We start from the raw sequence: 287,650 nt of genomic DNA on the forward strand, positions 1-287,650 counted from the left end.
GGGGAAAAGTGGAAACAGTAATAGATTTTATTTTCTTGGGCTCCAAAATCACTGCAGATGGTGACTGCAGCCATGAAATTAAAAGATGCTTGCTCCTTGGAAGAAAAGAAGAGAGAGTCTTTATCATATTAACTACTGATACTAAATGGGAGATTATGCCTGAGATCCAACCACCTTCTAGGGGGTGGAAGGGAGGGAGTAAAGAAAACAAGACCATCTATGTGCTGATAATGATTGAAGCTGGGTTATAGGTAATAGGGTGGGAATCTTCATACTATTTTATCTTCTTCTGCCTATGTTTGAAAATTTGCATAGTAAAATTTTTAAAAAGTTGGGACAAGAAAGAACTCTGTCTTCCATTGCCTCTGGTGATCATCGCATCTGGTGAACATATGTTCCTGGCGCTAAAGCAGCTATCTTGTGACTAAGAGGGGACAAGCCGGAGGATGAGATTAATGCCAGGCTTGGCAAAGTAAAAAAAGGAAGGAACTGGGTACTGGATGGTTCTGTTGGGTTGCCGGATTAACCAGCCCAGAATGTGCCTGCTTCAGTATTCCATATTATGTGGGGTAATAAATTAAACTGTATTTAATTTTGTTGTTGTTACATGTAACTCCACTGATCTAGAAAGGGGAACAGAATGGAGGCTTGGCTCCTCTCTGCTGCAGGGTGCCACCATGGCATCTCAGGGGACAACTGGGTTGTAAGAAAGGTTTGTGAGAAGTGGGTCCTTGCCAAGACTCTGAATCCTTCTAGCAGATACAAGTGGCTCCAGGAAATGGAAGCAGTCCCTGCTTATGACCTACCTCTCTTGAACCCCAAAGGGCCAATGTCAGGCTGCACTGGGCTTTGGCTAGAAGGATGGGATGCTAATATTTCAATCATAGACTGCCAGTTTTGGGAGCGGAAATGGCAGAAGCAGAGTTACTGAAGGACAGCTGGCCTTTCTGGCATCCTTCCCTACAAGGACAGAGAGAGCTCTTCTCTGTGAACCCTCAGCACACAGTAACCACAACCACACAACGTCCACATATAGGGCACAAACAGCATTGTTTCTAACTGATCTCATGGTTCAGCTGGTCTCAAGGGTATCAGCTGCTCTGTAATGTATGACAAATCAGTGTGTTTAACTTAACCCATCCGGGTCTCCTAGATATGGTCATTAGACATATGCCAAAAAATGTGCAGAGGGAATGCTGGGGGATAAAAGGAGAAGGTGATGTGGGGAAGGGCAAAAGGCATGGTGTCTGGTTCCTCTGGATGCCCTGGAGCTCTGCCCAGGACTCAGAGGTCACATAAACTCAAGCCCAGGTTTTGGAGATGGGATGGGAGGTAAGGGGGGCAGCCTTCTATAAGGAACAGGTCCCAAATCCTCAGTGAGTCTGTTTTCAGTCTCAATTTGGCCCTGATTTTCAAGGCTTTGCTTACAACCATGACTATAGGCTTCCTTGGTAGCTCAGCTGGTAAAGAATCTGCCTGCAATGCAGGAGACACTGGTTTGATCCCTGGGTTGGAAAGATCCCCTGGAGAAGGGATAGGTTACTCACTCCAGTATTCTTGCCTGGAGAATCCCCATGGACAGAGGAACCTGGAGGGCTACAGTCTATGGGGTTGCAAAGAGTCAGACATGACCGAGCAACTAAGCACACGTGTGCGCACATGCGTGCGTGCATGCACACACACACACATATATCTTGTTCAGTCACTCAGTTGTGTCCAACTCTGTGATTCCACGGACTGTAGCAATCCTTTGAGATACCATGGGCTGCAGCATGCCAGGCTTCCCTGTCCGTTACCATCTCCCCAAGTTTGTCCAAGTTCATGTCCATTGAATCGGTGATGCCATCCAACCATCTCATCCCCTGTCGCCCTCTTCTCCTGCCTTCAATCTTTACCATCATCAGGGTCTTTTCCAATGAGATGGCTGTTTGCATCGGGTGGCTAAAGTACTGGAGCTTCAGCTTCAGCATCAGTCCTTCCAATGAATATTCAGGACTGATTTCCTTTTGGATTGACTGGTTGCATCTCCTTGCTGTCTAGGGGACTCTCAAGAGTCTTCTCATGTGTGTGTGTGTGTGTATATATATATATATATATATATAATATGTATATATATGTATGTATTGGGCAGTGCCGAGTCTTAGTTGCAGCACACAAGATCTTTTAGCTGTAGCATTTGAAGTCTTAGTTGTGGCATGTGGGATCTAGTTGCCTGACCTGGGGTTGAACCAGGGTTCCCTGCATTGGGAGTGTGGCATCTTAGCTACTGAAGCATCAGGGAATCCCCTCAACAGTGATTCTTCACTAGGATCATCAGAATCCCCTGAAGGACTTGTTAAAACACAGATCATCTGGGCCCACCTTCTGAGCTTCTGATTGAACAGGTCCAGGGCCTGAGAATCTACACTGATGATGGACTCTGAAGTGATGCCTTTTCTGCTGCTCTGGGGAACCCTGATTTGAGAATCACTGGCCTAGAACTTCTTGGCAGGACAGTGGATCTCAGGTGTCAGGAAGAAGACACTCAAACTTTTGTTTGTCCTCACTTTGGGCTGAGGTGGGAACCAATGATAAATGGCCAGAGAAGGCTCATCCAGGGTGGGAGGAGCCTAGAGTGGTGATGCTCTAAAATCATCTGACCAGGAACCAGGAATCTTGGGGTGTTATTTTGCTTCTGAGTCATCTCGCTGTGTGACTTGAAAAGATCATGTTTGCTCCCTGGGCCTCAGTTTAGTGCTTTATAAAATGAGAAGATGGCAATTTCCTGTATGTGTTATAGTTTTCAAGGGGGTTGAGGATATAGACTCCAGGGCAGCTGTGACAATGGAGGCTAGTATGCAAAGTGCCTGGTCAGTAAGTGGCAGCTGTGATGACTACTTTGTTATTTTTAATATGTTTTCAAGGCTTGGGGGAGACACAAAGGCAACTCTTCTCTCCCATCCCTTCCTGGAGCCTGGTGACCTTCATGTTGATGGTAGAATCAGAACTTGCGAGTATATGTCTCAGGTTTCCCCCGGAATGATTATTCTGGGAAATACTAAACTCTCCCAATTTTCTTTCTTTCTTTTTTAAAACAGCTTTATTGAGATATAATTCACACACCATAAAATTCATTCTTCCAAAGTGTACAATTCGGTGTTTTTATTATATTCACGGAATTGTGCGACCATCATTTCTATCTGAATTTAGATGGAAGTCCCAAATAGCCATTAGCAGTCACTCTCTATTGTTTTCCTCCCCAACCCCTGGCAGCAGATAACCTACGTAGTATCTCTACACAGATTTATCTGTTCTAGCCAGTTTTTATACATATCTCTCCAAATTTTCTATGAACTGTTCCTTCTCCAGCTCCCCTTCATTTGATTATTTAATATTTATTGAGGGTCCATTAGGTGCCAAACACAGGACAGGCACTGAGGATGCAAGATGGAAAAAAATCCAGGCGAGCTCCCTGCTCCCTGTGGAACTCATAAACTAGGGAGGAAGCAGATGTTATCTGTGAATCACACAAAATAGGTAAAACTTAACAATGAGAAATGCTGTGAAGGTCACATCACAAGGGGATGTGACCTAGTTGGGAGGGCAGGACAGGCTTCAGACAGTGATGGCAAGGATTGTCTGGGCAGAGGCAGGATAGAGCATCCAGGACAGAGGAGACAGCCTGTGCAAAGGCCTTGAGGCAAGACCAGCATGGTGCATACCTGGAGCCAGGCTGGAGGGCTGTGAACGTATATGTCTCGGGTTTCCCCCTGGAATGATTATTCTGAGAAATACTAAACTCTCCAAATTTCCTTTCTTTCTTTTTTAAAACAGATTTTGAGATATAATTCACATGCCATAAAATTAATTCTTCCAAAGTGTACAGTTCAGCGTTTTTATTATATGCACGGAATTGTGCAACCATCATATCTATCTGAACTTAGGGGGGACATAGAGGCAGGAGGGTCAGCTGGACCACCCTGTGCAGAGAGCGCCTCGGAGGCTGTGTTAGGGTGTCTAGTCTTCATCCCCAGAGTAAGAGAACCTCTGGAGGTTTATAGCAGAGGCAGTTACATGACCTATGGTGTGTTTTAAATATGTCCTCAGATGCAGTTGGAGTAGAGGTTTCAGGGGGCAGAGCTGGGGGCAGAAGGATCTGTTAGGACGAACTTACAGCAGTGGCCACTGTAGGGCTGCTAGTGACCTACTGGGCTTGGGGGCACATTTGAGATGGAAGTTGCTGTATTTGGGGGTCCTTGGGAGTAGATTCCATAGGGCTTGGAGTCGAGTTGGTGACTAGGGTGGCCTGGCTGTTGGGCTTCCTAACTGGGTGGATGGTGGCGGCTCTCACTGAACTAGGGCAGGATTCCCTCTCTCCTCGCCTGAGTGTGTCAGAGCCCAGCGGGTCACTGGTCACACCAGGAGTTATAAGAAAGGGATGCTCTGTGTGTGTTTCAGGGTAACATCTAAAGCACAGCAGCTGACACTCAACAGTCGACAGCCACCTGCTGTGCCCCTGAACTGGGACAACACTGCACCACCGCTGTGTCTTGCTCATGTCCCCCCTCCCCCCGCCCCCCTCCCAGGGGCTTCCTGGCTTCTTGCTGCGGAGACCTGTCTCAGGCTGAGACTCCTACTGTTTTAGGGGGCGTCTGTGACTCCCCCTGTGAGTGGAGATTTTTTTTGTCTCAACTGCAGACTACTTTCTCTTCCCTTTGGAAGGTGGAGCAGGGGAGGGAAAGAACCGGTGCCTGGAGGAGAGAGGCGTGCTTCTGCTCGTGAGTGAGCAGGTACCTGGGTTCTGAAGCCAGGGGTCCATTCTTGCTCTCGCTGGGTGAGTAGAGGCAGGTCCCCCCGCCTCTCTAGAGGGCACCTGTGAAATAGAGGGTGGGGCACTGGCTTGGAGACCGTCTCTGGGCATCTCCAGCTCAAGGCTCTGGGGTTTCGTCTGTGCTCGGAGAACAGGCTGCCTTCCTCCCCAGGGGGTGCTCACAGGTGGCCCTGCTCCTTCATCCACAGGCCGCTTCGCCATCCCCGTCTCCCCTGGTTGTCAGGCTTTCTCACACACCTGTCACGTCTTCCAGGGGGTCGCTGACTGTGCAGTGCAAGCTGTTTGCATCTCCTCTTTCCCTACAAGGGCCTTGGACGGGAAGAGTGTTGAGCAAGTGTCGGAGGGCCCTGAGCACGAGAAACATCCAAGTCATTTCCCCACCCGTGTAGGATCTCAGGTGAGAGGCTGGGGACCCAGAACTTGCCTTCCTTGGCGGGTGCCAGCAGATGCCTGTAGATTGCTTTGCTCTGGCTCTGATCTTCTCCAGAAACAGGGCCGGCCACCCAGCCATTTCCCCCACCTTCTGGCCCAGACTCTGCACTCTGCTCCCATGTCCCCTCTTCCCAACAAAGGCTTCCTCACTAGAAAATAGCTTGGACATACATTGTTTGCCAACACAAGCAACCACTGTAGCCCCAGGGAAGGGGGTTGAGGTAGAGAGCTAGGGTGAGGTTTTGCTCTCTGCTTGCCAAGACTGGCTCCAGGGAAGGCCCCAGCCCACAGTTCATGAGTCAGGCTGCTGGGGTCCCAGCTGTAGTCTCTCCCTCTTGACTTAACCAAGTCTAAGGCAGGAAGTAGGGGGTGGAATCCAGGGAGGAGACCTGGGCCCCTGAGGTTTCTAGGCAAGCTTCTCTGGGATGGCCTCAAAGAGGGAGAAAATTATCAATCTGTCCATACTATGAATTTTCCCTTCTGTCACCACAGGGCCCCCCACTCTGCAGCCAGGAAAACTGAGCCCCCGAGAAGGGAGGCAGGCCATTTTATCCTGAGCTCCCCTGCTGAGTTCGTGGAGGGCCAGAATGGAGACAATTCGCTGCCTCTCCTGCTGCTGCTGCTGCTAAGTCGCTTCAGTCATGTCCAACTCTGTGCGACCCCATAGACGGCAGCCCACCAGGTTCCCCCGTCCCTGGGATTCTCCAGGCAAGAACACTGGAGTGGGTTGCCATTTCCTTCTCCAATGCATGAAAGTGAAAAGTGAAAGTGAAGTCAGTCATGTCTGACTCTTCGAGACCCCATGGACTGCAGCCTACCAGGCTCCTCTGTCCATGGGATTTTCCAGGCAAGTTCCCATTAACATACGGGTCCCCCTCAGACTCTTGCTTCATCAGCCCTCACACACAAAACCACACTCTGGCCCTTGACTTCACAGATCTTAAAAAACTAGAAAGAAGAGAAAGAGAACTCTATTCTTCCCAGACTTAATATAGATCAGTTTGGTAATGCCATTTCAAATAACTAGATGCTCTGATGTTGCGTGGAATAGAACACATTTTGCATTTCCACGGGACTTCAGAGTTTACGTCTGTGGCTCCCAGTATCTTCACTCTTTGACCTCACCTTTGACAGATGAGGTAGTGCAATACAGAGAAAAATGACTTGCCCTTGGTCACTTTGTGTTGGGCAGAGTCTAGCCCAGAACAGTCTTCTGACCCCTACCCTTGTCTCTCTCTCCCACTCAGCACTAGATTCTGGGTTCTAATGCCAGCTCAGCTGCAAATGAGCTGTGTGACCTGAGACATGTCATTTCAGCTCTCTGAACCCGCTTCATAAATGTACTGGCCCTCCAAAATCCTGATGTCATTTCATTCATTCCATGACTGCTGCCTCTCAGGAGGCCCTGAGTCAGGTCCTGGAGCTGTAAGGATGGGTTTTCTAGTTCTCTGCCCACAAAGCAGGAACATATTCAGAGCCCAGGGAGGGTATAGATTAGGAAACCGCATATGGGGAGAAAACAGCAGGAACCCAAGTCCTCTTTCAGGGGACCCAGAAATTCCCAAGAGAAGTCAGGTCAGAGAATTTCCATCCACACATTGGCCTCCCTTTAAGAAAGCCCTATAACAAAATGTCTGAGCTCAGAAGCAGAAAGATTAGGGGTCTTTATATACTTTACAGAAAGATTTTTTTTATTTGGCAATTCTTAAAAACAAAACAAAAAAAACCCCAAAACTGCTTTCTCTAATTCCCATCTCTGGGTTTACAGTGCATTTACAAATTGTTAGGAGCACATTTATAGAGTAGAGCAGGAAAGAAAGCAGGAGTTGGGCTTTTTGCCTGACTACTGAACTGGTCTCAGCAACATTGCAAAACCAGCACCCATTCTCATCTCTTAGATTCATTTTTTTCCCACGGAAGGCTGTTTGGCGGGTACATGGGTGGTAAGTTTGGAAGCAGAGGATGGTTATCATTTACTGAAACCTAACTATGTGCTATAATTAACACCCATTTCACAGATGAGGAAGCTGAGGTGCAGAGCTAGGATTTCAATCAGGGCTGTTTGACTGTAAAGGCAGGGCTCTCTGCCCACCTGGCTCAGCCCTGCTCTGGACTAGGACACAGATCAGTCACTGTACTTGGGGGCAGGTGACTAGACTCCAAAATGGATAGATTCAAAGGGTGGAAGAATACTGGGGGCATCAAGACCATTAGGAGAGAAAGGAGACCCTCTCGGGGCGGGGTGGGGGTGGGGGTGGGGTGTTCACTATCTCCCATCCAAAGGCAGTGGGCATCCCATCGGCCCAGTCGCTCTGGAAACAAGTAAAGTAAGGGGGACCGGCAAGTAAAGCGGGGCGGAGGAGCCTAGGAAAGTAAGGGCCGTCACTCCGGGGGAGCCAAAGAGGCTGAGGGGACAGTCTCCCAGGGCGCCCGGAGCCCCAGCTCTGGCTCCGCGTGGCACTTCCGATCCGCGCCCTGTGCCCCGCCCACGGGCGCTCTGCGCCCCCTGCTCCGACCCGCGCCCGGCCCCGCCCCGCTAGTGTGCCCACCCCCGGCCCGCCCCATACTCCCCTCGCCTGGCTCCCGGAGCGTCCCGGAGCGTCGAGGCGCTGGCGGACCGACCCGCCGGCAGTTGGCACTGGGGACGCTGGCGCGTCGGTCGCTCCGCTCTCCCGCCGGCAGCCTCGGGCGCCCGGAGCCAGCGGTCCAGGCGGCGGCGCCGCGCAGGGGGCCGGGATCGGGCGGCAGGAGGCTGCGGGGCGGGAGTCGGCGGCGGCGGAGGAGGCGGAGGCCGGCCGGAGCCCGGATCGCGCCCCAGCCTCGCTTGCAGCCCAGAGCTTGGGGATCGGCGCCCGTCCGGCCCACAGCCACATGGCTCCTCTCTGCGCACGGCTGTCCTGCCTGTTGCTCTTGCACTGTGCGCTCTGCGCCGCCGCGGGCAGCGGGACTGAAGGTGCGTGCGGGTTGGGTGCGCGGGGGCGCACTGGTTCGGTATGCACGAGGGTCGGGATGGCCCGAGGTGCCCGAGGTGCCCCGCAGCGTTGAAGTTGGGGGAGGCTGTGCGCACACTCTGGCTGTGCTCTCTTTTCTTCTCTCCAGTGCCGGCCGAAGCTGTCGGGGATCTCTCTCCTTTTCTAGTGCGAGACTCCGAAGAGTCCCCAGGAGAGGACTGAGGGATAGAAGCCTTTTCTGAGGGGCTGTGTGTCTCTTTGTCTCAGTGTTTCTCACTCTCCTCTCTCTCCTCTTTCACTGCCTTCTCTGTCTCCAGCTTGTATGCATGTGTGTACAGATAAGTGCGTGTAGGTGTGTGTCAAGTGAGCACCAGGCACTCACACTCCTGCACAAACACACATATATCTCTCTCCCCCAATATTGTCACCCTGTGCCTTGCAGACACCCTCTCATAGACACCAGACACACTCCACCGTCACCCGTGCAGTATGGGGTGCCCTTCTGGTGTCTCTGAGCATGGGGAGGGGGCTCTGGCCATTCCACGGCAGAGTGCCTGCTTGTCTGAGCTCTGTTCATGTACGAAACAGGATCCCTCTGGCTGAAGTCTTGAGGGTCTTCTGCTGGGCTGGATAGAACCAGAGGAGAGAGTTCGTTGTCCCCCCTCCTCTTAACTGCCTTGGGCACGAGGGATTTTCAGGACATATCATTTTCTAGGTTTTTATCAGTGCCGTGAAGGGGGCTGGGAGGCAAGAGATAGAGCCGTGTGGAAATGAAAATTCCTCCCAAGCTCCTATCCATGAATCACTCGGCCTGGAAGCCAGGGAGCTGTCATTCCTGCCCGGCCTGGCTGGGCTTAGCGAGAGCTGTGTAAGGACGGGCCGCTGGCATGTAGCCTGGAGCATGGGGCCATGACCTCACACTTAATTCAGTCCGAGTGGGCAGGTCACCCGTGCGTCTCCTTTTATTTTTGAAGATCTATATTTACCCAGCTTGGGGCTGGGCCATGTCGAAATTTCGGCAGCCACTGTGCTGCTTAAAAAAGTTTCCCTTTCTAAACTTGGAAAAATGTAGAACTTGTATTCCTTCCCTTCCCTCTCCAGCTCCTCTTTTCTCCTTGACGCGTGCCCAGGATGCCCTGAGTTTCTAGGTGTGTTTGTTTTGCCAACTGTGTTCCAGGAGCTCAGCGAGGAGGGCCCTACCCCAGGCTGGGCTGGTGACTTCAGTTCCCTGGGGAGTTTGGGCACACCTGGCCACCCCTCTCTTTGCCCAGGGGCTTTCGGGGAATTTCCTTTGTAGTGCCCAAAGTTGGAAGGTTTGTTGCTACAGTGACAGGATTCTGTTTGGCATCATTTATTTTCCTCTGCTAAGTGTAACAAAGACCTGGGATTATTGCGAGCGATTTGTGTCTAGCAGTTTATGAACTTGAACACCAATCATCGGAGTGCAGAGATGCAAGAGCTGAAGGAGCCCTGGGTGAGAAATGGATGAATGTGGACTAAGGGGGTCCCTCCAAAGTGACAGTCAAAGTTGCAGATCCTTTCCTGTCCCGTGGGGTTTCCAGCTTTGCAACCCTATGGACTGTGCCTGCCAGGCTCCTCTGTCCATGGGATTTTTCAGGCAAGAATACTGGAGTAGGTAGCCATTCCCCTCTCCAGGGGATCTTCCTGAGCAAGGGACTGAACCTGCATCTCCCGTGTCTTCTGCATGGCAGGCTGATTCTTTACCTGCCGAGCCATCCGGTAACTCTTTCTTTATTTCCAACAGAGCTGCGCTTCTCAAGAAAACTCAGTGACTATGGCGTGACAGTGCCCTGCAGCACAGATTCTCAGGGACGCTTCCTCTCGCATGTGGTGTCCGGACCAGCGGCAGCCTCCGCAGGGAGTGTGAAGGGGGACGGGCTGCCCTCACCACTGTTACACTCCGGTCGCCTGCGGGTGGCTCGAAGCCCACTGCGCCCTGAAGGCGTGACCCTGCAGCCTGGCAGGATGGGGCGCGCCTCCCTGTACTTCAACGTCACTGTGTTCGGGGAGGAACTGCACTTACACCTGCGGCCCAACCGGCGGCTGGTTGTGCCGGGAGCCTCGGTGGAGTGGCAGGAGGATTTTCAGGAGCTGTTCCGGCAGCCCTTGCGGAGAGAGTGTGTCTACACCGGGGGTGTCACGGGCATGCCAGGGGCAGCTGTCGCCATCAGCAACTGCGATGGATTGGTAAGGGACAAGCCTCTCATCAAGCTCCACTCCCCCATCCTCTCCCTCACTTCCCACCGTCCCCCGCTCCACCCGTGAGCCAGACCAATGTGGTTTTCTCCTTGGCTCCCATGTGTTTGGGATTCCTGTGGGCACGGCCTGAAGTCTGGGCCAAGTCGGGGGCTGCGCTGCTTTCCAGAGAGAACCCCACATGCCCCACTGGCCACAAGGTTCACACTGTCGGCTTTAAAGTGGCCAAGATAGGATGGTACCTTATCCTCTTGATCCTCCACCATCTACTGACACACTGGGACCACAGCTCACCTGTCAGGGATCTGAGTATGCATGCCTGCAGGTGTGAGGCAGGTGGGCTTTGCTGGGGCTGGGTCCTGGCTGCGCCGCTCCTGAGCCACAGTGCTTTGGATATGTCACTTGCCCTCTGGTGGTCCTTTCCCTTACGTGTGGAGCAGTGTTTAATCTGCACGTATTTACTGTACGTGCTCCTGCCCAGCCTGGCGGATATGGCACCGCCTAAGACAGACATGGCCCCTGCCCTCCCGGACCTGATGTGCTGGTGATGACAATATGGCCGACCTCACCAGGCAGCATGGCCAGTGGTTGGCACCTGCTTGGCACATGGTCAAGGCTGCCGGTATCAGCTGCTGTTACTCCCTTTCCTACTGTGTCCTTTCTCATGCCCCACTGTCTCTGGCCCCGAAGCCAGCCTGCTCTTCCGTGGCTCTCTGCTCTGAGTTCCCTTTCTTAGGACTCCGTGCTCCCAGGCACAGGGAACCTCCTGCTAGTTGGTTCCATGTTGCAAACCAGAAAGCCACAGGTGGCTTCTGTCCTCCTAACACTCAACTCCCGCCGGATCCCATTCCCCTCGCTGCTCCGTCTGCTGTGTCAGGCCCTCGTGAGCCTCCATGGCAGCCCCAGGGCCTGGATGAGTGCTGTTTTCATGGTCTCTGCTTTACCAGGCACAGGCTGATATGTCCAGGAAAGGACCTGCCCGCCCCTCTGCCTTTCGGCTTTAAGAGAGGGATGAATCAGATGGTGCAGTTGTAAGGGGGGTTCTTTCCTCACTGGCAGGGCCGGGAGCACTTCTTACCATTTTCCCATTCTTAAGAAGTGTCTTCCTGCTCAATGTCATGGCTCCTTTGTCTAGATCAGTGTTTCTCAATAATTTTTTTCATTATCATCCCCCGGAGGAGCCTTTTAGATACGTTTCCTCTAATTGCTCCCCGATGAAACCCTAATACCATAACTATATTCAATATGTCTTTAAACTCTCTGTATATCTATGTTTTATGTATAAAATGAGTGAATTTTTTTGCTTCCCAAAGAATCAATTTTTGCCCATTGGAGACACCAGAGCCCCACTGAAAGGCAGGGTCTAGGCAGTGGTTGTTTCTTAGAGTGGAGTGTATACCAGAATCACCTGGAATGTGAGGGTTCTGTGGAGCAGACTTGGAGGAACCCAGACGGGAAGGCCAGCTGTGAGGAGGCTGAGACCTTGTCCTGCCGCCAGGGTGAGCCTTGGCTGCCAGCCCGCCCTGGCTCAGCGGTCCAGGGACTCTCCTCAGCACGAGCCCTCAGTCGGCCTTGGCTAGCACTGTGCTGTGGCCACCGGTTTTGGTTGAAAATCCAGAGTGACATGGGAAGTCACCCAGAGACGCAGTGTCTTTATAGACAGAATGCACCAGGGCATGTCGGTGGCTTGGGCTGAAGGACAAGGTTACCTGAAGTCATCAGCCACATGGACTGTTTGGTGACAGAGATGGTCTCCTTGACCACCTCCATTAATGTCTATGGGGATCTAAACAAAGGCGTGAGTGGTGATCGTTGCCAGTAATAGATAGCTACCCACCCTCTTTGCACTCTGGAAACCCTGTCATTGAAGCAGCTCAGCAGGCGTTGACAAGTGGGCACTGGATGCTTAGCTGACGCTGATGACCTGTGGTGGCCTCTGAGTAAATGTTCTCATTGGCCATGTGACCTGGGCAGGCCACTCCCCCTCTCTGGGCTTATTCCTCTCATTTGTCCAAGGAGGGGCTGCCCTTGCTGCTTGCGGGCAGATGGAAATCTATTCTGTGTGACATTTGCAGAAGTTGGATCCGGTGTCGGAGGCTATCCACAGATAGGCTTCTGGAAGCCTGTTCCACAGTAGAACTGAGGCTCCAGGAGTGGCTTGCCTGGTCCCCTCGCCTTTGGTGGGAGGAAGAAGTGGATGTCATGGGCTGGGCCCCTGCTTGTGCCCTCAGCTGTCCCCAGAGACCAGTCCCAAGTCCAGCTCTCGGGAATCTCCCTGACCAGTTCCCTGACAGGGATCACGGTCCAGCACAGAGGCCCACTGCCCAGGCAGGAATTTCCTCACTTCCAGTCCCCTCCAGAAAACTGCCCTGTGTCCCGTGAGATCAGATGCTCTTCACGCTCACCCAGCTGAGTCACCTTGGGGTTCAGAGTCCACAGTGCAGCCCTTCTGATGATCAGATTTAACTCTGAATCTTTATGTGCCCTCTGGATTTTAACCCCATCTTCCTCCATATCTTAAATACTAAATACAGTCATTCATTCCGGAAAAATATGTAATGAGAGCTGACCACAGGCAAGGTCCACAGGGAGACTGAAGAAAGTGCAAGAGACACAAATAAGAACAGTGATAGTCACAAGCCACAGCCACAGCCCAGGCGCAGCACACATACGTCATGTGCACCGTTAAGCTCATCTGTTACATAGGTGGGGAAACTGAGTCATGGGGAGGAGATGCGGAGATAACACAGATAGCTTCTATTGGCATGGGATTTCATAGTTAGTAAAACTTTCAGTTGTACGAGTTGTGTGTGCATATAGCATTGTTGCCCTGCCTTGCAGAGTTAGGTCCCTGCCCTTAGGGAACTTGGGACACCCCACAAATAGCATCAACATTAACTTTTTGGTTTTCCGTAACCAAGTGGGGATGGGTACTTGGCAAGTAGGAGTGATTATTATTGTTGTCTTAGCAAAGATGATATTTGAACTGGGCCTTGAAGGATAAATAGAAGTTTGTTAGGGCCAGTGGGTGAGGAGGGCATTCTGGGCAGAGGAAAGAGCTTGCCAGCATGCTGGTGGAGCCAGAAAGGGGATCCTAGAAGACACACTGGGCAGGTGGGCCCTGCTCTGACCTTGAAGAAAGCACAGGAAGGGAGAGGGGGCCCAGGGCAGTGATGTGGCCACCTGTCATCTGAGAAGAGTCTGGGCCACGTGTTGGGAGACATGACTGTGTGATCCCAGGCAAGCTACCGTGCTCTGGGCCTCCCTTGCCTCCTGGGTGTATCCTGGAGCCTGGACTGGATAAGCTCAGAGCCCTTCCACCTCTGGCATTGGTACTTTGTGACACAGGGCAGGCCTTGCTGGAGAAGCTTGAAGCAAGGCTACTGTAAGTCTATAGTTGACTGCCCCTTCCTGGAGGGGCCTGGGACCTGTTCCTTACCAGGTCTGGGCAGGGCAGCAGGTGCAGAGATGAAGGACATTAGTTCTGAGCTTGGCCCTTATGGCTGGGCAGACCTTCCAGTTGTAAATGGTCTGAACAAACCCTCCTTTGTGTGGACAGACTTGCAGCCGTTTGGACTTGAGCTGTTCTGGTAAAAGCGCTGTGTCTAAATGGGTGACTTGATCCTCATTTCCAGCTGGAATCTGCAGTGGGAGGCAGTGACATGACCTCTTCCACTTCTCCTGTCATCCCAGAGTCACTCACCATGGGCACTGGGACAGACACAGGCGGCTTTTGTGCACTGCGGTTAAATTCATACCTGAAACTGAGGAGCAGGCACTTTGGCTTACTTCCTACTGGCTCTGCTGGAAGACCCAGTGTGTCAGAGTCGGGAGGGGGTCAGAGGAGGAACCCAAGAACGAGGAAGCTAGGATCCCTGCCCTGGATGAGTCTGGAGGGTGATGGGACTCAGACATAAAAGCAGACAGACTGCAGTCTTGTGAGGCAGCAGGGGTAAGACCCATTTGTTTTGATTAGGTCATCAAGGAAGACTCCTAGAGGAGGTGGCATTGATTGGCTCAAGACTGTTCAGACATTATAAACACAAAAGAAAGTGTCAAGCTCTTGGTCAGCAAGAGAGAACTGCTGATACAGGGCGTTCTTAAGGATGTGTAGGGGAGGGGAATAAGGGATGTGGCGAGGCCCAGTAGTACCTGTAGAGGGCTTCCTCTGGGGTTGGGGGCAGCTGTCAGACACTGGGGTCCCAGACTGGGAGTGGGCCCAGGCAATGGCAGCAACCTGCTGGACCACTCTGCAGAGCTTCTCTTGGAGAGCAAGAGAAGCAATCAAAGCGGCAGTCCCCTCAATGCTCCTGTGACCCTAAACCTCAGGGTCTCTGGGCAGGGAGGGCCTGGGTCATCTCAGGGCCCCTGGCTGGGGGCAGATGCAGAATAGACCCTCTGCCGGCAACTGTGGCTCTGAAGTCCTGGGAAGCACATGAAAGCCTGGGGTGGGGGCCTCTTTCTGAGTCCTGGAGGGATTGTGGGTTGCAGGAATGGGGTCAGCAGAGTGGGGCCCTGTGAACCATCTGGAACCCAGGCTGCCAGCCTCCTGCAGGCCACTTACCCCACTGCTGTCTCTGCCTCCTGGGGTTGAGCCTCGCCACCTCTGTACTGGGGTGATGGGGGCCAGACTGCCTCACGTCCTCCCTTTGCCCTCAGTGCCCCTGTGAATCACGGGCCTGGCGCGGAAGCAGCCGCACGTGGAAGATTTGTTACCATCTGGTTCTGTTTTCCACCCTCTGTAGAACGTGCATTTTTAACGGGTTACAGAGGAGACAGACCCCTGGCAGGCAGTGTGGGGAGAGGGCAGGGGTGGCTGATGTCGGCTCTGCTTCCTGCCTCTGCCTAATGTGCAAGACCCAGCAGCATTCTGAGCCTCAGTCCTTTTGTCTTTAAAATGGAATCACAGTGCCTGGTGGAGGGAGTGTGTATTGGGGATTGACGGTTTAAATGGTCCAGGGTTTCTCAGTGAGGTGATGAGATGTCCTAAACTTGTGGTGGTGGTTGCACAACTTTATGCAGATACTAAAAACCATCACATCTGCACTTGAAATGGGTGAATTGTATGTACATGAATTATGGTTCAATAAAGCTGTTACCAGTAGTACTTGGCCTATGGAAAGCCCTGTAACAGCCATTTTTAGTCATTAGGAGGAAAACATGATTTTTAGTCATTAGGGTGGCAGAAATTGTGGGGTCGCTCTACTCTAGTGCACATTAGCTGTGTGACCTTAAATAAATTTCTAAATCTCTCTGTGCTTGGTATTCCTCATCTTTAAGGAGGCAAGGAGAACAGTCATCTATAGGGTTGTTCAGAGGATTAAATAAGATAAGTAAAAAAGTGAAGTGTCTGATATATGGTGCAGCCTTAAAACATGGGGATTGTTAATAGTAACACTTATTGTTTTTATAGTAATTGCTACAGTAATTACGGTTGTCATTAATGGTGAGAAATAACTGTGCTGCTGCTGCTGCTGCTAAGTCGCTTCAGTCGTGTCTGACTCTGTGCGACCCCATAGACGGCAGCCCACCAGGCTCCCCCGTCCCTGGGATTCTCCAGGCAAGAACACTGGAGTGGGTTGCCATTTCCTTCTCCAATGTGTGAAAGTGAAAATTGAAAGTGAAGTAGCTCAGTCGTGTCCGACTCTTAGCGACCCCATGGACTGCAGCCTACCAGGCTCCTCCATCCATGGGATTTTCCAGGCAAGAGTAGTGGAGTGGGGTGCCATTGCCTTCTCCGAGAAATAACTGTAAATATTGTTAAAGTCCCTTGTACTGCAATGGTATGTGGATTATCAATGCTCTCTGATGTGAGCCCTAGGCTACCTCTGGTTCCCAGGTTGGCCAAGCCCTGCCTCCCCTCTGCTACAGCAACTTTCTCTGCAGAATGAGTCAATTGGTGCTTGTTCAGTGCATGGGAGTATGTAATGACTGGTCTGTAATAGCCCCTGGAGAGATACTTTCCAGGGCAGGTGGATACTGGGAGGTGCCAAGTGGAGCATTCTGTTAACAATCTGTGGGCCCCTTGCCCCAGCCAGGTCCTTGACCAGGCTCTGGTGATGCAGGGTTGAAACACACCCCTTTCTCTCTATACTCCAGAACCCACAATTTAAAGAGAAGACAAATAATGCACAGTAGACGGCATAAAACAAGTTCTGCATAAGGTACTTGGTAGGTGTCCTGCAGGTGAGTACTAAAGAATGGTGCTCAGGGAAGTCTTCTTTACCAACTGAGCTGAGACCTGGGTTCGACCCCTGGGTCAGGAAGATCCCCTGGAGCAGGAAATGGCAAACCACTCTAGTATTCTTGTCAGGGAAATCCCATGGACAGAGGAGTCTTGTGAGCTGCAGTCCATAGGGTCGCAAAGTCGGGCACAACTAAGTGACTAACTCAACTCAGGGAAGTCTTCTCAGTGGAGAGTACTTTTGGGCTGAGTATAAAGGCATAAAAGCATCAATAAGAGCTTTTAAAGCTAAGAGGTAGGAACTGTAGGCATTCATAGGGAGGGAAATCCTGTGTCTTCATAGGATTCAGGAAATGGTAAGTCTTCACAGCTCTCCATGGAAGAGGGGAGTGATGAAAATGTAGTTTAGAGAAGCTGTGCCTCACTGTGGAGCTTAGCTTTGCCCCTGTGGCCATAGGGAGCCATGGGAGGTTTGTAAGCAGAAGTCACATTCGTATCTGGGGACGATGCTAATCTTCCCAGCTGCATCCCAGCACGATGCCATTGTAGAAGGTTTGCCTGAGACTCACCGGTGTCTTTGTGCCAATATCCATCCTTGCCCTGGGTTTGCTCCTTGCTGGTTAAGGAGTAAGTGAGCTTTCCTGACAGCTCCTTGGGAAGCCCCTGGCCCTGCCGTGCTGTCTGTGCCTGTCCTGGGATGTGGAGTATGAGGCTTGGAGTTTCAGAGATGCCCTCATCCAACGATCCAGCATGCCTGTCCCCATACATCTTGACCTGCGGGCTGCGTATCTCTACACGTCTGTGCCAGCAGCCATGGGAGGGGCAGAGGATATCTTGCCCTGCACTGATGCAGAGATTGTCATCTTGTGCCATGTGCCCCTCCAGCCTTGGTGGTGGTGCCTGCTCTGCAGACCCCCAGCCCTTCCAGCCCTTCCTAGCTGGGCTGGTGTGTTGCCACCTCTTTTTGCAGACCCTGCCTCTGCTCATTCTGTTCACACCTCCCACAGGGCCCTCCCCTTCCCTCTGCTGGGGCATCTGCCATCTTGGCCACCCGCTTCCCAGAACTCAAGAACTGTCTGATTTCTCTGCATGCTGAGCACGGGGCTGGGCTCATGATAGAAGGGAGGTCATGACTTCAGGAGCAGGGCGTAACACAAGAAAGAGAAGAGGGCCAAGTGCTAGGGGAGAGGTGGGGCTGCGGCAAACTCCTGTTTGAAGGGAGTGGCAGTCTGGTATCACATTTGAGTATTTTAAGGGGAAATCAGAAATAGAGATCTTTAAGCAAAGTATTCTATATTTTAAGACAGGGTGTGGGCCCAGTATAGCAATATGGCATTTTTTTTTTTTTGGCTAGTGAGCTGTACATGCAGGGGATGAGACCACGACCCCTGCAACCAGACTGCCTTGGTTGCAATCCCAGCCTTACCTTTTTCCTGCTGTGTGGCCTCGGGCGATTGCTGAGCCTCTCTATGCCTCCGTTTCCTCATCTATAAAGTGAGGGTGACATTAGTCACCCTATAAGAGTTGTCATGTGTGCAAAGGGCTCTTTTAGCCTAGTACCTGATAGGTTTCAGCCCTTGCTATTGAATGATGTAGATTTATTGGTTGAGTCTGCCAGTCTCAGGGATTGGGTGTGGGACAGAAGAGGAGAGGAAGTCAAGAGCACCCCAGTTTTCTGTGTGACACCCCCAGAGGGGTCTCTGGGCCTTCAGCTGGGAGGGCAGAGCCCATTGCTCCCAGCCTTACCCAGGACTGTTCATTTTTTCTCAGGCTGCAGCTTGCTCCTTGCCCCAGTTTGTGTTCTTCCCCTGGAACATTCCCATTAGTCTCCTGAAGGCCTGGGTCTGAGCCTAGTGACCCGTGTGTCTGTACAACCCCAGCACCTGCCGCAGGGTAGACCTCCAGTGGATGCTGCGTGAGCCAACGGATGGGGAGAGGGAACATGGGCGTCTTGCTTTCAGAAGCAGCATGAAGCTCATGTTAGCATCTTCTCACTCCCGCCAGAGAGGGAGGAGCAGCATGCCTGGGCTCAGGGACAGGAGGAATCGTATAGCCACCTTTGCAGTCGTTCTCCCAGACAGACCCCAGGCAGGTGGGTTGATCTCTCTGAGCCTCAGTTTCTATATCTGTAAAGTGGCTATCCCTACCTTGTAGTTTTGCTGATTAGAAATCAGGCACGTAAACGTGGTGCCTCAGTGCCCAGAACAGTAAGTGGTAGCATTTGCTACTATTATTGTGGATCTCTTGGGATAAATACAGAAACTGTGGCAGGTTCCACAGTGGGTTTGCTTCCAGACTCCTGGATGCTCATTCTAGTGCTCTTGCTTCCCAGAAGGCCAGTGTGGCCTCCATCTGAGTGGCCCAGGGCCTGGGTCCTGGGTGGTTTTCCACTCCTCAAGGCATCTGATCTTGTAGTCTCACCATTCTAGTCACCCCATGGCTGTGCCTTGCTGTCTGCCCTGGGTTAATAATGTGCGTAGGATATGGAGTGGAAGCCAGACATCAACTCACTGCCACTCCTTCCGAGCAGAGCCGGTCTCCCATTCCAGGGGGGGCTGGTCTGGGGGCTGGTTTTATTTTTCTTCCCTGGCATCTTCAGGTTGGCTGGAGGGAGGATGGCTTCTGGGCTGCTCTGTGGGCTGGTGAGTGTGGTGGGGGCTGCGCTTGCTTCCCATCTGCCTTCCAGCCTCAGTGTGGTCCAGGCCCAGGGGTGGGCTTTTGGTGAGGACTCGGGGAATTTCCGCATTCCCTGGACCCTGCAGTGGAAAGTTCCCAAGCCCTCTGCCAGGCCTGGCCTTCTATCTTCAGCATGCAGGCCTTCCCCTGCCTTTAAAGCCTTAGAAACAACAAGAACAACAGCAAGAGGAAGAACAGTGGTAATATTTGTGGACTGCCTCATCTCGGGCAGCTCCAAGGAGCTCCCTATCAGCACAAATAACCCTCATGTTATGAACACCTCCAGCTCAGCTTCATTGCCAGAGTTCATCCTAACTTTGGCCTAAGTGTGGGCAGCTGTAACTGGAAGAGACTTTGGGGGCCTCCCCTCCTCACTTTACAGACAAGGAAACTGAGGCTCAGGGAAGGGAGACTCCCCCAGGGTGGATGGTAACCACAGTGGGTTACCATTAGGGCCAATGGGGTTCAGGTTCTTGAGTCCCAGTCCAGTGCTCCCCACCCACCCCGCCACGATCCCGTGTAGCCTCTCCTGAGTCAGTAAATAGGAATTGGTCCTCAAGGTCATAAACCCTGTAAGGCCAGGACTCGGTGGCCATGACAACGACTTCAGAACACAGATGCTTAAGGGACTGGTCCATCAATTGCCCCATGGGGGTTGGTCCTGGGAGTCCTTGTGCCTGGGTTCTGAGTGGGGGTATTTGTAAGGCTCCCACTGTAAATGTGAGTGGCTCAACTTCTTCAAGTTGTTGTTCTGAAGACTGGGAAGCCCCTTAAGAGAGAGGAAAAAAAAAAAAAAGCCAGCCTCCCTGTTAGCAGGATTTGAAGCGCAGATGAAACCTCCTGGTGCTTGTCAGCTCCACGTGGCCATTCCCACTGTTGTATCCGTTTTCATAATTTTGGAGGGCAGTGGGCTGCTGTTCTGCACACATTGCTTGTCATGGAACATGAAAACCCTTTCGGTCTCCTTTTCTTCTGCTTTCCATAACATGGCAGAGAGGTCAGTAGAACAGGCCCTTTTAGAGAAATGTCTGAAGGTAGGAGTGTTTGCTAGGGCACGGTCATTCTGAATGCAAACCTTATTCCCAACGGGTTACTTAAAGCCCTTTGTCAGTTTTCGCTTTTAAGCCAGCCAAATATTTGTACCTTTGATCTGTCCAGAAGACACTTGTACCCTGAGGCTGCCCCGCCCCGCAGGAGAAGTTCATTTCCGTCCCTTGAGGTTGGCAGGAACCCACACTCTGAATTAGCTCCTCCAGCCCAGAGAAACCTCGTTGAGCCCTTGATGTTTCGTCACCTCATAATTCACAGTCCCGAGGCTGTCTGCTGAGCCACAGCTGCATTTTGTGAGAGAGGTCTCTCTCATTAAGGGCCCAAGAGGGTTCATTTTGGAAACTTGGATTCGAGGATGTCTGCTGAAGGTGATTTTGTTCCAAAGTTGGTCCTGTGTTGTGGATCATTATTTGTCCCCCTATGGAGAAGCTCACGTCTAGAAGAGGGATAGACAGACTTATCTGGGAGGGATAGAGCATCTGCCAGGAACCACTGGAGGGGGCACCGATGGGTACATTTGAGCTGGGCCAGAAGGGATCCACAGAGCTGTCCACAGGGCACAGGCACGAGACCAGCATGGACAAGCATGGGTCCCGGTACAAAACAGGCCCCGTTTGGCTTCAGCAGGGGGGATTTTTGTCGCTAATAATCCCCAAAGGGAAACAAACAGGGCTTGACAAGAATAACAAGTTTGGGGTGGTCCAAGGGCGATGGCAGTGTCCTCCCTAACGGCCCTCCCTGCTTCCATCCGTGCCCCTGGCCATCTCTTTACCATCAGCAGCCAGAGCAGTCTTGTTGGAGCCAAGTCCTCCCCATGATACTCCTCCCGGAGAAGCCAAGCAGGCCCTGGGCAGCCTCCCTCCTTCCAGGCTGCCTGTGACACCCCTGGCATCCCTCCATGGCCCTTCCACTCTCCTCCTTCCCCAGATGCTGCGTGCACCCACCCCTCATCTCACCCCTTGCTTGTCCTCCAGGGTCCCCTCTTAGTGACATCTTCCCTGACCCCCTTATTTAAAATTTCAACCTCCAGTTCTCTCCTCTGCTTCCTGTTTCCCCATGGGTGTACCATGTTCTTATGGATCGCCTGTCTCACCTCTGGTGAAGGTCGGCCCCAGGTGAGGAGGGATTTTTGGCTGTGTCCCCTGCACACCTGGAATGGAATCTGCTCAGCAATCATCTGAGGAATGAATGAGTGGTATGACAGACAAAGGTTTAGGAGAAGTAAACTACAGAGATGTAAGTGAACTAGTAGAGTGAGTGGGGAACCTGGTGAGTGGCATGCATGACTGGGACGTGGGCATTTGAACTGCTAGTAATAGGGGTTAACACAAACAAGCTCTGGGGAAGTGTCAGAGTTCTAAAAAATTTGGAAAACATGCTAATGGTGCCGGGCCCTGGGCCGGGTTAAAGATAACAATGGGCCTCATTTGATGGTGCTTTCTAGCTAATGTGGTTTTGTCCACTTGTCCCCCTGTAGAGGAAGGCTGCTGCTGCTGCTGCTGCTGCTAAGTCGTTTCAGTCGTGTCCGACTCTGTGCGACCCCATAGACGGCAGCCCGCCAGGCTCCCCCGTCCCTGGGATTCTCCAGGCAAGAACACTGGAGTGGGTTGCCATTTCCTTCTCCAATGCATGAAAGTGAGAAGTGAAAGTGAAGTCGCTCAGTCGTGTCCGACTCTATGCAACCCCATGGACTGCAGCCTACCAGGCTCCTCCGTCCATGGGATTTTCCAGGCAAGAGTACCGGAGTGGGGTGCCATTGCCTTCTCTCTCTGGTAGAGGAAGGCAGTGATGCCTAAATGTTGTCAGGGGCCTGTCAGGAGTTCAGGCATCTAGGTCCACTCATCTTTCCATTCTCCTGTGCTCACGTGCCTTCTATAGCCTCTGGAGTAGGCTGATGTCAGGGTGGATCAGAGGGGAGCCCTGGCCAGAACAAGTGACCTGCTGAGGCCCAGCCCTCAGCTGTAGCCGCACCTTTTCCTGGCGCTACCCCGCCATCCTCTGGCTTGTATCTGAGCTGTAGAGTTCAGGCCTTGATGTGGGGAACCATTCCCCAGCTCAGGGCCTGGCAGCCACACTGCCTCCTGGCATTTGAGGGCTGGTTCCTGTCTCCTCGTCTTGAAGCCCCCACTGCTGCCAGGACTTTGGGCCAACCAGGGGGCCAGGCAGAGCTCCCAACCCATGCTTGGTGGGCCATCCATGGTTGTGATAGAAGGGTAAGCCTCAGAGCCACGTGGCTCCTGGGCATGGGGAATGGAAACTGGTGGCGGCTTCCAGCCTGGCAAGGTCGGCCCTGGACCCTGGCTGGGCTCCAGGGTGGGGGTTTGCCACACAAAGGGACTCTCTGAGCATCTGCAGGTGAGGCCCTGCCCTGCTGCTGGGCCAGGACCCCTGCTGCTGGGAGGAGGGGCATCATAAAAAGCGAGTGCCCTCCCTTTAAGCACATTTGCCAAGCTGGAAGAAGTTGCAAGAAGATCTAAGCAACTCTGTCCTCCATGGGGCCAGAGGACAGAATCACTCACTGCTTTCAGCAGCAGCAGCATCATAGAAAAGATATTGTTACTAATTGTCCTCAATCTGCACCATGGGCTCCTAGCTGGGGGGTTGTGACATCATTGACTGGCCACTGGCCACACCACCACAGATTCCCTCCCTGCTTCCCAGACACACTCAGCTCAGGGCAGTTTTAGCAACTCACTCTTCACTCACAGTGGAGTGGCACCTTGAGGGGAGAGGGTGGTGAGGTTCTGAGACAGCACCTAAGGCATAGATCACATTTGGTCCAGGTGATGCTTGGCCATGCTCAGCCCAGGGAGATGCTCATGGTGTAACAGGTGTGCAGTCACCCAGCCTGTCTGGACTTCCCTTCCCTGCATCCCATTCGGTCAGGGCGTGTACTCATCGTCCTTTGTCCCCTCTCTGTCTTTCTTGCCCATTTCCTGTATAATGGCAAACTAATTCTGGTCAAACACTCCCTACTGCTACTGCTCTCTTTGTGAAACGTGGGTGATCACTTAAATATCATTACACCATTTGGAAGCTTCCAGAATTGAGGCGAGGGGTTCCGAGCCCTGGCTGCACATTAGAATCACCTGTGCAGGTTTGAGACACTACTGATGTTTGCTCCCCCAACCCCACCACAGATGTAATTAATTTTTCTGGTTTGTGGCCTGGGCATCAGGCGTTCTGCAGATTCCACAGGTGATACCAATGGGCATCAAGGGGTCAGACCCACTGCAATAGCGTTCTGGAAAAGTCTGCTTTGTGTTTGATGGAAAAGATGGGGAATCAGGAGAACCAGGCTAAATAAAGAAGGGAAGGGAAAGGCTGCCTTGCTTGCTGCTGGGCCTCAGGAGGGGACATTTTCCCCTCATTATGTCATGCCCCTTAGTTTCAGGAGTGGAAACTGAGGCTTGGAAAGCATCACCCAGCAGCTTGAGTTGGAGCAAACTCTGGAAGATAGTTAAGGACAGGGAAGCCTGGTGTGCTGCAGTCCATGGTGTCTCAGAGAGTCAGACCCGACTTAGCGACTGAACAGCAACAGCCCAGCTGGGAAGGGTGCTGGCTGGGTCCCAGCCACAGGTGTTTCACTCACCGTGTAGCTGCTACATCCTTTACAAGGGGGTTGGGTGATAGCAGACAGGGGCGACACTGGGTTTATTTCCTTTTAAACTTTGTTTTAAAATCATTGTTGTGTAATTTTTAGTTGCTCATTACAGTAGGCAAGCATTCTGTGGAGAATCAGCTTTCCTGTTTAGATAGGGAAATCAGAAAAGTTAGAAGACACCTAAACGTTTATAGAGAAGGAAATTGCCTACAGCTTCACACTTGGGTGGTGCATTTCCACTAACCTTTTGTCAGCCTGCTGCTGCTGCTGCTAAGTCGCTTCAGTCGTGTCCGACTCTGTGCGACCCCATAGACGGCAGCCCACCAGGCTCCCCCGTCCCTGGGATTCTCCAGGCAAGAACACTGGAGTGGGTTGCCATTTCCTTCTCCAATGCATGAAAGTGAAAAGTGAAAGAGAAGTCGCTCAGTCGTGTCCGACTCTTAGCGACCCCATGGACTGCAGCCTAACAGGCTCCTTCATCCATGGGATTTTCCAGACAAGAGTACTGGAGTGGGGTGCCATTGCCTTCTCTGTTTGTCAGCCTGTGTTCCTTTTAAAAAATTTGTGTTGGAGTATAGCTGCTTTACAATGTTGTTAGTTTCTGCTGTGCAGCAGAGTGAATCTGTTACACTATACATATATCCACTCTTTTTTAGATTTCCTTCCCATTTGGATCACCACAGAGCACTGAGTCCCCTGTGCTGTATAGTAGGTCCTCATTATTTATCTATTTTATACGTTCCCAATCTCCCAGTCCATCCCACCCTGTACTCCCCACCTTGGTAACCGTAAGTTTGTTCTCTACATCTGTGACTCTATTTGTCTGCCCAAGTTCTTTCTCACATTTACAATTCCTGTGAACCAGCCTCTTCTTAGTAAGGACTTTTTCCTTAAGGATGCCTAACCATTGGTATTTTTTTCTCAGGGATTTCTTCCTGTGTACAGACAGGGGATCTGAGCAGGTCAAAGCCAGGTTGCAAGTGGAGCCAGGACTTAGGGGTGAACCATCCCCGTAGTTCCAGAATGTTGCTCCCTTCATGAGCCACTGGTACTCCCAGGCCCACTTTGAATCATAGTCATGCTAATCATGGCAGCAAACTCTAACACTTAGACAGCTGTGCTGCTGGCTCGGACTGTTCTAGATTCTCCATGTGTGTTTCTCCAAGCAACTCATAAGATCAGTACCCTTATAGTTGTGAAGCGCAGGGATGTTTAGTAACTTGTCCAGGACTCCATGGTTTGAGCCATGGCAGGCCCCAGGGATCCTGGCTCTAGGGTCTCTGCACTGAGTCACCACATTGCTGCTTCTTGAGAAGGATCTTTGCTGCCAATGGCGTGGGCCCACCACAGCTTCCCTAGCCTTTCACCCGGCAGCTCCCATGGTATGGGGCCTGCAGGGGTCGTGACCCTGGGAGTGGGCCAAGCCGGCAAGCGTTCATCCCAGATAACTGCCTCCAGCTGGTGGAGGCTCTCTGCTTCCTGTGTCTCTTCCGAGCCTCCGGCGGTTCTGGGGCTCCGATGCCGCCCGTGTAGGGTGTGTGTTGCTCTTTGGGGCCAAGCCTGCCGGCTCCTGGCTCCATCCTCCGAGGGTGCCTTCCTTCGGCCTGTCCCCGGGGCTGCAGCTCAGCGTGAATCAGCGTTCAGACTCTCCTTGGCTTGGGCCCAGGCCTTGGCAGCCCAGCGTCCAGCAGAGCTCCTGTGGCTTGGGGCTTCACATCAGGTTTGAATTATGTGGAATCTCAGCATCCGCAGGCTTTCATCCTGGCTGTGCTGAGTCATGCTTCCGTGGTAGCAGGCAGCCTGTATGCCTCCTGCGTGTGAGTCGGCTGAGGGCATGTGTGTTGTTCGCCTGCTCGTGTATTGTGTCTCTGTGTGTATTGTCCCTTTCTGTGCTCTGGGTGCTGCGTGTCCCTTGTTTCTGTGTGTATATGTCGTTTCTCTGCCTGTCTCGTATCTCTCTGTGCATACCAGCCTTATTAACGGCTTTATTGAGATACAATCTGCATAGCATGCAAATCACCCGTTTAATGTGTACAGTTCAGTGGATTTTTATTAAACGCACAGAGCCATGTAATTATTGTGTATCTGTGCTCAGTCTTGTCTGACTCTTTGCGACCCCATGGACTGTAGCCCACCAGGCTCCTCTCTCCCTGGGATTTTCCAGGCAAAAATACTGGGGTGGGTTGCCATTTCCTCCTCCAGGGGATCTTTCTGACCCAGGGATTGAAACCTGCGTCTCCTGAATCTCCTGCATTGGCAAACAGATTCTTTACCACTGCACCACCTGGGAAGCCCATGTAATTATTACCATGTTCAATTTTAGAACATTTTCACTGTCTCAAAAAGAAGCTCTGTGTCTTTTATCAGCACCCGTCACCCCAAATTCATTACCTCAGCCCCTGGCAGCCACTAATCTATTTTCTGTCTCTATAGATTTCCCTGTTTTAGACTTTTACATGAATGGAATTTTATAATATGTGACTGTTTGTGACTGACTTCTTTCACTTAGCATAATGTTTTCAAGATTCATCCATATTGTAGAATTTTTCAGCATGTCTTTCTTTTTTACGGCTGAGTAACATTCCATTGTACAGATACATCACATTTTGCTTTTCCATTCATCTGCTGGTGGGCACTTGGGTTGTTTCACATCTTGGCTACAGTGGACGTTTGTGTAAAGGTTTTTGTAGACTTACGTTTTCATTTCTCTTGAGTTTATACTGAGTAGAATTGCTGGCTCATGTGGAAGCTCTGTTTAATGTTTTGTGAACTGCCAGACTGTTTTCCAAAGCGGCTGCATCATTTTACGTTCTCACCAACAATGTATGGGGGTTACAGTTTCTCCACATCCCTGTCAACACTTGTTAGCGTCTGACTTTTTGATTCTAGCCATCCTTGTGGGTGTGTAGTATCTCACGGTGGTTATGATGTGCATTTCCATAATGACTGATGATGCTGAGCATCTTTTCATGTGCTTAACGGCCATTTGTATGTCTTCCTTAAAGAAATGCTTAGATTCTTTCCCCATTTTTATTTCTTTTTTTCTTTGCTTTATTTTTGTTTTGAAAATTTACTTATTAATTTATTTATTTGACTGTGCTGGGTCTTAGTTGCAGCAAGCAGAATCTCAGTTGCGGTTTGTGGGATTGAACCTGGGCCCCCTGCATTGGGAGCATGGCGTCTTAGTCACTGGACCACCAGAAAAGTCCCTCTATCCCCAATTTTAAATTGGGCTGTCTTTTTATTATTGAGCAGTAAGTGTTCTTTATATATGTTAGATATGTCACTCATAAGGAGAGCTGAGGCTGGTTTCTTATGTTTTTATACCCCACCATCAAGCCCAGCATGCAGTAGATGCTTCATGAAAATATGAGGGCCTATTGAGGGAGGAAAGGATGGCCTCAGGGTATAGGGGTTTGCGGGTAGGGCTGCCCCCCAACACTTGTCATGAATCAGAGACAGTGGCCCAGGATGATCTCTCAGAGGGGCTGGTCCCTGCAGGCTCTGTTGAATGCATCTTTCATCCAACAGACTTAACAAAACCATGAGGGAGGTTGGAAGACTTGCAAAAACCTAATCCCTGGGTCCACCCGTCCCCTTGATTTTTGACTTGAGCAACTAGGCAAAAGAGTGTCATTTGCTGAGATGGGGAAGGCAAGGGGAGGAATAGGTCTGCTTTAAAGGTTGAGGTGCCCAGCGGAAGCCCAGGGTCTCTATCAAGGAGGCTGTTGGACATTCCTCAGTGGAATTCTGGGAGGGGTCAGGGCTGAGGATGTAATTTGGGAGGTATCTGCAAATACATGATATGTAAAGCTATGGGATCAGGGGAAGTCCCCAGGGAGCATGTGTGTGGCTGGAGGAGCTGAGACAGACCAGGACAAAGAAACGATGTCTGGGTCTGAACACATGAGGTCTCAGGTGACTATGACTAGGGCAGTTTCCAGGAAGTACTAGTTTTAGAAGCCCGACTGGGGTGGATGGAGGAGAGGTACAAGGCACAGAAGTGGAGGCAGTGAGAAGTGTGGACAGCTGTGCTGTGGAGGGAAAAAGAGGCCCTGGCCATAGCTGGCAGGGCTGGGAGGGAATTTCACAGAGATCAAGTGCATTCATGTGTCAGCGAAATGATCCAGGAGAGAGGGAGGGCCTGGTGATGCTGAAAAGAGGGATGCTAATTGCAGGATCAGCGTCAGGTTCACCTGAGAGCTCTGGCCCCTGATTTCAAGGAGACCCGTGGGCACCATGAGCATTTCCTCTGTCAGTGTGCAGACATGGAGTGGGTGGAGACTTGGGTTGAACCAGGACAGAGGCTTCTCTGGGAGAGCAGGATGGAGGGAAGAGTGGGAGAGAGTTGTGAGTGTTTGCAGAACTATTATGTATCATGATGGAGAAGTCGAAGGTGATGAGAAGGGAAGTAAGGACTTGGAGGGGAGATTGACAGTGGTGGAATGGTGGGGTCATGTGTTGGAAGTCTTAGTGAAGTTTAATGGTAGCTGGAGCCAGCATGTTGGAGTTATGAGGGAGAGAAGGAGATACCCACAGTCAGAGTTCCTGAGGTTGTAGCAGGTGATGTGGTCTTGGGGGGAGCCTGGCTGGCAGTGGCCGGGGATAGGAGCAGGTGGCTATATTGGGGGAGAAGCTGGTGGAAGCCACTTCTGATTCGCATGCCACTCCTAGTTGTGTGCATCGCCCCAGCCTCCACTTGCTGGGTTATCTTTTGTCTCCTCCAGTGGCATAGTTTCAGGTTAAATTTGCTGGAAGCCTAGAACCTAAGACAGCACAGCTGGCAGTAAAAGCCTCGTGATGGAATTTCCAGAACAAGTTCAAGCCTGAGAACACACTCTCCTTGGGAGGTGGCAGGATGCTTGGGTTGGGGGTGGCCTGCACTGCTTGATTCCCTTCTGGGGAGGCTCCACAGAGACTGGCTTTGGAAGGAGAAGGAAGGGGAGACTGGCCCACTACTCCATCTTGAAATGGGCCCTCCTTCTGGGCATTTGACACACGTTAGCCAATCTGAGGGTGCAGCAAGGGACCTCAGGATTCCCTTTTCCCAGAGGACCTGCAGCTGTCCTCTCAGAGCCAAGTCACTGGTTCCATCTGGACCCAAGCTGACCCTTGCTCACTGTCTCTGCACCTGACTCAGCACAGACAGACCCTTGCCCTTGTCCAGGGAATCCCTTGGGATCTCTTTCTGTGGCCTCCCTGGAGATCTGTCTGTTGGCTCATTGGACCCTCCCTTCCCAGTTTACATGCAAGTACATGCAGTTTTAGAATAAACAGGTTATTATAACATGTACATATTAATTTCAAAATAATGTGACTTCAGTTATCTGCTAAAATATTTGGGACCTCACCCTGATGACAGATAGCTGCTGGTAACCAAGTGGGCTCATTGATGACCCACGGCAGTCACCTAGCCAGTCATCACCTGTCTCCTTCAGGCGACCTGGAATTGCGCTTTGGACTTGGGTTTTTTCCTGAGGGGAAACCGGACTGGAAACCACGGTCAGCATGACCTGAAGGCCTCTGGATGAAGATTGCAGCAGCACGTGTCATCTTTGCAACCAAAAACAATGTCCCAGCCATATTAGAGAATTCAAACCGGCCCCTCCATCAGCCATGCACCTTCCGGGAAGGGGCCCTCAGAAGCAGCTGTGTTAAAGGGTCCAGACCAGGGCAGAGGGGGCCAGGCCTGCCCGCTGGTGGGTTTCTATTTGGAGAAATTGCCTGAGGGCCTGTGCAATGTGTGGCCCAATTGGATAGAATCAGCTATTTGTTGTTGTTGTTTTTATTGCATGAAGAGCCTTTCCAGTATATATTTCCTGCTTACTGTTTCCAGAAGAATAAGTTATGGCTGAAAAGAGATATGACTGACATTTATTTTCCATTCTACCAGGATTTATTTTCTCCCTGTTTCTTGATTTCTTATACAGAAATTTGATTTGATTTTAGTGTCTTAAAATTAGCTACCACTTTTCAGAAATATAAACATCTCATAAATTGAGAGACAGGAGTAATTTGGAGAGGAGGAGGAGAGCCAGAAAGTTCCCGTTGCCAGTCTGTCTGCCCTGAGTGGTGCCTGGTTTCCTGGCCAGGGCAGTGCTGAAGGGGAGCGTGGGCCAAACCTCTCCTGGTGCAAACAGGGAAACCGAGGGCCTTTGGAAGGGACCAGCCCAGGCTGCCTCCTGATCTGGTGGCTGGGCATGCCTTCCCATCCCTTCTCCAGGAGGAGGGTCTTAGACACTATGAGAGAGCCCAGACCTGGATTGGAACTGCCTGTCAAGACCTGGGCGTGATGCCCAAAATACATGAAGATGATCACTAGGGAGGCCCTGCCTTCAGTGCCAGGGAGGGCTGGTGAGATCCTCAGTTACAAAGAGGTTTGAAGCTTATTTTCCAGGTTGCATGTCAGGGCCTTGGGTCTTCTCCCTAAACAGTTCACTGGGGTGGGAAAATAGGGGTTCTTCTAGCTGTTCCCTGGGGGGAGGCCTGAGGACGTGTGGGGGGGCTAGGCTAGTCCCAGGAATCCCGGGGCTTCCTTGTCTGGTGGAGCAGAGCTGCTGTGTGAGGTGGGAGTCCTTTCAGGGGAGCAACCACCTGGGCAGTGGGTGCGGTTGGCTCCCTTTAGGGCTGAGTGCTGAAGTGTTTGCTCATCCTCATGAGGTAGAAGGTGGAGGTAGAAGGTAAATCCTCAGTGGTAGAAGGTGGACTGGTTTTCATCGAGTGTTTTTGCCCAGAGGTGGAAAGTGAACAACCTGCTTGCTCTGCAAGGTCGGAACCAGAGGCGCAGGGACCTGCAGATGGGACTATGAGAGGAATGTCTCCTTGCTCCAGATGGGCCCCCAGGTCAGGAGTGGGCCCGGGATGGGTGAGGTAATGGAGCCTAGTGATGAAGAGCCACACGGAGCGGAGCTCTGCTCTAGTGCTGTCCCTGACTTGATGAGCGACTCTGGGCAAGTTATTTAACCATTCCGTACCTCTGTTTCCTCATCCATGAGATGGGTCTAATATCAGTGCCTACCTCATAGGGTTGTTGTAAAGATGAATTAAGATGTGTAAATGTGAGTGGCAGATACTCTTAGTGTTGTTATTCAGTCGATAAGTCGTGTCCGACTCTTTGCGACCCCATGGACTGTAGCACACCAGGCTCCTCCGTCCTTCACTGTCTCCTGGAGTTTGCTCAGATTCATGTCCGTTGAGTCAATGATGCTATCTAACTTATTACTAGCAATGGTAATAAGACTTCACAAAGGGCAGAATGCAGGGAAGTGTGTTCAGCTCAATAAGACAATAACAGTGTCTCTGCAGAGACCAGGTTACATCTTGAGAGGGGGAGCTCTCTGTCACTAGAGGCATCCAAGCAAATATCAGAGGTCCCCTGACTAGGTATTGAAGCCTGAGACTGGGGCAGACATGGTGATCTTGAAAGGGGGACGTGAGCTGCCAGGGAGTGCCTTGTAGCCCAGCCCATTCTGTGCGCATCTTTCTGTACCCTGCAACCCTCATGGGAGGCCCTGAGGTCTGGTGGCCGTGGTGACTCAGTGGGTGGTGGGGCACAGGGAATGCCAGATTCTGAAGAATCTTCTGGGGCAGTGGGTTAACCAAGTTCCAGAATAGGGGAGGCTACGGTGAAGTGTGTGTGTGGTGGGGGAGGGCGGTTGCTGAATGGAGTCTTCTGCCCCTTGGTCTAGAGAACTCGTCTCTGCTAGAGGAGAGGTGTGATGGGCAGAGAGAGAACAGCTGCAACCCTTGGTGAGCCTGGGTTTGTGTGAGTCTGGCCTGGATGAAGCACAGGTCATCTGACCTCTGCTGTAAGGGTCTCTTGCTTTGCTTGGTCCAGGGGGGCTTCAGTGGGGTGTGAGCACTGACCTTGGGGATTAGACAGGAGTACAGAAGGTGGGATGGGATGGATGGGTGGGGGCCTTGGTGGAGAGTCTCTCTTGGCAGCTGAGCTTTGGGTGGAAAGCCCTGGGCCCTGCCGCCCTGTGTACCCTGAAGACTGGCTTCCTTCAGGGGCTGTGCATATCCTCAGTGGCAGAGGCTCTTCGACTTGGCCATCATTTATGCAGGGCTTCCCTGGTGGCTCAGACGGTAAAGAGTCCTCCTGCAATGCAGGAGACCCGGGTTTGATCCCTGGGTCGGGAAGATCCCTTGGAAAAGGAATGGCTACCCAGTCCAGTATTCTTGCCTGGAGAATTCCATGGACAGAGGAGCCTGGCAGGCTACTGTCCATGGGGTCACATAGAGTCAGACACGACTGATTGACTAACACACTTTCTGTGCAGGTTTGGCATAGCCTCTGCCCATGAGCCTGAATGCCTCCCCAACCCCACATGGACCTTCCTGCTCCTACATCTGCATCCAGGTCCCTTACCTGCTGTGTCCTTTCCAGCTCCTGTGGGTTTCTTTTGCCACCCTGTCAGTTTCTCCCTTCTTTCACCATAGTAATTACCCTCCCTCTGGCCATGGGGATCTAGCAAGAACTACCAATCCCCGGGTGACCGTGTGAGTCAGGCCGGACTGACCACAGGTCTCCTGGGCTGTACTAGGTGGGACTATGCAAGAAAAGCCTTCTTGTCTCTGGTGTCAGAGCAGAGATGTACCTGTGAGAACATACCTTGTCTGGGAGAGTGAAGCTGATGCAGAGGGGCCGTGAGGAGGGTGCGGAGAGAGCCAAGGCACTGGGCCCCTCATTTCCAGCGCCTGCCCCTGCCATGGTTTGTCCAGGGACCTATATGCTCCCCTTTGGTCCAAGAGGGTGCAAGCTGAATTTCTGCCCCTTGCAACCATGAGCCTGATGGATCCTTGTCCATCAGGTATACCTGCCAGAGCACCAAGCCCAACAGCTTGGCCATCTTCTTTTCTGTGGTCTCCTCTGTTCAGATGATGAACAACTCACAGCCGAAGTCTGGGCCTCATTATCTGTTTTTCACTGCCCTGGGCACGTGGCAGGTGCAGAAGTTAAAAAGAGAAAGCACTTTAAAAGAAAGGACGCCTGCTTAATATAGAGTTTGACGTTGACATTTTAATAAGCAGACTGGAGCTTTTGTGGACAGTTGAGCGTCCCCTGATAAAATGGTTACCTTGAGGAGCTCCAGACTTGCTCTGGTAATGCTGCTAATTTCCCTAGAACATTTTTTTGGCCTCCTGATTGGTGCAGAAGGCAGCTATCTTGGTTTTGATCCAAGATGGTGTTGGCAGTTTAATGAAGAGACATAGCTGGGAAGGACAGGAGGAAGATGGGCTGCTCTGGGAGGTTTGATGTTGTGTGTGCAGGAAGCCTTGACAGGAGTTCCCTAAGAAGCAAGCTCAAAACAGGCTGAGGTGGGAAAACTGGTGGAATTTAGTTGCGTAAAGTAATGACTGCTTTAAAAAGAGGCAGCTCCTATTCAAACAGGAAGGCCCAATAGATTTATAAAAATGGTTTCCTTCATTCCCTGTTTTGTGTTCACAGCTGCATTCCCAGTGTCTGGCACAGGGCTGGTATGTAGTAGGCACTCCATAGGTGTTTGTTGAATGAGTGAAGGAATTCAACAAGTAAGTATTTATTAAGGATTGCCTCCTATTTTCCAGGCACCGTGGTGGGTGTCCCTCACTGCTTTATAGAGCTGACGTGTGTGCAGGGGCGGGAGACTGTACAGCCACACAAGTATTCAAGCACATTTCAGTATATGTTTCACTTACCCCTGTGAATATTGCCTTCATTTGGGACCTAATAACATGTTGGCGAGGCTCGACCAAGGTTATATTTTTATTTTTTTTTATTTCCAAAGCCAGCAGTTGATGTTTTTAAGGAACTATTTTGATGCAGGTGAAAAATCAGATTAAGACATTGAGCACACACTCCTGGGGCACTGTCCTTGCTCGTTTATTGTCAGCAAACACAAGCTGCACACACACACACTTTAAATCTGAAATAACAGCACTTTTTGCTGGAATTGGGGTCCAGTGCCCACCTTAGGGGGGCTTCCCAGGTGGCATTGATGGTAAAGAACCCGCCTGCCAATACAGGAGACATAAGAGATGCAGGTTCAGTCCCTGGGTTGGGAAGGTCCCCTGGAGCAGGGCATGGCAACCCACTCCAGTATTCTTGCCTGGAGAATCCCATGGGCAGAGGAGCCTGGTGGGCTACAGTCCTTGGGGTTGCAGAGTTGGACGTGACTGAAGCGACTTAGCATGCATGTGCCTTTGTTTAGAGGAAATGTTACGTGCACCCCATGAGCGCACAGCACAGTGAAAGTGGATCTGTTATGGACATGATGGGAGGGAGGGCGGGAAGGAGAGAGTGGGACGAATGGAGAGAGTAGCCTGGAAACATCTACACTACCATATGTAAAATAGATAGCCAGTGGAAATCTGCTGTATGACTCAGGGGACTCAAGCCAGGGCTCTGTGACAACCTAGAGGGGTGAGATGGGGAGGGAGGTGGGCGGGAGGTTCAAGAGGGAGGGGACATTGTATACATATGGCTGATTCATGTTGAGGTATGGCAGAAACAAGCACAATATTATAAGGCAATTATCCTTCAATTAGAAATAAAGAAAAAGAAAAGTGGCTCTGCTCTGCTTGTGATGGGCATGCAGGCCCTTGCTTGGCCACCTAACACCCTCTTCCCACTTCCCTGCTGGCATCTGAGGGCCCCCAAGCCCCTAGAGGAAGAGCCTGCTCTCGTGTGGCCACACTCATTTGCACACACACGCACACCTGTTCTGCTGTGTGTTCACATCTCTGCTCTCTCCCCCTTCCCCCCGCTCGCCGCATCCCTGGTTCAGGCCGGCCTCATCCGTACGGACAGCACCGACTACTTCATCGAGCCCGTCGAGCGCGGGCAGCAGGAGATGGAGGCCGGCGGGAGGAAGCACGTGGTATACCGGCGGGAAGTCATCAGGCAGCCATGGACAGAGCCCCTCGGGGACCTTCACAATGAAGGTAGGCTGTGGTTGGGGGTGCCAGGTCTACCTCCCTCCACATCGCAGGGATGTTTTCAGGTAACTTCTGGCCTGGGCTTTTCAACTCCTGGCCTCAGTCTTCTCACTGGTGTAATGGCTCTGGGCCATATAGATCTACTGCACCAGCAGGGAAACTGCCCTCTGTTTTAGGGGCTATGATAGCAGGCTGGAGTGGGGGCCAGAGGAGCTACCTGAGTCCCCTGAACACAGGTCCTTGAGTCTCGGAGCGGCTCAGCGTTGCTTTGCAAGGCTATTCCTCTGCCAGGACAGAAGGTGGAATGACTGCAGTTAGCTTCTCCCCGCTGGAAATCATCTCCACCCCTGGGAACCACAGGAAGGAGGTTCTTAGGGCACTCGTAGGGAGACTGCCTGGGGTCAGGCCACCAGAGTCAGCTCTGTGTCCAAAGGACCATTTAAAAATCCTACCTCCAGGGACTTCCCTGTGGTCCAGCAGTTGAGAATCTGCCTCCAATGCAGGGGTCACAGATTCAATTGTTGGTCTGGGAAGATTCCACATGCCAGGGGGCAACTAAATCCATGTGCCCCAACTACTAAAGCCTGCACGCCCTAGAGGCTGTGCTCTCCAACAAGAGAAGCCACTGTGATGAGAAGCTCGTGCACCACAGCTAGAGAGTAGCCTCCACTTGCTGCAACTAGAGGAAAGACCATGAGCAGCAACAAAGACCCAGTGCAGCCAGAAATAAATGAATAAACAATTTTTTAAAAAAAGCTTAAATGTGGAAAAAAAAAATATCCTACTTCCAATATTGTTTACTATGTGACCTTAAGCAAGTTACTTAACATCTCTGAACCTGTTTTTCTAATCTGTAAAGTGGGATGATCATTTCTAACTCTGAGGTTTTATGTGTTACAATGTTATAAATGTTGTAATGTGTATAGAACTCCCAGCGTGGAGCTTGGCCCCTGGTAGATGTTTGATGAATGGTTGCTCTTGTTAAGGCTTTGTTACTAAGGTAACTGCTGCCATGTTGGGGTGAGAGTCTCTGGGAGGGGCCTCTGTGTAGCCAGTGAGCAGCACTGGAGCCTGCCCACCAGCAGTACGCAGGACCCATGGTTGAGCCAGTGAAGTGGTGGTCCTAGGCCTGTGCCAACTTCATAGTCCCACTGAGGTTTGTCTCAAAGCCCCTTTGGCCATGAGGACATGCGTGGATTCCACCCTCATTCCTGGGTGGAATCTGGCCATGAGTGACACACCCTCCTGCCTGGGCCCTGGCGGAGTTGGGCCCAGCGTGAAGGAATGCCTGGAAACCAGTAGTCCCCACGTACAATGCGTCCTTTGAAGCCTCAGCTGCTCTCCCCATGTTGCTCTTAAGTGACGCCACACTTATGTTATGATGGTGGAGGGCTCTGCAGTTATGTAATGCAGGGGTTGGACGGAGCCTCGGGTGGCTGGGCAGGGTTTCAGGAGCTCAGTGGTACCCGAACTGTTACCTCCACCACTCCTGGAGGGAATGACGAGTCTCGCTTGGGCTCTGTTTTATCGGAGGCCAGCTCTGAATCAGAAGACCACAAATCCTTCCTTTTGAGAGAGACCTTGGGGAAGTCCTACTCCAGGGCTGTGAGCCTGGAACTAGCCCCGCAGTTGGCCACCACGGTCAACGACTGGGAGGCCGAGACCACTGAGCTCCGGGTGGGGTCACACCTTGAACGCTGCTCTGTCTCCCCCTCGTCGGGTTGCCTGGCTGTACCTCCTGTGGGCGGTGTTGTGCCCTGGGCCCATCTGGGTTCTTCCTTAGAAATACAAGGATGATAGGGGACTTTCTTGAAAACCTGTGACTCACTCTGTTATTTTAAGGCGAGCAGTGGGTCTGAGCCTGGTATGTGAAGTTCTTTTGGGTGTGCCTGTCTCCACTTAACATTCTTGGTTAAGATGAAAAGTTTGACCTCGAAGGCTGTGCCCTGCACATTCCCATGCTCCCAATGTTGTCCTGTCCCCCCTCAACCCACAGTCCTCTGTAGCCCTCTTCCGACCATCTAGGTCACTGGAATCTGGATGCTTGTGTGCCCGTAGCCAGAATTCTGGCCCCTTGGCTGGGGTTTGGGGCTACCAAACACCAGGGCCGTTCATCCCCTCAAGGGCAGCCAGCCAGCCTGGGGCTTACGGCTGCTGTTGCTGCCTTTTTTTAATTGAGAGAAAATCCATTTAAATGTATACGATTCAGTTTTTTTTTTTTAATATATTCACAATTTTGTGGGATCACCATTATTGTGATCACCATCGCAATTACATCCCACATTAATGGGATCACCATCACCATTATCTAATCCTAGAACATTTCCATCACTCCCATAAAAATATCGCAGACCCATGAATCAGCTGTCACTCCGATTTTCCCCTTCTCAGCTCCCTGGCAACCACTAATCGACCTTCCCTCTCTAGAGCTTTGTCTCTTTTGGGCATCCCCTATAGATGGAATCATACAGTCTCTGGCCTTTTGGGACTGGCTTTCTGTCACTTAGTGTGCAAGGTCAATCTCTGCTGGTGTGTGTCTTAGTACTTCACTCCTTTTCATGGCAGAGTAATATTCCACCCCGTGGAGAAACTACATTTTACCAATCTGTTCATCTGTTGGTGGACATTTGGGTTGTTTCCATTTGGTGGCTATTATGATAATGCCGCTGTGAACATTCATGCACAAGTTTTCATGTAAACATATGTTTTCCATTGTTTTCAGTATGTACGTAAGATGCTATAAAGATGTAGGTTCTATGGTAATGCTGTGTGTAACTTTTGGGGGAGCTGCCAAACTGTTCTCCAAAGCAGCTGCACCATTTTACATTTTCTCGGGGCTCCTTGGGTGGGCTCACTGAAAGTTTCTGGTGACCTGCTGCCCCCACCCTTCCCGCTTTGAGAATTCCCTATTTGTGGCCTGAAGGATGAGAGACGCATAGAAGAGGGTGTGAATGGATCGTCTCCAGGGTCTGTGGCTGATGTCAGCAGGCCCTCCGCAATGCCTCTCATTGTTTTTTGAGAGAGAAATCTGGGTGGGCCCTGTTAGGGTGTGATAATGGGGAGTGGGAGGCCTGGGTTTACATTCTGGATGTTTGCCATGAACTTGCTGTGTGACCTGAGATGAGTCAGGTGACCTCTCTGAGCCTACCTCTGACAGACCTGGCAAAGAGAGCTGTGAAGAGTCGAGTTCCCCTTTTCCCTTGCAGGGCTGAAACCTCCAGGCACTGCTTATGTGTTGGGAGTGGCTATTATGATTCAATTCACTGCATGGAGAGTCTTTGACCTTCTTCCTCCCCTGCTGGGGGTCTCTTCCCCTCTCACCCAGGAATTTGTCTCTGGGCTGCTACGCTCACTGTTGGGCTCAGATAGCAGGGCCTCCAGGAGCTCTGGTGCAGTCTCACATGCAAAGAGAGAGGCACTGGCCTCGGGGGCAGTGAGGGCGGACACCGGCCCAAGCCCTGCTCACCAGTCTGTACATTGCTCAGAGGACCAGCTGCCCATTTCTGGTCTCTCCTCTAGGCACAGTGGCCATGATTCCCCAACTCTTAAATCTAGGGCATGGTAGATTCCTTTGCACGGCAGTGCCACTAACCAAAGGGAAAATAGAAACAGCATGGAGCACCGTGATTTCCTTGCTCCGCACTCAGCCTTCAATCCCTGGAGTACCCATGTGCATGGAGGCTTAGAGGCAGAACTTGGATGCCCATCGAGTCTTCCCTGAGGGTTACCACACTGTGGTCGGTAACTCCTTACCCTCAGTCACAATGGGTCCTGTGGTCCCCATGCTCCAGCAGGTCTCCCACTCCCTCTCCGGCCGGCTCAGGTGTGCCCTCCTCCAGAAGCCTCTCCCAGCTCCGCCATCCCGGTTTGGGTCTCGGTGTGGAAGCCTGCCCTAGTCAGTGGTACTGTCTGGTCCTTGATGGTATTCTATTTACTACCCAGTTTCTTATCTGTCACCTGCACTAGGCGGGGGAGCTCAAGGACAGGGTCCTGCCTTCATCACCCACCACCGTCCTCCGTGCTAGAAGTGTGGGGCCCCTTCTGCAGCCACACCTCTGGATGTGTGCTGGGACTGTGGTGGTGGCATCTTTAGAGCCTCAGCCCCATCTTGCAGGCAGAGGGGTTTTGAAATAACTGTGGATAAATGAATAGTCTTAGAAATCCGTGCACAAGAATCAGAGCTTCAGGGTGGGATGGCAGGAGAGTCATTAAGACATTTGAAGCTTTCTTGAGAGACCCTTGCCTCCCATCCTGCTTCCTATGGTGTCCTCATGTACTCCTCACTCCACTGCCCCAACAAGTGTTGCTCCAGTCCTTATTCGGGCTATGGTGTAAATGACTGATAACTGCTTGAGATGTTACCTTTCTAAATAGCCATATGTTTCAAAGCATGACCTTTTGATTCAGACAGACCTGGACATGCTACTTTGAACCTTAGCTTGTTTACTTGTATAATAGAGTCAATAATCTGACAGAGTTGTCTTTAAGGATTGGATTGGATTCGATCAGGAGTCAGCCAACTAAGGTCCATGAGCTAAATGAGGCCTACCGCTTGTTTTTGTAAATAAAGTTTTATTGAAACCCAGAGACACTCATTTGTTTATATATTGTCTGTAGCTGCTTTTATATCTCAGTAGTCAAATTGAAGAGCTGAGATGGACCAGATGAACCACAAACCCTAAAATGTTTACTATCTGATCCTTTACAGAAAAGGTCCTAGATTACGTCATACAAGTTAATAAACGCTGGTTAAATAAATAACCTTAGCTAAAAGGTCAAAGCCGTGATGGGGAAATTTGGAGTTGCTGGCAATGATTGAGAGGGATTTGAGGGGCATGGGGCATCCTTCAAGGGTCCCTAAAATGCCCTCCATAGGCCATTGGTAATACCACAAAACATTTTTTCCTGTATGATGATGTTTCTACCCACTGCCATCTTTGATTTTTACAGCAAGCATGTCTGGCAGGATATCAAGGATTATTCCTTCTCATGTCACAGGAGGGGAGGGGAGCCCAGAGAGGTGGAGGGGCTTGGGCTGGGACGTAACAGGGAGATAGAACTGAGCGGGAACTGGAGCCTGGGCCAGTTCTCACCTCTCCACTCCTCACTGCCTCAGAGATTTGCCGCATCCTCACGTCAGGGAGAGGGCTCACGCCCACCCATCACCTGGCCTGGCACAAACCCTCATGCTGTCAGAGGCAGGGGAAGGGGTGCACATGGTGGGGGCATGGCTCGATCAGCAGGTGGCATCATGGTGACAGTTCCTTACGTGGATTTGAACCTCCGTCTCTTCCCGTCTCGGTTCCAGCTTTTGGCCTGGGCGACCTTCCCAACCTGCTGGGCCTGGTGGGGGACCGGCTAGGAGAAGCAGAGCGGAAGCGGCGACACGCCACGCCGGGCAGCTACAGCATCGAGGTGCTGCTGGCGGTGGACGACTCGGTGGTGCGCTTCCACGGCAAGGAGCATGTGCAGAACTACGTCCTCACCCTCATGAATATCGTGAGTGTGCCCGAGGCCTGGGGCTGGCTGCCGGGGCTGGGGTGGGGGCCCCTGGCGCTCGTCTGATGGTTTGGTGGTGCTAGTTTTCCGGGTGGGCTCAGGGAGGTCACTGCCTGCTCCCACGTCCAGCTGAACGGTTGAGATGGGCCCGAGCTGGCCTGGCGTCCATCCTGGGCCTTGGCCTGTGTCAGCAGCATGTGACTGTGCTGAGGTACCTACAGGCAAACTGGAGCTTGTGGTCAGTGGTTTCTGCGCTTGGACATATTCAGAGCCTGGGTCAGGTGAGGCCAGGGGTCCCACTTGTCTTAGAGTTGAAGGGGTTTCCCTGAGATTCATCATCTGCGGAATATGCCCAATCCTAGGCTGGAGAGACTGGCCACTCGGCTGTCATGTTAGCAGAGATCCCAGCCCCCCAGTGTGTGGCCCTGGGTGTTCACCGAGATCAGTCAAGCAGGGAAAATGAGGGTTCTGGGTAAATTTTGAGACAGGTGAAGCAGAGAGGCTATGCACTGTCCACAGTGAGTGGTTACTGGTCAGTTGTTGCCAGCGGTGCTCATGCAGAGATGCAGGGCTCTTGTCATGGATATGGAGAAGGCAATGGCACCCCACTCCAATACTCTTGCCTGGAAAATCCCATGGGCAGAGGAGCCTGGTGGGCTGCAGTCCATGGGGTCGCTAAGAGTCGGACACGACTGAGCGACTTCACTTTCACTTTTCACTTTCACGCATTGGAGAAGGAAATGGCAACCCACTCTAGTGTTCTTCCCTTGAGAATCCCAGGGATGGGGGAGCCTGGTGGGCTGCCATCTATGGGGTCACACAGAGTTGGACACGACTGAAGTGACTTAGCAGTACTGTCATGGATAGGTCAGTTTGTTTTTTTTTTTAAGTCAGAAATGCAGATAGTTTTTTTTTTAACTTTTTATATGGAAAATTTAAATTGTGATATCTAAGTGAAACTCCTAATTTTTAAAATGCTAAAATAAAAACGCTGTGAATGCTGAATAAAACCTATCTACATGTCACATTTGGCCTCCGGTATACAGATGGGCAGCCTGACCTAAAGGCGCAGAGATGAGGGAGACCAGAAAGGAAGGGAGATGAAAACCATCAGAGGTGGGCTCTGCACTGGTTCTCTTCCGACAAGAGGCCTTTGTCGGAAGTGCGTGTGTCTGTGGCTCTGGGAGGAGGGGGACCAGTCTAGGTGCAGGTGGGGCAACCGTGGACGTTGATGATAATGTGGCTTTCCTGAGGGGAGTGGTAGCACGTTTCTGGGAATGGAACGGTTGATGAGCAAATGTGCCAACCCCACCGTCATGCCAATCCCCCTGGCAACATTTATAGCAAAATAAAATAGCACGGTGCTGCCTGTGCTGTCTGGTCTCCATAACCCAGCCACACGGGAGGCGAGGTGGCTGCTGGGAGGGCATGCGGCCAGCCCCTTGCTAGCTGTGTGACCTCAGGCAAGGGACCTGTACTCTTCCGACTCTGTAACTTGCAAATGATGGAAAACAAACTCGAACTAGATTAAGGAAAACAGGGCTAAAAATATGGGCCAGGTTGTGGGAGAACAAGATGGAATTGTTTTAAGTGTAACTGGTACTAGAGGCTTACGTGGACTCTTCAGGTCCTCTTCACATTCTAATTCTCTTGACCAACTTCTCAAAAAGACGGATTCTGGCTATGAGCATTATGAAGCTGACTTTTTTCCCTCTCCAATTTTTAAAAATTGTGGTTAATTTGCAATGTTGTGTTAATTTCTATTGTATGGCAAAGTGATTCCATTATACATATATATATACACACACATTCTTTTTTAAATATTCTTTTCCATTATGGTTTATCATACGATATTGAACATAGTTCTCTGTGCTATACTGCAGGCCTCGTTGTTTGTCCATTCTGTAGATGAACGCTTGCATCTGCTAACCCCAGCCTCCCACTCCATCTCGCCCTCACCTCTCCACCCTTTGGCAACCCCTCGTCTGTTCTCTATGTCTGTGATTCTCTTTCTGTTTCAGAGATAGCTTCGTTTGTGTCATATTTTACATTCTACATATGAATCGGTATCATATTTTACATTCTATATATAAGTGATATCATCACATCTGTCTTTCTCTTTCTGACAGTATGGTAATCTCTAGTTGCATGTTGCTGCAAAGGCATTCTTTCTTTCTTTTCTATGTCTGAGTAATATTCCATTGTATATATTTACCACATCATCTTTATCCCTTCATCTGTTGATGAATATTGAGGTTGTCTCCATGTCTTGGCTCTTGTGAATAGTGCTGCTATGAACATAGAGGCATTTGTATCTTTTTTAATTATATTGATAGTATTGTCTGGATATATGCCCAGGAGTGGGATTGCTGGATCATATGGTAATTCTGTTTTTAGTTTTCTGAGGAACCTCCCTACTGTTCTCCACAGTGGCTGCACCAACTTACATTCCCACCAGCGGTGTAGGAGGCTTTCCTTTTCTCCACACCCTTCCCAGCATTTGTCATTTGCTGACTTTTTAATGTTCGCCATTCTGACTGCGGTGAGGTGGTACCTCATTGTAGTTTTGATTTGCTTTTCTCTAATAATTAGCAATGTTGAGATCTTTTCAGTGAATCTGATTCTTACTGCTATAGCTCCCTGACCAGAGACAAAAGAAGTTTCTCCTTGAGTTTCCAGGCAAAAGTTCCTGGAGCAGGACTCTAAAATTTGAGTCACACGACCAACCTTTGGACCAATCACTATATGTTGGAGAAGGACAGAGTTTCCCAAAGGACAAGAGGGACTGGACACAGGCATGGGCCCTGGAGAAATTGTTCTGAGCTCACCAGGCACCCCAATCTGTGTCTGTTATAATAATATTTAATCCCTGAAAGCCTCCATTTTTCATAATATTGTCTGCTCTTGGGTTGAATGTATACGAAGTCTTTAGCACACACCTGGCACTTAGGGAGTACTCAGGCAGTGTGTTCTGCATTCTTATAGCTGTATTGTCTTTGTGTGTTTGTGTGGTTCTTTGTTTAAGTCTCTGCAGGTGGAGTCCTTGAGGATGGGAACTTTGACTTAGACTTTTTTTGAACCCCCAAGAGTACACAGCATGGGTATTTAGTCCAACACCTGATAGGTAGTCAGTAAATGTAGAAGTGAATGGTGTCTATGGGAGAGGCAGGGAGCCAGCATGGGAAAAGGGGGAAACAGTGTACTTCTGTCTGCAATGCCACTGTTAAGAAAGGGCAAGGGTAGAGATCAGCTCCAATTACAGGAGCCCCAGGGAGGGGAGGAGTGCCAGGAAGCCTGCCCCTTGCCACTTCTTTGTTTGAATACTAATTCTGTTATTCCTGGGGACTGGGATTCGATCCCTGGATTCCCTGGAGAAGGAAATGGCTACCCCCTCCAGTATTCTTACCTGGAGAATCCTGTAGACTGAGGAGCCTGGCAGCTACAGTTCATAGGGCCGCAAAAAGTCGGACATGACTGAGCGAATAACACACACACACACACACACACACACACAGCCTGTGGTTTGCAACTCAGAGAGCAAAGGCTACCACTTGCTGCCATTTGAGAAAGAGAGGGAGGGTAACTATATATATGAACACACCCACTTCACTGGAGCACTTGACCACCCATCCAGACTCTATAAATTGCTAGTCCGACCTAAGACCACACAGCTGAATACTAATCCCATTAGTCAGAGAGCCAAGTTGGTCCCTGGAGCCAGCAGGTGGAGAACACGAGTGAGGGGGAGGGAGTGAGGAAAGGGCCAGGGGAGCCCTTAGGAAGCCCTGAGTGTTAGGACCCTCGGTCCTGGATCGTGAAGACCCCAGGAGTATGAATAGGCTCTATTCACAGCCCCAGAGTTTGCTTTAAGATAATTTTCAGAAAAAAAGCAAAATCATGACTTTCATACAAAAATAAAAACAGATGTCGTGTGAAAGATTTTCAATTCAGTTCAGTCACTCAGTCTTGTCTGACTCTTTGCGACCCCATGGACTGTAGCACACCAGGCTTCCCCGTCCATCACCAACCCCCAGAGCTTGCTCAAACCCATACCCATTGAGTCAGTGATGCCATCCAACCATCTCATCCTCTGTCATACCCTTCTCTTCCCACCTTCAATCATTCCCAGCATCAGGATCTTTTCAAATGAGTCAGTTCTTTGCCAAAGTGTTGGTGGCCAAAGTATTGGAGTTTCAGCTTCAGCATCGGTCCTTCCAATGAATATTCAGGACTGATTTCCTTTAGGATAGACTGGTTGGATCTCCTTGCAGTCCAAGGGACTCTCAAGAGCCTTCCCCAACACCACAGTTCAAAAGCATCAATTCTTCGGCACTCAGCTTTCTTTGCAGTCCAACTCTCACATCCATACATGACTACTGGAAAAACCATAGCTTTGACTAGATGGACTTTTGTCGGCAAGGTAATGTCTCTGCTTTTTAATATGCTGTCTAGGCTTGTCATAGCTTTTCTTCCAAGGAGCAAACATCTTTTAATTTCAGGGCTGCAGTCACCATCTGCAGTGATTTTGGAGCCCCAAAAAATAAAGTCTGTCACTATTTCCATTATTTCCCCATCTATTTGCCATGAAGTGATGGGACTGGGTGCCACGATCTTCATTTTCTGAATGTTGAGTTTTAAGCTAACTTTTTCACTCTCCTTCACTTTCATCAAGAGGCTCTTTAGTTCTTCACTTTCTGCCATAAGGGTGGTGTCACCTGCATATCTGAGGTTATTATTTCTCCTGGCAATCTCGATTCCAGCTTGTGCTTCATCTAGCCTGGCATTTCACATGGTGTACTCTGTATATAAGTTAAATAAGCAGGGTGACAATATACAGCCTTGAGGTACTCCTTCCCAATTTGGAAGGAGATCCAACCAGTCAATCCTAAAGGAAATCAGTCCTGAATATTCATTGGAAGGACCGATGCTGAAGCTGAAACTCCAATACTTTGGCCACCAACACTTTGGCAAAGAACTGACTCATTTGAAAAGACCCTAATGCTGGGAAAGATTCAAGGCGGGAGGAGAAGGGGACAACAGAGGATGATATGGTTGGATGGCATCACTGACTCAATGGACATGAGTTTGAGCAAGCTCCGGGAGTTGGTGTTGGACAGGGAATCCTGATGTGCTGCAGTCCATGAGGTTGCAAAGAGTCAGACACGACTGAGCGACTGAACCGAACTGATGCTTAACTTAATAAAGGAAAGAGAGGGGAGAAGAGGCTCCATGGGAAGGGCAGATAGGTTTCTTTAGGAAAGACAAGTGAACTTTAGGAGAACAAGTAGGAAATAAGAAAGTTTGTGATGATACATGTTTATTCAGGTGCAAGTGGTCTGTCTGTCTTTTTTTTTAATGGCCATGAAATTCCCCTGGGGAGAGGATTTATAGTAGCTCATTTTCTTGGGAATTGCTGCTTTGTCAAAGGAAGGAATTTCTTTTTTTAATATATATATAATTTATTTTTTTTATTGAAGGATAATTGCTTTACAGAATTTTGTTGTTTTCTGTCAAACCTCATCATGAATTAGCCATAGGTATACATATATCCCCTCCCTTTTGAAACTCCCTCCCATCTCCCTCCCGGGAATTTCTGAGATGCTTTATTTCTGCATCTGTTGAATCTCAAGTGTCTTCAGATTAAAATAATACTTATGCCAACTCTGAGTTCTGAGTGGGTCCCCACCCAGGCCAGGAGTGGGACCCTGGGAATGACCCCAGGAAGTGAGTGATTGGATGTTTGTGTGTCCTGGAGGGACCATGGCCAGTTCGTGAGATCAACTCACATGTTATAGGTTTTGCACCACTGTGTGCCCTTAGGAAGGCCCCCACCAGACACACGGGCACTGAAGACCCTGCAGGGGGGGCCTGCTGTGAAGCCTGTTTCCATGGTCTCGGTTCTGTGTCTTCTCAGAGGTTCTGGAGTGTTCTTGGAGGCTGGTTCCTTGCTCACTGCTGCCTTGCCCTTGTGGGTGTGGGAACAGAGGGGTGCAGCTTCCCACAAGGTCTCCTTCCTCTTGGGGGAAAGGCTTAGGGCACTGAGATGGACCTCGCTTAAGGAGTTGCTGTCTTGCAGACCTCCAGCTTCCACAGGGGGAAAGCAAGGTTTAGGGTTCTGACTTTCCTGGGGGACAGCAGCCAGCCAGCCAGAATCCCACCTGTGACTATGAGTGGAGGGGCCCAGACAACCTCTCCCTCCCAGGAGACCAGCAGCTCATCCTATCCATTGTGTGGAAACCTGTATTTGGCTGGGATGCTTGAAGCCCCGCTTCCTTTCAGGATTGCATGAAGCCAGCAAAAAGGGTGTCCCTTTGCTCTTCCCTCACGGCACCTGCCTGCCTGTGACCATTTCTGATCCTGGTTTCTGGGGCCAGGGGTGGCCTGGTGGGATCAGAGAGAAGAGATATGGTTCCCAGGGTGGATGGGAGGGGCAGAGCCCTTTGTGGAACTCAGAATGATCAGGTCCCAGTCAGTGCGGCTCTCAGGCTTCTTGCCCCTCACTTTTCTTTTGCGTTAACCTAAATATTCATAGAGCTTCAGATGTTGGGCAACGACTCCTCGGCCTTCCCTCACATACTGCTGTGCCCTGGATGGACTTGGCTTTCTCTGTGCCTCGGTTTACCCATCTGTGTAGAGGATGTTTCCTTAAGGCTTCTTAAATCTCAGGGCAAGGGATCATGTGTCCAACTCTTTTGTGACCCCATGGATTGTAGTCTACCAGGCTCCTCGGTCCATGGGATTTCTCAGGCAAGAGTACTGGAGTGGGTTGCCATTTCCTTCTCCAGGGGTTCTTCCTGACCCAAGGATCAAATCCTTGTCTCCTGTATTGGCAGGTGGATTCTTTACCACTGAGCCACTTGGGAAGCTCCCAATATATTCACTCTTTTCCAGGTTCTTTTCCTATATAGATTATTACAGAATATCGAGTAGAGTTCCATGTGCTATACAGTAGGTCCTTGTTGGTTATCTATTTTATTATATAGTAAAGTATGTTTGTTTAATTCCAAGTGCCTAATTTATCCAACCCTAGCACCCAATGTTTTCCCTTTGGTAACCATAAACTTGTTTTCAAAATCTGTGAGTCTGTTCCCATTATGCAAATAAGTTCGTGTATATCACTTTTAATTCGATTTGACATATGAGTGATATCATATGATATTTTCTCTATATTTTCTTTTTCTGTCTGACCTAGTATGATAATCCCTAGGTCCATCCATGTTGCTGCAAATAGCATTATTTCATTCTTTTTTGTGACCAAGTAATATTCCATTGTCTATATTTACCACATCTTTATCCATTCCTCTGTTGATGGACATCTAGGTTGCTTCCATGTCCTGGCTATTGTAGATAGAGCTGCAATGAGCATTGAGGTGCATGTATCTTTTTGAATTATGGTTTTCTCTGGATATACACCCAAGAGTGGGATGGCTGGGTCATGTGATAGTTCTGTTTTTGTTTTTTTATGGAACCTCCATACTGTTCTCCATAGTGGTTATATAAAATGACATTCCTACCCTCTCCAGCATTTATTGTTTATAGACTTGTTGATGATGGCCATTCTGACCTGTGTGAGGTGATAACACCTTGTAGTTTTGATTTGTATTTCTCTGATAATTAGTGATGGTGTGATATCTTTTCATGTGCTTTTTTGGCGATCTTTATGTCTTCCTTGGAGAAATATCTATTTATATATTTTGGCCACATCACGGGGCTTGTGGGATCTTAGTGCCTTCCCTCCAACCAGGGAGGGAACCCATGTCCTAAGTGAAAGCATGTAGTCCTAACTACTGAACCACCAGGGAATTCCTTTCTTGCTGTTGTTTAGTCACTTGGTCATGTCTGACTCTTTGCGACCCCATGGACTGCAGCACGCCAGGTTCCCTATCCTACCATCTCCCAGAGTTTGCTCAGGCTCATGTCTATTGAGTCGGTGATGCCATTCAACCATCTTGTCCTCTGTTGTCCCTTTCTCCTCCTGTCTTCAGTCTTTCCCAGCATCAGGATCTTTCCCAATCAGCTCTTCACATCAGGTGGCCCAAGTATTGGAGCTTCAGCTTCAGCATCAGTCCTTCCAATGAGTATTCAGGGTTGATTTCCTTTAGGATTGACTGGTTTGATGTCCTTGGAATCCAAGGAACTCTCAAGAGTCTTCTCCAGCACCACCATTCAGAAGCATCTATTCTTTGGTGCTCAGCCTTCCTATGGTCCAACTCTCACATCCGTACATGACTCCTGGAAAAACCATAGCTTTGACTATGTGGATCTTTGTCAACAAAGCGGTGTCTCTGCTTTTCCTGGGAGATGTCTATTTAGACCTTCTGCCCATTAGAGCTGCCCGCATAGAGCCGCATGTGCTGTTTGTGTATCTTGGAGATTAATCTCTTGTCAGTTGCTGTGTTTGCAAACATTTTATCCCATTCTGGGCATTGTCTTTTCACTTTGTTTATGTTTTCCTTTGTTGTGCAAAAGCTTTTAAATTTAATTAGGTCCCATTTGTTTATTTTTACTTTCACTTCTGTAGAAGGTGGATCAAAAAAGATATTGATGTGATTTATGTCAAAGAGTGTTTTCCCCTTAAGAGGTTTATAGTGTCTGGCCTTACATTTAGGTCTTTGATCCATTTTGAATTTATATGTATGGTGTCAGGGAATGTTCTGATTTTATTCTTTTACAAGTAGCTGTCTGGTTTTCCTAGCACTGCTTATTAGATAGACTATCTTTTCTCCATTGTGTACTCTTGCCTCCTTAATTGACCACAAATGTGTGGGTTTTCTAGCCTGTTCCATTGATCTATATTTCTCTTTCTGTGCCAGTACCATACTGTTTTGATTACTGTAGCTTTGTAGTATAGTCTGAAGTCAAGGAGCCTGATTTCTTCCAGCTCTGTTTTTCTTTCTTAGGATGTGTTTGACCAAGGGAACCACTTGAAATGTAAGGGGCAGTTTTCAGCATTTAGGGAGTGTCTGGTGCGTACATACTATTTCATATGGACTCCTGTTCTAGGGGACCTTTGAGGGCAGTACAGAAGGAGATGGCGTCCCTGTGGACTTCTGGAAACAGGAAGGCTTTCTGGAGGCATGTGGCACTGAGCCAGCCTTGGCAGGGAGAGGTCTGGTAAGATGAAGAGTGTACAGGCCAAGAATGGTGGCAGCAGTGTGAAGGGGAGGTGGCAAATGCCTGCAGAGAACTCTCGGGAGGGTAGCTATGGCAGGATGGTCCATCAGGCAGTAGCATGGACCCTCAGGTGGAGAGAATGAATGAAGAATAGTGCCTGATGGTGGCATACAGGTGGATATATGACAGGGGCAGATGGATGCCAGAGGCCAGCTGAGGCTGTGATGGGGCAGCAGAAAGAACCAGGACTCCAGGACTCCAAGCTATTGTGAGTATCTCAAATCTCACAGTGTCATTCCGGTTCCTACCGCACCGTCAGACGCAGGGCTGAGGACTTGACGGGCAGGCTCCTCGCATCCTCACCACTGCCTTGCGCAAGTGATGGTCTGCAAGTCTCAGAAGCCAAGTGACAAATGGCAAAACAGGGATTCAGACTCTTCGCTGTCTGATTCCGAAGTTAGCTCTTTTGTCCCACTGCTGCTGAGGCAGGACTTGAGGCGGGAGGGTTGCTGGGCTCCCAGCTCTGGAGGTGGGAAGCAGGCTGCCCTTTTGCAGAAGGAGCCGCTTCCTGAGATGAGTCTCCCTGGCAGAGTCAGGATCATGAGCGTCACCGTGAGACATTCTTGATCTTGACTCCTGGCTGTGGCCGGACTGGCTGGTGCAGTCAGGTACCCTCTCATTGCCTGGGGTGATGCACCAAATGCTTTCTGGGATGAAGAATCATGTGAATATGAGTTTCAGAGATACTCCTCAGGCCCGGAGCCAGAGCAGAGGGAGGTGAGAAGGCAGAGAGGCCCTTTCATCAGTCCTCCCCAAGCCAGTCTGTGGCCAGACCCATCTTGGCATCCCCCCTGTCTGGGTGGTAGGCCCCCTGCCCACCTCGATCCTAACCTGCCCCACTCAGCTCTTACTACAAAGATGCAGAGCACCAAGGCCTCTCAGATGCCCTGCTTGGAGAAGCTTGGCGCCCCTTCTAGATCTTGGAGGTTTGGCTCTCAGACCTAGATCTAGGTGCCTCACCCAGGAGCATGGCTTTCTGTTGTCACTAACTGTGTTAGATATTCATCATACCAGCTGGTTCAGAACAGCACAAAGACCTCTTTCCTGCTGACAGAGCGTTGCTCTGCCAGACCTCTTCCCTTCAGGGGTATGTGAGCAGCTCAACCTCCCTGCTCACTGGGAGGATGTAAATTCCCATCCTCCCTCGCTTTATGTCCTTCCTCTTCTTTTGACTCTCCCCAAGGAGCTTCCCAGTGCTTGAACAGCACTCAGAGACCACTTCCCCTGCAAAACAAAAATTCATTCACTTTAAGATAGTGGTTCTTGACTGGAGGCAATTTCGCATCCCAGGGGACGCTTGGGAGGGTTTGGAGAAATGTTTTGGGTGCCACAGCTGGAGCAGGTGGGGGTATTCCTGGCATCTGATGGGAGGGGCTTGGGGATGCAGCCAAACACCCTCCAGTGCACAGGATGCCCCACAAGAGAGAATCGTCAGCATCAGAGTGACCTTAGTGACCACGTGTGACCGCCACCCCCCAACCCCCAGCATTACAGTATAAATACAGAGCTCCCTGCTGGTCCAGTGGTTAGGACTTATGCTTTCACTGCCGAGGACCTGGGTTTGACCTCTGGTCAGGGAGCTAAGATCCCATAAGCCACGTGGTGCAGGCAAAAAAATAGGGGGGGGGGCGCGGATTATGATCTCCAGTTGCCCCACACAAGTCTACTGGGTAGAGAACAGCGCCTGCCAGAGGCCCAGTGCTGTAACTTCCGGCAGGCATTCCTGGCAGGAGAGACATGGTAATGAAGGGGACTGCTCCCGTGTGAAGAGAGCCTGACAGCTCACCAAGGCTCTCATGTCCAGCTTCTCCTTTGCAGGTATGGGACACTCTGGAGGCCAGACTTCTGAAATCCTGATTCTGGGGTCATCTCCTAGGCCGCTTCTCAGCCCCCAAAGTGGGAGGTAGCCATTTTAAACTAAATAGCAGATGCTGTTGGTTGAGCCCATGCTGTGTACCAGGCGCTGTTCCAAACACTTGACTTCTGCCTCACCTTCCGTCCTCAGGCCTCCACACACCCAGAGTGTGGGTCTTTCCAGGACCCCTCACAGCCCAGCTTCACTCACAGGCAGGCCAACCAGGGCCGTAATGGCCCCTGCATTTTGGAGATAAGTCATGGGAGAGAAATGCTGAGTATTGTAGACTCGTAACAGGGACTCTGTTGGGCTGGGAGGCCAGGCTCTAGGCACTCTGGAATCAGTCTGCACAAACAGCTTAGGCACGAAGCGGCCTGAATGGCTGGGTCCACGAGGCACTGGGAACCCCGGGAACAGCTGCACCTGAAGAGGTGTGCTGGTTAGAAGGTAGCTTAAAGTGCAGGCTTGTAGTCCACACCAGCCCGTGATCATGAACTTATGGGGTGGGGATAGAGCAGCTGAGAAAGGAACAGGAGATTGAGCACCCTCCTCCCACCTCCCACCTCTGAGATCTCACGGGTGATCCCGAAGGCAGGGCCTGCCAGCATGGCATATGAGTCATTGTGACTCCCTTGTGAGGTCTCAGTCCTAGCCCAGGGCACAGCAGGGCCCAGCTCTGGCTCCTGCCTGAGTGAGTCAGCGTCTGAGGGCTGGGGGAGAACAGGGACCTCAGGCTGCAGGCAGCAGTGTATCACTGGCATACATACACATGTATGCATGCAGGCACGTGTATAGTACAAGTGTTTACACACGTGCATATACATGTGCCCATGTCTATGTGTGTGACATGGATGCATGCACACATGCACACACAGATGAGTTTAGACATCTGTGTAAACACATGCCTATTACCATATTTGATGAAATCAAAGACCCCATGAATTGTCAGATCCTCTGTTATTTTATGAACTTGAGGAAGAGGAAAAATACTACTAATTAAATTCTGATATAATGCTTTCTTGGGTTTCCTGGGTGGCTTAGATGGTAAAGAATCTGCCTGCAATGCGGAAGACTTGGGTTCGATCCCTGGCTTGGGAAGATCCCCTGGAGAAGGGCATGGAAACCTACTCCAATATTATTGTCTGGAGATTTCCACGGACAGAGGAGCCTGGTGGGCTACAGTCCACGGGGTCGCAAAGCCGGACACGACTGAGCAACTAACACAACACACAGACACAATGCTTTCTTATCAGCATTTGTATTTGTACTTATTGGAAGAGCTCTTTAGCCTTATTTAGGCTTAGATTTTGATCATATATTACTCATTTTTTAATAATTTGAGTATGTATCTGGCTGTACTGTGTTCTCACTGTGGCACTGAGATCGTCTATCTCCATAGGGCACGTGGGATCTTGTGGCACACGGTGTGGGAGCTCTTAGTTGCAGCATGTGGGATCTACTTCCCTGACCAGAGATTGAACCTGACCCCCTGTATTGGGATCATGGAGTCTTAGCCACTGGACCACCAGGGAAGTCCCCTTGATCATACATTACTCTTGTATGCACATAGATGTGACAGTATGGGGAAGTAAAGTATTCCCATAACTTCCTCACATTTAGAGTATTACTTGTCCAAGTCACTTTCAGTGTAGGGTCATCAAAATCTGTGCTTTTCAGCACCGTATCATCCCCTGTGCCATCAGGAGCACGACTGATGAGGGAGAAGCACTCCACTCTTCCTCTGCAATGTCATCCAAGGCACCAACACCTGTTCTTCAAGCTTCCACATGGTGTTTTCTTTTTAATTTAAATTATTTATTTTAATTGGAAGCTAATTACTTTACAATATTGTAGTGGCTTTTGCCATACATCGACACGAATCAGCCATGGGTGTACATGTGTCCCGCATCCTGAACCCTCCTTCCCCCTCCCTCCCCAAACCCATCCCATCCCTCAGGGTCGACTCAGTGCACCAGCCATGAGTGCCCTGTCTTATGCATCGAACCTGGACTAGCAATCTATTTCACATATGGTAATATACATGTTTCAATGCTATTCTCTCAAATCATCCCACCCTCACCTTCTCCCACAGAGTCCAAAAGTCTGTTCTTTATCTCTGTATCTCTTTGGCTGTCTCGCATATAAGGTCATCATTACCATCTTTCTAAATTCCATGTATATGCGTTAATATACTGTATTGGTGTTTTTCTTTTTGACTTACTTCACTCTGTATAATAGGCTCCAGTTTCATCTGCCTCATAGCTGAGTATTATTCCATTGTGTATATGTACCACAGCTTGCTTATCCATTCATCTGCTGATGGACATCTAGGTTGCTTCCATGTCCTGGCTATTATAAACAGTGCTGCGATGAACATTGGGGTACATGTGTCTCTTTCAATTCTGGTTTCCTCGGTGTGTATGCCCAGCAGTGGGATTTCTGGGTCATAAGGCAGTTCTATTTCCAGTTTTTTAAGGAATATCCTCACTGTTCTCCATAGTGGCTGTATTAGTTTGCATTCCCACCAACAGTGTAAGAGGGTTCCCTTTTCTCCACACCCTCTCCAGCATTTATTGCTTGTAGACTTGGATAGCAGCCATTCTGACTGGTGTGAGATAGTACCTCACTGTGGTTTTGATTTGAATTTCTGTGATAATGAGTGATGTTGAGCATATTTTCATGTGTTTGTTAGCCATCTGTATGTCTTCTTTGGAGAAATCTCTGTTTAGTTCTTTGGCCCATTTTTTTGATTGGGTCATTTATTTTTCTTGTATTGAGCTGCATGAGCTGCTTGTATATTTTTGAGATTAATTCTTTGCCAGTTACTTCATTTGCTATTATTTTCTCCCATTCTGAAGGCTGTCTTTTCACCTTGCCTATAGTTTCCTTCATTGTGTAAAAGCTTTTAAGTTTAGTTAGTTCCCATTTGTTTGTTTTTGCTTTTATTTCCATTACTCTGGGAGGTGAGTCATAGAGGATCCTGCAGAGATTTATATCAGAGAGTGTTTTACCTATGTTTTCCTCTAGGAGTTTTATAGTTTCTGGTTTTACATTTAGATCTTTAATCCATTTTGAGTTAATTTTTGTGTATGGTGTTAGAAAGTGTTCTAGTTTCATTCTTTTACAAGTGGTTGACCAGTTTTCCCAGCACCACTTGTTAAAGAGATTGTTTTTTCTCCATTGTATTTTCTTGCCTCCTTTGTCAAAGATAAGGTGTCTATAGGTGCATGGATTTATCTGGCTTCACAGGTGAATTCTACCAAAAACTTAGAGAAGAGCTAACACTTATCCTACTCAAACTTCCAGAAAATTGCAGAGGAAGGTAAACTGCCAAACTCATTCTGTGAGGCCACCATCACCCTAATACCAAAAGCAGACAAAGATGCTACAAAAAGAGAAAACTATAGGGCAATATCACTGATGAACATAGATGTAAAAATCCTCAACAAAATTCTAGAAAACAGAATCCAACAACACTTTAAAAAGATCATACATCATGACCAAGTGGGCTTTGTCTCAGGGATGCAAGGATTCTTCAATATTTGCAAATCAATCAATGTGATACACCACATTAACAAATTGAAAGATAAAAACCATATGATCATCTCAATAGATGCAGAGAAAGCCTTTGACAAAATTCAACATCCATTTATGATAAAAACCCTCCAGAAAGCAGGCATAGAAGGAACATACCTCAACATAATAAAAGCCATATATGATAAACCCACAGCAAACATTATCCTCAGTGGTGAAAAATTGAAAGCATTTCCCCTAAAGTCAGGAACAAGACAAGGGTGCCTACTCTCACCACTACTATTCAGCATAGTTTTGGAAGGTTTAGGCACAGCAATTAGAGAAGAAAAAGAAATAAAAGGAATCCAGATTGAAAAGAAGTAAAACTCTCACTGTTTGCAGATGACATGATCCTCTACATAGAAAACCCTAGACACCACCAGAAAATTACTAGAGCTGATCAATGAATATAGTAAAGTTGCAGGATATAAAATTAACACACAGAAATCCCTTGCATTCCTATACACTAACAATGACAAAACAGAGAAATTAAGGAAACGATTCCATTCACCATTGCAATGAAAAGAATAAAATACTTAGGAATAAATAGATGGGGAAACAGTGGAAAGTGTCAGACTTTACCTTTTTGGGCTCCAAAATCACTGCAGACGGTGATTGCATAAAAGACGCTTACTCCATGGAAGAAAAGTTATGACCAACCTAGATAGCATATTGAAAAGCAGAGACATTACTTTGCCAACAAAGGTCCGTTTAGTCAAGGCTATGGTTTTTCCAGTGGTCATGTATGGATGCGAGAATTGGACTGCGAAGAAAGCTGAGCACCGAAGAATTGGTGTTGGAGAAAACTCTTGGAAGTCCCTTGGACTGCAAGGAGATCCAACCAGTCCATTCTAAAGGAGATCAGTCCTGGGTGTTCTTTGGAAGGACTGATGCTAAAGCTGAAGCTCCAGTACTTTGGCCACCTCATGCGAAGAGTTGACTCATTGGAAAAGATTCTGATGCTGGGAGGGATTGGGGGCAGGAGGAGAAGGGGACGACAGAGGATGAGATGGCTGGATGGCATCGCTGACTTGATGGACATGAGTTTGAGTGAACTCTGGGAGTTGGTGATGGACAGGGAGGCCTGGCATGCTGCGATTCATGGGGTCGCAAAGAGTCGGACATGACTGAGCGACTGAACTGAACTGAAAGAAACAAAAGACCTGTATATAGAAAACTATAAAATACTGATAAAAGAAATCAGAGATGACACAAATAGATGGAGAAATATACCATGCTCATGGATTGGAAGATTCAATATAGTGAAAATGAGTATATTACCCAAAGCAATCTATAGATTCAATGCAATCCCTATCAAGCTACCAACAGTATTTTTCATAGAACTAGAACAAATAATCTCACAATTTGTATGGATATACAAAAAACCTCGAAAAGCCAAAGCAATCTTGAGAAAGAAGAATGGAACTGGAAGAATCAACCTGCCTGACTTCAAGCTCAACTACAAAGCCACAGTCATCAAGACAGTATGGTACTGGCACAAAGACAGAAATACAGATCAATGGAACAAAATAGAAAGCCCAGAGATGAATCCACATGGTATTTTCTTGATCCTACTGGAAGGTGGCAATGCAAGTTTTCAGACAACTATGGTTCACATACCTTCCTCAGATAGTCCTTGAACAGTTCATTATCTGAAATGTTGATAGATTGCAGTATCCTATGAAGCCACCAGGAATAACAAGAGACTCTTGCTAGAACAGGCAGTAGCAATACACCAGAATTGCCATTTGGCCTTCTACAGCCATAAACAGGGCGGACAAGCATCCTAGCCTCATGAGATGCAGCATGCATTGAATCTGCAGTTACCACATGCCCTTTTGCTAGAAAGGTTAGAGCTTGAGGGACAGTAGAGCTGGCCCCAGGGCCCAGGATTGAGAAAGGGCCAGAAGTGTTACTGTCGCTATTCCTCTGCCTTTGAGCAATGCTTCTTGCATCTCTTCAGGTTCAGAGGCACTGAGGGGCCTGGGTAGGCACATGAGTGGGGGCTGGCCTTGAATTTCAGCTGTGGTTGCTACCCATAGATAAGTGCCTCCATCACTTTGGGCTTGCTTTTCTGGCCATGAGAACATGGATAGCATACCTTTTTCCTTGGAGCTCCTTGGAGGAATGGCTGACTCTAGAATTAGGGCAGAGAATACCCAAGATGGGCATCTTGTAATGCCAGAAAGTAAGGAAGTACCCCTCAAGACCCCCAAGCCAAAAATGATGGGCATGTGTTAAAAGGACAGGAGCCAAGTGAAAGAGCTCCTGATGGCTGAAGCTGGGACAGTTCCAGCAATAAAATAAGCAATGAGGTGTTGAATTATAACCCAGAGTATAAAATAAATATCCACAAGTCCATACTGATAAATGAATGATTGAATACATAAATAAATGGAGAAGAAGAAACAAATATCTGCAGAGGAATTTCAAATAACTGACGTAGATCCTCTGCCCTCGAGGAGTTGGATTTTAACTCCCTGCTCCTCAAGTGTGGATGGTGCATAGTGACTTCCTTCTGAAGAGCAGAGTATGGAAGCCGGACTGAGTGGCAGGGGAGGTAGTGACTCTGCAAAGCTGGCAAGCAGCTTCTCTGCAGATGGTCAAGGTCCACATCAACAGTGATGTCATGTTTGTAGTACGCATTCTTTTTTTGCCATGCCACGTGACATGTGGTATCTTAGTTCCCCCACCAAGACCGAACCCGTGCCCCCCGCAGTGGAAGCACAGAGTCTTAACCCCTGGACCACCAGGCAAGTCCCATAGCACGTACTTGTGACATAATGTGATGAGGGTTCTCACCTCTGTGGTCTTCTTCCCTGAATCCATATCCTCAGTCTAACCATGAAGAGAACATCAGACATACCCAAATTGAAGGAGCGGCTGCAAAATAGTTAACCAATATTCCTAGAAACCATTTAGGCCATCAAAAACCAGGAAAGTCTGAGGGACATCAGAAAGGAGAAACAGCCTGGAGCAGCCAAAGGAGATGTTAATTGTCGTCGTTCAGTGGCCAAATTGTGTCCAACTCTGCCTCCCATGGACTGCAGCACACCAGGTTTCCCTGTCCATCACCGTCTCCCAGAGTTTGCTCAAACTCATGTCTGTTGAGTTGGTGATGCCATCCAACCATCTTGTCCTCTGTCATCCCCTTCTCCTGCCTTCAATCTTTCTCAGCATCAGGGTCTTTTCCAATGAGTTGACTCTTCCCATATGGTGGCCAGAGTATTGGAGCTTCAGCTTCAGCTTCAGCATCAGTCCTTCCAAGGAATATTCAGGGTTGGTTTCCTTTAGGATTGACTTGTTTGATCTCCTTGCTGTCTGAGAAGGAGATAAAATGACTAAATGCAATGTGCTGACCTGGATGGGATCCTGGAGCCCAAAAAAGGGACAACACCCATATATTAGGAAAATTGGAAAAAATATGGATGTTAGTAATTCCCTGGTAGCTCAGGCGGTAAAGAATCTGCCTGCAATGTAGGAGACCTGGGTTCGATCCCTGGGTTAGGAAGATCCACTGGAGAAGGGAATGGCAACCCACTCCAGTATTCTTGCCTGGAAAATCTGATGGACAGAGGAGCCTGGTGGGCTACAGTCCATGGGGTCACAAAGAGTTGGACACGACTGAACGACTATTGCACACACACAGAGTGTGTCAGTATTGGTTCGTGCATGGTGACAAGTGTATCATAGTCATGGCAGATATTAATCACAGGGAGCTCTGCACTCTCCGTGCTGCTTTTCTGAAAATCTGAAGCTATTCTAAAATTTGAAGTATATTGATTTAAAAGGAAAGAAAGATTATGACTTCTTTCCAGGCAGGTTGCTGGGAGGGTTTGTGGAGATGATGCTGGGAAGTGTGGGCTGTGTCAGCCCTTGGGTGGCAGTGTGTGCCCTCTTCTGTTTGAGCACGGGGTGGGCCTGAGACCCCAGGGACTGGCTTTTTCCACGTTGCCCCTCCCTGTGGAGCCCTGCTGGACCTAGATGCCAAGCAGTAGGTGGACACTGTGCTCTGTAGCCCCTCAGAAGAAATGGTCCCTAGGAGTGAGGTTGGCCCCCTTGGGGTTGGCCAGGAACTGTCTCTGCTGGAAGCAAGAAGGAGAAGCCCATCTTAGCTTGGTTCAGAAGGGAAGGCCCACTCACATGGGCTCCCCAGGGCTTAGCTCTCCCCATCCAACTGTGGGCTGAAACATGGGCATTTCTGCCGCAGGCACCCTGAGTCTGACCCTGCCTTCGGGCAGAGCTCCCACCCAGTAGATCCTCCTTCCCTTCTTCCTACTCCCTGGGCTTGACCACAAGGCCCTTGGGAGGCCTGGCCATGCAGGGTTACAGGAGAGCAGAGAAAGGGTTTTTACAACAATCCCTGACTGTTCACTGGATTGTGTGACTGTTCACTGGACATAGAAACCCCCTCCCTTCATCTTCACCACCACCCCACCCAGCCTGCCACCGAAACTGGTTCTAGATAGCCAACAACAGACTGGTTCCAAATAGGAAAAGGAGTACATCAAGGCTGTATATTGTCACCCTGTTTATTTAACTTATATGCAGAGTATATCATGAGAAATGCTGGACTGAAAGAAACACGAGCTGGAATCAAGATTGCCGGGAGAAATATCAATAACCTCAGATATGCAGATGACACCACCCTTATGGCAGAAAGTGAAGAGGAACTAAAAAGCCTCTTGATGAAAGTGAAAGTGGAAAGTGAAAAAGTTGGCTTAAAGCTCAACATTCAGAAAACGAAGATCATGGCATCCGGTCCCATCACTTCATGGGAAATAGATGGGGAAACAGTGGAAACAGTGTCAGACTTTATTTTTGGGGGCTCCAAAATCACTGCAGGTGGTGACTGCAGCCATGAAATTAAAAGATGCTTACTCCTTGGAAGGAAAGTTATGACCAACCTAGATAGCATATTCAAAAGCAGAGACATGACTTTGCCAACAAAGGTTTGTCTAGTCAAGGCTATGGTTTTTCCTGTGGTCATGTATGGATGTGAGAGTTGGACTGTGAAGAAGGCTGAGCGCCGAAGAATTGATGCTTTTGAACTGTGGTGTTGGAGAAGACTCTTGAGAGTCCCTTGGACTGCAAGGAGAGCCAACCAGTCCATTTTAAAGGAGATCAGCCCTGGGATTTCTTTGGAAGGAATGATGCTAAAGCTGAAACTCCAGTACTTTGGCCACCTCATGCGAAGAGTTGACTCATTGGAAAAGACTGCTGCTGGGAGGGATTGGGGGCAGGAGGAGAAGGGGACGACAGAGGATGAGATGGCTGGATGGCATCACTGACTCGATGGACGTGAGTCTGAGGAACTCTGGGAGTTGGTGATGGACAGGGAGGCCTGGTGTGCTGCGATTCATGGGGTCGCAAAGAGTCATACACGACTGAGCGACTGATCTGATCTGATCTGATAGTGGCTAAGAGCCACAAAGATTTTATCCTGGGCCTCCCACTTTCTAGCTGGGTGACCTTGGGCAAGTTACTTACTTAACCTCTCAGAGCCTTGGATTTCTCACATGTGAAACAAGACTAATTCCTGCCTCCGGAAGAGTGCCCTCAGCATGGTGCCTGATGCCTTGTATGTGTTGAGTGACCAGAGTTGCCCTCCAACCCTAGTGCTCTCTAGCCATTGTCTCCTTTCTGTGGTTTTGTCTCCCCTTGATCAGAAAGAGTCTTGACCTTTCCTTGTTTTTCTGGTACACAACCAATAGCCATCCCAGACCAATATGTTATGTGGAACTCTAACCTGAGGTGGTCTTGGCAGATGACCTTGAATTTGGCCGAGGTGTGGGGAGCAGGGAGACCAGACACAGTGTTCTTTTCTGCTCCATGGGTGTGTCTTGGAGCAATCATGCTTGTGTGTACAACCATGGGAAGCAATTCCTGATCTCCCTTGAGCTGGCTCGTTGGCCTCACCTCTGGCATTTGAGAAGTAGTCATGAAGGGCAGAGGCTGACAGAGACAGGCCTTGAGTGCACAGCCAGGCCAGAGCCTGTTGGGGAGCAGCCCTGTGTGTGTGCCAGAAGGCTGGGGTCCTGGGCCACTCACGCAGCCTCACTCTCTCTCTGGGGCTCCAGCACCAGCTCAGGGCTGTGGGTGGAACCCATGTGCCTGGCAGCCTCTGCAGTTCTGCTGAGCATGGCAGTCATGTCCAGCCACCTCCTTGTCCTGTGCAGAGTGTCAGCTTAGCTCCAGCTGAATCAAAGCCATTGAGGTCCCACTCAAGGGCCAAGAGAGGTATAGATGAGCCAGAGCCCCAGAGACAGTCGGACTGGGGGACCTGAAATGGCAAGGCCAACCCTACTTTCAGAGGGGGGAATAAGAAAGAAAATTTATCTACTTTCTTTTCATTATCCTTATTTAATCTAAGAAAAGATCAGACTGTCTCTCATTGCTGAACCATGCTCCTATCACAGCCTCAAAACTCTTCATCCAGTCTTGTACTTAGGCTGTCTTTGGAGATGGGGTTCACTTTCCATCTTCCTTTCCTATGGATCCTTTAGTGGGGCCCATGTGCCTGTCTGTTTTCTTCTACTTGCTAATGTCTTCATTTCATCATTGTTCTTAGAAGATGATTTGCTGTGTTCAGGATCCTAGGTTGATGGTTTCTTGGTGCTTTGATGGTGTTACTTCAGGGTCTCCCTTGTTACTGTTGAAAACCTACTCCCAACACAGTGGTCCTTCCTTGATGAGTGACTTGTCTTCTTTCTCTCTTGCTGCCTGTAAGACATTCTCTTTGACTGATGTGAGCTTGGAGGGAAACTCCTGAGAGACTGTGGTCACTGTCTGTCCCCAGGAGTGGAGCCGATGCGCTCAAGAGGGAGACTTGAGGCCAGTGGGGGAGGTGCACAGGAAGACTGAATGGGTCTCATGGCACGGGGAACTTTCTAAGGGCCAAGAGTGCCTTGACGGGCTAGGAAGAAGCTCCCCGTCATGTGGAGGTGGCCTCAGTTACCTTGATTGCCAATAACTTCAGGGCTGTCATGGTGACTTCATGTAGTTCCTGACTTTCCTGCCCCTACATCAAGCCTCTGCCCATCTCCTGTGAAGAGTTGATGACCTTCTCAGTCAAGGATCATTCTGGCTTCTACAGTAAGACCTGTCTGACCTCTCCTTCCCACACTCACTGTCTTCCTCTCTCCTGACCCCTGGGGTGGGGCATGAGGGGTCTGCAGCAAGGGCTTGGTACACCTGTCTGTCCCTTTAGTGTTCAGATTATTCCAGAGCACCGAGGGGTCTCTCCAGATGGCATGTCCCTTCCTACTTGCTCTGTATTTGCATTTAGGACAGTAACCTGGGACTGGGAGTTTGTGTCAGGAAATGCCATTCAACCTCCCACCTGTATCAAACACTTGGCTTTGATTCTCCATCCTGCACAGAGAACAGCAGCCCCCTCTCTCCCAGTGTGCCAGCCTGTAGATGCAGTGTTAGAGCAGGGCTCACTGCAGCCTTTGATCAGCGAGCTTGGCCTGTTGAGTGAGGGACACAAATGAGTCACGTGGCAGGATTCTGGCAGCACTCTGCCTGGTCCACTTTGGAGAGAGAGGAGGGCAGGAAGGCAGTGGCCTGGGTACTCTAGTTTTTTTTTTTCCTTTGGCCATGATGCCATGAAGCTTGTGGGATCTTAGTTGCGCTCTCCCTGCCCTGGGGTCACTGGTGGATTTACATGTGCATACGAGGTGCCCAGATGTGGCTGTGTGGAGCATGCATTGCTTATCACCCCATCCTTGGTTGCACTCTTACAGCACACATCAGTGGGGTCTGAGACAGCAGCCATGCCCTTGTGTGGTGGGAAGACCCTGTGGGGTGTTGCAGGGGCTGAGATGTTGGGGTTCTTTGTGTCATCCTACTGCTCCTTGAATATCATTTCAGTGAGTCGTCAGAGTCCTCAGGTTGGAATCCTATGAGGTAGAATACATGTTCATGGTCTCCTAGGATGAGTCATGGGCAGGCAGTGGAGAAGGATGTCATCCGTTTATGCATTTGAGCACTTGGCTCCCATGATGTCTCTGCTCCTGCCGGAGAGGGGAGGAGGGTGGAGGGAGGTCCCCCCGCCCATCGCACTGTCCACTGTTATGTGTGCTGGGGGTTGGGGGGCCTGCTGTCCCGCAGCAGGCACTGGTCTCTGGTCCTAACTGGGTCCAGACATGGGTGCCAGGCAGGGGGGGAAGCCTGATGCTGGCACCTCTTATGGTTGGGATTGTGGGCTGGGGCTCCATGGTGCCCGGGCTTCTGCTGCTGCAGCTCTGTGCTCACAGGCTCTGTCCTTGTGAGGAGGACAAGGAGGGTGCATCAGCACAGGAACAGATCTCTGGTCCCCGTCCCCACCTTCCCATCCCCAAGGAACTCTCATGTGTAGGATTGGCCATGCCGTTCCTCCTCCATCTGCTGGACAGCAATCCCTTTGTGGATTGTAGGCTGGTTCCTTTGCTCATGAGCTGAAGGGCATGGCAGGGTAAAGTGGTGAGAACAGGGTCATGCACAAATCTCCATCCTCACTCCCAGGAAGCTGTGCTGGCAAGACTCAGAGGCTGGGTTCCACTTCTGCTCCATCACTGACCATACCCATGGGCCTCTCTGCCTGTGGTGCTCACTCATCATCCCCAGATATTGAGTTGGCATGAGCATCCACATGCCAGCCCCATGACAGCCATTATGGTCCCCATTCTACAGGAACAGAGATTCTTACTTTGCCAACAAAGGTCCGTCTAGTCAAGGCTATGGTTTTTCCAGTGGTCATGTATGGATATGAGAGTTGGACTGTGAAGAAAGCTGAACGCCAAAGAATTGATGCTTTTGAACTGTGGTGTTGGAGAAGACTCTTGAGAGTCCCTTGGACTGTAAGGAGGTCCAACCAGTCCATCCTAAAGTAGATCAGTCCTGGGTGTTCATTGGAAGCACTGATGTTAAAGCTGAAATGGCAGTACTTTGGCCACCTCATGCGAAGAGTTGACTCATTGGAAAAGACCCTGATGCTGGGAGGGACTGGGGGCAGGAGGAGAAGGGGACGACAGAGGATGAGATGGTTGGATGGCATCACTGACTCGATGGATGAGTCTGAGTGAACTCCGGGAGTTGGTGATGGACAGGGAGGCCTGGCGTGCTGCGATTCATGGGGTCACAAAGAGTTGGACATGACTGAGTGACTGAACTGAACTGAAGGAGTCACCTGACATGCCCCAAGCCACCCAGCTGCTAAGGGGCAGTGCTGGGGGTGACACCCAGGACTCTGACTCCCGGTAGCTGCACTGCTGGGTGCTGACACTGACTCAGTGAACACATCATTTCTCCTCCTGGATAAGCCACTTCTCCTAGGGGAGTAGTTACATAAGCGATGGCTCATCACAGGTAGGCATTAGAGGTGATGCTTTTAAATCCGCAGAATGATGTTTCATGAAATAAGAAAATTGCAAGGAGTATATTCAGTATTATTCTGATTTTGTAAAATGACACACATGCATACACATGTGTGGCAGGAAGCTGTGTTAATGGTACTTATTATATATCTGTTGATACTAATAGGAGACTTAAGTATTTTTTTCTTATTTTTTATAACTTGGGAGCTTCTTCTTTTAATTGAAGTATAGTTGATTTACAGTGTTGTATTTCTGCTGTGGCACCCCACTCCAGTACTCTTGCCTGGAAAATCCCATGGATAGAGGAGCCTGGAGGGCTGCAGTCCATGGGGTCGCTGAGGGTCCGACACGACTGAGTGACTTCACTTTCACTTTTCACTTTCATGCTTTGGAGAAGGAAATGGCAACCCACTCCAGTGTTCTTGCCTGGAGAATTCCAGGGACGGGGGAGCCTGTTGGGCTGCTGTCTATGGGGTTGCACAGAGTCGGACACGACTGAAGTGACTTAGCATATTAGCATTTCTGCTGTATGGCAAAGTGGTTCAGTTATACACACACACACACACACACATATATATATATATATACATTCTTTTTTAAAATATTCTCTTCTATTATGATTTATCATAGGATATTGAATATAGTTCTCTGTGCTGTACAGTAGGATCTTGTCCATCATTCCATATATAATAGCTTATATCTACTAACACCAACCTCCTACTCCATCCCTCCCCCAACCCCCTCCCCCTTGGCAACCACAAATCTGTTCTCTAAGTCTCTGAGTCTTTTCCTGTTTCATAGATAAGTTCATTTGTGTTATATTTTAGACACCACATGTAAGTGATATCATATTGTATTTGTCTTTGTCTGACTTAATTTAAAGTGATAATCTCCAGATCCATTGATGTTGCTGCACGTGGCATTATTTCATTTTCAATGAATGAGTAGTATTCCAGTGTGTGTGTGTGTGTGTGTACACCATATCTTCTTTATCCATTCATCTGTTGATGGACATTTAGATTGTTTCCATGTCTTGGCTATTGCGATTAGTGTTGCTATGAACATAGTGCTGTGCATGTATCTTTTGGGATTATAGTTTTGTCCAGATATATGCCCAGGAGTGAAATGATCACTATATCATGTGGTCATTCTATTTTTAGTTTTCTGAAGACCCTCCATAGTGTTTTCATAGTGGCTGTACCAACTTACATTCCAACCAACAGTGTAGGAGGGCTCCCTTTTCACCACATCCTCTCCACCATTTGTTATTTGTAGACTTTTCATTGATAGGCATTCTGACTATTGTGAGGTGGTACCTCGTTGTAGTTTTGATTTGCATTTCTCTAATAATTAGCAGTGTTGAACATCTTTTCATGTATGTATTATTTGTATTTCTTCTTTGGAGAAATGTCTGTTTAGGTCTTCTGCCCATTTTTTTTGATAGGTTTTTTTTGTTGTTGTTGAGTTGTTTGTATATTTTGAAAATTAAGCCTTTGTCAATCTCATTGTTTACAAATATTTTCTCCTATTCTGTAGGTTGTCTTTTCTTTTTTTTTTAATAATATACTTTGCTGTGCAAAAGCTTGTAAGCTTGATTAGGACCCTCCTTTGTTCAAGATTAATTGACAGTAGGTAAGTGGGTTTGTTTCTGGGATCTCGATTCTGTTTCACTGATCTGTATGTCTTTTTTGTGCCAATACCATGCTGTTATGATTACTGTAGATCTATAATATTGTCTGATGTCTGGGAGAGTTTTGTCTCCTGTTTTGCTCTTTATCTTTAGGATTACTTTGGCAATTCCGGGTCTTTTATGGTTCCTTGTAAGTTTAATTTGGATTATTTGTTCTAGTTTTGTGAAAAACATCATAGGTAGTTTAATAAGGATGGCATGGAATCTGTACTTTGCATTGGGTAGTGTGGCCATTTTAACAATATTAATTATTCCAATCCAAGAGCATTTTGTATCTTTCCATTTCTTTGAATCATCTTCAGTTTCCTTTGTTAATGATTTAGAGTTCTCAGCATATAATTATTTCACCTCCTTGGTCAGATTTATTCCTAAGTATTTTATTTTTGGGGGTGTGATTTTGAAAGTTATTGGGTTTTTTTTTACATTCCCTTTCTGATATTTAATTATTAATGTAAAGAAATACACCCAGTTTCTGTATGTTAATCTTGTATCTTGCTACCTTACTAAATTCATTTATCAGTTTTAATGGCTTTTGTGTGGAGTCCTAAAGTCTATAGAATCATGTCATCTGCATATAATGACAGTTTTGCCTTCCAATTTGGATATCTTTTATTTATTTTTCTTGTCTTATAACTGTGGATAGGACTTTCAATACTATGTTGAGTGGAAGAGGTGAGAGTGGGCATCCTTATCTTGTTCCAAATTTTAGAAGCAAGGCTATCAGCTTTTCACTGTGGGTTCATCATAAATAGTTTTTTCTATGTAGAGAGAGATTCCCTCTGTACCCACTTTGGTAAGGATGTTTATCATGAGTGGTTTGTCTAATGCTTTTTCTGTATTTATTGAGATGATCATGTGGTTTTTGTCTATTGTTTAAGTGGTGTATCACATTGATTAATATGTATATATGGAACCATCCTTGTGAACTTGGGGTGATGAATCCCACTTGGTTGTAGTATATGATTTTTTATATGTTGCTGGATTCAGCCCATTAATATTTTGTTGAGAATTTTTGCATTTATATTCATCAATGACACTGGCCCATAATTTTATTTTTTGGTGGTGTCTTTTGTGGTTTTGGTATCATAGTGGTGGTTGCTTCATAGAATGCCTTTGGGAGTTTTCCCTCCTCCTCAACTTTTTGGGAAGAGTTTGAGAGGGATCAGTATAGATTCTTCTTTGAATTTTTGGTATAATTTGCCTTGAAGCCATCTGGTCCTGGGCTTTTGTTTGTAGAGAGTTTTAAAATTCTATTTCACCTCTAGTGATTGGTCTTTTTAAATTGTATATTTCTTCTTGATTCAATTTTGGTGGGCTGTATGTTTCTAGATACTTGTCCATTTCTTCTGGGTTATTGAATTTGTTGACATATAATTGTTCATAGTATTCTCATATTTTTTTTGTTTTGTTTTTCTGCAATAGTGGTTGTTAGTTTCCTTTTTCATTTCTTTTTTGCTTATTTGAGTTCTCTCTTTTCTTCTTGACGAGGCTGGTCAGAGGTTTGTCAATCTTGTTTACCCTTTCACAGAACTGCCTCTTGGTTTTATTGTTTTCCTTTCTCTCTGTTTTATTTCCTCTCTGATCTTTATTACTCCTCCTTTCTTCTGACTTTAGGTTTTGTTTGTTCTTCTTTTTCTAATTCTTATAAGTGGTAGATTAGTTTGTTTATTTGAGATTTTTCTCATTTTTTTGAGGAAAGCTTATATCACTATGAACTTCCATCTAGAACTGCTTTTGCTGCATCCCACAGATTTTGTATGGTTGTGTTTTCATTGTTTTTTGTCTCAAGATATTTTAAAATGTCCTCCTTGACTTCATCGTTGACCCATTGTTTTTTTAGTAGCATATTGTTTAGTCTCCATGTAATTGTTTTTTCTTCTCTTTTTTTCCTGTGACTGATTTCTGGTTTCCTGCCATTGTGGTCAGAAGAGATGCCTGAGATAACTTCTATATCCTTAAATTTGTTGAGGCTTGTTTTGTGTCCTTTTATGTGGTCAGTCCTAGAGAATGTTCCATATGCACTTGAAAAGAATGTGTATTCTGTGCTTTTTTTGGATGTAATATCCTGATATATCCATTAAGTATGTTTTATTGTATCATTTAGGATATGTGCTGTCTTATTGACTTTTTGTCTAGAAGATCTGTCCATTGACGTGAATGGGGTGTTAAAGTCTTCTACCATTTTTGTATTCTTGTCTTTTTTTCCACTTATGTCTGTTACTATTTGTTTTACACATTTAGGAGTTCAGATATTAAGTGCATATTTGTTGACAAGTGTAAGATCCTCTCCTTGTATTGATCCTTTTATCATTATATACTGCCCTTCTTTATAGTCTGTGCTTTAGAGTCTATTTTGTCTGATACAAGTATTGTGACCCCCACTTTCTTTTAATTTCTGTTTTCAAAAAATACCTTTTTGTACCCCCTCACTTTCAATCTCTGTGTGTCCTTTGCCCTGAAGTGGGTCTCTTGTAGGCAGCATATTGTAGCGCTTATTTTTTTATCCAGTCTGTCAGTCTGTATTTTTTGACTGGAGCATTTAGTCCATCGACATTTGAATTAATAGATATGTATTTATTGCCATTTAAATCTTGTTTTCCTGTTGATTTTATATTTCTTGCTTATCCCTTTGTTTGTTTGTTTTTCCTTTTGTGGATTGTTGATTTTCTTTTGTATTACACTTACGTTCTCTTCCTTTTAGTTTTTGTGACTCTATTGCATGCTTTTGATTTGTGGTTACCCTTTTTTTCAAGTATATTAACTCTATCCTGTATTTACTTGCCTTAGACTGATAGTCTTACAGGCTTAAACACATTCTAAGAAATGAAAAAAATCAACATTTCTAACTCTCCTCCCCCACATTTTATGATTTTGATGACCTTTTTTACATCTTCATGGTCATCCTTTTGCTGTTAATTGTGGTTATCATTGCTTCCACAGAAATTTTTTTCTTTTTTAAATCTGTGTACTGTCTTATTTAGGTGATTTGCTTTCCAATTGTGATTTTCTCTTTCCTGTATATTCTTTTTTTAAAAAAATATTTATTTACTTATTTATTTGGCTGCACTGGGACTTAGTTGCAGCATATGGGATCTAGTTCCCTGGCCAGGGATTGAACCCAGGTTCCCTGCTTTGGGAGCATGGAGTCTTAGCAACTGGACCACCAGGGAAGTCCCATCTTTCCTGTATATTCTTACTTCTTTTCTATTTAGAGGAGACTTATTAATATTTCCTTTGGAGTAAGTTTAGTGTTGCTATATTCTTTTAGTTTTTGCTTATCTGAGAAATTTTTTCTTTCTTCTTCTATTCTAAATGATAATATGTTGGGTAGATTGCAGATTTTTTTTCCCTTCAGGACTTTGCATGCATCTTGCCTCTCCCTTCTGATCTGCAATATTTCTGTAGAAAAATCAAGTGATAGCTTTATGGGGATTCCCTTGTAATTAATTCTATGCTTTTCTCTTACTGCCTTTAGAATCGTCTCTTTAACTTTTTCCATTTTTATTATATCTTTGTATAAGTATGTTTGGGTTTACCTTGTTTGGGACCCTCTGTGCTTCCTATACCTGGATATGTTTCTGTCTTTTGGTTTGCAAGTTTTTAGCCATAATTTCTTCAAGTACATTTTTAATCCCCTTTTTTCTTTCTTCCCCTTCTAGAATCCCAATTATGTATCAGTTGGCATGTCTTATTTTATCTCATAGTTGCTTTATATTGCTTTCATTTTTTTTAAATTTTGCTTTCTGTCTGCTATCCTTATTGGGTGATTTCCATCATTCTGTCTTCTAGCTCATTTATTTCTTATTCTGCACTGTTTATTCTGCTATTCATTGCCTTTAATTCACTTTCATCTCAGCAAATGAGCTTTTTTTTTTTTGGTTCCTCTTTATAGTTTCTAGTTCCTATTTACAGTACTCTGAATTTCTGTCATTCATGCTTTTGAACTGTGGTGTTGGAGAAGACTCTTGAGAGTCCCTTGGACTGCAAGGAGATCCAACTAGTCCATCCTAAAGGAGATCAGTCCTGGGTGTTCATTGGAAGGACTGATGCTGAAGCTGAAACTCCAATACTTTGGCCACCTCATATGAAGAGTTGACTCATTGGAAAAGACCCTGATGCTGGGAGGGATTGGGGGCAGGAGGAGAAGGGGACAACAGAGGATGAGATGGCTGGATGGCATCACTGACTTGATGGCATGAGTTTGAGTGAACTCCGGGAGTTGGTGATGGACAGGGAGGCCTGGCGTGCTGTGATTCATGGGGTCGCAAGGAGTCAGACACGACTGAGCAACTGAACTGAACTGAACTGAATTTCTGTCAGTAGCCTTTCTTAATTCATTCAGTATCTCCTTTTTGAAGCCAATGTCTATTAGACTCAAGAGGTCTGTTTCATTGTTTGTTCTTTCAGGTGAATTATCTTGGTCTTAACTGGAAATGTTTCTTCTGCTTTTTCATTTTGCTTATATTTCTCTTTGTGAGTTTAGGAGAAACAATTATCTACTGTGGTCTTAGAGGGCCATTTATATGTGGGAACATCCCTGTGTAGCTTGTGTGGGTTTAATATTTTTGGTGCAAGGGTTGTTTTTAGTAGGGATGCCTGTTGCCTCTTTCCTCAGTGTGTGCTGGCCGTTATCTCCTTGATGGGGATGTGCAGATGTAGCATTTGGTGGCTGGTCATGGGGTTCTCTGTGGCAGTGTGGCTCATACATGCCCCTGGAGCACGCCATGGGAGCAGAGGGAGCCTGCGACCACTTCTGAGCCTTAGAGGTGAAAGCAGTGGCTTGAGACAGCTCCTAAAGCCTGGGGCAAGGTGTTGGGGAGGATAGTAGAGGCATGTGACTGCGCCTGAAGTCTAGGGGTGGAGGGGAGCAATAATGGCAGCTCACACACACCCCTGGAGCTCCTGTAGGTAATGTCCTGCCACCTGAGAGCTCATGTAGGGAAAAAGGCTATAATGGTGAGTTTTGCCCTTGCTCCTGTACACTGCCCATACAGTGGCACCTGGTCTCTAAGGATGCCCAGGCCTCCTCTGCATAAACCCTCAGATGGGGTCACACCAAACTCTAGCCCCTTTGCTCATAGCCCACTCCAGTCCCCTCCCCAGGTCCAATCTCCAAAGTCCAAGCTTCTGCGCTCAGCCCCTATCCACACTGGTGACCACGTGTCTCAGACTGGGGAGTACAGAGTGATGGTACTGACCGTATGTACAGGTTTCTTTCCATTCTAGCTGCTTCAAACCAGTTGCTGTGTTCTCCTCCGAGGCTCCAAAGCTTCCCCTCTGTCCCAGCTGACTTCCCTGCTGGTGAGGGGACTTCCCAGGTGCAGGAAACTTCCCCCTTTAATAGCTTCCTCCGAGGGGCACAGGTCCAGTTCTACTTCCTTCCTCAGTTTTTTTTTTTTTTTTTTCTTTTTTGTCCCTCCCAGTTCCATGAGACTGTCTTGCTCTTTCAGAGGCTGAGAGTCTTCTGCCAACATTTGGTAGATATTCTATGAGAATCATTCCACATGTAGATGTATTTTTGATGTACGTGGGAGGAGGTGAGCTTCATGTTACTATTCCGTCTCTGATCACCTCTGACTTTTTGCCTTTTTTTTTTTTTTTTTTGGGGGGGGGGGTAGTTGCTTTTCAAAGTTTTTAGAGTGAAATATTTTATATCCAGGAATAAAAGTTATTTAAAACAAAAAAGCTGGAGTGGTCTAGTGGGAACACTCAGGAGATGGACAACTTTAGGAGCAGGTGAGCTGTCTGTCCTTGGAGATGGACAAGCAGAGATGGTGTCCATCTGTCATGGACATGGTTCCAGGACTTCCTGAACAGGCAAGTGGACGGGGGCTGTGTTCTTTGGTGAACTGTACCAGGCCTGCCCCACAGGTCCCTGAGCCTGTGGGATAAGGCAGTAATCCAATGCACTGCTCCTGTCCTCACACTTGACAATGCCTGAGAATCAGTGATTCCCCTGAGAATCACTGGGGCGCTCATTCCAACTCTGACTCTGATTCAGGAGGTGGGCCCAAGACTGCATTTTTAATGAGCTCCAAGTGCTGCTAAAGCTTCTGGTCCAAGGCCCTGGAGCACTTTCCCCCTGGATTTGCTCTAGAGGAGTGCCCAGGTATTACAGAGCAAACAGATGATGCCAGGGGTCACGGGAAAGGTAAACAGGGCTGTGAGGATGAGTGACCTGAGCTGAGTGGCGTTTCTGAAAGGCCTCTTCAGAGATATAAAAAGATGAGAGTCTGAGTTGCTAAGTTTGAGAACAGGTCACTTCCCACTTTGGCTTTATGGAGAGAGCTCAGTGTTGGAGTACAGCCAGCCAGGATTTGAATCTCAGCTCTGCAGCTCATTTAGATGTGTGTCTTTGGGCAGCTTCTCTTGCCTCCTTCTGCTTCAGTTTCTTCATCTGAGGATGGAAATGCCTGCTGGATAAGGCCATGATCAGGATGAAGTAGGATAACATGTCAGGTACCTGGTATTCAGTGGGTCTTTAATGAACACTGGCTTTTCCCAACACCATACACTCGTCTCTTCTTGCAGGTGGATGAGATTTACCACGATGAGTCCCTGGGGGTCCACATAAACATCGCCCTTGTCCGCTTGATCATGGTTGGCTACCGACAGGTAAACCTCTTTGTCAGCAGGCAGGATTGGGAGGGAGATGGGGTGTGAGGCAATAGCATCAGACAAGCTAGGGTGTTGGGAAGGGGGAGCAGTGTCTAGGAAACATTTTATTTCCAGAATCGGAGCCCAGAGACCATGAGATCTCAGTGGCAGAGGCATCTGGGGTTGATAAGTGGGACTTACAATTTTCCTCCAGTCAGATAAATGGACAATCCTTGGTCCCTATACCTGGAGGTCCCACTCCTTGAATCAATGGGGAAATTGGGGCTTAGAGAGGCAACAGTGACCAAGATAAGTCCTGTGAGGGTTGGGCCCCAGGCTCTGTTGCTTGTTCTCCCCTATGTGGGAGTGAAAACAGAGTTTTCCTCTAGAGGATACTGTGAAAATTAAGTGACAATGAATGTAGAGAGGAAAGGCTCAGAACAGCACTTGACTGTCGAGGGGTTAGAGATCATCAGTTCTCAGCAGATAGGGGTCCTGACATGGGGCTTGGCATAGGAACATTCCTGAAGCAGGGTGGGCAGCCAGAATCAGTGACCCTGGGGAAGGCACTGCTCTCGCTTGGGCCTTGGTGTCCCCTGCTGATGGGAGACTCGTTGTGGTCTGTGGGATCTGACCAACCACCCTGCTCTCTGGGCCCACAGTCACTGAGCCTGATTGAGCATGGGAACCCCTCTCGCAGCCTGGAGCAGGTGTGTCGCTGGGCCCACTCTCAGCAGCGCCAGGACCCTGGCCACGCAGAGCACCATGATCACGTCGTCTTCCTCACTCGGCAGGACTTCGGACCCTCAGGTATGCAAGGTACTGTATTTGCCATGGCCAGGTGTGTGCAGCTGCAGGGCAGGGGCTGAGGCTCTCTGGGGCCACCCTAGGAGGACTGGAGAAATTTTTTTCAACAAAAAGATCCTTGGGACTTTGGAGCAGAACCTGGCTGGACAGGTGGGCAAGCTTTGCAGTGGTATCTTAGGGACCAGGGAGAGTGAAGGGTCCTGCTCTGGTCTCTGCTGCTTTGGTTGAAACTGCAGTTGGCTGGGCATCAGGCTCTGGCCCTGTGCTCACTGTCCTGGGACCTGGCTGCTCGAGGGTCTCAGTGACCTTCAAGGTGCTCCTGCCCACAATGTATCCTTCTGTCTTCAGAAGCTGGCCATGGGGAACCTGCAACAGGGCCAGTGTGGACTTCTGGAAGGAAGGCCCTGCCCTCTCTGCTGATCCATGACTCTGCAGCCCAGTGAGCTGAGCTCACTCATCCCCAGAACTCTCCCCACTGTGGAGGGGAGGAAATAGTAGTATATTTGCATCCTCTGTTCCCAGGCTGCTAAAAGGCCCGAGGGATGCATGCAGTGTCTGTGATAGAGGCTAGTTGAGTGCCCTGTGCAAACTCAGGAAGCTTGGATCACCTCCCCCTGCCCCTAGCTTTTCGTAAGGGGAAACCAAGGCCCAGAGTGGCAACAAGGTTTGCCCAGGCCCCACTGCAGAGAGGAGACAGAGCTGAAACTCAGACTGGATCTCCAGGTACCAAGTTGAAGGCTTCTTCGTGTTTTCTGGTCTGGTGCTAGAGGAGGGTCAGCCTGTACCCAAAAGATCTGCTTGTCTGAATCCCTGAAATCCCCAAGGCGAGCTTGTACACACACAGGTTGACACACACATGTACAGACAAATGAGTACTCCTGCCCAGACACATGTGCACACAGACACCCACACACATGTGTGCTCGCATGTGCTGTTGAACACATCCAGACCTCCAGGACAGGCAGGACCCCAGAAACCTCTATACCCCCAGGACCATCTCAGGAAAGGGTTTTGGCAGTTCTGAAGACAGAGAATAGCTGTCTGGTCCTGGCTGGCCGAAAGCCCTGGGTAGGGAGCGTTCTCTGCCATCGCCCCCTCTTCAGAGGTCTTCCCCAGCCCAGGCTGCCCTCCCAGCCAATTACAGGCCCTGGGGAGGCGGGGATGCAGCCCGCTAGATCACAGGCCTCTCACACAAAGCCACTCAGCCAGTGCTGGCCTCACCGTGGCTACCGTGTGCTGACCCCCTGCACTGCCCGTGTCTCCTGAGGCCTACACAGTCGTGTCTTCACTCTGCCCATGTCCTCCCCTCCACGTGTCCACCCCCACCTCCCCAGAGTCTCTCACCTCTCCCCCAGCCCCAGCTCTAGGCCCCTCATAAGTCATGCCCTGGTCCCCTCAACCCCTTCCATTAGACCCATTCCCTCGATGCCACCCAGTCATGCCCACACATCCCTCTGAGCTCCTGGAACTCCAGCCCTCCAGGCCCACCTCTAAGTAACCTCCTGACCCTGGTCTGCCTGCGAAACTGTCTGCCCCTCACGGGTGTGGATGTGCTATAGGATGGGGGTGCGGACTGGCACCTGATTCCTCTATTCTTCCCATAGTGTCTAACGCTGCCAGCGGTCACACTGCACAGATGTGTGGAGCTTGTCAACTGACCGACTGGCTGGCTGGAAGGCTGCAGCTTGGAAGCTGGGTGTGTGCAGGCTTGGGCACGCTGCCTTGTTTAGAGGAGGGGCTGAAGCCGCAGGGAGCCGCAGGCCAGGAGGGAAGGATGTGCGGGCAGCTTGGCCTAGGTGCCACACTGCAGCTGCATACATACAGGGCGGGACATTGCAAGAATCCTTTTTCCTCCCGGGACCCTCTGGCAGTGACCCGATCCAGACGTGCCTGTGGTAGCTGGCTTAGCACAGACCTCGTTGCGTCCTGCCTCATCTGCCTGTGACCTCTCTCTGCCCTCTCTCCCCGTCCCCTGCAGGGTATGCGCCTGTCACTGGCATGTGCCACCCCCTGAGAAGCTGTGCCCTCAACCATGAAGACGGCTTCTCCTCGGCCTTTGTGGTGGCCCACGAGACTGGCCACGTGTAAGTGGCCCCGAGGGGGTGGGCTGTGCCTTAAGCCCCAAGGAGGTCTGTGGGTATGGGAGGTTTTGTCCCAGTTCTGAGTCCTATCCCAGGCTCCCGGGAGATGCCAGAGAAGCTGCCCCGAGTGGGAGGGAGCCCCGGGACCCAGAGAGCAATTCTGGGTCTGCCTTGGGCCCAGCTCCCAAATCCCAGGGCTGTGGGAGACCAGACGTGGCCCTGCCTTTGGCAGCTCAGTGACAGTGTCCCCTCAGAGGCAGCACTGTGCTCTCTGGGTGGCCTCTGTCCAGTCACCCCTCGAGGCCCTCCCTGCTGCTCGCATGTGGAGTGCTGGCCAGAGTCCATCTTAAACAGGTGCATGGAGATCCAGGACTCGGGCCAGGCTGGTGGCTGGCTTACGTGATCCTCGGACCTGGGTTTGGTTTAGACTGTATTCATTCATTCAGTCAACCACTATTTCTTGAACACCTGTTGTGTGCCAGGCCCTGTTCTACAAATAGGGCTTCCGTGGAGAACGGGACACAAAAGCATGCAAGACGCTATGTGCTGGGAGAAAACAAATAATCCACCATCCAGTGTCCAGCGGTGAGGCACACTGGCACAGTTGCGCCTCCTGGCCTTGCGTGTCCACAAGGCAGAGCTAAGGGACACGCCCCCAGCTTGCCTGTCCCCAGCCAAGGCGTAGAGTGAGGGCCATTTTTTTGCAGCTGGAAGGACATGGGAAGGAGTGGGCCAGCTGCGAGGGCGAGCCTGCCACCCACGGTCAGCTGTGCCCCTCTCCACATCTGCCTGCCCCCACGGTTTCACCCCAGCCCTGCCCTTCGCTGAGCGGGTGGCACCTCCTCTCTGGGGCCTGCGTTTCCTCAGCTGCAACACAGAGGCTGACACGGGGGTAATCTCCGAGGGCCCTTCCTGCCCTGGCGGCCAATACTTCCACATATTCTAGAGCCCGGAGTTTGTCTTCCTGTATGTGGGGGGCACTCTTCACTCACAGAGCCGCAGCCTACAGAGAGACAAGGTCAAGCTTAGAGGCCCACATGTCTGTCTAGTGGTCAAGGCCAGATGCAGATGTCTGGGAATGTGTAAGAATTTAGAACCTTTGGGCTTCGGTGTTACATAGTAACTATAAAGGGCTTCCCAGATGGTGCTAGTGGGAAAGAACACGCCTGCCAATGCAGGAGATGTAAGCGAAGCAGGTTTGATTCCTGGGTTGGAAGATCCCCTGGAGGAAGGCACAGCAACCCACTCCAGTATTCTTGCCTGGAGCATCCTATGGGCAGAAGAGCCTGGCGGGCTTCAGTCCATGGAGTTGTATAGAATCAGACATGACTGATGCGACTTAGCATGCACACTAACTATAAAGAGCAAACTTTTACATTTAAACTACCATTATGGCAGGTGGGTACCACACACATAGCTCTGTAAGGCCAGGTCTAGAAGAAGCTAAGGAGGCTGGTACACCGGGAGGGCGCTGTAAGCCAAGTCATACTGAACAGAATGAAACTGGTCCTTGCGCACGAGGCCTCAGGTTTGGAGGGAAGACAGTGCATGGTGTGCAAGTTGTTAACCATGGTGCAGGTGGCCCTGCTGTGGGCAGACAGACCCTGGGCAGGGGGGCCAGGAAGGGTGTCCTGGGGCCAGAGTGGGGCTTAAGCTGGTTTCAGACACCGTGAGGATGTTAGGGAGGGTTTGAGGAGGGGGCTGGAGGGCAGAATGAGCTCAGCCTGATTGAGGGGCAATGTGGGGCCTCAGCTTCCATCCAGTGGGGTGGCTCTCCCCACTGCACAGTGGGGAAACTGATGCCAAAAGGCACAGTCTGAAGCCTGGTGAGGGCAGAGTCTCCAGCCCACCTGCTCGTCTTCCCAGGGGTGGGCTCCCTGGGTGTGACTCAGGACTGCCCTCTCTGCTCCCCCACCTCCAGGCTCGGCATGGAGCACGATGGTCAGGCGAACGGCTGTGCGGATGAGACCAGCCTGGGCAGTGTCATGGCGCCCCTGGTGCAGGCCGCCTTCCACCGCTTCCACTGGTCTCGCTGCAGCAAGCTGGAGCTCAGCCGCTACCTCCCGTAGGTCACCTCCGCCCTCCGCCCTCTGCCTCCCCCATCATCTCCCCTCAGAGCACCATCCCACTCGGGACACACGCTCCAGTCTGGCTTTGCCGGTCAGTTCCTGGGCCTCCAGGAGTGTGGAGGCCCAGGACGAGTGTTGGATTCTAGAGCTCAAGGCCAAGGATGGATGCAGAGTGGATTTGGGTGGGGTAGGTGCCGGCAGAGATACTGTCACTAACCTCTGCAGGGCCGGGGCCCAGCGTACATCCTGCACAGTGGGCTGATTTGTCTTCCTCTCTCAGGGCAGTGAGCCCTCAAACTGTCTGGGAGCCAGCCCTTATTCTGGGCCATGGCGTGAACTCTGTAATGTGGGTGAATGGGCCCTATAAGCAAGCCACGAGCTGCGTGCCTAAGGCTGGTCCTGGTGGCCTTGCCTTGGAGCCCAGACATGGTCATGAGTGGAAGCAGGGGCACCTGTGGGGTGGTCCATTTTCCGAAGCAACCAACACAGAGCAGCAGGCGCGTCCCTGCAGGCCTTCCTAGCTTGGTTCCCGCCCCCTCCTCTGGGAAGGGAGGGATGGGGCCTTCCTGCCCCGCCCGGCTCACTCCCTGCCTCTGCCGGCAGCTCCTATGACTGTCTCCTTGACGACCCCTTTGCGCCTGCCTGGCCCCAGCCCCCCGAGCTGCCTGGCATTGACTACTCAATGGATGAGCAGTGTCGCTTCGACTTTGGCACCGGGTACCACACCTGCTCGGCGGTGAGTTCCCATGGCCTCTGCCAGCCGGAATGCCAGGCCAGCCTCCTGGATCCCAGGCTGGTCATTCATGGAGCCACCATAGGGGACTACAGGATGACCAGGGTCTAGGCCCTGCCACCTTCTGCTATGTCCCCACTGCACCCAGTCCCATGGAGGGGTGGGGAGACAGTGTGTGTGGGGGCTGGAAAATGCCTGGAAGGATGGGGACAGAGTGGAACACAGAGGGTGGGGCACCAATGGGGTCCTGACGGGCCAGGCTGGTCACTGGGGGTTTATCTGCCAGGTGGCCCATGTGTCAGATCAGGTACTAGCTCTGGGCTGGTAGAGAAATAGTTTCTACCCTCTGCTGTCTGGATGTTTGGCAGGATGTTTGGCTTAGACTTCCCACCCTGGTGAAGTTCTCCTGTGTCCCACGTAATCTCTCTCCAGGGGGTCAGTTGCATGCTCCCTCCATCCTCTGCCCTGTGCCTGAGATGATAGATACAAGGGAGCAGAAGACTGTCCTCCCCTGCAGGACAAGGCAGGGAAAGCCTGGAGCCTGGCAATCAGCTGAGCCCCCCAGGGGAGAATCAAACAGCCACTGAGCAAGGCCCAGGCAGAGGCTCAGAGAAGGGGACATCCCAGGACAAGGGGGATGTCCAAAGGGGTGAGGCCTTGGTGCCTAGAGTACGTCATACCTCCCACATCCAAGAACGTAGCCCCCTCCTCATCTCTGCAGGACCTGAAGGCCCTGTGTGTGGCAATCTTGTGCATGGCCCAGGCAACACTGGAACACCTGGTCTCTGCTTTGAGGATGGAGAAGCAGCTGGGAAATGGGATTTCAATGCCCAGAGGCTGTGTGTGTGTAGGACATGAGTTTGGCTGGCAGGGGATGATAGAGAAAAGGAGATTGAGGCTTCCCTAGACAATGTGAAATATAAGGTTACCAGCCTTATATGAGGAAATGGCAACCCCCTCCAGTATTCCTGCCTGGGAAATCCCGTGGACAAAGGAGTCTGGCAGGCTATATAGTCCATGGGATTGCAAGAATTGGTCATGACTTAGGGACTAAACCACCACCCCAACCTTATATAAGAGGGAGATGGGAGTCCTGACCTTTTCTGGGTGCTGCAGAGTCTGGGCTAGACTGGCAGCTCCCTCCAAGCCCCCGACAGGCACAGAGCTTAGGGGGCATCAGCAGACCCAGCCTCATCACAGCCTCAAACCCTGGTCCCTGCTCAGCGACAGAGTGGCCTCTGCAAGACAAGAATGGAGGCCTTGGAGGGGAGAGCAGAGGCGTGTGGGCTGTGGCTGGCACCTTCTTCTCGGTGGGGTTGCTGGAGGCCACTGGCACTTGGGGTGGAGTTGAGCTGGTGGACGTGTGGGGCTCTGGCTGGATGGGCCCCTCCTGCCTCCCTGGCAGTGTTTGGCCCAGCACCCACCCACACCCTGCCCCCTCTCTGTCACTGTTGGTTCCCCTGGACAACTTGCCAGAGCTGGAGGCCCAGTCCAGCCCGGTGACCCCGTCCCCCTTGCCGCACAGTTCAGGACCTTCGAGGCCTGCAGGCAGCTGTGGTGCAGCCACCCCGACAACCCGTACTTCTGCAAGACCAAGAAGGGGCCCCCGCTGGACGGGACTGAGTGCGCGCCAGGCAAGGTAGCTGTGGGCTGGGGCTGCAGGCGGAGCGCCTTCCTGGGTGCCAGCCCCCAGGGGGACCTGCCCTCTGCCCAGTGTGGATGTGAGTGCATGGTGGCCAGGGCAGGGTGGGAGTGTGGGACAAGAGTGAGCCTTGCGTGCAGGCAGATGGGTGTGGAGTCCTCCTCTCCACTGCCCCTCTCCTCCCTGGGACCACAGTCTTTGGCTTCTACAGAGAGCAGGTTTGGCCTTGTCTCATAGTGCATCAGCGGGCACGTTTACTCCCATTTTACAGATGAGGAGACTGAAGCTGAGGCTGGTTAGGGAACTTGTGGAGGTCAAACAGAGGGTGATTAGCGGGGGGCGGGTGGGGGGGCTTGTTCAGGGGTCCCCGGGTCTGAGAGTCTTGAGCTGAGTTCTGAAACCCCACCTCTGCTCTATCGCTGGCCCTGCCTCTCCCCGCAGCTCTCTGTGGTGACCTTGGGCCATCCTCTGACCAAGCACGTCCCTCTCCTCGGCTTCTTGTGAAGTTAGGAGTCCTGTCAAAGCAAATGAGGGCTCTGGGAAGAAGCAGGGTGCTGCCCCCACCAGCCTGTCCTCTGCCCTTCACCCTCGGCCCTCAGCAGACTCACATCTGTAAATGGTCTGTCCCTTCACAGATGGGTGGAGCTTCTTTTAAAAATCTCTATCCCTACAGAGTCTGACTCAGTCTGGGGGTGAAGCTGAGACATCCGGAGTTTTAAAAGTTCCCCTAGTGACTCTGAGGCTGAGAAACACTGAGTTCTCTCTTGCAAATGGCCTGGACGGCTTTACTGTATTTCTTACCTATGGCCCTACAAGAGGAAGGAAGGGAGTTAACCTGGGCTGAGCTCTCCTTTGCGCCTGGCCTTGTGCTGAGGCCTTTGTGAGTGTGGTTGCCTTCAGTTCTGAGAACAGTCCCATTTACCAGGCAAGTACACTGAGGTTCAGCAAGGTTAAGCTCTGCCAAAGCCACACGCAGCTAGTAATGGCCAAGCCAGGATTCAAACCCAGGCTTCTTGGACTTGAGGCATACACCCTCCACTGTGTGGCTGGACCTCCCGGGTAGCTGGCTTCCCTCCTATGAACATACCTGCTTGGAGTCCCAGATGGTGATTTCGAGGTCCAGAGCCAAGATCAACTCTAGATTGTGTGGGAAGATTATGTCTTCTCTCCCTTATCAGCTCTTTGTGCCTCTGGGGGTGGTAAACCAAATAATTGCAGCTCCTGTCATCAATATTATATCACCTGCTGTTATTGGAGGGCTGTGTGTGAGTGCTCACGACAGCCCTGTGGGTGAGTGCTGTTATCCCCATTGTCCAGCTGTGGAGTGGGCTCTGGAAGGGATATTCTTTGCTGAGGGTCATTCAGCTCACAGTAGGCACTGGATTCCGTGTGACCCCGAGGCTGGTGCTCTTAGCATTCCTTTCTCTGGGCTCACCCACAGTACCCAGTTGGTTACTTTCTATGGCGGTGGCTCCAGGGTGACCTCACACCCTCTGCTCCATCCCAGTGGTGCTTCAAAGGTCACTGCATCTGGAAGTCGCCGGAGCAGACTTATGGCCAGGACGGAGGCTGGAGCTCCTGGACCAAGTTCGGGTCGTGTTCACGGTCCTGTGGGGGCGGGGTTCGATCCCGTAGCCGGACCTGTGACAATCCCCCGTGAGTGCACTTGGCTGAGGTGGGCAGGGCAGGGGCCTGAGGGGCTTGGAGGGGGAGGCACTGGGGGGCAGGGCCCAAGAAAGAAGGTCCCCTGCAGGTGGCTACATATTCCAGTGGATGAGGACCCAAAATTGTTGCGGGCACCAAATCACTTCCACCTCGGTCAGACATCTCCCGTTGGGTCTGACATCTGAGAACGGGTCTGAGCCGGTGATTCTTAATATCTCATGTGTAGAGAGTCTGGGTGGGCCCAAGGCTTGGTCAGTTTAACAAGCCCTTCTGTGACCCTGATCTTCCAGCTAAACTTTGAAAAAACACTGTTCACTAGCCATGTTTTAGGAGAATAAATTCCCCAAGTCTGTTTCCTACTACATGAAGCAAAACTTGCTTCACTTTTTCTTATCTCTTTCTAAAGTCAAATCCTCTCCTTACCTCCCCGCCCCCACCATTTTTTCAGCATTCTGGGGGAGCAATCTATTTCTCCCTTTTATCCTCTCCATGAGGTTCCCCTCCCTTGGTTTGGTACCTCAGAGCACCAGCTCTTTATGGCCTCTATCTCCCAAGCTGATGCAGCCTGCTTAGAACAGCTTCATGGGAGCTGAGGGCTGGCCCAGTCTGGCCCTGTGGGTCTGCTGGTCCCTGGAACCAGGGATGCAGAACCTCTGTGGGGCAGGGCCAGCCTAGCCCTCACAGCAATGAGAGATGTGATGGGGACCTCAGAACGGCAGGGTCCTAGGATCACAGAGGCTCAGTGGTGGTCATCTTCTCTCCAGCATCTTCAGGAGTAGTCCTTCCTACTCTGCTGTGTGTATACCTCCAGGGATGGAACTCTCAGTGCCTCCCAGAGCAGCCTGTTCCCATGTCAGATGGCTGTACTGACCCTTTACAAGTAGGAGCCAAAGAGAACAGCCTTGTAACTTCAGCCTGTTGGGGGTATGAAAGCTGGGTTAGAGAAAGGGCCAGCGGTGCCCACTCTGGATAAACCACCTCCCGGTCATGGCACATAGTTATTCCCTTGATCGAAGCTCCTGTTTATTGAACTGCTCTGAAATAACCATTTTTATTTTATGAGGCTTAAATGAAGTATTATGTGTACTCTCCCCAGCACAGTTTAAGCGCTAATGAAGGACGGCCTCTGTTCTAATTACTCCGGGGTATGGACCGCTTTCTCTGTGCCAGGTGGGGTGCTCAGCACTCCTGTGCATAAGCCCATATAACCCCCCAGCACCTCTGTACAGAGTTCCAGGAGCCCCATTCACTTGAATACTTTGTACCCGTAATCTTACCAAATCCTTTTAATTTAATGGGGACGAGAGTACAGATTGCTTAAGGATACCTTTTTAAAATTTATTCTTCACAGACACACAAGGAGGTAGATAAAATAAGAGGTGTTATGGTCCCTCCTTGAAAGGGGAAATGAAGGCATAGCGGGACTTGAGTGTAGATTCAGCTAGATCTTTTGACTCCAAACCCAAGTCTCTTTTACCTCTCCTTAGTTTATGGTGATATTAAATGGAAGTGGATGCAAATGAGAGCAGCTGAGTCCTGTGTTGGGGACCTACTGTGTGTCAGGCCTGTGTAGCGGGTGAAAGAATACGCAAAGATGAGTAAGACTGATTTCTCTTCCAGCCCAGCTGGAGTGGTTAGTCTTTCCCTCTTGTCTTCCTCCTCTCCACCCCGTCTCTTGCCCCGTTTCTTTCTTTCATTCTCTCTTCTTCCGATCACAGAAACACTCAAATAGGTGGCATATGCCTGAAGGGACCAAAAGACTCTGAGCTCAGCAGCCCTCACAGTGGGGTTCCCCCCTAACTTCCAAGTTAGTGGGGCCCCTTTTTATGCTCCTCTAAAGGGCTGAGCCACCCAGGTGGCTATGGGAAAACCTGCCACCCGTCCAGCCTTTCCAGCCAGCACAGTCTCTTTATGCCTGTCCCAGCCCAGCTTACGGAGGCCGCATGTGCTCAGGGCCCATGTTCCAGTACCAGATCTGCAACAGCGAGGAGTGTCCAGGGCCCTACGAGGACTTCCGGGCCCAGCAGTGTGCCAAGCGCAGCTCCTACTACGTCCACCAGAACGCCAAGCACAGCTGGATCCCCTATGAGCCGGACGATGGTGAGTGGGGCCCTGCTCCCTCCACCTCCCGCCCCATGGCCTTGGGCCTCTGCTGGGTCCTTATCTTCCCAGACAGGGCCTTCCTTTCCTGGCCCACCAGTGAAGGTGGAGGGACAGTGGCGGCACCCAAAGGGCATTGCAGTTGGCAGGTTTGCCCTATGCCTTTGTGCAGACCTTTGCACTGTATACATTGGGGGTCCACCATCATCACGAAAATCATCCTGGATTTGAATTCTTATGCTGTTTCCTGGCTGATGCGAGGGCAATGTCTTGAGCAGGGGTCACTTGGCCCAGAAGTACCACTGAGGCTGGCGGCAGTGCTGGTGGTGGGGCGGGTGCTTTCAAACATGTCCTGCCGTGTGCGGAAGGCCCAGGTGCAGGCATTCCTCGCTTTGCAACACCAGAGTCCAGAGAAGCTCAGTGCTATTACCGACCATGTTTTTAGGTTTGTACTGATTGTACTACTGTTTCAGGCGTTAATGAAAATGATTGGAAAGTCAGGTCAATGGGACCTATGGGATCCTCCCACTGAGCCCCTCCAAACTGCCCCTGGACACAGGCCGTGGGACTCATGCAGAGGGTCAGAATTTTGGGGCTAAGCCAGTGCCTGTCTGTTTTGGAGCTTTTTTAGTGGTGTCTCTCGTAGTGGCAGAGGATAAGATGGTTAGATAGCATCACTGACTCAACGGGCGTGAATTTGAGCAAACTGAGAAAGAGTGAAGGACAGGGAAGCCTGGTGTGCTGCAGTCCATGGAGTCTCAAAGAATCAGACATGACTTAGTGATTGAACAACAATAACTCTTGGCAGCAGAGAGAAGCCAGTGAAGGGCTGGGACTCACGCCAGCTTAGTGTCTTCAGGCTGGAAGGACCTTCAGCTGTCCTCTGAATCTCCCTTGCTTGGCCAGCCTCTCCATGGTCCTTCCACAACCTGATGCTCACCCCCTACTACCCAGCCCTCAGCCTCAGGCAGTGCTGATCAGAATGGCCTTTGCTTTCCCTAGCCCAGGGCTTCCTTCTCATAGCCCTGGTTTCAAATCACCATTGCAAGACCCTCCGTTCTTCAGCTCTCATTTAGAATTGAGAGTCTTCAAGTTGGAAGGGACCTCAGAGGGCCTGTGTGTTGCCCGCCAGAGCACAGACCCCTCCGGGACATGCTTGCAGGGAGTGTCTCTTCCCTGCTTAGACTCCCCCTAGTCTGGGGAGCTCACCACCTCCATGCCACTGTTGGCTGGCTTTCAGGGCTGCCTGGAAACCCACTTGCTTGAGGTGTACTGGTCAGGGTCTTGCCTTTGGGAGGGTGAAAGCTCCCTACCCCTCGGCCCCTGGCCCAGGTCCCACTGGAAGTATGGCTGCTCCTGTGTGTGAGATCCAAAATGATACTGGATGTTGGGACTCTAGACTCAAGTCCTGAGTTCTGGGACATGATGTCACTGGGCAACAGGGACCTTAGGGTTGAGGAGCCAGGAGCCAGATGGTTCCTGACAAATTTTGCTTTGGAAGCTTTGCAGATCCATCCAGAACCCACACAGGCTGCTGTAACACGGGGTGGAGAAGGGCTGCAAGGTCAATGGGACAGTTGGGACTTAGGGTTTTCCCAGGACTTTTACACAAATTCCAGGAAGTTAGCTAAACCCCAATTTCCCCTTTTCTAAGAAACACAGCAAATGTTTATATGTTCTCCGGAACCTTCTTTTATAGGACATTAATAGCCTAGACAGAGAACATTTGATTGTTAAAACTAGAAAGGACCTCCAGAAAGGACCTCCTTCCTTCCGTCACTGCTGCTCCATTTTGTAAGCCCAAACCCAGACCACTGTTCACAGACATGTTGAGATTCACTATCATATGTGTGACTGGTGATGTGTATATAGAGATCAAAGCAGACTCTGGCCCAAACCAGACAGCCTGGGTTAGAATCCTGGCTCTGCCACTTCCTGGGTGGCTGAGTGGCTGTGAGCAAATTCCTTAACCTCTTTGGTCATTGGTTTCCTCCTCTGTAATGCTAGAACCTACTTCCTGGGGAGTATTGAGAGGTTTAAATTAGCTAATTCACAAAAAGCATTTAAAGTTGTACATCAAGAATGTATAAAGGTTTTTGAAGTCTGGCACATAGTAAGCTTTCATTAAGTGTTGGCTAATTGTTGTTATTGTTTTATCACTTGCTGTTTCTTAACAGCGTGACGTGGCATTTTACTGATGGGGGTAATAAATAAGGAACTGAGGTTCAGAGGTCAGATAAGTTACCCAAAGTCTCATGGCTCCTAAGTGCCATAGCAGGGATTTTATGCCCAGCTCCACACCTGGTTCTCCCTGCATTGCCCAGAGCTGGCCCCTGGGACTTCCTGTTCCGGCCACGTGCTAGTGGCGGCCTAGGCCAGCCCACTTTCTGCGAGCCCAGCCGGCTCAGTGTGTTCCGTTTCCCCACAGACGCCCAGAAGTGTGAACTGATCTGCCAGTCAGAGGACACAGGGGACGTGGTCTTCATGAACCAGGTGGTCCATGATGGGACTCGCTGCAGCTACCGCGACCTGTACAGTGTCTGTGCCCGCGGCGAGTGTGTGGTAGGTGGCTGCCTCTGGACCGCCCGCCCTCTGCCTGCCCCAGGAGACTGGAGGGCTGCAGCACCTCCCCCTCCTTCTGTTCCCTGGGAAGACAGGCATCACCTCACCTTCCCCACCTGTGACACCTCTTGTCCTCAGCATAACTCTGGGATGCTGGAAAAGGGTCACTGCCCAGCCGCATTCAAGGAGAGAGGCATGGCTAGGTTTCAGAGCTGGACTGTGTCACATAGCATGTTTGTGGCAGAGTCCCATCCAGGAATGCCTCTCAGTCTACGGTCCTTTCATGTCTGGGGACTGGAGAGGGGGCCAGGGGCTGCCAACCGCATGTGGCAGTGCGGGTGTGGAAGCCTTCTTTTGCTGACCCCGTCTCTGACTTTAGCCCGTCGGCTGTGACAAGGAAGTGGGGTCCATGAAGGCAGATGACAAGTGTGGGGTCTGTGGCGGGGACAACTCCCACTGCAGGACTGTGAAGGGGACGCTGGGCAAGGCCTCCAAGCAGGCAGGTGAGCAGGTGGGGGTGGCGGATGACCAGGAGCAGTGGGGTTCTGGTCCAACCAGGGCCCTAGAGAATGAGCCATCCCTAGTTGAGCCCTTCCCTGCTGAGCTAGGCCACAGTTCAGGCTGGGAGAGGGGGCCCTGGAGCCTCTGCCCTGACTGTGGTCCCTCACGATCCAGGCGTGCTGTGCCTGTGCTTGGGCTCAGGAGCTCAGAAGCATTTCCTGCTCAGCACTGTGGGTCATAGGAACTCAGCTTGGCCTGGGCCTGTTGCTGGGAGTGAGGGTAAGATAGGTCTAAAGATGAGGCCCAGGCTGGACTAGCAATTTTCCTTTTCATCCTCATCTTTTACCTTGTTTTTTCGTTTGTTGTTTTTTTAACTGAAGTGCTTCCTGCTTTGAACTCCTGGTTCTTTAAGTTCCTTGACTTCTCTCCATACCTCTATTGAAAAGGGCCAGATATTAGTCCTTTACACTTTAGTTTGAATTAGATTCATTTCCCCTTTGGGAGAATTTCAGCTTTGCCTTGTCTCTCCTTGTTGGGGTAAAGTTGATGGTTCTGAGAAAGGTTAGTTTTCAGGCGTTGGACTGGGAGGATCATGGAGACCCCCTAATGCTGGATCTTCATGGCTTGTTTCATCTAAATCCCTACAGTGGCTTTAAGCATGAGAAAAAAGGGGAGAGGGGAACCTCAGGAGAGAAGAGGAGGGTCAAGACAGTGGGAAATAGTAGCAAGTGACACACACACTGAATCCATAGATTTTATAGAGCATTTTAAGCTATGTAAACTGTGATCCTCTCAGCACTTTGTAAAGAAGGGCCCATTCCTATTTACAGATAAGGAGACTAAGTTTCTGGGGTGCCTATGAGGAGTGGGGGTGATGGGAGATGCTGGGCGTGGTGCTCCCAGCTCAGGATGCTCATGATTTTTCTGGAACCTCTTCTGTGGCAGGGGCTCTCAAGCTGGTGCAGATCCCAGCAGGTGCCAGGCACATCCAGATTGAGGAGCTGGAGAAGGTCCCCCACCACATTGGTGAGTACTGGGTGCTAGATGATGGGCAGCCAGCCCCTGGGACCTGCCCTCAGGTGTGGGGGAGCTGGGAGAATGGAAGAGAAGATTCTAATGTAGGGGGCATTTCTTAAATTTGAAAAATGTGAGAGAATGCTTTTTTGTTGATTGATTTTTCATTTGTGTTGAATTGGAAAAAGGCTCCATGCTTCAGATTTCAGAAGGTATGAAAGGGGATCCAGGGGAGATTCCTTCCACCCTCTACCCCAGGAGCACTTTCCTTCCCCAGGGGCAACTGCTATTCATTTCTTGTGCACATAGGTACCTTTTAAAGGTAACCCATTTTCATAGAATGTATTAGTTAATGTTTGCTGTATAATACATCATCCCCGAACTTAGCAGCTTCATGCAGCAAGTGTTTATTAGCATCAGTTCTGTGGATCCCCTGTTTGGGCTGGGCTCAGCTGGGTGCTTCTTCTAACTCATCCTCCTGGAAACTCACTCACCCAAGTGCAGTCAGCTGGTGGGTCTGTAGGGACCTGGTTGGTACTGGCTGTCAGCTGGGGTTACAGGGGTGATAGGGTCATGTCCCCAGCTGGCTAGCCTGGGATTATGCACGTGGCATCTGTTGCATGGTCCTCAGGAGTGGCAAGAGCAGGCAAACCCCGGTGTGCAAGCCCGTTTCAGGTCTCTGCTTGCGTCCTGCTTTCTCATGTCCAAGTGGTCTAAACAAGCCCCATGGCCAAACCCAGACTCAACAGGTAGAAGCAGAGTATCTCCTAATGGGAGATGTGGTACATCACAGTGCAAAGAGGTGAACCAGCAGGAATAGGAGGAATCTGTGGCTGTTTTTGCAGTCTACCAGAGGGACCCTTCAATAATTCTTATAATGATGCTTTAACACATAATCTCTAAGCTGGATGCCTACCCTTTATACATGCAGCAGTTGTACAGCTATAAAACCAGGACATCAAAAATGACAGCCCCCCCAAATCAATCAGTAGAGTTAAAATTAAGCCCATAAGTGTAAGAAGGGGAGATTTTTTGTGTGTTTCTTTACTTCATTCTGTTTCTGCTGAAACTAAAATTGGCATCAAAAAATGAGCATGTGCAGAATAGGCAAATCCATAGAGACAGGAAGTAGGTTGATGGTTGTCAGGGGCTGGAGAGAGGGGGAAAATGGTGAGTGACTACAAATGGGTCTCAGATTTCTTTCGGGGGTGATGAAATGTTCTGGAATTAGATAGTGGTGGCGATTACACAGTCACAGAATCGCACCCTTTAAAAGGCAGAGTTGTATTCAATGTGAATTTTATCTCGATTGAAAGCACATTAGTATGGTTTGGAGCAGGCTCCTGGCAAGCAGGTGGGCAGAAGGCTGCTGCCCACACGCTGGGCAGTGCCGGGTTCCCCACACTTGCCTATGTTCAGACTCCTTACAGAGGGTGCGTGGTTGTGATGGCCCTGGGCCATGGCGTGTCCAGAGCCCCCTCTTACCTACCACAGCCACCAGTCGCACTGCTTGTTACCAGCTCATCATGAACACAAACACAAAATGTAACACCTCTGGGAAAGCTCATATATTACAAAAATGCCAACAGTCGTGTTTGTAGGTTATTATTAAAATAATAGAAAACATTTAAAAAGTCTCCTGGAGAACTTGCACTCCCTGTTCATCTACATTAGCCCAGCTGTAGAAATTCCTCACCTGCTCTGGAGGGCACCTGAGTGGAGTTGAAGTAGGCAGAAGGGGAAACTGAGGCCCTAAGTGGGTTATGGGTGATCTGTGCACCCTCATTCACCTGCAGGATGAGCCAGTCTGGACCCTGGTGTCCGATCTCCCAGCCGCGTGCCCCTGCCAGCTACACCTCTGGCTGTGAGATGGGAGGGCTTTGGCTGGGCCATCTCCCTGCACACCTGCCTGTCTGGCTCTGGGGAATTGTGCCAGCACAGGGGCTGGGGAGGGACAGGGGCAGGAAGAGAAGGTCATTTGCCCTTGAAAGAAGGTGGTTACAAATACTTCTCTTACTGCAGCCCTATGGATGATTCCATACTGTCAGCAGCCCCTTGGGCTGCCTGCCCAGCTCCTTCCATCCATCCCTACCCTGTGCAGATGTCTAGGCTTCCCAGGGAGCCAGCTCGATGGGCTTGTAGGTAGCAGACGGGCTTCTGTGGAGGTTGGGGTAGAGGCTCCTGGCATCCAGGGCAGGTTCAGTATGTGTTTGTGGGGTGAGTCCCTGAGGGTTAGAGCTCTCCAGGAGCTTGGGTGGGAAGGAAGCAGAACTGAAACCTGTCATTGGCACAGATTGCGTGACTATTATGTGTGTGAGATCCACAGCAACCCTGGCAAAAGTGTGCAGAATATACATGTGTGAGTGTGTGCTCATGTGCCCGTGTGTGCACGTGTGTGCTGACAGGGTGTGTGCTCTCTGGAGAAGCCTGGGACAGGTGGCCGCCTTGGCAGTGAAGGCCAAGGCCCTGTCCAAGCACGTCTGGCACTCCTGGAATTTAGGGGCATGGACTCTGAAAGGAAGTGAAGGGAGAGAAGCTGTGCTGGTAGCACCCACTGTATGCGGGGCCGGAAGCTGGCACTCTTCATTTGCTGGAGCCTCATGACAACCTTCTTGTTACCCCATTTTGCAGTTGAGGAAACTGAGGCCCTGAGAGGTTAAGAGAATTGCTGGAAATATGGAGCAGGTCAGTCGTAGGGCCTGGGCTCAGAGCTGGTAGGACTTGGATGGTGGAGAGTCCAGCCCACCACCCCCTGGAAGGTGGGGTGTACAGCCAGGGGCTGGGGGACAGCAGCAGTCGTGAGCTATGGGGACAGACAAGGGCCCTGCCTAAGGTGATGCTTGGCGCTATCCCGGAGGGTCTGGCCATTCTGGAGCTGGGTGAGATGAGGTTGTCGGGGGTAGGGGCATCTCTCCTCCCGCTCACCAAAGAGGCTGGCCCTCCTGAGAGCTGGACCAGCAGCCTCTGCGTGTCTAGGACACACCCCTGCCCATCTGGGAGCCTCTGATTCCCCATCTGGATTAATAACAGCACCAACCTCAGAATGCATGTGAGGATCGCACTTTGGCAGTGAGCAGAGTGACCAGCCTGTGGTTGGTGCCCTGTATCCCTGGCTCTTATGTTATAATTACCCCAGGTGGGGACACCCCAGGGCTCCAGAGCCTTTGGCCTCCCCACCTGGCTGGGGGCTTAGGTCCCAGGGTGCAGCCCTTCTCTGACCCCTGGTGCTTCCAGGGTGAATAAGGCTGTGAACTGGGGCCTTTGCTGGGGTGTCTGCAGCCTACACACCTCCTGCCTCCCAGCCAGTTCCAGTTGTAGGCTGTGAGTTACTCACTGGCTGGGACTGTAAGGGGTAGACATTTACCCTTAGATTTTTTTTTTATCCACCCACTCTGTGCTCAGCCCTGTTCTGGGCCAGGGACATGGAGGTAGAGGAGATATCCTGACAGGCTGTGGGGGAGACGGGATGTCTGTAATTGCAACTATAACTCAGACGCCACTTTGATGACTGTCGTAGTGCCTAACATTTATTATGTGCCAACTGCATGCCGTGCACTCTGCCTCACTCTTTACATATATGAACTTTAATTGTCCCAAGAGCCCCTTGGCAGGGTAGGTGAGCATGGGATACTGTGATTATCCTCAAAGGGCGTTCGCAATTTATACATGGTGAAACTGAGGCAGCACAGGGACTCTAAGTAACTTTCCCAGATCAGTCTGACTCCAGAGCCTATACTCTTAGCCTTTATGCTCTGCTACAGAGGTTGTTTGGAGAAGGAAATGGCAACCCACTCCAGTATTCTTGCCTAGAGAATCCGATGGTCAGAGGAGCCTGGTGGGCTGCTGTCCATAGGGTCGCACAGAGTCGGACACGACTGAAGCGACTTCGCATGCATGCATGCATTGGAGAAGGAAATGGCAACCCACTCCAGTGTTCTTGCCTGGAGAATCCCAGGGACGGGGGAGCCTGGGGGGCTGCCGTCTATGGGGTTGCACAGAGTCAGACACGACTGAAGAGACTTAGTGGCAGCAGCAGCATAGAGGTTGTTACTGTGCTGAACCGTAAATGTGGTGGAGACCTGTCAGGCAGGAAGGAGCGGAGCCCAGTTGAGCAGAATGGTGTCCTCCAGGGTCCAGAGGCAGGGGTGCTGCCAGGGGCAGTGGGACAACCCATCTGACGGGGGAAAGGCTCAGGTGGGCACAGAGTGACAGGTAGGCAGGGAGCCCCGAGGGGCCCACGGGGACGGCCTTGAAGCCCCAAGGTGTGGCTTGTGCTCCTGTGGAGGGGAATAGAAATCTGTGTGACCCTCTCCCCATGGCCAGCGGTGAAGAACCAGGTCACAGGCAGCTTCATCCTCAACCCCAAGGGCAAGGAAGCCACGAGCCGGACCTTCACCGCAATGGGCCTGGAGTGGGAGTACGTGGTGGAGGATGCCAAGGAGAGCCTCAAGACCAGCGGGCCCCTGCCCGAAGCCGTCACTGTCCTGGTGAGCCCTCGCCCGTGTGGTGGCCCCTGTCCACTCCCCTTGCTGCCCCAGCCCAGTCCCCTAACCCCCCGTCTCTGCTGCTGAGCCAACACTCCTGTTCCTGTTCAGGTGTCTTTGGGAGCCTGGGCAAGGCCAAGGTGCCCTCCATACTTCCAGGCTGGTGGGATGGGAAGTGAGAAGGGAAAAAGAAACTGCTGTCTCACTGTCTGATCAGAGATGCCCCTTTGGGAGCCTGTCCTCCATAATGCAAGCTCAGAGATAGGGCCCAGGAGGAGCTGGAGGACCTGGGTTGGTTCCCTCTGTTATTCTGCCATCTCCTGATGTCCACTTGCATTGTGACTTTGCCAGGAAGTGCGTCCAATGGCCTGTGGCTCATGGGTGCCGTCTGACACTGCCAGCTACTGTCCCAGCTGGGGCCCACCTCTGCCCACACCTCCTCTTCCTAGACCATAAGCCAGAGCTTGTGGATCAGGGATTGTTAACTTAGGAGACCAGGTCAGGAGAGTCTCTGTTGTCACTGACTGGTGACTGGGAGGCCCTGGACATGCTTTGTTTCTGGTGATACTCTCGCTGGTCAGGGAGGTCCTAGAGGACAGGGTCTGAAGCCAGTTGGTTTCGGTATATTAATTCAATCCAACATGTGCTTCCTGTTCACGCTATATTTACTGCCCACTCGTACACCTATGGCCAGTTGATTTCCAACAAGAATACCAAGAACGTTCAATGGGGAAAGAAGGATCTCTGCAACCAACGATGCTGGCACAACGGGACAGCCACAGGCAGAAGAATGAAGTTGAACCCCTGCCTCACACTGTATACCAAAATCAGCTCACGATAGATCAAAGCCCCAAGAACAAGAGCTAAGGCCATGGAACTCTTGGAGAAAATAGAGGGATAAATCATGACCTTGGATTCCTAGATACGATACCAAAAGCATGAGCAATGAAAGAAAAAAAAAAAGATAAATTTGTCTTCATGGAAATTGAAAGCTTTTGTACATGAAAAGACATTTTCAGGAAAGTGAGAAGATAACCTGAACAGAATGGGGGAAAGTATTTGCAATCATTTATCTGATAAGAGTCTCTATCGTAGACCATCTTCTAGAGACAGGCAGTGTGAGTGCTCTTGTGAGCAGGACAGACCAGCAGACGTGGTTCCTGCCCTTGTTGGAAATTAGGTGTGTGGGAGGGAGAATCACCGATGGGCACACAGGCTGTTCAGGCCAGGCACACAGTAGGTGCTTGGCCTGAGTTTCCCTGTGGCTATGGGTCTGAAAGTCCTCCCCAGGCCATACTCAGTGCTGCCCCCTCTTGGCTTCCACTGGTTCTGCTTCTAACCCCACAACCTGGTGCCTCCTCCTCTCTGGTCTCCCTATGCTGGCCTTGCTCCCCGCCCTCCAGTCCTGTGCCACCTCCTCCTTCTCCCCTCAGGTACTCCCCCCAGCTGAAAGTGGCCCCCGCAGCAGTCTGGCCTACAAGTACATCATCCACGAGGACCTGCTGCCCCTTATCGGGAGCAACAACGTGCTCCTGGAGGAGACAGACACCTACGAGTGGGCACTCAAGAGCTGGGCGCCCTGCACCAAGACCTGCGGAGGAGGTACCAGCCTGCCTGACTGCAGCCCCCTTGTGGGGCAGCCCAGGGCCTCTCGGGAGAGGAGCAGGAGGGGTCAGGGGGCTGAAATTGTCTCCACTTATCGTGGCCCCAGCTCATGCCTCAGTTTCTCCATCAAGGTCTCTGGGGTGTGACAGCCTGCCTGGGCAGGGCCTTGGGGCTGGGCTGGGGGTGCTAGAGACAAGCCTGTGGCAGGGTCTCTGCCCTGCAAGGGCTCCCCCTCTGTGCGGAGAGGCTGTGGTGCAGAGCCACATCCCCACCTGCACGGTGGCAGGGACACCTGAGATGGGCTGGTGGCTTCCTTAGAAAGTGACTTTGGGAGGAGATGTTGCAAAGGCCCAGAGGGAGGTGGGACTCAGAGCTCACAGTCCCTGAGGCTCTGGGCCAGGATGGTGGGGGGCCTGGCAGAACTGAGCCCCCACAGCAGGCTGCCCTCCTTCCAGGGATCCAGTTCACCAAATACGGCTGCCGGCGCCGACGAGATCACCACATGGTCCAGCGGCACCTGTGCGACCACAGGAAGAGGCCCAAGCCGATCCGCCGGCGCTGCAACCAGCACCCGTGTGCCCAGCCAGGGTGAGTGCTTCTGGGGGAGGGACGAGGTGGCTGAACACAAACGTCCCGCAGCCCTGACCTCAGGATGAGGGGCGCTCCTGCAGCACTGGAGCGTGGGGGCGCACAGACCCTGCAGCCGGGACTCTGAGCAGAGAGCACCCACACACCAGACTCTGCCCAGGGCCAGCACTGCCCTCCTTGCCTATCCATCCCCTCTGAGGTTTCTAGATTAGCTTTCACTCCCAGAAAGAGGAAGATGCCGCCTTTGTTCTGTCCCTCCCAGCATCCTTTTGCAGGTGGGGAGGCTGAGGCCTGATCTGTGGACCCAGCTTTCTCTCCATGATCCAGGGGGTCCATGGAGGTGAAGAAGAGCTCAGTGCTTCCAGGGCCTAGGCTGGGGCATGTCCACCAGTTCCTCTGGCCAGTCATCTGGGGCCCAGGGACGTGGCCTGGCCTGCCAGCTCCCAGCCATGGTCTAGCCCCTGATTGGGATTCCCTGGCTCTTTTGAGCACAGGGTCATGTTCTTGGGGGTATTTGAAGAAAAGAGAGGCTTTTTTTCTCTTCTCTTGGGGCTTAGGGGAGAAAAGAGCCGTGATTGGTGTAGGATCGAGATCTGGCCTCTGAGCCTGTTGCCCAGCACCCCCTCAGCCCCTAGCAGGCTTCTCTAGTGGCCCTCAGGCAGGGCCGAGGGTAGTGGGCCGGCAGGAAACCACAGAGAACCAAGTCCGCCCACCTGCATCCCTGGAGTCCTCTCAGGGTTAGGGAGGGGATTCCAATTCATCCTTGCTGACCCATAGCAGCTCTGCTCTGTAGGGTGGAGGGGCCTGGGGCCAGGGTGGGAGCTGGTGGCCGTGCTCGAGCCTGCCATGGCCTCCCTGTGTCCAGCCCCAGGCCATGGTCCCCAGCCCCCTAGCCCTCCATGCTTTTCTTTGACGCGTTACTTTTTATTCCGGCCACTTTCCACACAGACACTGGTGGTCACAGAGTATGTGGGGCTAATGCCTTCATGACCCTCAGCAGGTCACCCGCCAGAAACATGGCTTGTTTCTTCATGTGTTAAATGCCAAGTGAAGTTTGAGGGCTTTTTGTTTTGTTTTCTAAAGGAAGGGTTGGCTGAAATCCCTGGTTTACTAAATGATGCCTCAGGAAACAGAGGAGTGCCATTTGGGGGCTGCCCTCCCTCCATCCTGCCACAGGGATCTTGCATTTTCTCTTTCTAGACAAGAGCAGTTTTGCTTTGGTCTAACTCTTCCAGAGGGCATCTGCTTAAGATGCCACTGGGAAGTTGCTCTGTGGCTAAAGCTAAAAGATGCTTGGAGACCACCAGCTTGGCTGATGAGCCAAAGCTCTGCAGGCACTGGCGGTGATGGTGACAGAGCCTACGTTTATGACACACCTGCTGTGTGCCAAGCACTCCGCCACACGCTTTACGTATACATGTCCTTTAACTGTCCCGAGAGCCCCCTGGAGGCTGGGGTACTTCTGCTTCTGTTGTGGCACATGGACTCTCTAGTTCAGTGTGGGCTCCAGAGCTCATGAGCTCTGTGGTTTGCAGCACACGGGCTTAGTCACCCTGCAGCATGTGGGATCTTAGTCCCCCAACTAAAGATTGAACCCATGTCCCCTGCATTGGAAGGCAAAGTCTTAACCACTGGGCTACCAGGAAAATTCAGAGTGTTGAAAGAATCGTGATGTAAAGGTGGGCTACCTGTGGCTTAGAGCAGTCAAGAGCTTGCAGGGTGCAAGGACCCGCAGGGTGGCAGGATTTAAATAGGCGTTATACCCGTTTTTTTATACGAGGAAACTGAGGAGGGAATAAGTGACCTCCCTAAGGCCGCACACCCGGTGGCTGCAGAGTCAGGTGGATGGCTTGGCCCCCAAGCATTCTGAAGCCCAGCCCTTCTCTCTGGCTCCTGCCTCCTGTGGTTCGGAGGGTGAGAGCAGCTCTGGGAGAAAGTATGCCACAGTCCTGCCTTCCCTCTACCTTTCTCCCTGTCTGTCTCCAGGTGGGTGACGGAGGAGTGGGGCACCTGCAGCCGGAGCTGTGGGAAGCTCGGGGTGCAGACTCGGGGGGTGCAGTGCCTGCTGCCCCTCACCAACGGTACTCACAAGGCCATGCCGGCCAAGGCCTGCCCAGGGGAGCGGCCTGAGGCCCGTCGGCCCTGCCTGCGCGTCCCCTGTCCACTCCAGTGGCGGACAGGAGCCTGGTCCCAGGTGAGCTGTTCTCAGAGGGTGCAAGGGGCTGGGCTAATAGGCACTTACCCTGGAAGTCCAGAAAGAGGGGGCTCTGGGAGGGGGAGCTGCCGAGAGTTCTGGTTGTCCATGCAGGCAGAGTTTCTGGTTGAATTTCTCTCCCTGCATCTGATTTGATTTTTCTCAAAACTGAGTCCATCAGCTCCCATGTATGCTGGAACATGGGTTTGTTCTTGGCCTTTATATTATTCAGTATCTGCTTTGACCTTCACTTAGAGCTAGGATGCGAACTGAAGCACATTCTTTTTAGTATTTATTTTTATTTGGCTGTGCTGGGTCTCACCAGGATCCTCTATCTTCACTGTGGCATGTAGGATCTAGTTCCCCGACCAGGGATGGAAGCTGGGCCCCCTGCATTGGGAGAACAGAACCTTAGCCACAGGACCACTAGGGAAGTCCCTGAAGCACATTCCTGCATTCAGGAAGTATTTACTGAGCGCCAACTACATTCCAGGCACACTGTGCTGGATGCCTAGAACCCATTTCCAACAGACCTGATTCTTGTCCATGTGGTGCTTACAGTCCAGTGAGGGAGATGTGAGACAGTACTAGAGACAGAAGCATGCACCAGCTGCAGCTGGATCTGAGCAGAAGTAAACAGGATAACATATCAGGGAGGGCCTCTTTGAGGTGGTGACATAAGAGCTGTGACCTGAGGCATGAGCCACAGGAAGACCCCAAGGCAGGAACGACCTTGTTACATTCCAGAAACAGAAAGGGACTGGAGCTGAATGGGAGGGGCAGGGGTTGCAGGATGGCTTTGGAGAGGTGGGCAGGGGTCAGATGCTGCAGGGCTTTATGAGGAGTTAGTTATTCTCAGAGCAGTGGGAACCTTGAACGGTTTTAACGTGTATCACAAGCTCTGGTTTCAGGTTTAAAGATCACTCTGGCAGCTCTGTAGCAAGTTCATTGTTGGGAGGTCAGCGAAAGAAAAGGGAGATGATAAGAAGGCTGTGGAATGGTCCAGGGACCACAGGGTCTTGTGTTCTCTTGAAAATTCATTGGGTTTGAGCTTTGAAGACATGACGTAGAGTGAAATGAGCCAGACACAAAATGACGAATATTGTGTGATTACTTAACGTGAGGTACCCATAACAGTGAAATCCATAGAGACAGAAAGTAGAAGGGTGATTGCCAGGGGGCTGGGGGAGAGGGGGTGGGAAGTTAATGTTTAATGGGCACAGAGTTTCAGCTTGGGAAGAAGAATCAGTTCTGGAGCTGGGTGGTGAGGGTTTCACAATAGTGTAAATACACTCAATGCCCCTGAACGATGCACTTAAAAATGGTCAGAGTGTAAATTGTATGGTCTGTATATTTGACTATAATTTTTGAAACCTCAACTGATCACAGAGATAAGCACAATAATGCCTATTATAATATAAAAATATCAGGAAATATTATATATATATCTATCTGTCCATAGGAAATTATACCGAAAAAAACCCCATGGTCTGTTCACGTAATAAAATACTATACAGCAAGAAAAATAAATAAACTTGAACTGTACTTATCAACATAGATAAACCTCAGAAAAATAGGTGAGAAAAAGCACTGACGTATGAAGGACAAAAACACTTCCAATGGGGCTACCATTTATGTAGTTTAAAAAGACACAGCACAATATTTGAAAATATGCCAGAATGCTGATTTATTGACTTTGCTAGTGGGCTGTTTGAACAGGCGTTCATGACCAGCTTCCTCATACTTTTCTGTAGGCTTGAGGTAGCGCACGATACCGAGTATTTGATTTTTATTATTATTAATTTGGGGGGTTGCGCTGGGTCTTCGTTGCTGCATGCAGGCTTTTTCCAGTTGCAGAGAGCGGGGGCTGCTCTCTAGTTGTTGTGCACGAGCTTCTCATTGCGATGGCTTCTCTTGTTGCAGAGCACAGGCTCCAGGGCACGAGGGCTCAGTGGTTGCAGCTCTCAGGCTCTAGAGCTCATTCTCAATAGTTGTGGCCCACGGGCTTAGTTGCTCTGAGGCGTGTGAGATCTTCCCGGACTAGGGATCAAACCCATGTCCCTTGCATTGGCAGGTGGATTCTTATCTACTGCACCACCAGAGAAGTCCAAAACAGAGTGTCTTAAATAACTAAAAATCCCCACACAACCCATGCAGATTTTATATTCTTCTCCATAACATATAGCTTTATTTGTTTGAATGTAAAACAGACAGATTGCTGGTCCATAAGGGACCCCTTACAGAAAACAGGTGACAGCTGGTGGAAGATCATTGGCCCTGTAAGACTGGCAGAAACATTCCAGAGCTATTGTTGCTTGTAGCTCTTCATCCTGGGAAGATGAGCTGTCTTTGTCCCATGGTTCTGTGTGGTGTGTGACCCCTGTGTCGTCACCTGCCCCCGTATGTGAAGTGAACCTTTGCAAGTCCTTCCCATCCCACTAGGAGAGGCTGTGGTCAGTGCTCGCAAAGACCTCAGGAGGCATGGGTTTGATCCCTGGTTGGGGGAATTCTGCATGCCGTGTGGAGTGGCCAAAAGAAAGCCCAAAACAAACAATCCCAGTGACCTGGTCGCATGGGCACCCTCCCTTGCTTTTCTTGAAGTGACCCTACCCATCTATTAGAGCATGGGGGGTCCAGGAGATGGTGTGTGTGGCGGTCCTCACCAAAGGCCTTTTGCTCCTGGCACCCATGCCAGGACACTTTTGATCATGTCTCCGCATGCTGAGTTTTGGAAAGCAAAGTCATTGGATGTCAGAGCTAGACGGGTCTGTGGGGACCCCGACACCTAGCTCTCTTGGCTTAGCTGGTGTTAGAGTCTGGGTTCCTGCATCCCCTTGACAAGGTATCATCAAGTGCATAGACATGCCCCAGGTCCCTTGGACTGGTGGATGGCAACAGGGAGTGTGCCAGGGTGATACACAAATTATTTGAGGACCCAGGTACAAACTAGACACAGTGGACATAAGCAGTAGTGCTGGAAGGGGGTCCCGCAGGCCCCCTCCAGGAGGTGGGGAGGTTCGGGGGTTCTGAGATCAAGACAGTGCTCTTTCCCACCTAGTTGAGGAATATTTGGGCTTCCCTGGTGGCTCAGATGGTAAAGAGTCTGCCTGCAATGTGGGAGACCCAGATTCAATCCCTGGGTCAGGAAGATCCCCTGAAGGAGGGCATGGCAACCCACTCCAGTATTCTTGCCTGGAGAATTCCATGGACAGAGGAGCCTGGCGGGCTACAGTCCACAGGGTCACAAAGAGTCAGACACGACTGAGTGGCTAAGCAGCAGCAGCGGAGTATTTGAAGCTGCTGCATTGACTTGGAGAGGCTGTTGAGTGCAGTCCTTGTGCGTCCTGGTCAAGGATCAAGTCAAGCAGAGGCTTGGCACCCTCCTCTGTACCCTTTCTGTCCTGCACATTGGCTGGGCTTCGGAGCTCACCGCCTCCTTCCTCTGTCTCTCTGCCCACCCCGGCCTGGCCCGCCCCCACCTTGCCCCCCCTCCCCCCACCCTCCACGACAGTGTTCTGTCACCTGCGGAGAGGGCATCCAGCAGCGGCAGGTGGTGTGCCGGACCAACGCCAACAGTCTGGGGCAGTGTGAGGGGGCCAAGCCGGACACGGTCCAGGCCTGCAGCCTGCCCGCCTGCGGAGGTGAGCTGGGTAGGATGGGGGTTGGCCAGCTTCTCTGGCCTAGACCTGAGGCCCAGCCTGACTGGCTTCCCAGCCCACCGGTACCCCCAGTACTAGAGCTTCTTCCCCGCCCCTCCCAGGAAATCTCCAGAACTCCACAGTGAAGGCTGACATCCGGGAACTTGTGACCCCAGAGGGGCAGTGGGTACCACAGTCTGGGCCTCTGGATCCCATCAACAAGATATCATCCAGTAAGTATATCTCTGGACCCTATCCCTTTCCCAGCCTCCCAGTGTCTGGCATCACGAGCACGGGCCGTGCAGTGGAGCAGACCCAGCTTCCAGTCTGTTCGCGTGACCTTGGCCTCCTGAGGTGACTATCGCCACCTCACAGCCTTGGATTCCTCAGCTGTGAGCGGGGGGTGATGCTTGTAATGGTCCCTGGTTCCTTATCTGCTGCTCCAGAGGAATTGAAAGCTGCAAATGTCTCCCTGAATCTGGTGCAGACTCATTGGGCAGCAAAATCGGAACTGAACGGATAAGAAATTAGTTATTCTTTTGTTACAGAAACATTGACATATTTGGTTACAAGGTGACCCCTCAGGCCCACCGGGGATGTTATATAATATGAATACGGTGAAGATTACTTTTCTAACTTCCAAAGTTCTGAATTGTGAATCATATCTGGTTCCAAGGTTTGGAGATGGCAGTGGTAGTTCTGAGCTGTCTTTATACGGCTTTTGAGAGAATTAAATGATAACGTATGCACTCCTGCCTAGCTGCCAGCTAACAACAACAAAAATGGTAGCAGTCATTTCTCTCTGCTTCATGATCCTGAGCCCGACAGTTCACCGTCTCATCTTTCCATCTATCTGCCCATCCATCCATCCATCTGCCTATCCATCTATTAATAAACATTAACCAAGAACCTACCAGGCTTTATGTTCTGTGCTCCTTCCTAGGCTTCTTCTCTATTTCCCTTTCTCACTGTCCCAAGGATCAGGGTCTGTCAAGATGAATAGCAGAAAGATCCCAGACCCTGACTCCTAGTGAGAGGACCAGTTGGTTGGCTGTGTGACCTCGTGCACATCTGTGAACCTCTCTGAGCGCAGCAACCTGATCTATAAAACAAAGGGGTCTGATTAAATGTCTTCAGGTTATCTCCTGGCTCTAGTCTTGGGGCTGCTCTGCTCCTATGCTGAGGCTCAAACGGTGCAAGCGGTCCAAGCGTCTGGTTTCCTTTCCTTTCACTCTTGGGAGCGAAGGGGAGCTCTTACTCTGGTCCTAGAATTCTGGCGCCATCTAGAGGCCACTTGTTTTCCATTTTCCCTAATCTTTGTTCCCCTTAGCCTGCACCCTACCTTTTCTCTCCTCGCTTTTTCTCCTTCCCCCTCCCCCTTCTTCCTTGTCCCCCCCCCCCTCCCCTTCCTTCTCCTCCTTTTCTCTTTCCCTGGCAAAAATTAGTAGAAAGCTAAGCTCCTGACCTCACATTGTTTGGAAAGACCTACCTGAAGTTATCACAAAAATGCAAAAACCATTTTTTGATGACATTTAAGCCAAAGCAAACAAAACTAATATAGTGAGCACCCCTCTATGCCAGAAACTTTTTAAATGCTATTTTCCATAATATTATTATTATTTGATAAATGTCAGCATTATCTCTGTTTTTACAGAAGAAACTGAGGGTTGAAGAGTTTAAGGCCTTGCAGCTTTTAAGTGGTAGAGCCTTGAATGGAACCTAGATTTGCTTGATTCCACAGTTAGTGGTAAGGGGGCTTAGTGTTTCACATGCGTGCTGACTGGTGGCAGGACGTTTAGGCTGCTTGTCACACTGTGTTACCAGCTGCCTGGTCCTGGCTGGAGTGGACCAGATTCCTCAGGGTTGACTGGGAGGTGGTGAGGGTGGGAGATGAAGGACTGAGTAGGTGCTGGGACCTGGTGGATGGGCACCTCCAGCATCAGTCTTTGTGTTGTGTGTGCAGCGGAGCTCTGCGTGCAGGACAGGTCCATCTTCTGCCAGACGGAAGAGCTCGATCGCTACTGCTCCATCCCTGGCTTCCACCGGCTGTGCTGCGAGTCCTGCACCAAGAAGGCCTTGAGCCTAGACCCTGGCCTGGCCTCACCACCACCCTTCTCCACTCCTGGGAGCCCCTTCTCAGCACCCGTGGCCCCTCCAGATGCTGTGGAGCCCTCTGTGGGGCCAACAGGATCAGACCACCGTCAGCGAGACCAACCCACACTGCTCCCAGGACCTCTGGGCACGAGTGCCCCCGTGACCCAAAGCTACTTTGCTCCCCAGAAACCAACCCCTACAGCATTCCGGGGCACTTCCCTGAGTGCCCCCTGGGGCTGGACCGGGGCCCCTACCCCAGCCTCTGAAAACAAAGGGCTGCTCAGGGAAGACCCGAAGCACCCAGGCACCAGCCTTCCCTCCACGGCCCCAGTGACATGAACCCCACCTCGCCCTTCCCGCCAGTCAAGTTTACAATCTGTGCTGCCCCGAGACCCCCGGCTTATAGGACACACAGCGGGGTGGGGACCTGCACGGACTGCCTTTTAAATTATTTGCCTTCTTGTCGTTCTAGTCTGGGGCCGTGACACTTTTCACCCCGTGAAATGGGTGTGTGAGGAAGAAAAAGATCAGGGAAAGTCCTAACCAGAGATACCTCAGCAAGCAGCCCAGGTGACCGAACCGAACCTCTCAGGGGCTCCTGTCTGTCTCTCCTGCGGGGACTGAGGGCCTGCTACCACCCCTCCCTCACCCCCCGCCACTGGGCCCCATACTGGATTCATTTGCCAGGACTTGGGAGGACCCCGGTGGGGGCCCTGTCTACTGGGCCCCTCTGCCCAGAGAGGCAAAGCAGGACAGGGAAGGTGGAGGGAACACTCGCAGGTGGTCTGAGAGGAAGCGGGCTGGGGGAATTCAGCTACACGCCTAGGGTGGGTGGGAGGCAAGTTCATCTCAGACTCAGCTCTTTGTAACAAGAGCTGCAGACAGCTCCTCCGGCCAAGGCCAAGGAGCAGAGTCCAGCTTGAGTGTGCTGGCAGGAAGGCAGTGTCGGTGGCCATCTCTGCACCTGCAAATGGCACGTCCTGTGACTTCCAGTGCCTCCAGGTTACAGATGGGCCTCCTAACCTCACCCCAGCCCCAACCCCCTGAGAAGGGAGCTCTGGACAGCCTGGAGTATGTGTCCTCACCATCCAGGGGATTCCCAACTGGTGCTAGACCCCTGGCTGGACCAGGAATGGCAACTGTGGTCATCGCTTTGGTGCATGAAGGGAGCACAGCCTGGAAGGTGACTTGGTGGAGCATGCGGAGACGTGAGTTCTCAGGCTGAGCCCCATCCGCTGTTGCCCTCTATCAAAGACCACTCCTGCTAGAGTCAGGGGTCTTCTCTCACCTGGCTTAAGCTGGGCCAGAGGTGTATTTGTCGTGCTGGGTAGGGGTAGGACGGTGGCCAGACTCCAAGGCTGAGGACCAGAGTCCACCCATAGCCAGACCCTGGGGTTGACAAGGGCCAAGTGCCCCAGGGCAGGACGTGAGCCTCTGCCCCATGGAGACACTGGCCCACCGTGCTGTAGGGCCTCAGCTGCCCCCCGCCACGTTACCTCCAATGGCAGGTAACTTCCCTGGACCCTCTGGCTGTCTGGAAGCCACCCAGTTCCCAGGACCTCTCCCAGGGGTCCTTACTCTGAGGCATGCAGAGGGTCTCCCAGACCCCTCAGCAGGCCGTAAGGTGCTGGCCAGTTCTTCTGTTCCCAGGGCAAAGGGGCCATTCTGAGCCAGGCTAGAGGAATAGGGACAGTGGGCCCTGGCCTGAAACCCCGTGGAGAATGGAAGCCCTAGAGGGGTTCCCCAGAGGCCCTCTCCACCTGCTGCCTATCCTCTCCCAGGGCAGCTGGGACACACACCAAACCATTCCTGTGCGACCCAGCTCACCTGTATCAAGTGCCTTTGAGATCGAGATCTTTAAATTTTTATGTATTTATTAACATTGTCCTTGGTGTTTGTTTTGGACCCGAGAAAGTTGTGGTGTGTTTTTCTTTTTCTCTCCATTTTAGCAAAAAAGGGACAGCAAAGCCAGAGCTCTACTGTCCTGGGCGGGTAAGATGATTGGGGTTGCGGGTGGACAGGGAGGGGTCAGAGCCACAGGAAGACTTGGCCCCCAGCCTCCTCACCTTGGTCATCCTTGTTCTGGGGTTCCTCTGAACATCACCTTGGTGGAGAGGCAAGAGCAGGGCTGGGGGCCTGGGGGTCCCACTTAGGCTGTTCCACCAAGTAGCTGTGTGGTCTCATGCAAGTCACTGTTCAGAATTTGGTCCAAAGGGTGGAAGCACCTGGGAGGACTTTGGTGGTCTGCATATGGAGGATGTTCTCATGAGCAGAGCTGTTCAAACACACAGGGGATGGCTTCTTTCCAAGGTGGTGAGCACTCTTTCCCTGGAAAAGTCCACGCAGGATATGGATGTCGGACAGGAGATGGAAGGAACATGATGGGTCTTATTGGGCGGGGAGGGCTGATGTGGAGGTTGCTGTATAATTTAAAACTATGGTTCCACGCCTTACTCCTTGCCCATGACAGACATCACTAATCCATTACCACACCCTTTCAATGAGTGTTCCACAGGCCCCTCCCTGACAGCTGTGAGGCCCAGGGCAAGGGCACAGAGGCCCCCTCCAAGGATTTCACATACCCACGTGTGTCTAGCTTTCAAGTCCAAGCTCCATTTATATCCCTGTGCAAACAGCTTCCCCTTGGAAACTAGCCCTTCTAAACACGTCTGTCACTTGGAACTAGGGGTGCATATACGTGGTGACCCAGTCACACGTAAGGGGCTACCTTGGAAGATGCTACCACAGGCCCTAGAACTGCACTCAGGACTGTTGGGGTAAGGAATATTGGAGGCCAGTGTGCTCCGAGTGGAGCCTGCAGGAGGGGACTCATGGACCTTGGGGGAGGGTGCCTGACCTTGGTGCAAGCCACCTTGCCATGGTGGGTAGTATGGGTGGAGTGGGGCCCTCTAAGATCTCCAACACCCCAGCTCTAACAGCAGTACTGGCACATTTCATGGGGCAGGGATAGCACATGGAAACATGCCAATGCTGCCTGTCTTGTGCCCATGGCAGATATTGCCAATCCATCACTGCAGTCTTCCCCACTGAGCCCAGACTCCTCCTGGAGGCCTTCACATAGTGCTCCAGATACTGACCTCCGATCAGTTTCCACGGCCAGGACAAGAAACAGTGATGTTAGACTGGGTCAGTGAATTTACACTTTTACACCATTGGGAACCTTTGTTCGGGCTCAGCATCTCAAAGCAGGACTGCAGTGGCCCAAGCGGAGGAAGAGGGACCAAGAAACCAGCCCCAAGGACCCTCCTCTGACCTCGAGGACCCCACAGAGTCCTGTGTGTGGATGAGACAGCTCTAGGGAGCCTGTGGGCTCTAAGGTTCTGTGGGACCCTCAGCCCTTCTGCTTATCTGAAAAAATGTCAGTGAAAGCGTTTGCCTTGCCCACCTGTGAAAACAATGTGACCAGAAAATGCAAGAGATGGTGGATGAAGGGTCTCCTGGGGGTGACGTTGGTCCCTGGGTTATTCCTGGAATGGGGCTTGAGGGATCCAGTCAGCGTGGAGGATGGATGAGCTGTTGCTGTGCCACAGGAGTAGACCAGAGTCAGGGCTTGGGCTCCTCGAAGTCCCCAGCCTCCACCTGTGGAATCTTGCCGCTTTCCCAGTCTCCCTGAAGCCCTTTCATCCCTGTGGGGACTCTTGCTGTTGGAAACCCAGGCCACGGCCCTGACCAAAAGTTACCCACACCCTGCTTAGAATGTAGAAAGCTACAGGAGGACATCAGTTCTACCCTTACAATAAGAAGCCAATAAGCTGCAGTGTCATGCCTCTTTTAGTCTGTTACGGGGCTGAGTTTTCAAGGTAAGCAGGTGGGTTACATTTCAGAGGGTGACAAGTCCCTCGGGGGAGAGAGAAGCTCCACGTGCTCATCTACCTCTGGCAGAGCATGGAAGGAAGTGGTCAACAGAGAAGCAGGTAAGAAAATGCAACTGAAATGTTAACACACTTTTAAAGGTTAGGGTGACAGTTTGGAATCGTTGGGAGCTCCATTCACAAGGGGAGCCTGCGCCTACTCATCCAGTCTTGTCGATGGTCCTCAGCTGGATGCACACAAGGAAGATCTGGGGCAGGACAGGTGAGCCTCGAGAGCACCCTCTGGGGCTCTGACCAAGTCTGAGAGTACAGATTAAGAAAGCAATTCTCATTCACAGTGCTTCAGGATGCAGGCTACCTATACACGGAAAATTAGAAAGCCTCACTCAGAGAAGTATAAGAATAGCTAAAAGAAGTCTCAGTATGGTCAAGTTCTCAAAAAGACCTATAAATATAATGCTATTCCACTCAGAATTCCAGCAGGCTGGGTGTTCTTTGGAAATTGCAAACTGATCATAAAACTTTTATGGAAATAAAGAGGACCTAGGATATCCAAAACAATTCTGAAAAAGAACAAAGTGGGAGAATGTATACTACCTGATTTCTAGACTGACTGTGAAGCTACATTAACTAAGATGGTTTGGCATTGGTGTAATAGATATGCAAAACAATGGAACAGAATAGAAAATTCAGAAATAGACCCACACAACCATAAGTTCTTAACAAGATGCCAAAGTCAAGATATGATAGTCTTTCCAGTAAATGATGTTAGAAAAATGGAAGCTCTGCATAGAAAGAAAGAAACCTCAACTTTCACCTCATATCATATGTGAAAATTGACTCAGTCAAAATGGGTGATCAACTTAAAGGTAAGAGCTAAAACCAAAAACTTTACAGAGGAAAAACATTTGTAAACAATCTTTGTGACCTTGGGTTAGACCAAGATGGCACTAAATGCACAGACCATAAAATAAAAGGTTGACAAATTGAACTTGATTGAAACTAAAACTTCTACTTTTTGAAAGACAGTGGTAAGAAAATGAAGAGGCAAAAAAAAAAAAAAAAAAGGCAAGAAACAAAAAGCAAACAACAACAACAAAAAACCCAAAAACAACAATGGGAGAAAACCAACCAACAGCACAAGCTGGGAGAAGGTATTATCACATAATATATCTGATACTGGACTTGCATCCAGAAGGTATAAAGAGTTCTTAAACAATGCCCCCCCTCAAAAATGGGCAAAAGATTTGGACACTTTACTGAAAATGTACAATGACAAATAGGTACAGGAAAAGATACGCAACATCACTGATTGTTAGGGAAAGGGGAATTTAAATGGCAAAGAGTGTTTATTTCATAACCATTAGAACAGCTAAGCGCTTCCCTGGTGGCTCAGATGGTAAAGAATCTGCCTGAAATGTGGGAGACCTGGGTTCGATCCTTGGGTTGGGAAGATCCCTGGAGGTGGGCATGGCTACCCACGCCAGTATTCTTGCCTGGAGAATCCCCATGGACAAAGGAACCTGGCAGGCTATGGTCCATGGGGTTGCAAAGAGTCGGACACAACTGAGCGAGTAAGCACAGCACAGAACAGCTAAAATTAACAAGATTGGCCGCATCAGGTGTTGGGAGGATGTTGGGCATCTGGAACTCGCATTCTTTTAGGTAGGAATGCAAAGGGTGCATCCACTTAGAACATTCAGATGCTTCTTATAAAGTTGAACATTCATTTACCTCCAACTCAGTGATGACTGCCTTATGTATTCACACGAGGGAAATGAACACATTTGTCCACAAAACAATTTGTATGCAAATGTCCCTTAGCAACTTAATTCAAAATAGACCTTGACTGGAAACAACCCAAATATTTACCAAATAGTGGATGGATAGATAAACTGTGACGTATCCATACAAGGGAATACTACTCAAGAACAAAAAGGTGTGAACTGCTCATATGGACGTGCACACATCAACATGCATAGATCTGCAGAGCGTTCTGCTGAGAGAAGACGACAGGCCCAAAGACTACACACCAGATGAGTCCCTTCATAGGAGATTTTGGAAAAGATAAAACAGACCACTGGTTGCCAGCGCTGGGAGTGGGAGAGAGGATTGTGAGTGGGCATGGGAGGGCTTTGTGGAGGACTAGACATGCAGAGGTGCCTGGATTGCGGTGGTCCCACTCATTTTAAAGTGAACTCTCCTATATGCAAATTATGTATCAGTAGAAAATATTAAATCACATAATGAAAAAAAATCACATAATGAAGGTAATGGGAGACGTCTCACCCAAGATCTCTGCAAATACACTATACTGTTTTCCTGGAGAAAACATCTGCTCCTTCTCCCATTTTATTCCCAGCATCACCATTTACCACCTGGGTGGAATTGGGAGAGTTGTTTTATGTTTCTGAGCCTTAGACTCTCATCTGTAAAATGGGCATACTTCTTTCTATCAGAATTGCTCATCACTCTTTGAGGTGCTGAGTGCTGGATCTCTGCTTACCTAGGAGGTAGGCTGCTGGAGGAGAGGAACGATTCTTTTCTTATTTGTGTTCTTCTCTTTTCACCCCCTGACTCCCAACAGGCCTCAATAGAGGCCTCTGGGACTCCTGGCTGCATGATGCTGCAAGAAATTTGTAAGGACAGCCAGAGGCACCCAGGCCAAGCCCTCGGCTCCTAGGCAAAGGACCCGTTCCTGCTGCTAGGACTCTCTGGGAGCAGGTGACCACCCAGGGCTGGCAGCGCCTCATCCCAGAGAAATGGGAACAAGAGGGCACCCGCCTAAGTTCAGAGGCCCAGGACAAGCTCAGGCTCCACACCAGCACTTGGCTTCATGTGCAGGCTGCCCATTCACCACCCACCTTCCAGCCTCAGCTCCCTTATTTGCAAAAAGGGAATATGAAATGACTCACAGGTTAGTTTAGAGCAAAGGAGACAGTGTCTATGAAAGTGTTCAGCAAGTGAGGGATTATGGTTGCTCCTAAAATTCTGGTGATGGATAGCAAAATAAAAGAGACCTGCAGGGAGCCAGGAGTTGGGCTGGGGCCTGGTTCAGTTCTGCCTCACAGAGGCCCTCCCTAAAGCCATTTGGTGGCTCTCGTCGCCCTTAGGGAGGAGACCAAAGTCCTTCCTCTGGCTGCTGAGGCCCTGGTGGTCTTCCTCAGGGGATGTTTCTCCACCTCTGCTTTAGAAAACTTGGTGCACTTAGGGGTTGATCTCCGTGGTGACTGAATAAGTCCTGTCCTCCCCCTGGGACTTGCTTTTAATAAATGCAGCATTTGCAGGATGAGTAAACAGGGATGCACAGAGGTGGTGGGTTCTCTGCCTCCCTGCAGGGCCCCACAGGGCTCCTGAGCTTCTCCCTAGGACCCAGGCCCTGGAAACCAAGAGGCAGCTGGAAGCCAGGGGTGAGGGTGGGGAGCCCACCGGGTCTTGCAGCTGGAGGTTATGTCTCCTTGGAGGAGATTGTCACTGGCTGGATCAGTGAGAGGAAGCTTAGGCCTTCCATGCATATAGGATTAGCAGCAGGAGACAGTGTACAAATGTCTGATCCACCTGTGCAAATGGGTAAACTGAGGCCCAGAGAGAGCAAATGGCTATTCCCAAACCACGCCAGTGGTGGCAGGGACCAGGCCAAGAGTCAAGTTTTGCCTATGGTCAAGCAGTATGTTCCTGACAGATCTCAAGTCTCTTAGGCTGGTGGTTTCCTACCCTTTGTCCCATCAAAGGTCTAAGTGCTATCTGAGGTGGAGCGTAGGCCTGGGGAGGTGATAGGAGTATGGCCTCAGGAGTCTCCTGTGGAAAAGAGCAGAGACCAGATTACTAGGGTCTAGTTCTTTTTTTTTTTTTTTTAAAGAGACATCACTGTGATTATCTCTTAAAAAAAATTTTTTTTTTAATGTGGGCCATTTTTAAAGTCTTTATTGAATTTGTTACAATATTGTCCTGTTGTTTATGTTTTTTTTTTTTGGCTGTGAGTCATGTGGGAATCTTAGTTTCCAGACCAAGGATGAAACCCACACCTCCTGCACTGGAAGCATGAGTCTTAACCACTGGACCACCGGAAAAGTCCCTGGGTTCTAGTTCTGACTCCGCCACTCATTGTGTGACCTTTGGCAAGTTATTTAAGCTTTCTGAGCCTCAGTTTCTTATCTATAAAGTGGGGATAATAATACATGTTTCACAGGGTTAGAGTGAGGATTGAATGGCTTATTTTTGCCTGCGTTGCATACATAGTTGTGGTCCATGCAAAGCCCTTAGGACAGCGTTTGCACACGGTAAGTGCTGTGTGAGTCTTAGCTACCATTTCCAGCCTCACTCCCCCCTGCCCCAGCCTCCTGAGGGGAGAGTGGTGGTGAGGGTCCCATGCAGCAGATTCAGGGGGGCTGGGTATGGCCAGGGGCACAGAAACCTCCATCTCCAGCAGGCTGTCCTGCTGCGGGCTGCTGACATCCAGGAACTTCCTGTGTGGCCAGGGTGACTCTGAGCAGAGGTAGCTTAAGAAGGGGTGGGGGTGTGCACGGGCCAGGCCACACTGTGGGGGCTGAGAAGATGGAAGGAGGGCACAGGTGAAAGAGGCTTTCAGCCACACAGGGATGCTGGTTGGGGTCCCCTCCTGGGCATAGGGAACTGGGGGAGTGGTTCGTCTATTTCTGGGCAGTTAGGTGGAGGGAGGTGCCTTTCAGGGAGAGCCCTTGGTAACATCCATCGGGAGGATGCTGATTCAAGACAAGGGTCCCCTAGCATGAAGACTGCCGAAGGCTGGGAATGATGGTTTGTAAGCGAAGGTATTATCTGGGGGCTTCTGGCAATGGGAGAAGAGAGATGAGGGGGGCGCCTAGTGGTAGAATGCCAGGGGCTAACAGCAGAGCTCTTCCCTAGGACCCACAAAACTGCAAAATCTCCAGAAATCCCCAGTGCTCATTATGACTGGATTCCTCCTGGTGATTTGTGCAGGAGCCAAATTCTGCCTCTGGGTTGATATGAGCGGCAGAGCTGAGGTCAGCGGCAGCAAGCCCCCCAAGTCTCTATGTCTCCAGGAGCCCCAGAAATCTTTATAGACAATGGGAACAGGGACAGTTCAAGGATTTCTCACCTAGAAGCCATGGGCAGGGGAAGAGAGGGTCCCAGAGTCCCAGGGGACTAAATACTGAGCTGGAGACCTGAACCAGGAGCTGGGATGATATCCTTTGCTGATACTGTGCTTGGGTCTGGACGCTGGCAGAGGGCCAGTTTATAAGATGCTTTCTCTAAGTAACCTCTTTCTTTGCTTCTGCTTTACAGACGTAGACACAGATGCACTGAGTCAAGAGACCTGCCCAAGGAAGGCATCCAGAGCTGGAATGTGAGCCCAGGAGGGGATTCTGCCCTGGAGCATCTGGACCCTACCCCCAGGAGGCCAGTGAGTGAAGGGACGTGGCCAAGTCTCCTGGGTCAGGCCGAGACAGGTGAGGGGCATATGCTGAGTAAGCAGTGAGGAGAGGGGGCCCCTCCAGTTCCGCAGGCTCCTGAACAGAGGAGCCACCTGGCAGCCTCTGCTGGGGTGGGGAGGGGGCGTGCTGGAACTGGGGCAGGGAGAAGAGGGCTGCTGGAGGCAGCCTCGCACCCAAGTTTGGGAGGGCTGGGGCTTCAGGGTGCACTGGTCTCAACTCACTGTCCTGGGGTAGATTATTCGTCCTGTGGCCGCTCGACCTTCCCACCCATGCTGGGCACTGCCAGGCTGGCATGAGGCTTCCATCAGGTTGCAGGTTAATAAATCTCACTCTTCCCTGAGGCCCGAATTGCAGGATTGCACTTTATCTCAGTGTGGTGCTGCAAGAAAGAAAACACTGTTCGGAATCCAAATGTATGAAAATCTCATGCTGTTCTAAATGTAGCTGGGGAGCTCACTAAGGAAATCTTGAGAGGCTTTGATAAAGCGATCACCACTGACCAAAAGAAGAGAACAATGTCACTGAAAGCAAATGACTGCCACCACTTTTGCCTTCTAAGGGAGCAGCAGAATTTATATCACAGAGTAAGCAGGTCTGTGCTGCTGGGGGCACTGGGGAAAGTGAGGCTGGAGAAGGGGCCCTTTGTAACCATGGGGAGCACCCTTAATGGGGAGAAAAAACAGTTGTAGAGAAGGGGTAGGGGAATCACAAGACCGAGATGGCAGTGGGGACAGGGAGGAGTGGCTGGGTGGGGACTTTGGGGGATACAGTTTGCTTAATGGGTCTAATAGTTTATTTTTTGGCATTGTCCCCTCAATCCTTGGGGAGTGTCCACCCCACACATTAAGGACTTTGCAGGAGTCAGGATTTGTGTTTATTTTGGTAGAAATCGAAAAAAATGAAACGATGCACAGTTGAAGATAAAATAGTGAGCATAGCCCTAGAAAGCAGGAGTAGGGCAGGGCAGAGAATGAGGTGCTGAGGAGGCTGCCCCCCACCGGGCACATACTCCAGGAAGTCACAGAAATTCTGAGGAGTGCACCAAACTGCGCAGAGATTCTAGGAGGCGAGGAGCTCAAGGAGCAGGAACCACACACTGACATCTGAGTTGCAGTAGAGAAGTCACCTCTGCTTTAGCAGCTTTGTTGATGAGGCAAGTATTTGTGCTGGGATAGTTGGAGTAGGGCCTCCCTGCAGGCAGACCCCACTCCTGTCCCATGGAGCCAGGGCAAGCATTTGTGTACTTGGAGGGAGCCTGAAAATTGTCTGGACCGTCAACTTTGCAGATGGGGTGATGGGCCCAGGAAGGAAGTATGTACATTCTCAGGTGTCGTCCAGTGGCAGAGCTGGGTGGCTCCTAACCCAGAGTGAGGAAGAGGCTGGAGTGGCAGGGACAGGAGAGATGCACCAGGGGTGGGAAGGCGGCTGGGCCTTTCGTGCCTGGCTGGTGGTGGCGGTAGGGGAGAGCTGCCCAGTCGCTGCCAGGGCTTCCTGCATGCTCTGCCTGGAGGTGCCTTACTGAGCTGGCCACAGATAAGGAGACAAACTCCGGGTGTTGCCTGGACGGAGAACGGCAGAGAGAAGGCACCCACAGTCCCCAGCCCCAGCTCTACCACCCTAACTGTTAGCAGAGGATCACATTCTTTCATGGGGAGGTGGGTCACAGCCTGCAGAGGCCCCTCCTCCACCACCAGTCCTCTGACCCCCACCTCGGGAAAGCCCAATTGCTGAGCTCCTGGGTGAGTCCTCTCGGTCTGCCCAGAGCCCCTGCCTCACCAGCCTAATCTAGACCTTTGGTTCTGGTGTGCAGCACCCACCTGGAGGTGTCTAGCTCCCACGGGTGAGTGAAGGAAGCAGTGTGGTCCTCCTGAGCCAGCACTTCACGGGTCAGGCTCTGCCAAGGCCATGGTGGCCGAGGCGCCAGAGCAGCCAGCACCCCCAGCACTTTATGAGAGGCAAACGCCAGAGCCCCACCCTCAGTGAGTTGCGGGGAAGGGTGCAGAGGAGGCGGGGGCCCTCAGAGGGATGGTGTGGGCATGGATGAGATGCTTAGACAACCTGACCAAGTCCTTGGGAGCTGTGAGGATGGGATGACCCTTTCTCTACCCCTTCTGCCCAAGTGGAAGCTCACAAAGCAATGAAAAGAGGACTCTGGTCTCCCCGAAGCCAGGGAATCTTAAGATCGTGAAATCTTAGGGGGTTTGAATCATAGAATCCCAGAAATACTTGGTATTGGGATTCTGGAAATAACTGGAGTGTAAGATTTTTAAACATGTTTTAATGCACGATGCTCTTTTATTTACCATTATGACTTGGAGAATGAAAAAAGACATTAAAAATATACTAGTAGTTTTCTTTAGTGTTTTGACTCTATTTTTACTTTTCCCAGTTTTCTCTGTTTTCCAAATATTTGCAATGAGAGTGGGTTATTTTTAAAATGAAAAATAACAACATGTAAAGATAGCACTCTGCCTCTCCTCACCAGAGACAGTGCACTCTTATAACTTGAGTGGAGGCTAATGATGTCCTCTTGTTAGGGGCAGTCCTTTTTCCCCCTGATATACAAAAATATTGAAGCATAAGATTTTTAAATCAGTTGCCAAAATATAAAAGTCTGGCACTTGTAGAATCTTAGGAAAAAGAAACCAACCTTCCCAGAGAGGTGAAGCAGCCTAGAACTTTTAGCTCAGTAGAGCCTAGAACTTTTGAGAACAGGAGCTCTCAGAGGACTTCAAAATCACCTGGCCCAGCTCCTTCATTTATATCTGAGGACTCTCGTGAGAGGGCAGAGTCTTGTGTGAGGTTACCTTCTTCTGTGGCTCCCAGCTCTGCCAAGGGCGGCAGAGCATCTCCTGGGCGGCAGGCAGGCAGGGGGCCATGTGGGTCGCTGACCACTCCTGCCCCTTGTCCAGTGCTGTCTCAGACTAGAGCTGCATCTGACGGAGGCTGGCCGGATCCAGAGTCTGGGGGCTGCCAGCTTTGTCTGCATAGAGTGTATCCACCTGGTCAGGGGGGAAGAGCAGAGAAGCCCTTGAGAACAGATGGTCACAGGAAGTACCTGGTGTAGGGGAGAACTAAGACAGTGTGTTTTGAATAAATGTATGTATGTATGAATGAATCAGTGAGTGAGTATGATGGTCTTAGTGAATAAGAGCCTGCCGTAGGTCGTACCTGGGACCTGAGTCCTGGCTGTGCCGCTGAAGCTGACATACCTCCCAGGAACACTGTACCCACTGCACACTCATGTTCTTAGCAGCATTGTCCACAACAGCCAAAAGGCAAAAGGACCCAAATGTTCATCATTGGATGGATCGATAAACACAATGGAGTATTACATACAATGAAATATTATTCAACCTAAAAAGGGAAGGAAATTCTGGGACTTGCTACAACATGGATGAATCTTGAGGACACCATGATAAGTGAAGTAAGCTAGTCACAAGATGACAAATACTGCATGATTCTACTTATATGAGGTACCAAGAACAGTCAGATACATAGAGACCAAAAGGAGAAGGGAGGTTGCCAGGGGCTCAGGGAGGAGGGAATGGGGACTTATGGTTTAATGGGTATAGAGTTTCAGTCTTGCAAGATGAAAAGGGTTCTGTGGATGGTTGGTGCTGATGGTGACCCAACAATATGCATGTCTTTAATATCACTTCCCAGATGGCTCAGTGGTAAAGAAACCTGCCAATGCAGGAGACGCAGGAGTTGCAAGTTTGATCCCTGGAGAAGGAAATGGGAGCTCGCTTCAGTACTCTTGCCTGGAAAATCCCGTGGACAGAGAAGCCTGGTGGGCTGCAGTCCACAGGGTTGCAAAGAGTCGGACACTGAGTCACTGAGCATGAGTGATCTTACTGAACTGTATCTTATAAATGGTTAAAATGGTAAGTTTATATTAAAAGTACTTAACAATCAATTCTATTAAGAAGTAATTTTATTCTCAAGTAATGGGGAAGAATGGGGGAGGATCAGAATCATCAAGTGTGACTGAATCCATGGCTTTGTCTCTTGGAACAATGATGACCAATGATGGTGTCATCTGAAAAGCCAACATTCCTTCCCACTCAACAAAAAAATCCCAAGAGCAGACGGTGTTTATTCCAGTTTGGGTCATATGCTCATCCAATCCTTGAACCAGTCCCTGTGCCCAGGGATGCGATACTCCGGTTGAATGGAGCTAAGTTTCAGGCCCACCTGGAAGGAGGGCAGGGGACATCTGGGCACCCCAACAGGGGCTTCCACAGTGGGTAAGGAGACTGGATCCCAAGGAGGACCTAATAGCAGAGAAGATTGGAAGGGAAAATCTGTGTTCTTGCTTCAGTCAGAGTAGCAGAGGGTAGGGAGAGGAGAAATTCCAGGGCGGCGTGAGCCAAGGAAAATTTAGAAGTGACTCATAAGTGGCCATGGGGTACTGACACCCAGCAGAAGTCCCCTTGATGGCCAAACAGGGGCTCAGACAGAGAGCACTGCTAAGCAGAGCACGGAAGCTCTGCAAAGCCGAGTCGCGCTTACACACCACAGCCCAGTAACCAGCCCGGCCCCCAGCCTGCCCAGGACCTTAGGTCAAGAGGGCGCTCTGTGCAAGGGCCAGTGCAGGCAGGCCTGATGCTGCTTGTGTTTCCAGGAAGGCCAGTGGCAACTGTGCTTTGTGAGATGTCTGGAGCCTTCCAATTCCCCCAGCTGGCTGCCCCTTGGGCAGTCAGCAGCGACTCCCTAAAACACGGAGAAAGTAGGCAAGCTTGTTGGAGGACTTTAAAGAGGGCCAGGGAGTCAGCAAACCCTTCTGAGCTCCATATTCCAGAGATGGAGGAAGAGGGGCCAGGAGGAAGAGGGGGTGAAGTGACTGGAAGTGAGGGAAGGGTCCACTTCTCTCTTTGGAGACGAGTGGGCCTTGGGGTGAGCCTGAGAGGTGGCAGCTGGCAGGAAGTAAGGGGCACTGACTGAGAAGCCCACAGCCCTGGGTTTGAATCCACTACTTATTGGCCGCGTGAATTTTGATGTTACCGTTGCTCTGAGCCTTGGATTTTTCTACCTGTGAAACCTACCTACGGGTGGCTGTGAGCCCTGAATGAGATCAGATCATCCCAGCCAACCCGAGGTTAGCCATCTGTGTTTTTGCAACAGAGCCGTTTCCCATTTGCATGTCGTGTGTTTATTTCCACAGTGTTTCTATGCGCACTTGGTTCAGTTCGGTTCCCTTATCTTTCTCCTAACAGATTGCAGAGCTGCTGAGAAAGATCTTGTCTGTTCACAGTCTACCCTCAAAATACCCAGGTAAGAAGCCAGACCCAGAATGTCTTCTCTTTAAGTACAGTGACAGTGGGTGCAAAGCCAGGCAGTGACACAAGCATTCTGCAGGGAGTTGTGAAAGCAAACACAAGATGGAGAAAGCAAAGTAAATAGATTTGAAGGATGGGCTAAGAAACTTAATTTTTTCTTTAGAGGCTATACCTTATTTTTTTAAGTAGCAAGTGTCTCCATTATAGAGTTGTATATTTAAAAATGACATATGTATTTTCAGTTATATATATGTTTTAATTTGGCTGCACCAGGTCTTAGCTGTGGCACGAGGGGTCTTTGATCTTTCTTGTGGCATGTGAACCCTTAGCTGCAGCCTGCGGGATCCAGTTCCCTGACCAGGGATTGGACCCAGGACCCCCGCATTGGGAGTGAGGAGTCTTAGCTACTGGACCCACCTGGGTAATCCCCTAAGAAACTTAAAAGGGGAGGTACCCTCCAGAGAATAAGAAAATTATGATACTCTGCAGGGGCAGATGTATGATTCTACTAATACTAATACGGTGTATCTAGAGTAGTCAGACTCAGAGGTGGAAAGTAGAGTGCCGGGTCTTGGGAAAAGGGGGAAATGGGGCGTTGTTAACGGGTTTCAGAGTTTCAGCTTTGCAAGATGTGAAGAGCTCTGGTGATGGCTGATGGTGAGAGTTGCACGTGGTGTGAATATAGTTAAACACACTGAACTGTACACTTCGAAGTGGTTTAAATGGTTCATTTTTTGTTATGTCTATTTTATAAGAAAAAAAATTGGAACATTTTTGTGGGCTTTCTGGGGGCGAACTGGTGGCAGGGTTGAGGACAGAGCAGGAGAAGGCCAGCGAGACGGCATAGCTTCTGGTTTCGTCTGGATGTTTTGTTTTTGGCTGTGCCACTTGGCATATGGGATCTTAGTTCCCCGACCAGGGATCGAACCTGTGCCCTCTGCAGTGGAAACGTGGAGTTCTAACTACTGGATTGCCAGGGAAGTCCCAGGGAATTAGTTGTTTCATATGATGCTGCCACCAGGGAAACATCCCTAGTGGCCAAGGACCTTTTAAAAACAGGACAGTTTTACACCGACCATGAAGCTTTTTTGCTGGATTCACAGCAAATCCCCACCCAGTCCCTCTTCTTGATTGAAGCCTGCTGAGCACAAGTTTTGTGTGAAAGGGGCTCCCTGAATTGGCACGGGGAGAATGGCAGCCATGCTGGGAGTGTAGAATGGAGCCACAGCCTGTGGACGGAGCCGACTCAGTGGAAGCAGGAGCTCAGAGCCATAGTGACTGCGACATTGTAAATGCTCGATGCCAACCCCCCAGCCCCAACCAAGAAACCTGCAGAAATCTCAAGGAAGACATTGGATTCCCAGAGAGTCAGGGCCATCTTCTCTATATCTTAAAGGCTAGAGATACCTCAGCTGCATCTGGGTCATATTTATGTAATATCCCTTTCCTTTTCGATTTTGTCAACCACCATTGTGCTAACGCTATGCTCGTCCTGAATGTAAGCCCAACTTTTGGTGAGGGTTACTGTTCACAGAGGATGAGATGGCTGGATGGCATCACTGACTCGATGGACGTGAGTCTGAGGGAACTCCGGGAGTTGGTGATGGACAGGGAGGCCTGGCGTGCTGCAGTTCATGGGGTTGCAAAGAGTCGGACACGACTGAGTGACTGAACTAAACTGTTTACAAGGCAGCAGAGTCCAGCAGATAGAAGCAGGGATTCTAGAAGCAGACGTGTTGTGTTTGGATCCTGGGTTCTCACTTTATTATGTGGCCTTGGGCAAGCTGATTCACCTGACAGTCACTCAGTTTATTCGTCTAGAAAATGAGAGTGATTCTCTACCTCCTACGGTTTTGGGTGAGCATCAGATACGGTACCACATATAAAATACGTACAACAATTCAGAGTGTTCATCAGTAGCTAGTACCTTAGTCCTGCCCCAATGTCTGGTAGGAATTCAATCGTTGCTATGGGTGAGTCTTCTAAAGCGGCCTTTGAGTTCCCCACCTCTGCGCTAATCTACCCAGAGCCCTGTGAGTCCTGGCTCAGGGATGAGCACAGACCTGTCTACCCCTTGCCCTTTGATTCTCTGGAAGCAAACAGAAGCAGGGAAGCCCCACACAGGGAGGCTTTCTCCAAGGGAGTCGGGATGGTTTGGTTCAGCTCATCCCCCTTCCCGGAGCAAACTCCATAAGCACAGAGACCTCCTGCTGATGGGAGAGTGGCGCTGTCCTCTTAAGGGGAAGACAGTAGTTTAATGGGCTCCACGTGATAGGAAAACCAATACTGCTGCTGAGGACTTAGGGACAGAGTCTTCGAACTCAGGGGCTTTTCCTGTGCGAGGCGCAGACTCCTCAGCCCTCTGCCTTTGCCGCCTTCTCTTCTGGGTTCTGGCTGGAGTGCACTCGAAGAACTTGAGCTTTTCCAATGTTCTCTGGGATGGGGAGGGGGAACACAGCAGGCAGGAGAGTGTGAGGGAGCTGCCCAGGAGATATGGGGAGACCCCTGCTCCCCACTCCAGGCCCCGGTGCCCAGGTCAGCCCAGGCTTCTGCTCAGGCTCCCCGGTCACCTGGGAGGGACTGACTCCCTTCCCCCAGCCTCACCTCCACCCTCTACTACATCTGGGTGTCATTGCTATATCCAGGTCACAGATGTCTGCACAGTACCTACTCTGTGTCAGACACTCGCCCTGGCACACAGGACCCCTTATGATCTGTGGGGGAGAGCGGTGTACGTCAAGAATACCTGTCTTTCAGCAGATGAATGGATAAGAAAGCTGTGGTACATATACACAATGGAGTATTATTCAGCCATTAAAAAGAATACATTTGAATCAGTTCTAATGAGGTGGATGAAACTGGAGCCTATTATACAGAGTGAAGTAAGCCAGAAAGAAAAACACCAATACAGTATACTAACGCATATATATGGAATTTAGAAAGATGGTAACAGTAACCCTGTGTACGAGACAGCAAAAGAGACACTGATGTTTAGAACAGTCTTATGGACTCTGTGGGAGAGGGAGAGGGTGGGAAGATTTGGGAGAATGGCATTGAAACATGTAAATATCATGTATGAAATGAGTTGCCAGTCCAGGTTCGATGCACGATACTGGATGCTTGGGGCTGGTGCACTGGGACGACCCAGAGGGATGGAATGGGGAGGGAGGAGGGAGGAGGGTTCAGGATGGGGAACACATGTATACCTGTGGCGGATTCATTTTGATATTTGGCAAATTTAATACAGTTATGTAAAGTTTAAAAATAAAATAAAATTAAAAAAAAAAAAAAAAAAAAAAAAAAAAATACCTGTCTTCTCTCCCTGAAACCTTCCTCCCTTTACCCTCCTGCCCTGGTATAAGGCACCCCTTTTTCTCCCTTGTCTCCCTCATCCCCTCTGGACCTCCATAGTCCATTCTCTACACGGCCACCCAAGGGTCCCCCCATGCCATGATAACCCTCCAGTGAACCCCATACAGCCTGCATGAGACCACACACCTGACCTTCCCTGTGGGGAAGGTCACAGCCTGTGGGCTGGCTCTGCCCACCTGTCTCACTTCTTACCACTGTTCCCAACCCACAAGTGTCCAGCCACCCTGGCTTGCCTGCCTGCTCTTTCACCCACACACCTGGCCATGGAAGCCTTGTTGCAGGCTTTCCCTTGACCCACAGAGGGTTGGATCCTTTCTGCCTCTCGGCTCAAGGGACCCTTCTCCATGCCCCTGCCATCCCCCACTCAATCCTTCTGACTCTCCTATTGCCCTGTTATTTCCCATATGGCACCGTCTCTCTCAGGTGTCTTTGTGGTCTGCATGTCTCTCGCTAGGATGTAAGCTCCGAGGCAGCAGAACCCATCTCTGAATTCTCCCCCAGTGATCCCCAGAGGCTAGCACCTGGGTACTAACTAAGAATCTTCTGAGTGGATGGATGGATGGATAAAATGAGCAGCTTCTTTGGGCAGGGGCCCATCTCTAGAGGAGTCCTTGAATCCCCCAAGGGATCTAGCCTTGGTGGGCTTCAGTGAGCCCCCCAGTGCCCTGCTGTGGGGACTCTTACCTGGTTTTTCGCTTTTTGGTAGAGGTGGTGTCTTCATCTTCTTCGGGGATTGGCTAAAACCAACACAAGGACAGCTAGGAAGGTCAGGCTGGAGCCAGACAGCCAGCTGAGTGACAGGGCGGGCAGGGAGGTAGGGAAGGTGCCCCTGGGAAAGGCAGAAGAGCCAGCAGGTATCTATCCAGGGATGGCCCCACCCTGAGTAGGACCCCAACAACTGCGCACTATCGCTCACTGTGGCCACAAGGAACCAAGGCCCTTCTCTAGGGGGCTGTAAGAGAGGCCACTGCCCTGGCCCTCCCTTGGCCTGCTGCTTTCCTGCAGATGGGAACCCTAGTGAGCCCTAGTGAATTACTGACAAGCATGGATAACGCTCCTGTCTTGTATAGGCTCTGCACTTCAGCAAGCCTTTTGATGCACCCGATGTAATGTCTCTTCTCTATGACTTTAGGAGAGGGAGCTTTTGAAAGGTGGCTTGCCCAAGATCACTATGAAGTTGCCTTACCACCGTGTCTCCACTGGTCTCAAGCTAAACAAGAAAACCAAGTTTGGGGCCAGAGCAGGCACCTATACCTTTAACACATGCAAGCCAGCACTGCATCCCGCCTCCTTCTTCTCAGTCTGCCCAGTATCCAGCCACTCCCAAATTTTACATTCCCTATCGCTTCGAATTCCTGGCTTTCCCAGCCCTCCTCACTCCTGACTTGCCCCACTCTTGCATTTGCTTGTTCAAGATACACATCTCCATGTTCACCCCAACTCGACTATGTGGCAATCCCTGGGCATCTGCCTTTCCAACCAGCTCCTCGGTGACTCTGAGTACTGCTGGGCTGGGAAGTTGGATAAGCCTGAGTCTGCATGCATGCTAAGACGTGTCAGTCTTGCCTGACTCTTTGTGATCCCATGGACTATGGCCTGACATGCTCCTCTGTCCATGGGATTCTCCAGGCAAGAATACTGGAGTGGGTTGCCATTTCCTTCTCCAGGGGATCTTCCCAACCCAGGGATCGAATCCTTGTCTCTTATGTCTCCTGCATTGGCTGGTGGGTTCTTTACCACTAGCACCACCTGAGAAGCCCAAGCCTGAATATGAGTCCCAGCTTTTCTGCTGCCCACCCGGGTGACTTTGGGCTGTCATTCAACTGTCCTGAGCCTCAGTCTTTTCATCTGTAAAATGGGAAGCCATACTGCCTCCATGGGTGGCTGCATGGACTAGAAATGTGTTCAACACCCAGCCGTGTCAGGTACACACAGTGGACACTCAGGATTGCTGGTCCCATGGCTGACACTCAGGCCCTGCTGCGCTGCTGTGTGCAGCCTTCCCTCATCTTCCCCTTCCCCAGCTTGTCATTAATCCTTCTTTCAGCCATCTGGAGGACTTAGTACCAGCACGAAGTTACTTCTGCCTGCCTTATGTTACCCTTCCTTCTCTGCTTGTGTCTTCCCAAGGCCCAGGAGCTCCTGGAGAGCTTGATGTGTGTGGCTTATCCAGCTCTGTTTTGCTACAAGTGATGCAGGTCACCGCCTCCCCTGCTCCTCCCCGCCATATCCTCCACAGCAGGCCTCTGGAGTCTGGTCTGGCAGAGAAAGCCTCTGAGCCATCAGGTGGCACCAGGGGTCCTGGGGAGAGTGGGGCCTCTTCATCCAGCACAGGCACAGGCAGCCCAGGCTCTGGCCTCCTTCCCCGGGCCTCCTCGGGCCACACCTGGGTGGGCAGGTGGCTGAATATGAGGGAGCAGTTCCGGGAACAGAGGGGCAGGTGAGGGGTGTGACCCCCACCTGTAGGGTAGCTGGTGCCTCTCTTGAAGTGAGTCTTGAACTTCCAGGAGCTGGTTCAGGAGTTTTTCGGCTGGGATGGGCACTAGGGGCTGGGGAAGGAGCTGAGCCACTGCGGTCTGCAGGAGCCCCAGTGCCATGTCTTTCTCTGTAAGCACAGCCGAGGTTGGGGGGAGGATGCTCAGGGGCAAGACCTCGGCCCCCGTCCTGCTGCTGGATGGGACGGGCAGGAGCAGGGCCTCCAGCCCTTCTGCCCCACAGGAGTCCACGGGGAGGGCCGTGCATCTCTCTGGCCCCTAAGCATGCCTCAGCCTTCCACACCTTTACACACCTGCTCGTGTGTATCTTATTCTTGGTTTACCTGCCATCACACCCCCTGGCCCTCTGGGAAGCCTGCTGGGGACCCACCTTCCTCCCCGTCCTCCTTCCCTTCCTCCTCCACTCTCTGGTCCAATCAGTTCTCTGATTGTTCCTCACCCCTCTACTTAGATACACTCTCCACTCACCATCCCAGTGTGTATGTGTACGTCTGTTCACGTGTATGTATGTGTGTACTCCTATGTGTGTGTTTGCCTGAATGTGTATATCCATTTATGTGTACACATATGTGTATGCTCTTATGTACATATATTAGCATGAATGTATATGTCCATTCATGTGTACACATACGTGTGTGCTCTTACGTGTGTGTATTTGCATCTTTGTGCATGTGCGTTTCCCACAGAGGTGGATTAAGAACTGTCTGTCTCCTTCCCAGGGGCCAAATCCCAGGGGTCAGCATGCAGGAGGGTTTGCTCTAAGAAGCAGTGTCATGGAAACCCTGCGGAGGAATGCGGAGGAGAAGGCAGTGATGTTGTCTAGCTGGAAAAGGTTAGTTTGTGACTCCAAAAAGGAGGAGCAGCCCCCATGTAAGGCCATGGGATGGGAGCCGAGTGAATCTGAGTCTTGGAGAACCAGAGGACACAGCCCTCAGCAGCCTCCACTCAGATGAGAACCTGGGCCCAGGACGATGTCCTCACCCTTGGCGGGCGCGTAGAGTAGCCAGAACTGGATAGCATTCAAGGAGTCTGTCTGCAGAATTTGCGAAAGCAGTTCCAGGATCTGTGGGCGGGAGGACAGGCCTGGGTCAGCGTGGCTGGACAGCACGTTCTAGCTGGCAGCACAGCCCCTCCCCATAAAGTGTTCTCTCCCCACATCCCTGGCTAGACTGGCCCCCACGATGGTCTCTGCCTACCCTCTGCATGGACTTTACACTTTATAGAAAGCTTTCTCTGCCAACAGCCCTGGAGGAAGGTTTTTCACCCCCTTTCTGGACAGATGAGGGATCTGAGGAGGACACCTGGCAGAGATGCTGTGGCAGAACGAAGCCTCTGAGTCAGTTTCTTGGACCCCCCCATCCCTGAGCCCTGTGTGGTTGTACCCCAAGGTCCCTCACTGGGGAGGCGAGGTCAGAGCTGGCCATCAGCTCCTTAGAGACGCACCGAGTCCCGAATGCCTGGCTCCTTGGTGTGGGAATTTCAGGGACCTCATGGGCCTCTCCTCCCTGAAGTGCCTAAGCTCAGAGTCTGGTGATGTTAGCAAAGAGGTGGGCTGATCCCTGTGGACAGCTTGAGGGTTGGAGCCAGCTGATTCTGTGCACCCCTTAGTCGGCAGCCCCTTCCCGCTCAGGGCTGGGCTGTATTTGCTCCCAGGGTCCTTCTCAGCCCACTCAACCTCCCACATCTTTGCTACTTCAGGACCCTTTCCCCACTGCGTCCTCCAGTAAAGCGTCAGCGGCAGGAGATCCAGGCCTGTCTGAGGAGGGCTACGGGGGCTCCCTAGGCGGGGCTGCTGACGGTGGTGGCGGCCGTGTAGAGCCGGGGCCTGCAGTGGGTGGTGGAGCTCCTGGAGTCCTAGGAAAGTGGGGTCCCTTCAGTGTTTGGTGGCCAGTCTCCCCAGGTCTGCCACGTCCCTGGCAGAGTGGAAATTGGGCCAGTTCTCGCCCCCAGGCCTCGCCCCAGGCCTCCGCTTGCTAGGCTGCCCACCCTCTCCCCCAGGGAACCCGCTTGCTGAGGTGACCCCCACCCCTCATCGGCCTGGGACCCTCCTCCATTCTCCGCATCCAACTTACCTGCCCTGTGCCCCCTCCCCACAGGACCTGAGAACCTACTTCCAGGCAGGGTGAGGCCGCCCTATGGTGGAGAAAGCACTGTGTTTGAGCCCCTGCTAGGCCGCTCCTTCTCTGGGGACCTGGGCCACAGGCCATCACCCGGCAGGGCCTCAGCCTCCTCATCTGTGGAGTGGGGATCCCTGCCCTGTCCGCTGTGTCTGTTCCCTGAGCTGTCGTAAGGCTGCAAGGGGACCTCGTGCTTTAAAGCGCTGGTCACGGGGCAGGTGTCAAGATGCCGCCACAGTCTGGCCTCTCCTGGAGAGCACATGCACCTCTGAACAGGGACTCGCACTGCCTTGCCCACTGGCATGAGTCCTGCGTGTCTCCCAGGCCCTAATGGGAAACTCAAACACAGAGGAGGGGTCTTTATGCTTTGTTCCAGCACAGACCAGACCCCTCCAGAGTGTGGGGACCTGGCTGGGACCAGCCTTGCAGGCTGCGGGGGCAACTGGGTGTGGTGAGGATGCGCCAGGCAAGGCCTCTACCTCCAGACAGACCTCCACCTCCATGCTTCTCATTCCACTACTGCGGTTCCCTTCCTTAACTTAATCAAGTACCACCGCGGGGCCAGACCTTGTGATAAAACATCTGTTCTTCCAGTTTGACTAAATGATAGAACTAAGGTCCCTAAAAGGGAAAGGACTTAAAGATGGAAAGGCTCACACAGAAACCTAGAGGCAGCTGGGGATTGGAATCCAGGCTCCTGACTCCCAGAGCTGAGGTTTTTGAGTCTTAGGGTCTCAGGGACAAGACCTTCTCCCTGGAAGAAGCCATACTTGAAAGCACTATGCAAGGGTCCTAGTTGGATCCTCATGAGCCTGGGAGCAGGTTCCACCAAGTTCTCTGCCCTCAGATGAGGGCCTCCATAGGGTCCACAGCCCCCAGCCTTCCCAGCACCTCACCAGCAGCTCCTGATCCTGTAGGACAAAGGTCTGGTCTCCTCCATCTCTGCTTGCAGGCTGGTTTCGGCCCTGGTGGGAGTGGCGGCGGGCCATGGCTTGGGTAGAAGCAGGGATGAGCCTGCCAGTCTCTGCTGAGTACTTTGCCCCCTGTTCCCGCTGAGGCTCCTCCTTCTGCTGGGGAAAAATGTGGCCAGAGACTCCAGGCAGAGAGAAAGAAGAGAAAGCACAGGGGAAAGGTGAAAAGAAGAGGAGGAGGCCAGGGACCCAGGATGTCAACCAGGCCAGCCTCAACCTGTCTTAGACCCCACTCACCAGTGGGGGCAGCCATTCCTTTATAGCCATTGCTCTTCCTCCTGGAATTTTACTGAAGGTCGGCTGCCCCCACCCCCATGGTCCTCGGTCTTGCCTGGGTAGGCCGTCCTTCAGGTCCCTCCCCTCAGCCCATCAGAGATTTGAAAATAGTATCCTGTACCAAGACCCCCACTGCCTTCCTTAATTCTTAGCTCCGCTGCCCCTAAACCTGTCCCCCACAGCTTAGCATCCTTTCTTTGCCCTGGAAAACCTTCCCGGGCCAGGTGGGCACGAGGCCTGGGACCTCCTGCCCCTGGAACTCCAGTTAAGACTGGTAGTATCCTTCTCCCCATTTTATTTATTTTTAATATTTATTTATTTGGCTGGGCTCAGTCTCAGTTCTGGCATGGGCGATCTTTTAGTTGTGGCTTGTGAACTCTTTAACTGGGATCTTCCTGGACCAGGGATCGAACCTGTGTCCCCTGCATTGGCAGGTGAATTTTTAACCACGGGACCACCCATTTTAAAGATAAGAAAACTGAGGCCCAGAGAGCTTAGCTGAGTTACCCTGAGTGTTACAGCAAGTTAGCTGTGGAATGAGAATGAGAACTCTGCTGCCCAAGACAAGGGTAGGACCAATCTCAGCCAACAGGGGCCAGGCCTGTCCTAGGACCAGTTCCAACTACCTTCAAGCTGCCCCCTACTTGTCTTTACTGGTTTATCAGCAAATAGCACTCAGGCTACTGCCAATCTCTCTGAAATCCTTCAGTGATTCTCCACCCCTTTGTCAGGTGAAACATGAAACTAAGTTCAGAAATGAGAAGCAAGCTGATCTTGCCCACATCCAAAGTCGGCCCCCCTCCAACTCCTCTCTCACTGCTGCCCGCTTATCTCCTATACTTTTAAACCCTCCGTTTTCTAAAACGCTCTCCTGTATTTTCTAGCTTGCAAATGATCATCTGTGCCATGTGCCTCCACTAGGAACACCTCCCTCCGTCCTCTTCTAAACTATGAACCCTTCCTGGATTTCTCCACCAGGTACACTGTGTTCTCTGAACCCTCACTGTGACCCTGTCCCTTGGGTTGTATTCAGGGACCCCTCCCCTCTGCCAACAGCTGTGCCTCCCGCCTTCCTGAGAAGGTTTACTCAGTGCTGGTGTGGTTGGAACCACGTGGGAGCGGTTTAGTTACAAAGGAGTGGGTCCATTTCATTTCTTCTTGGACAGCTACTTTGTTCTGCACCCACCTCCTTGCTCTTCAGCTCACTCTCTTTGGTGAAGATGGCCACCCGGGAAGCCAGGTCCTTCAGCTCCTTCTTCCAGGCCTCTGGGAGGAGGGGGCAAGATCTGGCCAACTGAACCCTGGGGTCTCCCTGTGCATCCTCCCTTTGGGCCGAGTGTGGAAGGGGGATAGGTGGAAGAGCCTCCTCTCCTCCCTGCCCTCCCACCCAGCATCTTAAAGGGAAGGGTGTTTTCAGGGGGCAGGTGGTGCCCTCGAGGGAAGGAGCTGGAATCACACTATTGGTTGGTGGGTGGGAGTGCTTGCTGCTGACATTTGTGTCCCAGCCTGTATCTTAGTTGGGAAATGCTGGAGAATGTTTGGCTACGTGTACCGAGATGTTTGTGATTTAGACTCGCTTTGCCTCTTTCAGGAAAATGAAGCCAGGGCGGAGATTCGGTTGATAGGCTGTGCCAGTTGCTACAAGACTGAGTGACTCCTGGCCAGGTTGGTAAAGAGCCCTGCAGGAAGCCTTCCGGGCCCCTCCGCCCCTTCTCCAGGATCCTCCCTGCTCTTTGGGGAAAGAGAGAGGCTTGGCCCAAGTGGAGGCCTCTGAAATGCTGTCCCAGCACTCCCTATGGCTAACTGTTCTGACTGGCCGGTGCCTGAGCACACAGGTTACAAAATTCAGTATTTCCAGTACTGTTCCTGGCTGGAGCTAGAAGTCACATGTCTGTTGCCCAGATCTGTTTTTCCTCTGCTTTTTCTGACTCTTCAGACACCTCAGAGCCAAGCAGGGGTGCATTTCTGAGGACCTCGGATCCCTACCCACCTAAGAGCCATGGCCTTTTCCTTCTCAGTCACCTGTCCAAGCCAGGCAGCCCTTGGGGCCAGGTATAGCCCCAAGGTATAGGGCCCTAGTACCCACCAGAATAAAGCCGGGGGTCCCGATTGGACTGCGGGTCTCCAACAGGCACCGAGATGGTGGGCATCCTGATCAGGTAGCGGGATAAGAGTGTGGCTTGAGGAGAGGTGGCCAGAGAGAGCTCATCCCTGATGACGCAGACAGGCTTCCCGGTGAGATCTGTTAAGGGTTGGAGGCAGTGGGAAAGGGGACCTGAGTGGACCCCAAGAACTCCAGGAAAATGGGAGGAGGCTGGTGGGCAGGGAAGCACTCAGCCCCGCTTCTTCCAGTAAACACAACCCCAGAGATGGCTAGGGCTGGGAGGGCCTCTCAACCGCTCTGACCTTACTCCAGGGGACACTTAGCATGGCAGCGAAAGGATGGGCTCAGGGTCGCATAGTGAGACTGGCTGAGGGGAGAGGAGAACCCGGGCTGCCTGGGACCCTCAGCTGGGGGTCCCTTTGGTTTTCTGTGACGGGGTAAGGAAGTGCAGGTGTGAGCGCACAGAGTGTGTGGAGCACACAGAGGCAGGCAGCTTCAAGAAGAGGAGTGGGAGCAGGGCGTTAAGCCACAGTTTGTGGCGAGAAGGGCCTGGACTCAAACCACAGGGTGCGAGACCCTCTGGATAAAACTTCATGCCATCTGTCAGCCTTGCAGGTCAGAGTGCATGGCACCCTGGGGGTGGTGAGAGGCAGCTTACACGTGAGGAACCTCCAGGCTAAGGTCTGTGTAGGATTATAGCATCATTGGCTTCCCAGGTGGCATTAATAGTAAAGAATCCGCCTGCCGATGCAGGACACGAAAGAGACGTGGGTTTGATCCCTAGGTCAGGGAGATCCCCTGGAGGAGAGCATGGCACTCCAGTATTCTTGCCTGGAGAATCCCCTGGACAGAGGAGCCTGGTCGGCTACAGTCCATGGGGTCACAAAGTGACTGAAGTGACTTAGCATGTATGCAATGGCATCGTTAGATGGTTAAGCTTTGGGGAGCAGCGTGGTTAGGACTTAACCGCAGTTTCTCACTCTCTCCTCCCGGAACACTTTCCTCTGGCGCCAGGACCCCTCTCACTCCCGGGTCCTCCTAGCTCACCAGTCACTGCTCTGCCACTTCCCCTTCATCTCCTCGACCCCGTAACCTTGGGGTCCCCAGATTCATGCCAGTTTCTCCTCCCTAGCCTCTACAGGGTCCTGTGATGATCCCCATCCAGCACACCTCTTCAAACACCACTCCCATTTGAGTGGCTCTCACATTTGCATCTCTGCCTGAAACTGACGCAACTGCCTACTTGGCGCTTTCCCTCGGGCTTCCCCACCCACCCCCCTGGGACTTCTAAGAGGCATCTCACATGCTGCATCTCCCAGCATCTCAGACCAAACCCCGACCCTTCCCATTCTCCACTGGCCCCGTCTACAGGCTCCTCTATCTTAGCCCAAACCCAATTTTCCAGTTTCTCAGACCAAACACCTGGGAGTCAGCCTGACTCTTCTCTCCATCTCATACTCCATTTTTAATCCATCAGCCAAGTCTGTTGGCCTCGCCTTCTCTATCTCTCTACAGCAGGGCCGCTAACTCCTCCACTGCTATCTCTCTGGTCCAAGCCACTGTCCATTCAGAAGCCAGCAGAGCCCTCTGTTACTTCTTTGCTCTCAACCCTCTGATGGCTGCCATCTGACTCAGTGAGATGGCTTAAGGATGACCACGGTGAGCTCCAAGGCCCACAGGACATGGGCCCCACTGCCTCTGTGTCTCACTTCTCCTCCTCCTTATTCTGTTTCAGCCACACCCACGTCCTCACTATTCTCCAACAGGAGGCTCTTGCCTGGGGGCCTTTGTCCCGGCTCTTCCGTCTGCCTGGGACACCTTCCCCCTGAGATCCACATGGTCATGTCCTGTCTTCCTTTAGTCTTTGCTTGAATATCATGCTGTTGGTCAGGCCTTGGCTCTGTATATAGCCTTGGCACTTCCAACCTTCTGACACCTTATCTGTTTCCTATTCTTCCCCACTAAAGGTCAGCTCTGTGAGACCAGGGACCATCTGTCTGGCTTGGTCATAACGCCAGGACATAGTTCACACTCGTTAGATCTTTGATGAACAAACAGCTGAATGGATGAAATGGCCTGAGTCAGAGATGAGAGCACAGCTCTGGAGCAGAATATTCATCCCTTTCTCTGATTTGTAAGGTGGGAGAATCGGCAGGGACGTAAATCCTGTAGGGCTCTGCAGTCTGCCCTTGGAATCCCCACCCTGCTCCAGGTAGGTCTTGGCTTGGCCAAGAGTGGCTGGGTCCTCCCTTTCCAGCGGCCCCCCAACCCCCACCGTCAGGCCCTGGCCTACCCCAGCCCTACCTTGGATGTGGGTCACGTGCTGGGGCTGGGGGTGGTGCCTGGAGAAGAAGGAGTGGTGGCTGAGGCGACCAAAGCGGTAGGCACTCGGGGTTTGGGGCTTGGATGTCCTCACTGCCTCTCGGATCAGCTTGAAATCCACGATCCCTGGGATCATCGGTTCTTTCTGTGGCCCGCTGTCCCCATGCCTCCTTGGCTGGCACCCCGACTTCTTTTCCAGATTCGGTTCACCTTTTGGACTAAAGGAGAGGGCCAGGGAGAAGCAAACGGAGTCTTAGGCAGCAGTGCCCACCTGAGCTTATGGGAGTCCATTCCTGAGATACTCTGAAAGCTGCTTAACAGATTCCACCACCACCCCCATGGCACTAGAGCTGGGCCTCTCCCAAGGTCCTTTCTCAGCCATGCCATCCGGCCCTGGGGAACCTTCAGTCTTCCTATGATGCCTGAGTAGGGAGCCAGGATCCATCTGAGAGAACTCAGATGGAATCTCTTAGGACCCCGGTTTTCTCTCAGAGACCATTTCCGAAGCCAGAAGGAAAAGCCATAGACCTACCTCCTTGCCCAGACACCTGCGTTGGAGCAAAGGCACATTATGTGCGCCTCCAGGGCCAGGGGGCTGACCCTAGCATGGGCCTCTCCCCAAGCCAAACAGTTGGCGGTCCAGGAGAAGCCAGCTTTTTAGGCTGTCACCCAACCCCCCCTTGCCCTCAGGAGCAGTTTTGGCCCAGACTCAGCATCCAGGAGCTGATGCCAAAGCTGACTAGGCCAGCCAGTCCTCTTCCCGTGAGGGCCCCCCTGGGAGCTGCAGAACTGTTGGTCTGGCTATCTGGGCTGCGTCGCTGTGGGGAAGCTTCAAGCTCTTGCTTCGCTTCGCTTCACTTCACTGGAGAGAAGTGTCTCAGGTTCTCTGTCCTCCACCCGCACCCCTTCCCTCTCCTGAGGATGCTGTGCCTCCCCCCAGAGGAATAGGTGGAGTTGGTCCAGCAAGGATCCAGGGGTGGGCTGCTCTCCTCCAGGGGCCTGGTGGGACCACCTGCCTGCTCGCTGTCTGCTTCCCCTTCTTGTGGCCCTGGCTGAAGGGAGGCCCTCTGGAGGTGTGTAGATGGACTCTGGATATGCTAAGCAAGGCATTTTGCCCCGGGGCCCTCTGATGCTTTCGATGACCAGGCCCCTGAGTTTCCTGTTCCATCCTCTATTCGCTTCTAGGGGATCTGGGACTTAAAGAAATAAAGTAAACCTTCCCTGAACATCACTGTTAGCTGACCTCCCCTGCCCCCAACTAACGGTAGAAGTCACCCCCTGAAACCCCTGGAATGTTTATGCTCCTGCCCCGAGCCACCACACCCTCTCCCAACCCAGGAGGGGCCCTGCCTGTGACCTGTGTTAACTCAGGCCTGAGAACCCACTAGGCGCCTGACTGATACCAGAGGGAAGGTGACCTCCACTTGGACCCTCAATCTGTTGAGTTCCTTTGTATTCTACCCTCCCCAGCTCCCTCCACCTCCTCAGTCAGCAGGGAAGGCACTGGGGACCTTACCTCGGCAGTGAATGCTCTGCCAATTGGGCCCTCACTTCTGTAGCCATTGGGGTGCCTCTAACAGAGTAAAGACTGGTGCTCTTAATACGAGTGTTGACGATGCATAACAGGAACAGACACTTTAGGGGGAAAATTGGCAATATCTTATAAAATTGAACATTTGCATGCCATATCCCAGTGTAACCCAGCAATTACATGTGTGTGCTTGCTAAGTCACTTCATTTGTGTCTGACTCTTTGTGACCCATGGACTGTAGGCTGCCAGGCTCTACTGTCCATGGCATTCTCCAGGCAAGAATAGTGGAGTGGGTTGCCATGCCCTCTTCCAGGGGATCTGCCCAACCCAGGGATTGAACTCACATCTCTCATGTCTCCTGCATTGGGAGACAGGTTCTTTACCACTAGTACCACCTGGGAAGCCCTAAACTTGAATGTTTGCATGCCATAGCCCAGCATAACCCAACAATTACTATCCCAGAAATATACCCCAGAGGAACTCTTGCAGATGTGTAAGAATATTCAAACCAACATTGTTCAAATCAGCAAAAACCTGGTGATAGTTCACATGTCCAATGGCAGAAGAGTGGATAAATATGCTGTGGCCCATTCAGACAATTGAACATTATATTGCAGTGAAAATGAATGAACCACAGCTACATGCAGCAACATAGGTGAATATTACAAATGTAATGAATAGTCAGGGAAAGCAAATTGCAGAAGACCATATAGCGTGAGATCCTTTTTAAAAATAAAATTCAAAAGCAAGCAGAATTATCATAAAGGTAATAAAACAAAAGCAATGAAACGCTGCAAAATTCATGTAGTGGCTATTTCTGAGGGCAGATAAAGAGCGGGGGGAGGAGAGCAGCACATGGGTTGTCTTGGTGGTGGTATTCTAGTTCTTGGTTTGAGAGGTGCTTTTATTGGCATTCATCATATTACTAAATAAGCTAGATGACATGAATGAAAGATAAATGTCAAAGCCAAATTGACACTTCAAGGTGATTATGAATCTGTAAGTGTAGCGCTGGGGTTGCAGGTGCCGAGGATGGGTTGAGCAATCAGTACATTCTGAGAATTAACCCTCTGAGTCATAGACTCTGCAGGGGACCCCAGAGGTTCCCCCAGGGCCAGGCTTCCATCAGGTTAGGGTGGAGAGGAGCAGACAGCACTGCCTGAGATTGGGGAAGGGGAGGGACTTTGAGATCAAGGAGCCAGGCATCCTGACTCAGTCTCCTAATCTTTCCCTAAAGACAAAACTAGCTGGTAGGGCATCCTTTGAAGGGAGTCTGGACATCCTTGATGAAGAGGCTAGGCTCTGGAGCAGTGGTTCCCAACCTTTTTGTTAGCAGGGACTGGTTTCGTGGAACACAATTTTTCCACAGATCGGGGAGTCAGGGGGAATGGGTTCAGGATGTGTCAAGCGCATCACATTTATTGTGCACTTTATTTCTGTTTTATTACGTCAGCTCCACCTCACATCGTCAGGAATGAGATCCCAGAGATGGAGGACCCTTGCTCTGGAGCACTTCGATGCTGCAGGGCTGAGAACAGGGCATTTACAAGCCCATACCCACCTGCCTACAGTAAAAGAAATCAACACAATAGAGACTTTTAAAAATACTTTTGACTGTGACCATCGTAAGAAACTCATTTTTATATCGTAACCCAATTCACACACACACACATGTGCATTTACTTGTGTGTGTACGTGAAACTGAAGCAGTTCTTGTCCTTGTTGTATATGACACATACTGATAGTTTCATCCTACTTTTTGTCTTCATTTTGTCCTTATCAAACTATTTCATTGATATTATAAGCCACTGTGGGTCATTATCACACAGCTGCTGGGAAGAGGTCAACAGGGCCTCTAGCGGGCCTGGCCTGCCTTTGCCAGAGCGGGCCAGGCTGGGCCCCACTGCATCTGCCCTTGACCTTCCTTCCCTCTCCCCCTGGGTTCCCAGTTGGCCAGGCACAAGGGCCCTGAAGGCTGATACCAATTCAGAAACAGAACTTCCCTTTCCCCCTCTGTGCCCTCCCCCCGGCTCACCCCTGCACTCACCAAGGAAAGTGGCCACTATAGTATGTGGGTGAGTAGCCCTTGCTGCCCGAGCAGGAAAGAGCCGAAGGATGTCAGTTCTGTGGGTAAGCCTGTCGCTTTGTGACTGCATCAGCCAGTGGTTGCTAGGTTACCCCTGCCCTACAACTCCAGAACCACTCCCCAGCACCCCTCTCCTCACCCCTAGCCAGCTCCTTTTACCCTTCCTGGAGGGGCAGAAGGGCTCACCGAGCACCCCCTGCTTGCCTGCCCTCCAGGCTCTTCCTCTCTCTCCCATTCAGCACTTTCAATGGGGCTCAAGGGAGAAAATGAGAATCAGGGGCTGGTTTCAGCCAGCGTGCAGCAGGCAGACAGAGAAAAACTGGCAAAAAGGTTTGGTTGGGCTGGGTGCCAGCTCTGTTGGCATGACTGGGCTATCTGCCACTGTGGAGGAGTCTGTCCCCGTGCACCCTATTTCTGGGGGTTGATTCTCAGAGAGCTGTCTCTTGGATGGAGAGGAGGCAGCCGCCAACAGGATCCAAAGCCTTCCTGCGGCCCTACTCCAGGCAGGAGAGCTGGGTGGAAGGGCCCTGGGCTGTCGGTGGCAGGGGTCTCAATGGGATTCTGACCTGCCCTAGGTGTGCTGCCCTAGGGGTGTCATCTGTGCTGCCAGAGATGTGGGACAGTGGCAAGAATACTTGGTTCCAATTCCAGCTCTACTTCCTAGCTGTGCAGCCTCAGACAATTTGCCTGATGTCTCTGAGCCTCAGTTCTCATGTCTCTGAAATGGGAGATGATCCTCGCGCTCATTCTCATGGGGTTTTTGAGATTGCCTAATGTAAAGCCTTTGACTGTGTGGATCCCAACAAACTGGAAAATTCTTAAAGAGATGGAAATACCGGACCACCTGACCTGCCTTGTGAGAAATCTGTGTGAAGGTCAAGAAGCAACAGTTAGAACTGGACATGGAACAACAGACTGGTCCCAAATTGGGAAAGGAGTACGTCAAGGCTGTATATTGTCACCCTGCTTATTTAACTTATATGCCAAGTACATCATGAGAAATGCTGGACTGGATGAAGCACAAGCTGGAATCCAGATTGCCAGAAGAAATATCAATAGCCTCAGATATGCAGATGACACCACCCTTATGGCAGAAAGCAAAGAATAACTAAAGAGCCTCTTGATGAACGTGAAAGAGGAGAGTGAAAAAGCTGGCTTAAAACTCAGCATTCACAAAACGAAGATCATGGCATCCGGTCCCATCACTTCATGGCAAATAGATGGGGAAACAATGGAAACAGGACAGACTTGATTTCTTTGGGCTCCAAAATCACTGCATATGGTGACTGCAGCCATGAAATTAAAAGACACTTGCTCCTTGGAAGAAAAGCTATGACCAACCTAGACAGCATATTAAAAAGTAGAGACATTACTTTGCCAACAAAGGTCCATCTAGTCCAAGCTATGATTTTTCCAGTGGTCATGTATGGATGTGAGAGTTGGACTATAAAGAAAGCTGAGCACCGAAGAATTGATGCTTTTGAACTGTGGTGTTGGAGAAGACTCTTGAGAGTCCCTTGGACAGCAAGGAGATCCAACCAGTCCAACCTAAAGGAAATCAGTCCTGAATATTCATTGGAAGGACTGATGCTGAAGATGAAACTCCAATACTTTGGTCACCTGATGCAAAGAACCAACCCATTTGAAAAGACCTTGATGCTGGGAAAGATTGAAGGCGGGAGGAGAAGGAGACGACAGAGAATGAGATGGTTGAATGGTATCACCCACTCAATGGATATGGAGTTTGAGTAAGCTCTGGGAGTTGGTGAGGGACAGGGAAGCCTGGCGTGCTGCAGTCAATGGGGTCGCAGACTGGGACACAACTGAGCAACTGAACTGAACCAAATGTAATGCACATGGAAGTTTTTAGAATAGTCCCTGGCGCCAGATATGTCTTCTACATTATTACCCTCTCGGAGCCTGTAAAAGGGGGTGTCCTCACCTAATTCTCAGGTTGTTCTGAAGGACAAATGAGCCGATAGAAGCGAAGCACCTGTCAGATGCCTGGTGCACAAGAGATGCTCACAAATGGTAATAATACTAATCAGTACTGTTATTGGTATCTTTTTTTTTTCAATTGTGGTTAATCTGTCACTGGTCTCTTGATGGAGGGGGATGGGATGGGTCCTGAGCCTGAGAACCACTGTGGGCAGTTTACTTTGTTTCTTTGAGACTCAGCTGAAAAAGGGGCTCAGGATAATCCTTTGTCCACAGGACTGAGGTGAGATCAGAGGCTGCCAGGGGTGTAAACAGGCTCTGTAAACGGAAGAGTCTGCAGACGGCGCTTGGTCCTGTCCAAGGAGTGAGGCTGCTGGCCCTCAAGACAGATGGGTGTGGGCCTATTGGAGGATCTTTCTTCTCAGCCTCCCTGGCTTCTTATCAGTGGCCTGAGGCTTCTCAACTCTGTGTCCTCTGCTGGGGAGAAGAGCAGGAAGGAGGATAGCCAGAGGCAAACACAAGTCCTTCAAAAGTTCTGCCCGTCCCCTCTGGGGGGTGGTGACTCAAGCCACTGCAGTGACCCATTTTGGGGTGGCTTCTGAACTTCACCTTGCCTCTAGTGCTTTTAGACTCTGGCTTCTCCTGGGCTTGTCCCTGTAGGAATGAGGTGATCCCTTTGAAACCATTCTGAAAGCCCCCTCTTGCATGCTTCTGGGAATCCTGGTGGCTACAATGATAAATGAGACTGTATTTGAAAGAAGAGAGGGCTTCTTCCCTCCTGCTGGCCCCTCCACACTGCTTTCAGCTCACCTGGGGGATTTCCCACAACGTGGCCTGACTCAGTCAAGAATAAAACCCACTCTTCCTCCCGTTGCACTTCTTAGCCCTACCGCTGTGTTGTTACAACTGGACACCGGGTCTCCGAGCAGATTGCAGCTTTGGGACTGAAGGGGGTACCTTATAGATGCCCTCAACACTCTTTTGTAAGATTTATGAGGGAATTCAGGGTAAATCCTTTTGGCTGCTTTAGTCACTCAGTCATGCCCTGACTCTTTGCGACCCCATGGATTGTAGCTCACCAGGATCATCTGTCCATGGGATTTTCCAGGCAAGAATACTGGAGTGGGTTGCCATTTCCTTCTCCAAGGGATCTTCCTGATCCAGGGATCGAGCCTGTGTCTCCTGCATTGGCAGGTGGATTCTTTACTACGGAGCCACCTCTTTATTGAGCGTTAAAAAGAGGAAGGAGATCCTTGTCTGCCTGGAAATGGTTTGAAGTGCAATCATCCTGCTGAGATGCCTCAGTTATAAGAGAAGCAATATAAAATTTAATGGAATACCTCTTATGTGACAGGCATTGAGCTAGTCCTTGTAAGCATACTATCTATCTCTACAGATGAGGAAGTTGATGGTCAGAGAAATCCTTTCTTACATATAAGAAAAGTATATTCTCCCCTCATGGCTTACTCTTCTGTCTCCAAATACAGTCTTTTGATGGAAAGACGTTCCTATATTTAATTTAGCCAGATTGGCTAATTTTGTCCTTAGTGATGAATGGTGTTTTCATCCTGTTTAAGAGATCTTTGCCTCTCCAAAGTTATGAAGGTATTTTTTTTTCCATATTGTTTTTGGAAAGTTTCCTATTGTACCGTTCACATTTAGATCTATGTTCAATCTGGAATTGGTTTTTGTGTATGGTGTAAGTTAGAGGTCAAGAGCCATATTGTTTCCCCTACAAACATCTCTTTGACCAGCACCATTCCCCCCACTATTATTTGGCCACACTGAAGCTTGCAGGATCTTAGTTCCCTGACCAGCAAAGAAGCATGGTGCCCTAACCACTGGACATCCAGGGGAAGTCCCTGATCAGCATTGGTTTAAAAAACACTATCCTTGACTTGCTTCTCTATGGTATCATCTTTGTCAAAATTCTATTGTCCAAATATGTGTGGGTCTATATCTGGATTCTTCCTTTCGAATGCCCTAAGTCTACCATTCCACCAATACTGTGTATTTAGTTGCTCAGTCGTGTCTGACTCTTTGCAACCCCATGGACTGTGGCCTGCCAGACTTCTCTGTCCATGGGGATTCTCCAGGAAAGAATACTGGAGTGGGTTGCCATGCCCTCCTGCAGTGGATCTTCCCAATCCAGGGATCGAACCCAGGTCTCCTGCATTGCAGGTGGATTCTTTACCATCTGAGCCACCAGGGACACTCTCTTAATAAAACTCCATCAAGGAAAACTCTATTTTTCTCCTCCACTCTCAGTATTTCTGAAACTGGATGTATAGTGTTTTTTCCACACCATACATTTCTCCATTTCAGCAGGCACCAACTGGGTGTCCTACAGGTTTAACTTAATTCTGACACTATCTGCCTGGGGATAGCATTGGACCCCACAGGTTAAGAGCTCAGTGCTTCAAGGCTGCCCCCTCTTCAGACCCTGAAACTGAGTCCCACTAAAACCCAGTTCCCTTACCAAGTTGATGATTAATCTCTCTATCCAAAACTGAATTCCCTTTCTTGTCCCCTCTGACCTCAGTCCTGTGCTAACTGAACACTCACCAACCAGAGTCAGATGATTAAAATTGCTGTTGTTGATAACACTGATGTCCTAAGGTTGCTACCATAGATATCATCATTAAGGTCTAAGTCACGCTGTTTCTCCAGGGCAAAGTGAGCTAACAGGCCTCGAGCCATGGACAACCTGGCCAAAGAATCCTAAACTAGAGACCTCCTGAATCCCAAAACTGACACTTCTGAGTCATCACAGATGATACCTTCTGTGTCATCTGTGATGACAGATTAATCCCAGCCTCTTTGTTCTTCCCTTCAAAACACCCCTCACTCAGACACCAAATGGAGAGAACTTGAGACTTGTCTCCCATTTCCTTGCTGGGTGTGTGGCCATAAACCCTTACTTTGCTGCAAACACCCACTGTCAGAATTTGGCTTTCTGTGACCTCAGACACATGAGTCCTTGCTCGTTACAACATCAGGCACAGGTCCAGGTTGTTATCTGTATTTCTGCCTGGCCAGAGTTAAGTTGGGGTTCCCATGATCCCCTTCTTGGGTTTGAAAGGTTGCTGGAATGGCTGGCAAAGCTCAGGTAAATATTTACCCATGTTTACCAGTGTATAGTAAATGAAAGTGAAGTCACTCAGTCGTGTCCGACTCTTTGCGACCCCTTGGACCACCAGGCTCCTCCGTCCGTGGGATTTTCCAGGCAAGAATACTGGAGTGGGTTGCCATTTCCTTCTCCAGGAGATCTTCCCTGGAGAAGGAAATGGGATTGAACCCGGGTCTCCCACATTGTAGGCAGACGCTTTACCATCTGAGCCACCAGGGAAGTCATAGTAAAGGGTATCATAAAGGATACAGGTGAATAGCCATATGAAGAGGTACATAGGACAAGGTTCTGTGTGCAGGAGCATCTATCCGTGTGGAACTGCGGATGCCACTCCCAACATGTGGACATCTCAACCCAGAAGCTCTTCAAACCCCCAGAAGCTCTTCATCCTTTTGGGTTTTTATGGAGGTTTCAGCCGGGGCTTCCTAAGTGGCTCAGATGGTAAAGAATTGGCCTGCAAAGAATTCCATTTTGATTTACCTGTGGTGTTTTTCAGTATATCTCTCTGTATAACTTTTCAGTGGTTGCTCTAGGTATTGCATTATACATATAAAACTTACCACAGTCTGCTGGTATCATTGTTTTACCAGTTCAAGTGAAGGTTTTAAGTATAGACATCTTACTTCCTTTTATGTAATTTACTCTCCTCTTTTATAATACCACTGTCTTAAATAATTTCCTCTATGTACATTTAGAATCATATCAAGCAGTAATATATATAATTATAAAATTATAAAAATTATATATATATAATTTTTGCTTCAACTGTCAAACATTTATTTAGAAAACTCACGAGAAAGGAAGCCTATTTACACATATTTTTAACTTACTGTTTTCTTCCTTCCTTCCTGATGTTCCAAGGTTTCTTCTCTTATTGTTTCCTTTCTGTTTTGAGAACTTTCTTTATTCTTTTAGGGCATGACTGCTGGTGCAAATCATCTTAGTTTTCCTCATCTGGAGAATGTCTTGATTTCCCCCTTCATTCCTATAGGATATTTTTGCTTAGATATAGGATTCTGGGTTTTCATTTCTTTTTTATATCATCTGAAAAATACTGTACCGCTACACCCTGATCTTCATGATTTGTGAGGAGAAATCTGTTGTCATTCTATTTATTTCTTTTCTTTTATAGATGAGGTGTTGTTTTCCTCTGGCTGCCTTTTTTTTTTTTTTTTTTTTTTTGTCTTTAGTTTTCAGAAGGTTAATAATAATGTGTCTGCATGTGGATTTCTTTGGCTTTATTCTATTTGACTTGTTCAGCTTCCTGAATCTCTAGGTTTGCCCCTTGCCCAGTTTTGAATGTTTTCAGCCATTGTTTCTTTTGAGTTCTTTTTCAGCTCTGAACTCTTTCTTTCTCTTGTTCTGGGACTTTGATAGAACAAATATTAGAGCTTTTGTTATAGTCCCACGGGTCCCAACAGCTCTGTTCACTTTCACTTTTTTGGGGGGGGTCTAGTTTTTGTTTTCCAGACTGGGTAATTTCTATTGCTCTATCTTCCAGTTCACTGATTCTTTCTTCTTTCACTTCTATTATGATTTTGAGCCCATCCACTGAGATTTTAGTTCAATTATTGTATTTTTCAGTTCTACAATTTTCTTTTAGTTCTTTATGTCTCCTATTTCTTTGCTAAGGCTTTCTATTTTTTCCCCCACTTATTTCAAGTGTATTCTTTATTGCTCATTGAAACATTTTAAAAATCCCATCTGCTATAAAATCTTCATATTTATACGTCAAATAATTCTAACTCTAATACCTTTGTAATTTTGCTGTTGGCATCTATTGCATTTCTCAAGGAATTTTTCCAAAGGATCTACCTTTTCAAGTTTATAGCATTGGCTGTATCTTTGTATTACCTCTAGGAACTTCTCAGTGCTTCCTTGGTTACTCAGACAATAAAGAATTTGCCTGCAATGCAGGAAACCCAGGTTTGATCCCTGGATCAGGAGGGTCCCCTGTAGAAGGGAATGGCTACCACTCCAGTATTCTTGCCTGGAGAATTCCACGAACAGAGAAGCCTGGTGGGCTACAAGTCCATGGGGTTGCAAAAAGTCAGAAGTGACTAACGCTTTTACTTTTTTAACTTTCACGTGTCTTTGTATTGTCTCTAGGAACTACAGTGATATAGTGATATCTTTTTCATTTTGGATATTGCACTGAATTTGCTCATTTTCTCTCTCTCATTCCTTGATCGGTCCTGCCAGGGTTATTATGTTTAGAAGTCTCCCCACCCCCTACCAAAAATTTTAGGTTTTGGGGTTCTCTTATTTTCTTTCTTCCATTTTCTTTGAGTTTAGTTTGTATTTTTGTAATCTCTTAACAAGGATGCTTAAGTCATTTGCTTTCAATTTCCTTCTTTTCAAATATATTGTACATTTAAGGTCACAATAGCTGCATTCCACAAAATTTTCAGGTTTACAGGAGATGACATTACCTTGCAAAGTGAAAGTGTTAGTTGCTCTGTTGTGTCCGACTCTTTGTGACCCAATGCCCTGGGGCCTGCCTGACTCCTCTGTCCATGGAATTTCCCAGGCAAGAATCCTGGAGTGGGTAGCCATTCCCTTCTCCAGGGGATCTTCATGACCCAGGGATCGAACCTGGGTCTTCTACATTGCAGGCAGATTCCTTACCATCTGAGCCAAAAAGTTTAGTTTTAATTTGCAGTTCTTTAATCAACGGAGTTGGATGTCCTTTCATATGCTTGAGTGCTATTTGTATACATTTCCTGGGATCTCAGTTCACGTCCTTTGTCCAGTTTTCTGTTGGTTTTTTAGTCCTTACATGGATATATGTTAGATTATTTATTTTTAAAATGAGTAATTAAAAAACTTTTTCCCTAGTTCATTGATCTTCTGTTGACTCTGTCTATGCTGTGAATTTAGATTCCTCTCCTCCTAAATTGGTATTCTGCTGAGGGCTTACTCACCTGCTTTTGGAATTCAGAAATCCCCTCCGCTTTGTTGGGCTTTCATTCCTCCCCATGAAAAGTCCTCAGAACAGAGGCTCTGGAGATACTCAGACCTGCCATTCTCTAGCTGTGCGGTCTTAGATAAGTTTTGACACCTCTAGGCCTCAATTTCCTCATCTGTAAAATAAAGATAATAATTCTGCCAACCTTATAGGGCTGTTTGATGCATAAATGAGATAATGCATATAATCACCCAGCACAGTGCCTTGCCCATCATGAAGGCTTAATGCATGGTATTTTTTTTCTTACTATTTGCAAAATCAAGCAAACATTTCGCGAATGGCTACTGTATTATCCCAGTGCTATTTCCCATCAGTGTACAGGAGAAAATCCTGTGATGACGTGCCCTTTATCTCACCTGTTGTGTCTTTTCTGCTTCATACATGGGATTCCGGACTGTGGCCAGTATCACTGGGTGCTTTGATGAGACTTAACTGCTCTGAAAATTGAGTCTCTACCAGGCTCTTGGGTTTACCTACCATGGCATTACCTGTGCTTCTATTGTCCCAAAGTCCATGTGACTAGCTGTTTGATGATATTTTAGAGAAGAAAGGAGGAAAGAAAGAGGCATGACTAATGACCCCACATGGCTCAGCCACCCCACCTGTCTCCCCTATGATTGTCAGTTGCCTGGTAACCTGTCATCTGAGCAGGACTCATGGCTCTGGAGCTGGCAGCTACATACTGGTCTAAGTCAGCATTCAGGAAGTTTGACTTAGAAGAGCAGACATCAGAGAAGAGAGAATAAGTCTGAGCTCTCCAGAAAGATCTAAGTTCATGGAATCCAACAAGTTTCCTATCTCTTTTCAACTTAAATGTCATTCTCTGCTTCTACCCCAAGTTCTCCCCTCAAACTCTCTTTGAATACCCAAGAATTCTTATAATTTCACATCTCTTTACTCTAAGCCTGTCAGTTCCAAAAGGTTAGAGGATACCTCTATCTTGTTCATCATCAAGCATATTGCCTTGCTCTGCATGATGGTTAGTTATGTGGGTCTGCTTGTGTTGTACTAATTCATCAAATGCCTGGTACAATGCCTCATGCCCAGTAAATATTCACTGAATTCATGAATAGATGAATCAGAGTCTAAGGTAGTTATTCTGGCCAGTCACCCGTTCCATATCTGAATCCTCACCTCAGAATTCCTACCCACTGTATGCTCATATTTGTCAACAAGACAGCTCTAGTGACAGGGGGCTCTCTGCTGCCCAAAGTTGCCTGTTCATTTTCTGTGTGATCCTGTTGGCTAGAAAGCTCTTCTCAATATTGCACTTAAATATGTCTTCTTGAAGCTTCCAGTCAATAGTCTTGATTTATTCTTAAGAATAAATCAAGTCTAGGTCCTCTGTGTGATGACAACCCTGTACACATTTGACATTAGTTCTCATACCCACCTCTTCTTCTCCAGGCTAGTCACAAAATCACTGATTAGACACATATTTGTTGAGTACCTGCAACAGGGAATACACTGCTGCTGCTAAGTCACTTCAGTCGTGTTCGACTCTTTACGACCCCACAGACGGCAGCCCACCAGGCTCCCCCGTCCCCGGGATTCTCCAGGCAAGAACACTGGAGTGGGTTGCCATTTCCTTCTCCAATGCATGAAAGTGAAAACTCAAAGTGAAGTCGCTCAGTCGTGTCTGACTCTCAGCGACCCCATGGACTGCAGCCCACCAGGCTCCTCCATCCATGGGAGTTTCCAGGCAGGAGTACTGGAGTGTGTTGCCAGTGCCTTCTCCATGGAATACACTAGAGAACACAAAGATGGAAAGAAATAATAAGTACCTTCAAGAGGTTACTGGTCTTGTGGGGCATCAATAAAAATGAAGATCAAATGTAATAAGGACAGTGGAGACTCCGAGTTCATCTGTGAGTTTTGGGGAAGGCTCCACAGAGGAGTGGGCTATAGAAGGTGGTCTCAGTAGACATGGGAGAAGCAGATGTTCCAAGAAGTGAGAGTATATGCCAAAGTCTGGAGATATAGGAGCCCATGGCATGTTATAGGAACTCTAAATAATTCCACATGGCTAGGGAAACCAGAAATCCCAGATGGCACAAGACAGTCCAATTTTTTTCTGCTCTCTCAGAAAACTTACTAATACATCCTCAGCCTCAGAAGTGTCCCAGATTGGATGATTAATTACATGATTACTCTAACTATGCCAGGGGTATAAAGTCTGAGAGTGAGGTAGAGATGTGGGAGCTGAAGGTAGAGAGAGGGCAGGGGCTGATCCCCAGGGGCCTTGTGGGCCAAGTTCAAGAAGAACATTCAGTTAACTGGGCCTTGTATGGTACCTTCCCTCAGAGGTCATCCTCTCCAGGTATATAATTTGATTCACAGACAGATCAGTACATCTACTGATAGATGTTTATTGCTGTGGATTACCATGTTTTTCATGAATTTTTTTGATGTGGACTGCTTTTAAAGTCTTTATTGAATTTGTTATAAAATTGCTTCTGTTTTATGTTTCTTGGTTTTTTGGCCACGTGGCATGTGGGATTGTAGTTCCCCAACCAGGGATCGAAACTGCATTGGAAGGCAAAGTCTTAACCACTGACCCACCAGGGAAGCCCCCTATGGATTACCACTTATGGGCGACTTATCAGGTAAGCACTTTCCAAATAGTCTCAGGGGGTGGCCCAGGCAATCTCTGCTGACCCTTGCTGATGCATTTTCTGTAATGGATTCTCTGACACTTAGCCTTGGTTTTGACTTGTTGTGGTTGTGAGGTTGTGTCCAGAGACGGCACTGGGCAATCCCCTCTGGACTTTTTGCTCTCAACTAGAGACTTTGTAAGACTTCCCTGGAGGGATGTAGCGAGTGTCAGAAGCAGGCCTATAGCTATAAACAACTTGCTTTAAAGGACTGAAATGATTTGTATATGATAGGGACTTATAAGAATATTTGAAGGAAACGAGTTTTTAATTGGGTCTAAGATGATGCAATAATGAGGGATTGTTTCATTAGCTGTTTGGGCAGTCAGTGGAATGGTTTATACATTTGGAATGCTTGACTTACGTGAGAAGCGGATAGTCAGAGTAGGTATTTGAGATATGTCTGAGTGAGTGGTTTCCTTTGCAGTGACCCTTGCAACATCTGTCCCTAGGTGGCAGATGATGGTTTGCACCTCAAAACCGAGTGTCTCAGTCCCCTCAAGCAGATCCACAAGGACTAGCTTCAGGCTGCTTTGCCCACCAGGAGGCGAGTCAGCAGTGGACCCCAGGGTTTCTGGAGACTTCGGAACCCTAGTCACTGCTCTGACACTGGGACGCTCAGAGGGGACGTAAGGCAAGTAGGAATGGCTGTGTCATCCTGCCCTTCCCATGTGTCCTTTTCCAACCTACTGAAGCATGGGAATCTAGGTGTATGAATTTGCTAGGACTGCTGTAACAAAGGACTATAAACAGGGTAGCCTGAACAGCAGACATTTGTTGTCTTACTGTCCTGAAGACTAGAAACCTGAGGTCCAGGTGTTGGCAGGACTGGTTCCTTCCGAGGGCAGTAGTAACAAAGAATGGGCCCCAAGCCTCTGCCCTAGGCGGGCAGTTTTCTGGCAGTCCTTCGTGTTCTTTAACTTGTAAAAGCATTGTCCCCATCTCTACCTTTGTCTCTGTGTGGTGTTCTCTCTGTTTGCATGTCTGTGTCCACACTTCCCCTTTTTATTAGTCCACCAGTTACATTGGATGAAGGTCTCATCCTCCTCTAGTTTGACCTCATCTTAACTAACTACATGTGCGGTGACCCCTTTTCCAAAGAATGTTCCATTCTGTGGTGCTGACAGTGAGGACTTCAACGTATGAATTATTGGGGGGCAGAATTCAGCATACCACACGAGGGTAGATAGGAACAGCTGCAGCATGAATGTAGCTACTCTATTGGTTACTGCTGAAACCCACTCTGTTTTGTGGGAAATGATCAGATCAGAAAGAATCCTGTGGTTAAGGGGGAGGTACCCATCCTGGTCTGACAGGTTAAAGGTATAGCCCTCTAGACATGGGTTAGTTTGTCTTGAGCTATGAACATGACTTGTCCCCTGGGGCTGTTGGCCTGAGGTCACACATGGCAGGATGCTGGTCAGGGCACAGCGTGGACTGTAGTTCTGGGGAGCTCTTTTTAGTCTGTTTATCTCACTTTACAAGAGTCCTAGCCTCGTGCCCTTGTTCAAATTCTAGAACCAACTGTCTTTACTCTTTACTGAGATAAATGCAAAAGCCTGGTGCCTAGTCTGCCATTCGATTCTTCTTCCAGCCAAGTGAAGACTTGATGATCACTCTGCAACTACAAATTTCTCTTCTGTATCTTGGGAGAGAAAGATGGAATTAACAAAGACGGGTGATTCAGCAAGTGACATCATGGTCACAAGATAGATTTTGCAAATGACAACAGGAACACAATGTGCTCCTACAATATTTTTGTGCTTTCTCTTGAGAAATTATGCTGGCTTGCTGTTTTCTATTCCTAACTAAGGCAAAAGAGTCTTCGCAAGTTGCATTCACCTCATATTCTACTTAAAACGGCGGCATCCATGACCACCTGCTCATCCCCTACACTTTCTGTTTCCCATACTTGGCTTTACTTCTTTTTTCCATAGCCCTTGGCACCTTCTAACTCGCCATAGAGTCAGTTATTCTCTTTGTCTCCTTCCACAAGAATGCAAGCTGCATGTTGGCACAGATCTTTGTTTTGTTCAGTGATTCATCCCCGACTCGGGATATTGCAACATAACATTTAAATAGTTGAATGGATGAATGAATGAGCCTGAGGTCTGCTCCCCAAAGTAGTCACTCTCCCATTTACATGCTTGGGACCCTGAAGGCATGTGTATTTGTACCCCTGCCCTACACATCTGCCCCTACTGACCTGTACAGCCTCTCCCTCCCCTCCCCCTTACTCTGGCCACACTCGCTGGCCCTCCTACACTGGCCACTGGGCCTTGGAACGCACAGTTCCCTCAGCCAGAACACTCTTCTTGCATCACTCTGCCTGGTTAACTCCTGCTCATTCTGCCTTCGTAGCTCATGCTATCCTTGATCCCTCTGCCTGCGTCCATTCCCCCAGGCACAGAACATGGAGAACAACTGCCCTTAGTTTAAAAACAAGCAAACTAATAGCAACATGGGGAAATTTCTTTGACCTTGTAAGACCCTGAGCCCTGGATGCAGGTATTGCCCAGCTGTCCCAAGCCGGCTCCTCTGAGTGAGTCAGCCCTGGAAACCGGTTCTACAGGGCCAGGCAAGGAGTAACCATGGGTCACTAATTACCCACCTAGTCCTGTGTTTGCACAGGACTTGCATTACTCTTCATCATATCCCATCTGTGTCAATACTGAGAGGGAGGAGAGGGGGAGGGTTGCTGCATCCAGGCCACACCATGCATCCGCAGCACAGGACCAGGGCAGATACCCTCTGCCTCCAAATAACTATGTAATCAAGGGTCCCTCCTGGGAACTGGAGCACAGAGAGGTGGAGTGGCATCTGGAAAGTGTAACCCAAGTTGGGCAGAGAGAATTCTAGACTGACAGAGTTGGAGAGCAGTGTCCCCTATCTATACAAATTTGAGGTCAGGACATTGAGACCCAGAGAGGGTAAACGGTGCATCCAAAGCCACACTGTGTGTGAGTCTCAAAGGCATCATGAGAACATGTAAGTTTCATTACATTTTGTGGGCGTGGGCTCCTGGAGCTGGAAGGTCAGGAATTCTAGGTTCGGTTTCCACTAGCTATGGGACCAAGGTGTAGACACTGATGAGAATGAATAGAATCTAGCAACTTTTATCTGGTGCTGGTTTAGTTGCTAAATTGTGTCTGACTCTCGCAACCCCATGGACTGTAGCCCACCAGGCTCCTTTGCCCACAGGATTTTCCAGGCAAGAATACTGGAGTGTGTTGCCTTTTCCTTCTCCAGGGGGTCTTCCTGACCCAGGGATCATACCCAAGTCTCCTGCATTGGAGGTAGATTCTTTATCTACTGAGCCACCAGGGAAGGGTGTTCAAAATACAGATATTTGGACCCTATCCCTCATTCACCAGGGAATATAGGGAAGTCCTAACATAGGGATTCGGAAAAGTTCCTTGGCGGTTCTGATGTGTAATGCTAGATGGCAAGATTGGACTGGATGATCCTTGAGTCCCTTTAACTTGACAGACATTCAGCTGTAGATATGAAGATGAGGCTTGTCTTAGCATTCATTCCTGTCATCAGTCCTCAGTGGGACAATTTGGCTCCCTAGAAGGCATCCCAAAATTTTAAAAATTTCTGGTTGTCACAATGATTGGGGCAGTTTCTCTGGCATTCGGTGACGGTGATGAATGTTAGGTGTCTTGAAATGTGGACATTGCAAAGGTAGCCCCTCACAACGAAGAGGTGTCCTGACCCCTACACATTTTGTTTTTTTAACATAACACACAGCCAGAACAAGCATATAGGGGAAAAGCTGTGGTTCACAGTCACATGAACCAAGAGCTCAATTTCACTTTCATACAAAAAAACAAAGTGGATTTCTTTAAAAACATGGTTTTATTATACACTCTTCCTGGTACACATCTACCATGTGGAATGTTGCATGTAGGTTATCCTTCATTTTGCTTGGAACTTTATCAACTTTTAATCTGTCATTTTGGAAAATCACATCACCCATGGCATTGCTGTTCACAGGGTAATAGAGTCCCAAAGACAAGACCTCTGTCCTGCATTTGTAGCTTTCCTGTTCTCAAAAGCTGTATGTGCTAATATAAAGAACCTCATTTAGCCCTTATTTCAAAACAGCAAATGTAAAGGAAAAAGTGACAACAATATTCAATTAAATATCGCCTTCTCTTCAATCAGTACTTATTCATTGTAAGTTCACGCATCTGCTAACTTCAAGGACAATTTTTTAAATGATGTCTTTCACTTTTAAAGTTAGGACACTATATTGCTATATAGGTGGGTACACATCCCTGTATATGACATATATTTTTTAACCCCCATAAATAGGGTGTTGGGGCTTGTTGGTTTGGGACTTACTGATTTAGAGACAACAGACAACAAAACCCGCAGGAATACTGTAGCTCTTGGGAAAGCCTGGAAAAGGCCTAGGCAAATGGTCTAGGGTGCACTTAATGGGGCAAGTGGCACAGTGGTTGGAAAGACTAATCAACTGTCAGGATCAGGTCCTGATGGGGACCGAGCCAGACCAAGAGCAATGAGGTGAGAGGGCAAGGTTTGGTTTAGCCAGTGCCAGAGCCCAGACTTGCAGGTTATCTGAACTCTATCATGCATGTGGGGGAGGTTAGACTAATAGCTCTTGAATGCCTTCTGTGGGTTTGGCCCTACACTGGGTACACATATCCACCTGCCACCACAGTCCCAGGATAGATGCTATCAACCTTTGTTTTTCAACTGAGGAAGCCCAGGCTCAGTTAAACCCACTTTCCTGAGGCCACACAGTGATCTCTGGGTAGAGGCTAGCCTGCCTTCAAAGCTGTTCCGTCATTGCAGGCCCAGGTGGTTTCCTTTTGCCCAAGGAAGTTGGTATTTATTTGGTTTTTGATAAGCAGTCGCTCTCTGGTTTTGATGCTTTGCTAGGAGTGATTGTGCAGCCTGGATAGCAACAGGGGGCTTCCTCAGGAAAGGTGGGCTTTCTTGGGAAATCGCTTGTCTCTCAAGATCAGACTTGGCCACTCTGACTTTTGGCTGAATTGGCGCCTGGGACATGTAGCTTAGTGATCCACTGCTCCTTAGTCTTCATCCCATTTGGCAACCTCTGGACACATTCTTCCTGCCCAGGTGCTCCCATGTCGGGTTGGCTCTCAGCACCCTTTTTCCCAGTGGCAGGTCCGGTCACGGTTGTTTCACAGCCTGATGCCATTGAGTGGTCTACAGCCCCTCCTTGGGCAGGGCGTTTTAGACTCCATGAGCGGATGTCCTGCGGTGGGAGGCTTTCCTGTGGGCTGTTCCTTCCCAAGAGTTCAGAAGCTGCAACCTCCTTGAGATTTGCAGGCAGTTCTGTCCTAACCAGAGCTCCCACAGAAAGTCCCCGGTTGGGATGGCTGGGGCTGGGGGAGGGGTGTCAGGGACAGGAGTGGAGGCATGATAGCGTGTTCCTGCTTTTCAGAGTGGAGCGTGTGTGCTCATATGCGAAGGGAGGGGTGTCACCAACTTGGCCATGGCCAGCTGCCATTTTAAGCAGAAACAGATTTGCTGGTATGAATTATTTTAAAAGAATCCACGTGGGGTGGTGGAAATCCCAGACCATCTTCCTCCACACTCTCCTCCCTGCCATCCCCAGCCCTCTGTCATCAGCAGTTATTTCAGTCCCTCCCTGATTGCCCCCCACCCCCAGCCACCCAGCCTCTCCCCCTTCCCCCTCCCTCTCCCCCTACCACTCCTGGCCTTTCTAATCCCTCCCAGTCTTCTGTTATCCTGAAAAGCTCCACAATGGCACCAAAGGCCAACTTGGGGAGCATTAGTTCTCCTCTTTACCCCCATCCTTTTTTTTTTTTTTTTTTTTTGATCAGTCTCCTTCAGTTCAGTTCAGTTCAGTTGTTCAGTCATGTCCGACTCTTTGTGACCCCATGAATCACAGCACGCCAGGCCTCCCTGTCCATCACCAACTCCCGGAGTTCCTCAGACTCATGTCCATCGAGTCAGTGATGCCATCCAGCCATCTCATCCTCTGTCGTCCCCTTCTCCTCTTGCCCCCAATCCCTCCCAGCATCAGTCTTTTCCAATGAGTCAACTCTTTGCATGAGGTGGCCAAAGTACTGGAGTTTCAGCTCTAGCATCATTCCTTCCAAAGAAATCCCAGGGCTGATCTCCTTCAGAATGGACTGGCTGGATCTCCTTGCAGTCCAGGGGAATCTCAAGAGTCTTCTCCAACACCACAGTTCAAAACCATCAATTCTTCGGCACCCAAATTCTTTGGCGCCCAGCTTTCTTCACAGTCCAACTCTCACATCCATACATGACCACAGGAAAAACCATAGCCTTGACTAGACGAACCTTTGTTGGCAAAGTAATGTCTCTGCTTTTGAATATGCTATCTAGGTTGTTCATAACTTTCTTTCCAAGGAGTAAGCGTCTCTTAATTTCATGGCTGCAGTCACCATTGGCAGTGATTTTGGAGCCCCCCAAAATAAAGTCTGACACTGTTTCCACTGTTTCCCCATCTATTTTCCAAGACGTGATGGGACCGGATGCCATGATCTTAATTTTCTGAATGTTGAGCTTTAAGCCAACTTTTTCACTCTCCTCTTTCACTTTCATCAAAAGGCTTTTTAGTTCCTCTTCACTTTCTGCCATAAGGGTGGTGTCATCTGCCTATCTGAGGTTATTGATATTTCTCCCAGCAATCTTGATTCCAGCTTGTGTTTCTTCCAGTCCAGCGTTTCTCAGGATGTACTCTGCATATAAGTTAAATAAGCAGGGTGACAATATACAGCCTTGACGTACTCCTTTTCCTATTTGGAACCAGTCTGTTGTTCCATGTCCAGTTCTAACTGTTGCTTCCTGACCTGCACACAGATTTCTCAAGAGGCAGGTCAGGTGGTCTGGTATTCCCATCTCTTTCAGAATTTTCCACAGTTTATTGTGATCCACACAGTCAAAGGCTTTGGCATAGTCAATAAAGCAGCAATGGATGTTTTTCTGGAATTCTCTTGCTTTTTCCATGAGCCAGCAGATGTTGGCAATTTGATCTCTGGTTCCTCTGCCTTTTCTAAAACCAGCTTGAACATCAGGAAGTTCACAGTTCACGTATTGCTGAAGCCTGGCTTGGAGAATTTTGAGCATTACTTTACTAGCATGTGAGATGAGTATTTAAACCATCCCAAACAAATGCACAATCTTAACTGAAAAACACCAAGCTTTCTCTGCAAGCAAGGTGTTGAGGGAAGTGCTTCTCAAGTTTTACTGTGCATATTATGTCTGGGGATCTTGATAAAATGTAGATTGCAATTTGGTAGGTCTGGAGCTGGGTTCCAGGAACCTGCATTTCTAATCAGCTCCCTTGGGATGCCAGGGCTGTTCGCTGGGAGACCTCATTGCCAGTATGGGAGCCCCAGCACCCCACCTCTGCCCCTCCACCAGCCAGATGAGCCCCTTATTTGTAGAACTTCTGAAGTCTCTAGCATGGGAGTGTCTAGGCGGTGGGGGAGGGAGGAGAGGGCATGTGGTCCCTTCCTTAACCATCACTCTTACTTTTGCAAATCCTTCCTCTCTCTGAACTGTAATTCTCTCCTTTATTTATGTCCCCTTTGCTCTCTGCTCTCTTCCTTTCTCCCCAGGGCCCACCAATATAGCTAGGACATGTGAATCTGATAGTCAGTGGGGACGTTGTTCTGCTTTGGTTCATTGTGATTCTCCTGTAAAGGCTGAAGTTTTCTTTCTTAATTCTTACACATCTTTTATCTCTGGTCATTTTCTATTTGATACTTCTCTTGTAATCCCTGATGATATGCTGCATCAGAGGGAGTGTGGGAAACAGGAGCAGTGGGACCTGAAACCTCACCCCCTGTCTGTCCCCCACAACAGGGCCCCTGGGCTCTGCCAGGAGGCATAGTCCTTTCTTGGCCTTGGTTTCTTCATGCATGTATTATGGGGTTGAACTGCAAATAGTTGAAGGCCCCTCTAGCTCTCACATTCTTTGATTCAAATTCATTAACATTTTTTAGGTCCTTCCTACAAAATCTGAAGTCTTTCCTTCCCATCTGAACTCTACTCCATTCTCCTGTGTGTCTTTGGGATGATCACTTACCTTCTTTGGGCTTTAGTGTCCTTGTTTATAGGCTTCCCAGGTGGCTCAGTGGGTAAAGAATCTGCCTGCAGTGCAGGAGATACAGTAGACACGGGTTTGATCCCTGGGTCTGGACGATCTCCTGGAGGAGGGCATGGCAACTGACTCTAGTATTCTTGCCTGGAGAATTCCATGGACAGAAAAACCTGGCAGGCTACAGTCCATAGGGTTGAAAAGAGTCTGATACAACCGAAGCAGCTAAGCACACACGCATGTCCTTATTTATATACATCCTTGAGAGATGAGCGTCGGCTTGTCTGGGCACGTTAGGACATACATAGAGCTTTGGATGTAAAGGTGCCTAGTACAGTTCTATCTCAGTCAGCTTAGGCTGCTATAGCAGAGTACCACAGACTGAACGACTTAAACAAGAGACATTGATTTATCACAGTTTTACAGGCTGGGAAGTCCAAGGTCAAGGGGCAGGCAAATTCAGTTTTTGGCAAGATCCTCTTCCTGGCTTGCAAATGCCTACCATTTCACCGTGTGCTTGCATGACTACTTTGTGCAGAGAGATAGGGAGAGAGAGAAAGGGAGACGGACAGGGGGTGTGTGCTCTGTCTGGTCTTGTTGTTGTCTTCTTGTAAAGACTTGAATCCTATTTTGGGGCTCCATCCTCACTACCTCACCTAAAGCTGTTTCCCAGAGGCCCTGCCATTAGAGGTTAACATATGAATTTCGGGGGAGATCTTTTAGTCCATAACAATAAAGACTAGACAATATAGTTGAACTGATTCACTTGGGAAGAACGAACAGGCTGCCTGCTGTGCGTGTGACCAGTGAAGCTGTACCACACTGGTGTAGGGAGGAATCAGACATGGACCTTGCTCATCAGTCAGCTGGCACAGACATTCTAGATTAAAGGATGAGAGGTGACAGCTAAGAAGCAGGCTAGGGAAAGCAGATCCTAGGATCTGAAGAAGAAATAAAGCAGAAAGGTGGGGGCTGAGGGCTAGGGAAGACATAACCTGGAATCCCCAAAGTTAAAATGAAAGTTGCTCAGTCGTGTCCGACTCTTTGTGACCCCATGGACTGTATCAGTTCAGTTCAGTTTAGTTGCTCAGTCATGTCTGACTCTTTGCGACCCCATGAACTGCAGTACGCCAGGCCTCCCTGTCCATCACCAACTGCTGGAGTCTACCCAAACCCATGTCCATTGAGTCGGTGATGCCATCCAACCATCTCATCCTCTGTCGTCCCCTTCTCCCCCTGTCGTCAATATTTCCCAGCATCAGGGTCTTCTCAAATAAGTCAGCTCTTCACATCAGGTGGCCAAAGTATTGGAGTTTCTGCTTCAACATCAGTCCTTCCAATGAACACCTAGGACTGATCTCCTTTAGGATGGACTGGTTGGATCTCCTTGCAGTCCAAGAGACTCTCAAGAGTCTTCTCCAACACCACAGTTCAAAAGCATCAATTCTTCTGCGCTCAGCTTTCTTTATAGTCCAACTCTCACATCCATACATGACTACTGGTAAAACCATAGCCTTGACTAGATGGACCTTTGCTGACAAAGTAATGTCTCTGCTTTTTAATATGCTGTCTAGGTTGGTCATAACTTAATTCTCCAGGCCAGAATACTGGAGTGGGTATCCTTTCCCTTCTCCAGGGGATCTTCCCAACCCAGGGATTGAACTCAGGTCTCCCGCATTGCAGGCAGATTCTTTACTAGCTGAGCCACCAGGGAAGCCCAAGAATACTGGAGTGGGTAGCTCATCCCTTCTCCAGGAGATCTTCCTGACCCAGGAATCGAACTAGGGTCTCCTGCATTGCAGGCACATACTTTACCAACTGAGCTATCAGGGAAGCCCTAAAGTTACTCTGTTTTTAAAGGTATTTTATTTGTTTATTTTTGGCTGCTCTGGGTCTTCATTGTCGCACGGCTTTCTCTAGTTGTGGCAAGCAGAGTCTACTCTCCAGTTGCTGTGCACAGGCTTCTCATCGCGATGGCGTCTCTTGTGGTGGGACACGAGCTCTAGGTGTGCGTGGGCCTCAGTAGTTCTGGTGTGTAGGCTTAGTTGCTCCATGCCATGTGAGGTCTCCCGGGACCAGGGACTGAACCCATATCCCTTGTATAGGCAGGTGGATTCCCAGCCACTGGACCACCAGTCCCCCAAATTACTCTTGATGAATAGGCATTGGCAGGAAGTCCCAGAACATTTTCTGACCCTTCAACACAGTAGAGAGTGAATGTCTACTGGGGAACAGCAGTTAAAGGGCTAAGGGTATGGCATTATTAGTGTCTGATTCAAGAGCTCTGAGAAGCAGAGGTGTCCGGGACTTCTGATGGGTGGAGGTGAAGCCGGGGAAGCCCAGAGAGAACTTATTTGACTCTTTCAGAATTTTGACCATTCTAGCGGGGAAACTGGGAAGTGCAAAAGGGGCTGTGCAGAGAAGGGCAGGCGTGATAACAAGGAATTCCATCCTAAAAACACTAGATGAGGGAAATGACAGTAGTGATGCCAGCATTTTGCAAGAGGATGGAATTCGGTATCCTCCTTAAGTGTCATTTTTTATTAAGATGTCAAGATTCCAGGTAAGTGTCATTTAAATAATTTGTTGAAAAAATACTGTATGCAGATCACTGATCAGTTACAAGTGACTACCCTGTCTTCTGCTTCTGCCGAATTAGTGTCGTGACAACACAGACAAGTCATGAAACTGACTTCAGAGTTAGTGCTTTTAGAAATGACGGGTGACCTCGGCTATCTCGGTGAGTACTTTCACCAACATTGCTCATGAAAATAAAGTAGTACTGGTAGAATTTTTGCACTTACAGTCCCTGTTCTCCCTTTTTGTGGGCAGAGGGAAGGATGGGGATGACATTTCCAATAAGGGAGCCTTTTCCTGTCGCTTTTCTTCACGCATCGTTGACCTCAATAGAAGTCTTAGGAAAGAGACAAGGAGCATATCTCTGAGTCACTCACTGAAATCCCAGAAGCCTCTCTAGAGACACATCTTGAATCGACGTTCTGGATCAGTTTGTACAGTGCTCTGCAGGCTGACTCTCTCAGGGGCTTCAAGTCACCAAAAGTTACCAGTAAGTTGGTTTTAAAAAGGAGACTGACGAACCTGGGGACCTTATGGGGAGGGCTGGTTCCACCTTCCCAGGAGGGCTTTGGTGCCGCCCCCGCCAGGCCAGTAGGAGGCGCGCGCGCCCCCTGGGGCTTGGAGGGGACGCGGGCCCGGCGCCCGAGTCCCCGCGTGCGCGTGATCGGCGGCGGGGCCGCGCACGCCAGAGCTGAGGAACGGGGCGGGGGGCAACGTGAGGGCCATTTCCGGGCGGGGCGGGGAGGGGCGGGGCCGCCGGCGGCCGGATCTTTAATCTCGGCGGCAGCCGGTGACTCGGTTTCGCTGTGAAGAGAGGCAAGGCTGGCTACAGAGTGTTGGGAGGGAAGGAGCGCGGGAGCTGGCTCCCGGCTGAGAAGGTTTACTGGGCCGCCGCAGACCCTGAAGAAGAAGACGGGTCCGCGCTGGGGAGGAGGGCTTTGGTTTGAGTTTGGAGAGTCGGGACTGAATGGGAGGCGGGTCCTGGCCGGGGCGGAGGAGGAGTGTCGGGACGGCGGGGGGTCCTGATGCGGAGAGGGTGAGGACTGCTGGAAGGGCCGGGCCGGACCGAGGGGCCAGCACCTCGGGGCGGGCTCGGGTTCGGGCTGAGGGTAGGGGCGCAGGCCACCCGAGGTCTTGAGTTGAATGCCAGGTTCGCGCCAGGGCCGAGACGGAGCGGGATATGAAACTCCACTCGCGGGCGCGGTAGGAGTGATCTCGCGGTGGGCAGGTTTGCCGATCCTTCCCCGGCGAGGAAAGGGTTGTGTGGAGGGAGGGATGAAGTCTAGAACGAGGCCAGCTTGTTTCTGAAGAGCTGCCAGTGGAGGCTGGACCCTGGGGCTGGGCTGCCTGGAGCGGCCGCTGGTCCGCCGGGTTAGTTTGAAGTGGGCGGGGCTCCGGGCCTCGAGGCCTCGGTCGGCTGCCGGCTGGGCGTTTCCCTAGTATCTACCTGGAAGGGAATTGCTTTTGTAGGGGGTATGGCTCTGGTGGCGTTTGGTCAGCGGTGGGAGGGAAGCAGAGTGCCAGCAGGATTCTTAATTCGCTGGGTCGGGGTGCTGGGCTTTAGTGTGAAAGCGAAGAGTGAAAGCTGAGCTCTCCAAGGAGGGAACAGAACCATTTCTGTACAGCTCTGGCGAATATAGGCGGGCCAACGGGACAGTTTGTAGCGTTAGAAGTAAACAAACCTGGTTCCCTTTTGCAGAGGGGAGACACTGAAAGGACGTCTGGGAGAGGAAAATGCTCAGTGCAGACCTAATGTCGTTGGTGAGTCCTTTTCCAAGTATCTTTCTTGTTGTAAGGCACTTGTCCAGTATGTTTTATTTTTAGTCCAAAGAATGAGTGTGTAGATTTCATCTCTGATGCTTGCCTTTGATAGCTGAGAGTTTCTGCCTCCTTTTATTTTGGATTTAATGATTAGATGGGTAGTGACTGAAATAAGTGTATGAATATATATATTTATTTAATGATTATGAAGAATTTTTGCAAAATTCCTGCAGTTGATTTTCTCTCCTTTCGTATACTACCAGAACCGTTTTAAAACGTCAATGAAATTTTGTCTGGATCTGCCATATATTAGTTTATAAGTGTTAGTTTCCCAGACTAGAGTTATTCCCTGGAAGGCAGATATCTTGTCTTATTTGTTTAGAGGTGATAAACACCTGTCATGGTGCTCTGTATATAATAAGTTGCTAATTGCTGAGTTGAGCTAGTTTGAATTTACTTTCTTCTGTTGTGGTGAGGAGTTGGCCTGTTTTGGTAGAGGCTTTTTTTTTCCCCTCTTCTCTTGAGATCTTTCTGTGCTGTTGTTTTTTTTTTTTTTTTTTTCCAGTGAGCAGGGAAAATAGAATTGCCAAATGAGCGTTTAACAAAATGACGTTTTATTCTTGCGACATTTGTAGGTTCCATAGAAGTTCTTTATTGATTTTTATTTTTTTCATAAAGGGTCTTAGTGAGAGAATTGTGAGGAACCCATGATTTTCAAATAGCAATGTGTTTAGTTTTTAATAAGTTACGTCTTTGAATCTGATGTCTCTTTGTACAAAGAGACATTGATTTGAAAACATTTCCTTTCCTTCTCTCGATGTCACTATCCCAGAGAGTTGATAGCTGTCACTGGGAAGTTGGCAAAAACTAGTAGTGAGTTTTTTTTTTTTTTTTTTTTTAATATCCACGGCTGATGTCCTGTAGTGTCAAAATCTCTAAGGTCTGCAGGAGAAGTTGAGAGATCAACCAAGTTGTGACTAGTTCTGGTTTGCGGTGGGGAGCAAGGATGAGTTTGGAGACATAGACAGGTACTTGATTTATCCAAGATTCAGATGAAGGGTTCACCTAAATTAGTATTTTTTTTTTTGCCTCAAATTTCATACATTGTCAGTAGATAATATGGAGAAGGAAATGGCAACCCACTCCAGTATTCTTGCCTGGAGAATCCCAGTGACAGAGGAGCCTGGTGGGCTGCCGTCTATGGGGTTGCACAGAGTCAGACACGACTGAAGCGACTTAGCAGCAGCAGCAGTAGATAATAAATTGTGTTCTGTAATATTAAATTCTTATTACAAGAGCAGTTATGTTAGAAGAATTGGAAGCTATTAATAAAAGGAAGCAGCCCCCAATAATTCTGCTATTCAGAAATAGCCACTATTAGCAGCTTGCAGAATGATCTGCAATAATTGGCAATTTCTTTCTCTTTTATAAATCAGTATGTATATGTAAATTAAATTCCTATATGTTAGTAAGATATAACTCCATACCCAGAGATGTGTGTATTACTTCCTGGGCCTGTGGGCTCCCTTTAGTAGTCTGAGCAGTGAGTGCTTTCATTTACAATATTAACTTTGGAATCAGTTTTGTTTTGAAGTATTTCTCTAGCTATCGCTACTGCTTTTCACTTCCTTATTTGAAAATCTAGCTCTTTATGGGTGTTGCTTTGCTCATTGGTGTAAAGAATTAAATCATATAAATAACAGCTGGCCTGTGAGAATCATCCCTCTCTGAAGACACTGTACATGTTGCTTGAGGTGCCCTTGAGGGAAAAATTGTCCTTCTTTCTTTGACTGTACTGTGCTAAATGGTAAAGAACCAGTGACCAGGGCTGGGTTTTTAATGAGGATGCTATAAACATTTGGTCAAGATTTGAGTTCAAGAGTGTTTCTCTGTACTTGCTTTGTATCGTGTGATGCATTACACATGTTCTTGGCCCTCTAACTGGAAAGAAGGGACTCTAGTTAATAGAAGATAACCTCAGCATAGGGCAGCATATGGTAGAATTACAGAATTAGAAACAATCTTGCAAGTTATATGATGCAATTTCTTACTTTTATTGTACATGCATCCTTTTTAGAGTATCTCTGCTAAATGAATATCAAGTCATCCATCTTTTCTCCTTGGGGAATCAGATAGGCATTAGCTAAGATACAATAAGAGATGGATTCAGGAGTAATAATGTAAGTCTGATAGCTAACATTTATTAAGCACATATTATGCATTAGGTGCAGAAATAGATACTCTACATACTCATTTAATTTTCCTAAAATTCCTTGAAAAATATGCTGGCATTCTTTTTTTATAGATGAAAAACCAGACTTAGCATATCATAGCAATGAGGTGGTGGAGCTTTATTTTAACCACAGTTAGTCTGTCTTTAAAACCCTCTTTCTTGTCTACTTTGTGAAGCCACCTCTAAGTTGTCTTCACGAAAGGTAAAGAAGTTACTGAACTTTGTGGCTGTTGAGAGCAGGTTTGTGTGGAGCAGGAGTGAAATAGTTCTGCCCTCCAAGGGGGCACTTTGGAAGAGTGGGGGAGGGTGCTTTTGGCTTCTGATCTAGTCTTGTCTGAACATACATGTTTTATTATACAGATCTTCATGTTTGTTTTCTCTTCCGTTGCAGTTGGGGCATTATATTGAAATTTTTAAAAGTTACGTCTATAGGTTTAATGTTATATTCTTTGAATTTCATTTCATAATGAAGGGCATTATGAAGTATTAGTTATAGAAAAGGGCATTGGGTCTGATAGGGTTGAATACCACTGTGTGGAGGGCAGAAAAACTCGAAGGTGAACTGGAGTCCATGTGTAACAAGCCTAGGGTTCCCAAGGAGGACTCCTGGGCTGTCAGCCCTCAGTGCTTTCCTGCCCTTGATTTTGTCCACATTTGATTAAGGTGGTATGCCTGCCTTTTTTCCATTTGCTCATTTATGCCATGGACTGTAATACTTTCCACTTATGTCTCAGAGAGAATAAAATGAGTGAGTGGATTCATTCATCTGAGAATTGCAATGCTTTCAGAGGGAATTCAAGTCTGGAAATCTTTTAGCAATCTTTCTCCACTTTAGCAACCATTCTTTTTATCCATATTCTCCTCCTTCCTAGTGCTCAGGGGCTAGATCACTTTGAGAGTTGCAAAATACTCCTAGATTTTAAGGAAAAGATACTTTGTAACGCTAAGTCTAGGTTTTAGACTTGTCTAAAGGGAGGGTGCAGTGTTACTGTATGGACTGTGGTAGCGCTGGGTGGGGTTTGAGTGATAGTTGTTTATCTAGGGTTGAGGTTCTCAACCAGGAGCAATTTTTGCTCCCCTCCCTGCCACAGCCCCAGGACATTTGGCAATGTCTAGAGACATTTTTTTTCGGAGAAGGCAATGGCGCCCCACTCCAGTACTCTTGCCTGGAGAGTCCCATGGACGGAGGAGCCTGGTGGGCTGCGGTGCATGGGGTTGCTGAGAGTCGGACATGACTGAGTGACTTCACTTTCACTTTTCACCTTCATGCATTGGAGAAGGAAATGGCAACCCACTCCAGTGTTCTTGCCTGGAGAATCCCAAGGACGGGGGAGCCTGGTGGGCTGCTGTCTATGGGGTCGCACAGAGTCGGACAGGACTGAAGTGACGCAGCAGCAGCAGCAGCAGAGACATTTTTAAGGGCTTCCCTGGTGGCTCAGTGGTTAAGAATCCACCTGCAATGCAGGAGTTGCAGGTTTGATCCTTGGGTCAGGAATATGTCCTGGAGTAGGAAATGGCAACCTGTTCAGTATTCTTGCCTAGAGAATCCCATGGGCAGAGGGGCCTGGAGGGCTACAGTCCATAGGGTTGCAAAGAGTCGGACACGACTAAGGTGAGTGAGCATAAGCACAGTGATAGTTGGGTTATTTTGCCTGTGGATCAAGCTCTACTACTTTGGAATATACATTGGAAAGCATAATTTTTTGAAGCATGGTAAAATTCCTAAGAAATGCTGTCTTTTACTACATTTCTGCAGCACAGTTTTCTTGATTTGGAAGCAGTAAACCTGTCTCAGTTTTGTTTTTCAGGTTCAAAAATCAAATCTTTCCAGATCTTAGAGCTTTATCTTTGACCCTTGCCTCCTTTTCAGGGATGCTTTCTTAATGACTCTCTAATGGAGTTAAGCAATAAACTGAAAGATGGACTAAAAGCTCATTTCTGTTATTTGAATCTGATGTCTTATTTGTAGGCTTGTCTAGAAGAGAGGGAGGACAGGCAGGACATTTGAAATTTTGTTGACAGTTTGAGTGGCCGTTGTAGGATGAGCACTGGTTTTGACGTTGTTCTAATTCTGTAAATAAAGCAAAATATATTAACAAGTATAATAATTTCTCCAGTTTTTGGTGTGAAGGAAAGGGAAGTTATAAATAGATAATCCCCAAATCCTAGTCTTTGGCTTGACTCTGCAGTCTCTGTGTAAGGAATTTTTAGTAACAGATACCTTCCTAATTAGGTTTTGCACAATCCAGTATTACATGCAGTTTGTTCACATTGGTGGCAGAAATGGGAATCAGCTTGGTATTGAGACTTTTCCATAGGGAACTGATCTGCAGTGAATTGGTCCACATGTGGAAACACACAGAATGCAATTACTGAGAGAAAAGCCATGTTAAGGGGTAAGGGGAGAGAAAGGAGCCATTCACCGGGGAAGATGGAACAGTGCAGGCTGAAAATAATTTGTTGGGTCTGTCAGTTATCTCCTGGCGCACTCCAACAGTTTGAGTGCCCAGAGTTAGGGAACACCAGCAGGGTTGGTGTTAAGAGCGATTAGCTCTCTTAGGCCTGAAAGGGCAAGAGAGGGACTTGAAAGAGAGGGTAAGCTGTGGGAATGGAGCCACTTCCAAACAGTGGCCTAGCAGGAGGGGATCCAGGGAAATAAACACCTCAGATGTTCTGCTGGAGGTTTTCATTGTCAAACCCAACTGGTAGCCAGAGGACATGGGGACCTGGGTGATTGAATTGAGAGGACAGCCCCATGAGGCACGTAATGGAGTTGGGGAAGGTTGGGTAGAGGATCAGGATACCCAGTATGCTGAAATCAAGGTCAAGTTAGTTTGGGGTTTTTTTCCCTTAATTTATTTTTGGCTGTGCGGGGTCTTCGTTGCTCTAGATGCGGCAACCAGGGGCTAACTCTCTGGTTGTGATGCTCGAGCTTCTCATTGCAGTGGCTTCTCTTGTCATGGAACAGGGACTCTAGGGCATGTGGTGTGCAGGCTTAGTTGCTCTTGGCATGTGGGGTCCTCCCAGATCTGGGATCAAACCCGTGTCTCCTGCATTGGCAAGTGGATTCTTTATCACTGAGCCGCCAGGGAAACCCTCAGGTTAGTTTTGAAAGATATGGTGAGAAGACAGTGTTTGAGCAGAGTCTTGAAGAACGCAGGTCAGGGAACATTATACAAAAGAAATGTTCTCATTTATAACAGAAGCATAGATTCAGAAGCATAGTTGCCACAACTTCAGAGCTAGTTTGTTTCCATAGTAGCCTTAGAATCTTAATTGCCAGAGGGCCTTTAGAAGTCCTTCACTGCCACTTACCTTGCTGTGTGGGAAGCCCTCCTAGGATGCCTGGCCAGGAGTGGGTGCAGAAGACCTTCTTGGGAAGTCCTTTCCATTGTCGGACAGCTTTAATTGTTAGAAAGCTTTTTATTTGTCCAAATCACAGAATGTATCAGGATTAGGTTTGGCTGAATATAAGAGAAAAATCTAAAGTATCAGAGATTTTTAAGATAGAAGTAAATTTTTCTAAAGTAAGAGAAATCCAGAGTAGACAGTTGATGACTGATAACCATCATTCCTAATTCTTGGAGGAAGTTCCACTGCTCAGAGTGCATCCCTTCGTGGTCAGACAGCTGCTTGGAGCTTGAGCTGTCAGGGTTGCGTTTCATTTGGCAGGAAGAGGAAGGGGAAGGAGAAGAGCTTGCCTGCATTCTTAATTTATTATACAAGCAAACCTGTATAAAGCATGTGAAAGTATTAGTCACTCAGTCGTGTTCGACTCTTTGTGACCCCGTGGACTGTGGCTCTCTAGGCTCCTCTTTCCATGGGATTCTCCTGGCAAGAACACTGGTGTGGGTTGCCATCTCTACCTCCAGGGGAATCTTCCTGATCTAGGAATCAAACCTGGATCCTCCTGCATTGCAGGCAGATTCTTTACCGTCTGAGCCATCAGGGAAGCCCCAATAAAGCATTTATCCTCATTTTAAAGAATAGTAATAAAGGAAACAATCATGTATCTACCACCTGGGTTAGGAAATAGAATATCTACCCCCAACCCCATGTTCCCCACCCTGGTAACATCTCCTTCCCTTTCCTCTAGGGATGCTACTCTACTATCCTGATTTTGCACAATAGTTATTCCCTTGCTGTTTAAGAAAAAAAATTGTGTTACCACCTATTTGTGCATCCCTAATTTTAGTTTTATTTTTCAACTTGCTACAAATGGATTTATATGTATTTTTTTAACCATTAAAAAAATGGAAGTTTAGTTAATGTACAGTGTTGTGTTTGTTTCTGGTGTACAGCAAAGTGATTCAGTTACATATATATACATTTTTATATAGAGAGAGATTGGAGAAGGAAATGGCAACCCACTCCAGCGTTCTTGCCTGGAGAATCCCAGGGACGGGGGAGCCTGGTGGGCTGCCATCTATGGGGTCGCACAGTCAGGCACGACTGAAGCGACTTAGCAGCAGCAGCATATATAGAGAGAGATATGCATATCCATTTATATTTCAGATTCTTGTCAATTATCGGCTATTACAAGATACTGAATATATTTCCTTGTGCTACACAGTAGGTCTTGGTTGTTTATTTATATACAGTAGTGTGTATATGTTAATCCCAAACTTCTCATTTATCCTTCCTGTCCCCACTATCCCCTTTGGTACCCATTAGTTTGTTTTCTATGTCTGTGCGTCTTATTTCTGTCCTGTAGATAAGCTCATTTGAATCATTTTTTAGACTCCACTTATAAGTGATATTGTACGGTATTTGTCTTGGCCTTACTTCATTTGATACAGAGATCTCTAGGCCCCTCCATGGTGCTGCCCCTGGTAGTGCTGCGTTCTTTCTTACGGCTGAGCAGTGTTCCATTATGCGTATGCACCACGTTTTCTTTAGTCATCTGTTCGTGGATGTTTAGGTTGCTTCCATGCTTTGGCTGTTGTAAATAGCGCTGTGATGAACACGGAGGTGAATGTATCTTTTTGAATTAGAATTTTCTCCAGATATATGTCCAGGAGTGTGATTGCAGGATCACATAACTATATTTTTAGTTTTCTAAGACACCTCCCTAGTATTCTCCATAGTGGATGCACCAATTTACATTCCCACCAACAGTGTACGAGGGTTCCCTTTTCTCTACGCTCTCTCCAGCATTTATTATTTGTAGACTTTTTAATGTTAACCATTCTGACTGTTATATACCTCATTGTAATTTTGATTTGCGTTTTTCTAATAATTAGACATATTGAACATCTTTTTGTGTGCCTGTTGGCCATCTGTTTATGGTTGATTCATTTTTATTGTTGTATAGTATTTCATTATAGCATAATCAATATATGATTACCACAGTTTATTTATCATACCACTGAAGATAGATATTTGGACTGTTTCCAATCTGGGACTTTTTTGAAGATTACTGTTACGAACATTCTTATATATGTGTTTTTTGGAAAAATGTCTATTTAGATCTTCTGCCCATTTTTTGATTGAGTGGTTTGGTTTTTTTTTATATTTAAGCTGCATGAGCTGTTTGTGTATTTTGGAAACTAATCCCTCATTGAGTAGCGTCATTTACAAATATTTTCTTCCAGTCCATAGGTTATCTTTTTGTTTTATGGTTTCTTTTGCTGTGCAAAAGCTTTTAAGTTTAATTAGGTCCCATTTGTTTGTTTTTCTATCTGTTTATCTAGGGGACAGGTCCAGAAAAATAATGCTGCAATTTATGTCAAAAAGTGTTCTGCCTATGTTTTCCTCTAAGAGTTTTATAGTATCTGGTCTTACATTTAGGTTTTTAATCCATTTAGTGTTTATTTTCATGTATGGTGTTAGGGAGTTTTCTAATTTCATTCTTTTACATGTTGCTGTCCTGTTTTCCCACCACCACTTATTGAAGAGACTGTCTTTTCTTCCTTGTGTATTCTTGTCTCCTTTGTCGTAGATTAATTGGCCATAAGTGTGTGGGTTTATCTCTGGGCTTTTTATTGTGTTCCATTGATCTATATTTCTCTCTTTGTGCCAGCACCGTACTGTTTTGATTACTGTGGCTTTGTAGTATAGTCTGAAGTCAGGGAGTGTGATTCTCCCAGTTCTTCTTTCTCAAGAATGTTTTGGCTGTTGGGGGTCTTTTATGTTTCCACACAAGCTAAAATTTTTTTGTTCTAGTTCTGTGAAAAATACCACTGATAATTTGATAAGGGATTGCATTGAACAATTTATATGTGTTTTTGATGGTTTTCCTATATTAGTACTTGTGAGATTCATCCATGTTGTTGCATGTAGTTCATAGTTTAGTTCATTCGTTTTCATTGTTGTATAGCATTTCATTATGGCATAAATCAGTGCATGATTATCACAATTTATTTGCCATACCACTGAAGATAGATATTTGGAATTTCCTTTTTGAAAATTACTGTTACACACATTCTTGTATCTGACAGATGATCACAAGTGTTAAAAGAGTTTTTCTGGGATTTATTCCTAGTAGTGGAATTGGTGGATTCTAGAGTATATAGCCTTAACTTCCCTAGATAATGCCAAACTTTTCCAAAGAGGTTGATACAGTTTATAACTCCTAGCAACATTATATGCAAGTTCTTGTTTCTACAGAGCTTGACAAACTTGATATTTAAAAGTTTTAAATTTATTTACCAGTCCAGTAGGGTTGAAATCTAATTGCTTTCCTTGCGCATTGCTTTCCTTGCGCATTTCCCTGATTACTAATGATGTTGTGTCCTTTAAATGTTTATTGACTATTTGGATTTCCTGTTTTGTGGATACCTCTTTGAATCTTATACCTTGTTATTTATCTGTTTCCTCTTGTAGTTCTGTTAGATTTTGTTGTACATAATTTGATGTTTTCTTACTAGGTACATATAGATTTAAAATTGTTACATCTTACCTAGTAAGCTACGATTTTTATCTAACAATGCTTTTTGACTTAATATAACATAGCTACATGAGCTTTTTGTTACGAAGTAGGCAAACTATAAATTTTTGGTGAATGAATGACTTACCTTGTAGAGGCAGAAACTTCAGAGCACTCCACCAAGTCTGTTCTCCTGGCACAGTTATTTATGTGTCCTGTTATCCTATGAAGTGAACAAAGCACTTAAAAAGGCAATAGAGTTTTCTTTTTGAGAGGTACAACTTGTATACAGTAAAGGGCTCCAGTCTTAATTTTATGGGCATATGGATACATGTCCTCACTGCCCAGATCAAGATGTGAGGAGTGTCCAGCCTCCCAGCAAGCTCCTTGTTTCCCTCCCACTTGATGCCTGCCAAAGGTGGTCACTCTTCTCACGATAAGTGGTTTTGAAGATTTTTCAACTTTGTGTAAATGGAAACATACATTATCTTTCATGAATGTCTTTTTCCCTCCAATGTTGATTGTATCTGTGAATTTCATCCATGGTCCTATGTAGGAAGATTTTTAAAAATTATTGCTGTTCAGTTTTACAGTGTATGAAATACTATAATTTATTCATCCTATAATTGACGAACATTTATGTCTCCATTTTTTGGCTGTTATCAGTGACATTGCAGCATTTTTGAATGTATCCTTTAGTAACCATAAATACAGTTGTTGGGTCATGAGGTATACTGCCAAACAGGTTTCTAAAGTGGTGGTACCAGTTGCTACTCCTATGTTTTCTTAATATGTAACTATTGGATTTAGCTTTGGGCAAAAAGTCTTCACTTTTTGTTACCTGCATACTAGACAGTGGAGAGAGCTTTGAGAACTTTCCTGAAGTTATGCAGGTACTTTGAAAATGTGATTACACCCTTTCTTTTCTCTGCAGTCTTATCTAGTCTATAAATATTAATAAACATTTGATGGGAAAAACAAGCAAACTTGGTCTTTTTTGAATATTAAAAGTTTAGATTTGTAAAACACCATTTGTAGCAGTTAATTCCAAGGCTGAAATCACAGTCCTTTGGAACTCTTTGAAACCTAAGTAGGAGTTGTGGAATATTTATACTTCATGCTCGGTAGTGAGAAGACCTGTCTCTTTGGAGACTTTTACCGAGAGGCATTTGAATTCAGTCCTTTGAATTGCATTTTGGCTGATGAGTCTAAAAAGGAATGCATTGATCCTATCTTAAGTTCTCGTCTTAATGGTGCTGAGTCTTTGAGAAAGCTGAGGCAAATCGATATTTGTTTCAAATTTTAATGGGACGGAATTGAGGACAAATATGAGAATGCCTCTGTGGCCCTGTTCATGGTTGAGTTGTATCACAGCCACGATGAAAGAAAGCCAAGGATTACATTACCCAGCCCTTTTTTTTTGATAAGGTTTCAGACGTTGTCCCACAAATCATGACTGCAGCAGTCAACAGCAGTCTATCTGGAGGACTGAAATCAGGTTTATGATCTGCACACATAATTATTAATAGGTAACTGGTTTAATCTGGTTTTCTTGGAATCAAAGGGGACACTTGGCAACCTTCTGATTGAATTCAATTGATGAAGGCAATAAGATGACTTAACATCTGTCTTACAAAACCAAGGAGCAGCTTACTATTTACCTGCATTTAACATCATCTGTAAGAAAATACAGCATAGGCATGGGAATCAAACTATGTAAAGCCTCTTAAAGCTCTGCCTCTATGGCTTTGCTTGGAACCTTGCAAAGGTCACTTTTCCCTGCTGCTTATGAAAAGGAAAGGAAAATGTTTATCACCAGAGAATTCACTCATCAGATACTTAGTTAAGTGTGTATTATCTGAAGCTGTTTGCTCATTACCTTACAGCATTTAAGATTCACAGCAACCCTTGAATTATTATTTTTCTTGTGAATTTTTTTGTTGAATTATAACAATGGCATCTGTTTTTGCAGATGAGGAAAATCCAGTTGCATAGAGGTTCAGTAACTACCAAAAGTCACACAGCTTCTAAGTTAGAGCTAAAATTAGAGTAGAAGCCTTTGAACACTATCCAGACTTTCTAGGATACAACAGTGGCCTATGAAACACTATTAACACAACTCTCAGAGTCCACAGGAGTCGTGATGAGGTTTAAGTTCAGGACAGTACTCAAAGGTGGGTGTCCTTTTCAGATATCCTGGATAGTGGCTGGAGTATGTGTTCATAAAAAAACACAAAAGATGTTTTTAAAGTTTCATCATTTTAGCAGTTAGTATTTCTGTTTATGAACTCTCAAAATGATACCTTTAAACAGTAGTGACCCTTTTTGTCTAGTTTATACATAATTACTCTACAGATTTCTTCATTGTTTTTAGACACTTAACGGATCCTTTCATTTGGAGCCCAAAGCTTTAATCTCTGTTTTTGGAATTGCAAAGCTTCTGCTATCTTTGGTCATATGGAAACTTTTTTTCAGAAAGACTTTTTTTTTTAAGTCTGTGAATACAAACAATTTAGGTGGTTGGTCTTAGCTGAGAGAACATTTGGTGAACGTAAATGGAATTGCTGAGTCATAATGTTTTTTTTTTCTTTTAAAGTATACAATCCAGTGGTTTTTAGTGTATTCACAGAGTTTGTGAAACCATCACCACAATTTTCGAACATTTTCAAAAGAAACCCCTTACTCTTTAGTAGTAACTTCCGCCTAGTCTCCTAGTTTTGAACAAATACCAGACTACTTTTTGTTGATAAATTTTCTTGTTCAGAATGTTTCTTATAAATAGAATTATATACTATGTGGTGTTTTATAATTGGCTTTTTTCACTTAGCATGATGTTTTCAAGATTCATCCATGTTGTAGCTTGGATCAGAATGTCATTCCTTTTTATTTATAGGTGTGAGGCTTTTCCTGAAGAATTTTAAGTAATGGATATATTCAGTGTTTCTATTTTGTTCTCACCTGTAGGAAACATAGGCATCTTGGGTTTGCTTTATACAATAGGATAGTTTGTCGTTATTAGAGGAGTTATTAACCTGAGGAATATGACCCCAGGGATTGGCCTTTAGGATGCCCTGAATCCTTTGTAATTATTTGTGAGATTTTATATTCCTAAGCATTTTTGATGGGGGAGCATAGGAGACTGAGAACATTTAGCTTTTGTTAAAAGATAATTTCCCCCAGAAGGTAAAGTTGCGACACTCATACAGGTATGAAATGAATACACACTTTTATCCTGCTTACAGTGTTCAAAAGAGAAGTCCAGCGAACCAATACATTTGTAGTTCAGGAGTATTAAAATGAATATGCAAATAGAGTCAAAACAGTTTCTTCCATAGTGGAGAAGGGAGGTCATTGAACCTTTGCTGGTCATGTATATATGCAGATATAGAGGAGTCTGCATTACTATCTTATCTACAGCTTGTACACGTCTGACTCTTTGTAACTGTATGGACTGTAGCCCACCAGGCTCCTCTGTCCTTGGGATTCTCCAGGCAAGGATACTGGAGTGGGTTGCCATGCCCTCCTCCAAGGGATCTTCCCGACCCAGGGATCAAACCTGTGTCTCTTTACCAGTGAGCCACCTGCAAAGCCCAAACCTGTAAAACAACTTACATATAATCAGAACCCAATAATTCAGAGGGTGTCCTTGACAGTATATACTTTTTCATTGGAAGCACACATTTTCTCCTACACTTTGAACAGATTATCCAAAAAGTCTGAAAGTCTTCCAAGTATTCATTTTAAATTTAAAGTCTTCAGTTTTAAAAAGTAGCTCCTTCATGACTAGATTTTGAAAGCAGACATTCTAAAAGTGTTTGTATCAGTTGAGGATCAGTCAGAGACCCAGGGATAAATCTCTAGTAATTTTTTTGAACAGTGTTACTTGTTAGAAAGTTCCAGAGAACTAGCGCTTGCGGTTTACTTAGGTCACACTTTTGGGCATGTGTTCAGTATTTCTCATCTCTAATAGCTGCGTGACTGTTATTGAAGGGAGGGGATTTCTGTAACTAGTTATAATTTGGAAAGTATAGCTGTCTTAACTCTTGACAAAGGTAGGTAGATAATCCTATTAGTAAAAGAAGTACGGGAAGGGAGAAACCTAGATGACTGACTTCTTCCCCAGCTGCTCAGGGAAGTCAAGAATTCTCCTTTTTGTGTGAAGAATGTGGGATTATTCCCACTCAGTTCAGTTCAGTCACTCAGTCGTGTCCGACTCTTTGCGACCCCATAAACCGCAGCACACCAGGCCTCCCTGTCCATCACCAACTCCCGGAGTCCACCAAAACCCATGTCCATTGAGTCGGTGATGCCATCCAGCCATCTCATCCTCTGTCGTCCCCTTCTCCTGTTCCTACTAGACCTTGCTTATTATCCGAGGGGTCCTTTCTGGTCTTAAGAGGATGATGAGCTTCTTTTGCACTTTGACAGGTAACTTTGTGTACATGTGCAGAGTAAGTCATTTAGCTACTGACTGTCAGAGACTCTGGGAGTTCATTGCAGATTTGGCAAGATTATGTGCTCAAATTTGTGGAGTGCTTTCCCTCGACATCTGCCCTACTTCCCTCAGCCTGAGGTCATATTTACCAAGAAAACGCTGGTGGCTCAGTGGTAAAGAATCTGCTTGCCAATACAAAAGACATGGGAGATGCCAATTCGATCCCTGGGTCAGGAAGATCCTCTGGAGAAGGAAATGGCAACCTGCTCCAGTGTTCTTGCCTGGAAAATCCCATGGACAGAGGAGAGTGAAGGACTACAGTCCGTGAGATTGAAAAGAGTTGGACACGACTGAGGGACTGAGCATGCAGTGTATCCCTCAGTCTGTACCTTTTGCTTGTTGAACTTAGTTTTGTGTATTTCAGTATTCTCTGCTAGGTTGAAGCTCCCCATAATGTCTTTTTTGATGTATTTTAGAAGAGCGGTGCTCAGAGTTAACAGTTGACAGAATCAGCATCTGTTTTCACTGGATGCCTGCTCCTGACCTAAATTAATAAAAAGTTTTCAATGACCATTTGGTAGTCTTTGGGGCTGCCAGCTTTTAGGAACTTGAATTTTCTGTGAATGCACTCTTAACAACTGTGTTACATTGCATGGCTGTCTCCTCTCAGAGGCCAAGATTGTGTTCCAGTGATGGTTGAGGTGCTTTGCCCAAATAATCTAGTGTTAAGTGTAGAGCAGTCAGTCTTGTCAGGCCTGTGAACTAGTACTGAGAATGTATATCTGACTGTTGAGGCCTGACTGGAAGGGAAAGTGTGGACAGTTAAGCGTTTTGAGACGAACTTCTCAGATACTGGATCGTTTGACTTACATAGCGGAATTTTGGGGGAAGTATATGGTTTGCTTTTTACCTCCTAAGAAATGATGACTCATTCCCTTCAAACGTTTCTGTATCACACAGTTACCCTTGGTTGGTTGGAATAGCTGTTTGGTTTATTGCTCAATTTCTTTAATGACTCAAGGGAGTTTTCCCTTTGGGCTTGTGATCTATTTTTGCTGATAAACTTTAATGCCTTTTGAGGCTCTAAAGACAATAGTGTTTTCTTACCTGTTTACTTTATACTTTGAAGTTTTGCAGAATGTAATCTGAAGGAGAATCAGATTCAGTTAATTTTTTTCCTCCTATTTTTAGAGTAGAAGTAAAGTAAGAATAAGCTCTTAACTCTTTGGCTTTCTTCTCTATTTTAATTTCACGCCCTTATTGCAGTCTCAGTCATTAGAGTATGATTTGCTTTTAAGACATTAAGACAGTGGGTGGACTGGGTAAAACAGGTTTTTCTTTTCCTCAACAGCCCATTCCTGCTTTAAAGCTCTGACTTCGGGCTCTTGTGGAAAGACTGTTTAGTGTTGAGTTGTGCGCTTTTACTAGAGGATTTTGGGCTACAGTCCATGGGGTTGCCAAGAGTCGGACACAACTGAGCGACTAAGCACAGTAATATATTAACTCAATTGCGGAGTATTTCTTTTATCAAAGTAGGGGATGAGGAGAGAAGGGGCCATGTTATGGTGTAGAGAAAGGGTTCCTAACCAAGTGAGGATGTCACTGTCACTGGGGGACATTTTCCAAAATATGTATTTCTGGGCTCCACTCTGTCCGTACAGTCCTGCAGGGTGGATTGTTCTGAGAAAAGCTCCTTGGGTGATTTTGGTGCCTTCTACTGGTTAGAAGTAATAATAACCATCCTTTCCCTGTAATGGAAAGGATGGTTATTATTAAGGAAAGAAGCATCATCCCTTGTGGGTCTGGAAATACCTTCTTTGAGTGATAGTAATTTTTAGAATGCTTCTTCTGGTGTAAGTTGTTAATTAAGAAATTTAATGGGGAAAAAATATCACTGCATAATTAGGAAGTTGATTAGGTGCAGTACTGTTTCTCAAAGAAGTTTTTTGGAGGGGAGAGGGGGAAAGAAGATGTGGACGGTGCCATTATGCAAAGTTTGCTTACAGAGTCATGTTCTCTTGAAAGGATTCAGGGACTGAAAATGGTTAATATCATTGGGGAGATCTGTAGGTCCGTGCTGATAGGAAAGTAATTTGTGATGCAAGAATTCTGAGTTTCCTGGACTGAGATGGACTCTGTCACATCATAGTCCTGGCCTCGTGAAAATGTTAAGAAAATAAACCCTAAGTATAAAAAGCACTGAGATTGTGTTGAGTGGAACCTTCGTGTTAATTCCTGTGCTGTTACACAATCACGTTCTGAATTTAAGGAAGCCAGGAGGGAAATCACTCTAAGACACTGGTTTTAAACCTGAAGGTCATGATCCATTTAGAGGGATGTAGAATCAATCAGTGGGCCAAACCTTTAAAAAGAAGGAAGAAATAGAAAAGAAATGTAAGTCTGTCACTAGTAATAAAGTATAAAGTATTTTGGAAATTTTTGTTTTGTTTTTATATCTTCTGTTGCTATATATGCGAGTTTGTGTTGTAAAATACATTTCTGTGGAACTGCATTGGGAAAGTTTGAAACTCAGTCTAAAAAGCAACAGGCCCTAAATTTACTAGCTTTGCAGACTGCTATTGTCATGGTCACGAAAGTGTCTTGCACCCTTGAAATGACACGGGGGGTGAAAAAGCTCAGTATTAGAATGCTACCAAGCTCCCAGACACTCCAGCAGTTGCCTTTTGTTTAATAATGCTTAGGATTATTGAATAAACCTTTAGATTGGAAATGGGATAAAGAGAAAGAGGAAGTCTGGTTACTTTTATCATTATTTGATAGCTTCTTAAAGTGCTTAATGTTTGAATCTTCACACTAAAGTTGATCTTTTTTCCTTTAATATTATACTTTTAAAAGATTTATGGTATTCTTTACTATTTTATATACATTCATTGGGCAGAGTGTTTTGTTTTTTTCCTCTACAAGAGTACATTTTCAGTTTTCTAACAAAGTATGAAGAAGAGAATGCTTTTTTGGTGCAAGTTTCACCAATACCAAGAAGATCCTTGCTTAATAGATCACACCCACACCCACCCCACAGACACATACACACAGACACTATTTAGTGAATATTCTGTGTCCCTTCTAGATACAGAAATAGAGGCACAGACAGGTGAAGTAATTTGCCTGGAGTTGTACAATAAGCTAGTGGCCTTCATAGATGACCGTAGCTCTTCTATTTCCAGAGACACAGTGTAGAGATTAAGTTGGAATAAATAGAAGCCTCTGTAGTTGTGTGTTACCATATATCCAAGGTATATTCTACCCAGAGCATACAGTATAGAAAGAAAATTCTGGGAATGGCGCTGGATTGTAATGTGTTTAGTACTCCTCTGCCTGTGCCACTGAGAATGAGGGCTGGAAAGAGTACTGGGTACTGTCGGGAGGCTTGGGTTCCTAGTCTCTGCTTTAACGCAAGCCCATCCGGATGAGCTTAGGCACCCCGTTCCACATCAGGGCCTCTATAAAATGAAAACGTGGGTTTGGTCTCTAAAGCTCTCTTCAGCATTTAGATTGCATGCTTCCCCAGGGCTGGCTTATTGCCTCAGAATCCAGCCTAGGGTTGGTGGTGTTTGCAAGGCCCCGAGGAATTGCGGCCTCCCGTTTGCTATCCAGGGAGAAAGCAAACATTACCCCACAGCCCTGTCACGCCTAGAGCCGCCAGTGTTGTGAGGTGCTCCTTCCTTGAGGACTGAGCCTAGGCTGTTTGTGGTGACCTAAAAGGACCCTGGAGTGAGGCCAGGACGTGTAATTTCTGTGACCAACTAGTTACCTATTCAGAAAACTTGCTAGGACCCGTCCAAGTACAGTAGCATTCTGTCATTGGAATAAGAGAATATAGAAATACATCTCCTTAAAAAGTGTTTCTTTGTGCTTAAGGAGATGTAGTCAAAGACTTCAAATTCACGGATTCCCATTATCTTCTCAGAGCAATTACAAAGAAAGTATACTTCTGCTGAATATAATTTTGTAAACGTTAGCAAGGAATGCCTTTGTATTTTAATAGGCTTTTAATGATGGAATTATTAATAGTCAGCATTTGCTGGTCCTTTGCCCTTTGCTTAATACTAGTATGTTACTTTTTTTGTTCAGTCAGTGCTATGATAACATCCAGTTATCTTCTGACATTGGTAACCTCTTATTTTATGGGTGAACTAGGAATTAGAATCACCAGAGGGAAAACTGATCTGCAAAGCTGGAATGATGGTTCTCCCATCGTCCTGTTCATGCACACTTTTAACCATTTGGTTTTATCACAGCTTTAACACTAGAAGATGCTCTGTAATAATTGAAATTATGACATACCTTCGATGATGGTAGACTCCTCTGCTCTTTCTCAGGTCTCAGCCAGCACTGCCCCTGCTGTGCAGCATTGATTGTTGATAGCAACAGTGGGCTCTAGGGAATGGCCACCAAGAACTGTGGGCAGGGGGTTGCAAATAAGCTGTGTTTCTATGGATAGCCCTCTGGGGACCCAGGACTTGCCCAGTGCTAATTACTGTATGCCACAGCCTAATTGGTAAGGGCACAAATGTTTTCAGCAAACATTAGTTGAGCCATCCATCCTCCTCCTCAGCTTTCATGCTACTGCTAGAACATGGCATGTAGATTGCCAGCAGGAATGAAAAGCAGCAGCATGGTCTTTTTTTCACAATCTCCTCCACCTTCTTCAGTTCCCTCCCTCCCCTCTTCTTGTCTACCGCAGTTAATGCTGTCACTGCTTACCCAGTCTCTCAAACGAGAATTTGAGAATCTGGAATTATCTGTATGCGTCCCACTCCATACTTCCTATGTCTGATAAGTTACTAAACCCTGTTTGTTCTACTTCTAAAATTGTTTTTCAAATTGTGCTGTTTTTTGGCCCTGATATATAGCTCTTGTCAAACCCAGTTTATTTCTGTTTTGGACTATTTCAACAATCCTCTTAACTAAAATTTTTTGTCTCTATAATCTCTGTCCTGTTTCTATTCCTTTCCCATGAAGTTATCTTAGAAAAAAATTGCTCTCTTGATTAATAACCCGTGCATTTTGTTTTGTTTTTAATTGTTCTTCAGTTTGCTTTTTTCTTAAACTCTACACCGTGTTCTGGAAAATTTTCATTGTGGCTGATTTAAATCTGTCTTTTTAATGCTGCTAAGTATGGGTATATAAAATGTATATGTTATAGTTTATTTAACTGTTTCTCTATCAGTAGATGTTTATGTTTGTTTATATTTTTTTTCTTTTGCTGTCACAAAGTGTATGTCCTTGAATATGCACATAGATACAAACAGGTAGATACCAAAAATTGGAATTACTGAGTCAAAATGAATGTACATTTAAAATGTTAATGCTGCTGCTGCTGCTAAGTCACTTCAGTCGTGTCCGACTCTGTGCAACCCCAAGGATGGCAGCCCACCAGGATCCCCCGTCCCTGGGATTCTCCAGGCAAGAACACTGGAGTGGGTTGCCATTTCCTTCTCCAATGCATGAAAGTGAAAAGTGAAAGTGAAGCTGCTCAGTCGTGTCCGACTCTAAGCGACCCCATGGACTGTTGCCTATCAGGCTCCTCCCATGGGATTTTCCAGGCAAGAGTACTGGAGTGGGTTGCCATTGCATTCTCCGTAAAATGTTAATAGATACTGACAAATCACTTACAAAAGTACCTGTCAATTTATGCTTCCAATCTGTGCTTTTTTTTTTTTTTTAAAAGATCATTTTAAATCTGGACCTAGTGTTCTCTTCCTAGCCTCAGTTCGCTTGTAACTTGATGTGTTCCCTCATTTACCTGGTCTCTGTCAGCCACTGTCCCAGCCTTTGTTCGGTACAGCCTGTCTGCCAGGCGCCATGCTGGGTGCTGAGGATGAATTCTGGAGAAGACAGAGTCCAGTCTCTGCCCTCATCTTGTGTGTGCTCTTACTGCACAGGGCTTTTTGCCATTCCCAGGCTCCCTGATGCACTTGCCGCTATTATTCTCTCTTCTGGGTATGAGTATTTGTTTTTTCTGCCTAGAGACTTTTATTTGGTCATTCTATAGATTTTATCCTCTTGTCTTGTCTTCCCCATCTTCCCACAGGTAGAGAGAGGTAGGGCTTCCTTAGTGATCTCTCTCTTAGCATCCTTTTTATAGTGTTTATCCTGAATAGTTCTGATTACTCATTTATTTATGCGTGTGCCCATGTGTGTCTGCGTGTGTATGTATGGGCCTCTCTCATTAGATTCTAAGCTCAGTAAGGGCAAGAACCTGCACTGTTGACCTTGATGTTCCCCCAGCTTAATGTCTTAAACACTGGAGAAGCTTCATAAATGTTGAGGAAGGGAATGAATGGCAAACTAAAGATGAACTTATTTTGTCTGGGGCACTCGGGGGGCTTGTGAATATGGCTGGGATCTGGTCAGTCTTCAGGTCCCCAACCGTGCAGGGAGATGAAGATCATGAGTCGACTGCACGGCACATTGTCATAAGCTCTGTGTTGAGGCACGAGTGAATTTACTCTCATGAGTTGGGTATTCTGGTGACTTTTCAGAGGAGAGGGTTTTTTGTTTTTCTTGCTAGTGCTAGCTGTTGTGAATGATTCATGCCATAAGATACAGTTCCTTGCCTTAAGAGTTTTTGTCAAATGGGGCCTTAGAGCAGAGATGGGTGGACTATGGCCTATGGGCCAAACCTTGCCTGCTGCCTGTTTTTGTATAGCCTGTGAGCTAAGAATGATACTTTAATTTTGCAACTGTTTTTATAAAAAAAGTATTTTGTGATTGTGAAATTACATGAAATTCAAGTTTTAGCATCTGGAATTAAATTTTGTTGGAACACGGCTCCCTTCAAGTCTTCACCCTCTGTTTTGTGGCTGCGTTTGCTGTGGCCGCAGAGCTGAGTAGTTGTGACACAGACTGTTTGGCCTGTAGTACCTAAAATATTTAGCCTGTGGCCTTTTACAGAAACAGTCTCCTGCCTTTTGGGTTGTGTTGTTGTTGCTCAGTTGCCCAGTCGTGTCTGACTCCTTGCAACCCCATGGACTGCAGCATGTCAGGCCTTCCTGTCCTTCACCATCTCCTGGAGTTTGCCCAGGTTCATGTTCATTGGTGATGCCATCCGGCCATCTCATCCTCTGATGTCCTCTTCTTCTGCCCTCAATCTTTCCCAGCATTGGGGATTTTTCCAGTGAATTGTCTGTTTGCCTTTTGGGTTAAAGAATGGGAAAGATTCAAATAAAGAAGAGAAGAAGAGAAAGACATATTGAGAGGATTAGTTTGAGTTAAGATAATGGGATAGGTACTTCCCTGGTGGTCCAGTGGTTAAGAATCCACTTCCTATGCAGGGAATATGGGTTTGATCCCTGGTCAGGGAACTAAGATACCACGTGCCGTGGGGCAATTAAGACCACGTGCCACAACTGGAGAAAGCCTGTGCCCCTGCAGCGACCCAGTGCAGCCAACAAAGAAGACAGTAGGACAGTAAATCCTGCAGTCTTCTAGAAGTTTTAGACTGAAATGATGACCCAGCTTAACCTTTTATTTTACAGACAGAGGATCAAAAACTTTGTCAAAGTCCACGTGTCTGTTAAGGGGCAGTGTCCGCTGCAGTTCCTGGAGCAGAAGCTTTGCGGACTTTAGAGGATGATAAGATTACTGCTGGGGTAGGGCCACATCATGAATAGCCTTGCCCTTGAAAACATAAGGTTGAAAAACAAACTAAGAACAGACTTCCTTTCTCTCTCTGAAAGTAATATTTTTTTTCTTTTGTATTTCTAGAAGGCCTTTGAGCCCTACTTTGAGATTTTGGAAGTATATTCCACAAAGGCCAAGAACTACGTGAATGGGCACTGTACCAAGTACGAGCCCTGGCAGCTGATTGTGTGGAGTGTCGTGTGGACTCTGCTGATAGTCTGGGTGTATGAGTTTGTCTTCCAGCCAGAGAGTAAGTATACTGCCCCCCTCTGTAAAGGTACAGTGGAGTGAACACCAGCTTTGGAACTCGGGGCTAATGGATTGGGCTAACCTGTTGCCTGGTTGGTTTGGTTCTGATTTTTTAAATCTATTTAGATAGAAAGGGCATTGCCTTCTGACTGGTAACGTTTTAATAGGACTCTTGTGTGACTGTAACTGTTCATGTTGATTTTTCTGGATTTGCAATTTACATTAAAACCCCTGAGACATTAGTCATCATAAGGATCCAGAGTGTGGCTCAAACCCTCTTCACTTTTACTTTCTTGCCTAGAACATAATTGTGTCACCCAGAGTTCTCCAAGCATGGATTTATTGCTTTCATTGTAGGCTTTTTTTTCAATAAAGATTATGTGAAATTAGAACAGCACCCATGCAGCGACCATGGGAATGTCTGCTGTGTGTCAGGCACTGCCATGCTCTAGAGATACCTCTGCTGCTGCTAAGTCACTTCAGTCGTGTCCGACTCTGTGTGAGCCCATAGGCGACAGCCCACCAGGCTCCCCCGTCCCTGGGATTCTCCAGGCAAGAACACTGGCGTGGGTTGCCATTTCCTTCTCCAATGCATGAAAGTGAAAAGTGAAAGGGAAGTCGCTCAGTCGTGTCTGACTCTAGCGACTCCATGGACTGCAGCCTACCAGGCTCCTCCATCCATGGGATTTTCCAGGCAAGAGTACTGGAGTGGGGTGCCATTGCCTTCTCCGAGAGCTATCTCTACAGTACAAGTAATACAGGGTCCCTGTCCTCTTGGAATTGAACCTCTGCTGTCAGGAGACAGTACCCTTTGAGCTTCCTGTGCAGGGACTCCGGCAGCCAGACTGATGGGAAGAGAAGGCCACTCCTCAGGGAGTGTGGAAACTGAGAAGTTTGTAGTGATCAGTTTGTCCATCTTCATCTTCCTAAGACCCTGCTCATGTTCCCTGCACCCCCACCCCACCCCCTACCACCTGGTTGTGTGTTAGCTCCTTATGAATTCTTCCCCTGTGGGCTGGGTTGGGTAAGTCAGCAGTAGGAGAGGTGATGGGTGTTCTGTACTCGCCCCTGCACCCCTTCCTCACCCACAGTAGGGTATCTGAGTTAGAAACATTGATGAGACTTCCTTATCATTTCCCATCTGTTTAAAATTTCCATTAACTGTTTGCTTCCCTGATAACATCTATTTGAAGAGGCTCTTCAACTGATATTTTTTTCTGCTTTTTTTCTTCTTCCCCTAGGAAAGTCAGCTTAGAGGCCAGATTCTGTTTTATCCCTTTACCATGATGACTAGCCAGCCATCCGGTAACACTGTGCCACACTGCCAAGTTATAGCAGAGTTAGCATTGCACTTAATTAAAGTAGAGGTGAAATGTCCTCAGTCTCTGCTCCTAGTGCTTGCAAGACTTTCTCATAAATTCATGACGGATTAGACAGACTAACCCTTGTGCTTCATCTGCTCCATGGTTTGGAAACAGACGCAACCCTTGTCCTTCTGCTCAGGCTTATTCCTTTCCTGGGAAGCATTTGATTCAGTGCCGCCCACCATTCTGTCTGATTCCAGAGGGTTCTAAGGAGTAGCAGTTCTTGCTTTTTTTATTGTGATGAAATATATAGAACATAAAATGTATCATTTTACCCATTTTTAAGTGGAAAGTTGTGACATTAAGAACACTTACATTGTTAGGGAGCCATCACCACCACCTTTCTCATAATTTTAGGCTCTGTGCCCTTGAAACTTGAACTTCCACTACTTTCTCTCCTCAGCTCCTGGCATTCACCGTTCTGTGTGCTTTTCCTTTTAAAGTGGTGCATTTGTAAATCTGAACTACAGATTTACTTACTCACTATCATAAGCATGTCTTCCTGTTAGAGAAACTATCTATTTACTTGGTCTTGGTCAGAGACCTTGGTCAGACCGGAGTCAAGGTCAGAGACCTTGGTCAGACCGGAGTCAAGGTCAGAGACCTTGAGGTTTATATTTCTTCAATATGCTGGGTATTAGCTTTAGGTATTTACTTGTATTTTCCATTGTGCAGCCCACAGTGCCCGTGTCCAGTTTGTTTAACCCATAGTAGCAGCTCTGAGGTCCTGGTACTTACCTACCTGCCTTTAGTGTTCAGAAACGAATGTGCCAGCTCTGAGCACGCCATGAGAAAACTAATACTAGCAGTGTGTTAATGGTGTGTGCCATCTAAATCTTCGTGAACTCCAAGCCATTGCATGGTTTTTAGTAACATTTTTTCTAACTATAAAAGCAGTACATTTTCATTGTATAAAATCAGGCAATATGATATACCATAAGAATAAAATTGAAATCTTGTTACCTAGAGATAGCCACTGTTTATGTATCTGTATGTCTGTCTATGGCTTCCCAGGTGGCTCAGTGGTAAAGAATCTGCTTGCCAATACAGAAGACACAGGAGATGCAGGTTCCATCCCTGGGTTGGGAAGATCTTCTGGAGTAGGAAATGGCAACCTACTCCAGTATTCTTGCCTAGAAAATTCCACAGACAGAAAAGCCTGCAGGCTACAGTCCATGGGGTTGCAAATAGTTGGACATGACTGAGCAACTGATCATGCATGCACCCATCTCTTTCTGTATCTGAATTATACAAAATTAATTTTGTAGGTTGAAAATGGCTGAATATTGGCAATTTCATATTGCTTGAATACACAACACACTTTTTATTTTATAACTTCCAACTTGAACTTTAGACACGAATAGAAATGTCTTCCCTCCAGAGATCAGGAAATTTTGATAGAATTGCTAATTTTTTTAGCACCTTGCTCACGTAGAAGTGTTCTGTGTATTAGTGAGCATCAAGTTCCTTTTGGTGTATTGCCCTAGAGGAGTCTAAAGTCTGACTAGTGATAAATTTTGCTGATCTTCAAATTCTGGGTACCCTTCTGAGGGAGAGAGGGTAATTGTGGAACACAGCATGGACACAGGTAGATAAGAACTAGACGCGGCAGGAGGGTAGGGCAGGGTTGGCAGTCTTCTAAGGCGTGATCTCCTTTTTACTTCTCTGTGGTTATCAGCTCACATCCTTCCTCATTGATGTTGGTTTTACCTGTGGGATTGTCTGTAGTTTATCAATAGACATCAGAGTTCTGTGGTTGGAGGAGGTTTCATGGCAAGCCATGAAACCTTGGCAAGCCATGGCTTGCCTTGGGCAGTGCCCTTAAGCCTGTTAGCCTGTTTCCTCGCAGTGAAATGGGCATACTCATACTGCTTTACCCAGTCAGAGAGTGCTGTTGTGAGGCTTGAGTGGCATCACTGGTGTGAAAGGAGCCAAGCGTTGTTCTTACACTGGCATTTCCTATTTTATTACCTTAAAACATGCTCGCTACTTTTCTTTCTGGACCTCTGGGGGTTTTTACTGTTCTAAAGAATTAACTCTTATTGCAGTGTAGTTGCTTTGCACTGTTGTGTTACTTGCTGCTGTGCAGCAGAGTGAATCAGCTGTCCGTATGCATGTCTGTCTGATTTCCTCTCCATTTGGGTCACACAGAGCACTGTGCTGGAGCTCCCTGAGCTGCACAGTCGGTCTCACTAGTTACCTATTCTGTGCACAGTGGTGTACCTTCTGTTAGTCCCACTCTCCCAATTCTTGGCTTTTACTTTGGAGATACTCTTTTTAGGTCTTGACCACATGGTCTTTTCATTCTTAATTTCTCTGTGTCTGATCTGTATTCTGTTCTTTTTACTCTGTACCATGTTATCTCACAGATTTCACAAAATTATGTGTTCTCCTCCTCCCAGTCACATGAATGTACTTTCAGACACCTGATTCAGCTTGCTGATTTTTAGACTTCTTTCTACCTCATTAATTAATTGCTTCATCCATTAAAATAGGGGGTAGTTCTGAATCTTTACAGCTTTAACACTGTTAGAAATAATCAAACAACAAGCAGCTGAACCATCTAACACTAAATGCTGCTCGTTTGATGGATTGTTGTGGTGACATTTAAAAATACACTTTGGAAGAATTTTTAATAATGTAGAAATGCTGTAAATGAGAAGAGAATACAATATTCTGTGTACCGTTAAGATTTCAGGACTGAAACGAAATACTCTAAAATTTAAGCAAAAAGTAACTGGTTTCAGCCCTTTGTCTTAGTCAGCCTGTGTCTTAGATACCTGCTTTTGACCCAGACATTTATAGAGTGTCAACCTCAGTGCTAGGCACTTAGGGATGCACCCTAGGCAAACACTGGTAGTAAAGATGCATAGCATCATTTAATAAATACCCGTAGGTGGTGCAGACACCTTCTTTGGTTGTTGAAAGCTACTTTTGGGCAAGGAAATTGGAATGCCCAGATCTCCTAGGAAAGCAGCACAGTTCATTCAGTTCATGCCTTGTATCCTTGCAGAAAGCATAGGTCTAGATTCCTTTGAAACTCATTTGAGATAACTGAAAATTCTGTTGTGCATGTGAAGCAGTATAGAGTCCTAGGAGTCTAGGACTAGAAACACAGAGACTTCATTTAAATCCTTGCCCCATCACTGATATGATCCTCGGCCTTGAGCAAGTTATTAATGCTTTGATCCTCAGCTGCCCTTGGACAGTAGGCAGTGCCTTCTATGCCAGCCTCAAAATCTTGCTGTTGGAGTCAGTTGAGATACACTGAACGTGAATTCATTAAAAGGCATGACTGTGTGTTTAGATGCCATGTATTTATAATAATTGTAATTTACAGGATCAGGATTTCAGATTTGTCCTATGCCCAACAGAATGAAGTCTGATTGGTATCCATGATATCTGAAAGCCTTTCTAGGTCCAGAAAATGTTGGGATATGTGTTGAATGAGAGACTAGAGCACAGATTCTGAGAAGATGCATGGGTTGGTCATTTATTTTGAGGCAGGGGAGAGAAGTGTTGGGTGCCTGGCAACTTGGGAAAGTAAGGAACTCTGCGGTATGCTTGGCCCAGCAGTTGTGTTTCTGGGAACTTATCCTGCAGATATGCTCTCATGCAGTACAGCATGTGTTACAAGGCTAAGCCATTTCAGCGTGGTTTGTAACAGCAGACATCAGAAACAACCTAAGTTTCCATCAGGAAAGGGCAGGTTAAATAAACTAAGGTACGTCCATCTAATGGAATACTCTACAGTTGTAAGATTGCATTAGGGAGCACTGGTCTTTAAAAGACTGCTGCTGAGTAGAACAGGTCTCGTGCAGCGCTGGAATATGCTACCCTTTGTGTAAAAGAGACAAGACAAGAACAAGTCTTCACTCTTGCTTGTATATGCATACAGAAACTCTGGAAGGGTATCTAGAAACTAGTAGTAGTCATACTAACCTGGGGGTAGGATGAAGGTCTGGGGGATAGATGAGAGTGTGTGTATTTTTTTGAACCATGTTATATTACTTGTTCAAAAATTAAAAGTTTTTTTGTTTTAAGAAACTTACCTTTGTAATCTGAAGGCAAGTGTGATTACAGAGGACATGCTGAATATTCAATAGTTCATACATTATGACTATCAGGTCATAATCCATGGGAATTTCAATAGAACCATTTGTTTGTTTTAGGTTTATGGTCAAGGTTTAAGAAGAGATGTTTTAAGCTTATCCGGAAGATGCCTATCATTGGTCGTCAGGTAAGCACAGTCATTTCACTTTTCCCTACTGCTTCCCTCCCCCATGATCATCACACCTCTTTCTATTTACTAAAACTAGGAGTTCAAGGGGAATTGGGTGCGTTTTGTCCCCCATCTCCAAGAAACATTTGACCACATCTGGAGACATTTTTGGATATCAGAAGAGGATGTGGGTGCTCTGGGCATTGAGCAGACGGGGGCGAGGGATGCTGCTAAACATCCTCCAGTGCGCAGGGCAGGCCACGCAGCGGAGACCCATCAGACTCACAACGCCAGAAGTGCCGCAAGTGAGAAGCGTGACGACACTCTTTCTCCACCATATTTGACCAGAGGAGAAAGGAGATGTCTGTTCAGGAAAAATTTGAAATTAGACAACCTGACAGAAGTGACAGGAAGCTTTGGAACAATATTTGGTGGTGGTGGTTTAGGCGCTGAGTCGTGTCCAGCTTTTGCGACCCCATGGACTGTAGCCTGCCAGGCTCCTCTGTCCATGGGGATTCTCTAGGCAAGAATGCCGGAGTGGGTTGCCAGTTCCTTCTCCAGGGGATCTTCCCGACCCAGGAATCCATCCCTGGTCTCTTGCATTGCAGGCATATTCTTTACCAACTAAGCTACGAGGGAAGCGGAGCAATATTTGGCTGAGCTGAATTTAGATACTTAGCAGGGATTGAGTGCTTACATGGTTCAGGGTTGGCAGGCTTTCTCTGTAACAGGCTGGATATGAAGCGTTTTAGGCGTGGCAGGCCACGCCACATCTGTCAGCTTTTCAGCTCTGTCCCTGTGGAGGGAAAGCAGCAGTAGAACAATGCGTGGAGGAGTGGGCCTGTGTTGCAGCAAGAATCTCTTCATAGCCACAGTCCACACTCGGCCTGTAGTTTGATTAGGCCTGTAGTTTGCTGATCCCAGGTTCAGAAATTTAGAGAGCAGAGCTGTTCTCTTGCTCTTTGTTCATATCTGTAGTCTAGTCTATTCCCTTCACTGGCTCCTCTCTGACCTCACCCATGCTCAGGATGAGACAGTCGCCTCTGCCTTCCCACGGGTTCTTTATCATAGATGAAGACAAACAGGGCAGGCCCCTCTGCGAGCTCTAACGAAGGCACACGACCCTCGATGGCTTCATCTCCCCTGCCTCCCACCTTCCCCCTCAGCTTTCCTGCAAGCTTTCTTTCTTTTTTGGCTTTCAGTTCCTTTCCCCCTTTCCTGGCCAAATCAGAAAAGACGGCAGTTACTTCCAGCCTTTGACTGATGTTCATTCAGACCACTGTGTGAACTCTCCCAGAACTTTGTATTTTTAGGTTCATTTCCTGTGGGGAAGTGGAAGTAATAACGGCTGGAGAAGGAGAGAAATGAGGGCTTTTATTTGACCCTTAATCATATTAAGCCCTAAAATCAATCTGCTATAGTCCTTAGAGAACAAAGAGCAGGGGAGAAGAAGGATACAGAGGACAGGCTGATTACAAGGGAGAAGAGTGTTTCCCCTTATCATTTCCTGTATTTTTCCCCTGCCCTTATTCCTTACACTTTGCTCCTTCCATTTCTAATTTTGATACAAATGAATGCTGGGGTTTCAGAACCCATTAAATTTATATGATAACAGCATTGGAAGATACTATTTAATTGTGTTACTCAGTAAATACAACAGCATTGGAAGGTACTTAGAAAATGTATAATCACCTTTCAACTTTCAGATGCAGATTTTGAGGTGCAGAGACAAAAGTTACTTGTTTTGAGCGAGTGTGTGTGTCCCTCCTCATTCATTGAGCATCTGCTCAGTGTAGGTACCATTCTGGGTGCTGGGGACATAGTGTAGGACCACTTGGGAGGCCATGCCCTTCCCACATGGAATCTACATTTCAGTACTAAGGAAAGACAGAAAATGAATAAGGAAGCAAATACATACGAATTTCCCTTTAAGATAAATGCTGTGAAGAAATTAAAATGCAGTGGAGCTTCTGAGGCAAGAATTGATGAGGTGATTTGAGGAAGTGCTTGCTGTGCTTTCTCATACGCCTCTCATGGTCATTTTTGTCTGTTTTATTACAGTAGCATCATCTGTGTATGGAAGCCCAGCTTTCATAGTTCTGGTTACATTTATGCAGCACAGTTCTTTATTTAAATCTAAAAAATATCTTCATGTCCATCACATGCTGCTCTGGCATTGTCCAGGAGTGTGCCCTGGTCTTCCTGCCAGTGCCTGCCTGATAGACTGTTACAGACATGTTCTAAAGGAGGGGCTTTCCCTGTGGTTTTATTGAGGGCCACATCTAAGACCGTCTTGGATTCTAATCATCCACTGCTAGAGATGAGACAACCTAAATGCTTGGGATGAGACATCAAACTTTAGCAGACATAGGGCTGAAACCATGTCACTGTAACACACACAAGTCGTAATATGTGTAGCCACTCTTCCCTAAATCTGCAAACCAAGAGTCTCTCATTACCACTGACAGCCTCTGCTGTATTCTTCCTATCTGCTCTGTTCCTCCCCTCCCCTCTTACCCTAGCACTCTTCATTACCTTGATTTTCTGACTGTGATGCTTACAGATAAGCTTCAGGACAGGACTTAGCCCTGCCCCACCTAAGCTGTGTACTGCCTGAGTTTGTTTTGTTCACTGTATATCACTGCTGTGTAGTTCAACAAATGTTTACCAAGTGAAGGAATGAAAGAACATGTCTGATGAGGATGGAAACGAAATAACCATAGTTGATAAATTATGTGGCAGAAGGACCACTCTCCTGGCACTGGAGAGTGGGGCAGTGCGAGCTGCCAACCTGAGGAGACAGGTGGCAGCCTCCCTGGCTCTTCCCGGCACGTCTGTCTTACTCTTCTGTGTGGGGATTCTTGTCAGGCCTCCAGTTTCTGGTGGTTCTGGGCGTGCCTGGTGAAGGAGCCCATCACTTGCTCGAGTATCGGAATCTGTTTTACTGCTGCTTGGCCTGCTCTCTGGCTACTGTTCATGGTTCTTCCTTGGTTTCTTCGGTGCACATATTGTAGCTGCTGTCAAGGCACGAACAAGGTCTGACTCTTGCCCACAGAGAAGTGCTGACTTCAGCAAATAGCAAACCAAGCAAAGCATTGGTGATAGCAACGTGACAAAGGAAAGGGACGGGGTAGGGTGGGGAACCGAGGTTACCTTTGACCTTTAGAGAGAAAGTTGATTTTTCAGACTTTAAGAGACTGTTGCCCAGGTGAGATAACAATGAAGGGGTCAAAATGTCAACGTACCTCTTTAAGAAAAAGTACCGTCCTTGTTCTTGAGCACTTGTGCAGTGCCCAGCATCAAGTGGTTGGTTGGTGATGTAACTGATTCTTCACTTTCAGTACTGTATTCTCCTGTCTCCTTGTTAACTTTATCTTCCTTACCTTTGGAGATCCAAGATAAGTTGAACAAGACCAAGGAAGATATTAGCAAGAACATGTCATTCCTGAAAGTGGACCAAGATTACGTGAAAGCCCTGCCCTCTCAAGGTCTGAGCCCGGCTGCAGTTCTAGAGAAGCTCAAAGAATACAGCTCTAAGGGTACGCTTCTCAGCAGATGCATGCTCCCTACTTCCTTACTGTGGCTGGTCACTCACTCATCATTGGATGTTTATAGAGGTTAAGTAGAGTTCATCCCTGGTGCTTCTGTGCTCAGGAGGGCCCACCTCCTGTCTCAAAGGCTGAATTTCATCTTTTAAAAATTGTATTTAGATTCATTCTTCACCTATAAAGCAAGCAGATCTCAGAGAAGATGGAACTTGGTTCCATTTTCTTTTCTAAGCCTGAATAAAATAGATTTGTTTTTTGGAAAGACAAAATATGTGATAAGACTGAAATAGAGATTCATTTTAGAAATTATGGAATCTGTATAGAGGCACAGAAGAAATAAGAAGTCAGTATAATTTCATCCTCAAAAGACAAACACAGATGATATATCTCTCTCTCTCTCTCTCTCTCTCTCAAAATGTTAATGGTGTTTTGTGTAATAAGCCCACACATGTACATGTATGCATGTAGGAAGGATAAATGCACTTAGCAGCCTAGTGTTAAGAGTACAGCCCATGGACTCAGGCTTGACTCACATCTGGTTTGGCCACTTAACAAGATGGCCTCAGGTGAGTTACTTCACTTCTCCATGCCTCTGTATCTGTCTCTCTACAATGAGGATAGTAATTGTAGTACTTATCTGAAAGGATAATTGTAGAGATTACATGCAATCATACATATAAGCATGTAATACCTGGCTTATAATAGGTACTCAATAAATTTCGATAAATGTTAACTATTATTAATGCAAACATGTTTGTTACAAACTTAGGATTATATTACAAATAAATTAAACATAGGCATTTTCATTTGGCATAATTTTAGATTTATAGAAAGTCTGCAAAGCTAATACAGAGATTTCCCACAAACCTCTCACTCAGCTTCTCCTGATGTTAACATCTAAAATAAGCTTGGTACATTTGTCAAAACTAAAAAAAAAATTAACATTGGTACAGTGCTGTTACCTAAGCCACAGATTCAATTCCTGTTTCACCAGGGTTTCTATAATGTCCTTTCTCCTGTTCTAGGATACAGGGTACCATATTGTATTTTAAAAGTTCTAATTGACATGTGTTGAATTTTTGATGATATTTTTGATCAGATGATACAAAACTAGATACAGTCCAGGAATTATACAGGATATAAAACAGGGATTAGCATTCTGAGACCTGTAGATTAAAGATGTCTACAATTATGAGTGCTGGGTTGGCTGCCTCCTGTCTCCCTCCCTTCCATTTCTAAGTTGCTGTCCATTGCCATTACTCTGCAGCTCCAGTAAAAGAACAGGAAATGAAAGCACACACCCTACTTTTGAAATGCAGGTGACCTCTGGTCTGAAGACGTGCCTGTCACTACCCAGTCCCTCTGAGGACAAAGTCAGCTTGACCACAAGCCAGAGCTGCTGGTCACGTGAGAACGAGGGTTTGTCTGGATAGTCACTGCTCAGTCTCTGCTCTCACTGGAGCTGCAGACCTTGGCTTTGTCAGAACCATGGCAGCAGTTTTCAGTTTGAGTGCTTCTATAATTCTCACTACTCACTTTCAGTAGGGCACAGGCATGTTGTCTTAAAGGACCCGAGACCCCCACGTGAACGCCTTTGTTGGTATTGTGGAGTGTCTCTGGGGGAGCACCTCAGAGAAAAGTGGAAGGTCGGACCTCACATCCCGGTCAGGAACCTTTCCTCTGGTCCTTCTCCTGGTGTTGGCTGTGCTGCTGACGCTGAGTGCTGCGGCACATGTTGCTGGAAGCAGGTGGCTAACTCTGTATGGGTTTCCAGGCTTGTCTGAGGACGATGCTGATGGCTCACATCTCACCATGGTTTGTCCAGTCAGAGATTCAGTTCCCTGACTCCAGCTCTGGTGATACTGTGCTGAAATTTTGCACTTTGCCTTACTCTTTCTGCTAACTGTGCCCATAGCAGTTTCCACACTTCCTTTGACTGGCTAGAAAGGGAGAGAAGGTGGAAGCCACTGCAGAAAAAGGTCAAGTGGAGCCATACAGAGAACTGAAAACGAGTGTAGATAGAAGAAGTGGTTCTGCTGTTAGAGGCCAGCTGGGGATGACGACGTCACTGGCGGACGCTCTATTGCACCTGGGTGCTGTTGCTGCCTTTTTCACACTGTTGTTGATGGTAGTGGTTGGCCTTTCATCTTTATTTTGCTGTGACACTCTTTACTGAAGCTCTTTTTCTTGATTTAATGTAAGGACGCCTTGGAGGTTCTGCTCCAACTCTTGTACGCAGAGGAGTTTCTCCCTGTTTCTTCTTTAGAATCTGTCTCCCCAGAGGCTCCTGCTTACTGACCCAGTGGTCTGCCCTTTCTCTGCAGATGTCCTGTGGCAAGAGGGGAAAGCCTCCGGAGCAGTGTATAGTGGGGAGAAGGAGCTCACCGACCTCCTCGTGAAGGTGAGCAAGTGCCCAGTCCTTGAAAGGAGTGTGCGGCTCTGCTGGTTTAGATGGTCACATCTTTTTCTCTTTATTCTTGTAATTAAAAAAAAAAAAATACTTAAGGAAAGTGTGTTGTTAAAACTAAAGAGGTTCAGTGTCTCTTACCCAACAGACAAAAATGCATAACATTGTCCAAGACATTTTCAGTCTGTAAAAAAGTAAGATGTTATTTATGTCTCCAGGCTTAATAGACACCTTGTGTAGAAAGCAGATTGCTAGGGAAGGTAGTCCATCATTTGCGATTATTAATGATAAGGTATATTTTGTTGGATCAGAAGAGATAAGGGATGGAAACTTGGTCATGATTTCCTGAGTCTCAAATCACAGAATCTGAGAATGAGCAGTGGTCTCAGTTATAATTCATATAATTCTCATATTTTTTGGTTGACTTTAGAATTGCTTTAGCTTCTTCCATTTCTAATCAGATTTATTTTTTAAATCTCACTTTGTCATACAAAATTGGCATTGGACTGTTGCTTTCTAAGGTCTTTGTGTTTGATTATTAGAACTATGAAACTGTGCACAGCTTACTACACACTACATGTTTTGCTCAGCTGTATTTTGACATAATACCCTGACCTTACTTCTGTGCTTAACAATCTTTCAGTGAGTCCCATTGTCTACAGGACAAATCCTAAGCTGCTTATGCAACCAAAAATGCCAGTCCCTTCGTGAACCAGATTTTCCCACATGAACACTAACCCCTGCCTTTTCTGTTTACTGAGTACCTTGCTCCTTTGTTGTTTTCCTTTCCCTCGTTCTTGCTACCTGTTCTTAATGATGAATTCCTATTCACGGCTCAAGGTTCCACTCAACAGACACCACCAGACCACTCAGAATGTTCGCTACTCCCTCTTTGAGGCCCCTTACCTTCATGTACATACACAGATCTGCTATCACACCGAAAATAGTTGTGCCACACATTCTACTAAGTGCTTCGCGTGTGTTTGCTTCACGTGTGTCTTATCTTACTTACGGCTAGAACTCCATCAGCTGTGTACTGGGATTATCCTCTTTAACATATGGGGAAACAGCCTCAGTGAGGTTATTTACCTAAGATTACACAGCTAGAAGTGACAGATAAAGCTAAGATTTCAAACTCGGTCTGTTGGGTATTTTAGTCAGTGCTTTTAACCACATTTATACTTCCTATAATTTTTATGCCTGTCTCCCCCACTACAACACTTCGATCTTCTTTAGACCAGAGGACGTATCCTACCGTTTTCCCAGTTCCTGTTGTATCTAACGTGGTTTGCCTGATTCTTTCTCCTGTATGACATAAGAGTCTCCACATGTGCTTGCGTTTCTCCGTAGGCTTATGGAGATTTCGCATGGAGTAATCCACTGCATCCAGATATCTTCCCCGGACTCCGGAAGATAGAGGCAGAGATTGTGAGGATGGCTTGTTCCCTATTCAATGGGGGACCAGATTCCTGTGGATGTGTAAGTATACGCAAATGACATTCTATAATATGACTTGTGTTTTTTTTAGCATAAAGTAGAAGGTTATTAAAAACATTATTACACAAGTAATACATGATTATTGCTGGAAGATCCAGTTGAACAGAAATTTTTAAAGATTACTTGCAATTTTGTAATTAGTGTCTTATCAGCATTTTAGTAAATATCGTCTAGATTTTTTTTCTCTTCAGTCTTTTATTTTGAAAATCTTTAAACTTATATTGTCAGGATAGTTCTCCTGTCTCTTCTCTTTTTCTCTCCCTCCCTTTCTTTCTTTCACCCACGTATCTAACCACTTTGTTGTTGTTCAGACGCTCAGTCGTGTCTGACTCTTTGTGACCCCATGGACTGCAGCACGCCAGGCTTCCCTGTCCTTCACCAACTCCCAGAGCTTGCTCAAACTCATGTCCGTTGAGTCGGTGATGCCATCCAACCATCTCATCCCCTATTGTCCCTTTCTCCTCTTGCCCTCAATTTTTCCCAGCATCAGGGTCTTTTCCAATGAGTCAGCTCTTTGCATCAGGTGGCCAAAGTATTGGAGCTTCAGCATCAGTCCTTCCAGTGAATATTCAGGGTTGATTTCCTTTAAGATTGATTGGTTGGATCTCCTTGCTGTATAATTTTGTCAAAGCATCTCACCTTTTTTTGATATACTTGTTTTGCTTGAGCTGGATATTGTTTTGCCATAAATCAAATCTTAGTTGGTTTAGGATTAAAGAAAGAGTCATTGTATTTAAAGATACACATGAGGATTCCTTCTCTCAACTGTTCTTTCTAGTAGATGTTTGTTAGTTTTCCTAAACTGTGATTGATGAACTTCTATTGAGATTTGTTACTACAGACTGGTATTGCCTTCTCTAGAAAAAACTAAATTTCAGCTTATGCATGATAGAGTTAACCCAGGGTACTATAATGGTAACCTCTAGGTGCTGATCCTGTCATACTTCTCTAATCATCATAAAGTCTGCAAATTAAATTATTGAAGGGCCCGTCCCAAGACAAGAACATTTTATAGTTACTTTTTTCTCCCCCAGTAAGCAGCATTGGGTTTTACTTTTCAGTTGGCACCATGAAAAATCAATCTGGTATTCCAGACACTCATTTAAAAAAAAAAAAATTCTAAAACTGTTAAAAACTGACTCATAAGTGGGTTCCCTTATGGCATTTAGATGAATGGGTAACACAGATGCCAGTATTCTTACAGTACCTGGGTATTCTGTGCCATTAGACTCTTTATGAACTTTTAAGAGAGTACAGGTTAAACAACCACAAAACCAATTTGCAGTTTATCTAGTAAAGTGGAAAATATCCATATTTTATGACCCTAAAATTCCACTTCTTGGGATATATTCTAGGAAAGCTAGTACATGTATATATCAGGATAGATGTTATATTCATAGCAACATTGTTCATGATAGTTAAATACTGGAAATAATTCAAATATCTGTCAGTGGTGGGGTTGATAAATTGCAGGAGACTGTGTATGCTTCAATCTGCCATAGCTGTCACTCAGATTGATGCTCAGATTACTCCAGTTTTGCCAGTGAGAGCTTCTTGATTTTGACTCCTGTGTCTTTTTGCATGACTCAAAGTAGTTTTTGAAAGCTTCCTTTCTCCGCACCCCTCCCCCCTTTTTTTGGACAAAAGATTTTTATTTGGTGAAAATATCTTCTACATTTCCTGCTTCAGATCCAAAACCAGCCCTAGTTCATTTATAACCATGTAAAATATTTTCATGGTTCCTAAGAGTAAAATTTATGGAACAAAGACAATTTAACCAGAATAAAACCCAGAGAGACAAATAGAAAGTTAAGAGATATGAAAGAAAGAGTGAGAAAGGCTAACATACCTCTAGTTCATATTTAAAAGCAGTCCCCCAAAATAGATAGCTTGTAAAGGTGTAACTATTAGAACAACTGATATTTTCGATAGCAGCAATGGCTGGGGCAGTTGCTGGTAGAAGAAAGATGGGCTGTGAGTTAAGAAACGTTGGAGCTGGGTGATACACGCAGGTGTGTTACTAATTCCCTCTTTTACTGTGTGTATTCTACTCGTTAGTTCTTCCATTGGGTTTCTAATTTCATTTACTGTGTTTTTCACTCTTGAGAATTCTGGGTTGTTGTTTTTTTTTTTTTTTTTTAATTTGGTTCTTTGTAGTCCCTTTCCTTGGCATATGTTTTGTTTATTTAAATATATAGCACATAATTATTTTATATTCTATGTCTGATAATTCCATGAGCCTTACTTGTTTTGTTTTGTTTCTGTTCTGGTTTTACTTATGTTGCCTTGTATCCTTATCTCTTTGATTTTTTTTTTTTTTCCTATGAGTTAGGATTTTCCTGGAAACTTAACTTTGATGGTTGAAGTTAAGTTCTTTCAGAGATTTGTATTTACTTCTGCCAGTTACTGGGGAATGGCTGGGAAGTACTGCCACATCGGAGCCAGCGTAAGTCCGGTTTCCAGCCCATAGTTTTGTTCTGTGGAAGTAGTCTGAACTCAGATCACACACTCAAATAAAAGCAGTTTCAGCGTACATTCTTGGGAGATCCTTATTTTTCGTTGCCCTGAGTATCTGGGTAATAGCAATTTTTCTTGCTGTCCTCTTCTGTACCAGCAGGGTTTATTTCTCTCACTGCCAAGAGTGTGGGTGAAGTCAGTGTTTTCAGCCATGCCCTCTTAGATGCCTCACCTTGAACAGGCCCCAAGCTTGTTTCCTGTTTATTTGTCAAAGTGAAAGTTTGAAGTCTGATCTAGGAGTTGGCAGTAACCTTCTGAGTTAAAACCAGCTTTGACACTTAGCTTATATGATTCTTGATCATATAATTCTTGATTCAGTGTGTTCCTTTATGTTAGCTCAGTCATGGATGGATGTAAAAATACTTGTTAATGTTTTAGCAGGCTCTTTTAGCTGTTTCATATAGGAGGGTGGCCCAAGATGTATAATGTATATTGCTGGACACAGAAGTTCCATGATTATTTTTTTCTACATGGGAGACCTTTGTATACTTGAAAGCCTCTTTCCCCCAAATTCTCTCTTCACCATGGTTTTCCTAGGATACTCAGAGTTCTAAGAGAATATGATCTCACAGATTTCCACCTGTGCCCAGCCTTCCTCTCAGTGCTTTTTGGCTATGTATGACTAGCACATGGACACAGTTCTCCAGAGCACTGAGTTTTCAGTCTCTGCCTTCTCTGGATTCACTAAATTGACCTCAAACCTTTCCTGTCCTCAGTATAGTGGCTCTTGGCTTCTCAGCAGTGTTTAATATGTTCCTTGCTGTTCCTAATGTATGTAGTAATTCTGCAGTCATGCTTTTTGATACTTTGTGTTTTTTTAGGCCTGCAGCCTCATTCTGTTATTTCAGTGTCCACTCTTTGAGCTCTTGTTTTCTTGAATTCCTGTTCTTATTATATTGTCCTACAGTGAGAAACAGGAGGAATTTCCTTCTGTTCCTTAGGTTGTTACCTTCTGAGTTGGCCTTTATTTTGCAGGCTACCTTCTTTTCTTTTTATGTGTTTGCATAGTTACCATGTCATCTTCTTTCATCTTGGCTTGTGTTTCGGTGACTGTCTCTAGACATTCTGTTTGTTCTGATGCATGGCAGGTCTGGTCTTGTCTGAGAGGGAAGGCTTGGGTAAAGCTTTGTTCTACCTATGTTAGAATATCTCGGCCTCTTCTGCGATTTCATTCAAAGTCACCTACCAGAGTTCACTCTGCCTAACTGGAAGAGAATAATACTCTTTGGGCTTTGATTATTTCTTTAGCTCATCCTATATCCCTGGAGTCTTCACTTTAAAGAGCAAGCCCTGGTGTTCCCTCTCCCTGGGCGGCTTGTTTCTCCTTAGCCGCCATCTCTCTTACCCACTCATCTGACAATAAGGAAACCCCCTCCACTTGCTTCTCTGAAGACTTGGGGAATATTAATGACAAATCTCAGCATTTTGCTGTTTTATCTGGACAATTTCCATATCTTGGAGGAGGGATTAGGAACTGTGTTTGACTCTTTGCCATGATTCAGAAGCTTGTTTTCTCATCACCAGTATTTGAAGTTTATTGTGTTAGATTATCTCCGTGTTTGGTTGTTGTTATTGCAGGGTTTTACTACTTTTTTCCTTCATTCTTTCATGTACCAAGGGAGAGAAAATTGTGAAGTAGTTTCAGTCTTCCATCTTAATACCAAAGTCCAACTCTTGTTTTCTTGCATTGCTACAATTAAACCGTGCCTCTCCAATTAGGACCTTTTTCTAGGGCTGTGTCAGGGGTCAGAAGGACAGATAGAATCTCAGATCCCCAGCCTGTTCAGATACTTAGACTTTTATAAGAGAACTAATTACCTCTGGGATTATGTGAGTTTCTCTGGTTCTCTCCTAAGTCTCTGCCTTTCTGCGTGTCTGTCTCTGTCTCTCTCTGGATGATCTCCTTTTGGTGAGGAAAGTTCAGAGGCAGGAAACAGAAGAGAAAGCCAACTGCCTGGGCAGTCTGGAGCCTGTTCCTAACTAAGGTCTTAAGCTCTTCTCATTCTGTATTCTTCACCTGACACTGTCTTTCCTTTTTGTAGCTTCATTTGCCTCAGTTAGAATGAGTGAGAGGTGACTTTATATACTGAAAGAAATTTGGTTGCTACAGTAAAGTCTTGGTTTGTACAAATGCCATCAGGTCCAAAGAGTATCTAGAAGAAAAATTTCCCAGTAGGTCCTGTTCTACTCTTGTTTTCTGACATAGCATATACAGGGTGAGAGTTTTTGAAAGTGTTGAAAGACGTTGACTAATGTGTCAAGTAGTTACTGAGGCTTCTGTCTTCTTACTTGAGAATTAGATTTCCATTTTGGAGGGGTGGGACAGGGGACAGGGGATAGAGGAAATAGCAAAATTTGAACACAGAATTTGGGGTCAGAAATTAAAATCAGAAGCAGAATTTAGGTGTTCCTGCTTTTACAGTCCAAAGTACACCATTGTTTGCCTAACAGATAATGATACTGATTAGATTTGTTACTGGACTGAAAATAGGACGTGTAAAGTGAGTGACTAGGGATTTGGAAATATTTCTGCTTAGGTCATTGCTGAACCTTAGTGAGAGAACAGTGCACTGAGAACTTGGTGCTTTCCTGACTTCCTTCACAGCTGTCTTGGTTCCTCGTGTGGTGGTTTGAGGTTTTATGCTGGACCCCAGGACACACTGCGATCTGCAGCACTGACCTCAGCTGCAAGCAGAAATGCGGGAGCCTTCAAGCAAGGGTCCTGCGCCCGTCAGCGCCTGCCTGTGGATGGCGGTCATGTGTTTCCTGACGGCTTCCTCAGTTACAAAATGACTGACTTTTTAATCTGCCACGTAACTCCTGACCGCTTGGATTTTGTAGCCTATGGTATTTTTGTCTTATATGTGGATATTACTTTAGGAAATTTCAGCCATCATCTGCTCTCATTTCATCTCATCAGGTTACACTAAATACAAAAATATAGAAAGGTTTACTTTTTATCAAAAGATGGATGACTTTGGGTGAATCAGTCTCTCAGGGCTCAGTTTTCTTACCTATAAAATGGAAAAGTTTTCTAAGATTGTATGAATCTTTGGAGATGACAAATCTAAGGAAATATTCACCTAGCTCAGTGCTATGGCTCTTTTGTGTGTTGTGTGTGTTTTGAAATGATTTCATTCTTAGAAGCTACCAAAGGATAGCCAGATGGGTATGACGTACCTGTGTTGGTTGTGGTTTACTGAGAGTCAAATCAGGCATTAGGAAATGTTAACTGATGGTCTGATGGGTGTCAGCTTTACTAGCTGGGTATCAGGAATATTGTCATGAACAGACTGGTCGCCACCTTCATGAGGTTGTAGTCCAGTGAGGCAAACAGGATGAAGGAAATGACCTCGAGTATTTTTGTATCAACTCAGGTAAAATTTGCCTGTGTCAGAGGGGCTAGGTAGGCCTAGCTTCAGGAAGACATTTTTCTTTAAAAACATTAAGATTTTTGTTTTGATTTCAGATAAGTAAGTTAATAAACTTCTAAGCAGAGGCTCCTTGCTTTTCTGTCTTTAAAACTTGTCAAAATCACAAGTTTACTCTGGAATGTCTGAGTGTCTCTTCTTGGTCTTCTAATGTATCACATAGTTGACTAGAGCTATAACTTCCCAGTTTCACATTCTTTAGTGGGCATTAAAAATTTAAATCAGTCAGTAACCCTGATGCTTCTGGAAGGGGATAATATGCCCTGTCCTGTCTGCAATTGGATGAACAACAGAAATGTAGGTGTATTGTGCACGGGTGGTCTGGGCAGATACGCATTTATTTGTTCACACATACAGTGTGGAGCTTCTGATCATTCAGTAGTTTTATTCTTCTCCTGAGCCAAGATTGGGCTTAGCCAATAAAGTCAAATTTTCCTTCTGAAAGACAGCAGCATGTGCTCTAAAGTGTGCATCCCAGAGCTTATCCGTCTCTGTGTCAGAAACCCTCAAGATCAAGGCAGAAAGTGCATGCTGATAGCTACCCCAACTCTCTTTTTTATTACAGGTGACCTCTGGGGGGACAGAAAGTATTTTGATGGCCTGCAAAGCTTATCGGGAATTAGCCTTCGAGAATGGGATCAAAACTCCAGAAATGTAGGTACAGTTGTTCCTTAGTATCCATGGAGCATTGGTTTCAGGACCACAGTGGATACCAAATCCTCCATGCTCAGGCCCCTTATGTAAAGTGGTGTAGTATTCGCACATGATCTTCACACATCCTCCCTGTAGTCTTAAATCATCTCTATCTCTGGATTACTTACAATACTTAACATGTAAATGCTATGTAAACAGTTGCTGGTGTGCAGCAAATTCAGGTTTTGCTTTTTGGAACTTTTGCCCCCCTAATATTTTGTGTTTTGTGTAGCTGACTTTTCCCCCCATTTAGGTTTCTCTGTGTGAAACAGCCTGACCATCTATTTTCCGCTTCTTCTGGCAATTCCAGTCCTCTTCTGTCCTATCCTGTGCCCATGACCATTGCCTTTCACATTCGGCAAAATCCTGAGTGCATCTGCTAGTTCATACTCCCTTTCCTACCCCCACCCCAAAACTTATACATGGTATATACTGCAAGAACAAGATTCTTTTTCTAAAAGTAACAGTTAGGACTATATCTTTGAGTTCTGTGATACTTACTGTAAGTTTATCTGGAACCTAAGGAAAATTCTCTAACATCGTAGTTCAATAAAAATTACTTAAGACTGCTTCAGGGTGCTCCCTAAGAAAATTTCAGCCTGCCAGCTGTGTTCTGGGAAGGAAAATTCTAAAAATCCAGAGATGACCATAATTTTATTTGGTTGCTTTGATTTTTTCTCTTGGTCCCCTCCCTTGTACAGTAGCGCATACCACAGCTTTTGGGTTAACGGTTTCCCACAAGTGTCAGTGACTGCGGGTTTTGTTGCAGTGATCTCATGCTATAATTCACGCCAAGCATGAGAGAGGAAGTCAGGCTACCATCTTTCTTCACACATACATCTTCAGTACTTGGTACTTAGTCAGTGATGGCAATTTTTTTCCTTCAAAGGGAACAGATTAATTTTAAGAGTGGAGTAATTGAGGGAAGTCTGAAAGCAAATGACTTGGTTTCCTTTTTCAATACCATCTGAATGTGTTCCCAACTGTGTAGGACAAACGGAAATTTTAGTTTTTCACAGGATCGTGGTCTTCCAGAGATGAGAAGACCATCGATGTGATGCTTGACTGCTGCTTTAACGTCCCCGCCAAGCAGTCTTATGTTTTCTGCCTGAGCTTGCTCCTCATTGGGGTGCCCTTCTTTGGATAGACAACCACCAGAAAGCACACCCTCACATTGATCTGATCCAAATTCTCTGTCCCCTTTTACCTGTCTGCCCTGATTTAAGCTTGGGATTCCTCCCTGTGGCATTACTTCCAATTTCTTCCTGCTACCAAAGTGATTTCCTAAATAGCAGGGAGGTTTCTCTAGAAAATCATTTGACCTCTTTTTGTTTGTGTTTAAAACAAAAAGTAAAACAACATAAACACTTTAAAAAATTTGAGGAAAAATAACCAGAAGTTTATTCCTGGTGATTGCCATTAGCTGCTAGCCATGGTATCTCTTGAACCTGGTTTGATTGAATTTCACTGTTTTCCTTTAGCATAGCCCCCCAGAGTGCCCACGCTGCATTTGATAAAGCCGCCAGTTACTTTGGGATGAAGATTATACGGGTTCCCCTGAACAAAATGATGGAGGTGGATGTTCGGGTGAGTTCCTTTGAAGGGCTGTTGTCTGGGGCTGGGAGAAGCAGGAAGTGCACCTGATCACTACTAGCTTGTTTCAGGGTCACACATGGATAGGCTCAAAGTGCCTTTGATTATAGCATTAGGACTTGCAGAGTCTGCCACTGGCAGTGGTGAGTCATTGCAGCATCAGTCCTTTCATATGTACGTGAACTCTTAATAGGAAGCTGAGACTAACTTGGTACCTTAAAGACCTGAGTTTTGCTTCAGCACCATCACTTTCTCTTCTCTTTGTAAAATGAGCCTGGACTAACTTGCCCCAAGACACTCATTGTTGTTTTCAGTTGGCCTGAATTAGTCCCATTGCCCTTATAATGGTAAGTATTTTTTAGAAGTAAACTGTCCAATTTATGGGAGAAGGCAATGGCACCCCACTCCAGTACTGTTGCCCAGAAAATCCCATGGATGGAGGAGCCTGGTGGGCTGCAGTCCATGGGGTCGCTAAGAGTCAGACACGACTGAGTGACTTCACTTTCACTTCCCACTTTCATGCATTGGAGAAGGAAATGGCAACCCACTCCAGTGTTCTTGCCTGGAGAATCCCATGGACGGAGAAGCCTGGTGGGCTGCAGTCCATGGGGTCGCACAGAGTTGGACACGACTGAAGCGACTTGGCAGCAGTCCAATTTATTACCACTAGCATTATCCCCGCACCTTAATTGAGGCATTAATTGACAAAAAAAATTGTGTATATTTAAGGTATGCAATTTGGTGTTTTGCTATGTGGATACATTGTGAAATAACCATCACAGTTAAGCTACTTAACATCTCCATCACCTCACGTAGTTTTTTCTTTTTTCACGGTAAGCATACTTAAAACTACCCTCTAGATCTCTAAGCAGATTTCAGGTATACAGTGCAGCGTTGTTCGTGTAGTCACATGACTCTACATTAGATCTCCAGAACTTACTCATCTTAATAACTGGAACTTGGCACCCCTTGACCAACATCTCCCCATTTCCCTCATTCTCCAGCTCCTAGCAAGCACCATTCTGTTCTTTGAAAACAGTTTGACTGTTTTCAGTTCCCCATATAATTGAAATCATGCAGTATTTGTCCTTTTATGTCTGGCTTATTTAACTTAGGGCTTCCCTGGTGGCTCAGAGGGTATAGCGTCTGCCTGCAATGTGGGAGATCTCCGTGCAGTCTCTGGGTCGGCAAGATCCCGTGGAGAAGGAAATGGCAACCCACTCCAGTATTCTTGCCTGGAAAATCCCATGGACGGAGAAGCCTGGTAGGCTACAGTCCACGGGGTTGCAAAGAGTTGGACATGACTGAGGGACTTCACTTCATTTATTTAACTTAGCATTGTGACCTCCAAGTTATTCTACATGGTCTCAAATGGTAGGCTTTCTTTTTTAAGCCAGAATAATAAGCCTTTAGTAATTATTTTTGTGCCTTGCATTTATGTAGAGGAACTTTCTAGTTTCAGAGCTGCATTTGAGCCTCATGATAACCTGGGGAGAGCATAGAAGCAGTTAGTGTTATTGCATCTCATAGATGAGGAAACATACTTGACTGAAGTTAAGTAGTTTCCTCAAGCTTTCACTGCAAACGTGGGGCCAGGACTCATGTTTGGCTCTCTTGCCTCTTAGCCCACTATTCTTCTTTACCATCACAGTGATTTTGCTGTTTCATATTATGCTCGCAGACTGTTTTCCCCAGGTGTTTGTATTTGGCCACCATGGTGGGGCAGTGGTTCTCCTCTGGGCTGGAGAGTTGAAGGGGGTGTGCTGGTGGAGCTGAACCTTTAGGTTGGTAGCCTAGGCTGCTCTTGGCAGCATGAGAGCAGAGTAACTGTGATGTGACTTCTCATTTTCTTTTCAACTTTATCCCCTCAGGCAATGCGCAGAGCCATCTCTAGGAATACGGCCATGCTCGTCTGTTCTGCCCCACAGTTCCCTCATGGTGTGATAGACCCTATCCCTGAAGTGGCCAAGGTATGTGGGAGAAAGGACTACTAGGCAGGCAGATAGAGATTTTAGAGTAGAGTCTAATGGTGCCTTATAGGAAAGAAGAAAGTGATTCTGAGTTTAGATTGTAGCCCAGTGGTGGTGAATACCGGTCATCTACCCTGAGGTAAGCTGCACAGCTTTCTGGAAGCCTCTGAAGGTGACAAGCTTGGGCTGTGGGGGAGGGATAACACACATTTAAACTGTACATTCTGCAGTAGTACTGACATTATGATTCAGATCAGGAAATAATCTGCATTTAGGGGCATGCCTACCAGAGGGTGGTCTTCACCCACTGTGCTACCCCAGAGCACCCCTCCCTCCTTCCCCACCCTGCAGTTACTAGAGCAGGACACCACACGCCTTTAAGCCTAAATCACAGTTCTGCTTATTTCTTGTATGATTTTGCAGTGAGTTGGAGGCCCTGCATATTTAAAATAGAAATCACATTTCAGGTGAATTATTTTAAAGGCTAACTATACTTGAAAGATGAGCTTTATTAAGAATGTCAAAAATAGCCAGGATTTTAAAACATAGTACATAATGCTCTGTGGTTATATCCCAGCTTTCCATCCATGTCTCGCAAAGCTTTTGTTATAGGGCTATAACTGATATTCTTTATGGTCTTTGGAACTAGCTGGCTGTCAAATACAAAATACCTCTTCATGTGGACGCTTGTCTGGGGGGCTTCCTCATTGTCTTCATGGAGAAAGCGGGATACCCGCTGGAGCAACCGTTTGATTTCCGGGTGAAAGGCGTGACCAGCATTTCAGCTGATACTCATAAGGTGAGTGAGGAGAGAGACCACATGCTAATCAAAGTTGACAGTTGATTATTTTGACTATTATCAACAAAAGAAATCAGTCAAAGCCTCAGTTTCCCCCATAAGTGTAAAATTAGATCTGGCTCTTTGCTCTTGCCAGGGCAGCTGATGGTTGTCACAAGGTAAAGTGATATGACAGGATATAGAGCTGGAGGTGATGAGCAGTAGTGGAAAGGAACCTATTATCGTTGTGTCATATGGCTAAGAGAATTTCTGTATCCAGTGACTATATGTAGCCAGGACATACTAGTGTGGTGGCTCTTATACAAAGGATCCTGGACCCTTAACAGTTTTGGGGTTGGGGAAGAGGTGAGGTTGATACCAGAATTCCTAAGAGGAGGTATGTTAATGTTTCAGCCCCCATGCTCCTGGGGCTCCTGCACCTGAGTGACTGGAGTTTATCAACAGAAGAGGCTTCTGGGAAAAGGGATGAACCCTTATGAGCTCAGGAATGTTCGCCTTGTGAAGTTTGAAATGTCCGTGCCTGCTATCCCCGAAGGCAAAGTCTACATCAGATAGCCCCATGCCCTTTTTCTTACCATCTGTTGTGTGGCTCAGGGAGTGAAATGAGTTCCATCTTAGCTTCAGTGAGACTTAATTAGGAGGGCACGTTAGTCAAGTACATAGTTTATTTTAAAGCTGGATTAAGTAGCTTCTAGATTTTGAGCACCATGGTATTCTGAAGAGGAAAGTATACTAAGCAAAAAAGATGGAAAGTGAGTCAAACCATGATTTTAGTTGCTCCAAGTGACCTGAATTCCTTGCTTTCCTGGCTTCCAGTGGAAATTTACCTTCCAGGAAGTTTCAATCCTGACATACCTCCCTGAGGTCCTGTTTTAAATAAGGAAAACTACATGCTGGATGAGAGGAGGCAAACCCATTAACTAGATAAGACATTGTTTTTCCTAGGCCTCAGATTCCTCAGTCCTAAAATAGAGAATTTTAAACCCCACCCCTTTGGTTTCCTCTATTCTTTAGTAAGTTCTGAGTTGGAAATCTTAATGTGAAATGAAACTGTCAAGAGACCCTGACAGGTGAAGGGGAAATGCCTGGAGTCCTGGGGTGGGTCTGCACTCGAACCACTCACTCACCTGTCTGCTTCTCCCTGCAGTACGGCTACGCCCCCAAGGGCTCTTCCGTGGTCTTGTACTCTGACAAGAAGTACAGGCGCTATCAGTTCTTCGTTGCCACAGACTGGCAGGGCGGCATCTACGCTTCCCCAACCATTGCGGGCTCACGGCCTGGTGGCATTAGTGCAGCCTGCTGGGCCTCTTTGATGTACTTCGGTGAGAGCGGCTACGTTGAAGCTACCAAACAGATCATCAAAACCACTCGCTTCCTCAAGTCAGAGTACGTGTGCAAGACTGGCATTCTGCCTTGTCTCTTGCATTGTATGCACATAGGCTCAAGGCATCTGCCAGGCCAAGCACCACAGCTCCAGCACCTGTAGGCCCCTGAAGCTTAGGAGTGTGGTGCTGGCCGAGGAGAATAAGCTCTCTTGCTGTGTTGTGACTTGGGGTCACAGCCAGGCTTCATCTGTAGGCCATCTTGTCTCCAAAGATGTGTTACTAACTGGCAGCTCTTACCAAGTGCTTCATGGTTAAGACAGTAGTTTTCAAACTTGAGGCTGAATCCTAATCACCTGGAGGGCTTGTTAAAAGGCAGATCACCAGGCCCCACTTCTAGTATTCTGACGCAGTAGGTCTGGAACAGGAATGTGAGGATTTGCATTTCTGAAAATGCCCAGTAGACACCAATGCTGCAGGTCTAAGAATCACACTTGTGGAATCACTAGAAGAAGAAAAGAATTGGAAGGGGTAGGGGAGGAAGGGGTGCTGAAATCTGGGTTGTTAAGGCAAAACCATGCTGCATGCTTTGTCTAATGTCTCTTCTTCATGTGTTACCTGCTTGGTTCTGTGTGTTACCGAGGTTGAACGAAAGCGGCCACTAGGCCTGGCTCGTTTGACCAAGGCCTGTATATTGTCCTGATACACCCATCTGCTGAGAACTGCTGTACCATCTCCTGCTTCAGGGATTACATGGATGAGTTTTTAAGGAGAGATGGAGGGATCGTTTTTCTAGGATTAAAAAAAAAGTGCATTGTTTATTCCTCAGATACTCCTGGGGTGGGGGGGTGGGATACATAGTTTAGGAGTTGGGCAGACAGGTTAGGAGCCAAAAGTATTGGATCTAGTGGGGTTTGGGCCTTTAAGTGTTTGTAATATTTAGGAACTACTGATCTCAGTCTAGCCACCTGATTAGGAAACTCAAGTCCCCAAAGCTTAGATTGTTATAAGGGTGACATGAGATGATGGCCAGAAGAATGTGACTGAATTTCCTTTCTGTTCCCTTTGTTTAAGACTAGAAAATATCAAAGGCATCTTTGTCTTTGGGAATCCTCAGTTGTCAGTCATCGCTCTGGGCTCTCGTGATTTTGATATCTACCGACTTTTCAACCTGATGAGTGCCAAGGGCTGGAACTTGAATCAGTTGCAGTTCCCACCCAGGTGAGCTTGAAGACGCTTCCTTTGGTCTATGGCTGCTGAAGAACTTCGGCAGCAAGGTGACCTCAAGGATAGAGAGGGACTGCTAGCAGCACTTTCATGGCAGCTGTAGTATCTGTAGATCGTCTGTCTTGCCGTTAGGAGTTACTCAGTTTCAAGAATAAGACTGTTAGCTTTAAACTGTGGCAAATGAGGTGGCAGCCTCTTGAGACAGTGAGATTGTTACCCACACCCTTGCTCTGGGCTCTGTTCTCTCTCTTACTCAGGTAATCAGAGGAATAGTGAGCTTAGAACCTTCCAGAGGGCCTCTAAATCATTTGGACCTGATACTGTCACCTTGCATATGCATTTCTAGTCTTCTATGATGCCTGTAAATATGCATTCCGCTCCAAGAGTAGGGGTTAAGGTGTCCTCCATGCAGCCCTGATTCTTTCACGTGTTGGTGCCACTGCCAGTCCCATCCGGACTCCCTGTTCTCCTCTTCACAATCTTTTTGTACCCAGTCTCCCTCCAAAGGGAGTCAGAGTTTCTTTGCCCTGAAGTCCTTCAAGACCCCAGCCATGTGGCCCTATCACTGTGAGGTTTACCACCTAAGATAAAAGTGTCCTATAGTTGAAGGAACAGCAGTGGACAGTTTGAGGGGAGGGGTGGCACAGAACAGCCAGCTGTATTCGACTTACCATGGTGGTTCTTGATCACGCTCAGGGCATGATGCCATCATGCCAGCCTACAGTCAACAGTCTGGGTATTTGAGAGCCCTGATGCCTAGGACTGGGAGCAACTTGACTATGCTTGTCATGAATAATAACATGAATAAGCAACCAATAAATTCCTGCATTTGGAGCTCCTTGATTTCAAAATGTTTTTCCCTCTTTGTCCCAGATTCATCTCACTTTGTCTTTCTTCTTCCGTAGCCTTCATTTCTGCATCACATTGGTACACACCCGCAAGCGGGTAGCCATACAGTTCCTTAAGGATATCCGGGAATCCGTCACTCAAATCATGAAGAATCCGAAAGCGAAGACCACAGGAATGGTAGGGACATTTGGGGTTTTTTTTTTCCTATGGAAGCTTAGGTGTTGGTGGTGGGTTTGAAAGAATCAGATGACCTCCAGTCTGTTCCTGCCTCTGCCCCTTATCCACAAACTTCTTTATTAATCAGAACTGATGGTCTCTGCTTACCCATTCCCAGGGATTTTTGGTCTCAAATAAGGTATCTATAGATATAATAATAGTGTTAACATGAAGGCAGGCAGTGGTAGTGTTCCTTTAAAAAGAAAATCTTTACACAGGAAAGGCACTAAGCCAGTTTCCTCTGAAATTTTCTACACCAGATCCCACAGGCTAGTTCTTTAGGCAGAAGGGCGACTGGCAAATGCCTATGACAAACATCTTATGCCAGCTATCTTTCTGGTGGAACTGCGCCTGGGATGGGAGTGGGGAGATGGGGGGAGGAGGAGCGCATGACCACAGCTTTCTATTTCCTTCAAACCCCTCATCACTAATGACATTCTTTGACTGGATTTCCAGGGTGCGATCTATGGCATGGCCCAGGCTACCGTCGACAGGAACCTGGTGGCGGAGTTGTCCTCTGTCTTCTTGGACAGCCTTTTCAGTACAGACACTATAACTCAGGGCAGCCAGATGAATGGCTCTCCGAAACCCCGCTGAGCTGAGACCCTCTGTAACCCCGAAGGCCATCTGGCCTTCAGAAGGTTCTCGGGGTGTGGGACAGGCCACGTGGTTTCAACATCTGGTCTTGCTCCATAGAGCACAACGCAGACCACGAGACAGCTTGATCCTCAGGATTCTCATCCTTTGGTGGTTTTTAATGTGAAGACCTCAAAGGATCCCATGACGTAATTATTTTGTCCTTGTTCTAAATGTTCCCCTGGGAATTGTTTTAACCATTTCCCTCTCTAACCTCTCTTGCTGTCAACTTCATTAATCACGGTGTGGCAGCTCTGACCTGTCCTGACTCCTTAGGGAAGCTGGGCTCCAGTTTACGCTAGGAAAAGGTGCACTTTGTTACCTCAGGCAGCTGGGCTAGTCAGACAGGAATTCTGTTCTGTATCTGGTGTTCCCCTAGGTGGGGGTGAGGTCTGCTCAAGCAGGAGGCTTTCCCAGCCCTAGTGTTCTCTCTCAGAGTCCCTTCTTTCACAGCTTATGCTTTCAAGGACACAGGTTGGCCAGCCATCATTCTGCTATGCGGGGCCAGCAGGGTCAGGCACAGCTGCTCAGTCCACCAAGGCAGGGTCTGGAGTGGTTGCTGCTCCCCATCTGTGCTTGCGGTCCCCATGTGGTACTTGGTTGCCATCACCTTCCATTCCCAGTGGTTTGTTCCTCTTTGCATGGATTAGGATGAGAATGGTGTGGGTTCCAGAGAAGCTAGGACCTTCTGGCCCTGGTGCTGCCTCTTGGAGCACACCTGAGCCCTCTGCTGGGCCCCTGAAGACGGGAACCAGGCCTTTTTCTAGACTTCCCTGAGTATCAGCGCAGGACGAGCACCCAGAGTTAGCAGCAGTCCTCCCTGCCCTGCTGCTCTAGCCGTCATACACGTTTGTTTTTTGTTTGCCTGAAGGAACAGCTCAAAGCACCTTCACAAGTTGCCTTGACTTCCCCAGGGAGGGCGTGAGAGAGCCCCCAAGGCAAGGAAAATCTCTGTTAGTGTGTTCTTTCTGCCTCTTCCCCCTTCATTCAACTCCCAAAGGTACGACGGCAGTCAAGCCTCAGGTACTGGATGCTCCTCGGCCCTGGCTAGGATGAGAGAGACTCTGGAATAGGAAGACATCAAGTGTCACTTGAGGCCTAGGGCCTGGGATTCCTTCGTTAAGACCAGTTGCTCAGGGTGGCGCAGGAACAGGACCCAACCCTGCGCCCACTTCCTGCCCTCTGCCCCCGGCACAGGGCCCTGTCCTACCCGCATGCCAACACACGATGTGCCTTCTTTCTCAGCAGTGAGCAGTGATGGGCTACTCCTGACCCAGGCCCGGAGGGAACTGGATCAGTCTTTGAGGTTTTTACCTGGGTAGGGTAAGTCAGGAGACACTTTCCTCTGTTCCACCACCCTTCTCAGGGACTCCTGAATACCCAGCCGCCTCCGGCTGGTGTCCTCTAGCCTTCTTCACTGGGAGTGCTGGCCCGGACTTCCCCCAGACTCCCTGGCACATTCATCTAAGTGTTCTTTAGCACTGTACTTCCTCCACAATAACTGACTGGCTGGCTGCATCATTGCAGGGCTGGTGTGTTGTGTTTCATTCTGTCCTTGTGGGCTCCAGGAATGTGGGTATGTTTGTGTTAGAAGCAGAGATCCTTTGGGTAGGGGAGTCACATTCACCCCCTGGTTGATAAACTGATGGGCACTGTGTGTGAACCATCCCTGGATCTCCAGTGCGTTCATCGTGTTGGAGGAATTCCAGGGACCCAGAACCACTAGGCAGGCACCTCTGTGGTTTGTCAGCTGCTAAAAACGAACAAGCACATACCTGCAGAGTGTCCTGTTGCTTCCCGTGTCTCCCCAGGACCTTCCTCTGTGGGCTATGGTGTTTTCAAAGGGACCTGCTGTCACCACTTTACGATCATGAGTGTTAGACTTAACACTTGTGGGCTTTCTGTTTTTTATGTACCTGTGTGCGTAAGTAGCATCTAGTCTGCAGAGGTAGGTGGAATGTCTTCATGATATCATGTTGCTTGCAGATGTCTCATTGGCTTCTGCAAAAACTGTACTCTTGTTTCTGGGTTAGAGTTTAAGTAGTTGCATGAATATACTGCCGTGTCACTTTTAATATGACCAGTTTTATACTTGGAAAATGGTACTTGCCTCTTTTAAATCTTTTCTGTCTTTAACCTCTCCCTTTCCATCTCAAGGCTCCCCTCCTAATTGTAGCAATAATCTCTTAAGAAGCAACTAAGTAATAAAATGTCCCAAATCTTAATCATTGTGGCAGATCACTGCATTCATTTGTTTATTTAGGCATACAGGGGAGATAACCTGCTGGGGTGGTGGTTGCTGCAAACTGGCCTGGCTGCTGGTGAGAAAGTGCTCCTTTGTGGTGAGGTGGTTGTGTGTGCCCACTGATACTAGAACCAGGTCACAGCCATAGATGAGTGGCAGCTCTGCTCAGTTCCAAGCACTACCCTTGGTAGCTCCACCAGGAGTGGTGGTCACACCTGTTTAAAGGGAAGTCGGGAACTCACATCTCGAGTTCCTCAGAGCCAGTGTCCTGCCTTATGTTTTCAGTTGTCATCATCCGTATCTGCACACATCTTAATGATGGACTGGACTGTCTTGGGTGGTCCCTAGCTAGCTGGGCAGTGTGGTTCCATCTTATGAAAGGACACTGACTTCAAACCCTGCATTTGGTTTGGGAGCTGACAGAACCCTTCAGATATCTGCAGAGGTAACCACTGGGCCTCTTGTTCCATTATGAACAGGAAGTGAGAAGTCTTTCTCAAGGATTATTTAGATTAGTTCTGTCCATCGGGTACCCTAGCTTTGCATTCTGGCTCTCAGCCCACTTGTACTTTGCCAGAATCAAGCCAAGGAATGCCACCTTTGCTATATAGTTTTCTGCCAAATGACTTGGTTCCTTGAGGATCTACTTGCTAGGGGTAAACTCTAGAGAAAGAAGGCCCAGGATGATTAGAGGGAGGCATGGCACACCCAAGAGGTGGTGGTTTGATGCTTCTGCCTGCTCCATACAGCTGTGAGCTCCTTTGCGTTCTCTTTGGGTCTTATTAGCAACAACCTGCTTTTACCTAGATCCAGTAGTGACAGAAGTAATGACAGAGGCCTGACTCGGTAGCCACCAGCTACAGCCTGTAAAAAATCAGCTGTTTGAGAGCCTTGTGAGTTGTCTATTGTAATAGCCTTACTTTATCTTGTGCTTGCTTTTTTTTCATAATCTCTCCTTAACATCCTCTTCTATAATTTTAATTATTTGCATTAATTTTAGAATAAACATATTTATTTCTAAAAAGTGTTGTTTATGTCTTTGTACCACATAGAAGTGCTTCATATAACTGTAGTGCCTCCAGGCTGGTGTGTTTTTCAGCCTTTGATGCATGAGAGTAAGCAGAGACAAGAAGGTGACATAACACAGACCATACCTCCATGACTACTGACGCGTGCTCTGATCCGTAGTCATCAGGTAAAAGCACGTTTAGAAGAGTTCAAGTCAGAAGTGAAGCGGATGTAGGACCACTGTCTGCACTTCATTGGTTTGATAGAGCACTCTGCTGAATAACCAAGAGGTCACTGAACAAATGAAAGAGGAAAGAAAAAATAGAAACAAGTGACAATGAAAACATGATGACCCAAAGCCTGTGGGACACCGCAAAAGCAGTTCTAAGAGGGAAGCTTATAACAATTCAGTCTCATCTCAAGAAACAAGAAAAATCTCAAACAATCTAACCTTATACCTAAAGCAACCAGACAACTGCAACAACAGAGTTAGAAGGAATCATAAAGATCAGAGCAGAAATAAATGAAGTAGATACAAAGGAAACAGTTGCAAAGCTCAGTAAAACTAAAAGTTGGTTCTTTGAGAAGGTAAACAAAATTGATAAACCTTTAGCCAGAATCAAGGAAAAAAGGGATGGCAAATAAACACATGAAAAGTTGCGCAACATCACTTAATAGAGAAATCAAAACTACAATGAGGTATCACCTCACACCAGTCAGAATGGCCATCATCCAAAAATCTACAAGCCATAAATTGCTGGAGAGGACATGGAGAAAAGAGAACCCTCTGACATTGTTGGTGGGAATGGAAACTGATAGAGCCATTATGGAGATTCCTTAACTAGGAATAAATCTACCACATGACCCAGCACTTCCACTGCTGGGCATATATCCTGAGAAAGCCACAATTCTAAGACACATGCACCCTAATGTTCACTGCAGCACTACTTACAATAGCCAGGACATGGAAGCAATGTAGACGTCCATCTGCAGATGAATGGATAAGGAAGATGTGGTACATACATACAATGGAATATTAGCCACAAAAAAGAACAGATTTGAGTCAGTTCTATTGAGGTGGATGAACCCAGATCCTGTTTATAGAGAGTGAAGTAAGAAAGAGAAAAATGTCTTATATTAATGCACATATATGGAATCTACAAAAATGGTTTTGTTGAACCTGTTTGCAGGAAGGAATGGAGATGTACATGAAGAAAATGGACATGTGGACACAGTGGGGAAGAAGAGGGTAGGCTGAATTTGAGAAAGTAGCATCAACATATATATACTATCATGTGTAAAACAGATAACTGGTGAGAAGTTGCTATATAACACAGCTCAGCCTGGTGCTCTGTGATGACCTAGATGGATGGGATGAGGGGAGAGAGGCTCAAGAGGAAGGGGATATGTGTATATTATGGCTGACTCACATTGTTGTGGAGCAGGAAATGGCAACCCACTCTGGTACTCATGCCTGGAAAATCCCATGGACGGAGGAGCCTGGTAGGCTACAGTCCATGGGGTTGAGAAGAGTCGGACACGACTGAGTGACTTCACTTTCACTTACCACTTTCATGCATTGGAGAAGGAAATGGCAACCCACTCCAGTGTTCTTGCCTGGAGAATCCCAGGGACAGGGGAGCCTGGTGGGCTGCCGTCTGTGGGGTCGCACAGAGTTGGACACAACTAAGGCGGCTTAGCAGCAACACACTGTTGTACGGCAGAAACCAATACAACATTGTAAAGCAATTTTTATCCAGTTAAAATTTTCTTTAAAAAATTAAAAAGGGAGAGGACTCAGTAAAATTAGAAATAAATTACAACACCACAGAAGTACAGAGGATCGTAAGGGACTACTACTGTAAGCAACTATATGACAATAAAATGGACAACCTGGAAGAAATGGACAAATTCTTGGAAAGGCACAACTTTCCAAGACTCAACCAGGAAGAATTAGAAAATATAAAGAAACCAATCACAAGTAATGAAATTGAATCTGCAGCAATTGAAATTGAATCTGCTGAAAAATCTTCCAGCAAACAAAAGTCCAGGACCAGACAGATGGCTTCACAGGCGAATTCTATCAAACATTCAGAGAAGTGGTAAAACCTATCCTCCTCAAACTCTTCCAAAAAATTGCAGAGAGGGGAACACTCCCAAACACACTATGAGGCCACCACCACAGATACCAAAACCAAATGTATCACACACAAGAAAGAAAATTACAGACCATTTTCACTGGTGAACACAGATGCAAAACTCCTCAAAATAGTAGCAAACAGAATCCAACAATACATTAAAATGATCATACACCATGATCAAGTGGGATTTATCCCAGGGATGAAAGGATTCTTCAATATATACAAAATCAATGTGATACACTGTACTAACAAATATAAGAGTAAAAACCACACAGTCACCTCAATAGATACAAAAAAAGCTTTTGACAAAATTCAATACCCATTTATGATTAAAAAAAATAAACTCCAGAAAAGGGCATAGAGAGAACCTATCTCAATATAATAAAGGCCATATATGACACACCCACAGCAAACATCATTCTCAATGGTGAAAAACTGAAAGCATTTCCTCTAAGGTCAGGAACAAGACAAAGATGTCCGCTGTGACCACTATTATTCAACCTAATTTTTGAAGTCCTAGCCATGGTAATCAGGGGAAAAAGAGAAGTTGGAAAAGAAGTAAAGCTGTCACTGTTTGCAGATGACATAATACTATTTATATACAAAATCCTAAAGATGCCACCAGAAAACTACAAGAGCTCATCAATGAATTTGGTAAAGTTGCAGGATACAAAATTAATGCACTGAAATCTCCTGCATTCCTATACACTAACAACAAACAAGATCAGAAAAAAATTATGGAAACACTCCCATCTGCCATCACAACAAAAAGAATGAAATACCTAGGAATAAACCTATCCAAGGAGGCAAAAAACCTGTGCTCAGAAAACTAAAAAACGGATGAAAGAAAGATGACACAAACAGATGGAGAGATACAACCGTGTTCTTGGATGGGAAGACAATATTGTGAAAATGCCTATACTACCCAAAGCAGTGTACACATACACTACAACCCTATCAAATTACCAACAGCATTTTTCACAGAATGGGAACAAAAAATTTTACAGTTTGTATGGAAACACAAAATATCCCAAATAGCCAAAGTATCTTGAGAAAGAAAAAGAGCTGGAGGAATCAGGCTCCCTGACTTCAGACTACTACAAAGCTACAGGAATCAAGACAGTATGGTATTGGCACAAATACCATACAGATCAATATGAAATAGAGATCAATGGTACAGGACAGATAAACCCATGCATCATGGTCATCTAATCCAAGACAAAGGAGCAAAGAACATACAACAGAGAAAAGACAATCTTTTCCATAAGTGGTACTGTGAAAACTGGACAGCTATATGTAAAACAATGAAAATAGAACACTACCTAACACCATACACAAAAGTAAACTCAAAATGGACTGAAGACATAACTGTAAGACCAGACACTATAAAGCTCTTACAGGAAAATACAGGAAAAATACTCTGATATAAATCACCTTTTTGGATCCACCTCCAAGAGTAAAGAAAAACAAAAACAAATGGGACCTAATTAAACTCCAAAGTTTTTGCACAGCAAGACAAAAAGACAGCCTTCAGAACAGAAGAACATATTTGCAAATGAAGCAGTAAAGGATTAATCTCCAAAATACACAAACAGCTCATGCAGCTCAGTATCAGAAAAACAACCCAATTAAAAGAAATGGGTAAAGACCTAAACAGACATTTCTCCAAAGAAAACATACAGATGGCCAAGAGGCACATGAAAAGATGCTCAACACATCACTAATTAAGAGAAATACAAATCAAAATTATAATGAGGTACCATATCATGGCAATCAGAATGGCCATGATAAAAAAAAAAAAAAATACACAAGGAGTAAATGCTGGTAAGGGTGTGGAGAAAAGGGAACCCTCTTGCACTGTTGGTGGGAATGTAAACTGATACAGCCACTATGGAGAATTAATATGTAGGTTCCTTAGAAAATTAAAAATAGAGGTACTGTATGATCCAGCAATCCCATTAGAGGGTATATACCGTGAGAAAACCATAATGTAAAAAGACACATGTACCCCAATGTTCTTTGCCAACAAAGGTCCATCTAGTCAAGGCTGTGGTTTTTCCAGTGGTCATGTATGGATGTGAGAGTTGGACTGTGAAGAAATCTGAGCACCGAAGAATTGATGCTTTGAACTGTGGTGTTGGAGAAGACTCTTGAGAGTCCCTTGGACTGCAAGGAGATCCAACCAGTCCATTCTGAAGGGGGATCAGCCCTGGGATTTCTTTGGAAGGAATGATGCTAGAGCTGAAACTCCAGTACTTTGGCCACCTCATGCAAAGAGTTGACTCATTGGAAAAGCCTCTGTTGCTGGGAGGGATTGGGGGCAGGAGGAGAAGGGGACGACAGAGGATAAGATGGCTAGATGCCATCACTGACTCAATGGACATGAGTCTGAGTGAACTCCGGGAGTTGGGGATGGACAGGGAGGCCTGGCGTGCTGCGATTCATGGGGTCGCAAAGAGTCGGACACGACTGAGCGACTGAACTGAACTGAACCCCAGTGTTCACTGCATCACTACCTACTACAGCTAGGACATGGAAGCAACCTAAATATCCATGAATGGATAAAAAAGATATGGTACATATATACAATGGAATATTATTCAGCCATAAAAGGAAAAAAAAATTGGATCATTTGTAGAGATGTGAATGGACCTAGAGTCTGTCATACAGAATAAAGTCAGAGAAAAACAAATATATATTAATGCATGTATGTGGAATCTAAAAAAATGGTACAGATGAACCTAGTTTCAGGGCAGGGACAGAGATGCAGATGGAGAGAAAAGATGTGTAGACACGAGAGGAAAGGGAGAGGGTGGGATGAATTGGGAGACTAAGTTTGACATAAATACACTACCATGTATAAAACTTACATGCAGTGTACATTATGTGAAGTGCCAGGCTGATGAAGCACAAGCTGGAGTCAAGATTGCTGGGAGAAATATCAGTAACCTCAGATATGCAGATGATATCACCCTTATGGCAGAAAGCAAAGAAGAACTAAAGAGCCTCTTGATGAAAGTGAAAGAGGAGAATGAAAAAGCTGGCTTAAAACTCAGCATTCAAAAAACGAAGATCATGGCATCTGGTCCCATTACTTCAAGGCAGACAGATGGGGAAACAATAGAAACAGTGACAGACTATTTTCTTGGGCTCCAAAATCACTGCAGATGGTGACTGCAGCCATGAAATTAAAAGACACTTGCTCCTTGGAAGGAAAGTTATGACAAATCTACATAGCATATTAAAAAAAGAGAGACAATACTTTGCTGGCAAAGGTCTGTCTAGTCAAAGCTATGGTTTTTCCAGTAGTTGTGTATAGATGTGAGAGTTGGACTATAAAGAAAGCTGAGCACTGAAGAATTGATGCTTGAACTGTGGTGTTGGAGAAGACTCTTGAGAGAGTCCCTTGGAGTGCAAGGCGATCAAACCAGTCAATCCTAAAGGAACTCAGTCCTGAATATACATTGGAAGGACTAATGCTGAAGCTCCAATACTTTGGCCACCTGATGTGAAGAACTGACTCATTTGAAAAGACCCTGATAGTGGGAAAGATTGAAGGCAGGAGGAGAAGGGGACAACAGAGGATGAGATGGTTGGATGGCATCACCGACTTGATGGACATGAGTTTGAGCAAGCTCCGGGAGTTGGTGACGGACAGGGAAACCTGGCATGTGGAGTCCATGGGGTCACAAAGAGTTGGACACCACTGAGCAACTGAACTGAACTGATGTATAAAACAGAGAGTGGGAACCTGCGGTATTAGCCAGGGAGTTCAGCTTGGTGCTCTGTGATGACCCAGATGGGTTAGATGGGGTTGGGGAGGTGGAAGAGAGGCTCAAGAGGGAGGAGTTACATGCATACATATAGCTGATTCACTTTGCTATACAGCAGAAACTAACACAACATTATAAATAAATTATATTCCAATAAAAAATAGGCATCAAACAGAAAGATCAAGATGGCAAATAGAATGATATGTATGGAGCTCACCTCCCATAAATACATCAAAAATACATCTACATGTGGCATAATTCTCACAGATTACCTACTGAATGCTGGTAGAAAATCTCATACAAACAAAGTTGCAGGAAAGATCACCATGTAACTGGGTAGGATGAAACAGGAAATAAAATAAGAACCAGGATGGAACTGTCGGGAGAGTTTAATCTCCTCGGTTCTGTCTTGTCTCAACAACAATTTGAAGCGACGGACATTAAAGCCCTCGTGCATCACTGCTCTCGGACACTGTTATAGCTCCCTCAGTTTTATTTAGAAAATAAAATACATCCTAGAGGCGTGAGGGCATGCCGAGCCAAAAGATGAGGGGAGAGAGACTCCCAGCCCTTTGGCTCCTCTTTTTATGTTTTTTTCCTCCCCCCCCCCCACCCCCCGGGCCTGCCCTGTGTAAACTGGGCTAGTCAGGAGTGCTGTTTGTCCCACCTGAGGTCCTCACTCCAGTCCTCGGACCTTCCTTTGTCCTATTTTCACAGGCTTTCCCCTTGTCTTTTAGCCACCGCCATTCTGGACTCCTGTTTCCTATTCTAACTACCTAATAGAACCTTCACCCTTTGGAGGGAGCTGTGAAAGAGGAAAGGTTCCCTCACCCTGGGCAGCCCCTTCATCAGCTGGGTGATGAGCCAGGACAGGGAGCTTCAGAACTCAGAGGAGTGTGCAGCAGTTGGCTTGCAGTAGGCAGAAGAGAGAGAGAGACCAGCATACTTGGTCCTGGCCACCTTCTGTGAGGTGCTAACAGTGGGCATGGCACACCTCTACAAGTGTGCAGGTGCTGGTGGGTTGCCCACATGCGGAGGCAGGGCTGAAATCTCAGCTATGTGACTTAAGCAGATTTATGCTGCTTGCAGGTGGCTTTGTAACCTCACTGCCTGTGGGACCCCTGAGCAGGTATCTAGTGCTCCTATTGTTAATGCGGGTCCAGCATTAATAGCTCCAGGCTGAGATTTCAGCCCTGCCTCTGCATGTGGGCAACCCACCAGCACCTGCACACTCGTAGAGGTGTGCCATGCCCACTGTAAGCACTTTACAGAATGTGGCTGCTATGGCAGGACCCCACCTCTCCCTTGGTGTGCACATTAATAGTGGGGCTTCTGTGACCGACCTACACTCTGTCCTGCACACATCCTATGGCGGGTCCAGGTGTGTGACGACCACAGTGCCCATAACTGACTCTGGAGAATCTGCACTACTCCCACCTACCTCAAATCAGAGTCGGAGAAATTTAAGGGAAATGAAAAAGCAGAGGAACTGCTCCCAATAATGATTGGGGGATTTTTGCAGAAACAAATACCTTTGGCCAGGTGTGTGTTATGTAAGTGAACACTGAAACATCTCCAGTCGATAATGATCAGGCACCAAAAGACATTAATACATCTCTGGTCAATAATGTGTTAAAATAACAGGAAAATCCCCTGAAAGAACAATAAAACAGAACTCTCTGGTCCACTAGACCCTGAGTTCAAGAAGGAGGTAATAAAAAAGCCTGAAGGAATTAAGAAAGGCTATTGATCAAAATACAAATCAGTGTAAAAGGACCTAGAAACCATAAAGAGGAGCCAATTATAAAACTCATTTTCCAAGATGAAAGTCAAGCTAAAGGCAACAAATAGCAAACTAAATAATCCATAAGAATGAATAAGTGATCTGGAAGGTAGAATAATACAAATCACCCAATCAGAACCACAAAAATTTTTTAAAGAATATATGAGACCTATGGGATAGCATAAAGCATGTCAATCTATGCACAATAGGAATCCCAGTAGAAGGGTAAAGGCAAAGGGGAAATTTAAAAATGTATCTGAAGAAATTCTGGCTGAAAACTTCCCAATCTTAAAGAAACAGATATCCAGGTAGAGGAAACGGATGGTCCAAAATAAGATGAAGAGACCTACACTAAGACGTAATTTAAATGGCAAAAGTTAAAGAGACCATTCTAAAGTCAGCAAGAGAGTTAATTACTAGGCATCCGCCATAAGGCTACAGCTGAGTTCAAAACAGAAACACTGCAGACCAGAGGCGAGTGGCAGGAAAAACCTGAAACCTGGGATATTCTAACCAGCAAGATTATCATTTAGAATGGAAGGAGAGAGAATGTCTGAGAGAAGAATAATAAAAGAATACAGTAAAACCAAAACTTACACTAAAAGAACTATTGAAAGATATTCACTAAAGTAGAATCTATAGGAAAGAGAAAACACAATTGGAAAGTAAATCACTTAAATAAACCAGTACAGAAATTAAAAAAATAATCAAAACAGTTTTTCTGTATGTCATGGTAACTACAATGAACATGAAAAGGATAAAAGAGGACATCAAAATCTTAAAATGTGGAGGAAGACAGACAATGTAGCTTATTTTTCAGAAAAGGCTTGTGCCTGTATGGCTAACAGTTAAAAGCAAGTAGATATAATGATAGTTAACATACTTAAAAACAGGGTAGCCACCAAACAAAAACACAGAATATGTACACACACACACACACACACACACACACACACACACAAGAACAAGAGCATAATACAAAAAAGAACCATCAAATTACAAGAAAAAAGGGGCTTCCCTGGTGGTAAGTAGATAAGAATCCATCTGCCAATGCAGGGACAACAGGTTTGATCCCTGGTCAGGGATCAACTAAAGCTCAGATCAGATTAGATCAGATCAGTCGCTCAGTCGTGTCCAACACTTTGCGACCCCCTGAGTCGCAGCATGCCAGGCCTCCCTGTTCATCACCAACTCCTGGAGTTCACTGAGACATCCATCTAGTCGGTGATGCCATCCAGCCACCTCATCCTCTGTTGTCCCCTTCTCCTCTTGCCCCCAATCCCTCCCAGCATCAGAGTCTTTTCCAATGAGTCAACTCTTTGCATGAGGTGGCCAAAGTACTGGAGTTTCAGCTTCAGCATCATTCCTTCCAAAGAAATCCCAGGGCTGATCTCCTTTAGAATGGACTGGTTGGATCTCCTTGCAGTCCAAGGGACTCTCAAGAGTCTTCTCCAACACCACAGTTCAAAAGCATCAATTCTTCGGTGCTCAGCCTTCTTCACAGTCCAACTCTCACATCCATACATGACCACAGGAAAAACCATAGCCTTGACTAGACAAACCTTTGTTGGCAAAGTAATGTCTCTGCTTTTGAATATGCTGTCTAGGTTGGCCATAACTTTCCTTCCAAGGAGTAAGCGTCTTCTAATTTCATGGCTGCAGTCACCATCTGCAGTGATTTTGGAGCCCAGAAAAATAAAGTCTGACACTGTTTCCACTGTTTCCCCATCTATTTCCCATGAAGTGATGGGACCAGATGCTATGATCTTTGTTTTCTGAATGTTGAGCTTTAAGCCAACTTTTTCACTCTCCACTTTCACTTTCATCAAGAGGCTTTTTAATTTCTCTTCACTTTCTGCCATAAGGGTGGTGTCATCTGCATATCTGAGGTTATTGATATTTTTCCTGGCAATCTTGATTCCAGCTTGTGTTTCTTCCAGTCCAGCGTTTCTCATGATGTACTCTGCATAGAAGTTAAACAAACAGGGTGACAGTATACAGCCTTGACGTACTCCTTTTTCTATTTGGAACCAGTCTGTTGTTCCATGTCCAGTTCTAACTGTTGCTTCCTGACCTGCATATAGGTTTCTCAAGAGGCAGGTCAGGTGGTGTGGTATTCCCATCTCTTTCAGAATTTTCCACAGTTTATTGTGATCCACACAGTCAAAGGCTTTGGCATAGTCAATCAAGCAGAAATAGATGTTTTTCTGGAACTCTCTTGCTTTTTCCATGATCCAGTGGATGTTGGCAATTTGATCTCTGGTTCCTCTGCCTTTTCTAAAACCAGCTTGAACATCTGGAAGCTCACGGTTCACGTATTGCTGAAGCCTGGCTTGGAGAATTTTGAGTATTACTTTACTACCGTGTGAGATGAGTGCAACTGTGCGGTAGTTTGAGCATTCTTTGGCATTGCCTTTCTTTGGGATTGGAATGAAAACTGACCTTTTCCAGTCCTGTGGCCACTGCTGACTTTTCCAAATTTGCTGGCATATTGAGTGTAGCACTTTCACAGCATCATCTTTCAGGATTTGGAATAGCTCAACTGGAATTCCATCACCTCCACTAGCTTTGTTCTTAGTGATGCTTTCTAAGGCCCACTTGACTTCACATTCCAGGATGTCTGGCTCTAGGTCAGTGATCACACCATCGTAATTATCTGGGTCGTGAAGCTCATGTGTCACAACTATCGAGCCCACACTCTAGAGCCTGGGAACCTCAGCTACTGAACACATGCTCTATAGAGTCTGCAAGCTGCAATTAGTGAGCCCACATGCTACAACCACTGAAGCCTATGTGCCTAGAGCCTGTGCTCTGTAACAAGAGAAGCCAGCACAGTGTGAAGCCCCTGCACCGCAACGAAGAGTAGCCCCCACTTGCTGCAACTAGAGAAAGCTCACATGCAGCAACAAAGACCCACACAAGCAAAAATAGATAAATTAATTTTAAGAAAAGGAACAAAGAAGAAATGAGAAATCAATGGGAAAATAAGGTTTAAAATGACAAGATGTCTTTCAGTAATTACTTTAAATGTCAGTGGACTAAAATGTTATCAAAAGACAGAGACTGGCAGACTGGATAATAAAACAAGAGCCAAGAGTATGCTGGCTACCTTAGACCCACTCTAGAGCAAAGGACACATGGGCTGAAATTGAGGGGATGGAAAACAATATTTCTTGCAAATGGAAATGACAATAAGGTGGGGGGGGGGATCAACACTCATATCAAACAACACAGACTTAAAAACCAAGGCCGTAAAGAAATATAATGATAATTATATCATTATATCACACAATATAATGATAAAGGGATCAATATAAGAAGTGGATACTATATTCATTAACATATTGCACCTATTATAAGAGGACTTAACTACGTAAAACAAATACTAACAGACATAAAGGGAGAAACTGATAAGAATATAGTAATAGTAAGAGATTTGTACACCCCACTGACATTAATGGACAGTCTTCTACACCAAAAATCAGTAAGGCAAAAGAGATCATAAATGACACAATAGAACAGTTAAATTGATATTTTTAGGATATTACATGGAAAAAAATTGAATACATACTCTATTCAACTGTACATAGAGCATTGTCTAAGATAGGGGCTTCTTAGATCACAAAAGCCTCAATGAATTAAAAAGGATAGAAATTATTTGAAGAATATTTTCTGACCACAGTGGCATGAAACCAGAACTCAACTACAGAGACACAGAGGAGGAAAAAAGGCTTACATGGAGACTATACAACATGCTGCTAAGAAACCAATGGGTGAATGATGACCTCAAAGAGCAAATTTTTAAAAATTGTGAGACAGACAACAAAGAAAAATCAACATGGGCTTCCCTGGTGGCTCAGTGGTAAAGAATCCACCTGTGGATGCCGGAGACACAGGTTTAATCTCCGGCTGGGAAGATCCCACAGGCTGCAGAGCAACTCATCCTGTGCACCACAACTATTGAGCCTGTGCTCCAGAGCCCAGGAATGGCAACTACTAAGCCCACGCCCAAGGTAAGAGAAACCCAAGTAAGACGGTAGGTGTTGCGAGAGGGCATTAGAGGGCAGACACAATGAAACCATAATCACAGAAAACTAGCCAATCTGATCACACGGACCACAGCCTTGTCTAACTCAATGAAACTAAGCCATACTGTGTGGGGCCACCCAAGACGGATGGGTCATGGTGGAGAGGTCTGACAGAATGTGGTCCACTGGAGAAGGGAATGGCAAACCACTTCAGTATTCTTGCCTTGAGAACCCCATGAACAGTATGAAAAGGCAAAATGATAGGGTACTGAAAGGGGAACTCCCCAGGTCATTAGGTGGCCAACATGCTACAGGAGATCAGTGGAGAAATAATTCCAGAAAGAATAAAGGGATGGAACCAAAGCAAAAACAATACCCAGTTGTGGATGTGACTGGTGACAGAAGCAAGGTCCAATGCTGTGAAGAGCAATATTGCATAGGAACCTGGAATGTTAGGTCCATGAATCAGGGCAAATTGGAAATGGTCAAACAGGAGATGCCAAGAGTGAACGTTGACATTCTAGGAATCAGCAAACTAAAATGGTCTGAAAAGGGTGAATTTAACTCAGATGACCATTATATCTACTACTGTGGGCAGGAATCCCTTAGAAGAAATGGAGAAGCGATCGTGGTCAACAAAAGAGTCCGAAATGCAGTACTTGGATGCAATCTCAAAAATGACAGAATGATCTCTGTTCATTTCCAAGGCAAACCATTCAATATCACAATGATCCAAGCCTATGCCCCAACCAATAATGCTGAAGAAGCTGAAGTTGAATGGTTCTATGAAGACCTACAAGATCTTTTAGAACTAACACCCAAAAAAGATGTCCTTTTCATTATAGGGGACTGGAATGCAAAAGTAGGAAGTCAAGAAACACCTGGAGTAACAGGCAAATTTGGCCTTGGAGTACAGAATGAAGCAGGGCAAAGGATAATAGAGTTTTGTCAAGAAAACGCACTGGTCATAGCAAACACCCTCTTCCAACAACACAAGAGAAGACTCTACACATGGACATCACCAGATAGTCAACACCAAAATCAGATTGATATATTCTTTGCAGCCAAAGATGGAGAAGCTTTATACAGTCAGCAAAAACAAGACTGGGAGCTGACTGTGGCTCAGATCATGAGCTCCTTATTGCCAAATTCAGACTGAAATTGAAGAAAGTAGGGAACACCACTAGACCATTCAGGTATGACCTAAATCAAATCCCTTATGATTATACAGTGGAAGTGAGAAATAGATTTAAGGGACTAGATCTGATAGATAGAGTGCCTGATGAACTATGGATAGAGGTTTGTGACATGGTAGAGGAGACAGAGATCAAGACCATCCCCATGGAAAAGAAATGCAAAAAAGCAAAATGGCTGTCTGGGGAGGCCTTACAAATAGCTGTGGAAAGAAGAGAAGTGAAAAGCAAGGAGAAAAGGAAAGATATTCCCATTTGAATGCAGAGTTCCAAAGAATAGCAAGGAGAGATAGGAAAGCCTTCCTCAGCAATCAGTGCAAAGAAATAGAGGAAAACAACAGAATGGGAAAGACTAGAGATCTCTTCAAGAAAATTAGAGATACCAAGGGAACATTTCATGCAAGGATGGGCTCAATAAAGGACAGAAATGGTATGGACCTAACAGAAGCAGAAAATATTAAGAAGAGGTGGCAAGAATACACAGAAGAACTGTACAAAAAAGATTGTCACGACCAAGATAATCACGATGGTGTGATCACTGACCTAGAGCCAGACATCTGGAATGTGAAGTCAAGTGGGCCTTAGAAAGCATCACTACGAACAAAGCTAGTGGAGGTGATGGAATTCCAGTTGAGCTATTTCAAATCCTGAAAGAGGATGCTGTGAAAGTGCTGCACTCAATATGCCAGCAAATTTGGAAAACTTAGCAGTGGCCACAGGACTGGAAAAGGTCAGTTTTCATTCTAATCCCAAAGAAAGGCAATGCCAAATGTTCAAACTACCGCACAATTGCACTCGTCTCACACGCTAGTAAAGTAATGCTCAAAATTCTCCAAGCCAGGCTTCAGCAATATGTGAACCGTGAACTTCCAGATGTTCAAGCTGGTTTTAGAAAAGGCAGAGGAACCAGAGATCAAATTGCCAACATCCACTGGATCATGGAAAAAGCAAGAGAGTTCCAGAAAAACATCTATTTCTGCTTGATTGACTATGCCAAAGCCTTTGACTGTGTGGATCACAATAAACTGTGGAAAATTCTGAAAGAGATGGGAATACCACACCACCTGACCTGCCTCTTGAGAAACCTATATGCAGGTCAGGAAGCAACAGTTAGAACTGGACATGGAACAACAGACTGGTTCCAAACAGGAAAAGGAGTATGTAAAGGCTGTATATTGTCACCCTGCTTATTTAACTTCTATGCAGAGTACATCGTGAGAAACGCTGGGCTGGAAGAAGCACAAGCTGGAATCAAGATTGCCGAGGGAAATATCAATAACCTCAGATATGCAGATGACACCACCCTTATGGCAGAAAGTGAAGAGGAACTAAAAAGCCTCTTGATGAAAGTGAAAGATGAGAGTGAAAAAGTTGGCTTAAAGCTCAGCATTCAGAAAACTAAGATCATGGCATCTGGTCCCATCACTTCATGGGAAATAGATGGGGAAACAGTGGAAACAGTGTCAGACTTTATTTTTTGGGGCTCCAAAATCACTGTGGATGGTGATTGCAGCCAAGACACTTACTCCTTGGAAGGAAAGTTATGACCAACCTAGACAGCATATTCAAAAGCAGAGACATTACTTTGCCAACAAAGGTCTGTCTAATCAAGGCTATGGTTTTTCCAGTGGTCATGTATGGATGTGAGAGTTGAACTGTGAAGAAAGCTGAGCAGTGAGAATTGATGTTTTTCAACTGTGGTGTTGGAGAAGACTCTTGAGAGTCCTTGGACTGCAAGGAGGTCCAACCAGTCCATCCTAAAGGAGACCAGTCCTGGGTGTTCATTGGAAGGACTGATGCTGAGGCTGAAACTCCAATACTTTGGCCACCTCATGTGAAGAGTTGACTCACTGGAAAAGACCCTGATGCTGGGAGGGATTGGGGGCAAGAGGAGACGGGAACGACAGAGGATGAGATGGCTGGATGGCATCACCGACTCGATGGACGTGAGTCTGAGTGAACTCTGGGAGTTGGTGATGGACAGGGAGGCCTGCTGCAATTCATGGCGTCGTGCAGAGTCGGACACGACTGAGCGACTGAACTGAACTGAAGCCCACACACAGCAACTGGTGAAGCCTGCACATCCTAAAGTCTATGCTCTGCAACAAGAGAAGCTACTGCAGTGAGAAGCATGTGCACTGCATTTGCAGAGTTCTTCCCACTCGCTGCAACTAGAGAAAAGCCCATGCAGCAGTGAAGATGTGGCAGAGCCAAAAAAAAAAAAGTCAACCATGCCAAATCTCTGGATGATGCAAAAGCAGTCCTAAGAGGGAAGTACAGTTTTCCTAAAATACAAGTCTTCCTAAAATAAAATAAATACAAGTCTTCCTAAAAAATGAGAAAAATCTCAAATAAACAACCTAACCTACTACCTAAGATAATTAGAAGAAAAACAGGTAAAGGTAATGAAAGAAACAATAAATATTAGAGAGAAAATAAAACAAGATGAAACAACAATTAAAGATTTCAAAACAACCAAGAGCTGTTTTTCTCAGAGAGTAATAAACAAAATCAACAAACCTCTGGGCAGGACACTAAAGAATAAATAGGAGACCTAAATTAAAAAATTAAGATATGAAAGGAGATATAACAACTGATATTGGAAAAATACTAAAAAAGCCCCACAATCCTGTGAACTGCACATATCCCAAATCCCCCAGAACTGCACTACCTAGAAAGAATGAGGAAGTTTGTAGAAAAGAACATTCCACCATAATTCAATCAGAAAGAAATACATAGTGAAAACAGACCGATCACAAGAACAGACAAATGATAATTTTTAGAAAATATACCACAAACAAAAAACCAATCTAAGATGGCTTGACTGGGAAATTACAAGAAACATGCAAAGAACTTACATGGATCCTTCTGAAACTCTTAAAAAACTCAAGAGGATGAACACAGAGAAGTCATTTGGTGAAGGGAAAATTACTCCAATATAAAAAACACAAAAACACTAGCAAAAAGAAATTAAAGGCAAATATCCCTGTGGAATAATTCTCAACAGAATATTAGCAAAAAGAAAGCAACAACACATAAGAAAGATGAAATACCAAGTTAAAGTTGGATTCACCCCAGGCTTTTAAGGATGGCTGAACAACAACAAATCAACAACCCAGAACACCAAGACGGAAAAGGAAGAAAACCAACACATAAATCACTTCATTGATGCAGAAAAGCATTTAATAAAATCCAACATACATTCACCGTAAAAACTCTGCCCAAGGCAGGTACGGAGGGAACATATCTCAACATAATATAAGCAGCCACTTATAACCAACGTACAGCCAGCATAATTCTCAATGGTGACAAACTGGTAGTGCTCCCACTAAAATCTGAAACAAGTCAGGATGCCCACTCACATCCCTTCTATTCAACATGGGCTTAGAAGTCCTACCAAAAACAATCAGACAAGAAACAAATAAAAGGTCTCCAGATGGAAGCAAAGATGTATGACTTTCATGGTATGGAGAGGACGTGATACTATGCATAGGATACCTAGGGATCCACACATCAGCTCCTAGCACTGATACACAAGTTTAGCAAGGCAGCAGGACACAAGACTGACAACAGAAATCTGTTGCATTGCTTCACGTAAACAATATAAAAAGTAAAGCAAACACAAAATTCCATTTAAAATAATATCAAAAAATATGCATAAAAATAAACCTGACCAAGGAGGTGAGAGAATTTCAGGTAGAAAACAATAAAACAGTGATAAAGGCAAATGAAGATGACTCAAAGAAGTGGACAGCTACCGCTGTTCATGATCTTGGAATGAAGTATCAGGGTTATTTAAAGGGCTCTACTACCCAAAACAAACTACAGATTTCAGGCCATCCCCATCAGAGTATCCGTGACATTTTTCAACAGAACTAGAACAAAGAATCCTAATACATATGTGGAAACATAGAAGACCCAGAACTACCAAAGCAATCCTGTGCAAAATAGAACAAAGCTGCACAGACTTCGAACAACACAACCAAGTTAAAATAGCATGGAACTGGCACTAAGAACAAAGCCGTATGGATCAAGGGAACAGTACAGAGACACCAGAGATAAACTCAGACATGTACGGTCAATTAATCTTCAACACAGAGGCAAGAATATACAAAAGAGAAAAGACAGTCCCTTCAGCAAGCGGTATTGGGGAAGCTGGACATCCACATGTTGGAACACTCATTCATACAACACACAAAAATAAGCTCAAGGTTGCTTAATGACTTAAATACAAGGCATGACACCGAAAGACTGCTAGAAGAGAGTATTAGGCAAAACATTCTCTGACATAAATCCTAGGATGTTTTTCTTATGTCAGTCTTCCAAGTCAATAGAAACAATTGAAACAAAATCAAAACTAAACAAAGAGGACCTCATCAAACTTACCATCTTTTACATGGCATAGGGCACTAAACAAGACCAAAACACAACCTACAGACTGGGAAAAAATATATATACAAACAGGGCGACCAACAAGGTCTTTATTTCCAGACTATAACAACAGCTCAAACAATTCAATATCAAAAGCACAAACAATCCAACTTTAAAATTGGGCATGGAATTGCCTGGTGGTCCAGTGGTGGGAGTTCGCCTTCCAATGCAGTGGACGCGGGTTCGACCCTTGTCCAAGAAGATCCTCATGCCACAGAGCAATTAAGTCAGCGCACAGTACTGCAGCCCGCACATGTTCTATAGAGTCCAATGTGCAGGACATACTGAGCCCGTATGCTGCTACAACTGAAATTTGCACACCTAGAGCCTGTGCAAACAGCCTGCAACAAGAGAAACAACTTCAAGGAGAGGTCTCAACAGCACAGTGAAGAGTGGCCCCGCTTCACTGCAGCTACTGAAAGCCCATGCAGAGCAATGAAGGCCTGGTGTGGCCACATTAAAACTGAATCAATGAATGGGTGAATAAATACATACATAAAATAAAGTTGGGCAGAAAACTTCAGCAGACAGTCCTCAAGGAAGATATACCCGTGGGTAATAGACACCCTTAATTATTAGAAATGTTCAAGTCAAAATTCAAATGAGTTGTCACATCACAGTGCTTAGAAAGCCATCATCAAAAGGGCTACAGTAATAAATGCGGGAGGGGATGTGGAGAAAAAGGAACACCCCTGCTCTCTGGTGGCCATGAATATTGGTGTAGTCACTCTCGAGAGCAGTATGGAGGTTCCTTAAAAAACTAAAAATAGAGCTACCATAAGAGCAGCAGTCACACCCCCGGGCTTATCCCAGGAGAAAACTAATTCTAGAAGACATTCACCCCAAGGGTCACAGCAGCACTCTTTACAATAGCCAAGACATGGAAGCCACCTAAATGTCCATCAACAAATGAATACATAAACAAGATGTACTCTATACAGATATATGGATCTCTCTACATAGAAATACTGAACTACTACTCAGCCATCAAAAAAGGATGACATATGGCATTTGTATCAGCATGGAGGGACCGAGAGATGATACGATTAAAGGAAGTCAAAGACAAATACATGGTATCACTTATATGAGGAATCTGAAATATAATGCCAATGAATGAGAAACAGACTCACACACATAGAAACCAAACTCATGAATACCACAGCTGGAAGGTGGCAGAGGGATAAATTAGGAGTTTGGAATAAGCACATTCAGACTACTCTACATAATACAGAGGGGATTTCCCTGGGGGTCCAGTGGTTGGGAGTCAGCCTTCCAGTGCAGGGGATGTGGGTTCAATCTCTGGTTGAGGAAGTACCATCCCACATGCTGCAGGGCAACAACCCACGTGCTCTAAAGCCCACACACAACTAGAGAAAGCTTCAACAAAGATCCCGCGGGCCACAATGAACATGCAATCCAGCTAAATAAATAAATATTTTTAAAAATATGTAACACAGAGAGACAAAGTCCTCTCATTCATATAGCAGAGGGGACTCTACTCAATGTCTTATAGGAACCATAATCTTAAACAATATGACAAAAAACAGGTATTGTTGCTGTTCAGTCGCTCAGTTCTGACTCTTTGTGACCCCATGGACTGCAGCACACCAGCCTTCCCTGTCCTTCACTATTTCCCGGGGTTTGCTTAAACTCATGTCCATTGAGTCAGTGATGCCATCCAACCATCTCATCCTCTGTTGCTCCCTTCTCCTGCCCTCATTCTTTCCCAGAATCAGGGTCCTTTCCAATGAGTCAGCTTTTCACATCTGGTGGCCATAGTATTGGCACTTCAGCATCAGTCCTTCCAGTAAATATTCAGGGTTGATTTCCCTTAGGATTGACTGGCTTGATCTACTTGCTGTCCAAGGGACTCTCAAGAGTATTCTCCAGCACCATAGTACAAAACCATCAATTTTTCAGTGCTCAGTCTTGTTTATGGTACAACTCTCACATCCATACATGACTACAGGAAAAACCATAGCTCTGACTATATGGACCTTTGTTGGCAACATGATGTCTCTGCTTTTTAATAAGCTGTCTAGGTCTGTCATAACTTTTCTTCCAAGGGGCAAATGTCTTTTAATTTCATGGCTGCAGTCACCATCTGCAGTGATTTTGGAGCCCAAGAAATAAAGTCTGTCACTGTTTCCATTTTTCCCCCCATCTATTTGCCATGAAGTGATGGGACCAGATGCCATGATCTTCATTTTTTGAATGTTGAGTTTTAAGCCAGATTTTTCACTCTCTTTTCACTTTCATCAAGAGGCTTTTTAGTTCCTCTTCACTTTCTGCCATTAGAGTGGTGTCATCTGCATAACTGAGGTAATTGATATTTCTCTTGGCAATCTTGATTCCACCTTGACCTCCATTCAGCCTGGCATATTGCATGATGTACTCTGTGTAAAGTTAAATAAGGAGGGTGACAATATACAGCCTTGACGTACTCCTTTCCCAATTTGGAACCAGTCCATTCATTGTCCCTTTTCTGGTTCTAACTGTTGCTTCTTGACCTGTATACAAGTTTCTCAAGAAACAGGTAAGGTGGTCACGTATTCCCATCTCTTTAAGAATTTTCCACAGTTTGTTGTGATCCACACAGTCAAAGAGTTTAGTGTAGTCAATGAAGCAGAAGTAAATGTTTTTTTGGAATTCCTTTGATTTTTCTACGATCCATCGAATGTTGGAAATTTGATTTCTGGTTCCTCTGCCTTTTCTAAATCCAGCTTATACATCTGGAAGTTTTCAGTTCATGTACTTGTTGAAACCTCTACTGTGCTAAGTCACTTCAGTCATGTCCAACTCTTTGCAACCCTGTGAACCATAGCCCACCAAGATCTCTGTCCATGGGATTCTCCAGGCAAGAATACTGAAGTGGGTTGACATTTCCTTCTCCAGAGGATCTTCCCAACCCAGGGATTGAACCCAGGTCTCTTATGTCCCCTCACTGGCAGGTGAGTTCTTTACCACTGGTGCCACATGGGAAACCCCCACTGTCGAAGCCTGGCTTGAAGGACTTTGAGGATAACCTTGCTAGCATGTGAAATGAGTGCAGTTGTGTGGTAGTTTAAACATTCTTTGATAATGCTTTTCTTAGGGATTGGAATGAAAACTGACCTTTTCCAGTCCTGTGGCCACTGCTGAGTTTTCCAAATTTGCTGGCATATTGACACTTTCACAGTAGCATCTTTTAGTATTTGAAATAGCTCAACTGGAATTCCATCGCCTCCACTAGCTTTATTCATAGTGATGCTTCCTAAGGCCCACTTGACTTGGCATTCCAGGATGTCTGGCTCTAGGTGAGTGATCACACCATCATGATTATCTGGCCCATGAAGATCTTGTTTTGTATCATTCTTGTGTGTATTCTTGCCACCTTTTCTTAATATCTCTGCTTCTGTTAGGTCCATATCATTTCTGTCCTTTATTGTCCCCATCTTTGCATGAAATGTTCCCTTGGTATCTCTCATTTTCTTGAAGAGATCTATAATCTTTCCCATTCTCTTGTTTTCCTGTATTTCTTTGCACTGATCACTGAGGAAAGCTTTGTTACCTCTCCTTGCTAGTCTTTGGAACTCTGCATTCAAATGGGAGTCTCTAGACCCCACGAACTGCAAATACTGAGCCCATATGCAGCAATAACTGAAGCTCGAATGCCTAGAGCCTGTACTCCACAAGAGAAACCACCACAGTGAGAAGCCTGGACAATGCAATGGAGAGTCAGTCACCCCTGCTCGTTGCAACTAGAGAGAGCCTGTAACAGCAATGAGGAACTGGCAAAGCCAAAGGAAAAAGAAAGAGTGGATGGATGAATAAATAAACAAGTAAATAAAATAAAGTTGGGCAGAAGACCTCAACAGACAATTCTCCCAAGAAGATATACCTGTGGGCAATAGGCACATGAAAAGATGGACAATATCCCTAATTATTAGAGAAGCTCAAGTCAAAACTCAAATGAGTTGTCACCTCATGCTGCTCAGAAGGCCATTATCAAAAGGACTACAAATAATAAATGCAGGAGGGGATGTAAAGAAAAAGGAATGACCCTATCCTTTGGTGGCCACATAAAACTGGTGCAGCTGTTATGAGAAGAGAAGAGAGGTTCCTTCAAACACTGAAAACAGAGCTACCATGTGAGGAGCAGTCATACAGGCTTATATACAGAGAAAACGCTTTAATTCCAAAAGATACATGAACCCCAAGAGTCACAGTAGTGATGCTTATAATAGCCAAGACAAAAGCCACTTAAATGTCCATCAACAGATGAATGCATAAACAAGATGTACTCTATATAGATATATGTATGCTCAGTCGCTTTAGTCCTGTCCAACTCTTTGCAAATTATGGACTGAAGCCTGCCAGGCTTCTCTGTCCATGGGATTCTCCAGGCAAGAATACTGGACTGGGTTGCCGTGCCCTCCTCCAGGGGATCTTCCTGACCAGGGATCGAACCTGTGTCTCCTGCATTTCAGGCAGATTCTTTACCACTGAGCCACTGAGGAAGCCCCCATATAGACATACAGATCTCTTATATACACATACTGAAATACTACTCAGGCATCAAAAAAGAATGACATAATGGCATTTGCAGCAATGTGGAGGGTCCAAGAGATGATCATGTGAAGTGAAGTCAGAGAAAAAGACAGATATCGTAGGTATCACTTATATGAGGGATCTGAAATATGATACCAATGAACTTACTTGCAAACCAGAAGCAGACTCACATGGAAAAAACTCATGAGCACCACAGGGGAAAGGGTAGGGGAGGGATCAATTGAGAATCAGGGATTAGCAGATTCAGACTACTATACATAAAACAGAGGGGGCTTCCCTAGAAGTCCAGAGGTAGGGAGTCCACCTTCCAATGAAGGGAAGTGGGTTTGATCCCTGGGTGGGGAGCTAACATCTTATATGCTGCACGGCAACTAAGCCCACATGCTCTAGAACTCACAGGCCACAAGTAGGGAAAGTCTCAACAAAAGATCCCACGTGGTGCAGCTAAGACCTGAAAGCTAAATAAACATTTATATATAGAACAGAGAAGGACCTCCTGTACAGCACAGGGAACTCCACTCACTGTCTTACAGAAATTATCATCCTAAGCAATATGACAAAGAAAAGGTATACATATATATTTTACTGAGTCCCTTAATACACCAGAAACTATCATGACACTGTAAATTAATGGTACTTCAGTCAAAACCAACAAAAGAGGACTCATACACCATAGTCAAGGTGGACTCATCTCAGGTTCACAAGGATGCTTCAACAAATGCAAGTTAATGAGCGTGACCCAGAACATCAACAAAGGAGAAGACAAAAGCCACAGGATAATCTCCACAGACACAGGAAAAGCACTTCATATGATTCAACATCCATTCATCATAAACACTCTTCCCAAAGCGGGTATGGAGGGAACCTATCTCAACATAATATGAGCTACGTGGGACCAACTCACAGCAAACATAATACTCAACCGTAACAAGCTGATAGTCTTCCAGCTAAAATGTAGAAGAAGAAAGGGAGCCACTTCACACCTTCTCTTCAACATGGGACTGGATGTCCTACCCACAACAGTCAGCCAAGAATCAGAAATGAAAGGTATCCATGTTGGAAGCAAAGAGATATGACTGTCATGGTATGCAAGTGACATGATACTGTAGCGACAACATCCTAAAGATGCCACACATCAACTACAATTAACAGCACTGGTAAACTTAGCAAGATAGCGGAATACAAGATTGATGTATAGAAGTCAGCTGCATTTCTTCACACAAACAACAGAAATCAGAAAGGGAAAGTAAAGCAAAGCAAATTATCCTATTTAAAATCATATAAAAAAACATGTAAAACTAAACCTGACAAAGGAGGTGAGAGATATATTGTGACAATGATAATACACTGATGAAGGTTACTGAAGATTCAAAGAAGTGGGCAGCTACCCCGTGCTCTTGGAATGGAAGTATTAGGATTATTTAAATGCCCTACTACCAAAAGCAAAATCCAGATTTCATGCCATCCCTATCAAAGTATCCAGGACATTTTTCACAGAACTAGAATAATACAAGTAAGTTCATGGAACCATAAAAGACCCAGATTTAGCAAACCAATCCTGTGCAAAAACAACAAAGCTGCCTAGACTCTAGACAATACTGCCAAGCTACAGTAACCAAAACAGCATGGAACTGGCACAAAAACAGATAGACTGACCAAAGCAACCGGACAGAGACACCAGAGGTAAACTCACACATTTACACTCAGTCTTCAACACAGGAGGCAAGAATACATGCAAGAGAGAGAGTCCTTTCACCAAGTGGTATTAGGGAAGCTGGACATTCACGTTTCAATCAGTGATGTTAGAACGCTCCCTCATACCACATACAAAAATAAATTCAAAGTGGGTAATGACTTATGTAGAGAACATAACACCAAAAGACTTCTAGAAGAGAACATCAGGCAAAACATTCTCTGACATAAATCCTAGTTATGTTTTTCTTAGGTCAGTCTTCCAAGGCAATAGAAACAAAATCAAAACTAAACACATAGGTCCTCATCAAACTTATCATTTTTTACACAAAGGGAACCATAAACAACATCAAAACACAACCAGCGACTGGGACAAAATATCTGCAAATGATGTGACCAGCTACAGATTCATTTCCAAAATATAAAACAGTTCATAAGTTCAGTATCAAAACCATAAACAATCTAACTTTAATACTGGGCATGGAATTCCCTGGTGGTCCAGTGGTTGGGGACCTGCCTTTCAAAGCAGGGAACGTAGGTGTGAGCCCTGGTCCAGGAAGACCCTGCATGTTGCAAAGCAACTGAGCTGGTGACTGCAATTACTGCAGGCCACTCACGCTCTACAGAGCTGCACGCTGCAAATACTGAGCCAGTTTTCATAGCCACCGAGGGGAGGGAGGTTCCTTTTTCTCCATATCCTCCCCAATATTTATTATTTGTAGCCCTATGGATGACGGCCTTCTAACCAGTGTGAGGTGTGTGCCACAACAGCTGAAGCTTGCATACCTAGATCCTGTTCCCTGAGATAAGAGAAGCCACTAGAAAGAGAAGCCTGGACACTGCAACAGAGGGGCCCCTCGCCACAACTGGAGAAAACCCATGCACAGCAATGAAGACGTGAGGCAGCCAAAAAAATAAATAAATAAATGGATGGATGAATAACTGAATAAAAAAGTAAAATGGGGCAGAAGACCTCAAAAGACAGTTCTCCAAAGAAGATACACCCGTGAGCAATAAGCACATGAAAAGATGGCTGACATCCCTAATTATTAGAGAGGGTGCTCAGTCACTCAGTTGTGTATGGCTCTTTGCAACCCTTTGGACTATAGCCCTCCAGACTCCTCGTCTACAGGATTACTCAGGTAAGAATACTGAAGTGGGTTCCCATTTCCTCCTTCAAGGGATCTCCCAACCCAGGGAGCGAATCTGAGTCTCCTGCATTGTAGGTGGATTTTTTATTGCTGAGCCACTGGGGAAGCCCAGCACAAGTCAAAACTCAAATGAGTTGTCACCTTATACTGGTCAGAAGGCCATCATCAAAAGAGCTACAAATATTTAGATGCTGGAGAGGATGTGGAGAAAAAAGAACTCCCTACCCTCTGGTGGCCATGAAAACTGGCCCTCCTATTCTGGAGAAAAGTATGGAAATTCTTCAAAAACTAAAAATAGAGCTACCATAGAAGCAGCAGTCACACTCCTGGGCTTATATTCGGAGAAAACTCTAATTCCAAAAATACACGCACCTCAGTGGTCACAGCAGCACTGCTTTCAACAGCCAAAACATGGAAGCCATCTACATGTCCATCAACAGATGCATAAACAAGATGCACTCTATACAGATACATGGACATCTCTATAAATACATACTGAAATACTACTCAGACATCAAAAAAAGAATGACATAATGGCATTTTCAGCAACACGGAGGGACCAAGAGATGATCATAAGAAGTGAAGTCAGAGAAAGACAAATAATATGGTATCACTTAAATGAGGAATCTGGACTATGATACCAATGAACTTATTTGCAAACCAGAAACAGACTCATACACATAGAAAACAAACTCATGGATACCACCGAGAAAGCACAGGGGAGGGAAAAGTGGGAGTTTGGAATTAGCAGATTCAGACTGCTATACATAAACCAGAGGGGACTTACCTGGAGGTCCAGTGGTTGAAGTCCGACTTCCAGTGCTGGGGAACGTGGGTTCAATCTCCAGTTGGGAAACTAACAGCCCACATGCTGCAGGGCAACTAAGCCCACGCTGTCTAGGGTCCACAGGCCACAGTTAGAGAAAGCCTCAACAAAAGATCCCACAGGCCTCAGTTAAGGCCTGACACAGCTAAACAAACAAACATTTAAAAAATATATATAAAGCATAGAAACAAGGTCCTTCTGTATACCACAGGGGACTATATTCAACATCTTATAGGAACTATAACCATAAACAATATGACAAAAGTAGATATACATATATGTATAACTGAGTCACTTGTCTATACACCAGGAACTATCACAACACTGTAACTCAGTGATACGTCAATCAAAAAAACAAGTGGGAATCATACACCACACCATGCCCTTCGCAGGGGGCACTAGTAGTAAAGAACCCCCCTGCCAATTCAGGATACATAAGAGATGTGGGTTCAATCCCTGAGTTGGGAAGATCCCCCGGAGGTAGGCATGGCAATCCACTCCAGTATTCTTGCCTAGAGAATCCCATGAAGAGAGGAGCCTGGCAGGCTACAGTTCATGGGGTCACAAAGAGTAGGACTCCACTGAAGGGACCGAGCACGCAAAAGTTGGATTCATCAGGTTCACAAGCATGCTTCAACAAATGCAAACTAATGAATGTGATCTAGCACATCAACAAACGAAAAGACAGAAACCATGACATAATCACCTCCACAGACCCAGGAAAAGCATTTCATACAATTCAACATCCATTCATCATAAACACTCTTCCTAAAGTGGGTATGGAGGGTATATATCTCAACATAAAAAAAGCTACACAGGACCAACCCACAGCAAACGTAATACTCAATGGTGACAAGCTGATAGCCTTCCAACTAAAATCTGGAAGAAGAACGGGAGCGCATCCCTTCTATTCAACATGGAACTGGAAGTCCTACCCACAACAATCAGACAAGAAACAATAATGAGAGGTATCCAGATTGGTAGGAAAGAGGTAGGACATTCATGGTATTCAGGTGACGTGGTGGTACTATGGAGACAACACCCTAACGACGCCACACATCAAGTACTAACACTGGTGAACAAATTCATCATAGCAACAGGATACAACATTGACACAAGGAAATTCATCATAGCAACAGGATACAACATTGACACAAGGAAATTCATCATAGCAACAGGATACAACATTGACACAAGGAAACCATTTCCACTTCTTCATGCTAACAATGAAATTTCATAAAGAAAGTAAGCAAAACAATCCCATTTAAAACTGTTTGAAAAAACAAAATACGTATGAATAAACATGACCAAGGAGGTGAGAGACTAATTTGCCAACAACTTAAAAACATTGATAAATGCAACTTCAAAAGCAGATTTGAAGATGACTCAAAGAAGTGGACACTCATCCCACGCTCTTGGAGTAGAAAAAATTATGGCTTTTAATTGGCCCTAATACTCAAGGCAAACTGCAGATTTCACGTGACACCTATCAAACTAACCAAGGTATTTTTCACAAAACTAAATAATCCTAAAATGTATACGGAACTCTAAAAGACCTAGAATAACCAAAGCAATCCTGTGCAAAAAGAAAAAAGCTGCCCAGAATTCAGACAGTACTACCAAATTGCAGCAATCAAAACTTCACGGAACTAGCACAAAACATTCACACGGATCGAAGGCACAGGTCAGCTGTTGCTGTTCAGCGGTAAGTCGTGTCTGACTCTTCGTGACCCCATGGACTGCAGCATGCCAGGGTTCCCTGTCCTTCACTATCTCCCCAGAGTTTATTCAAACTCATGTCCATTGAGTCAGTGATGCATCCAAGCATCTCATCTGTCACTCCCTTCTCTTCCTGCCCTCAATCTTCCCAGCACAGGTCAGAGAGCCCAGTAATAAACCCACACACCTACAGTCAATTAGTCTTTGAGACAGGAAGTAGGAACATACATTAAAGAAAAGATAGTCTTTCAAATAGTGGTACTTGAAGACCTGAACAGCCACATGTCAATGAGTTAAGCTGAGAGACTCTCACGCCACACTCAAATATAAACTCAAAATGGCTTAAATACAACACAATACACCACAAGCTCCTTGAAAAGAACAATATATTTTCTGACATAAACCGAAGTAATGTTTTTCTGTCATCATTTTTCCAAGGCAACTGAAACAAAAGTGAAACTAAACAAATAGGACCTCATCAAACTTAAGCCATATTTTACACAGCAGTGGGAACCATCAACAAGATAAAAACACAACCAGCAGACTGGAAGCAAACATCTAGAGTGACTGACAAGGGCTTCATCTCCAAAATACACCAACGGCTCACACAACTCCATACCAAAACCACAAACAGCCCAGTTTTACAACTGGGCAGATCTCGGATATTTCACCAAGAAGACTACCCCTAGGGAAAGGCACATGAAAAGACAGTCAACATCCGTAATTATTAAAGTGCAAGTCAGAACTCCAAAGGGTTGTCACTCACACTGTTCAGATGGCCATCATCAAAAGGGCTACAAATAATTAATGCTAGAGAGGATGTGAAGAAAAGGAACTATGCTACTCTTTGAAAGCTCAGACCCTAAAGAATTCACCTGCAATGCAGGAGACCTGGGTTTGATCCCTGAGTTGAGAAGATCCCCTGGAGGGGGGCATGACAACCCACTCCAATATTCTTGCCTGGAGAATCCCCAGGGACAGAGGAACCTGGAAGGCTACAGTCCATGGGGTTGCAGAGAGTTGGACACAACTGAGTGACTAAGCACACACACATACACACACAGATCACACACCACATTCAAGTTGGACTCATTTCAGGCTCAGAAGGATGGGTCAACATAACACAAATAAATCAATGTGAGCCAGCACATCAACAAAGGAAAAGACTGCACCACATTATCATCATCTCCACAGATGCAGGAAAAGCATTTCATACAGCTCAACATCCATCCATCATAAACATTCTTCCCAAAACAGCTGTGGAGGGAACATATCTCAATATAATAGTTAGGCAGGACCAACCCACAGTAAACATAATACTCAACCATGACAAGCTGATAGCCTTTCAACTAAAATCTAGAAGAAAAGGGAGCCCGCTTGCATGCCTTCTCTTCAACATGGGACTGGAAGTCCTACCTACAACAGTCAGCTAAGAAACAGAAATGAAAGGCATCCAGATTGGAATCAAAGAGGTACAACTGTCACGGTATGCAGGTAATGTGATACTATATAGATAACATCCTAAAAATGCCACACGTCAACTACAGGCTATGGTAAACAAGTCCAGGAAGATAGCAGAATACAAGATTGATGTGCAGAGATCAACTGCATTTCTTAACACTAACAACAGAATATCAGAATGGAAAAGTAAAGCTAAGAAAACAAACAATCCTGTTTAAAATCATTGAAAAACAAAGTAAAATACCTAAAACTAAACCTGACCAAGGAGGTGAGAGACTTATATGCTGACAACTATAATACACTGATAAAGGCAACTGAAGATGATTCAAAGAAGTGGAAAGCTACCCTATGCTCTTGGAATGAAGTATTAGTATTATTTAAAGAGTCTTTGTGGATCACAATAAACTGTGGAAAATTCTGAAAGAGATGGGAACACCACACCACCTGACCTGCCTCTTGAGAAACCTATATGCAGGTCAGGAAGCAACAGTTAGAACTGGACATGGAACAACAGACTGGTTCCAAACAGGAAAAGGAGTACGTCAAGGCTGTATACTGTCACCCTGCTTATTTAACTTATATGCAGAGTACATCATGAGAAACGCTGGGCTGGAGGAAGCACAAGCTGGAATCAAGATTGCTGGGAGAAATCTCAATAACCTCAGATATGCAGATGACACCACCTTATGGCAGAAAGTGAAGAGGAAGTAAAAAGCCTCTAGATGAAAGTGAAAGAGGAGAGTGAAAAGGCTGGCTTAAAGCTCATCATTCAGAAAACGAAGATCATTGCATCTGGTCCCATCACTTCATGGGAAATAGATGGGGAAACAGTGGAAACAGTGTCAGACTTTATTTTTCTGGGCTCCAAAATCACTGCAGATGGTGACTGCAGCCATGAAATTAGAAGACGCTTACTCCTTGGAAGGAAAGTTATGGCCAACCTAGACAGCATATTCAAAAGCAGAGACATTACTTTGCCAACAAAGGTTTGTCTAGTCAAGGCTATGGTTTTTCCTGTGGTCATATATGGATGTGAGAGTTGGACTGTGAAGAAGGCTGAGCACCGAAGAATTGATGCTTTTGAACTGTGGTGTTGGAGAAGACTCTTGAGAGTCCCTTGGACTGCAAGGAGATCCAACCAGTCCATTCTAAAGGAGATCAGCCCTGAGTGTTCTTTGGAAACTCCAGTACTCTGGCCACCTCATGTGAAGAGCTGGCTCATTGGAAAAGACTCTGATGCTGGGAGGGATTGGGGGCAGGAGTAAAAGGGGACGACAGAGGATGAGATGGCTGGATGGCATCACTGACTCGATGGACGTGAGTTTGAGTGAACCAGGAGTTGGTGATGGACAGGGAGGCCTGGCATGCTGTGATTCATGGGGTCGCGAAGAGTCAGACACGACTGAGCAACTGAACTGAACTGAACTGAAAGAGTCTTACCATCCAAATCAAACTACAGATTTCATGCCATCCCTATCAAAGTATCCATGACAATTTTCACAGAACTAGAATAATCCAAGGATGTACATGGAAACGTAAAAACCCAGAATTACCAAACCAATCCTGTGCAAAAAGAACAAAGCTGCCTAGACTTCAGACAATACTTCCAAGCTACAGCAACAAAACAGCGTGGAACTTGCATAAAAGCAGATAGACTGACCAAGGGAAAGGACAGAGATACCAGAAATAAACTCACACATCTATGGTCAATCTTCAATACAGGAGGCAAGAATATACAAGAGAGAAAAGACAGTCCCTTCAGCAAGTGGGATTGCGGAAGCTGGACATACAGATATCAATGAAGTTGGAACACTCGCTCATACAACAGACACAAACTCAAAAAGGCTTAATGACTTAAATAGAGAACTTGACACCAAAAGACTACTAGAAGAGAACACAAGGCAAAACATTCTCTGACATAAATCCTAGTTATGTTTTTCCTAGGTCAGTCTTCCAAGGCAATAGAAACAAAATCATAATTAAACAAAGAGGACCTCATCAAACTTATCACCTTTTACACCTCAGAGGGAACCATAAACATCAAAATGCAACCAACAGACTGGAAGGAAACATCTACACACGGGGTGACCAACTGGGGCTTCTTTTCCAAAATATACCAACAGTTCAAACAACAATATCAAAACTACAAACAGTCCAGCTTTAAAACTGGGCATGGAATTCCCTAGTGGCCCAGTGGCTGGGAGTCTGCCATCCAATGTGGGGAATGCAGGTGTGATCCCTGGTCACTGCAGCTACAGAAAGCCCGTGCACAGCAGTGAAGACATGGGGCAGTCATAAATAAAGGATGGCCAGCATCCCTAAATATTTGAGAGCATACTCAGTCACTCAGTCATGTCTGACTCTTTGGACTGTAGCATGCCAGGCTCCTCTGTCCATGGGACTTTTAAGGGAAGAATACTGGAGTGGCTTGCCATTTCCTTCTCCACAGGATCTTCCTGACCCAGGGATTGAACCCAGGTCTCCTGCATTACAGGTAGATTCTTGACTGCAGAGTATTGGGAAAGTCCAATTATTAGAGAAATGCAAGTCAAAACTCCAATGAGTTGTCACCTCACACTGGTCAGAAGGCCATCATCTAAAGGGGCACAAATAATAAACAAATGCTGGAGAGAATGTGGAGGAAAAGGAACCCCCCTATCCTTTGGTGGTCATGAAAAATGGCACATCCACTCTGGAGAAGAGTATGGAGGTTCCTTAAAAAACTGAAAATAGAGCTACCACATGAGCAGCAGTCACACTCCTGGGCTTAAACCAGGAGAAAACTCTAATTCCAAAAGATACATGCATCCCAAGGGTCACGGCAGCACTGTCTACAATAGCCAAGACATGGAAGCCACCTAAACGTCCATCAACAAATGAAAGCATAAACAAGATGTATTCTATACAGATATCTTTGTATATACCACTGAGATACTACTTGGACATCAAAGATAATGACATAATGGCTTTTGCAGTAACGTGAAGAAATAGAGAGATGATCATACAAAGTGAAGTCAGACAGAAAAAGACAAATATGATGGTATCACTTATTTGAGGAATCCGAAATATGATACCAATGAACTTACTTACAGACCAGAAAAGACTCACACACATAGTAAACAAACTCATGGACACCACAGGGGAAAGCGTGGAGGGAGGGATAAATTGGCTGTTTGGAATTAGCAGGTTCAGACTGCTATACTTACACAGACAGGACTTCCTGGGGGGTCCAGTGGTTGGGACTCCACCTTCCAATGCTAGGAACGTGGGTTCGGTCCCTGGCTGGGGAACCAACATCTCACATGCTGCAGGGCAACTAAGCACACATGCTCTAGAGCCCACGCACCACAACTAGAGAAAGTCTCAACAAAAGATCCCATGGGCTGCAAATAAGACCCGACAGAGGTAAATAAACACTTTTTTAAAATATATAAAACAGAGAAATGGTTCTCCTGTATAGCCAGAAGATTATATTCAATGTTTTTAGGAACTATAATCATAAGCAATATGACAAAAAATAGGTATACATGTATATTTAACTGAGTCACTATATACCAGGAACTAAAGTAAATTAATGCTTTAATCAAAAAAATAAGAGAGAATCATACATCACACCAGGCACTTCCAAGGTGGTGCTAGTGGTATAAGAACCTGCCTGCCAATTCAGAATACATAAGAAATGCGTGTATGATCCCTGGGTCGGAAAGATCCCCTGAAGAGGGCATGGCAAGACACTCCAGTATTCTTGCCTGGAGAATCCCATGAAGAGAGGAGCTTGGAAATCTACAGTCCACAGGGTTGCAAAGAGTTGGACTTGAATGAAGTGACGTAATACACACGCATACACCGCAATCAAGTTGGATTCATCTCAGGTTCACAAGGATGCTTCAACCAATGCAGATTAATGAGTGTGACCCAGAACATCATCAAAGGAGAAGACAAAAGCCACACCGTCATCTCCACAGACGCAGGAAAAGCATTTCATATAATTCAACATCCATTCATCATAAACAATCTTCCCAAAGCGGGTATGGGGGCAACATGTTTGTGTATTAGTTGCTGAATCATGTCCAACCCTTTATGACTCCGTGGACTGTAGCCCGCCAGCTCCCTTGTCCATTTGCCTTTCATCTGTGGAAAGAATTCTGGACAAGAATTCTGGAGTGGGCTGCCATTCCATTCTCCATGGGGGCAACTTATCTCAACATAATAAAAGCTATGAAGGACCAACCCACAGCAAACATAATGCTCAACAGTGACAAGCTGATAGTCTTCCAACTAAAATCTGGAAGAAGAAAGGGAGCCCAAATGCATTCCTTCTATCCAACATGGGGCTGGATATCCTACCTGCAACAATCAGATAAGACACAGAAATGAAAGGCACTGAGACTAGAAGCAAAGGGGTATGACTGTCTTGGTATGCAGGTAACATGATACTATACAGACAACACCCTAAAGATGCCACACATCAACTCCTAGCACTAGTAAACAAATTTGGCAAGGTAACAGGATATAAGATTGACATACAGAAATTGGCTGCCATTTCTTCACGCTAACAACAGAAATCAGGAAGTGAAAGTAAAGCGATGAAAACAAAGCAATCCAATTTAAAATCACACTGGGAAAAAAAAAAAAAGTACATAATGCTAAACCTGACCAAGGAGGTGAGAGACTTAGATGCGGACAACTATAATACACTGATAAAGGTAAATGAAAAGGATTCAAACAAGGGGAGAACTCCCCATGCTCTTGGAATGGATGTATTAATATCATCTAAAAGACTCTACTACTCAAAGCCAACTACAAATTTCATTCTATCCCTGTCAAAGTATCCATGACATTTTTCACAGAACTAGAACAAATAACCCTAATATGCACATGGGAACCAGAGAAGACCCGCAATTACCAAAGCAATCGTGTGCACAAAGAACACAGCTTCCCAGACTTCAGACAACACTACCAAGCGACAGTAATCAAAACAGCATGGAAGAGACACAGAGATTAATCAAGGGAACAGGACAGAGACACTGGAGACGGACACACCCATAGTCAATTAATCTTTGACACAGGAGGCAAGAATATACAAGAGAGAAGACAGTCCCTTCCACAAGTGGTATTGGGGAAGCTGGACAGCCACCTGTCAATCAGTGAAGTTGGAACACTCCCTCATACCACGCACAAAAATCAACCCCAAAAGGATAATGATTTAAGTAGAAAACATGACACCAAAAGACTGTCAGAAGAGAACATCAGGCAAAACATTCTCTGACACAAATCCTAGTAATGTTTTCCTTAGGTCATTCTTCCAAGGCAACAGAAACAAAACTAAACAAATAGGACTTCATCAAGCGTATTATCTTTGTACACAGCAAAGGGAACCACATACAAGATTAAAGTACAACATATGGACTAGTAGAAAACATGTGCAAATGGGGTCACTGACAAGGGCTTCATTTACAAAATAAACTGACAGCTCAAGCAACTCCATACCAAATCCACAGACAACCCAATTTTAAAAGCAGGCAGAAGACCTCTACAGTCAGTCTCCAAAGATAACATCCACGTGTACAGCAGGCACATGAAAAGACGGCCAACATTGGCAATTGTTAGAGAAGTGCAAGTCAAAACTCCAATGAGTTGTCATCACCTCACACTGGTCAGAAAGCCATCATCAAAAAGGTTTTAAATATTAAATGCTGGAGAGGATGTGGAGAAAAAGGAATCCCCACCCCACCCCCCAACCATGTCGGTGGCTGTGTTGTTTTGTTCAGCCACTATGGGAAGTTCTTTAAAAAACTAAAAAGAGAGCTACCATAATATCCAGCAATCCCACTTCTGGGAATGTATCTGGAGAAAACTAATTAGAAAACATACATGCACCCCCGCAGTGGTCACAGCAACACTGTTTACAACACTCGTATCTTATATGGAAGCCACCTAAATGTTCCATCAACAGAGGAAAGCATAAAGAAGATGTATTCTATTTAGATATGTGTAAATCTCTACACGTACACATGAAATACTACTCAGCCCTCAAAAAAGAAACGACATAATGCCATTTGCAGCAATGTGGATGGACCAAGAGATGGTCCTTTGAAGTCAGACACAGAAAGATAAATATTCTATGGTATCATTTAATATGAAATCTATAATTTGATATCAGTTCAGTTCAGTCACTCAGTTATATCAGACTCTTTGCGACCCCATGGACTGCAGCACGCCAGGCCTCCCTGTCCATCACCAACTCCTGGAGTTTACCCAAACTCATGTCCATTGAGTCGGTGATGCCATCCAACCATCTCATCCTCTGTTGTCCCCCTCTTCTCCCGCCTTCAATCTTTCCCAGCATCAGGGTCTTTTCAAATGAGTCAGGTCTTTGCATCAGGTGGCCGAAGTATTGGTTTCAGCTTCAACATCGGTCCTTCCAGTGAATATTCAGGACTGATTTCCTTTAGGATGGACTGGTTGGATATACTTGAACATATTTTCAAGCCAGAAACACTCATACACATTAAAAAAGAAAAAGAAAAACTCATAGTTACCATAGCATAAACAAGACCTTTTAGAACTAACACCCAAAAAAGATGTCCTTTTCATTATAGGGGACTGGAATGCAAAAGTAGGAAGTCAAGAAACACCTGGGTAACAGGCAAATTTGGCCTTGGAATACGGAATGAAGCAGGGCAAAGGCTAATAGAATTTTACCAAGAGAATGCACTTGTCATAGCAAACACCCTCTTCCAACAACACAAGAGAAGACTCTACACATGGACATCACCAGATGGTCAATCCCCAAATCAGATTGATTATATTCTTTGCAGCCAAAGATGGAGAAGCTCTAAACAGTCAGCAAAAACAAGACCAGGAGCTGACTGTGGCTCAGATCATGAACTCCTTATTGCCAAATTCTGACTGAAACTGAAGAAAGTAGGGAAAACCACTAGACCATTCAGGTATGACCTAAATCAAATCCCTTATGGTTATACAGTGGAAGTGAGAAATAGACTTAAGGGACTAGATCTGATAGATAGAGTGCCTGATGAACTATGGACTGAGGTTCATGACATTGTACAGGAGACAGGGATCAAGACCATCCCCATGGAAAAGAAATGCAAAAAAGCAAAATGGCTGTCTGGGGAGGCCTTACAAATAGCTGTGAAAAGAAGAGAAGTGAAAAGCAAAGGAGAAAAGGAAAGATATAAACATCTGAATGCAGAGTTCCGAAGAATAGCAAGGAGAGATAAGAAAGCCTTCCTCAGCAATCAATGCAAAGAAATAACGGAAAACAACAGAATGGGAAAGACCAGAGATCTCTTCAAGAAAATTAGATACCAAGGGAACATTTCATGCACGGATGGGCTCAATAAGGACAGAAATGGTATGGACCTAACAGAAGCAGAAAATATTAAGAAGAGGTGGCAAGAATACACAGAAGAACTGTAAAAAAAAGATCTTCATGACCCAGATAATCATGATGGTGTGATCACTCACCCAGAGCCAGACATCCTGGAATGTGAAGGCAAGTTGGCCTTAGAAAGCATCACTATGAACAAAGCTAGTGGAGGTGATGGAATTCCAGTTGAGCTATTTCAAATCCTGAAAGATGATGCTGTGAAAGTGCTGCACTCAATATGCCAGCAAATTTGGAAAAGTCAGCAATGGCCACAGGACTGGAAAAGGTCAGTTTTCATTCCAATCCCAAAGAAAGGCAATGCCAAAGAATGCTCAAACTACGGCACAACTGCACTCATCTCACACGCTAGTAAAGTAATGCTCAAAATTCTCCAAGTCAGGCTACAGCAATACGTGAACCATGAACTTCCAGATGTTCAAGCTGGTTTTAGAAAAGGCAGAGGAACCCGAAATCAAATTGCCAACATCCGCTGGATCATGGAAAAAGCAAGAGAGTTCCAGAAAAACATCTATTTCTGCTTTATTGACTATGCCAAAGGCTTGACTGTGTGGATCACAATAAACTGTGGAAAATTCTGAAAGAGATGGGAACACCACACCACCTGACCTGCCTCTTGAGAAACCTATATGCAGGTCAGGAAGCAACAGTTAGAACTGGACATGGAACAACAGACTGGTTCCAAACAGGAAAAGGAGTACGTCAAGGCTGTATACTGTCACCCTGCTTATTTAACTTATATGCAGAGTACATCATGAGAAACGCTGGGCTGGAGGAAGCACAAGCTGGAATCAAGATTGCTGGGAGAAATATCAATAACCTCAGATATGCAGATGACACCACCCATATGGCAGAAAGTGAAGAGGAACTGAAGAGCCTCTTGATGAAAGTGAAAGAGGAGAGTGAAAAAGTTGGCTTAAAGCTCAACATTCAGAAAACAAAGATCATGGCATCTGGTCCCATCACTTCATGGCAAACAGATGGGGAAACAGTGGAAACAGTGTCAGACTTTATTTTTTTGGGCTCCAAAATCACTGCAGGTGGTGACTGCAGCCATGAAATTAAAAGACGCTTACTCCTTGGAAGAAAAGTCATGACCAACCTAGATAGCATATTGAAAAGCAGAGACATTACTTTGCCAACAAAGGTCTGTCTAGTCAAGGCTATGGTTTTTCCAGTGGTCATGTATGGATGTGAGAGTTGGACTGTGAAGAAAGCTGAGCACCGCAGAATTGATGCTTTTGAACTGTGGTGTTGGAGAAGACTCTTGAGAGTCCCTTGGACTGCAAGGAGATCTAACCAGTCCATTCTTTTTTTCTTTTTTTTTTTTTTCTTTTATTTTATTTTTAAACCTCAAACACTGTATTAGTTTTGCCAAACATCAAAACGAATCTGCCACAGGTATACATGTGCTCCCCATCCTGAACCCTCCTCTCTCCTCCCTCCCCACACCATCCCTCTAGGTCGTCCCAGTGCACCAGCCCCAAGCATCCAGTATCATGCATCGAACCTCGACTTAACCAGTCCATTCTGAAGGAGACCAGTCCTGGGTGTTCACTGGAAGGACTGATGCTAAAGCTGAAACTCCAGTACTTTGGCCACCTCTTGCGAAGAGCTGACTCATTGGAAAAGACCCTGATGCTGGGAAAGATTGGGGGCAGGAGGAGAAGGGGACGACAGAGGATGAGATGGCTGGATGGCATCACTGACTCGATGGACGTGAGTCTGAGAGAACTCCGGGAGTTGGTGATGGACAGGGAGGCCTGGCGTGCTGCGATTCATGGGGTCGCAAAGAGTCCGACACGACCAAGCGACTGCACTGAACTGAACTAAAGGGTAAGGGAGAGATGAATTAGGAGTTTGAGCTTAAGAGATACAAACTACTATATATAAACCAGATAAAAGACACAGTCCATCTGTACAGCATAGAGAATTCTACTCACTGTCTTAGGAACTATAATTTAACAATATGACAATGACAGAATATCTTTAACTGAACCTCTCATCTGTACACCAGAAACTATCACAACATTGAAAATTAATGGCAATTCAATTTTTTAAAAAGTGGGGACTTCTCTGGTGGTCCAGTGGTTAAGAATCAACCTCCCAAAGGAAAGGACACAAGTTCAATCCCTAGTCTGGGAAGATTCCACATGCAGCAGGGCATCTAATCCCACACACTGGAACTACTGAACCCCCATGCCCTAGAGGCCATACTCTGCAACAAGAGTGTCCCCACAATAAGAAGCCTGCCCACTGCAACTAGAGAAAGCTTGCATTCGGCACCAAAGACTCAGGGAAGTAAAAAATGAATGAACAAAATTTTTTTTAAAAAGGGCATATACCACGATCAAGTTGGATTCATCCCAGTCTCACAAGAATGATTCAACATACACAAATCAATCAATGTGACCAAGCACATCAACAATGGAAAAGACAAAAACCTAACAATCATCTCCATAGACACAGGAAAAGCATTTCATAAAATTCAGCATCCATTCATCATGAAAACTCTTCCCAAACTGGGCATGGGGGGAACACATCTCAACATAATAAAAGCTACTTAGAACCAGCCCAGGAGAAGTCAATGGCAACCCACTCTTGCCTGGAAAATCCCATGGATGGAGGAGCCTGGTAGGCTGCAGTCCATGGGGTTGTAAAGAGTCAGACACGACTGAGCAACTTCACTTTCACTTTTCACTTTAATTCATTGGAGAAGGAAATGGCAACCCGCTCCAGTGTTCTTGCCTGGAGAATCCCAGGGATGGGGGAGCCTGGTGGGCTGCTGTCTGTGGGGTCACACAGAGTCGGACATGACTGAAGTGACTTAGCAGCAGCAGCAGAACCAGCCCACTGCCAACGTAACGCTCAATAATGTAAAGCTGATAGCCTTCCCACTAAAATCTGGAATAAGTCAACAATCAGACAAGAAGCAGTAATGAAAGGTACTCAGATTGGAAGCAAAGAGGTATGACAGCCATGGTATGCAGGTAACATGATACTATACAGATAACAGCCTCCAGACACCACACATCAACCACCAGCACTGGCCAACAAGTTGAGCACGGTAGCAGGGTACGGGACTGACGCACAGGAACGTTCCACTTCTTCATGCTGACAATTAAATTGCAGAAAAAAAGTTAAGCAAAACAATCCCACTTAAAATGGGTTTCAAAAAACAAAATACATAGGAACAAACATGACCAAGGAGGCGAGAGACTTCTTTGCTGACAACTTTGAAACATTGATAAAGGCAATTAAAAATGATTCAAAGAAGTGGACATTCATCCCACACTCTTGGAATGGAAAAATTATGGTTATTTAATTGGCTCTACTACTCAATGCAAGCTACAGATTTCATGTGATACATATCAAACTAACCATGATATTTTTCACAAAACTATAATAATCCTAAAATGTATATGGACCCATAAAGGACCTACAAAAACCAAAGAAATCCTGTGCAAAAAGAAAAAGCTGCCCAGAATTCAGACACTACTATCAAGCTGCAGTAACCAAAACATTCAGGAAACTAGCACAAAAGCATCCATATGGATCAAAGGCACAGGTCAGTTGCTGTTCAGTGGCTAAGTCATGTCTGACTCTATGACCCCATGAACTGCAGCATGCCAGGCTTCCCTGTCCTTCACTATCTCCTGGAGTTTGTTCAAACTCATGTCCATTGAGTCGGTGATGCCATCCAACCGTCTTATCCTCTGTGGCCCTTTCTCCTCCTGTCCTCAATCTTCCCAGCACAGGTCTGAGATCCCAGAAATAAACACACACACCTACGCTTAATTAATCTTTGAGAAAGGAAGCAAGAACATACAATAAAGAAAAAATAGTCCTTCAGCAAGTAATACTAGAAAAGCGGGACAGTCACATGTCAAAAATTTTCAAAGACTCTCTCATACCACACACAAAAATAAACTCAAAATGGCTTAAATATAACACAATACGCCACAAGACTCCTCGAAGAGAACATTAGGCAAAACATTCTTTCACATAAATCGTAGTAATGTTTTTCTACAGTCATTCTTCCAAGGCAACTGAAACAAAAGCAAAACTAAACAAATAGAACCTCATCAAACTTATCATATTTTACACAGCAACGGGAACCATAAACAAGATCAAAGCACAATCAACAGACTAGAAGAAAATATCTGCAAACAGAATGACCGACAAGGGTTTCACTTCTAAAATACACCAGCAGCTCATACATTTCCATACCAAAACCACAAACAACCCAATTTTAAAATTGGACACAACCCAATTTTTTTGGTTCTCCAAGAAGATATGTGGGTGCATGCATGCTAAGTCACTTCAGTCGTGTCTGACTCTTTGTGACCTCATGGACTATAGCCTGCCAGGCTCCTCTGTGCATGGGATTCTTCAGGCAAGAATACTGAAGTGGGTTGCTATGCCCTCCTCCAGGGGGTCTTCCCAACCCAGGGACTGAACCCACATCTCTTATGTCTCCTGCATTGGCAGGGGAGTTCTTTACCACTGAGCCACCAGGGAAGCTCTCCAAGAAGATATGCCTGTGGGCAAAGGCATGTGAAAAGATGGCCAACATCCCTAATTATTAAAGTCCAAGTCAGAACTCCAATGAATTATCACTTCACACTCATCAGAAGGCCATCATCGAAAGAGCTACAGATAATACATGCTGGAGAGGACGTGGAGAATAAAGAACCCCAACACCCTTTGGGGTGGCCTTGAAACTGTGCAGCTACTATGGAGAAGTGTATGGAGGTGCCTTAAAAATTAAAAACACAGTTACCACACGATCCAGCAATCCCATTCCTGGTTTATATTTGGAAAAAACTCTAATTCAAAAAGATATACGTCCTCCAAGGGTCATAGCAGCACTGTTCACAATAGCCAAGACATGGAAGCTGCCTAAATGACCATGAACAGATGAATGCAAAAAGTTGTGCTCTATAGACTCATATGAATATCTCTACCTATACACATGAATATGCTACTCAGTCTTCAACAAAGAATGACATAATGCCACTTGCAGCAATGTGGACTGAGAGATGAGCATACAAAGTGAAGTCAGACAGAGAAAGACAAATATTCTATGAGATCACCTATATGTGAAACCTGAACTATGATATAAATGAACTTATTTGCAAATTAGAAACAGACTCAAATACAGAAAACAAACTCATGGTCACCACAGGGGAAAGGGTGGGGGAGGGATAAATGAGGGGTTGTGGATTAGCAGAGGCAGACTATATAGAACTGAAAGACAAGGTCCTACCGTATAGCACAGGGAACTCCATTCAATGTCTTATAAGGGGCTATAATGGAAACATTATGACAAGCAATAGAGAGATATACATATATTTAACTGAGTCACTTCTCTCTATACCACAGATTATCATGACATTTTAAATTAAAGATACTTCAATCATAAAAAAAGGATCATACACCACGATCAAATTGGATTCACCTCAGGCTCAGAAGGATGGTTCAACGTACATCAGTCAATGTGACCCAGCACGTCAACAAAGGAAAAGACAAAAATCACATGATCATCTCCACAGACATAGGAAAAGCATTTCATACAATTCAACACCATTCATCATAAACACTCTTCCCAAAGCAGGGATGGGAAGAGGCAATGTAGGACCAACCCGTAGCCAACATAATGCTCACTAGTGACAAGCTGATTGCCTTCCCACTGAAATCTGGAACAAATCAAGATGCCCCCTAGCACCACTTCTATCCAACATGATATTGGAAATCCTAGCCACAACAATCAGAAAAAAAAAAAACAAAAACCAGAAGGAAAAGGTGTCCAGATTGGAAGGAAAGAGGTGATATTGTGATGCCATGCAGATGATGTGACAGTATTCACAGAGCACCCTAAGGATGTCACACATCAACTGCTGGCAGTGGTGAACAAATTCAGCAACGTAGCGGAATACAAAACCGATGCATAGAAATCATCTGCATTTCTTCACGCTAACAGAATGGGAAAGTAAAGCAGAGAGTCTCATTTAAAATCATATCAAAAAGCAAAATAAAATACATAGGATAAACCTGACCAAGGTGGTGAGAAACTCATCTGCTTACAACTATAGAACACGGATAAAGGCAACTGAAGGGGATTCAAAATTTGACAGCCACCCTGTTCTCCTGGGTGTGGGGGCGGGGCTTCCCTGGTGGCTCAGTGGTAGAAAATCTGCTTGCAGTGCAGAGGCCATGGGTTCGATCCTTGTGTCAGGAAGATCCCCTGGAGGAGGGCATGGCAGCCCACTCCAGAATTCTTGCCTGGAGAATACAATGGACATAGCCTGGCGCTATAGTACATAGGATCACAAAGAGTCAAACACAACTGAAGCGACTTAGCATGCGTGCATGCACTACCCAAAGCAAATGACAGATTTCATACGACTGAAATCAGACTATCTATGACATTGTTCACAGGACTAAAATAAATAGCCCTAAAATGTATATGGAACCAGAAAAACCCAGAATGCCCAAAGCAATCCTGTGTACAAAATGAAAGCTCTCAGACTTCAGACCGTATTACCAAGCTACAGTAAGCAAAGCAGCATGGTACTGGCACAAAAACAGCCTTATGGGTCGAGGGAACATGACCAAGAGCCTAGAAATAAACTCACACACCTATGGTTAATTAATCTTAGACAAAGGAGGCAAGAAAATATACCATGGAGAAAAGACAGTCCCTTCAGCAACTGGTATTGTGGAAGCTGGACAGCTACATGTGAATCAATGAGGCTGGAATACTCCCTCATACAACATACAAAATAAGCTCAAAATGCCTTACCGGGTTAAAACACAAGACATGACACCACAAGACTCCTAGAAGAGAACAGACAATACATTCTCTGACATACATCCTAGTAATGTCTTCTTAGGTCAGTCTCCCAAGGCTACAGGAACTAAACTAAACTAAAACGCAAAACTAAACAAACAGGACTTCAATCAAGCTCACCATCTTTTACACAACAAAGGGAAGCACACACAAAACCAAGAGCCAAGCTATGGGCTGGGAGAAAATATCTGCAAAGAGCGAATAACAAGGCCTTCACTTCCAAAATATACCAGCAACTCATATAATCAATACCAAACCATCAACAACCCAATTTTAAAATCTGGCAGAAGACCTCAAGAGACAGTTCTCCAAAGACAACATACACAGGGGCGACAGGCACGTGAAAAGACGGGCAGCATTGCTAGTTACCAGAGATGCAAGTGAGAGCTCAAGTGAGTTGTCATCTCACACTGGTCTGAGTCTTGGCCATCGTCAAAAAGGCTACAAATGATAAATGCTGGAGAGGAAGTGGAGAAAAAGCAATCCCCCTCCCTGTTGCTGGCCATGTGAACTGGTGCAGCCTCAACAGTAAAGAGCATGGTGGTTCTTTAAAAAACTAAAAATAGAGCTAGCAATGATCCAGGAATCTCACGACTGGGAATATACCCTCCAAAAAACTCTAATTAAAAAATATACATGCTACACACATGCTGTATTAAAATGGATAACCAAAAAGGATGTCCTGTGTAGCACATGGAACTTACAGTGTGGTATGCTCTCAGTGTCACAGGCCTGGCTGGTGGGGAGTCTGGGGGAGAATGGACACAGGCGTGTGTATGGCTGAGTCCCTTCACTGCCCACCTGAAACCACCACCACATCGTATGTTAATCGGCTATTCCCCAATATAAAATAAAAATTTTAAAAACATTTCCAGTAACTATTATAAATGTAAAAATAAAAATGCACTTAGGGAAATATATGCTCTTTGTTTTTTCTCTAACTGCTTTTCATTAAAAGAAATGATAGATACACATTGGGGAAAAAATTCATGCACCAATATGCAAGCAGTAGTGTTTATAATTGCCAAATCACGGAAGGAACCCTAGTGTCCATCAACATAAGGACAATACAGTTTATATCAGCGGTTCCTAACCTTTTTGACAGCAGGGACTGGTTTTTTGGAAGACAGTTTTTCCACAGATGGAGTAGGGAAGGTTCAGGTGGTAATGCCAGCAATGGTGAGCAGCAGATGGAGCTTCACTCACTTGCCCAACCACTCACCGTCTGCTGTCTGGCCCAGGTCCCAGTAGGCCACGGACCACCACCAGTCCTCAGCTGGCGGGTTGAGGACCCCTGTATATACATTTGTACACACACGTTTACGTGTGCGTGAACACACATAGACACACACACACACAGACAGACACACATATACAATGGAATATTACTCAGGCATAAAAAAAGAAATAATGCTGTTCACAAAAATATGGATGGACCTAGAGATTATCATACTACATGCAATCAGTCAGAATATAATTTCTTATATGTGGAATATAAGAAATTAACTAGAGAACAGAAACATAGCAATAGAAAACAAATTCATGGCTACCAAAGGGGAAGGTGGGAGAGGGATAAATTAGGAGTACAGAATTAATAGCTATACCTTATCACATATAAAATAAACAACAAGATTAGTGTACAGAAGGGGCACTATATCCAGTAGTTTGTGATAACCTTCAATGGAAAAGTATAAAAAACATATGCCTGTATATTGTGTATGTATATATATATATGTACTCACCCATATATACAACTGAATCAATTTGATTTATACCTGAAATTAACATAATATGGCAAAAGAACTATGCTTCAAGAAAAAAAAAAATCTCCATGTTGGATGCTGTAGGCCAGGAAGAAGACCCAGTCATAGGTCCCATCATGCATAAAACTGTCTGGCTAACCTTTATCTTTGTTCAAGATGCTCCCTCAGTTACCTCTGCCTCAAGAATTAAGTCAAATTCTTCCTGGTTCAACTGTGTGAATCACTGTATGTTCATTAACTCATTTCTTATCTTTGCATCTGGCATTAACTTCATTCATGCTGCCTAGTAATATTTAATTATTTTTCTACTTAATTCCCAGAGACAATAGGAGCTTAGGGTGTTCTGGTCCCCTTTCCCCTTAGCAGTCTGAACACTGTCTTGTACAAAGTAGGTGCTTTAAATGTCTATTGATTCCAATTTGGCTTGGCTTGCGAAGAGTTGACTCATTGGAAAAGACTCTGATGCTGGGAGGGATTGGGGGCAGGAGGAGAAGGGGATGACAGAGGATGAGATGGCTGGATGGCATCATTGAATTGATGGACGTGAGTCTGAGTGAACTCCGGGAGTTGGTGATGGACAGGGAGGCCTGGCGTGCTGCGATTCATGGGGTTGCAAAGAGTCAGACACAACTGAGCGACTGAACTGTGGAAAAGAAGATTCTAGAGCCTGAAGCCAAGTGAAACAACAGTTTTATTTTAGGCATAAAAGTGCATGGGTTTCTGTCACATAGGATAAAGATGGCCCTAGGGTCCTAGCTTCTAAGATAAGACTGTTTATCTTAGACACAGCTTTTATCACAGCTTTTTGGGAAGTGAATTAGAAAGGGAGCAAGACACAGCTTGGAAATAAAGTCATTATTTTTGCTGGAGAGTTGTAATGAAAGAGAAGAGGTTATTCAAATCAGCGTACACATCACAGAGCCTCAAGGAAGATGAAAGTGATGTGGGGTAAAACCGGTCTAAGTTCCTGGTCTTAGCAGTGACATTGGCCTTCCAACAGCAAGGACTTGCCCCTAAAGAGGCAGCAGGGTCGATTCGGCAGTTTTGACTAGAGTAGCATCTCGGGGCTCCCCCAGCTCCCTCTCTGGATCCCAGTTCAGTGCCCCCACCCTTCCCCGGAAGAGCTGACAGAGGGCAGGGTCTACGTCATGGACACCGCTACTTGCTCGATGAAGCTGGCCAGGTTTACGTCCCGTTCTGAAAGGCCCGCACACTCGTGAGTGCTCAGGGTGATGTGGACCTGAAACAAAACCAGAGATTCCAGACCAGCTGCTTCCACCAACTGAACCCACGAGCAGGCGGGAGTCACCAGCTCCCGGGCTCAACCATACTATGAAGAGCACCTAGGCACACTGGCTGTCCCCGGGGCTGCCTTCCTGCCTCTCCAGTCTTTAACAGGGCAAAACTGGCTTCTATTACATCTCCATAAACAGTGGTGACTGCAGCACAGGATCAAAAAGAAAGATCCAAATATCAAGAGCAACCTAAAAGCTAAAGACAAGACTCCAGACCAACTTCAACTCCTAAACACTGTCCATTTACAGACTGTCTCTTCCAACCGTAATGTTTTAGAAAGAGTCCAGCGCAGCGCTTGGCGCATGGCAGGCATTTCAGCAGATAGGCTGACCTTCCTGGTGTGCCTGGGCATTCTTAGTTCAAGATTACTGCTTTTTCATTCTTCTATATCTCAAGAAAAATTTCAGCCCTTGAGAGCGATTAACAATGAATATGCCTGGTTCCCACAGGTTTTCCTTCCTTGGGATTTGCCTCCTCAACGTCTACTTTAACCACACATTATCTCACTAGTGTTCTAGTTTGCTTTTTTTTTTATCTGTAGTGAGACTGAATATTTTCCAGGGGCCGTTTATGTCGATTCTAGGAAGGAGATGAAAGGAACTGGAGCTGATACTATGTCAGGGAGGAGGGCCCACAGGGAAGTCCAAGGGAGAGGCCCTCAGAGTGAGTTGGAGTTCAAGGCATGCATCACTCACCTTGTTATACACGTTAAACCATTCGGGATGGTGGTCCAATTTCTCAGCCTGCAGGGCCACTCTTGTCATGAAGCCAAAAGCCTGTTTAATGAAGTGAGACCCAGGTTAGTATTCTGAGAGAAAGGACAGCTGGGCTCCCTTTATGGCCAATGTGAGGCCCAGAAGGAAGAGGATAGCCCCGCTCCCTACAAGGTGACCTTCCCAGCTTTAAGCATTCCTCCTGGTGCCTTGCCACTAGTTCTGAGGCTGGAGTTTGAGGTGGTCCTTCTGCAGCAGAAAGTCTTATCACCAGGACCACTAATAAGGTGGAAATCCCAAAGAGGTTTTGCATCTTGGCCAATCTTTAGGTTATCTACTAAAATGTCTTCAAATAGTCACCTGTTTCCCACTTGAACTGTCTCCTCTTAGGACTATTTCTAAAAGTTCCAGGCATGGAGAGTCCAAGGATTCCCTGGTGGCTAAAGAATCTGCTTACAATGCAGGGGACCCAGGTTCGATTCCTGGGTCAGGAAAATCCCCCGGAGAAGCACATGGCAACCCACTCAGTATTCTTGCCTGGAGAATCCCACGGATAGAGGAGACTGGCAGGCTACAGTCCATGGGGTCGCAGAGTCAGACACGACTGACCGACTCACACACAGAAAATGGAGACAGCCCAGGACCTATCTTCAGCTAAACTGGATGAAGACAACTAAACTGGATTAGCCCAGCATCTTGAGAGTCTTGGCTAACAGGACTCTCAGGGAGGGGACACGTTCTGGAATGTGACCCAGTCGGCCCCGGTCTTAGAACTGTGTCCCACCCGTCATACCCGATTAAAGTCTTTGAAATGGAACTGCTTGAAGATGGCATCCCGGCCTTCCAGCTCGTTCCACCCCACGGCTCGCAGGTTTGGCAGCAGCTGGTCCCTTTCCTCAGCACTCAGCCTGTGTGCTTTGCCAGCCTAGGAGAGGGAAAACACAGAAGCTCAGGGCACTTATTTTTTTTTTTTTTTTTCCCTTTAAACAGGACAAAAGAGAGAGCCCTGGGCCATTGGGGAAATTTAGCCAGCCTCCACTGGTGGCCGTGGTGACACAGTCAAAGGGCAGCTTGTCTAACGCAACAGACTGGGAGGCGGGGCTCTGGCTCGGGCACTGATAGGTTCTTAGAGAACAGAGTCCTGAGGTGTAATGCCAGTCACCGGGGCAGAGAAACGTTCCTCCCTGCGCCTGTCCTCAGAGCTTTCAGAGGGCACCCCTCCATTTAAAAATCAGGTCTCTTTCTTTCATGAGAGAATAAAAGCAAATCCTACTGTTACTGTGTACTGAAGAGGAAACTGAGGCCTGGAGAGGGGAAATGACTGTACCCCTCTCCCCAGTCAGTGAAAGCACAGGCATCATTCTCAAGATGGGTCCATATCCCTGGGGATTGGCAAAGGAACACACTTAAAACATGTTCCAGGAGATTCTTAGCCACTGGCACTCCTTACCCCACCTTGTTCCTACACAGCCTCTGGTTCCCAGCTGCCAGGCCTATGCTTCTTTTATTTGCACCTTCTTTTCTATTCTGTCAGCTTGAGCCAGAGCTCAGGCCCAAAGCAGGAGTAACTTGGCCAAGGGCAAACGGCCAGGGCAGTACCTCAGCCTATTTTCCTATTGTGCAAAATGTCCCCAGGGCAGCCCAAACTGGCACCATTCAGGCCATGAGTGGAACCTTCTCTTGGAAAACAGAAGAAAGGAAAGGTCCGTTCTCCAGACTCTTCAAAAAGATTCAGGTGGAGGAGCTTAAGGGATCCTAGAATTTAGGCCTGTGAAGTAGAACTACCCAAGGATGGACATCGTTGGGTACTAAACTAAAAGTGAATTAGTTAGGTCTGGGAAAAGAATATGAGGGAGGTTAATTTAGTTTTGATAAGGCAGCCTGCAAACTGGAAGCCAGGTGGCCTGGGGGCACTCATTTCTCCTGGCTTGAAGGGTAAAAGGTAGCAGAACTGCCACTTTAGGAATCAGCAAGGGGAGCCAGGAGACACTTAACTCCATTGTTATTTAGGGGATATTATCTGCATTTTTAAAAGGAGACTTCCTGGGGCAAGCAGGTCTATGACAGGCCTTCAGGTGTGGTTAAAACTGAGCAAAACACAGCAGGGTTCTGGTAACTCAACAGTTTTCTCCCTCCTAAAAAGCGTGGGCTCTCTCTGGACAGATCTGGATGGGTCCGTCTCCTCTCCTAGGCTCTGGAAGATGAGCAAGTACAGTTGAGATTTGCATCACCATTCAACCCAGTCTCTCTTCCAGAGCCTGGCCCTGTCTCAGTGGCTGATAAGCCTGATCTGTGTATCCAGGCAACCAGATGGCAGCTAAGGCATCAGAAGCTACCACCTAGTACGCGGACTCTGAACGGAGTGCATGGCTACTAGCGGGCGCCTAGGAGGCTCCCCTTTCTCTTTAGAGTCTTCTGGAATCCCCACATTTCACAGCCTGGGGCTGAACTGACAAACCCCTCCGAGATCTGGGCTCAGAGAGGGAGCAGGGGTAGTGTTTGCTTAGTAAATCCCAGGCCAGGCCTAGGCCTCGGGGTGTGCAGAGGGGTTACTGATTACCCACGCCCTGCAGCGGCGGAGCCTGGGTGTGCCTCACAATCGGCCCACCCACCACCTCCCCTATGTTCAAGCCAAGGTCTCCCAGGCGCCCTCCCAGGTGTCACCACAGTCCCAACTGCTCCTGATGCTTTGCAGCCTAACGTTTTTGCTGTTCAGTAAAGGTCTGGGTCTAGAAGCTTCCCTTCTTGCTGCCCTGCAGGTTCACCTTCATCTCTATAGCTGAGCATAGGGCCTGACACTCTGCTCCCAGAAAGCTCAGCCTGGAGGGCGTGTGATCCTGAGCAATCACGTCCCCACTGCCGGGCACAGGCCTCAAACTAGGCGCCAGAGGCTGGCCCTGAGGTCCGGGCTCCGCAGAGGGGGCTCAGCTAGACCTCGTGCCCAGAAGTGCAAGCGAAAAGGGCAGTAAACAGGCAGGCAGAGGCACACGGGAAATTCAGCCGCCCCTCCTTTGCAAACCCACACAGGCATCGGTCTCCTCGCCGCTGCACCCGGCCCCGCGCCAGCCCCCAGTGTAAGACAGGGCCGCGTCTGCGGGCTCACTATGCTGCCATTCCCCATCCCCGCCTCACCGCCCCACTCCCTGCCCGAGGCACCGAGGTCCTGAGCGGACTCCGGCCTGGGCTCCCTCCTGGCTGTCACTGAACCTGCCACCGCCCGTCTCTCGGCCTCAGTGTCCCCGGCGGCACCACCGCGGGTAGGGTGGAGGCGGGACCGAGACCCCGACTCTCCCCGCCCGGCGCGCGGCTGCCTCGCTAAGGCCTGGGAGGGAGGCTCCCCCGCACGCCTAGCGCTGTTCTCTGGCCTGGGCGGGGATACTGCGCGGGGCCCTGGCCCTCCTCCGTTCCTCCCGCGCGTCCGCTCCTAACCCGCTGCCCAGACGGTGGCAGCGCGTGAGCCCCCTTACCATGCCGGACGCGGGGGCGGGCAGCAGCAGCAGGTGGCGGCGGGGTCCACTAGCACGACGCCTGGCGCTCTGGGAAGCCGTCGGGCGGGGCCACGCTCGGGCCGCCCCGAGGCGGGAGCGCGGCCGAGAAGGAGCCGCCCACCGGTAATCATTAACTACAGCTGAGGTTCCCTTCCAGCACTTTCCTCGGAGGCAAAGTTACAGGGAGCTGGGGCAGTTAAGGACGCTGGCTCCAAACGCGGACTTCAGTATTTGCATTGCGCGTTGCTGCTTCCTACTATGTGACTCTGGGCGCGAGATTACTTTTTCTTTCCTACAAACACCTCATTGAGAAATTGACCCCCACGATAAACTGCGCATATTTCAAGAGTACACTTCGATGCGTTTTGACGTAGTATGCATCTGTGCAACCATGCATCACCACGTGGTATGCATCACCGCGATGAAGATCATGAACATAGCCATACCCCCTAGATTGCCTCCTCCTAACTCAAATAACTCCTGACCTGTTTCCCTATAGATAAGATTGCATTTTCTATGTGAATGGTTTGTGAATGATATGTGAATGGACATAACATTCCATTCTTTATATCTGCCTTCTTTCACTCAGCATAATTACTTTGAGGTTCATTTATGCTTTTGCATATATCAATAGTTTCTTTTTATGGCCGAGTAGAAGTTATTTAATAGTGTTACATTGTGTTGGAAATGTTAGTTTGTTGGACATTTGGGAAATGCTACAATTTGACATTTGGGTTGTTTCCGGTTTTTTACTATTAGAGGTAAAGCTGCTGTAAACTTTTGCGTTCATATATGCTTTCGTTTTTCTTTCATATGCAGGGGTATATGCTTATAACTTGTTAGGAAAACTACCAAACTGCTTTTCAAAGTGGTCAGATTATTTTACATCCCCATCAGTAGTGTATGAGACTTCAAGTTCCCCTGCACCTTCACAGGTACACAAAAATTTGCCGTTCTTTTTAATTTTAGCCATTCTAATTGGTATGCAGTGGTATCTCACTGTGGTTTTGAGTTTCCTTAATGACTAATGATGTTAAATACCTCTTTGATTAGGGACAGAATAAAGGGATAGAGTAGGTTATTAAATAGTTAATCCCACAAGGGGATTGTAAGTAGAAAAAAGTATAGGAGACCCCTGTAAGTTAATGATTACTCAGGAGAGCAGGTTTGCTTAACCACAAAAGCAAGTAGGCTTACTTAGCAGCAAAACCATGGAACAGAAGCATAAGACATGCCCCCAGACAATGAAACAATGGTGGCTGGAGACCTACATCCTGCCCAGGGAACTCAGTAAGTTAATGATCCCTAGGACATGCTATCTGCACAGATTTAAAAAATCCACAATAATTTGTGAACCTAACTTAACCATTCAGGGAAAAGAAAACTCCCTACCCAACCTGGAGGAGGAACTGATGATGGCAACTGATGATGACATCTATTCAAGAAAGACAAAGACGTTCTCCTTCCCACTTTTCCTTTGATTATAAAACTGTAGCGCATTAACTTCTGGGGAATGGCATCCTCTCTCCCACATGCTTGTAAGCCTCACATTATTTATTCTAATAAATCACTTCTTATCCATCACTTTGCCTCTCACTGAGTTCTTTCTGTGCCGAGACTTGAAGAACTGTGTTCCTGGAGATCTTCGGAGCCCCCGAAACAAGACCACATGGTTTCATTTTCATGTGCTTATTTGCCAATGACCCATCTTTGGTGGATTCCCTGTTCAAATTGCCCATCCATTAACAACAACAAAAGCAACAAAAGTTGAGTTTGTTTTTGTATTGGGGTTTGAGAATTCTTCATTCTGCATATGAGCCCTTTATCAGATATTTTTGATTTGCAGATATTTTGTTTGCATTCTCACAATGCTTTTCAAAGAGCAAATGTTCTTGATTTTGATGAAATCCAGTTTATCAAATGTTTCTTTTCTGGGTTGGTATTTTGATGTTGTAACTAAGAAATATTTGTCTAATCCAAGGTGACAAAGACTTTTCTATTTTTCTTACATATTTTATAGTCTAGGGTTTCATTTTTTTAGAATTTGTAGTGGTTTTTTTTTTTAAGTTGGTTATCAGGACTTTATATCTCAACATTGTTAGTTTTAGATACTGCAAATATCTCCTCCCATTTAGCCATTTGTACATAACATCTTCCATGATGTCCTTTGTTGGCAGAAATCCTATGTTTTGGTGTAATAAGATTTATATTTTGTCCTCTACTTATACCTTTATGCTTTTGAAGATTTACTTGACAAATCACTGTCACAAAAATATTGTCCCTTTTCCTTCTGTTAATTTTATAGTTAGATAAATTTAAGACCAAAGTATGAAAGATCCCTTTTGTATGCAATGTTAAGCAAGATGTTATTTTTAGTCACCAAGTTGTGTCCAACTCTTTGTAACTCCATCGACTGTAGGCCACCAAGTCCCCTGTCCATGGGATTTCCCAGGCAAGAATACCCGAATGGGTTGCCATTTCCTTCTCCAGGGGATCTTCCTGACCCAGGGATCGAATCTGCATCTCCTGCTTGGCAGGTGGACTCTTTACCACTGAGCCAGCTAGTCTACAAAGATGGCCCTCCAGTGAAACTTGACTCCCAGATTCCTGCCTTATGACTTTTGATCATCAACCACCAGTTGCAGGAGTGAGACTTGTTGGCTGCCTTGTCCTTCCAATGACACCTGACTGCAATCACATGGGAGACCCCAAGCAAGAACACTGCCCAACAAAAACCAGGCAACTCAGAGAAAAGTAGGACATTTTTAAGCCACCAAATATTGAGGTCATTTGTTAGGCAGCAATAGATAACAGGACAAATAGATTCCTGAATAAAAATTGGTCCCTGAAAGTGGAGTGTTAAGACCAACCTCAAACAGGTAGCATCAGCTTGGGAACACTGGTGGGTAGAAGATGGAAGAGAGGTTTCAAAGACAGGAGAATTTAGACTTCCTAGGGTGTAGTCAGCCGGAAAGAGTGTTGCTCCCACACTAAGGATGAGAAAAGCCTGGAGATGATACAAAGTCATCACTTTTCTTCAGCATGCCAGGGAGTTGAGGTCACAGGGCAACCACGGGAGGCAGGATGCACAGAGGGGTTCAACCGTGCCAGGCATGAGCAGGGAGGGGGAAGACACAAGGTCTCCATAAAAGTGGGTAAGAAGAAATATAAAATGTTAACATGTTGGAAGCCAGTTGTGTGCTGGCATGCAGTCTTGAACAGCTGGGGTCCTGAGACACAGGGAGAGTTTGCATACATGAACAGCTTTTATTTATGGACCTCCGCTGAGTGCTCAGGAAAGAGTGGGGTAAGGGAAAGAGATGGGAGCAAATATCCCCTACTCCTGCTCTCCCTCCTCCCCAGTTGAGCAGCAGATTGGCTGCTGCTGTGGGAAAAATGCCAAAGTGCAGTCTTCTCCAAATCCTTGTCTTAAAGGAGCAAAAGCCATTAAATCACTAGGAGAAGGCCAACAAATCCTGTCACTCCTGGGACCCAGATAAAGATGCATTGTGGCTTCATTTCCTGTAGGGGGAAAACAAACAAACAAACAAACACCTCTGCCCTTGGGGAGGGGCAAGAAACAGTCTGGGCTACAGGATCCTATGCCAGTACCTCGAGAGGTCAGCTACCTCTGGGAGAAGCAGGAAACCCATACAAGTGCAGCCAGAGACATGAGGCAGTCTGGCTGCCACAGGAGCAGGGGTGGGGCAGGGATGGGCAGGAACACTGAGAAAGCTCCAGCACCCAGGGCAACAGAGAGCCCAGCCCCCTACCATGAACCTGGGTCTAGTAATGTACCACCGGAAGAAGGGCAAGAATGTAGGGGGCATGTGGAGAGACACCTTCTTCCTGTGAGATCATTAGGGACATGCCAGTTGGTACCACAATGAGATCCCGCTACACACCTCTTAGAAGGACTAGGAAAAAAAAATTGTTGTTCAGTTCCTCAGTTGTGTCTGACTCTTTGTGACCCCATGGACTGCAGCACCCCAGGCTTCCCTGTCCTTCACCATCTCCCGGAGCTTGCTCAGACTCATGTCCATCGAGTCAGTGATGCCATCCAACCACCTCATCCTCTGTTGTCCCCTTCTCCTCCTGCCTTCAGTTTTTCCCAGCATGAGGGTCAGCTCTTCCCGTCAGGTGGCCGAAGTATTGGAGCTTCAGCTTCAGCATCAATTCTTCCAATGAATATTCAGAACGGATTTCCTTTAGGATTGATTGGTTTGATCTCTTGCTGTCCAAGAGACTCAAGAGTCTTTTCCAGCACCACAGTTCTATGGCATCAAGTCTTCACTGCTCAGCCTTTTTAATTGTCCAGCTCTCACATCCATACATGACTACTGGAAAAAACATAGCTTTGACTTTTGCAGGCGAAGTAATGTCTTTAGACCTTTGTAGGCAAGGTAATGTCTCTGCTTTGTAATATGCTGCTTAGGTTGGTCATTGCTTTTCTTCCAAGGAGCAAGCATCTTTTAATTTCATGGCTGCAGTCACTGTCCACAGTGATTTTGGAGCCCAAGAAAATAAAGTCTGTCACTGTTTCCATTGTTTCCCCATCTATTTGCCATGAAGTGATGGGGACTGGGTGCCATGATCTTCATTTTTTGAATGTTGAGTTTTAAGCCAGCTTTCTTCCTTTCTTCCTTCACCTTCATCAAAAAAAGATGCTGCCTGATAATCCCATGCACTGACAAAAATGTGAGGTCACTGAAGCTCTCATGTGTTGCTGGTGAACAAACAAAATGGTTCAGCCCTTTGGAAAACAATTTCACAGTTTCTTATGAAGTTAAACATAAACTCATAAGTCAGCAATCCCACTCCAAGAAAAATGAAAACAGGTACGCACACACACACACAAAACCCCTATATGCAAATGTGTAGAGCAGCTCTGTTTGGAAACAATCCAAATGCCCATCAACAGATGAATGAATAAACAAATGTGGTCCGTTCATACATTGGAATACTACTCAGCAATATAAAGAACAAACTGCCAACCCATGCAACAACATGCAAGACTCTCAAAAGCATGCCAAGTGATAGAAGCCACACTGAAAATTAAAAAAAAAAAAGAAATAAAAATAAATCATCTGCTTACAAATAACACGCATCCAATGATTAAAAGAAATTTACGGAGATTAGATGCTGTTTGTGTACACACCGGGCCTTGTTTCTCCTCCTTTACCCGCAGCGTCTCTGCCAGGGGTTGCGTGATGCGTTCCTATCACCGCTTCTGGCCCTTTGTCTTTACACCACCTCACAATGCTGGGTGCGTCTGCAGAGCGGGGGGTGGAGGTATTTCCTGAAGGAATTTCTATTACCAGTAACTAACCTAGACATGGGTATAACTGAGAATCATTCATTCATGTATCTCTCTAAACCCAAATGAATTGCATCCCCAACTCAACTTGCCCTTAATACGATCCCCAAACATGCCCGATGTTTAACACAATCAAACATGAGGGATGTGACATAAGGAAATTTAGAGTGCCAAAAGACAAGGGGCTTAATCTATTGCATTTAAAATATCTTTTTTTTTGCATGAAACTCAGAAACCATGAAAGTAAGGCTGGAGGTCACCTGCGTAGTTTCTCTTTGCATCATGCCTTTCTGCCTCACTCTCTACCTGAGGATATTCTCTGCCTGTAGGAGGCACGCTGTCCACAAAGTGAGAGGCATTAACACACCCACCCGCCAGCAACAAATGAGGGTGGGGCTCAGTGTGCAAATGTCCAGATGCGTGCCCTGTTCTGGTGTAAGCAGCCTCCAGGGTCCCAGCGCTACCAGGCCCTATGCCCCTGGTGACACCCTGGTCACTGCCGCACATGCTCTTGATTTTCCTCCCTCTCCACTAACCTGCCTGCTGGCTCCTTTTTTTCCCCCCTTAATTCAAGATTATCCTTTATTCAAGATTATCCTTGTAACAAGTCAACAAGAAATGATAACCCCTCATTTGGGCTTCCCTGGTGGCTCAGTGGCAAAGAATCTGCCTGCCAATGCAGGAGACACGGGTTTGATCCCTGGGTCAGGAATATCCCCTAGAGAAGGAAATGGCAACCCACTCTAGTAATCTTGCCTGGGAAATCGCGTGGACAGAGGAGCCTGGCAGGCTACAGTCCATGGGGTCACAGAAGAGTCACACACGACTGAGTGACTAAACAGCAACAACCCCTCATTTATCACATATGTAATTATTTTCTCTGAATCCTGCTTGCTTTTTAGCTCAGTGACAGAAAAATGCATAATTTTTAGTCAGATCCTCCAGACTTTTCCTTTAGAGTTTCTGAGTTTCATGCCTTGCTTCCAGAGGACTTTTTCCAGTCCTAACAAATGTTTGTCTTTACTGCCTTTTTAGTACTTTGACAGTTGGTAAAAAAAGTGTTTAGATTGTTATTCTCTCTGGAATTTACTTTGGGGCATCATGTGAAACAATAACAATAACAACTTATTACTTTATTTCTCAAGAGGATAAACAATCATCGTGTACTACTTTAAAAATACATTAACTGGTCCATCTTTTCCCCACTGATCTGACTGCTACTTTTGCATTATGCTAAATTCCTATTATCCCTGTGGCCTGGCTCTTGGATTGTTCGTTCTGCTCCTTTGATCCCTCACTCCGCCCTGTTTTAATTACTCCGATTTTATAGCGTGTTTTGATATCTCGTAGGTCAAATCTCATCTAGTTCTTATTCTTTTTCAAAATGTTTCTGGCTTTTCTTGCTTGTTTACTCTTTCAGATGAGCTTTAAAGTCAGCTTGTCAAGTTCTATAAAAACCCCTTTAGGATTCTGATTGGGAATGCATTGAATTTATAGATTTAATTTGGGAAGAATTGACATCTTTGTATTACTGAGTCTTCCTGTCCTAGAGCGTGATATATCACTCCATTTATTTAGGGCTTCTTTATGTCCTTCAGTAAAGTTTTATGGTGTTTCTCATATAGGACCTGGACATTTCTCATTAAGTTTATTCTTCGGTATTTTATAGTCTGGGTTAGCCATTGTGCATGGGACACTTTTCTGATCACGTTTCTAAATGGCTATTGCTGGGTATATGGGAGAGGTGTGAAAGCTGATGCTATGTTGTCTCCAGCCATGCTGATGAACTCTCTATTTAGACTAGTATTTTTTCTGCGGATTAGAAGAACTTTGAATGAACCATGCCTGTCCCACTGGGGATGGGCCTTCCTCAAGAGCAAAAGGCTCTGTGTACCCGGATGGCAGTTAGTTGAACGCACTGACCCTGTAGGGCTTCAGTGGGGACTGCTGTGTGAGCAGGGCTTTCTAGCGGATGGTCTTTACAGCCCTTCCAATTCTGAGCTTTCACAAGCCCATAATTCTGGTTGCTATGTCCCTCTTCATACACTGTCTCCCCAGTTGCATGATAATCAAGGGCAAGTTCCCCTCCCTCCTTTCCCTCTTCCCTGTACATGTTTGATTTCCACATACCAAGCACTGTGCCAAATGCCAGAAAGGTGGGAAGGAGATATTGAGGTGATGGTTGCAGGTATCAATGCGTCACACTCTTGGGAATCAGGCAGTGTCAGTTAAAATATTCTCAAACGAACTTAGAATGTGGCAGAAGCTCTCCACCCCAAATGACTGGAAGGGCAATAGATACTCTGGGGGCTCCTCCTCTGCACTGTCCCCTTAGGGGTTCTCTAGTGGGTGTGGTGGTAACAGTAAGTAGTTCTGTCCCTCAGGGGATAGCTGGTTTTTTTGCCTTTACATCCCAGGCTCAGCTGAGTACCTGGTTCAGACAGGCACTTAATAAATGTTATCGAATAAAATGAGGCATGAGAGACAGGTTAGGAGCAACCAGGGCTCCCGGGCACTTTTGGAAGTGGCTGCTGGTTTTCAGGATGAGGTGGCCCCTGGGGTGTGCTGAATGCCTCCAGACACAGGCTTCTCACTTCCTTAAGTCCACCCCACTCTGGGACAGTTTCAGCCATCTGAGTGGGAGTTCTTGGTGACAGGCGAGGGCTTTGTCAGACACGTCCAGCTCTCTAAAGGCCACATATGACCGATGGGTACCATACTGGATAGTAAGGACTAGACATTAGAAAGCCCTAATTTCTTTTATAAGGGGTCAAAACCTGTCATCTAGAAAAGAAGTCAATCTTCCTTCTTAAGGAGAGAAAGGAGTTTTTGACAATAAGGGTAGAAACCAAACACAGAAGTTCAGTTCTTAATGAGTCTCTGGCATACTGAGACCCAGGGCCTTCTTGCAAGGACCCTCTGGTCTAGAGATGGAGGTGGTCATATGGCTAACGGAGATGACAAGTGCTCTCATAGAGGGATGCGGCCTGGCTGCCGCAGAGTGACACGGAGGAACTCCACATGTGGGTGATGGTGAATTGTGTACAAAGAAGCGATGTTCACGGCATGCCTTGAGATTGACTAGGAGTTGGCCAGGCTTAGAAACAGGGTGTGTGTGTGTGTATGAATGTGGGAGTCAGGGTAAGGTGTATGGGCTCTCCAGGCAGAGAGGGTGGCCTGAGCAATTGTCAGGTGGCCTGAGGCCAGGTGTGGCCTGTTCCTTAGGTGAGTCTTCATCAAGGCTGCCCTCGGGATCCCAGTCAGAGCTGGACCTGGAGGGGTTGGGAGAGGCTGATGGTGACAGGCTCTGCACGTTTCTGTGTGGGCTTCCCTCCTAGAGCCTAGTTCAGAGTTCTGCTCAGTGATGAGGGGGAGGGGGAAGCAGGAGGCTGAAGGTGGTGGGGAGGGGATCCAGTTTTGCTTCCAACCATCTCTGCAATGCTCCTTTCCAACAACAGGGGGCAGGATGACCTTAGGAAACAATATCCATTCTTTGGGATTTAAGCAGTCAGGTGAAATCCTAAGGTAGGTGAGACTTTTCAGTACTCAGTGGACACTTATGGAGCCTCAGGCTTTGTGCTGGCTCTGAAGACACTAAGACACTAAGACAAACCCCCACCATTTGCAGCCTGTGTCCCAGGCCACGTGGATTGTGGGGATTGCAAGGTAGTTGTGGTCAGGTCTGTCAGGGTAGAGGCCGGAGAAGTAGGACCAGCTTCCTAGAGGAAGCAATTCTTGAGCTGAACCAAGACAAGAAGTTGCCCTCTTGGTTGCCAGGATTAGTAAGACACACCACCCCAAGGGGACAGACACATGAGGCATGGCAGGAATAGCCGTATCTGGTTGCTGACTGTTGCCCCAGGTCCTAGAGTGGAGGTGCTAGAAACTGTGAGGTATGGTGGGGCTGTGCGGACAGCTCAGGAGGGTCCCAGAGCTGTGCTAAGAAGCTCCATCCTGGGGCAACGGGGAGGACCCAACAGAATTTCCTTAAAACATTTCAAAGTTTTCATTATGAAAATTTTCAAACATATACCAGAGTGCATCATATAATGAACCTCCCTCCATGTGCTTGCCAACAATGATCACAGTCTTCCACTTTTTCATTCTTTCTCCCTCCACATTAAAAAAAAAAAAAAAAGCTTTTTATTATAGAAAATTTCAAACACAGACAAAAGCAGGGAGCTAGGACAATGCCCTCTACCCAGATCAACAATGAACAATCTGCCGAGCTTGTGTCTGCTCTAGCCCTACCCATTCCTCCCCGCCCTCAGATTACTTGGAAGCGAACCACATGTCATTTCATATATACCTATTTTGGGATGTATGTTTAAGTTAGGGATGCTTTAAGAACACACAATTGCACTCCCATGCTCACATCTGAACAAAGTTAACAGCCATTCTTTGATTTCATCCAATATCCAGCCCAGGAATGGCCAGGATCAGATGAGCATTTCAGGAACGTTGTCCTGGCAGCACATGGAGAAGGAAGTAGAGGGGACTGGGGCCGGCACTGGGGCATCAGCCGGGAGACACGCGTGAAGGTCTGGAAGCAGAGCTATGGTGACTTGGCCATGACTAAGGTGGAGCCATGGGGGTTGGAACCAGACCCTACACGTCTTGTCACGTTAATCCTCACGAACGCCCTGTGAAGGAGGGTTTGTTTATAGGTGAGGAGACCACGGCTCGAGAGATTGAACTGCTCAAAGAGACGTAGCTATGAAGTTGAAGTTTGGAATCAAACTCAGGCTGGCTTGTCCCCGAAGCCCTGGCTCCTGCCTGCGGCCAGCATGGCCTCTGGAGTCGCAGGGCCACAGAACCCAGAGGAAGGCTGGGGGCAAGGGTGTGACAGAGTGGCATCCACAGACCCTGATGCCTCCAGGATGTGAGGGGCGAGGGAGGGAGCTGTCTGGTCTCCCGATTCCTGCTTTGTTGCCTGGGAGAACCTATGAGTGTGCAGTGGCGAGTGGAGATGGTGGTGTGGGCCAAGGTCCCCTTTACTAACTTGTGCAAGTGACACACCAGGGATTCCAACCAACTCTGCCTTCCCTTCCTTTTCTTTCCTCTCCTGGGGCCCTGCTCAGGCCTTGTCCACTCTAGGCCCAGCCCTTCCTCCCATGGGGAAGACTGACGCCCACCAGTTTCCAAGTGGATTGGTCGCCCCATTCTCTATATGAATGGGGGGCACCACGCTGCAAGCACCTCTCAGAATCCAACTTAGACGGGGCCGACTTAGTCAACCCTGGTGCTGCCACGGTCACTTTTGATTGACCTCGTAACATCTCTTGAGGAACAGATCACTTTTCCTCCACACTTTCCACCCCACCTCCACCCTGCGGAATCCCCTGTCTGTTATCACGGTGGGTGACAGAGGGCTGGGCAGTTCTCTTAGGCGTCTGTTCCTCAAGGGAACATCCCGCCTCCTGGACAGCAGCCATCAGGAGGGGTTGCCAGGGGCAAAGGGCACACAGATCTCTTGCCTGCCTCAGATTACAGATTGGGGAGCCAGGCATGGGCTGGCGCTCTGGGACCAGTGGCTTGAAGGAAGATGATCATAGCCTAATTGATGTCTCTTTGTGGCCCAGTGGCCCAGGGAGGCCAGGCAGTCGATGTTTATCGATGCCTGAATCAGACGCCTGTATACCCAAACCAGCCCGAATTGTCAAGTCGGCGTCCCCAGCTGCCTCTGTCATGGCTGCCCCAGGGCAGAGATGTTAGGATGCTCCCTTATTTGCTCAGTAGATAAAGAGGTAGATGATCAGAGGTGAGGGACTTGCCTAAGGCCACTGTGTACCAGGGCCCTGGTCTTCTGCCTTATTACCTGTGTTCTTCCCTGTGCAGTGGGTCATCCAGACACGGGAGGGGCTGGGCAGGCTTGCCTCCACTAAAGGTCCTGGTGGGTCTCTGCTGGGCTGGAGACTGCTGGCATTCCTGGGGCTCTTAGAAACCTCCGGAACTTCAGAACCTGGGAGACTTTAGGGCTCACCTAGCCCAGCCCCATCCTCATCTAGCAATTGCAGAATAGGGCACAGGGAAGGGAGCCACCTGCCTTGTCACCAGCAGACTGAGGATCTCCCCCTGGTCTGGGTCGCCCCGTTCATCCTCACTGTCTTCCTCCAGAAGCTCCTATGGGCCAAGGGAGGGAGATGGCCACTCTGGCTGCTTCAGACTAAGATCCTCCCCCTCTCCTGCTGGAAGGACTAGCAGATAGTATCTTCTTCTCTCCTCTAGGTACTGGGCCCACCTCAGTGCTCCCCTGGATCCTCCCGGCTTTGGGGTGGACGTGGGTAACTGCTGCCATGGTTAGAGCCAGGGGAGTCCAGAGACCTGAATTCAGGCCCTTTACCTGACCATGGCTGTGTGAACTTGTGTAAGTCACTTCACTTCTCTGAGCCTCCATGTCTTCACCTGCTCAATGGTAATAATTCTACCAGCCCTGCCTTGATCAAAGGGGATCAAATCCTAAAGAAAACACTAGACAAATGTAAGGGGTGGGCCTATTCTGAGCTGGCAAGAGAGAGGCCACGAGAATCAGTGGGTGTCCAGAGCATGGTTCCTTCCTGGGCCTCAGAAGACTGTGAATACTGACTTCATCTCTGTTGCTGATTTGCTGTGTGGCCCCGGGCGAGTGGCCTAACCTCTCTGTGCCTCAGAAAAACACGCCGATCACCGTTTCTTCTTGCTGTGGTGCTGACCTCCTGGCAACAAGGGGAGGCTAAATGCAGAAGAGCTTTCAGATCCTTGGAGGAAAGGCCGTCCATAAAAGTAGCAGATTAACAACATCCAATAATCGCGCTGTCTGGTAACAAAAGTAATGCCGCCCTAAAGTCAGGCAGGGAAACCAGCCCTGTCAGCACAGAGGCAGCTCCTAGCTGGTCTTCCTCTCAGGCTCCAAGGGCTAATAACCCTTTGCATTTGTTTATGTGGGGCCTTGCCTCTGCAAACCAACCACTAATTAGCTCTTCCATGGCGTGCCCAGGAGGCAGGCAGGAAGGGCATGGGGCGATGAGAGCTAAAGCTCTGGGAAGGGGGGGGTCTGGCCCGGCCACCCAGCCAGTTAGGGCAGGGTTGGGCTGGGAACAGAAGGCTCTCCCAGTTCTCAGCGCCTACTTTGGTCCCTGGTGAGGTGAGCAGCTGGGCAGAGACTTTGAACTCTTTGGGCCTCAGTTTCCCCACCAGAGCTGCCAGGGCAGGAAGGGGTGAGGCATCATGGGGTGTGTGGCCAGGTTGCCTGCTGGCTCACCCACCATCCTTTCCTCTCCGCCCCCCACCACCCTTCCTGCCCTTGATGCCTGGGGCTGGACCCCGAACCTGGGGTCCCACCTAGTGTCCTCTCTGTGGCCAAGTCCCCTTGATGGAGGCTGGGAGCCAGAAGGGCTGTCGCGTGACTCTCTGAGCCTCAGTTTCCTCATCCGCATAGTGGGGTTGTAACTCTCACCCTGCCAGCCATGGATGCCCAGACCCTGGGCTCGCAAGCTGGGTGGGGGTGCACTGGGCAGCCCCCCTCTACAGGGCACACAGCCCCTCCAGCCCGGACCAAACATGTGAAGGTGAGGCCAGAGCCTCGGCCTGTAGCGGGGGAGAAGCGGCCTTCTCTGTCTCCCTCTCATCCTGGCTGAGGCCTGAGGGAGCTTCCCTCTGGGTCCCCGGCTCCTTTCTCTCCTCTCTCTTTAGACGACTGCTCTCATTCTGTCTGCCTTTCACCGCACAGCCTATTTTTAACTTTCAGCATTGGGGGAGGGGAGCAAGGGCACAGGCGTTGGCTTTTCCCTCTCCCTTTCCTTTGTCTCGGTTCTTCTCCGGCCCTCCCCCCAGGGTCCCCGCCTTTTCTGCCCTCCCCACAGCCCTCCTGTCCTATCCCCTCATCCTCTCACAGCCTCCCGACTCTCTGTCCTTCTCCTCTCCCACCCCCACCGATGCTGCTGGCTCCTAGGGCCCCCCTTCCCCCAGGGCTTCTCTTGGAGGGGGAGCAGTTCTTGGATAGCGCCCATTCTTGCCACAGTCATGCTGGACCGCTGGTGGCTAATCTGGTGACCCCTTTGGGGCAGCAGCTGGCACAGTGACCGCTCCCCTTCTTCTGGCAACCTGGTCTTCTCTTGGTGTCTAAGACTTTGAATGCTTCCAGGCTCCTCCCTGTCTTCTAGACAAGCCTTGTGGGCGCCGCTCTGCTCCTCCCTTACCCGTCTCAGTCCCTGCTGTTTGGGTGGGGCCGATCCAGCTCTGGGCTTCAGAGACCCTGTGTGACCAGGCCTGGCCAGGGGGAGCCTGTCCTGGGGTTTTTTGTTGGATCAGGAAAAGGGGTCTTTCCTCTTGGCAGGATGGTGGGATGTCAAATGGAGCTGCCAGGGCTCCTCGGCCCCCACAGGGAGAGGCTGCCTGAGGAAGAGGCCAACAAGGAGGAACACAGAAAGTGTGATGGAGGAAGAGAGTCCCAAGCCCTCAACCTGGAGAGCACCTGGACCCAACTCTTTCTGATGTTTTGGTCACATGAGCAATATATACATATGTTTTTTTCCCTGAAGCCATTGGTATTTATAACTGAGGGAGGTTCAAAATGGAGGGGATATATGTATACCTATGGCTGATTCATGTTGAAGTTTGACAGAAAACAACAAAATTCTGTAAAGCAATTATCCTTCAATACAAAATAAATAAATTTTTTTTTAGAAAAGGAAAAATTGAAAAAAATAAATAAAGAGAGTCCTGACTGGCTTGCCATCTTGGCTTCTTGTCCCAGTCGACTCCTGTCCCACTTCCCCAGCCTATCCTAGGGTTCCTCCTTCCCTATGGCTGAGAATTCCCAAACACCCAGGCCACACTACATTTCTGGGCTTCAGCCTGTATCTTTAGCTGCCCTGAAGCTTTTGACACAAAGACTTGCAGAGGCACTCGAAACAGCATGTCCCAAACTGGACTCATCCTGTGTCCATCTTCCAGGACTTTCTGACTTGGGGATTAATGCTCCCTTCATTCCTTCCACCCACCCTTCCATCTACCCATCCATCCATTCATCCTTCCTTCCTCCTTCCCTCTCTCCCTCCCTTCCTTCTTTCCTTCTATCCATCACTCTTCCACCCACCCACCCATCCATCCCTCCATCCAACCACCCACCCATCCCTCTTCCTCATAGCTACTATAGTGATAATGATAGTAACCTATGTTGATGGAGGCCTTGGGTCTTCCCAGGTGGCTCAGTGGTAAAGGGTCCACCTGCCAATGCAGGAACTGCAGGAGATTTGGGTTTGATCCCTGGGTCAGGAAGATCCCCTGTAGAAGGAAATGGCAACCCACTCCAGTATTCTTGCCTGGAGAATCCCAAAGACAGAGGAGCCTGGAGGGCTACAGTCCATAGGGTCACAAAAAGCTTGACACAACTGAGTGACTGAGAGCATATGAGGGGCTTACTCGGTGCCAGGTACCGGGCTAATCAATGCACAGCTACTCATTTAATCCTCAAAACAAGCTTATGACATGGTAGTATTATTACACTGTCTAGAGATGAGGAAACTGAGGCAGAGGGGTTGATGATTTACAGTGAGGAAGTGGAGAGCCAGGATTTCTCATTGCTCAGGACAGTCTTGGGATTGTCCTGCACACCCCACTTTTCCTGTTTAGGTGGTCACCACATCCTGAACACACTTGGAAGTGGCCACTGGTTTTCAGGATGAGGAGTCCCCCAGGGAGTGCTGAATGCCTCCAGTCATGGGCGCTCAGACCCTGAAGTCCACACCATTCTGGGATGGCTCTAGCCATCTGAGAAGTTCTTGGTGATGGGTGGGGACTTTGACACACTCATTCAGCTATCTGAGGGCCCTTGTTCAGCTAAACACCTCTGCCCACCTACCGCTTGGCAGTCTGAAGTCCCCCACCCCCTCCCTTCTTGACGAATCAGGGCAGAGAGGCTGGAGCAGGGGGAGCTGGACAGCTCTCATTGCTGGCTGCCACCCCTCACACCAGATAGTTGCCCCCCTAGGTGGGGAGCTGTCTGTGGATGTACCGCAGGAAGCTATGCCTGGGGGTGACTTGAGGGGATGAGAGACCTGGAGCTCACCTTGTGGTCCACAGTGATGAGTCTCTGGGTGGACGCGGGGTTGCTCTGGGACCTGGGGGTGGCATGGGGCAAGCCTGAGAGCCAGGGTCCTGCACTGAGCCAGGCTGTTCCACCCCGGCTGGCGACACTGCCTTTGGGCCAACATTGCTGTCCCATCCTGGGGAGGGAACAAGGGAGCTGAGCATGTGTTGGGGCTGCCCAGGGAGGCGGTGCTGAGGCAAAGGAGGAGGACCCCTTCCTATGTGTGGGATGGATTTATTAGCACCTGAAAGGACTCTGCCCCAAGAAGTCAGCATGGTGGCCACAGAGAGCACCACTCAGACGTCCCTTGAAGGGGTCCCGTTGGCCCACCACTCCTGATAACTGCATCTTCAAGACCTGCAGCAGGGTTTCCCCCAGCCTTCCTCTCCCAGGCTGCCCTTGGCCAATGGCCAAGCACATCGAGGGTACTAGACCAGACCTCATTTGCCCAGCACAGGTCCCCTCCCTTGGGCAGTCTTTGCTTAGGGCCTCCATCATCCTAGCCAGGACATTCCCTGGGTTGCACTGAGTCTGGGGCTCAGTTTTCCTGTACATAAAAATGGGAAAATTAAAACCCACCTTGGATATTTGAGAATAACCCAGGAAAATGTGTGGTAAGTGCCTGGGACAGTTGGTGGCTCAGCATGGCTCTCCCTGACCATCTGAACTGCCTCTCCCCTCCCCTGGCTGCCTTGGGGTCTGGCTCAGGGCTGAGCACACAGGAGATGTTTAAAATCCAGGTGTTGAAATGTGAGGAACTAGCGGGAGGGGGCTGCCCAGGCGGGCTCTGCCACACGGAGACAGCGATAGTTATGTCAGCTTACAACTGCGCTCAGAAACACCGATTCAGCACTCGCTTCTGAGTGTAAAGCTCTGTGGGGCTGGGAGGCCGGGGTGCAGTGAGGGAGAGAGGAGCAGGGAGGCGGTGGGGGAGCGAGGGAAAGAAGGCACACAGGCACAGAGGGATAGAGGCTGAGGGAGAGGAGATGAGGGATACAGAAAGAGACCGGAGGGAGAGACTGGCTGAGAATGGAACAAAGACAGGTGGAGAGAAAGTGAGAGAGTTTAGAGAGGCAGAGAGCCAGGAGAGAGTGTGTGCAAGCTCAGGGAATGGAGAGGGAGAGAGAGACAGAGGTGCCAGCCAGGCTCCCTGTGCCCTGACCAAGTGACCCGCCAGAGGGCAAGCGAGAGACTTCTTTTTGAGTGAAGACCTCTCGAGGCTGTTGTCTTCTGGATCAAGGGCCATATCCATTCATGATCTCATCAAGAGCCGGCGAAAGGGGTCCACGGCCCGGAGCTAGCAGTCGAGGAGTGGGCTGTGACCTGGTTGATGGGGGTTCCGGGAGCCCTGGAGCTACGTGACAAGCAGATCACCAGCCCCTGAGAGGGGCTGCCCCTGCCCCGGCCTGTTGTTCTGGCCATTCAGGGAACACCCCTGAGTGCCGGGGTCCCTGTGGGGGTCTCAGCGGGCAGAGGAGGGACACTTGTGAATGCACACAGGAAGCAGGTCCCGGCGAATGGAGGAGGAGGACGATGAGTGACCAAATGTCCAAGGCTCTCTGGGGTGGAAAAGTCCCCTCTTATCATCCCACCACCTCGGTTTGGATGCCTCCACGGTCAGCCAGCTCCCCCTTCCCCTAATCAAGAAAGCCTGCCCTGATGCTGAGAAGGTCTTTGCCAGGCTGACACTTTCCCTCTGGTCTTAGCTGCTTGTGCTGGGGTAAGCTGTAAGCTAGCACGTGAGGTCACAGGGTTACCTGTGGGGAGAGAGCCCTAGAACTTTTCTCTGCATCCCAAAGGGAAGCAGGAGTGTGTCTCTTTGGATCTCTTATTTGATCTCAGGGCCCTATTGCCCCAGAGAAAGCCTTCCAACTGATTCGTTTATACTGAGATGCTTGGAAGTTACTTTGTAACTTCCTCTAAAGAGGGCAGCTTTTAACCCAAAGGGACACTTCACTGATGGTGGAATAACAGGCAGTGGGGAGTGGGTGGGGAGAGATTTAGATGGAGGCGGGCTCTCTCTGGCTCCCATTTCCCACTGGAATCTCTTCCTTTCTATAGTAATTGGAGGTTTTCGGCAGGTGGGGGCCATTTCTTCTGTTTCTTTGGTGTCCCCCATCAGGGTCAGTGAGCTCCTCTACCCTCACCCAGGGGGCTTCCTGTGAACGGCAGGAATGGAACAGTAAGCACAGTTTTTTTTACCCATGAACCACAGCACCAAGAAAGGCCCAACCAAGGTATGAGTCCTGACTGTGGGTGACTTGCCGTGTGATCGTTGGCACATCATTGCCCTCTCTGGGCCTCCATTGCCCAACTGGGTAAGGCAGGGTTTGGACCAATGGTTTTTGAAGGCCCCTCTAGCTGTTGTGATCCAAGGTTCTGGGTCTTTGACCCTTCTCAAATTGCCAATTAGCACCTAGGCTAGGCTCTGAGTGCAGCAGGACAAGCTAGATGGACTCCAGAGGACCCAGTAGCTCTAGGCCAGCCAGGCAACCAGACTCCTCCATTTGAAAACAGTGGACGAGATCTCAGAACTGGAGGCCTATGGACTCTCTTATCTTACTCCCTCAGTGACAGGTAGAGAAACCAAGGCCTGGGTACAGAGGTGGCTTGGTCAAGTCCCTCTGCGTGTTAGTTTTGGGTAGGAGCTACAAATAGTTCCTTCTGCCTCTCTGTGCAGTTGGTTGGGTCTTAGGGGTAAATCCTGGTGTGCACCCTGGTGGAGGTGAAAGCTGAGGCAGGCTCGCCCAGGAAAGCCTCTTCCAGGGAGAGGCTCCAAGGGGAGGGGAAAGGGTTAGATTGTGTACCTTGCCCTTGGCCTGTGCACCCCCTGCATTCTGAGATTCTAGAAGCCTGGGCAGTGGCTGGTGTCTGAGCTGGCCATTCTGCACTTGGTCTCTGTGTGAGTGATGGAAGACCCCACTCCTGGAGCTATTCTGTCCCTGGACCAGCAGCTGGACTAGGCCAGACTCAGCTGTAAATCACCCATGGAACTGGGCTGGTGGGGATGGTTTATGCATCTCAGGCACCTATCCTGCAACTCAGAACAGGCAGTAACATGTCATCTTAATGAGACTGCAAATTTCCTTGTCACCCAGGAGGTTGACAGGCATGGCCATCAACACCTTGCTTGTCCCAGGCCCCGCCAGGGAGTGTGTGAGGAAGGCAACGGGACGTGGGGTCCAGCTAACCAGACCTGGGAGAGAGGTGGGACTGGCTTGACTTTGGGCACCCCCGCTCCCCAGGCCTCTCTCCTCTTTGACAGCTGCTCCCACTGCCCTTGAATATGCTGAGTGGATTTTCCTCTCCAGATCTCCACTCACACTGCTCCTGACACTGGGAACACCTCTCTTTTCTTTTCAATTATCCAGATTCTTCTTTCAAGGCCTAGGTGAAGACCTCTGCCTTCAGGAAGCCTCCTGTGGCCAGCCCAGCTGTAACCCTTAGACCCCTGGGGAGGTGGTCCCCATTTACTTTCTAACTCCAGTAACCAGGCTGGGGTGTTGTCTGAAGCAAGAGAACAGAAAGACTCGGGAGGCTGCATCCAGGCTCAGCTGGAAAGAGAAATGTGATTAGCGATGTCTGCCAGTGTCAGGGGAAGGAAGACAGTAGCCCCTTCTGTTTGGTTTCCCTGTGGAAGCGTCTGGGCCATGTGGCCATTTATCTTAAGGTCTGTGCACATGTTGATGCTAAACTTCTCTCATTTCTTTATCCTCTATCTGCCTAGGAGTGATGCAAGCTCTTGGTGGCAGGCACACTGCCCACACTTTCTGTGTCCCTTGAACTGCTAGGCACTCATGAAGACCCCTCAAACCCTAGTCAGATGGAAAGGCAGAGCGTAAAATGCTGGCACTTTACCTGGAGTTGGGAAGTAATTCATAGGGTATCAGAGCCATTTACAGAGGAGAGATCTGGGGGGTGCAAAGTGGAACGTGTTTCCTCAAGATCCCAGAGGGAATGAGTTCTGGGAAGGTCTCTGTTGGGCACAAGAGGTTGCCGGATTGCTGAGGGGTGTTTCTCAGACCAATGGGGGCAGGTCCCAGCATCCAGCCAGGCACTGGGGTCCTAGGCTGCCTCCCTGGCCCTCGTAGATGCGCCTCTTTTTCTCATCTGAGGCTTGGAGAGCTTTCATTAGCGCAATATCCTCCCACATATGGGAGCCACACCTGTCATTATCCCCATTTTACTGATGGGAAAACGGAAGGAGCACCGGGTTTATGGCTGGACCCCAGGGCCCAGCCCCTCCAGCAGGTCCACAGCTGGAGTGGCTCTGGTTCCAAACATAGGCTGTCTCAGCTCAGGCCCGTCTCCAGGCTGGTTGACGAGGCAGGTCTCCTCTTACGGATGCTGATGTAGAGTGTGTGAGTTAGGAAGTCACTTACAGGCCATTAGTTCTGAACCCCTTGTGATCCAGATGAAGAAAATGAGGCCCAGAAAAGGCTGGGGCCTGACCCCAGGCCACACAGCCTGCCCTAGTGAACAGGCTCCCTGACAACCTGGTCTCCCAAGGAATGCAGAATAGAGGGTGGGCCAGGTTGTACACCTGGGCCTTTGCTGGGGTCCCCCTCTGCCCAGGCCCCAGAACATTAAAGAGAGGAACCCGCAGGACTCCTGCCTTGGCAGCCTGCTCTGGGTGTTGTGACTCTAGGCCATGCCTTGCTTTCCTACCAACTTAGATACTTGGACATCTTCCCCATCCTGTTAGGGTAAAGAGAGCAACTCCTAGGCCTGGGGGGCAGCGTGCAGGCCAGGCCACAGGCCTGGGGGCTCAGGAGGGATGCTTGGGGCACCCGGCCTCTGAGCCTTGCTGCCTCATCCCCAGATGAAGCAGGGTCAAGCATCTCCACAGTCCATCTTCAAGTTCTCACTATGGTACAAATGGCTGATGGTAGAACGTTTCCTGAAGTCACGCTGGCAGGAAGGGGAAAGGAGAGGTTGGAGGCGGGAACAGGATGCTGGGGGTTCTGAGATGTGGGTCACTATGTGGTCCAGAGAGCAGGTCTGGGCCAGACACTCCCTCCCAGGCTGGCCTTCCTCCTCTCCCTCCTTCCCTCTTTCTCACCTCCTCTGTTCTCCTACTGCAGCTGTTAATTCAGTCCTCCCCTCCGCATGGAGCACTGTGAAGAGCTGGCCTTCAGCCAGATTTGCATTGGTGGTTTATTGGTTTAATTAAGCGGGGACTGTAAGCAGTGTCCCCCTCCATGGTGTGAGCCGGGCAGGGGCTGGACCGGGCACCCGTAGGGCAGCTGACGGGCATTAAAGACAGGGAGGCTGCTGACATCAGGGCAGTCTGATTCAGGGACCTATGCTTCCTGTGACCTTTGTCCTTCTGTCCCTTTTGGACTCTATCAGAAGTGACATTGCAAGTGGCAGTGACAGCTTAGTCAAGCCCGAAGCTTCTGCCAGGGAGAGGGGGCCTCAGTGGACAGCGGGCAAAGGGAGCCCTGGCCCCCCTTCAGCAGCCCCTCCTCCTGCAGATGCCTTGCTCAGTACCCTGGAAAGGCTGTCCTTTCGTCCTCTAAACAGAGCTGCAGTTTTGGAGGCCTGTGGCATGCTCCCTGTGCCCACTCTTGCCTGGCATCTCCAGATGCCATCATGGGGCAGGCATTTGCTGCATCTGCAGAAAAGGCAGGAGTGACTGGAAATGACCTCCTCGCTCCCCGCCCCTCCCTGGCCAGGGAGCATAGGCCTGGGGAACCGTGTGGCCTGCCTACCAGCTGCCCTCTTTGGGCCTCCATCTTTCTAGATGTAAGTAAAAGCTGAAGGCAGCAGCATCTGAGGGCCCTGCTGATTCCTTGGTCATCCTTCTTCTTGTGCCTGGGGAGCTGTTCTTATGCCATGGAGTGCTAGGCCCTGGGCTGGGGGATTCTCACATTTCTAGGGTCAGCCAATCCTCACTCCAGCTTTGGAAAGTAGGCAACTTCATCCCCACCTTAGAGACAAGCAACTCAGAGAGATTGAGTGACCTGCCTCAGGCCACACAGCCCTTAGTGGCAGAGCTTGGTTTGAGCCCAGCCAGCCTTAAGAGGGGGGACAATAATGTTGATATATTTCCCCTCCCCACCCTATTGCCACGTCGGCCCTTCCAGTCAGTCACAAGACTCTCCCCTCCTCCCCAGAGCTGGAAGAAAAGGTTGGCCTCAGGGGAGCAGGAAGGACCCCGGTGGGACAGAAATGCTACAGGCACCCTTTGGTCCCGCTTTAGGGAGAAAGATGGAGGCCCTGGGTTGGTGGTGCCAAGTTGGCCGCATTTCCCACAGGGAGCCAGGAACCTGGATGAGGGGGCTGGGGCTCTGCAGAGTGGCTTCTTTGCAGGACTGGGGCTGGATGCATGGACAGGCTTTGGTGGCTCAGAGTCTGATGGACCTGGCAGGGTCCTTGGGGCCCATTGCCCAGATGAGAACACTGAGGCCCAAGGTCACACCATCTGGGTGGGGATCTCCCAAGGAGAGTCCAGCCTGGCCCTCTGCTGACCCTCTCCCCATTTATAGCCCCAGCCGCCTGGAGCAAGATGGGCACCGAGCAGGTGCGGGCGCCCGCCCCACAAGCCTGTGTCAGCAGTGTCTGTCTCATGAATTCACAGCTGCTGGCAAACATCTGCTCCGTCTCCCACCCTGGCACCATCTGCCACTCCGCCTGCTCAGCCTCTCTATATAGCTTTCTCAACTTCTCTGTGTCTCTGCATCTTCCTCTCTCCTCCCTTGCTCATTCCCTGAGTGTCTTAAAATTGGTCATCTCTGCCTTATCCACTGGGCAAGGTCAAATGGTCCAATGCCCAGGATCTGGGGAGGGGGTGTAGAGCCAAGTGTGACAGGCCAGGCTTGGGGACTTCAGGGCTGGGAGCTCTGCCATTCCCTGACTGATGGCCCTGAGCTTCCATCTCCTCATCTCTAAAATGGGGAGAACAGTTCTCACCTTGGAGGGCCGTTGAAGGGATGAGGGCTGAGGACAGTGCCTGGCACTTTCCAAGGCTCCTTCTGCTCCACACTTACTTAGACTTACTGCCACAGTCATCCAACCTGCCCATTCCCCAACCTGGACGTGCCCAGGGATCCTGGGCAGCCCTGAGAAGGTACAGATTCCCAAGCCCCGTCCTCCCAGCTGGATCTGCCCAGCTGGATCCATCATGCCGTATCCCTGCCAAGATGTCCCTGGAAAGCTGTTACCCGCCTCTGGTGCATTAACAGGAAGGGCTAACAGATTGGGGTCCTGGAGCCACCACTTAGCTCACCCAGACTTAGTACATGTCTGCAAAATAGGAAGAATAAGGCTTTCTTCATAGCTTTGATGCAACAGGTCCTGCAAAGCCCTCAGCACAGGGCCTTCTGTGGACATCACTGGGCTCAACAAACGGGGCTGGCTCTTCTTGTTGAACCCTGCCAGGGGTGGGAGTTCACCTGCTTGGGCTGCTCAGAGTGCTGGGACGGGAGAGCAGGGCTGCCTGTTCCACATAATGCTTTGCTGTGTTGAAATGCTTCAGTGCCCCAAGGAGTCCATGCCTCTGCCTGCAAAGCCTCCCCCACCTGCCCACACCACTGACTTCTTCCTCTGACCTCTTGCAGCGTGACTGGGTAAGCCCACACCTGGCACCTGTTTCCTGCTGGTTTGCTCATTCTCTCTCACCCAGGGTGTTGCAAAAGCCTCCCAAATGGTTGTCCCGGTTCTCCTCTGCACTCTGCACTCCATTCTCCATCTGCACTTAGAAGGATTAAAAGAGAGCATTTTATTGGTGTATACTTCTTAGTATAAAGTTAGTGTAAAGTGCTCAAATCTCAAATGTGTGTTATTGTTCAGTTGCTCAGTCGTGTCTGACTCTTTGGGACCCCATGGACTGCAGTACACTAGGCCTCCCTGTCCCTCACCATCTCCTGGAGTTTGCCCAAACTCACATCCATTGCCTCGGTGACACCATCCAGCTATGCCTAGCTGGGTGTATTTCTACATATGTATACACCATGTAAATGTCTCATTGATTGAGATACAGAACAGCCCAGCAGGTTCACCTGTGCCCCTTTCCAATCCATAATCTCCCCAGAGGTAACCAGCATTCAGACTTTAATCCCCAAAGTTAATTTCACCTACCCTTGAGTTTTATTTAAATGGGACCACATAGCAGATACTCATCCTGTCTCCCTTTCTTTCAGCATCATTTGTGAGATCCATGCAACCAGTTGCCTGTATTGGGAATTTCTTCTTTTTCATTGCTGTGTAGTATTTCACTGAAGGAAGGCACCGTCAGTTAATTCTCCTCTCTTCAGTAGTTGGATGTTAGAGTTGTTTTCAGTCTTTAGCTGTGACGACCATTTTTGTGCACATTCTTGGTGGTCATTGGCTTTCATTTCTCTTGGGTAAATACCTGTGAGTGGAAGTTAGATCATCGCACAAGCATGTGTTTAGTCTCAGTAAACACTGCCAAACAATTTCCCAAGTGGTTGAACCAATTAACACTCCCACCACTAACATATGAGCCTTTTGGTAACTCCACATTCTTGTCATCCTTGGGAGTTATCATTCCTTTTTAATTTTAGACCTTTTGGTGGGAAAATAATGGTATCTCATTGTGACTTTGATTTGCATTTCCCTAATGATTGATGACGTTAAAACTTTTTCATATGCTTGTTGTGCAGCCAGAGATCATCTTTTGTATACTGTCTAAGTCTTTTGCTGGTGTTTTCTAAATTGGTTTATCTCTTTTTTCTTGATCTAGATTTTTTTTCTTGCTCCTTTTAAAATATATAGTGGATTTGATTAATCTGTTGGATATATGAGCAGGAAATATGCTTTTCTATCTTTGTCACTCCCTTTCCCATCCTCTCAGAACCCCTCACTTTGTCACCATTGAGCCTTTGAATATGGGGTGCCCTCTGCCAGGTGGAATCTCCCCCTCTTCTCTGCCTTACTGGGGCTTGTTCTTTCAAGAGCTAAAGCAAACTCCACCAGCTCTGGGAAGTTGGCTCTTCCTGCTCCACAGTTAACCCCTGTGCTTTGTATGCATCAGAGCGCATAGCCCATTGGATTCGATAAAAGCAAGCCAAGGGGCACCTGGCTTCTCTCTGCACCTCTGGGGCAGGATGGTGTCTTCTGTGTCACGGTTGCCCCATACCTCACACGAGGCTGGTTCTCAATCAACTCTTGTGGTAGGTTTTCAGTGATAGGATGGAGGCAGAGCCCAGTTTGCCTGCAAAGGTCCCAGTTTACACTTACAGATACAGTATGGTTATGAATGGCCCCTCCTCGGGGCCCTTGATGAGATGGGAACAGGAGGGGGTGCCAAGGGGAAGAGAATATTTGTTTCAGGAACAGACTTGGGTCTAGTGCTGACCTGGTGCCAATATGCTGTGTGCTATCAGGTAAATCTCTTCTATGCCTCAGCTTCCTCTTCTGTGAAATGGGGAGAATAAATAAATCTTTCGTCGCCTATGTCTCACAGGGTGGTTATAGGGCAGATGAGATGTCAGATGAGCCTGTGGCAGGAGTGCAATGCAGAGGCATAGAGAAGCCGCTCCTGCCCCCAGCGAGGCTCTACCTGGGAGGGGAGATGTCAGGCACCTCCCCCCACCCCCCCAATGCAGTCAGTGTGAGAAGGGAGGGGCCCTGGGAGGGGACCCTGAACAGAGGCAGGTCCCGACAGGGGCAACCTGGCTGGATGTTGGCACTGGTTACATCCGGGTGGTGGCTAAAGGTCCTTTTCTGAATGTTGAAAACATTTCATAATTTCAATTAAAGGAATTAAAATATAAAAACATAGGTTGGGCCCTTTCAGCCCTCTGGGTGCTTGTGAGGAGCCCCTCCTGTCTGGAGCATCACCATTGATGGGGCCGGGCACGGTGCAGGGCTGCTGTGTGGGGCACACACTCCCTCGGATGGAGCTGGCTGAGGACAGGTGTGCTCGGAGTCGAGGAAGAGTGACTCAGTGCTGGGCCGCGGCCTGCCGAGGGCCAGGTGCCAGGCCTGGGGAGGGGGTGAGGTGGGAAATGGCAGAGGCGAGCTTGGCTGGCTTCCAGAGTCAGAGTCAGGGTGGGGCTTCTTAGAGGCCACAGTTTCTTCCTACGGATGGGAGACTGAGACTCAGAGGGCAGACAGGACTTGGCCCACGTCACGTGGGAAATCCTAGGCCAGATCTCCCCATTGACTCCACTTCCCACCTGCTGCATGCTTGCCAGGGGCCAGGAGGCATTTTTCTAGGTTCTGCTCAGGTTTCAGAGGCCTGATGTCACCTCGTGAATCCCTAAACAGAGGATGTCCTCTGTGTCTTGGCCCTGGGTGCCCCGCAAGGAGATCCTTAGGGTCCTGGGGGTTCCCAGAGAAGATGGGGATGCTGAGCGGGAAGGTGTGGTGCTGGGGCTGCTCGTCTGGCTTGTGGAGACAACTGTTGGCATCCTGACATCTTTTCTCAGCTCCACAGTCAGTGCTTAGGTGTTGGTGGCCTGAAATTGGCCACGGGGGGAGTATTGATGGAAACAGGGAAATGCCTCAAGGCAGAGCGGTTCCCTGGATGCCAAGTTTCTCATTTACCAGCATACCACTGCCTGGCCCCATCCCCCTCAGCCACACAGCTCCACTTTATGATTTGAAGAAAGGTTTAAAAAATTAAAAAAAAATTCATTCTATTGGACCATTCAATTTTTTAAATCTACCCTACAAGTGCCAAGGAAGTCTGTGTGTTGTGGACTAACCTGGGATAACTTGTATGTCCTGAACTGACCCCTGATTCTGGGCTGTCCTGGGCTAACCGGTGTTCCAAGCCAACCCAAGAGCTCTGGGCTAACCATCTGTTTCTGGGCTAACCATCTGTTTCTGGCCTAACCCAGGCTAATGTGCGTGTTCTGGGTTAATGGGTGAGTCTGGGCTAAGCTGGGAGCGAGTTCAAGGCTAGCCTGGGCTGACACATGTATTCTAAGAGAAGTTGTAGGTTCTGGGCTACCGTGGGGAATTGTTCCAGACTAATCTTCAGGACCTGGGGGAGTCCTTGCTCCTCTGCTGGAGACAAGGGTAAAGTCCAGAGCTCTGGTCCCGATGCCCTCTTACTTTTTCAGGGGTGGGAAACAGACCCTCAGTTTTCCTTCTTATAAATGAGAACAACTAGAGGTTAGCAATGAACTTGGAGCTCCGTTGTGAGCGAGCGCCTCAAAGGGGCTCAGAAGGCCCAGAACCAGCCTCTCCTCCTGGACTTGTGGGTGAAAGGGAGGCACAACCAGCTCCTGCGTAGGGCAGGCAAGACTGGGCTGGCCGGGTGAGGGACAATGGGGCCACTGTGGGTTCTGGGGAGGAAGCCAGACAAGAGAAGGGCTCCCTGCCCTTGCTGACTCTTCCTGAAGAAGAAAGGCGGGGACCTCATTTAAGACGACTCCAGGGACTTCCCTGGTGGTGCAGTGGCTAGGAATCCGCCTGTCAGTGCAGGGGGCAGATCCCTGGTCTGGGAGGATCCCACATGCCGTGAGGCAGCTGAGCCCGTGTGCTGTGTAACCCGTGTGCCTAGAGCCTGTGCTCCGCACAAGGGCAGCCACCACAACGAGAAGCCTGTGTGCTGCAGTGAAGAGTAACCCCATCTCGCCACAACTAGAGAAAGCCTGTGCAAAGCAACAGAGAGCCAGTGCAACCAATAAATAGATAAATAGACCTGACTCCATCCCCAGCCTCACCGGGAACCCCTCCTTCAAGGGGCATTCATGCGCAGCTCTGTGTCAGCCAATGCATCCCTGG

At 47.4% G+C, this 287,650-nt stretch overlaps 3 protein-coding genes across 10 annotated transcripts; 2 read left to right on the forward strand and 1 right to left on the reverse strand.

The window, feature by feature from the left end:
* The first annotated feature begins 9,643 nt into the window (after window positions 1–9,643).
* On the forward strand, window positions 9,644–104,282 carry ADAMTS14 (ADAM metallopeptidase with thrombospondin type 1 motif 14). The gene is made up of 22 exons (XM_055586736.1): window positions 9,644–9,667; window positions 9,961–10,401; window positions 34,694–34,850; window positions 40,153–40,343; window positions 72,526–72,609; window positions 73,254–73,401; window positions 75,377–75,482; window positions 77,401–77,544; window positions 78,152–78,284; window positions 79,807–79,920; window positions 81,431–81,579; window positions 83,513–83,688; window positions 86,117–86,250; window positions 86,630–86,753; window positions 87,697–87,777; window positions 92,089–92,252; window positions 93,683–93,851; window positions 94,310–94,442; window positions 96,429–96,636; window positions 100,148–100,277; window positions 100,397–100,507; window positions 102,238–104,282. Exons 1-22 carry the CDS (start codon window positions 9,644–9,646, stop codon window positions 102,705–102,707), a joined length of 3,591 nt encoding a protein of 1,196 aa, XP_055442711.1. The 3' UTR covers window positions 102,708–104,282.
* Window positions 104,283–119,184: 14,902 nt separating this feature from the next.
* On the reverse strand, window positions 119,185–132,138 carry TBATA (thymus, brain and testes associated). Of its 3 annotated transcripts, XM_055566425.1 has the most exons (10): window positions 132,092–132,138; window positions 130,558–130,793; window positions 128,236–128,391; window positions 127,336–127,415; window positions 126,394–126,402; window positions 125,799–125,972; window positions 123,767–123,848; window positions 122,751–122,895; window positions 120,975–121,027; window positions 119,185–119,352 (listed from the first exon to the last, which is right to left on the reverse strand). In XM_055566425.1, the coding sequence occupies exons 1-10, from the start codon at window positions 132,136–132,138 to the stop codon at window positions 119,273–119,275; spliced, it is 1,062 nt and encodes a 353-aa protein (XP_055422400.1). In that variant the 3' UTR covers window positions 119,185–119,272. The 3 variants fall into 3 exon arrangements, with proteins under 3 accessions (XP_055422400.1, XP_055422399.1, XP_055422398.1); XM_055566424.1 differs by lacking the exon at window positions 126,394–126,402 and having other exon boundaries at window positions 125,799–125,969; XM_055566423.1 differs by lacking the exon at window positions 126,394–126,402 and having other exon boundaries at window positions 127,330–127,415.
* A 24,144-nt stretch (window positions 132,139–156,282) lies between these two features.
* SGPL1 (sphingosine-1-phosphate lyase 1) lies at window positions 156,283–210,304 on the forward strand. 6 transcript variants are annotated; one of them, XM_055535128.1, is made up of 16 exons: window positions 156,337–156,467; window positions 157,251–157,312; window positions 178,351–178,464; window positions 178,580–178,745; window positions 184,281–184,348; window positions 187,722–187,869; window positions 190,203–190,279; window positions 191,636–191,764; window positions 198,296–198,384; window positions 199,905–200,010; window positions 201,888–201,986; window positions 202,636–202,785; window positions 203,933–204,171; window positions 205,182–205,328; window positions 206,240–206,360; window positions 206,856–210,304. In XM_055535128.1, exons 5-16 carry the CDS (start codon window positions 184,328–184,330, stop codon window positions 206,994–206,996), a joined length of 1,467 nt encoding a protein of 488 aa, XP_055391103.1. In that variant the 5' UTR covers window positions 156,337–156,467; window positions 157,251–157,312; window positions 178,351–178,464; window positions 178,580–178,745; window positions 184,281–184,327; the 3' UTR covers window positions 206,997–210,304. The 6 variants fall into 6 exon arrangements, with proteins under 6 accessions (XP_055391075.1, XP_055391103.1, XP_055391066.1 ...); XM_055535100.1 differs by lacking the exon at window positions 178,351–178,464 and having other exon boundaries at window positions 156,283–156,367; XM_055535091.1 differs by lacking the exon at window positions 178,351–178,464.
* Window positions 210,305–287,650: the final 77,346 nt, after the last annotated feature.

The sequence above is a fragment of the Bubalus kerabau genome, chromosome 1 (assembly GCF_029407905.1).
Source record: "Bubalus kerabau isolate K-KA32 ecotype Philippines breed swamp buffalo chromosome 1, PCC_UOA_SB_1v2, whole genome shotgun sequence".
NCBI classification, from domain to species: domain Eukaryota; kingdom Metazoa; phylum Chordata; class Mammalia; order Artiodactyla; family Bovidae; genus Bubalus; species Bubalus kerabau.

Excerpts from the sequence above, each read along its gene's own strand:
- ADAMTS14 (XM_055586736.1), top strand. The coding sequence starts at position 9,644 with ATGCAAGAGCTGAAGGAGCCCTGG. Across the intron at positions 9,668-9,960 it reads AAGAGCTGAAGGAGCCCTGG|CTGCGCTTCTCAAGAAAACT; the intron begins GTGAGAAATGGA and ends TTTCCAACAGAG. Across the intron at positions 83,689-86,116 it reads CCCCTATGAGCCGGACGATG|ACGCCCAGAAGTGTGAACTG; the intron begins GTGAGTGGGGCC and ends GTTTCCCCACAG.
- TBATA (XM_055566425.1), bottom strand. The coding sequence starts at position 132,138 with ATGGCTACAGAAGTGAGGGCCCAATTGGCAGAGCATTCACTGCCGAG. Across the intron at positions 130,794-132,091 it reads GCAGAGCATTCACTGCCGAG|TCCAAAAGGTGAACCGAATC; the intron begins GTAAGGTCCCCA and ends CCTCTCCTTTAG. Across the intron at positions 123,849-125,798 it reads TACAGGATCAGGAGCTGCTG|ATCCTGGAACTGCTTTCGCA; the intron begins GTGAGGTGCTGG and ends TCCCGCCCACAG.
- SGPL1 (XM_055535100.1), top strand. The coding sequence starts at position 157,286 with ATGCTCAGTGCAGACCTAATGTCGTTG. Across the intron at positions 184,349-187,721 it reads TGCCTATCATTGGTCGTCAG|ATCCAAGATAAGTTGAACAA; the intron begins GTAAGCACAGTC and ends TTACCTTTGGAG. Across the intron at positions 206,361-206,855 it reads AAGCGAAGACCACAGGAATG|GGTGCGATCTATGGCATGGC; the intron begins GTAGGGACATTT and ends CTGGATTTCCAG.